General features: G+C 44.6%; 4 protein-coding genes and 2 pseudogenes across 5 annotated transcripts; 5 read left to right on the top strand and 1 right to left on the bottom strand.

Moving 5' to 3' along the window:
- Positions 1–2,521: 2,521 nt before the first annotated feature.
- Tex28 (testis expressed 28) lies at positions 2,522–24,939 on the top strand. Its single transcript, XM_004672102.2, has 4 exons — positions 2,522–2,533; positions 4,543–5,252; positions 23,902–24,037; positions 24,595–24,939. Exons 1-4 carry the CDS (start codon positions 2,522–2,524, stop codon positions 24,937–24,939), a joined length of 1,203 nt encoding a protein of 400 aa, XP_004672159.2.
- A 464-nt stretch (positions 24,940–25,403) lies between these two features.
- LOC101613224 (medium-wave-sensitive opsin 1) lies at positions 25,404–44,037 on the bottom strand. The gene is made up of 6 exons (XM_004672101.3): positions 43,926–44,037; positions 34,724–35,020; positions 31,479–31,647; positions 29,714–29,879; positions 28,421–28,660; positions 25,404–25,514 (listed from the first exon to the last, which is right to left on the bottom strand). Exons 1-6 carry the CDS (start codon positions 44,035–44,037, stop codon positions 25,404–25,406), a joined length of 1,095 nt encoding a protein of 364 aa, XP_004672158.1.
- Positions 44,038–63,233: 19,196 nt separating this feature from the next.
- LOC101600804 lies at positions 63,234–63,709 on the top strand (annotated as a pseudogene).
- Positions 63,710–117,089: 53,380 nt separating this feature from the next.
- Mecp2 (methyl-CpG binding protein 2) lies at positions 117,090–224,745 on the top strand. The gene is made up of 3 exons (XM_004672098.3): positions 117,090–117,196; positions 213,608–213,958; positions 214,929–224,745. The coding sequence occupies exons 1-3, from the start codon at positions 117,135–117,137 to the stop codon at positions 216,010–216,012; spliced, it is 1,497 nt and encodes a 498-aa protein (XP_004672155.1). The 5' UTR covers positions 117,090–117,134; the 3' UTR covers positions 216,013–224,745.
- On the top strand, positions 135,262–135,393 carry LOC123456764 (annotated as a pseudogene).
- Positions 224,746–227,199: 2,454 nt separating the features above from the next.
- On the top strand, positions 227,200–239,998 carry Irak1 (interleukin 1 receptor associated kinase 1). 2 transcript variants are annotated; one of them, XM_004672095.2, is made up of 14 exons: positions 227,200–227,335; positions 227,412–227,579; positions 227,717–227,848; positions 227,952–228,055; positions 228,266–228,454; positions 228,700–228,764; positions 228,985–229,099; positions 232,791–232,909; positions 233,101–233,308; positions 233,648–233,713; positions 236,795–237,031; positions 237,436–237,826; positions 238,230–238,379; positions 238,886–239,998. In XM_004672095.2, exons 1-14 carry the CDS (start codon positions 227,200–227,202, stop codon positions 238,945–238,947), a joined length of 2,142 nt encoding a protein of 713 aa, XP_004672152.2. In that variant the 3' UTR covers positions 238,948–239,998. The 2 variants fall into 2 exon arrangements, with proteins under 2 accessions (XP_004672152.2, XP_044996765.1); XM_045140830.1 differs by lacking the exon at positions 228,266–228,454.
- The last annotated feature ends 19,344 nt before the right edge of the window (positions 239,999–259,342 follow it).

Here is a 259,342-nt window from a genome sequence, read left to right as displayed (position 1 = left end):
CACCCCGCCAAACTGGCCACTTTACCTAGTCATGTGTTCAAAGGTGTTTATCAGTAGTTTCATTCCCACTAGATCCCATGGAGCCTTGTGACTTCCTCTCCAGATCTGCTGTCCAATCATAAGCTTGGGTTATTCTCTGTCTCTCCACCCCACCTCCAGTGGTTTACTAGATCCTTTCTTCACCTCCCTGGTAGTATCATCAAAAATTCCAAAGAAAGGATGTAGAAGAGGTAAACTATTTGAAGTTTTTTTTTGTTTTTTTTTTTGACGTAGAGTCTCACTCTAGTCCAGGCTGACCTGGATTCACTATGTACTCTCAGGGTGGCCTCGAACTCATAGTGATCCTCCTACCTCTCTGTCTCCTGAGTGCTGGGATTAAAGGAGTACAACACCACACCGGCCTTAATTGAGTTAGTTTTCATTTTATCTTTTAGTTTGAGTTATTGTTCTTCTGAAATGTCCTTAGTGGAAATTCAGTTGAGATTGGGCATGTAGTTCAGTGGTACAGTGTGTGAAGCCCTGGGTTCAGTCTATAGCATGGGGAAAGAATGGAGGGGGAGGCAAAGAGGACAAGGGAAGAGAAGGTGAACACGAAGGGAGGCAAATGGGATGGGAAGGGAAAAAGGAAAGGAAGGAAAGGGAAAATGGTAAGGAAAGGAAAAAAAGGAAGGGTCCTAAACTCATAGTTGACGATGATTTCATGTAGAATTTTAGTTTGGTCAGGCACAGAAAGTCAAACACCATATGTTCTCTCTCATATGTAGTTCCTAGCTACAAATGTTTAGATTTGCATGTAAGTTGGATCAAAAAAGTCAGTAGTAGTTGGGGCTAGAGGGATGGCTTAGTGGTTAAGGCACTTGCCTGCAAAGCCAAAGGACCCAGGTTAAATTTCCCAGGACCCACATAGGCCAGAGGCACAAGCTGGTACATGCATCTGGAGTTCATTTGCAGTGGCTGAAGGACCTGGCATGCCCATTCTCTCTCTCTGTCTTAAATAAATAAAATTTTTTAAAAAGGTCAGTAGTAGAGGACAGGAAGCTAGAAAGGGGCTATGAGGGAGGGAGGAGAGGGGAGGACTTAAGAGGAGTATATTGTATGTATGTGAGTAGAGAAACAAATTACTGGGGGTGGAATGCCCTAAGTGGGGTCAGGGGAAGGGGTTGAATAAAGGTAGAGTAGGAGGAGAGTTAATCAAAATTTAAGATGTTATGAATAAGCCATAGAAAATCTGCTTCTTTGGAAAATGGCGCACCCAGAAGTCATAGATTGTTACTAGAAATTGTTCAGTGCCAGGGTTGTGATACCTTCCAGTGATTTGTTGGCCAGAGAGGCCCCTGATGCCTCCAGAACATTACAGGCCATTTCCAATGCTCTTTGTTGCCCATCAGAACTAGATGATAAAACACTGTTGCTGAAGACTCCACGTGCCTGGGCTGCAGGTCACTGAGAAGTTAAGCTAGAGCTGAGCTAGAAACCTTCTCCCTGTTGAGTAGCCGTCAGAAAGCTGGAAAGAGCTGTGCTGCATGCAGCAATTTTGGAGAGAGAAGTCACCAATGGTGTTAACCAGTAGAGGACCCTGAAAGTCTTACAACTGGCCAGCCAGGTCAAATGTGCCAACTGGTGCAATAGCTGTTTTGGGGTCACCAACCACTCTGTCATTGAACTAGAGGACCACTCCACAGGAGGGAATACATGCCTGGTACTGAAAACCTAGTTAAAAACCCAGGGCATGGGAGGTCATGAGCCCTAGGGAAGTGATGCCTGTGGTTGTCTGGCTAAATGCATATATTATGCCCACCAAACTGCCCTGCCAGCACTTTTTAAAATGTTTATACTCATATATGAATGTTACTTTCGGCTAAAGAAGCTTCTCTTTTCAGATGTTGGTGACCACCAGGGTGACTCAAAAGTCACCATAGTGCTGAGAAGAAGTGAGACAGAGGAGTGTTCAACGTCTCTATCACACTCTTCAAGGCTCAGGGTCCATTGTGGAAGAGGTGGCAGAAAGAATGTAAGACCTAAATAAAGGGTAGAACTGCTTACAATGCAATCTTCCAGACACAAATGGCCTTGATATTCATGACCTCACAGTGCCTGACACTATCTACACAAGACCTTCATAGTAGGTGGAAAATATCATGATATCAAAAAAAGTGTGACTAATTGGAAAGGGGTGGGGATTTGATGGAAGGTGGATTTGAGAGAGAGAGAGAGAGAATGGGAGTGGAGGGAGGACATTATTATGGTTTATTCTTTATACTTATGGAAGCTGTCAATAAAAAGTTTAAAAAGAATTCTAGGTTGGAAATAATTTCTCTTTCAAGCTTTAAAGGCATTACTTCATTGCCTTTTAGTTCCTCATGCAGTCACTGAAACATTTGAAGACATTCTGACATTCTTTGAACATGACTTAATCTTTTTTGTTTCCCATAGTTTTTCTCATGGCATATTGAAGATATTATTCACCTGTATTCTGGATTTCACTGATGCTGTTTGAAAGTTAGCTTGAAAACTAAGAGTCATGGTTTTAAAGGTAATAAGTTTAATTTTCTGCTTTTAATATCTTGTGTCTAGGTAGGGACTTGGTTCTGTTTTTTTCTGCTTAGAATTTATTGGCTTCTTTAATTTATGAATTTCATTAATTATGGAAAGTTCTTAGGAGGAGTATCTCTTCAAATATTCTATCTTCTCACTCTGGCATGGTGATGAGATTTTTTTTAGACCTCCTCATACTATCTTTTTGGTTTCTACTTTTCAAAGTTTGTAATTTTTATATTTCTTTGCTGGATTCTGGATTTTTTTTTCAAGGTAGAGTCTCCCTTTAGCCCAGGCTAACCTGGAATTCATTATGTAATCTCAGGGTGGCCTCGAACTCACGGCAATCCTCTTACCTCTGCCTCCCGAGTGCTGGGGTTAGAGGAGTGCACCACCACACCCGGCCCTGGATACTTTTTTAGATTTTATTTTTATTTATTTATTAGAGACAGAGAGAGGGGAGAGAGAGAGAAGGGGAACACCAGGACCTCTAGCCACTGCAAATGAACTCCAGATGCATGTGCCACCATGTGCATCTTGCTTACGTGGGGCCTGGAGAATAGCACCTGGGTCCTTAGGCTTTGAAGGCAAGCACCTTGACTGCTAAGCCATCTCTCCAGCCCTCTGGAGACTTTTTTAAAATCTCTGTTGTACTATTTATCAATACTTTCTTTAGTCATAGAAAATCTACTACTAGTGCCATCTGTTGAAAAATTTAAAGCTTTTTAAAATAAAAAAATCTGGTATATGTACATAAAGGTGCAGAAAACATAAGCATATATTTAATAAGCAATGATAAGGGCCTGGAGAGAAGGCTTAGTGATTAAAGTCTTTGCTTCACAAGTATGAAGACATGAGTTTGTATAGTCAGGACCCACGTAAAATGCCGGGAATGGTGGCATGTGCCTGTAATCCCAGCACTGGGGAAGCAGAGACAGGGAATCTCTGGGGCTCACTGACTAACTAGAGTAGCTTAAGCCATAAACTCTGGGTCCTGCAAAAGATTTTCTCTCAAAGAAAAATGTGGAGAGCAGTTGAAGTCACTGGACATTGACCTCTGAACTCTGCATACATGTTCACCCATACACATATAAGCATGAAAACACATAATACCCACTCATAAAAAGAAATAAAGTAATCATACACTTTACTAATCAGGCCAAGCTCCCCAGCATCTACCTCCCTCACAATCATAATCTTCTTTTCCCACCCTTTGGGGAACCCCTATCTGACACTTACGCTACTCACATCTATGCTTTGAGTTTATGATTTTGTTATCTATGCAGACGTCCCTGTACAATATTACTTAGTTTTGCTTGTTGTTAAAATGTCATGCTTAACCAGATATTGTATGAAACATAACCAGATACTGTATGAATTTTTCTGAGGGATTATTCTGTACACCCATATGCTGGTGAGATTCATTCATGTTTCTCAAGGGTGTAGTTAGTTTCTTGGCTATATAGTAGTTTATTGCCCCTATGTATAACTTCCTGCCTATCTGGTCTCATTTGGTGCTCAGAAACTAATGTGCTGAGTGAATGAGTGTATGCATGAATAAGCTTGTTGGATAGAACTCTTTCTGCCTACTATCTTCCTGGGAGGAGCAGTGACAAGCCATATATGTTCATGGGAATAAGTTGATTCATACTTTATAAGAACAGTCCTTTATAAGTGAGAGCCACTACTGGTAATTCTTGGAAGAGAAAAATAGGAAGAAAGGGCCAAGGCCAGGTAGAGCAGATGTAGAGGGAGATTCTGCCCACTTGAGAGTTGTAGTGAGGTACAAATTAGGAGCTGGGTGCTGAAAAGGAGGGGGTTAGGGCCTAGAGGATGAATTCTTCCTCCCTAGTCTGTGTTGGGCCCATGTTGAATGCACAAACCTTGCACACATCAGAATCCATGCACACATGTAAGTATTTTTATTAAGTGAATCCATATGTGTGCAAATCTACTATTTCCAGCTCATAGAGCACCCATTGTATGATTTCGTGTTTCTTGACTCAGGTGGGACACAGCGAGAGCTCAAGTGCAACCCTTTCTTCCAACGTGCCTTCCTGCAAGTCCCTGTCCTCCTGTCACGCTAGCTTCTCTGATGGGGAGCTTGCCCAGAACGTTCGGGAAGGTGTCACGCATCGCATGCTCTACCTCTCAGAGCAGCTTAGAGTGGAGAAGGCCAGACGAGATGAGAACACCATGAGCTACCTCAAGCTGGTCTCCAGAGCTGACCAGCAGCAGGCCCCGCACATCCGGAAGGCTTTTGAGAAGGTGAACCAGCGCACCTCTGCCACCATTGCGCAGATCGAACGAAAGCTGTACCGGTGTCACCGGCAGCTAAAGTCGCTGGAGATGGACTGCAGCCCCACGTGCTCAGTGCTAGAAGTGGACAAAAGCCTGGACAGCTGTGGGCAGCCTCATGTGAGGGCCTCATATTCCGAGTCTCCCAAGCCAAGAGGGAAAGATGGCCCATCCGGCGTGCCTGCTGTTGCTAGGTCCCCCACTCTGGAGAGTCATTTGTCAGGCTCACAGCAGGGGATAATCTCCGAGTCAAAGCACGTGGCCCAGCAAAGAAAGCTGCTGTTGAAGACGGCGAAGGAAGAGCTGGCAGAAGTCAAGGAGGTACACGCTGGCCTTCAAAGATCCCATCAGAGCTTCAAGGAGAGGTACCTCGCAGACCTACAGGGGGTACTTGAGGCCCTGTGTGAGAAGAAATGCAGGTGAGGCTAGCCACTTCTCATGTCTTGGCCATGGGAACCACACGCACTTGAGGGACAACCCAGGACACAACTGTGGGAGGAGAAGGAGCCAGGGACGCAGGCTGAGAGAGTCAGAGTGGGCAGGTGGGAAGAATAGGTCTCTTGGTGCCTGTTCTCTGCACTGAGATGGGTGTGTCCGAAACGCCCAGCACCACTGAGTTGCCTGTGACAGGAGTTTTTGCCTCTGGAGAACAAGCATTGCAGTGCATTTCATTATAGAAGAACCAGACTCCTTTCGGCTCCCCATAGAATCCATAAGTAGAACATAGTGGTCCTTAATCCTACCCATTAAGAGCTTTCCTCTAGGAAGGACCGTATCTTTCCTAAACTTTCCTAATTACTTGTGTTAATTGTGAGAAATATCTTCTTGGTGACAGTACATGGATTGTCTGTCTGCCAGCTCATCAGAATTGGCCTTCTAAGCTTAGTACTGTAGGCACTGAAAAATTTTTTGTTGTTGTTGTTTTTTTTTAAATTTTTATTAGCATTTTCCACGATTGAAAATTTGAATGGCAATAGTTTATTATCTGTCTTCTATGATCGGTAATAAAAGTGTTACTCAGCTAGATTTTAAGCAATAAATAAAATAGTCTCTCTCTTTCCCTCTCTTTCTTTGGTTTTTCAAGGTAGGGTTTTACTCTAGTCCAGATTGACCTGGAATTCACTATGTAGTCTCAGGTTGGCCTTGACCTTATTATGACAATCCTCCTACCTTGGCCTCCTGAGTACTGGGATTAAAAGCATGCACCACCATGCCCTTCTCCCTCCCGCCCGCCCTCCCTCCCTCCCTCCCTCCCTCCCTCCCTCCCTCTCTCTCTCTCTCTCTCTCTCTCTCTCTCTCTCGGCTTTCCAAGGTAGAGTCTTGCTCTAGCTCAGACTGACCTGGAATTCACCATGTAGTCTCAGGCTGGCCTTGAACTCATAGCTATTCTCCTACCTCTGCCTCCTGAGTGCTGGAATTAGAGGTGTGTCACCATGCGTGACTTTTCTCTCTTTTTAATTTTTTTTGAAATTTTTGCTTATTTATTTGAGAGAGAGACAGACAGACAGACACACAGAGAAAATGGGCATGACAGGGCTTCCAGCCACTGAAAACAAACTCTAGAGACATGTGCCACCCCGTGCATTTGGCTTATGTGGATCCTGGGGAATGAACGTGGGTCCTTTGGCTTTGCAGGCAAGCACCTTAACCACTAAGCCATCTCTCCAGCCCTTTTCTCTTTTTTTTTTTTGAGGCATGGTCTCACTCTAGCTCAGGCTAAACTGGAACTTTAGTCCAGGCTGTCCTTGAACCCACAGTTCTCCTACCTCAGTCTCTCAAGAGCTAGGAATATAGGTATGAACCAACATACCTGACTTAAAATAGCATTTGTTTTTTGTTTGTTTTTTTTTCAAGGTAGGGTCTCACTCTAGCCCAGGCTGACCTGGAATTCACTATATACTCTCAGGGTGGTCTCGAACTCATGGCAATCCTACTTTTGCCTCCGAGTGCTGGGGTTAAAGGCATGCGCCACCACGCCCAGCTTAAAATAGTCTTTCTTAAAATCCAGAGCTTCCCGCTAGTCGTCCATCATGTTCTGGCTACATGACTGGCCGGACTCTCATAGTCCTCTCTCTGCCTCTCCTCTTGTTTCATCAGTAGCTCAAAGACAGGATTGACTCACTATCTTTTAAAATTCTGCCACACTTTTTTCAGGTAACCATTATAGATGAACAACCTAGGGTCCTACTGAAGTTTCCAGAATCTCATATACCTCAATACTCAGGCTGTTGAGTTATTCGCTGTATTTTGAAAGTCTTGATGCAATAAAGTGACGTACTTTTCTCTGACTTCGGCAACTCAGACTTAGTCACAAGTTGTGGTTCAATTCTGAATTTTGACACTAGAGTAGTGACAGATATTTCTGCACAGATAATTTTTAAATGTTCTTAACCCTTTGAAAAACATTTCTAGGGATGGAGAGATTGCTCAGTGGTTAAGGTGTTTACCTACAAAGCCTAACAACCAGGGTTGAATCCCCCAGTACCCACATAAAGCCAGATGCACAAAGTGGCACCTGCATCTGGAGTTCGTTTGCAGAAGCTAGACACCCTGGTGTACCCATCCTCCCTCCCCCCTCTCTCTTTCCCTCTCTCTCTGAAAATAAATTCAAATATTAAAAAAGAAAAATATTTCCAAAATTCCACTTAGTGTTAGCTCAGCAGTTACTTTGTGTTGAAAATGAAAGAACTCTAACTTCTAAAAGTGTCTCACTTCATTGAGTCTGCCAAGAAGAGGGGGGTTTACTATTTATCTAATAAAAATTATACAGCCATTTTTAACAAACAGCAACCACTACAAATGCAAAAATGACTTCATAAAAATTCATTAAATATTGACAATGCTAAAGTTTTGTTTATTTTTTAACTTTTATCGACAACCTCCATTGACCTGTACAATGTACCTTGATCATATTACCTTCCTTTGTCCTACCTCCTCTATTCCCCTTACCCAATCCCCCCCTTTTTTAAAAGGCAGAGTCGCATTCTTGTCTAGGCTGACTTGGAACTCACTCTGTAGTCCCAGGCTGGTCTCAAACTTTTACCTCCGCCTCCCAAGTGTGGAATTAAATGCATGTGCCACCAGGCCTTGGCTCTGAACCCCTTCTTCTTTCCAACTAGTGCCACTTCTGTTTTGATGTCATCATTTTTCGTCCTCATATTATGCAGGCATTGTGTTGGTAGTGTCAGCCACAGTGAGATCATGAATGCAACAGCCGGCTTTGTGTTTGGAAGACAGTTCCAAAGCATTCCTCCCCTTTCTTTGGCTCTTGCATTCTGTTTATTTACTTTCTTTATTTATGTGTGTGCATATATATGTGGGGGGAGGCATGGCAGGACCTCTTGCTGCTGCAAACACCAGGCATTTGCACTACTTTTTGCATCTGGCTTATGTGAGTGAACTACTGAGCTACCTTTCCAGGCTCTGGCTCTCTCACATTTTTTTCCACAGTGATCCCGGAGCCTTTCAGGGTATGACAGAGATGTCTCACTTAGTGCTGAACACACCACTGTCATTTCTTAGCACTATGGTAACTTTTGAGTCTTCCTGGTGGTCACTGCCATCTGAAAAGAGAAGCTTCTCTAGCCAACAGTGAGCATAGCATTAATAAATGGGCAGAAACATAAATATTTAGAGGGCAGTTTGGTGACCATACTATATCCATTTAGCCAAACACAATAGTAGCTTCCCTGTTAGGGTTATAACCTCTCCAGACATAGGCTTTTGACACGATTTTTAGTAGGAGGCATACATTCCATCTCCCATGGAGGGAGCCTCAAATCCAATCAGAGAGCAGTTGGTTTCCTCCATGACAGACATGCCACCTTTGCACCAGTTGGCACATTTGGCCTGGTTGGCCAGCTATGTAGTTTGTAGGGTCCACTGCTGGTTAAAACCACTGATAACTTTTTTCCCCCAGCAGACTCTTTCTAGCATTATGACAACTAGTCAACAGCTCCAGCTTGATTTCTTAGTGTCCAGCTGCCCAAGCACGTATAGTCTTCAGCAATAGGGTCCTACCATCTACTTTGGCTGGGCAACCAAGAGACTTGACAATAGTCTGTATTGTTTTTCAGGCATCAGGGTCTCCATGACCAACAACTCACTGGAATGTTTAATAATTAAGACAACTGACCAAGTAACTAAGATATGAAGGCGCCAAGTCTGAGATCCTGGACAATGGGGGAAATCCCTTTATTAAATAACTATACATGATGCAATAACAATACACACTCTGGGGCTGGAGGGATGGCTTAGATGTTAAGGCATTTGCCTGCAAAGCCAAAGGACCCAGGTTCTATTCCCCAGGACTCACATTAGCCAGATGCACAAGGGGGTGCATGTGTCTGGAGTTTGTTTGCAGTGGCTGGAGGCTCTGGCATGCCCATTTTCTCTCTCTCTCTCTCCCTCTTTCTCTGTCAAATAAATAAATAATAAAATAATAAAAATGATAAAAGATTCTGTAAAAAAATACACACTCTATTTAACCTGTTTACATAGCTATTGGTTGTGGACACCACTCAGTTTCCTTCTGATAATCAGTGAGACTACCCATGTCGTCAGTTCTCCCAGTGCTCTGGTCGGAAATGGCCTGGCATTTGTCTTGCATCTGCTGCAAGAGTGTCTCCACCTCCAAGGCCATGTTCTACATAGTCTTAGGTCTGTCTTGGTCTTCTCTCTGGTTGTCAGCTTGGTAGTGATGTTATGGACCATCACTTCCACTTTGGGTCATTCCATTCATTTTTGCTGTGGTTGGCTTTGGTTATCTGGGGTCTTTTGTGCTTGCATATGAATTTTTAAGATATTTTTTCTCTATCCCTGTAAAGAATTTCATTGGGAGCCGGGCATGGTGTTGCATGCCTTTAGTCTAGCACTCGAGAGGCAGAGGTAGGAGGAGTGCCACGAGTTCAAGGCCACCCTGAGACTACATAGTAAATTCCAAGTCAGCCTGAGCTGGAGCGAGAACTACCTTGAAAAACAAAAAAAAAAATTTTTTTTCATTGGAATTTAATTTTGATGGGTGATTGCATTGAATCTATGCACACATTGCTTTTAGTGATACAGCCATTTTCACAATATTCTTCCAATATGTGAGCATGGGCAGTCTGTCCACCTTCTGGCATCTGCTTTAGTTTTTTCTTCAGTATTTTAAAGTTTTTATTGTAAAAGTCTTTACTTCCTTAGTTAGGTTCATTCCAAAACTATTTAAAAATACTTTATTTGAGTGTGATTGTGTGTGTGTGTTTGTGAGAGAGAGAGTATGTGAGTATGGATATACCAGGGCCTCTTGCTGCTGTAGACACACTCCAGACACATGCACCACTTTGCACATCTGGCTTTATGTGGGTACTTGGGAATTTGACCTGGGCCAGCAGGCTTTGCAAGCAAACACCTTTAACCACTGAGTCATCTCCCCAACCCCATTCAAAGTTTTTTTTTTTTTTGGTTTGTTTGTTTTTATGGCTTTTCGAGGTAGGGTCTCACTTTACCGCAGGCTGACTTGGAATTCACTATGCAGTCTCAGGGTGACCTCAAACTCATGGTGATCCTCCTACCTCTGCCTCCCGAGTGCTGGGATTAAAGGTATGTGCCACCACGTCTGGCCCAAAGTATTTTTTGACTCATGGTTTTGGGGTTTTCTTTCCAGGTGGGGCCTCACTTAAGCCCAGGCTAACCTGGAACTCATTCTGTAGCCCTAGGTTGGCCTAGAACTAAGCAACCCTCCTGCTTCTGCCTCCTGAGTGCTGGGATTTAAAGTTGTGTGCTGCCATATTTAGCTCGAAGTATTTTTTTTTTTTGAAGCAATTGTGAATTGAATTATTTTCCTGGTTTCTTTCCCAGCATCCTTCTTATGGTTTCTAGGAAGATTACTGACTTTGTATGTTATTTTCATATTTTGCCACTTTGCTAAAATTGTTTATCAGATATAAGATATAAGAGTTTTCGGGTGAAGTCTTTAGAGTCTCTAATATAGAATATCATCTGCCAATAAGGATACTTTGAGAAGCACAGATTTCTTTTGGAAGTCATTTAAGTTTTTAAAAAATATTTGAGAGAAGGGGAGAGAGACAGGGAGGGGGATGGGTACACTAAGGCCTCCTGCCACTGTAGAAGAGCCCCATATGCATGCCACTGTGGGCATCTGGCTTTTTGTTGGTACTAGAGAATCTAACCCAGGCCATCAGGGTTTGCAGGCAAGTGCCTTTAGCCCATACCTGTATTTCAATTGAAGAGTTAAAACCGGGCTGGAGAAATGGCTCAGCAGTTAAGCGCTTGCCTGTGAAGCCTAAGGACCCTGGTTCGAGGCTCAATTCCCCAGGACCCACGTAAGCCAGATGCACAAGGGGGCGCACAAGTCTGGAATTCGTTCACAGTGGCTGGAGGCCCTGATGCATCCATTCTCTCCTCTCTCTATCTGCTTCTTTCTCTCTGTATCTGTCACTCTCAAATAAATAAATAAAAATAAACAAAACATTTAAAAAATTTTCCATTTAGGATGATGACAGTGTTAACTTCCTGAGGAAGCTAGGTGTAGTGGTGCATGCCTTTAGTCCCAGCACTGGAGAGGCTGAGGTAGGAGGATCACTGAAAATTTGAAGTCAGCCTGGGCTAGCATGAGACTTTGCCTCAACAACATACAAAAAAAAAAAAAAACCTAAAAAGCCAGGCATGCTGGCACACACTTTTAATCTCAGCACTCAAGAGGCAGAGGTAGATGGATAGCCATGAGTTCGAGGCCACCCTGAGTGAATTACAGGTCAGCCTGGGCTATAGCGAGACCCTACCTTGAAAAACCAAAAAAAAAAACAAAAAAAAAACAAAAAACTTTTCTTGGGGAGACATGAGCAAGCACCCATTCACTTTGTATAAGGTACTGAAGACAGATCAAAGAAAATTTCTACCCAGGCCCAGCTTGGTGGACCAATGAGTTTAACTGGGGTTACTTACAGGAATGTGGGTTAGGAATTATGTACAGGATCATGGGAAAGTTAGGAGCAGCCACAAATGTTTGTATGCCCATGAGGGCAACTAATAGAAGCACTGAGGAGAGTATTCCATCCCAGCAACTGTTAACTGCTTACGTATCCTCAGGGATGGGAAGGGCCTCATGTTCCACATTGTACAGCCTTCTACAGGGCCTCACGTGCTGCCTCGGGCACCTGGTGAGCCCTTCTCGCTCCCACAAGGGAATGTTAGGCTCAGTCTTGCGCAATCACAGCTGCTCCCATTTCATGACAGCAACAGCTGCATTGTGCCCAGAGGACAGATTTCTACAACATATGGAGAAGTATTTACTCATTCTTACAAATCTTGTTGGTTTCCGGGTTAGTTCGAATACTGATGATTCATTTCACTCTGCCTTATTCATCTTAGGTATTTGCCAGACCTGTTTCATTCTTCTCTACTTCTCATCTTTCATTGATTCCTCTCATGAAATTAATTCTTTGCTGACCTCTTGTGTTTGTGACTATCTTTCTTCCTTTGTCTGTAGGATTCCTTTAAGTATCTTTTACATTGCTGGCTTAGTGACCACGAATTGCTTTAGTTATACTTATCGTGAAAGCTCTTTATTCCTCTGTCAGTTTTAAAAGATAACTTTGCTGGATCAAGTAATCTTGGTTGGAAGTGACTTTCTCGCAGGGCTTGACATATATCATTCTACGTTTTCTTGGCTTTGAGGGTTCTGCTAAGAGGTCTGATGTTATTCTGGTGACTTTGCCTTTATAAGTGAACTAAGATCGCTTGTTTGTAGCTTTTAATATCATTTCTTTGTTCTATAGTTTTAGCATTTCAACTTTAATATGACATGCAATAATTCTTTCCTGATGCTGTCTATTTGAAGTTCTAAATGCCTCCTATACTTGGATATCTATATCCTTTTCCACATTTGGAAATTTTTGTACTATAGTTTATTGAATAGGTTTTTGTGCCTTCAGTTTGTATCTCAGTTTCTTCTTTTTATAAAAAAAATATTTATGAGAGAGAGAAAGAGACTGTGGATGCACCAGGGCCTCCTGTCACTGCAAATGAACTCCAGATACATGCACCATTTTGCGCATCTGGCTTAACATGGGTATTAGGGAATCAAACCTGGGCCAACTAAGGCCAGCAGGCTTTGCAAACAAGAGCTTCTAACCGCTGAGAAATCTCCCCAGCCCTGTGGTCGTCTTTTTTCTTGTTTAAGTATTTTTTTTAATTTTTATTTATTTATTTATTTGAGAGAGACAGACACAGAGAGAAAGACAGATAGAGGGAGAGAGAGAGAATGGGCGCGCCAGGGCTTCCAGCCTCTGCAAACGAACTCCAGACGCGTGCGCCCCCTTGTGCATCTGGCTAAAGTGGGACCTGGAGAACCAAGCCTCGAACCAGGGTCCTTAGGCTTCACAGGCAAGCGCTTAACCGCTAAGCCATCTCTCCAGCCCTTGTTTAAGTATTTTAATTATTTATTTGCAAGGAGAGAGAGAGAATGAGCATGCCAGGACCTGTTGCCACTGCAGACAAACTCCAGAAGCATGTACCATTTTGTGAATCTGGCTTTGCACGGGTACTGGGGAATTGAACCCAGGCTGTCAGGATTTGCAAGCAAGCACTTTAACCATTGGGCAAGCTTTCCAGCCCTTCTCTTCTTTTTCTAAGGCAGGGTCTCACTCTAACATGGAACTCAAGACAATAATCCTCATGCTTCAGCTTTCTATTGGGATTATTGAGTATTGGGATTGAAAGTGTGAGCCAGCACACCTGGCTTAATTTTTAATATTTTGAACCAAACAGGGTCTCATGTAGCCCATGCTGGCCTTGAACTCACTATGTAGCTCCAGCCACAATCAGAGGTTAGACATATATATATGCATATGTATATATATGTATGTATATATATGTGTGTATATATATATATATATATATATATATATATATATATATATATATATATATATATATATATTTATATATTTGACCCTCTGTTTCTGTGGGTTTCACAGTTTCCAATTCAGCTACCCACAAATGGAAAATCAAGCTGGGCATGGTGGCCCATACCTGTATTCTTGCACTTGGGAGGTGGCAGCAAGAGAATCATTGGCTACCAACTTAGTCTACACTGGCACAAACAAGAAAAGGCTGGAGAGATGGGTCAGTGACTGAAATCATGTGATTTTTAAAATATTTTATTTTTATTTATTTATTTGAGAGAGAAAGAAGCAGAGAGAGAATGGATATGTCAAGGTCCCTAGCATCTGGCTTTATGTGTGTACTGGGGAATCAAATGTGGGTCCTTTGGCTTTGTGGGCAAGCACCTTAACCACTAAGTTATCTCTCCAGCTTGGCACTTGGTTTTACTTGCAAAGCCTATTGGCCTGGGTTTGAGTTCCCAGTTCCTATGCAAAGCCAGTTACACAAAATAGCACATCCGTCTGGAATTGGTTTGCAGTGATGAGGCCCTGGTGCACCCATATTCCTTCTGTCCCCTATGGTCATTTAAAAAATATTTTTTTAGGCCTGGAGAGATGGCTTAGTGGTTAAATCGCTTGCCTGCGAAGCCTAAGAACTCATATTCAAATCTCCAGGTCTCACATAAGCGAGACACAGTGATGCAAGCATGCAGTGTCACACATGTGCACAAGGGGTCACACACTTCTGGAGTTCATTTGCAGTGGCTGGAGGCCCTGGTGCACCCATTCTCCCTCTCTCTCTCTCTGTCTCTCTCTCTCTCTCTCAAATAAAGAAATAAATAAATGTCTTTTAAAAATTTTTTGTTTATTTATTTATTTATATGAGAGAGATCAAGAGTGAAAGAGGCAGAGAGAGAGAGAGAAAGAGAGAGAATGGGTGCGCCAGGGCTTCCAGCCACTGCAGACGAACTCCAGATGCATGTGCCTCCTTGTGCATCTGGCTAACGTGGGTCCTGGGGAATTGAGCCTCGAACTGGGGTCCTTAGGCTTCACAGGCAAGCGCTTAACCACTATGCCATCTCTCCAGCCCTACTTGATTTTTTTGAGACCGAGAGAGAGAGAGAGATGGGAGAGAGACAGAGAAGGTGTGCATATGGGTGGGAAAGACAGGTACCTATGACCTGTGGGAGAAGCAGAAAGATCAAGGGAATATATGCACCTGTGGTGGAGGGTGCGGTCAGAAGAACAGAAAAGAGAGAGAGAGGCTTTTATACCCCTTGGAGCATGGGTGCTGGTGGAGGTGAACTGACCAGTGGGAGGGAAATGAGAGAAGTGCCAGGTCAAGGGCAGTTGTCAGTGGTAGGGCTGTATTCACTTTGGAAGCTTCCCTTCTTTATATACCAAGAGCCACTTCTGGCTGTACTTTGTGGTCTGTAGGCCAAGCAGGTCCCCACTGCCTTCAGAAGCCCCTCAGTTTGTAGAACCAGGAGTGGCAAACGCGCACGCTGAGAAATGTCCCCTGAAGTATGAACGGGAAGGTAGATCTGTGCCATGCCCCTCACAACCCAGGGCCCCTGCCACCTCCACTTCTGTGTCCAGGAACAGCCTCCCTCTCTGCGTGACTGCTCTCCCGGCGGTCTGCTAGCAGACACAGTGGCAAGGTGTCCTCAAGCTCCCTGAATTCTAATTGTTCTTTGTTTTCAGGTTCCCAGAATAGCTAAGTCTCAAACAATAGCCCCATTCTCATGATGGCACCTGGCTCTCACACTCCAGGATACAAAGAATGACAAAATGAATCTCTTCCCCAACGCTGGCCTGTCATGCAGGAAGAGTGGCTGTCACACAAACACCTCCCACTGGATTTAAGGCTGATTAGAACGGAGTCCTTGTCCGTGGCAATGACTGCCTCTGTGTTTTCGCCAGGGTCTGTCTTACCTATATCTGGGGGTGGCTCCAGCTCCCCTCGTCTGCTCCCTGGGAAGCTAGGGCCAGAGCTTCAGGCTGTTTCGTTCCTCCCTCTGCATAGCCTTTCTGTTTTTTTGTGTGTTTTTTTTTCCTGTTTCTACAGCTGTCCTCTCTGGAAACCTCATCCTCTTTCTCTCTTCACAATAAATTCTGTCCTTTGTTACCCTCACTCTTCTCATTCATAGAACACAGAGGAAGCTTATAAATTGCCATCTCACACCATTTATTTATTATTTATTTGGCAGAGAGAAAGAGAGAGAGAGAGGGAGAGAAGAGACAATGGGCATGCCAGGGCTCCAGCTACTGCAAACAAACGCCAGATGCACAATTCCAGATGCATGCGCCCCCTTGTGCATCTGGCTTACGTGGGTCCTGGAGAATCGAGCCTTGAACTGGGGTCCTTAGGCTTCTCAGGCAAGCACTTAACCACTAAGCCAGCACTCCAGTCCTCATCTGATTTTCATAATATAAGATCATATACCCGGTCGCTTACCTTATTGCCTCATACATGCCATACATTCTGTTGTTTTGTTTTGTGTTTTGAGATGGGGTCTCAAGTGGCTCAGGCTGGCCTCAGAGTTGCTGTGTAGTTGAGACTCGCCTTGAGCTTATCTTTCTGCCTCAAGTGCTGGGACTACAGGCATGTACCATCACATCCAGCGCACATTCTATTTTATTCCTAAAGGATAATTTTGTGGGGCATAAGAGTCGAAGTTAACATTTATTTATTTGAAAAATACATTTTGAAAACAACCTATTCTGACTTCCACTGAGCAAAAAAAGACAGAAACAGAATGGGCGCACTAAAGTCTCTTGAACTTCACACGCATGCGCAACTCTGTGCATCTGGCTTTATGTGGCTACTGGGGCATTGAACCCAGGCTCGCGGGCTCTGCCCTTGACCTCTGAGCCATCTCCCTAGCTCATCTTTTGTTTGTGGGGAAGGGGGTGAGATAAAGTCTCACTGTAGCCCAGGATGACCTGGCACTCATTCTGTAGCTCAGGCTGGTCTTGACCTCATGGCAGTCCTCCTGCCTCAGCCTCCCAAGTGCTGAGATTATAGATGTGAGCCACCACACCTGATTTAAAACTTTATCCTCCATTGAAATGACCTCAGAACCTCTGGACCACTTTCTTCAAACATATCCAGTTTTTCTTGGCCTTTTATTTTTCTCTCAACTGCTGTGTTCTTTACTTTCAGTCTCTCTGACTTCTGGGGAAAGTAAGGGCCAATGACCCTCGCCAACGTCTCCTCAGACAATTTTTTTTTCACCTTGGGTTACAATAGCAGTTCTGTTTTCAAAGCCTGTCAATCTCCTTGAGGCTTTATTTGTTTATTTTTTAAATATATTTTATTTATTTATTTGAGAGAGAGAGAGAGAATAGGCATGCCAGGGCCTCTAGCCACTGCAAACAAACTCCAGACACATGTGCCCCCTGGTGCATCTGGCTTACATGGGACCAGGACAATTGAGCCGGGGTCCTTTGGCTTTGCAGGCAAATGCCTTAACCACTAAGCCATCTCTCCAGCCTTTTACTGTTTATTTTTCTCCACTTTCTAGTGTCTTCTGCAATTTCTCGCTTGAGTGTTTTAAAGTTCTCATTGTAGAGATTCTTTACTTCCTTGGTTAGGTTTATTCCAAGGTACTTTATTTTTTTGATGCAATTGTGAATGGGAGTGATTCTCTGATTTCATCCTCTGTGTGTTTGTTGTTAGCATATATGAAGGCTACTGATTTCTGTGTGTTTATTTTGTATCCTGCTACATTGCTGTAGGTTTTGATCAGGTCTAACAGTTTGCTAGTAGAGTCTTTAGGGTCCTTTATGTATAGAATCATGTCATCTGCAAATAATGATAACTTGATCTCTTCCTTTCCAATTTGTATCCCTTTTATGTGTGTCTCTTGCCTTATTGCTATGGCTAAGACTTCCAAAAATATATTAAATAAAAGTGGGGACAGTGGACACCCTTGTCTTGTTCCTGATTTTAGTGGGAAAGCTTCCAGTTTTTCCCCATTTAGTAATATGTTGGCTGTAGGCTTGTCATAAATAGCCTTTATTATATTGAGACATGTTCCTTCTATTCCCAGTCTCTGTAGCACTTTTACCATGAAGGGATGTTGGATTTTGTCAAATGCTTTCTCTGCGTCCAGTGAGATGATCATGTGATTTTTGTTATTGTTTATTTTTGACACAAGTCACCACTATGTACTTCAGGCTGACTTCAAGCTTGCCATCTTGCCTCAGCTTCCCGCAATCAGAGGGTGTGATAGCACATTCGTTTTGGAGGGGACTTTAAGCATCCAATCTTTCATGTGGCTGCCATCACACATGTTTCATTGAATTCTCCCTTTCATTAAATTAACATGGTACCCTACCCAGACACACATCTGAGGAGTTGATTCCACCTACTGTTCTGACTCTGGTCACCACTGTATCCTCAGCCTGCAGCCTCTGGCCTCGCCTCTGCTTACCCTCTACACTCATTTGTCTTAAGCTCCTGAATGGTGACCTTGAATTCAGTGCTCTATATTTTTATACCCTTTGCAAATACTTCGTAACCTGGCCTCCCAGGTGAGCCCGTTATTATGGGAATATTCCTGTCTTTCTTGGCTTTCCCCCTACTCCCTGAGCTTCACTGCATACCTTTGCTCAGCGTGACATGTTGAATACCATGCCTGTGCTCCTTTATGTAGATCTACATCTCAGACTTCAGCTCCAAGTTGAAGGCCATTGAGTTCTAGTTCATATGCCAAGGGCAAGTTCTCTGAAACAATTGACTGTACCTTTAAAAGAAACGATTCTTATTTGAGAGGGTGGGGATTTTGTTTTGTTTTGTGATGCTAGAGATTGAATCCAAGGCCTTGTGCCCACCAGCCAAATGCTCTACCACTGAGTTATGTCTCCAGCCCTTTATTTGCTTTAAAAAATGAGACTGGAAGGCTGGGTATGGTAGCACACGCCTTTAATCCCAGCACTTGGGAGGCTGAGGTATGATGATCACCATGAGTTTGAGGCCACCCTGAGAATACAGAGTGAGTTCCAGGTCAGCCTGGATAGAGCAAGACTTTACCTTGAAACAAAAATGAGACAGAGGCTGGAGAGATGGCTTAGCGGTTAAGGCGCTTGCCTGAGAAGCCAAAGGACCTAGGTTTGATTCCCCAGGACCCACGTAAGCCAGATGCACAAGGGGGCGCACGCGTCTGGAGTTCGTTTGCAGAGGGTGGAGGCCCTGGCGTGCCCATTCTTTCTGTGTCTGTCTCTCTCCTCTCTACCTCTCTCTCGCTGCTTGCAAATAAATAAATAAAATAAATATTTTAAAAAAGAGAGAGGATCTTGCTCAGTGCCCAGGCTTATCTTGAACTGGCTGTGTAGCTGTAACTCAAGCAGACCTCCAAGTTTATCCCTCTGCTTCAGCAAACCAAGCAGCAGGGATTCCAGGCCTGCACCACCAGATCTGCTTCCGCGGGTCCTGGGGAATCAAAGCTGGGCTCTTTGGCAAGTGCCTTAACCACTAAGCCATCTCTCCAGCCCTGAGTTTACATTTTGATAGTAGGACATGGACATGGTGGACCAAAGAAGACAGTGTGCTTCTAGCAGAGGGGAAGGAAGTTGGGGGCATAGAGTACAGACTTAGTATCTGTCTGTCTGTCTATCATCTATCTATCTATTTATTTATCTATTTTGGTTTTTCGAGGTAGGGTCTCACTCTAGCTCAGGCTGACCTGGAATTCACTATGTAGTCTCAGAGCGCCCTTGAATTCACAGTGATCCTCCTACGTCTGCCTCCCAAGTGCTGGGATTAAGGGCATGCACCACCACACCTGATATACATATGTATGTATGTATGTGTGTGTGTATATATATATATGTATGTATGTATGTATATGTATATATGCATATATACATATATATGTATATATATGTACTTAACAGAGACAGAGAGAGAGAGGGAGAGAGAGAAAGAGGCAGATAGAGAGAATGGGCACATCAGGGCCTCTAGCCACTGAAAACAAACTCCAGACACATGTGCCACTCTGTGCATCTGGCTTTATGTGGTTACTGGGGAATTGAACCAGGGTCCTTAAACTTTTCAGGCAAGTGCCTTAACCACTGAGCAATCTCTCCAGCCCTGCATGTAAATTTTTTAGAGAGAATGAAAGTGCATGTGCGCATGCATGAAAGAGAGAGAGAGAGAGAATTGGTGTGCTAGGGCCTCATCCACTGAAATCGAACGCCAGACACTTGCTCCACCTAGTGTGTCCCAAGTGCATGTGCAACCTTGTGCTTGCAACACCTTTGTGCATCTGGCTTATGTGGGATCTGGAGATAGATCAGACATGGGTCCTTATGCTTCATAGGCAAGTGCCTTAACCGCTAAGCCATCTCTCCAGCCCTAAATATTTTTTACATATGGTATAGTCCCCTCACTCCCAGTCCCCATTCCCCTAAGGTTCCTCCTCAGTATGGTCCTTTAGTGTTCACTGTGGGGTAATTAGGGCCTCTATTAGTTTCTGGTGGAAGGGCTGTGCCTCAGAATATTTCTACCCATCCTGTGGCTCTTACAATCTTCCTGCCCTCTTCCACAAGAATCCCTGAGCCTTAGGTATGGCAGCAGATTGCTTGTGGTGTTGAGTTTACTGTAGCCTCTGTATTTTTGTCACTGTGTGTTTCAAGTCATCTCCGTGTTTGTTGCTATTTCCTGGGAGGTGATTGTCAGGCTAGCATTGGGAGCAGTACTCATGTTGCTGCTTCTCCTGGCCCCCAGTAAGTGTGGTAGAGGTGGCATATCTCATGGTGAGAAGTTGGCTATCTTTTCTTGTTCTATGGGTGGATCTTGGGTCTCCCCAGTATTCTCTGCCATCTGTAAAATAAAACAGATTCTCTGAACGGGTGAGAACAGTTTTGATTAAGGGGAGGTATGCATACAGCTTTTAAAAAAAGATTTATTTATTTATTAGAGACAGAGAGGGGGAAAGAGACAGAGAGAGAGAGAGAGAGAGAGAGAGAATGGGCATACCAGGGCCTCCGGCCACTGCAAATGAACTCCAGACACATGCACCATTGTGCATCTGGCTTATGTGGGACCTGGAGAATTAAACCTGGGTCCTTAGGCTTCACAGGCATGTACCTTAACTGCTAAGCCATCTCTCTAGCCCCTGCATATAGTTTTGAGAGATTGGGTTTGTTTTTTTTTTTTTTTTTTGAGGTAGGGTCTTGCTCTCCAGCCCATGCTGACCTGGAATTCACTGTATAGTCTCAGACTGGCCTCAAACTCACAACAATCCACCTACCTCTGCCTCCTGAGTGCTGGAATTAAAGGTATGTACTACCACGCCTAGCTTGAGAGACATTTTGATGAGGATACCACTCAGTTTGTCTAGAAAAAAAATGGGGGCTTCTCTCTGGGGCCTGTGAGTTTCCTACCTTTGGGTGATGGCTTGGGTCCCAGCACCAGTTATGAGCTCTCTCTCCCCCTAAGCGGACTTCATGTCCAATTGGAAGGCAGTTGGTTACTCACAAAGGCTGTGTGCCACTATTGCACAAGTGTGTACCTCTTGCCCATCTGGTGGGTTGTGTAGCTTGCAGGGTCTCCTGCTTACTGAGAGAATATCTTTATGAAATATTATAACATCTTATTCAAGAATTTGTTCATGGGCTGGGGAGATTACTCAATGGCTAAAGGAATTTGCTTGCAAAGCTTACTGGCCCAGGTTCAATTCCCGAGCATCCATGTAAAGCCAGATGTGCCATGTGGCATATGCATCTGGAGTTTGTTTGCAGTGGAAAGAGGCCCTGGCATGCCCATACTCTTTCAAATAAATAAATAAATAAAAGTTTAAAAAGAATTTATTCATATATGTTGATAAATATATTCAAGTAGAATCTATTCATCAACTTCATATTCATATATAGATGTTGAGCATAGTTAATGTCTTTTTTTTATTTTCAAGGTAGGGTCACACTCTAGTTCAGGCTGACCTGGAATTCGCTACGTAGTCTCAGGGTGGCCTTGAACTCAACGTGATCCTCCTACCTCTGCCTCCCAAGTGCTGGGATTAAAGGCATGCACCACCACACCCAGCCCCATAGTTAATGTCTTGAATGTTCCTATTGTCACTTGTATTTTTTTTTATTTTTTAAGTCCCTTTCTTTTTTTTAAATCTTTTTTTAAATTTTTATTAGCATTTTCCATGATTATAAAAAAATTCCATGTTAATTCCCTCCCTTCCCCCCCTTTCCGTTTTTTTTTTTTTTTTTTTTGAGGCAGAGCCTTTTGCTATATACCCTAGATTAGACTTGAACTCACAGTCCTTCTGCCTCAATCCCCCTAGTGGCTCCTCTCTGGAAGCCTCTGTCCTATGGCTTGCCCTTCATGGCCTATAGATGAGGAACTTAAAAAAAAGTCATTTAAAGCCCATGGAAAATATAGAAAATAACAATCAACAGCCTTTCACATCTTCACATTTATCACACATTTGTTTCAAATCTTTAATATAAAAACTTTAAAAGACTCAGTTGGATGGGCGGGGGCAGCTCAGCAGTAAAGGGCTTGAGGAGCAGGTATAAGGCCCCGAGTTCCATCTTCAGCAGAGGTAGAGGGGGATTGGTTGAGATTTAGCCACAGCCCCCCTGAAAACTCTTGTACCACAATTTCCTTCCACTGGCCTCACTGCCCTCATCTGAATGCTTCTGTTTTCCATGCATTCTTTCATTCTTTTCTTATGCTTATGTTTATATACAGAATATGTAGTATTATTTTGCATGATAATTTTCATGTCTTAAACTGTACCATTTAAACTATATATTTTTAAATATTTTTGTTCATTTTTATTTATTTGAGAGCAACAGACAGAGAGAGAAAGAGGCAGGTAGAGAGAGAGAGAGAGAATGGGCGCGCCAGGGCTTCCAGCCACTGCAAACCAACTCCAGACGCATGCGCCCCCTTGTGCATCCTGCTAACGTGGGTCCTGGGGAACCAAGCCTTGAACCGGGGTCCTTAGTGGTTTTCATTAACCTTACTGAGTTGTGCAACCACTAACACAAACTAATGTTGCTTGGTTTAAATAACAGCTTTATTGAGATAATTAACAACCCTATAATAATTTTACTCATTTAAAGTATACAGTTCAGCCGGGCCTGGTAGCACATTCCTGTAATCCCAACATTTAGGGGGCCAAGACAGGAGTGTTGTAGATTCAAGGCCAACCTGAGCAACAGGACAGGGTGAGAGCCTGCCTCCCCCAAAAAAGAGTATAATTTTTAGTGAGTTTTAGTATTTTCAGAGTCAAACTATCACTACCATACTAGTATGTAATCACACATTTTTATCAGCCGTGGGGGGGGAGCCCTTACCAGTAGTCAGTTCTGTCCCCTCATTCCCAGCCCCTGGCACTCACTCTTCTGTCTGTGTGTTTATGGACATGCTTGTGAGTATAATTGTACCCAGGGTATTCTTTTGTGACTGCTCAAACCCTATAATCAAATGGCTCTATGACATAGCTACTGCACATCACTACTCCTGAGATCTTTGTGGATTCAATAGTATATACATAGTTTAGATTTTCATCTCCACACCTTCTGGTCTATGGCATTTAAAGAATATTTATTTATTTATTTATTTATTTATCTGACAGAGAAATAGAGAGAGAATGGGTGCACCAGGGCTTCCAGCCACTGCAAACGAACTCCAGACACATGCGTCCCCTTGTGAATCTGGCTAACGTGGGTCCTGGGGAATTGAACTTGGGTCCTTTGGCTTTGCAGGCAAGCGCCTTAACCGCTAAGCCACCCCTAAGGCCAAAACATTTAACAGACTTTTTTTTTTTTTTTGGTTTGTTTCTTTTCAAGGTAGGGTCTCATTCTGGCCCAGGCTGACCCGGAATTTACTATGTAGTCTCAGGGTGGCCTCAAAGTCACGGCCATCCTCCTACCTCTGCCTCTTGAGTGCTGGGATTAAAGGCGTGTGCCATCATGGCTGGTTTCTATGGCATTTTTTGGTAAACTGCTACTAAAGAGTTAAGATCCATCAGTGTGAATGTAACTGATGTGTGTTTAGAGTCACCCAATTAGAACTAGAGGAGGAAAACATCTTTGACTGAAGCCTAGGGGATAATGGGGAGGGGCATATGTCAAATCTACCTGCAGGGCACTTGCTGCCAGCATGAGCTGTGAGGTACTGGAGGTTAGTGTTATTTTCTTTCTTGCTCCCAAGACAATCATTGATGGCAGAACAGGTGAACAACCACCTGCAGAGACATCTGGATGAAATTTGCCACCTCAAACAGCACCTGGCCTGCACTGAAGAGAAAATGGCTTATTTGTCCTATGAAAGAGCCAAGGAAGTATGGGTGAGGACCTCGGGAGAAAGGGCCAATGAGAAGGATGTAGGGATGACCTGTTTGGATATTCCAAAACCAAGTAAAGAGCCAGACCTTCTGGCTGGGCCCCTTGAAGGTGCAGTGGAGACCTGTACCCTTTGCTTTAGAGCCAGCAGTGTCCCCCTTCCATGTCTGTATCCAACTCTATCCAACTTCAGGACAGTTGCTGGACCAGAGCCCAGAGCCTGTGGTCCACGGATTGGGGTGGGTCTAATGAGCCCAGGGATGCTGAGGGTGCTTGTGTCGCCAGTGCAGGGAAAGGCTGCCCTTCACTCCCATGTACTCCTATACACGGCTAACTCTGTCCCATTTAGGGCTTCAGTCTCAGGAGGCGGAGGACAGGGGCCTCTGACCAAATCAGCCCAGCCTTCCACAGCAGCTGTCTGTTTCTGCTGTGCAGGTAGTGAAAGGTCACCGTGTCTCTTAACAAATTCAGTGCAACAATCCTTGTTGTGTATCCCCTAGCCTGAGAAGCTCCATTAAATAACCACGGTTCTGGTCTGACTTCTGGTGTTTGTTGCCTGCAGGAAACCATGGAGACTTTCAAGAGCAGAATATCCAAGCTAGAAACACTTCAGCAAGCCACTCAGGTGGAGATGGTGGCCCACCTCAGAAGGTGTCCCCAGAACTTTTTGTTCAAATTCATAAGCCTGCTCCTTACACTGGCCACCATCCTCTTAGTCTTGGTCTCCACCATGTGCTCCTTCCCCTTGCCCCTGGTCAACTCGCGTTTGCGCATTTGCACCGCACTCATGCTGATTGGCCTCGGGGCCACGGTCTGGCAAAAGCGGCATACCACCCCCATCGTGGACTGGCAGGCCTGGGTCCCGTTAAGGTGGAGACCGGCCTCTAAGCCTCCATCAGATGGCTAATAAGGTGTGAAAGTGCCACCCACCTAAGTCTGTTAGTTCCGAAAGTGCCACCCACCTAAGTCTGTTAGTTCCCTTCCTCCTTGCAGATGTTGAGGGCATACAATGAGCCCTCCTCAGAGGGCGGCTTCATAGCTTTACTTTCTGATTTTGTACCTACCACCACAGTGAGGTCCATGCTGATGCCCACCTGGTACTTCTTCTATTTTTGCCATGTTACCTGTAAACATAGGACCTGGGAAAGATTAAAGTCCATAATGTGCTGGTCTTCTCTTTATTTCCTTTGTACTCTCTTGAGACTTGGTGGTTTAACATTCAACAGCTCGGGTGACCCACAACTGTAATAACAGCCTCTGGGGTTTTGTTGGTTTGGACAAGGGAAATTCTGTTTATTTCACAAGGGTGGAGAAGAAGGGAAGGAAAAAGTGACCACAGCCTCCGTGGGTGGGACCCGTTGGAGGCAGACTTCATGCAGGTGACACTGAAGAGACAGATGAAGCTTCTGTTCTGGAGGTGCTGGAAAGTTCAGAGCCATCATCAACTTTCTTCCCCAAAAGCTGTAAGATACAGTTTCGAAACTGCAAAGACAAAAAGTGTTAGTCAGCAAAGCAGGAAGGGTGAGGGCGCTGTGGTGAAAGGAAAGCCTGGCCATTCATTAGGTGTCACTTTGTTCATAACACTCACTCTTCTCCCATTCAGAATGCTATCAGTGGACTGTGGAGATGCTCAACTCATTGTGTGCACATGTGAATGGGGGATTTGAATTATCTGACCTATTAGTTGACACTGACGGTAGTTGATTTCTGCCCTTCTCCCCAAATTCTTACTACTGGAACCTTTGGGAAATAGGTCTTTGTTCATGTCACTAACATATATGGCATTATGAAGTCATACTGGATTAGGATGGGACCTAATCGAATGAGTGGTGTTCTTGTGAGAAGAGGAACATTTTGGTACTAGTACCCGTATACACAGGGAAAAGGCCGTGGAAGCAAGAATTGGAGCATCACCTCACATCTTGGAGTCAGAGGACACTGGAAGCCAAAGAAGAGGCACACGATGGATTCTCCTTCAGCACCTGCAGAAGGAAGCAACCCTGCCCACACCTGGGCAGACTTCTAGTCTCCAGAACTGTGAGAAACTCAATTCTTTTTTTTTTTTTCTCCGAGGTAGGGTCTCACTCTAGCTCAGGCTGACCTGGAATTCACTACGCAGACTCATGGTGGCCTTGAACTCACAGTGATCCTCCTACCTCTGCCTCCCGAGAGCTGAGATTAAAGGCATGCGCCACCACGCCTGGGTAGACTGGCCTTTTTGTTTATTTTTATTTATTTGAGAGCGGCAGACAGAGAAAGAGGCAGAGAGAGAGAGAGAGAGAATGGGCACACCAGGGCCTCTAGCCACTGCAAATGAACTCCAGATGTGTGCACCACCTTGTGCATCTGGCTTATGTAGGTCCTGGGGAATCAAGCCTCAAACCAGGGTCCTTAGGCTTCACAGGCAAGCACTTAACCGCTAAGCCATCTCTCAAGCCCTAGACTGGCTTATTTTAATGAGAGAGAGAGAGAGAGAATTGGCATGCCAGGACCTCCAGCCACTGTAATTGAACTCTAGACACGTATGCCACCTTGTGAGCATGTTCAGCCTTGCACGTGCATCACCTTGTGCATCTGGTTTAAGTGGGATCTGGGGAGTCGAACTTGGGTCTTTGGGCTTCAAAGGCAAGCTCCTTAACTGCTGAGCCATTTCTACACCCCAAAACTCAATTCTTGTATGTATGTTGGGGGTGGGGGTACTCGGGAGTGTGCATGCTCTGCAAGCACTCTACCACTGAGATACAAGCACAACTCTCAGTTCCTGTTGATTTTAAGTTACCAAGTCTGTGTGATTTGTTCTGGCAGCCCCAGGATACTTAGATAGCATCAATGATGATATTATCTGAGGGCCCCAATCATTTTGTGTCCTGTCTTCAAAATATCTGGCAAAAGGCTCAGAAGCATTTCAGTGAATAGAAACACAATTACCATCTTGTTTCTTTCTAGTCAGCAATCTGGGGGTGGAGTAATGTCTAAGTCAACAACAGTCTACTCAAGAAAGTCTTCTGGGGGTTTAAGAGATGACTTAATGGTTAAGGCACTAGACTGCAAAGCCAACAGACCCAGGTTCAATCCCCCCAGGACCCATGTAAAGCCAGTTGCATAAAGTGGCACATGCATCTAGAGTTCATTTGCAGTGGCAGGAGGCCCTGATTCACCCATTCCCTCTCTATCTGCCTCCCCCCTCTCTCAAATAAATAAATAAAATATGAAAAAGTTTGGATGTGCCTGGGAAACAACATAAGAGGTTGTTCTCTGGCCTCCATATGCATGTACTCCTGCACACAGTGACCAGAAGGGATGACTGCTTAATGAGTGATACTGATCTCCAAAAGTTAGAGGTTCGATAGAAAAATGAAAATTAAGAGTAGAGTTGAGGGCTGTATGTGGCTCAATAGACAAAAAACTTGATTCACAAGCATTAAGGACTTGAGTTTAGGTCCTCAGAACCCACACAAAGACAGACGAAGGAGTGCACGTCTATTTTCCCAGCACTCTTAACAAGATGGGAAGCAGAGACAGGAGAATCTACAGAAATTTGCAGAGAAGCAAGTATGGTACACAGCGGTGAACAAGAGATTTTTGCCTCGAACAAGGTGGAAGACACGGATCAACACCTGAAGTTGTCCTCTGACCACCACACATGTGTGTTATAGCACATGCATGCTGTTGCTCACAAGCATACACACACCAATTAAAAAGAACAGTCTGAAGCCTGGCGTGGTACTGCACACCTTTAATCCAGCACTCAGAGGCAATGGTAGGTGTGTCTCCATGAGTTCGAGGCCACCTGAGACTACATAGTGAATTCCAGGAGAGCCTGAGTTAGAGTGAAACCCTATCTCGAAAAACCAAAAAAAAAAAAAAAAAGAGTCTGAGCTGGGTGTGGTGGTGCACGTCTTTAATCCCAGCACTTGGGAGGCAGAGGTAGGAGGATTGCCGTGAGTTCGAGGCCACCCTGAGACTACATAGTGAATTCCAGGTCAGCCTGGGCTAGAGCGTGCCCCTATCTCCAAAAAGAAAAAAAAAAAAAAAAAGACGACGATGGTTCTGTAACAGCTGTGGTCAATGTGATGTGATCACTGAAGGCTAGCGTGTCCAGGGAAGCTCAGGAGCTTCATGACCATAGTGGTGGAGCTGTCAGAGGGGGAAAGCTAACAGCGCACACACCCCTTGGGAAGGACCTCCCTTGGGTAGAGGAGGGGCATTCCAGAGCTAACGGCCAGTTGGAGGTCTGCCGAGGGCTGGGTCCTGTGTTTTCCTAGAGGGACATTATCCGCCTCCCCCGTCCCCTGCCAGATGTCCCTCATTGGTGACGTGAGTCCAGGTGAGAACCATCCTGGAGTTCTGCTGGATTTCCAGCTTGATATGTCTGTGCTGTGGCTTACCTGCCGGTTCATAAAGACGTAGATGATCGGGTTGTAGATGGTGGCACTTTTGGCAAAGTAGGACGGCAGGGCAGCCACCAGAGGGTGGAAGGCATAGCCGGGGTGAGCGGTGGCAAAGCATGCAAAGAAGGCGTAAGGCCCCCAACAAAGGCAGTACGCCAGAACCATCACAGCCACCATGCGCGTCACTTCCTTCTCGGCCTTCTGGGTGGACTCAGATTCTTTCTGCTGCTTTGCCACCTGGAGGAGAAAAGGACGGAGTGGGTGAGTCACCCAGGGCTCTGGATCTGCCAGGGCTCTGTTATTGTTCGGGGGTGTGTGATGGTTTGATTCAGGTGTTCCCCATAAACTCAGGTGTTCTGAATGCCAGGTTCCCAGCTGATGGAGATTTGGGAATTAAAGCCTCCTGGAGGGAGTGTATTGTTGGGGGCAGGCTTATGGGTGTTATAGCCAGTGTCCCCTTGCCACTGTTTGGCACACTCTTTTGTTCCTATTGTCTACCTTATGTTGGCCAGGGGGTGATGTCCACCCGCTGATCATGCCATCATTTTCCCCTGCCATCGTGGAGCCTCCCCTCACGCCTGTAAGCCAAATAAACCCTTTCCCCCTCCCCCGAAAAGCTGGTTGGGTGATTTCCACCAGCAATGAGAACCTGACTGCAACAGGGGGCAGCAAGAGAAGAGTGGCCTAGGGAGTCTGGGGAGTAGGAGATTATCCACCCACTACCCCAACCCTGCTCCCATCCCTGAATCACACCATGACCTGCTTTTGGGGAGCCAGTGTGTCCTTGAGGCTGGCCTTGGGGGGATTCTTAAAGACCTTGAGGTAAGAAGTAGCTGGGCCAGCCAAGAACAACCCTCAAGGCCAGGTCTTTGAGACCTTTGCCTTTAGCCTTACAGGAGCTTGGGAAAGAAGAGTAAGGAGGCTGACTTTTAGCCTCCATCTTATTCCCATCACAGCATCTCCGCCTGGGCTCAGGTTTGAGCATGGAAACCTAAACAGAGTACCTGAGACCTGCCCTGGGTCAGAAAGGGGAGCTAGAGCTGAGCCTGCAAGAACGCAAGTGTGTGTTCCCTCCAAAGACCTGTCTGCTTCACACCACTGGGCCTTAGGATTTTCTTCTAAGGGTAGGGTCTGTTTTTATGTGGATTTAAAAAAAAAACGAGTTTAGCCGATTCAGTGAACTTGTTTGGGAGTACGGCGGCATGGAGGTGGGAGTTTACGAAGTGCTTCTCTGTCCCTGTCTAGACGCACTGCTAGCCTGGGATGGGGGCAGGAGGGTGAGAGGCTCACAGCTCGGATGGCCAGCCACACTTGAAGGTAGCAGAGCATGATGATGCTGAGTGGAATGATGCAGCAGGTGACCATGAGGACCATCATATAGGACTGGACTCCAGGGTAGGAGGTACCGCTGAACACGTCGGGGCCACACGATGTCTTCAAGCCATAAGGCCAGTACCTAAAGAGAACGGGCAGCAGCCTGTCGTGACACATCCCCAATTTGGGCCAGAGGCTTTCTAAATTAAGATGAAATTAAACAATTAGACGAGAAAACAAGTCAGTGGGGTTTCAGCCATTTACAATGGTGTGCCAGCACCTCCTCTACTTCCAGAACATTTCCATCACCTTAAAAGAAAACTTGGGTAGGATTTTAGTAAGTCCTTATCCATTTACAAGTCACATGACCCTCTTCTTCATTGCAGTAAAATAGGCATAACATAAAAGTTTACCATTATATATGATGGAGAATGGAGTTTCAAAGGGGAAAGTAGGGGGAGGAAGGGCATTACCATGGGATATTGTTTACAATCATGGACGTTGTCAATAAAAATAATAATAAATTTAAAAAAGAAGGCTCAGGAAATGGCTTAGTGGTTAAGGCATTTGCCTGCAAAGCCTAAGGACTCCAGTTCAATTCCCCAGGACCCACATAAGCCAGATGTACAAGATGGTACATGCACCTGGAGTTCATATGCAGTGGCTGGAGGCCCTGGTGCACCCATTCTCTCTCTCTCTCTCTCTCTCTCTCTCTCTCTCTCTCTCTCTCTCCCCCCCTCCCCTTTTCCCCCCTCTCAAATAAGTAAATAAATAAATTTAAAAAGAAAAGAAAAAAAAGTTTGCCATTATGACGTTTAGCACTTTCCCACTGCCTGCTTCCCGAATATTTAAATCACTCCACCATGGCCTTTTTTCTCATAGGGAAAGCGAGGATTCCTCTGACTCTGACACCTATGAATACTTGATTCTCATGTCTTTTTGAAGCCATCTTTAGCCATAGCTGTGATAAAGGGAAGCGCTTGCTGGCAGCCATGAGGATGAAATGAGATAATCCATTCAGTCTGCACCAGGGCCAGCACTGGGCTATGCTCAACTTCGGGCATATAGGGAACGGGGGTGGGGGGAGGGAAGAGGAAGACGAGCTTTCACAAGGCTCAATTTCTCAATTTCCCAGAATGACTGAAGCTTCCCGAAGAAAGAGCATTTTGTGTTCAAACTCCACTATAACTTATTCTTGAGATTATCATATAAGACACTGAAATCTGTTGTGTCCTGTCCCTGCCTATCAAATATGTGAGCCATTTACTCATAAACTTGAGTCTTTCCCCCAAAGAATTGGCCTAGCCATGATACAGATGACCTCGATGACCAGGTGTACCTACCCACATCCCCAGAAACCTCTGGAGATGGTAGGGTAGAATCACAAGATAGGGTAGAATCACAAGAGAAAGGCCTGGCATAGAGCTGGCAAAAGAGCTTAGGAACCCAAATGTGCCTTGTATTCACTTACACCTGAACCTGTAGCCTGCTCACCTCAGGTTTTCTGAGTGCTTCTGTGAGTTGCTTGTGCTCAGAAGCAGCATTTCCAGAGACTGAGGAGCTGCAGGGACCCTTTCAAGCACCCATATTTATGGTGCACTTGAGTCTGGGAAAGTCTCCATCCCAGTGCCGTTTTAAGGAGCCTCACGGGCCCAGAGACAAGATGTGATTTGCCCCAAGGCCACAAAATCTAGCCTGCCTTCTTGGAGGAACTGCTTTGCTAGCACCCTCACATCTTTACCTGCTCCAACCAAAGATAGGTGGGGCTGTCCACACCGCGGCCCAAATCCAGGAGAAGGCGATGCCTGCGATGGCCAGCTTAGCATCAAATCTCATATTGCCAAAGGGCTTGCAAACCACCAGCCACCTCTCCCAGGAAATGATTGCCAGGGACCAGAGGCCTGTGATCCCTGTAGGGAAAAGAGAGAGAGGAGGGCTTCAAGCTGAAGCAAAGGAGAAACTCCCTCCAATATCACCACTTCCTCATACTAAGATTTCAGGATGAAGTTTTCCTCTAAGGGGCTGGGCGTGGCACAGCAGGTAAAGTGCTTCCAGTGCAAATATGAAGGCTTAGTGTGGATCCCTAGAGCTCACATTAAAATGCCAGACTTTGGACTGGAGAGATGGCTTAGCGGTAAAGGCATTTGCCTGCAAAGCCAAAGGACCTCGGTTTGATTCCCTAGGACCCATGTAAGCCAGATGCACAAGGTGGCACGTGCATCTAGAGTTCATGTGCAGTGGCTGGGGGCCCTGGCACACCCATTCTTATTCTGTGTGTGTGTCTGCCTGCCTCTCTCAAATAAATAGATGAAAACTAAATAAAATATTAAAAATATTTTTTTAAAATGCCAGACTTGGTGCCACAGTTGCCTATAATACCAGCACTTGAATCCATGAGCTCTAGGTTCAACAAATCAATAAGTTGGAGAGCAATGAAATAAGACATCCAATGTTACCCTCTGACTACACACGCACACATGCATGCATGCACCTATACGCATACACCATCCACACATATACACGTGTCAAAAGAAAGTTTTTCCTCCCACAGGCACGCCAAATTCTCCAAAACGTGTTTTGTTTCCAGCTCTGGAGTGCTGTCAGCTTTGGAGTGAGAGCAGGGTTGTTGTTTTCCAGTCCATTTCTCTGACATGCGCATCTCACTTTCCTTCTGCTGCTGCTTTGTTTGTTTATTCGGTTGTTTTCTTTTTTTCAAGGTAAGGTCTCGCTCTAGCCCAGGCTGACCTGGAATTCACTCTGGAGTCTCTGAAGATTCTTGAGTCTCTGCTCCTCTGTGGGACTGGGGTGACAGGCACACATAGCCATGCCCAGCTGTTTTACAAGGGATCTGGAGATTTGAATTGGGGCAGTCTCCAGCCCCCTCGGGCCCTTAGGCATGCACAGGAAGTAGACTTAACTACTGAGTCATCTCTCCAGCCCAGATCTTGTGTGTGTGTGTGTGTGTGTGTGTGTGTGTGTGTGTGTGTGTGTGTGTGTTTTATATATATATTTTAGTGCAGGACTGGAGAGATGGCTTAGCGGTTAAGCACTTGCCTATGAAAACTAAGGACCCCAGTTCGAGGCTCAGTTCTCCAGGACCCATGTTAGCCAGATGCACAAGGGGGCACACGCATCTGGATTTCGTTTGCAGAGGCTGGAGGCCCTGGCATGCCCATTCTCTCTCTGCCTCTTCGCCTCTGTCAAATAAATAAATAAAAGTAAACAAAAAATATTTTAATGCAGACCAATGTGGCTAATGCTTTTAGTGCATAGTTTACATAGTAATATTTTAATAAAAGACTATGTCACTAAAAGGTTTAAAACTGTGATTATTGTTTTTCAATATAATTGCTGCCTTGGTAATCCTATGGATCCCATCCTTTTATAATACATTCCAGAAGGCAAAGGGCATCCATGACACTAAAGCCATTTTGGCTGCTATCTAAGCAACCCAAATAATGCTGTGAAAAGGGGCAAGGATGAGCAGGAAAATCTGGCAGAAGCAGAGCCAGACATGAAGACGATGCTTGAGAAGGGCCATGTAACTGCTGAGGTACACGTGTGCCACTGAGAGCACCTGGGATTTGGGAAACCGACTTTCTCTGCTGGATCTTCCCCATTCACTCCACTTCAATACTTCTGATTTGCTTTGTTTTGTTTGTGGAGACAGGGTCTCATGTAACCCAGGCTGCCTTCAAGCCCATTATGTATCTGAAGATGACCTTGAACTTCTAATCCTCCTGCCTCCACCTCCTGAGGGCTGGGATGACAGATGTACACCATCACACCCAATGTGTGAGCTGCTGGGAATCAAACCCAGACCTCTTTTTGGTTTTTCGAGGTAGGGTTTCACTTTAGCCCAGGCTGACCTGGAATTCACTCTGCAGCCTCAGGGTGGCCTCGAACTCTTGGTGATCCTCCTACCTCTGCCTCCCGAGTGCTGGGATTAAAGGCGTGCACCACCACATCCAGCTTCAAACCCAGACCTTTATACATGCTAGGAAATCAGCCTGCCAACTGAGCCACAGCCCTGGCCCCTGTATGTTTAGGATGTTGCCTCGTACCTCCTCTGGTCTGAGCCTCATCTGCCCAATGAGAGAAGGAGGAAAGAATGATGAGCCAAGAGCAAGAGTAGCTTCTGCTGGATGTTTGCCAGATGCCCAGCTAGCCAGGTGCAATTGCAACAAGGCCTCCTGCTGGGCCTCCTGTCTCTAGGCTCCTCTTTTCAAAGTCCCTACTTCTAAGCATAGCATTCAAACCCTCCCAGTCCTGGGTCTTCCCACCTCCTATCTGCTCAGCAGAACCACATTGCTCTCCAGTACTCTGCCTCCAAGACTGGCAACTTCTCCGGGCCTCCCCTTCCACCTTCTCCAAGAGGACCCATAGGGACACTGTGTTCTCATTATGTGGCTACGGGGCCTTTGCTAGCAGTCTCAAACTCTGGAACTTCTCAGCTACTCTATTGCCCTAAGTATTAGTGGTGGAAGTGAAAAAAGGAATCTACGATCCACTCTCAATATCTTGAAAGCTCTAATGGAAACTGTTCCCCTGGGAACAGCTCATCTAGAGCTGTTAACCATCAAGTGATCATTTCTGGCCTGATACACAAGATGACAGTGCATGTATCCCTGACTTGGGTATGAATTCTGTCCAGGGTGCCCAGAGCCATCTGCCTTCCCCCATGCTCTGGAATCACCTGGCTTAAGATCTGCCTCTTCCTGTGTGAGCCTCATAGTTAAACTGGCTGTCTCCAAGCAAAGCCTGGCTCAAGGAAGGACTCAGGGTATGTCAGACGTAAGCGAACTGTGTTTAAAGTGGATGCACACATGGAACCGTTCGAATCCTGCCCTCCTACACCTGTTGTGAGTTTAGTCTAGCTTTTCCAGAGGATGTCTCTCCACACAGGCATCTCACACCTGCACATGCAGGTGCGCCTCAGAGTGCCTTGTGGCTTACATGCACCCCGCTGGGTCTCCTACAGCTTACCACACAGGGAGACCGTGAAGCCTTCCACAACACACAGGGGGTGACCCAGCACAAAGTAGCCATAGATCTGGTTCACAACACTGATAGTGCTGGCAATGATGGTCTCCGCTAGGTCAGCAACTGCCAAGTTCACCAGGATCCAGTTCAGAGGATGGCGCAGCTTCTTGAACCTCATGGTAGCTGCCAGCACAAGCCCGTTAGTGAAGACAGATGCAATAACCACGATAATCATCCAGGTGCTGGTGAGATGGTAGACCCATCTAGGAGCGATGTGGTAATTGGGGCCTTCGAAGGGTCCTGGAGGCAAGAAGTACAGAGCGGAGTGAGAGAAGCTAGCTGTGACAGCACCCTGATCCCACTTGCCTCTGCTCTTTGGTAGTCTCTCTTATGAGAACATTATAATGAGCCCTAATCCAATAGGACTAGTGTCCTTATAAAAAGCAGATATTTGGGTGCTGGAGAGATGGCTTAGTGGTTAAGCGCTTGCCTGTGAAGCCTAAGGACCCTGGTTCAAGGCTCAATTCCCCAGGACCCACATAAGGCAGATGCACAAGGGGACGCACGCTTCTGGAGTTCATTTGCAGTGGCTGGAGGCCCTGACGCTCCCATTTTCTCTCTCTCTCTCTCTCTCTCTCTCTCTCTCTCTCTCTCTCTCTCTCTCTGTCATTCTCAAATAAATAAAAATAAAATATGTTTTTAAAACGGGGATATTTGCACACACCTATGGAAAGCCATAGGAAGATGATGGCAGACATTGAAGTGACATTCCCACAAGGCAGATGATCAGCAACTGCCAGTATCTAAGGGAGAGACATAGAAGGAATTCCCTTTCAGGCTTTCAGTTGGACTGCACCCTGCTGACACCTTACCAGAGTCCTGGACTCCAGAACTGTGAGGTAACACAGATCTATTGTTTATACCACTCTGCTGGTGGTACTTTGTTAGGGTGTCCTTAGCAAACATCCAGAATAAAAAGGAGCAACTTATCTTCATTATAATATACAGGCTCTGTAGTTTTTTATTTGGAAGAGTCATTTTTGGCAGACTACTTGGATTACTAACCCCAGCCTCTGCTGCCATATAGTAAGACCTCATGGCACCCAGAAAAGCACACATAGAGACCCTCTGTACTTACAAGGGTTCTTTAGCTGTGAATTAAAAAATCCCAACCCAAAGTAGTTCAAGAAAAGCAGAGCTATGGCTAGGAGAAACAGATAACTCTCACCCGCAGCATAGCTGGACCCCATGACCCTTCGGCCTCACTCTGTGGTTGGGGCCTGTTTGTCCTGAACACACGAAAGCTCTCACAGCATTCCCAGGAACCATCAGTATGAGTAGTGGGACATACCATGGACAACTTAAGACCTGTGTGGCCTCAGTTTATTACAGAAGGGAGCAGAGTGGAGTAGGGGCTGTGGCTAGACCTGAGAACACAGAACCCTCAAATTGCCAATGGAGGGGTCAGGAGCCTCTGCCACCACAGCAGGTGTCCCAGCATGTCCTTCTCCTCCTGAAAGCACTAGAAATGATTTCACCAAGAAATAAGAAAGAGAAGGGTATCAACAGTCATCTACCGGGCAGAGTGATAGGAAGTCATACAGGAAGGTGTCAATTGGGTGGGGTGGGATGGGGCAGGGAAGCTGGACCTTTTCAAGCAAGCAAGCATGTTTAACAGCTGAGCCATCTTTCCAGCCTGGTCCTTGGGCTCCAAATTTTCCTTCAGAACCTTATAACCAGTGTGTTGTATAATTAGAAAAGAAAATGTACATATGTAGGCATGTATGTATTTTGAATTCATGGCTATATAGCCCTGGCTGGCCTGGAACTCTCTATGTAGACCAGGTTGGCCTGAAACTTGCAGTGATCTTCCTGCGTCCACCACCCAAGTGATAGAATCATAGGCATACATCATCATGCCAAACTTCAACACTCAACCCTTTTTTTGTTTGAGAGAGAGAGAGAATGGGTACACCAGGGCCTTCAGCTGCTGTGAACAACTCCAGGTGCATATGCCCCCTTGTGCCTATGTGCGACATTGCATTCTTGTGTCACTGTGCTGCATCTGGCTTACGTGGAACCTGGAAATTTGAACATGAGTTCTTAAGCTTCACAGCACCTTAACCGCTAAGCCAGCTCCCCAGCCCTTTTTTTTTTTTTTCTTAAAACACTTTTTTTGTGGGAATTTTTTTTTGGAGGTAGGGTCTCACTCTGGCTCAGGCTGACCTGAAATTCACTGTGTAGGCTCAGGGTGGCCTCAAACTCACAGCAATCCTCCTACGTCTGCCTCCTGAGTGCTGTGTTAAAGGCTTGCACCACCATGTCTGGCTCAAGATTTTTTTTTTTTTTTTTTTTGGTTTTTCAAGGTAGGGTTTCACTCTAGCCCAGGCTGACCTGGAATTACTAAATAGTCTCAGAGTGGCCTCAAACTCACAGGGATCCTCCTACCTCTGCCTCCCGAATTCTGGGATTAAAAGTGTGCACCACCATGCCCAGCCAACACATTTTTTAAAGGAAAGATTTGTTTAGACTCATGATTTCACAGTGTTTCAGTCTATTATGGCAGAGTTCATGGCAATGAGTATGCGGCACAGGCTTCTCACATCATAGCAGATCAGGAAGCAGAGAATGGTAGGAACCAGGAGCTGGACTATATAACCTTCAAAAGTTGGCTCCCAGTGACCTACTTCCACATTCAGTGGCAGTCTCAAAACTGTTGAAAAATCCAAAGTCCAGTATCTTCTGAGACTCAGAGCAAACATTTTGACTCTGAGTTTCCTCTGATCTCCCAACCAACAGACCAATTTGACAGAGGAATTGAGATTCTTCTGCCAACACACCACATATGCCAACACATCAATATGATACAAGAATTTTGGGATGTCCCTGGATTCTTGTCTTATGAATTCAAAGAATTGACATCCACAGACCAGAGGATAAAGTTTACAGGTTTTATTAGATCATATCTATAATCTTAAGAGAAGGAAGAATGACAGAGCTTATGCCCAAGAGGCATGAGTGAGATCCCCAGAAATGAGGAAGCCCAGAACTTAAGAGGAGAAAGGAATACACAGCTGTTGCCCAAGAAGGCAAGAGGGGGCCTGAGAAGCCTAAAATTTAAGAAAAGGAAAGAGGAAACAGTGCAGAGAGTTCCTGCCCTTGAGAAGGCAGGAGTGGGTAGGCGTCCCAAACTTTAAGTTTTAAATTTAGGGCTGGAGAGATGGCTCAACAGTTAAGGCACTTGTCTACCAAAGCCTAAGGACCTGAGTTCAATTCCCCAGTGCCCATGTAAAAGCCAGATTCAAAGATGATGCATCTGCAGTTTGTTTGCAGTGGTTGGAGGCCCTGATGTGCGCATTTTCTCTCTCTCTTTCTCCCTCTCTCAACTAAATAAATCAAATATTTTTTTAAATTTAAATTTAAAAAGCAATCCTTCATTTGTGGATATGGTAGCTCAGCACTGCAATCCCAGAACTAGGAAGCTGGTTAAGGTGCTTGCCAACAAAACCAAAAGACTCAAGTTCAATTCCCCAGTACCAACGTAAGCTAGCTGCACAAGGTGATGCATGTGTCTGGAATTCGTTTGCAGTGGATGGAGGCTCTGATGCTCCCATTCTCTCTCTCTCTCTCTTTCTCTATTTCTCCCAAATAAATAAATAAAAATAAAATATAAAAAGAAGGAAGAGGAGGAGAAGCAATCTGTGATTATCAAAGCCCAAACCAAATGGACCTAATACACATCCAATCAGTAGATAATATCACAGACAATTCTTTTTACATTCACTCCCCATTACCTCCCCTTGTCCCCCTCCCATTCCTGCTATAGACTATTCTGAGGGACTGAAAATACACGGGCAACTATACAACCTTGTGGCATACATCCCAAAAACTGTACAAATGTTAGTTTTTGGTTATGGTTTTTTGGGGAAGGGGTATATGTGCATGTAGTATGTACACATGTGTGTTCAGATGCATGTGCCCCGCGCACACACATGGGGAGGCCATAGGCAGACATCAAGTGTCCTCTATCACTCTTCTGCCTTATTTCCTTGAAATAGGGTTTCTCTGCAACTGGAGCTTCCTGTTTTTCAGTTAGGCTAGTTGACCAGGGAACCCCAGTAACCCCCCCTAGTCTTTTGCCCCTCATTTAGTGTTGGGGTTATGAACATGTGCAGCTGAGTCATCTCCCCTCCCCTGTTTTTGAGACAAGTCTTAATTAGCTCAGGCTGGCTTGACCTCAAACTCACTGCATAGCTGAGGATGAGCTTGTATGCTTGAATTCCTGATCCTCCCACCTCTACTTTGCAAGTGCTGGGATTATAGAAGTGTGCCACCATAAATCCTGTTATTGATGGTACTGTCTGGATTGCTATTCTGATAAAGCAAATGAGTAATTGCACAATATTTAGTAACTAATTCCTGGAGAACAGAATTCTGTTGTTTTTATTTATTTTTTTTGTTGTTCTTGTTTTTTTTGGTTTTTCAAGGTAGGGTCTTACTCTACCTCAGGCTGACCTGGAATTCACTCTGTAGTCTCAGGGTGGCCTCGAACTCTTGGTGATTCTCCTACCTCTGCCTCCTGAGTGCTGGGATTAAAAGTGTACACCACCATGCCCAGCTCAGAATTCTGTTTTTTTATTACTTTTTGTTTATTTTTATTTATTTATTTGAGAGTGACAGAGAAAGAAGCAGATATAGAAAGAATGGGCATGCCATGGCCTCCAGCCACTGCAAACGAACTCCAGACGCATGTGCCCCCTTGAGCATCTGGCCAACGTGGGTCCTGGGGAATCGAGCCTTGAACCAGGGTCCTTAGGCTTCACAGGCAAGCGCTTAACCACTAAGCCATCTCTCCAGCCCTCGGAATTCTGTTTTTAATTATTAAATTATTATATTTATTGAAGGAAGTACAGAGCCAAGGAAGGACACCCACGTGCCTAGAGTGCCCATGTGGAGGGCCTGGAAAAAAAACTGCAGAAAGAAAAGAGAGAAAAGAAAATTCAAGGAGCTCCTGCCATGTGAGGAGCTGGAGGGGATAAAGCACCCATGTGGAGAGTAAGGGCTAGGGGCCCTCCAGCCAGAGAGAACAGAATTCTTAATGGTAGAGAAAGGAGACACAAATGTAAAATCTATGGCCTTCCCTGGTGAGTTAAATCATTTGGAAAATGGAGAAATAAAAGGAAATAATCTAGTATATATCCTGCTTCTCATATGTGCTGTGCCCCTGGGGAGTCCAGTGGTAGAAATGGGGACATAGTTCTCTTTGTCCAGCCCAGGAATGAAGTCGGGGGAAGCAGTCCGCATGTCATTACTGCTTAAAGGGCCTGAACATTGCATTTCAGCAACTTTCAATGGTCGCATGACAGAGCTGGCCTCCTAATAAAGCTGTCTTGCCAAGACACAACACACCGGCCAAACTGGTCATGTCACTGAGGGAAACCTAAATAAACTAGCTTTCCTTGCTCTGAGTTGACTTAACGATTGCTATTTCCAGAGGACATGTCTGGACAAGACACTATTCATTTCCCTCCAGCTTTGATGCAAAGAACACATCTGAGGTCTGTGTTATGATAACATTTGTCTAGACTTCTTTTTAGGGATTTGAATGCCACTTTGACTGAAAACACTGACTCTTCACTTGGGGCTGCGGGTGTCAAAAAGGGTGACTGGGATGGGATAAGAAGACTGGGCATGTCTGTCGTCTTCTTTGCTGCCTTAACCTTTCAGTCAGATTCTACTCATTGAGACATGGGCGCCTTGTGGGTTACTGAGAAGAAAACTAAAATACGTGGTTAATGTGGGCTAGGCTTGCCCAGTCTCTTCTCCTCCCTCTGGGCTTCAATACCTACCAGCCATTATGCTGGGATTAAAGGTATGCACCACCACCACACCTGGTGGAAAACATGTATTTTTATTTGTTTATTTTTTGGAGGGGTGGGAGAGGGTTTCACTGTAGCTCAGGCTGACCTGGAATTCACTATGTAGTATCAGGGTGGCCTTGAACTCACGGTGATCCTCGACCTCTGCCTCCCCAGTGCTGGGATTAAAGACATGCGCTACCACGCCCGGTTTGAAAAACATCTTTTGAGACCATGGCCGGTGGAAAATTCCCAGACTTCAGCCTACTCCAGCAGATCCATGAAAGCTCATCTCTGTCCAGAAGGCAGCCTGGCCTCTCCCGCAGTGGTGAATCCCTACTGCTCCAGCTGAAACCGGGCAGCTTGGGCTGATGCTCCAGTAAAGCCGAGCAGGGATGAGCCTGCCCTTGGCCTTGATCTCCTTTCTATAATTTCTGCCAAAACAAAAGACTGTTCTGGTAACAGTCAGACCTTCAGATGAGCTACTGATCTACAAGAAAGTGTTAATAAATAAGGTCGGAGGAGCAAATTAAACCACACTGTGGGCATCAGTAAGGGCTGAACTGAGGGAAGGTCCAGAGATAAAGGGTTCTTTTCTTTTCTTTTTTTGGTTTTTCAAGGTAGGGTTTCACTCTAGCTCAGGCTGACCTGGAATTCACTATCTCAGGGTGGCCTCGAACTCACAGCGATCATCCTACCTCTGCCTCCCGAGTGCTGGGATTAAAGGCATGTGCCACCATACCTGGTAAAGGTTATTTTCTTTAAAAAAGGCAAGGTGGGTTGGAGATGGCTTGGCCATTAAAGCACTGTCTCCAAATCCTAAAGACCCAGGTTTGACTCCTCAGAACCCACGTAAGCCAGATGCACATGGTAGTGTATGTGTCTGGAGTTTGTTTGCAGTGGCTGGAGGCCCTGGCACACCCATTTTTTCTCTCTCTCTCACTCTCTAATAAATAAAAATAAAAAATGCAAGGCAATGGAAAGGAGAATCCTGCCAATTCATGGAAAATGTAAAAATAAAGCATTTGGGCTGGGGACATAGCTAAGTGGCAGAAGGTCCTGGGCTTTGTAAATGTGTACAACTTATATAACCCTTGATTCAAGCCAACTTTAAAATGTTTTTTTTTTAATTTTTTATTTATTTATTTGGGAGCGACAGACACAGAGAGAAAGACAGGTAGAGGGAGAGAGAGAGAATGGGCGCGCCAGGGCTTCCAGCCTCTGCAAATGAACTCCAGACGCGTGCGCCCCCTTGTGCATCTGGCTAACGTGGGACCTGGGGAACCGAGCCTCGAACCGGGGTCCTTAGGCTTCACAGGCAAGTGCTTAACCGCTAAGCCATCTCTCCAGCCCGATTCAAGCCAACTTTAAAAAAAAAGTATGACATTTTTTTCTAGGTATAGTGGTTGCATACTTGTAATCCCAGCACTGCATGCTGAGACAAGGGATCATAAATTCAAGGCCAGCCTAGGCTACAAAGTTTCAGGGTAGCCTTGCAAGCATAAGGAGGCTCCTCCTACCTCTGCCTCCCAAGTGCTGGGTTTAAAGGTGTGCGCCACCACGCCTGGCTAAAAACAGTATATTTTTAACATTGCCTAAAATGTTGGATGATATTCAAGTAAGATGTTAAACTTCTAGGTGTCGGGTTGGCATTATGGTTCTGTTCAGAACAGTTCTTTTCTCTTAGGTGTGTTCAACCTGTGGCCCATGGGTCATGTGCATCCTGAGATAGCTATAGCTATGAACTCACCTCAACACATTTGTAGATGACAACATCATGTCACAATGTTGGACACTCCTGTCTTGGAGGTATATACTGAAGACATCCAAAAGAAACAATGCGATATCTTGGATTTGCATGTAAGAATCAGGAAGAGATAGTGAAAGGGTCACAGATGAGATAAATCGTAGCCCAACCTGGCATGGTGGCGCACGCCTTTAATTCCAGCACTCAGGAGGCAGAGGTGGGAGAATTGCCCCAAGTTCGAGGCCAGCCTGAGACTCCAGAGTGAACTCCAGGTCAGCCTGGGCTAGAGCTACCTTGAAAAACAAGCAAACCAAAACATAGCCTGGGGAAGCTCAGTGCTAAGAGCCTGAGTTCATGGTACTCTTCCTTCTACTTTGGAAAATGCTTGAAGCTTTCACAAAGCAAGACCTGTGAGCCTGATCCCTGGGGCCTGCAGGAGGAACAACGCAGTAGTGGCATGCAGGAAATTCTGGAGCACAGCCATGTGCAGCTGAGCATGGAGGAGCCTAGCCATCAGATCTTGGTCCTGTCCATTCCATAGCAGGACATTGCCAACGCAGAGCACTGGGAAGGTTTCAGGGGGAGACCTTGGGCTGAGGGTCCAGGCCCAAGAGGGTGGTGCTAGTGCCCTCAGTTGTTTGAAGAGCAAAGCTCAGGCTGGAATGATGACTTTTCAGCCTGATCTATGCCTGTTGAAGACAAAAGCTGCCCTAGGCACCAATCAACTGTCCTGCCCAGGAGTGAGCAGCCAAAGGCCTCATGCTCTGGACATGGGGTGGGACAAGAGCCATTACTCTGGGGTTTTTGTCGTTGTTGTTGTTTATTTATTTTTATTTATTTATTTGAGAGTGACAGACAGACAGTGACAGACAGGGCCTCCAGCCACTGCAAATGAACTCCAGATGCGTGCACCCCCTTGTGCATCTGGCTAACGTGGGTCCTGGGAATCGGGCTCGAACCGGGGTCCTTAGGCTTCACAGACAAGCGCTTAACCGCTAAGCCCTGGTTTTTTGTTTGTTTGTTTGTTTTTGTTTTTTTGAGGTAGGGTTTTGCGTTAGTCCAGGCTGACCTGGAATTCACTATGTAGTCTCAGGGTGGCCTTGAACTCATGGCGATCCTCCTACCTCTGCCTCCTGAGTGCTGGGATTAAAGGTGTATGCCACCATGCCAGGTTTCCTTTAGTCTGTTTTAACCTTGTCTCTGGACCTCCACTGTTTCCCCCATTTCTCCTGGGGCCAGGCAGCTTCACTTGCCTTCAAGCCTTCACACCTCCCATGATGGGCCTGTATTCTGCTCTAGGCCACCACTTCGGCCTCCCTGTAGCTTCAGGATGTACAAAGAGAGACCTGGCTCCTTTTCTATGGAGGAAGACCTTTTGAACCCTTTCAAGGATGCAGATTCCTATAGGCTTAAGGAAGCCTATATAGTTTGACAATGTGCTTCCCATAGTACAATGCCATTGTTGCCCATTTATGGTATCAAAGCTAAGGAATATGGTAACATGGGTAGAAGAGAGACTCCCTGTAGAGGGGGTGGCTGGTGACCTCCAACATAGGTACCCTGGCCTGCTGACCCAGCTTCCTTGGCGCCTCTCACTCACCTCTGGTGCTGTTGCTGTTGGTATAGGTGAAGATGCTTGCCTGGGTGCTGTCCTCATAGCCGTCCTGTGTCTGCCCACTTGTGAGTCTTTGGGGATCCCACCGCAGGGCCATGGCTGTGGGAAGCCCTGTTCCTGGAACCCACTAGCCTTGGCCCCTGCCTGGGGGCCACTGTGCTTTATAACAGCCTGCTAGATCAGCGCAGGCCTCCTCACCTTAAAAGCTCCCCATCTTCACCATCTGATCTCTTAATTGGGCCCAGGACTTAGACCTCCCCCTCCTACCCTCACTTCTCTCCTAAGGCCAAGCCACAAGGGTGGCTCAGAGCCATGTGTTGGGAATGAAACTACTCCGACTTCCCCCACCCCGGGGGCTGGTAGAGGAGCTCAGGGGAGCCACTCTGACCCTTGTTCATGATTACGTGGCTTCCATTCCCTGCTACTGTTTTAGGCCAGGCAGACCCAAGAGTGGGGCTTACAGATTGGGGTGTGGGCAGAAAAGCAGCCCAAAGCCCTAGACTCTCTCATTCACCCTTCTGCAGTCCTGGGAGCCCTTTAGGGGCTGAGGTCTGGCACTGGGATACCTTATAGGACGGTGTGTCAGTGGGCCCAGTGAGGACTGTGTGAGCCAATGGGCACTGCTCCCCTGGGTGGGGGCAGAACAGTGTCACTGTGTGTCCTTGTTTTCAGCTTCTGCAATTTCTTTCCTTTCTTCCCTAGGAGCCACAGTTCTTTTAGTCACTAGGGCTCCATGCAGGCAAGCCCAGAAGCCTGGCACAGCACCTGAAGTCATTCACGGGATGTTTCCATCCTGCCTGTGCAAATTCACAACCTTTGCTTTGGCTGTTCATGACCACTGCCTCCTTCTTGATGTTTTGAACAGGCCACCTCACTATCCCTTTTTTCCCACAACAGTGCGACTGCTGATGGCTCCACACTTGGCACAGGCACCAATCACCTGTACATTGTCGATTCCAAAGCCTTACCTTGGTTTCCAAGGACCCCCGCTCTCTTTTCATGGCCCTCCTAGAGAGCACATCCTCTCTGACGGCTTCTGCCAGTTCCTCTCCATTCAGTCCAGAAATGCAGCTGCCATCGGGTACCTCATTGGGGTTGGTATCTTAAGCTCAGTAAAGTCACATGGGCTGGTGGCTTTCATGTCACCATTGTCAGTGCCATGATTCTTCAGGGCTCCTGGCTCATGCTTAACAAGCCTCCTCTCTGGACCCTCTGCTTGGGTGCCCATCACAGCAATGGCTCCTGGAATCAACTGACAAACCCTATGTGCCAGTTGCTGGTCCACGGATCTGTGTAGAAGAGTCCTGACTACAGTCTTGCCAAGGCCCATCAGCAGCCTGGAAAGCAGATGTCTAACACAAAGCCTTGTACACAAGTGTCTCTGGTAGCCCTCTCTACATGACGCCAATCGATAGAAATGACCTGAAAGTCACCAACAGATGAATGAATAAACAAATTGTGATCGATCCATGCTAAGCAACATAATTCAGTCACAGCAAAGAATGGAATATTTAAAAAATATTTTATTTTTATTTATTTATTTATTTGAGAGAGGGAAGAAGCAGAGAGAGAGAGAGAGAGAGAGAATGAGAGAGAGAATGGGCGCACCAGGGCTTCCAGCCACTGCAAATGAACTCCAGATGCATGGCCACCTTGTGCATCTGGCTTATGAGGGTCCTGGGGAATCAAACTGAGGTCCTTTGGGTTTGCAGGCAAGCGCCTTAACCACTAAGCCATCTCTCCAACCCATCTGTTGTTGTTGTTTTTTATTGTTGTTGTTTGTTTGTGCCTGCTACAAAGTGAAGGAATCTTGGAATACTACCAAATGAAAAAAAAATCCAGACACAAAATGCTACATAGTGTATGATTCTATTACATGAAATATTCAGAACAGGCAAATCCATTGAGGCAGAAAGCATGTTAGTTATTACCAAAATGTGGGGGGAGGTGGGGAGTGATTCTTTTTTTTTTCCCCCATGTAGGGTCTTGCTCTAACCCAGGCTGACCTGGAATTCACTCAGTAGTCTCAGGGTGGCCTCAAACTCATGGTGATCCTCCTACCTCTGCCTCCCAAGTACTGGGATTAAAGGCGTGTGCACCACCACGCCCGGCTTATGGATACAGCGAATACTTTGTAGGAGATGCATGCATTCTTGAGCTAGACCGTAATGTGTAAAACACTTTGGCAGCTCCTGAAAATTTTTACATTTGGAAGTACCATGTGACCCAAAGGACTTGCAAGTAAACTCTCAAAAAGAAACGTGTCCAGTCATGTTCATGGTAGCATTAGCCACTACAGCAAAGAGGTGGTTGCCAAGAGTGCATCAACAGACAACTGAATAAACAAAGCCTGGCACATCCATCCACACAGAGGAGCATTACTCAGCTGGAGAAATGGAAGGAAATTCGGACATATGCGATAGCATGAAGGACTCACTCTTGAAGATGTGATGCTCAGTGAAATGATCTTGGCACTTCAAGAAGGCAAATACCCCACTCCTAGGAGGTCTCTAGAGTAGTCAAATTCATAGCAAGTAGGATGGTGATTGGCAGGGGCTCTGAGTGGGGCACTTGGGCATTAGTGTTTAATGGACACAGGCTTTCAGATGTGCAGGATGAACAAGCTCTTGAAATGAATGGTGGTGACAATCACAACAGCAAAACAGGGACTTACATCACTGGACTATACATTTGAAAATGGTTAAGATCCTAGGTTTAGTTTTATGTATTTTATCACAATGATAGCAGGTATCAAGGGTGAAGGGACAAGTGGCTCCTTATACTGTAGCTGTAATGACAAAGTCCTGGGTCTGCTGGATGGAGTTGTAAGCCAAACTCCAAGTAATCTTTGTCTCAGGGAGTCACTGAGGAGCAAAGGTAATGGCAGGGGCACTTGGAGAATAGGCTGGATGCTAAGTGTCTCGTTCTTCTGTCATCAAATAAGTGCTCTTTTTTAGGACTCTAATAGGTCCCCCTGCAAGTTGACCTCCTGGACACCTCTGGCCTCATAGCCCTACTCTGCAAGCTCCTCTCTTGACTGTACCAGGCAACTGCGACTGTCCTAAGGTTTCATAGCATCAGTGGATCTTCTTGTGGGACCACTCCGATTGACTTTCTACTCTGTCTATGAGCATCTGGGGCCACCATGTTGAGAAGCCCTTCGAGAAGAGAGAGTGCTGTGACTTGGGGAGAGGAGTTGTGTATCTGAAAGGGTGCCTCCAGCTTTGCTTGAGCTCTGAAGATGGCCTTCTGCTTACCCTGTCTGTCTGCCCTTGCCCAATATTATGCTAATGACTGACCTCAGTGCAGTGCCACCCAAGACCATGGGGAAGGAGGACGGAGGAGGCGGGGAGGGGGAGGGGGCAAGGGAATGAGTTCTGGGCCTTCCTGTACCTGCACAGCAGGGTGCTAATTGATGATTAGGGCTAACGGAAGATCAAGTCCCCAATTAGCCTAAAGCTGATTACTGCCCTAGAAAGCCCCCCAGACACCTGTGAGGGCGCGTGAGCTCCCTGGTTCTTCTAGTGAAAGCTCTCTGGGAGTCATAGGCTCCTGCAAAAGGGTACATGAGAGGGGAGGAGCACTGGAAAGGGAGATGAGGAGCAAGGGCGGGATGACAATGGAGTTGGAGAGAAACAAGGGCAATGGTGAGGAAAGAGAAAGACCTTACTGGTCAGTGCTCCCTGCCCTGCTCCATCCCAGGATCGCCTTCCACCCTTGCTGCCAGCTGGTGCCCTGACCAGCCTGGAAGATTAGATGTCACACTTGTCTCTAATCTGACTACTCAGTGACTCCACGAAGGAGAGCTTATTAAGGGTACTGGGGACTGCCTGTCACCTTCATTCAGCTCTCAGCTCTGTCCAGCAGATCAGGGACTTTGTCATTAGCAGCCGCTAGCTGATTTAGCAAGAGGATGAGGAACCACATAGCCATTTGCCTTTGGCAGTTTTTAACTTGTAATAAAATATACATAACATGGAATCTGTCATCTTCACCACTTTAAAGTATACAGTTTGGAACATTTAATAGAACGGTAATACGCGAATTGCAACACTTTTGTTTTCTGGAGATCTTGCCAGTTTGGGGTTGTTTGGTTGGTTTTTCTTTGTCTCAATAAAAGTGCCTTTTATTATTGGCCGCAAAAAAAAAAAAAGTATACAGTTTGGTTCAGCACACTCGGAACTCCACCCATACAATGAGATTTTATCATGCAAAAGTAAAAGCAAGCGCCTATTAAGCACTAACTCCCTGTTCTCACTCCCCCTGGCATCCTTACCTCTACTTCTTTACAGAAGGCAGCAAAAACCAAGGACAACCAAAATCTATCAGCGAGACAAGAAAACAGCAATCACACTGAGGAGGGTTCTCTGTGGAATGGTGGCAGGGAGGAGGGAAATGACAGCACCAACATATAATGTGTCCATACACAGTTTCTACTTAACTAAAAAAAAACTAGGGCTGGAGAGATGGCTTAGCGATTAGGGCACTTGCCTGCAAAGCCAAAGGACCCAGGTTCTATTCCCAAGTACCCATGTAAAGCCAGATGCACAAGGTGCTGCATCCAACTGCAGTTCTTTTGTAGTGGCTGGAGGCCCTGGCGTGCCCATTCTGTCCTCTGCCTGCCTCTTTCTCTCAAATAAATAAATAAACAAATGTTTTGCCAGGCGTGGTGGCGCATGCCTTTAATCCCAGCACTCGGGAGGCAGAGGTAGGAGGATCACCATGAGTTCAAGGCCACCCTGAGACTACAGAGTTAATTCCAGGTCAGCCTGGACCAGAGTGAGACCCTACCTCGAAAAACCAAAAAAAAAAAAAAAAAAAAAAAAAAAACCTGTAAGCTGTAAATAACCCCCTTTCTTCCATTAAAAAAAAAAAAAGTGCCTGTGGTGCACGCCTCTAATCCCAGCACTTTGGGAAGCATAGGTAGGAGGATCGCCATGAGTTCAAGGCCAGCCTGACACTACATAGTGAATTCCAGGTCAGCCTGAGCTAGAGTGAGACCCTCCCTTGAAAAACCAGAAACAATAAAAGAAAGTGCCTGGGGAGTGGCTAGGGAGATGGCCTAGTGGGTAAAATGCTTGCCACACAAACATGAGGCCCTGAGTGTGCATTCCCGGTCTGAGGAGGATACCCAGCAGCAACCTCTGGCCTCCACACACCCACTTGTGTACCAGCCCCTCTGCACACACACCTGTGCACCCACACACATACAAACATGCACACTATGTATACAGGGCAAAAGAAGTGCCTGGCCTCTTTCACTGAGCACCATAACTGCAAGGAGTATCCGTTGCCTTTGACTTTGTATTTGGAATAACTTTTCATCCACTTTGTACACCTGGCTTTACATGGGTACTAGGGAATTGAACCCAGAGCAGCAGGCTTTGGAAAGCAAGTGCCTTTAACCATTGAGCCATCTCCCCAGCCTGGAATAGCTTCTTATCATCGAATCTTAATTTCTATGGTTAAGTATGACTATGTTTCTGTTTGGTTTCTGTCTTCCCAATCTGGTTTGAAAGGTCTTTATACCCTCAGTTCACCAGACATCTGTAAACATGCAGCATACATCAAAAGGGACGATCCAGGTGTGGTGGCACATACTTGTAATCCCAGCTCTAGGGAAGTAGAGGCAGGAGGATTAGTAATGTAAGGTCACCTCAGCTACTTAGTGGGTTTGAAAAAAAAGGGCAAGAGTTGGACCACCTCATCACTGCCATAAGTGTTGCACTATGTCCGACAGATGTTGCTCACCTCAGATCCTGACAACAGCTGGATTTGGGAGGGGTAGAGTTGCTTAGTTGTTGTTATTGTTGTTGTTTTGTTTTGCCATACTGGCAGTGAAACCCACATCCTTGAACATGACAAGCAAGTGTTCTACCACGGAACCATATCCTCAGACCAAGAACTGGATTGTGTTCACGTCTCCAGTGGGCAGGTTCTCCAAACCTGCCGGCGCGCCCTCCTTGGTATGGTCCAATGTTGCACAGCACTGTCCTCTGAGCCTTTGTCATCTTCATCAGGGCAGTCGTGACTAAGAACAAGATTGGGGACAGGAAGAATCTTTGACCTTCGCTTGAGACACCAGCTACTCACTCCTGAACCTCCCTGCTGGGTCTGTGAAATTCTGCTGTAATTGTCCATGATCTTGTGCACTTGGGAGGTGCTCAGCCGAGTGTGTGTGTGGAAAGTGAGCTGAAGAGGGGACTCCATCTATGCAGCTATGGGGAGTTGCCATCTATGCCAGCATGAGACCTTCCAATGATGTAGCTACCTTGGGATCCCCCCTACATCTGTAAATATGCCCCATCCACACTCAGTTGGACTCTGATGGAATTGTTACTTTGGTCTGTCAGTGGTTCCCTGTCTTTGAAGAGTAGTTGTTTGCTTGTAACTCCTCAGGAAAAGTTCATGCAATGTACAGTGTTCTTGCTTGGACCCACAGTTTCACCCTGTCAGCTACAGACCCCCCTCCCCCAAGGTCTGGTTTTCTGGCTGCCGCCACATCTACACTTGAAGAAAGTGGTCACTAATTTGAGAGTGTCATGTCCACGTCAGGACGGTAGGGATAATAACATGTGCTACAATAAGACTTGAATGAGTCCACCCTTTTGTATAGAAGAACAAGTCACTCAGTAGCTTCTTACCTGTTTGCGGCACTGCTCTGGGCCCACAGATACACTGGAGAAGGGCACAAGTTGGAGGTCCCCACAGTCTGCAGCCCCAGCTTCTGCTCTAGTGGGAGAGGCACACAAACATCACGAGTGTGAGCCAAGTGATGACAAGGAGGATGGAGAACAGGGCGAGGTGGAAGGAGGTCGGGCGCCATGGTGGGCAGGAATGGATTCCCCCAAACCAAAACCCACAAGCCTGGGCAGCTCAGAGAAGTCAAGGCCATAAGCAGTGCATGTTTAGCTAATGTAGGGAGGGTGTAAATATCAGGATTCCAGGCCAAAAAAAGCAGTGTGGGACCAAGAAAGGACTGGGGTTTCAGATCTGTTATTTATAATATTATTAAATTCTGTTCCAGGAAAATGTGTTTGGCCCTTGAGCTTTGCTTTTTTGTTTTGATTTGACTTTATTTTTTTTAATTTTTTGTTTATTTTAATTTATTTATTTGAGAGTGACAGACAGAGAGAGAAAGATGCAGATATATATAGAGAGAATGGGCTAAGCCAGCTCTCCAGCCCTGATTTTACTTTACGGGACAGTGTTTCATGTAGCCCAGACTGGCCTTGAATTTGCTATGTACTCAAGGACGACACTGAACCCCTCATCTTTCCTGCCCAGTCTTCGGTGTGCTGGGGTGACAGCTATGTGCCACCATAGTCAGCAATGTGTGTTTGGCTTTCTTCATTTCTTCTAGTTTTTTTGATTTTGTTTTTGGGATTTTTTGTTGTTGTTATTCTTTTTTTTTTTTTTTTTTTTGAGTCAAGATCACTCTATGTAGCCTAGGCTGGCCTGGAACTCACTATGAAGCCAAGCTAGCCTCAAACTGATGACAATCCTCCTCCCTTAGTCCATAGACATGAGCCACCACACTCAGCTTGTTTGTTTTAGGGGGAATTTTTTTTTTTTTGAGTAGGGTCTCACTCTGGCCCAGGCTGACCTGGAATACACTGTGTAGTTTCAAGGTGGCCTAGAACTTACGGTGATCTGCTTACCGCTGTCTCCTGAATGATGGAATTAAAAGCATGTGCCACCATACCCAACCATCTTTTTGTTTCTTTTTGGTTTTCAGTTTTTCGAGATAGGATCTGGCTCTAATCCAGGCTGACCCAGAGTTTACTATGTAGTCTCAGGGCAGCCTCAAACACACAGTGATCCTCCTACCTCTGCCTCCTGAGTGCTGGGATTAAAGGTGTGCCCCACCATACCCAGCTAGTTTGTTTTTGAGACTGGATCTTGCTAGGTAACCCAGGATAGCCTCAGAATCTCCATCCTCCTACCTCTGCCACCTGAGTACCTGAGTGCTGGAATTACGGGTATAAACACCCATGCTTGGGTTCTTATCTTTTCAACTGACATCTTTGAAACAGGATCTTGTTATGTTGTCCAAGTTGTCCTCAAACCAGCCTTCTGTGTTAGCCTTCCAAATAGCTGTGACTACACACACATGACACCAAATCCAGCTTTTAAATATTTTCCTTTTTTTTTTTTACTTGAAAAAAGTGTTATGAGCTGGGCGTGGTGGCACACACCTTTAATCCCAGCACTCAGGAGGCAGAAGTAAAAGAGTCTCTGTGAGTTCAAGGCCACTCCGACAGTACATAGTGAATTCCAGGTCAGCCTCGGCTAGAACAAGAATCTACCTTGAAAAACCAGAAGCAGAGTTATATTCTAAATCTGGTCCATATTTTATTTTGGGGGCAAAGTTGACCTGGAACTTGCTAGGTAGCTGAGGCTGACCTTGAATTTCTGATCCCCCTGCCTCTGCCTCTTGAGTGCTGGGATTCCAGGCATGTGCCACAATGCCAGCTTTACATGGTGCTGGGGATTTGAACCTAGAGCTGTGTACAGGCTACCCAAGCAAGTGTTGTGCGGCTGTCTCCACAGGGTTGTGCATAACTATCACCATCTTGAATCAAGATAGCTGTGAATGACCAGAAGACGACCCTCACAAAATCTGGCCCATTAACATTCCCTCACTGAGTGGGGACTCAAAGAGCTCACAGGGACTCAGAAATTGTCCCCAGATCCTCACAAGGCTCCCCCCTCCACGAGGCAGGATAGGAAGAGGGGACTCCTAAGCGGTATGGTCTTTTGAGTCATCAATGCCGCGTGTGACTCTTCGGCTGCGCCACAGCTGCCTGGGGGATTTGGGGGTGGCGTAGCTGCTTTTGAGTCACTCATCGGTTCACCAAGCTAGACTTGAATGGAGACCTTTCTTTGGTGTGTCAGTGTCCCTCTATCTAAGGTGAATAGCAATTTCTTCACACCTCCCCAGGAAAAGTCACACAAAAGGTAGACTTGCTGTTGCTGTGACAAAGGCAGAGCTTACAAGGTGGAAGAGTCATTTGGCTCACAGTTTCAAGGGTTTCAGCCCCTGACTGGCTCCATTGCCTGTAGGCCTGGGGCAAGCCAGAAACATCGTGGAGGCAGGAGCTGTGGTGTCAGCGACATCTCATGGATGACAAGAGACAGACAAGAGGGGCCAGGGATGAAGTACCCTTTGGAGGCACATCCACAGCAATTCAACCGCCTCCAGCCAGGTCCCACCTCCTGTCACTACCCAATAATGCCATCAAATTATGACCCCATCAACAGGTTGTGCCCTTGAAGAAGTCAGAGCCCTCAGGATCCTATTGCCCCTCAGTGAGTGAGTCCACCAGCTAGGGAACACACCTCCAACACACAAGCCTTTGGGGCTTCACATGTGAACCATAAGAAGGAGGGGAGTGTGGGGGTCTGTGACAGTGATATTAATGCTTGCCACATGCAGCTGTCCTCTGCTCTCCACTGGATGAATATAAAATCAAAAATATGAAGCTGGGTGTGGTGGCGCATGCCTTTAATCCCAGCACTCGGGAGGCAGAGGTAGGAGGGATCACCATGAGTTTGAGGCCACCCTGAGACTGCAAGTGAATTCCAGGTCAGCCTGGACCAAAGTGAGACCCTACCTCGAAAACAACAACAACAACAAATATATATATATATATGGTTCATATATATTATATATGTTATATAATATATATATGAACTATGTTTCTGTCAAACTCCGAAGAGGCCCACCCCACACTATTTGCCTGTGAGCTTGAAGCTGGGTCAGACCGGGTCAGTCACTTCTTGTTACCTGCCTGGGGCTTGCTGGCCCCTTGGCCTGATAGTGTCAGGTGGGCTCAGCTGGGAGTAGGTGGATTCTTCCTGCGTTTAGAGATTTTGCATCTTGGTGTGTGCTGCCCTCCCAGATCTAGCTGTTACCGGCTTCCCTTTAACACACACTTTCAAATTTGGCTCTTCTTGTAGGACAGAGAAAAGAAGAAACCAGCATCACTTCAGTGCAAGAGGGAGGAGAGATGTAATAAATTGTGATGGTTGGAAATTTCAGGATGAGCTCTCTTTTGTGTGTGTGTGGGGGGGGGGTGGTATGCTCATGTATGTACAGGCACACATGGTGGCCAGAGAAGAAGCTTAGGTGTCCTTGTTCCATTGTTAACCTGCCTACTTCCTTGAGTGGAAACCTTTCTCCGAACATAGAGCATCGGTTTTCACATGCCCCAGCAATCCTGTGGCCTCTACACCCCACAAGATTGGGATTACAAACATGTGTGGCTATGACCAGCTCTTTTTTTTTCTTAATTTGTATTTATTTGAGAGAGAGAGAGAGAATGGGCATGCCAGGGCCTCCCTCCACTGCAAACTAACTCCAGACGCATGCGCTCCCTTGTGCATCTGGCTAACTTGGGTCCTGGGGAATCGGACCTGAGTCCTTTGGCTTTGCAGGCAAATGCCTTAACTGCTAAGCCATCCCTCCAGCCCCCCTGACCAGCTCTTTATAGGGTCTTGGGTGGTGCATGTGTCTGGGGATTGCTTGCAGTGGCTGGTGGCTCTGTTGCTCCCATTTTCTCTCTATCTGCCTTTCTCTCTCACACACACATAAATAGAAAGAAAAAAAGAAGATAGAGAGAGACGGGAGGGAGGGACGAAGAGAGAGAGAAAGAAAGAGAGAGAGAAAGGAAGGAAGGAAGAGAAAGAAAGAATTTATGGCAGGAATGGGTTCAGACACACCCGGTCCATGATCACTCGGGACATTGAAATGCATTGCTGATGCCCTGCTGCTGCCGAGGCCTTTTGCTTTATGGGGGCTTTGTCCCCTTTGCATAGATGAAGCGCTTTCACTTTTGTTTGCTTTTGTTTTTACTGTTGTTGAATGACTGGGCTCCTAACTGCCCGCCCTTAGCTCAGGCGCCCTCGGGGAACGGGAAGAGATGAGCAGCTTCCTTGGCTCTTGGGTGCCCTCTCGTGGCGCTGCCCGCCGCTCGCTTGCAAGCCCCTGGGCGCGGCTGCCCCAGGCCACTTTCGCTTTAGGCACCTGTGTTCTCCCCGCCTCAGCAAGGGCCCTGGCGGCTCTGGACCGGCTGTCATCTGTCCGCGCGACTGAATCCTGGTTGGTACGTCTTGGGGACAACTGGGACCTCGCTGCCTTGCCACACCCAGGTTTCCTGTTCCCCCTCCCCCTTATCTGGGGTTGTTGGTTCTTGGAAGCTGTAGATTGGGGTACACAACGAGAAAAGAATCGTTTGTGCTTGTGGATTTTATGCTTTGGAGAGAATTAGGAACATTCAAGTTAGGGTTGCATTCCCACTCTTGCCTGAACCCAGGGATCTCAATCTCATTACCATTTTTTAAATTAAAAAAAAAAAAACAAGCTGGTGTAGTGGTTTGTGCACATAACCCCAGCAATTTAGAAGGCTCGGGCAGGAGGATTGCCAAGAGGCCAATCTGGGCTACAAGGTTAGACCCTGTTTCAAGGTAACAACAAAATTATCATTTAACCATTTTCATATGTACAATTCAGTGATGATACAGTACATTCACATTATCTTCATCATGGGGTTTTAATTTTATTTAATTCTTTTGTGGATGTTTCTGCCTTCCCCAGTGCTGGATTATAGGCATGTGTGGCCACACCAATTTATTTATTTATTTAAGAGCATGAGAAAGGGAAAGAGGCAGACACACACAGAGGGAGAGAGAGAGAGAATGGGTGTGCCAGGGCCTCCAGCCACTGCAAACGAGCTCCAGACGCATGCGCCATCTTGTGCATCTGGTTTACATGGGTCCTGGGGAATTGAACTGAGATCCTTTGGCTTTGCAGGCAAACGGCTTAACCGCTAAGCCATCTCTCCAGCCCCACACCAGTTTCTTACGCAGGTGCTGGGGATCAAACTCAGATCTTCTTACATACTGAGCCATCTCTCCAGACTCTTAATTATTTTTTTTCAGTGTCTTGCTATGTTGCCCAGGCTCACATCTTGAGCCCTGGGATTTAGTGATCCTCCTGCCTCAGCCATTGGAGTAACTGGGATTACAAATATATACCACCACATCAGCCTCATCATTTTTGTATTAAGTTTATTAATTCATGCCAGGTGCTCATGCCTTTAATGCTAGCTTTCAGGAGGCAGAGGTAGAAGGACGGCCATGAGTTCAAGGCCAGCCTGAGACTGCATAGTGAATTCCAGGTCAGCCTGGACTAGAGCAAGACCTTATCTCAAAAAAAAAAAAAAAAAAAAAAAGGCAGGTGTGGTGGCACACGCCTTTAATTCCAGCTCTCAGGAGGCAGAGGTAGGAGAATCACTGTAAGTTCAAGGCCAGTCTGAGATGTCATAGTAAATTCCAGGTCATCCTGGGGTAGAGCGATACCCTACCTCAAAAAAAAAAAAAAAAAGAAAGAAAGAAAGAAAAGGGCGGGGAAAGGTTATTAATTCAGGGCTAGAGAGATGGTTCAGTGGTTGAAAGTGCTTGCTTGCAAAGCCTGCCCATCGGTTCCCCAGTATGCACATGGAGCCCGACATATGGAGTGACACATGAGTCTGGAATTTATAGTGACAAGAGGCCCTGATGTGCCCATACTCTCTCTTTTTTATCTTCCTTCCTTTCCTCTCTCTCAGATAAACAAAAGTATTTTTGTTTTTGTTTTTTGAGGTAGAGTCTCACTCTAACCCAGACTGACCTGGAATTCACTATGTAGTCTGAGGGTGGCCTCGAACTCACGGCAATCCTCCTACCTCTGCCTCCCAAGTGCTGGAATTAAAGGTGTGAACCACCACACCTAGCTAACAAAAATACTTTAAAATATTTTATTTATTTATTTGAGAGAGAGCGAGGCAGACATAGAAATAAAATGGGCACATCAGGGCCTCTAGCCACTGCAAACTAACCCCAGACACATGTGCCACCTTATGTATCTGGCTTACATGGGTACTGAAGAATCGAAACTGGATCCTTAGGCATTGCAGGCAAGCACCTTAACTGCTGAGACATCTCTCCAGCCCCCAAATATATATTTTTTAAATATAGCAGTCATGTGCCATACGATGCTGTTTTTTTTTAATTTTTAAATATATTTTATTTATTTATTTGAGAGAGAAAGAGGGGGACAGAGAGAGAGAGAGAATGGGCACGCCAGGGCCTCTTGCCACTGCAAATGAACTCCAGATGCATGTGCCCTTTTGTGCATCTGGCTTACATGGGTCCTGGAGAAACAAACCTGTATCCTTTGGCTTTTCAGGCAAACGCCTTAACCACTAAACCATCTCTCTAGCCCCAAAATATTTTTTAAACTTTTTTTGTTCATTTTTTATTTATTTGAGAATGACAGACACAGAGAGAAAGGCAGAGAGAAAGAGGGAGAGAAATTGGGCATGCCAGGGCCTCCAGCCACTGAAAACTCCAGATGTGTACGCCCTGGGGAATCAAGCCTTGAACCGGGGTCCTTAGGCTTCACAGGCAGGCGCTTAACAGCTAAGCCATTTCTCCAGCCCCCAATATATATATATATATATATATATATATATATATATATATATATATATATATATATATATATATATATATATATATTTTTTTTTTTTTTTTTTTTTTTAAATTTTCGTTTTTGAAGGTAGGGTCTCACTCTGGCTCAGGCTGACCTGGAATTCACTATGTAGTCTCAGGGTGGCCTCAAACTCTCGGCAATCCTCTTACCTCAGCCTCCTGAGTACTGGGATTAAAGGCATGAGCCACCACGGCTGGCTCCAAAATATTTTTAAATAAAAATATTATTAATTTTATTTGTGGGATTCTTAAATTAAAATTTTATTCACAAACCTTGGAAAGTGTTCAAAACCTTAATTGATACTATATATTCAATTAAAATTACCTAAAAATATTATAGATACAATATGGTATTCCTTTTAATTGGGACAATTAGGGGAGAAATTTCTAATAGAAACCCAAAGAACATTCCTTTAAGCAGTAGCTATTTCTTGTAGTGCAGGGACCAATATGTGCTTTTGTTGTGTATTCTCTTGCCTGTTCTGTATATTTACTTATCTTTTCTCCTGTGTATTCATTTTATCTGTGTAACTTTTTATATGCAGTGCAATAAAAGATATATTTGCTTCCGTTTTTCTAGAAATATTTCTCCTACTTGTGGTTCAGAGAGACAGGGCAGAGAGCTTATCTTCAGTAGACCCACAGCAGCCTGGTAAGTCTAAAGTCGCCTTGTGAAGGCCAGCCTTCAGCCCGTTTCCTCGAAGTCAGTCCTTGTGCTGTGATGCTGGCTATCCTGAATCTGGTCGTTTGAGTTTTAACTTGGCAAGTCATGTTTGTGGTGAGGTTATATACTTATTCATTTCTTTTTGGTACTGGGAGTGAAACCCAGGGCCTCATGCATGCTAGGAAAGCATTCTACCTGTGATTTATATCCGAAGCCCCGTAATGACTAATTTGACGTATAATTTATACTTTGGGAACAAGAAAATCAGCTAGGATTAACTGATGGATCCTTACCATTTTCTTTCTTTCCTTTTTTCCTCTGGCCAAACAGGATCTTATTGTGTAGCGTCAAGCTCATACTATAACCCAGACTGGCCCTGAACTCTCAATCCTCCTGTCTCAGCCTTCCCCAAATACTGGGAGTACCAGGCATGCGCCAGCACCCTGGATAGATTTATGCAAGTAGCCACTTTTTTCTGAAACCAAACAGCCCCTGGGAAGGAGTAGAGCACATCTTTGGACCACAATGCAGACTTCACATGCAATTCTAGTGCAGGGGCTGGAGAGATGACTTAGTGGTTAAGGCGCTTGCCTGTGAAGCCAAAGCACTTCAGTTTGATTCCCTAGGACCCATATAAGCCAAATGCACAAGGTGGCACATGCATCTGGAGTTTGTTTGCAGTGGCTGGAGGCCCTGGTGCATCCATTCCCTCTTTCTCTCTGTCTGCCTCTTTCTCGCTCTCAAATAAATAAAAACATTAAAAAAAAAAAAAGAAATTCTACTTCAGCTTAGCTAGAAATACATTTTATAGTTTAAATAAATAAAGTCAAGATTAATACAGTCATAACGCAAAATCTTCTAGCAAAAGACAATTGTAGATTGTGAATGTAGCTCAATGGTAGACCACTTATTTAGCATGTGTGAGGCCCCAGGATCCATCTACAGCATTAAAAAAAAAAAACTTGTGACTTTCTGAAGCTCATTTATCTGAATAGCAACCTACAGTTATTGTCTCCAGACTTTAGCTTTTTAAAAAGAGAACGAGGGCTGCAGAGATGGCTTAGCGGTTAAGCGCTTGCCTGTGAAGCCTAAGGACCCCGGTTCGAGGCTCGGTTCCCCAGGTCCCACGTTAGCCAGATACACAAGGGGGCGCACGCGTCTGGAGTTCGTTTGCAGAGGCTGGAAGCCCTGGCGCGCCCATTCTCTCCTTGCCTCTATCTGTCTTTCTCTCTGTGTCTGTCGCTCTCAAATAAATAAATTAATTAATTTTAAAAAAAAAGAGAGCGAGAGGGAGAGGGAGGCACAGTGCATATGTGGAGGTCAGACAACCTCAGGAGCTGTCTGTTCCACCTTGTTTGAGACAGGATCATTCATTGTTCTCTTCGGTGTATGCCAGGCTGGTTGGCCTATGAGCTTCCTGGAGATTCTCTGGTCTCTCTCTCCCATCTCCCTTAGGGGCACTCTGTGATTACAGACACGGGCTACTGCACCTGGCTTTTGTGTGGGTGCTGGATATTTGAAGTTCAGTTCTCATGCTTACACAGCAAGTACTTTATCCACTTAGCCATCCCCTTGGGCCTACATCTTTTTAAAAGACCTGCTCACTGCCCCAAATTGGGTTTCCTTATGACATGGTCATATTGTATATCATGTACTTTGATCAGATTCACTCCCTATTCTCCTCTCTTGTCCCCCAAAGCAGTCCTCTGTCCTCTTCTGAAATAGTCCCCTGTCTATTTTCCATTAACTAAGTCTCTCTTATTTCACTTAACGTGATGATCTCCAGTTTCATGCAAATTTATACAAATAACATAATGTCATTCTTTCATGGCTAAATAAAACTCTAAATAAAACCTAAGACATTTTTCTCTTTCTTTGTTTTTTTTTTGTTTTTTTTTTTTTTTTGAGGTAGGGTCTCACTCTAGCCCAGGCTAACCTGGAATTCACTATGTAGTCTCAGGGTAGCCTCGAACTCACTGCCATCTTCCTACCTCTGCCTTCCAAGTGCTGGGATTAAAAGTGTGCACCACCATGCACGGTTATAAGACATTTTCTTTATCCATTCATCTGTTAATGGATACCTAAGATGATTCCATAATTCTCTCTCTCTCTCTTTATTTATTTGCAAGCAGAGAGAGATAGAGAGAAGAGAGAGGGGGAAGAAAGAATGGGCTCACCAGGGCCTCCAGCCACATGTGTCACTGAGCATCTGGCTTAACGTGGGTCCTGGGGAATTAAACCTGGGTCCTAAGGCTTTGCACACAAGCACCTTAACCTCTTAGCCATACATACAAACAAACACAGTTGTATTAAGTCAATTTGTAATGTTTCTGTATAATAGAGGCCTGAACACACAGAACAACTTTAATCAATTTATTTTCATTTTGCTCACCCTACTAAGAACTCACAGCCTCCCAATCCTGTCAGGAGACCCTACCTCAAAAAAAAAAAATTCTTCCCAAATCATGGCACGTTGTATGTATGTATGGAGGTTGTCAGTAAATTAAATAAATAAATAAAATGCATCCCAAGAAGTTTTGCAAATATGAAAACATCTTATAGTCTTTACTGAAGTGAAGTTCGTATACCATAAAGTTCACCATGCTAAAGCGTACGATGCTGTGGCATTTGATGCACTGTGTTACAATGCTATGAAACCCTCAAAAGAATCTACTTCCAAACAGAAGCCATATCACCATTACGCAGCTTCTCTCCGCTCCCTAATCTTCCAGTATCTATGAATTCATCCTTCCTGCATCGTTCATAATAAAAGGAATTATACATTATTCACTTCTGTGTCTGCTTTCTTTCACTTACAGCATAATGTTTTTTTTTTAATTTTTATTAGCATTTTCCATGATTATAAAAAAATCCCATGGTAATTCCCTCCCTACCCCCACACTTTCCCTTTTGAAATTCCATTCTCCATCATATTACCTCCCCATCACAATCATTGTACTTACATATATACAATATCAACCTGTTAAGTACCCTCCTCCCTTCCTTTCTCTTCCCTTTATGTCTCCTTTTTAACTTATTGACAGCATAATGTTTTGAGATTTATCTGAATCCTAGCATGTTTCAGGACTTATTCCTTTTGACCAAAATATATATAGGCTGGGCATGGTGGCACACGCCTTTAACCCCAGCACTTGGGAGCCTGAGGTAGGAGGATCACTGCAAGTTCGAGTCCAGCCTGAGACTACCTGCTGAATTCCAGGTCAACATGGGCTAGAGTGAGACCCTACTTTAAAAAGCCTACATACACACACACACACACACACACACACTAAGGGCATTTACAGAAACACGCAGGTAGCTTTCATGATCATCCTGAGACATTTTGCTAATTGTTCGCATGTACTGAAGCAAATCAGTGTTCCCCAGCCATCTGCCATATGAAGACCTTCATCAGCATTGTTATTCATTGTGGCATGGATTTTGGAGAAGTCCACTATCAAAAAGGATTGCGAAAGGACACTGGCCGGGTACTTAAGATAAGATCATAGGTGCCAGGTGCTCCAGAACAAGAAATGCCCCTGGGCTTTGGCAGTGTAACGGTCATGATATTTTATAATAACCCACAGGAGGAAGTACCATGATCACCGCAGCAATGTTAGCTCCTTCACACAATGAAGCCCTTTGCTTTTGTTTGCTTTGATGCCTGGTGTCTTATAATTGGCCAGAGTTGTGAAGTAACCAAGCCCAGAAGGTGCAGAAAAGCATTTTTAGGGGCTGGTGAGATGGCTCAGAGGGTACAGAGTGCTTGCTGCACAGGCGTGAGGACCCGAGTTTTGACCCCAAACATCCATGTAAAAAGCTGGGCTTGGGGGCTGGAGGGATGGCTTAGCAGTTAAGGCGTTTGCCTGCAAAGCCAAAGGACCCAGATTTGATTACCCAGGATCCACGTTAGCCAGATGCACAAGGGGACACACGCGTCTGGAGTTCATTTGCAGTGTCTGGAGACCTTGGCGCACCCATTCTCTCCCTCTCTCTCTCTCTCTCTCTCTCTCTCTCTCTCTCTCTCTCTGTCTCTCTCTCTCTCTCTCTCTCAAATAAATAAATAAAAATAAAATATGTTTTTCAAAGCTGGGCATGCATTGTGGAAATCAGTGTGGAGGTTCCTAAAACAGCTAGAGATTGATCTACCATATGACCCAGCTATAGCACTCCTAGGCATATATCCGAAGGACTCATCTCATTTCCTTAGAAGTACGTGCTCAACCATGTTTATTGCTGCTCAATTTATAATAGCTAGGAAATGGAACCAGCCTAGATGTCCCTCAACTGATGAGTGGATAATGAAGATGTGGCACATTTATACAATGAAGTTCTACTCAGCGGTAAAGAAAAATGAAGTTACAAAATTTGCAGAAAAATGGATGGATCTGGAAAGGATTATACTAAGTGAGGTAACCCAGGCCCAGAAAGCCAAGCGCCACATGTTCTCTCTCATATGTGGATCCTAAGTACAGATGACTGGGCTTCTGCGTGAGAAGGAAAATACTTAGTAGCAGAGGCCAGTAAGTTAAAAAGGAGACATAAAGGGAAGAGAAAGGAAGGGAGGAGGGTACTTAATAGGTTGGTATTGTATATATGTAAGTACAATGATTGTGATGGGGAGGTAATATGATGCAGAATGGAATGTCAAAGGGGAAAGTGTGTGGGGGGGAGGGAATTACCATGGGATTTTTTTTATAATCATGGAAAATGTTAATAAAAATTAAATTAAAATAAAACCTGGGCATGGGCACACCTGTAATCCCAGCACTAAGGGGCATGGAGACAGGAGTGTCCTGGAGGCTGGCTGCTCAGCCAGTCTGTCAGAACAAATGGCTCAAGCTCCAGGGTTGTCTCAAGGAAATAAGGAGTAAAACCCTCAAGTCCTCTTCCTGCTTCCACACACCCATACTTCACACACACACACACGCACACACACACACACACACACACACACACACAGAGTATTTCTCCTGACAGGATTGGGAGACTGTGAGTTCCTAGTAGGGTGAGAAAAAAAAAAAATCTTGGGCGGCTTCAGCTTCGGGTGCCCTGGTCCCGGAGTAGAATTTGGAGGTGTCCAAAGCCGCATAATGTCAATAGTTCGCTCATCCGTCCATGTCAAATGGATTGTGGGGACAGCAATGCAGAAAATGGCTAAAGTGAGAGTGACCAGGCTTGTTCTGGATCCCTACTTATTAAAGTATTTTAATAAGCGAAAAGCATACTTTGCTCGCGATGCCCTTCAGCAGGGCACTGTTGGGGACATTGTGCTCCTCAAACTTTGCCCTTCACACGAACAAAGCATGTGAAGCATGAATTGGCGGAGATCATTTTCAAAGTTGGCAGAGTCATAGATCCAGTGACAGTAAAACCCTGTGCAGGAACTGCCTACCTGAAGAGTCCACTCAGTTCGGAACCTACTAATGTAACCAAAAGTTTGGAAGACCGAATGTCACTTCAATGCAGTGAAGCATCTAGAAGCCAAAGGGAAAGACTCATGTGTTTGCTTTATAACTCATTACAGACTGTCAGTTTCTCTTGGGGGACTTACAAAAGCAAGAAGTGAAGGAGGTAAAAGGGTTGTAATTTTCTATGAGGTTTATGGTCATGTGTCAGTTTCTTTGCAGTGAATATACTTTCAGATTAAAAAAAAATCTCTGGCTCTGAGTAGAATACCTGGTATTGAAAATAAATTGGTTAAAATTATTCTGTGTGCTCAGGCCTCTATTATACAGAAACCTTACAAACATTACAAACTGACTTAATACAACTGTGTTTGTTTGTATGTATGACTCTAGACACATATATAGTCATAGCGAAACCTGTTCAGATGGTACTAAGAATGTATAAGTGAAAAGTAACTGGAGGTTAAGATGTAGTTCATTTGGTAGAATATTTGCCTAGCATGCACAAAGCTCTGGCTTTGATCCCCAGCACCACATAAGCCCAGTGTGGTGGTGTTTAGCTGCAATCCCAGCAGTGAGGAGATGGAGAGAGGTAGGAGGGTTCACAGTCAAAGGTACCCTCTGCTACATAGCTAGTCTGAGGCCAGCACAGGCTCCATGAGACCCTGTCTCAACAGCAAAGTTAAACATGTACTTATGCATTGTCTAAGAATTTCTTATTTAGTTATTTGACAGAGAAAAAGGGAGAGAGAGAGAGAGAGAGAGAGAATGGGCACGTCAGGGCCTCTATCCACTACAAACGAACTCCAGATGCATGCGCCATCTTGTGCATTTGGCTTATGTGGGTCCTGGGGAATTGAACTGAAGTCCTTTGGCTTCACAGGCAAGTGCCTTAACTGCTAAGCCATCTCTCTAGCCCCATCTAAATATTTTTATTTATTTAATTGCAAGGGAAGAGAGAGAAAACAGGGACACCAGGGCCAGGGCCTCTTGCCACTGCACAAGAAAAAAGAAAAGAAAAAGTCCATGGGCTGGAGAGATGGCTTAGTGGTTAAGCACTTGCCTGTGAAGCCTAAGAACCCCGATTTGAGGCTCAACCCCCCAGGACCCACATTAGCCAGATGCACAAGGAGGCACATGCATCTGGAGTTTGTTTGCAGTGGCTGGAAGCCCTGGCGTACCCATTCTCACTCTTTCTTTCCCTCTTTCTCTCTCTGTCTGTGGTTCTCAAATAAATAAAGAAAAATTAAAAAAAGAAAAACTCCAGACAGATACACCACTTTGTGCATCTGACTTTACATGGGCTCTAGGGAGTTGAACTTAGGCCATCAGGCTTTGCAAGCATGTGCCTCTAACTGCTGAGCCATCTCTCCAGCCCAGAAGTCCCATTGTATAAACTTGATGTAAGAATATAATTATGACATCTCAAATCTCATGAAAAACAAAATGTATTGTTTGCATCATATTTCATACTGTGATAAAATTGTAGCGAAAACATTGACTCATCTTTAAGTCAAAATTACCAATTTCTTTTTCTTTTCTTACTGATTTTTAGTTACTGGGGATTGGATTGAAGCTAGGGCCTCATGTATGCAAGGCAAACACTCTGCCACTGAACTAAAAAGTGGGATTACTGGCATGTGCCACCATATCAGAGCCAAGATTTTTTTTTTTTTTTGTGATATAATCTACATTCAGATCTTTTTTATTTATTTTTTAAACAGATTTTATTCTTTTTTTTAAATTTTTTATTTATTTATTTGAGAGTGACAGACACAGAGAGAAAGACAGATAGAGGGAGAGAGAGAATGGGTGCGCCAGGGCTTCCAGCCTCTGCAAACGAACTCCAGATGCTTGCGCCCCCTTGTGCATCTGGCTAACGTGGGACCTGGGGAACCGAGCCTCGAACCGGGGTCCTTAGGCTTCACAGGCAAGCGCTTAACTGCTAAGCCATCTCTCCAGCCCAGATTTTATTCTTTTATTACCTCTTCCCTGTCTCCCTTTCCCTGGGGCCCTCCTCAGTGGGGTTATGGGATTCACTGTGGGGTCATGAAGGCCTCAGTCAGAGCCAGTGGAAGAGTGGTGGGCATCTGTCTCAGAATATCCCTACCTACTGCGTGGTTCTTGCAATCTTTCCACCCCCTCTTCTGCAATATTCCCTGCCCCATGACAGGCCTGTGGGCAGTCTGATTTAGTATTGAGTTCTTTGTAGCCTCTGGATTTCTGCTTTGATAGGTTGTGTGATCACTGTGTCTGCCACTATCACCCTGAAGCTGGTTGTCAGTTTAGCAGTAAGAGCAGTGTCCATGGCTATGCTTCCACTGCAAATTCTCCTGGGCCCTGGCAGATGTGAAAGAGATGATGGTTCTCATGGTGGGCAATTATCTTATCAATGTATCTTGACTCTCCTTCAGTTTCTCTGCCCTCTATAAAATAAAGCAGATTCTCCAACCAAGAGTGAGAGCAGCTTGGATTGAAGGGGTGTGCAGTTATTTGAGAGATTTTTGGTGTGCAAGCCTACTCTTCTCCAGAGAGTAGTGGGCGCTTCTCTCTGAAGTATGAGTGTTCTGACTGTGGCAATCTGACTTGGTTTCCAGTACCAGGTATGAGTTGTCTCCCAGTGAGCGGGTCTCATGCCCAATCAAAGAACAATTGGTTACCTCCAGAGGCTGTGTGCCACTATTGCACAAGTGTGTACTTCTTGTCCAGCTGGTTGATGTTGTAATTTGCAGGGTCCCCTGCTTATTCATACTGTTGGTGACTGTTTTCTTCCAGCAACTCCCATAGTGCTTATGGGGGCTAGCCAGGAGGGAGCTAGTTTCCCTTTCAGTTCCAGCATGGTATTCTGATGTCCTGTGACCACAGACTGTGGTGTCTTCAGCAATCGGGTCTTACCTTTTAGCTCTGGCAGGTAATCGAGTGTTTTGGCTGTGGCCTGCATTGTTTTGGGGACCTCATGAGTGTCCTTGGACAATGGCTCACTGTAGGGGGGTAACCCAGTTCTGGACCTGGGAATTACCAGCCAGAGTCCACGGTTTTAAAAAGGTTAAGCTTTCTCCACCTTCTGTCTGGATTTCCTCCCCTTCCCCATTTATTGGTGGCTATATCTTGTAGAATGCTAGTCAGAATTAGAATTTCTATGGGACTGATTCATGTTGTCTTCACTTTTGTGTAAATCCCTTCCCACTCTCCCTACCCTCTATCCCTCCAAGGGTCCCCCACCCCCAATATTCTGCCCTTCCCTAACTTGTCAGGTAGCTCCTCTTCTCCTCTCTTCCTAGTTCTTCTCTCTACTGGTCTCATTCTAGTTTTCTCCCCATGTTTCTGGTGCTGACTACCCTTTGCATTCATCTCTCATTGATCCCAGTTAGGAACTACAGATGAGAGAGTACATGTAGGGCCGAGATTAATTAATTAATTTGAGAATGAGCAAGCAAGAGAGAGAGAGACAGACAGAGAGAGAGAGAGAGAGAGAGAATGGACACATCAGGGCCTCTATCTACTGCAGACAAACTCCACACACATGTGCCACCTTGTACATCTGGCTTACATGGGTACTGGAGAAGTGAACCTGGGTCCTTTGGCTTTTCAGGCAAGCACCTTAACCATTAAACAATCTCTCCAGCCCCAGGGCCAAGTTTTATGATCACTAAAAAATTTAAAGTTCTAGGCTAGAGAGATGGCTCAGCAGTTAAAACATTTACTTGCAAAGCCTGATGGCCTGGGTTTGATTCCCCGGTACCCACATAAAGCTAGATGCACAAAATGACACATGCATCTGAATTCCTTTGAAGTAGCAGGAGGCCCTGGTGCACTCATTCTCACCCCCCTTGCCTTGCAAATAAATAAGAATACAAATAAATTATAAGTTCTATCATTCAGAAATAAATACAATGACTAAAGCTATTTGCAACTCAAAGCCACCCAGTTCCCAGTGGAATTCCAAGACTGGTGGGAACTTGTGGAATCTCCCCATCTGTCCATTCCCACTATTGGCTCAGTGGGCTTGGAATGTGTGGGTTGTGCTTAAAGGCCAGGGGATTTCCTTCTTGTTTCCCAGTTCTCATCAGCATAGTACGCCACTTCCCCATTTGTCTGTGTTGTTAAAGCCCTTTGAATACTGGTGAGATGGTTTAACGGAATAAACATTCCTGAAGCTTCTTCCTACTTGTCCACAGTTGGCCCAATAGCTGTATGTTTCTTTGTTTCTCGTTCAGTGCCTTAGCAACCAGGACAATACAGCAATGGGAAAAAAATCCAGTTTTTCTATTTCTTACAAAAAGGGTGTATATCATAAATAGGACTACTATTGAGACATTTACTAATAGTGTAGTTGGACTTTGAATTCTAGGCTAGTGTGGAACTCACTATGTAGCTCAAGTTGGCTTCAAGTTCATGGAATTCCTTCTATGTCAGCTTACTGAGTGTTGGGATTTCTGGTGTGAGCTACCACACTGGGTTTGTAGTTTTTATATATTTTATGTTTTATTTATTTGAGAGAGGGAAAGAAGGAGAGGAGAGAATGGGTACGCCAGCGCTTCCAGCCACTGCAAACAAACTCCATATGCATGTGCCACCTTGTGCATCTGGCTTATTTTGGTACTGGGGACTCGAACTGAGGTCCTTTGGCTTTGCAAGCAAGCACCTTAACCTCTAAGCCATCTCTTCAGCCCCTATAGTTGTTTTTTAAAAAAATATTTTTATGAAAAAAAATTGTCTTTATTTACAAGCAGGGAGAGACAGAGAGAGAGAGAGAGAGAGAGAGAAGGGCATGGCAGGACCTCCAGCCACTGCAAACAAACTCCTGATGCATGCACCACTTTGTACATCTGGCTTTACATGGGTACTTGAGATTAGAACTCTGGGCCAGCAGGCTTTGCAAGCAAGTGCCTTTAACCTCTGAACCATCTCTCCAGCCCCTGTAGTTGGTTTTATATAGTTGTTAATAAATATTTTAATTTTACTTATCAGAGTGTCATAACCAAGCAAACTATAATTTGAATGCTTTTGTCTTTGGAGCATTTGGAAGTTACTTTTGTGCACAACCAAAACCCAAAAAATGATTTGTCTTCAAAAAAAAATTAACGTCTTTAACTTGTTTAAAAATATTGGCTATTGGGCTGGAGAGATGGCTTAGCGGTTAAGCGCTTGCCTGTGAAGCCTAAGGATCCCCGTTCAAGGCTTGATTCCCCAGGACCCACGTTAGCCAGATGCACAAGGGGGCGCAAGCGTCTGGAGTTCGTTTGCAGTGGCTGGAGGCCCTGGCACATCCATTCTCTCTCTTCTCTCCCTATCTGCCTCTTTCTCTCTCTGTCACTATCAAATAAATAAAAATAAACAAAAAAATTAAAAAAAAATATTGGCTATTGTGGGGCTTGGTGGGCGGGTTCAGCCTTCCTGGTCTTCCGGCGGCGGCGGGCAGCTTAGCTTTTCCGAGTTGGTCTGCTGTCTTCCAGGCTCGGCGGGGCACTCGGCATGGCCCATGGAAATCAATGCGTGCTTGCCAGCCAGAAGAATATGAATAAAAACACAAGCAACATGAAATTAGCAAGTGAAAAAGAAAAGAGGATAGTTTGACTACCTCTCAGAGAAAGCAGAGGGACTCTTGAGCTCATGCCGCAAAAGGCAGCCAATGAGAGAGAAGTCTCTGCAGACGGGGAAAAAAATGATGAGGGACTCTTCAGAAAACCTGGGTGCTATTACCAATGGGATGCATCGTAAATTCTAAGATCAGAAAAAAATATTTAAGTAAACTGCCATTTAAGCAGGGAAATTCCAAGCCGGGTGTGGTGGCACAGACCTTTAATCCCAGCATTAGGGAGGCAGAGGTGAGAAGATCATTCTAAGTTCAAAGCCACCCAGAGATCACATAGTGAATTCCTGGTTAGCCTGAACTAGAGCGAGTCCCTACCTCAAAAAACAATAAAATAAAATAAATAAATAAAAAGGAAAAGGGAAATTTCAGAATGTATGGGAGCCAAAGTTTATCTCCCCCCCGCTTTAGGAAAAAGAATACAAAATTAGTTGCAAACTTGTATGTCTTCTTATAAAGAGAAAAACAAATCACATTGTAAATGTTAGAAACCTGACAAATATCTCAAAAATAACAAAAAAGCCAGCAAGATTCTATCATCAGTACTTTTTGTTGTTGTTTTTTGAGGTAGGGTCTCACTCTAGCCCTGGCCCATAAAGTGAAATTAATAGCCCGTAGCATGACATTAATCTAGAAAATCAAATGAAGGTGGAAGAGGAAAAGTTTTTGTTTTTTTTTTTTTTTGAGGTAGGGACTCACTCTAGTCCAGGCTGACCTGGAATTCACTATGTAGTCTCAGGTGGCCTCGAACTCATGGAGATCCTCCTACCTCTGCCTCCCGAGTGCTGGGATTAAAGGCGTGCGCCACCATGGCAGGCTTGTTATTGTATTTTGTACTTGGCCTACCTGTATTATCTTTTTAAATCTATACATTCGCTGCATACTGTTTGATCACATCTGCCTATAACAATGATTTTGTAGCACACTTTTCTCTGGAGGAATGGAAAGGCAAGGCAGTCTATTTTCAGCACTGGTTGACATTTTTATTGTTGGTGGTTTAGCACAGTGTCCAGTGTCCTGGGTCTTATCAGGAAAACTGCCTCATGCACTTCCTCTTGTTCACCCAGAGCTCTCCGCCCCAGGGCCAGCTCTTTGGGTGTGGCCTTCAGTCACCCAGGGCTCAATCTGCCAGTGTCTCTCTGGGGACCTGGGGGCTAGTTATCGTGGCAGCAGCCAAGCAGCTGTGGCCAGACCCTTAACTGTCACCAGTTCCCCCCATCCTACGGCATCCAAATAACCTTGAAGCCTGTTGCAGTCACCTCTGCCCAACACCGCCAACCAGGCAGGCAGTGGTACAGCTTCTCACACAAGCACTGGCCCCAAAGGTCAAGTAGAAGTCAGCCTCTTTGATTAGGTCCCCCGTCCCCGACAGCTGCTAGCTCCCCGGACAGGCAGTAAGGCCTTGGCTGAGGAACCTGCCTGGTTTTCCCATCCAGAACCGGGGAGTTTCTTTTCCAGGGCTAATACTTTTATAGTGGTAAAGGTTTGAACTGACATTTTTAAATGTTTTCCTCCAGGAGGAATCGATCAGCATAAATCAACCAATCTGCATAAATGTTCTGTCAACTCTGAGAGCTTCAGTATCCTCACTGGTTCATTTCCTGCAGAAGTGGGCAAAAGTATCTTGTCAGGGAATCTCCTGCCCTTTAATATTGTTAGAGGCACATGACATGCGTGCAGAGAGGAAAAAGCCTCCTGCTCAGAAGAAGCAGTTTGCCAAACAACACAGCTGCTGGATGCCACCCATGAGGCTTCCCTAAGACACAAGTCTTTCCCCCTTGACTGTGTCAAGAAGGCACTGGCTTTGTAATCTTGAGGATCTGCGTTCAATCCGCAGAACCCATGTAAAAATGTCACTTGTGGTGGCACATTTGTAATCTCAGTGCTGGGAGGTGGAGACAGGAGGAGCCAGCCAGTCTGGCCTAATTGGTAGGCTGTAGGCCAATGACAGAACCTGTCTCAAAAAAGAGGTGGACAGACCAGGTGTGGTGGCGCACGCCTTTAATCCCAGCACTTGGGAGGCAGAGGTAGGAGGATTGCTGTGAGTTCAAGGCCACCCTGAGACTCCATAGTGAATTCCAGATCAGCCTGGGCTAGAGTGAGACCCTACCTCGAAATCCACCCCCCCAAAAAAGAGGGGGACAATGTTATCGAGGATGACACCCGAGGTTGCCCTAAGGCTTGCTTACACACACACACACACACACACACACACACACACACACACACACACACTGTGTCCATATCAAATGGGGTCTTCAATGACTCTCCCTTGGGCGCAGAGCTGACCAACTCAGAAGCCCTGAGTGTGGAGTGACAGATGTGCCCCAGTGTGTGCAACACTGCCTCGTTCTGGCCCCCACAGCTTCTCTTGTTATCTTACAGCCATCTTCCCATTTGTGTCCTTTCCTAGGGCTCCTGGGCTCTTAGAGGAAGCAAGAAAAAGCAGTCATGTGGCTAAACTAGCAGGAAGGACCCTGAAAGCTCATGTCCTTTGCATGGATATGGACTCAGACCTCACAGCCATGCTCCACATGTAGTAGGTCCCCATTTTCCCCAGTGGCCACACTCTTCCCCCAGCAGTGGTTTTCATGAGATAGCTCGCCTGCAGCCCTGGTCCATTCCTTCAGCTTTAGGCTCCTTACTTTGAAAAACAAGAAAAATTAACCAAAACAGTACAGAGGACCAGAAAGTTACATTGCAATGGGGCTCTAGGGGTTCAGGAAAGTCCTTGGACCCCAAATCCTTGATTCATATCTATTTGCTAATTTTATTTTATTTTATTTTATTTTATTTTATTTATAAGAGGGGGAGAGAGAGAGAGAGAATGGGTGCACCAGGGCCTCTAGCCACTGCAAACAAACTCCAGACGCTGTGTATCTGGCTTATGTGGGACCTGGAGAATTGAACCTGGGTCCTTAGGCTTTGCAGGCATGTGCCTTAACCACTAAGCCATCTTGTCACCCCTCATGTCTACTTTTAATCAAAGAATTAAATAAAATTAGTCTGAGAATGGCTGGAGAGATGGCTTAGTGGGTAAGCACTTGCCTGTGAAGCCTAAGGACCCCGGTTCGAGTCTCGATTCCCCAGGACCCTCACAAGCGTCTGGAGTTCATTTGCAATGGCTCAGGCCCTGGTGTGCCCATTCTCTGTCTGTCTTTATCTGCCTCTTTCTCTCTCTGTCTGTCGCTCTCAAATAAATAAATAAATAAAAATAAAAACCAAAAATAACATTTAAAAAAATTAGTCTGAGAAGGATGATTATTATTATATTTATGGAGGGAAGTACAGAACCAAGGGAAGACACCCATGTGGCTTGACAGCACACGTGGAGGGCCTGGGCAAACCGTGGAGAGAAAAGAAAGTTCAAAGAGTTCCTGCCATGTGGGGAGTTGGAGGGGGCAAAGAGCCTATGTGGAGAATAAGGGCAAGGGGGGGGGCTCTCCTCTTGGCTCAGCACAACTGGACTGAACCGAGAGGAGGAGCTGACCAGCAGCTGGAAGTTCAGAAGAGGCCAGGCGGCCCAGAGAGCATGCCCTGCCCTCGCACACATATTTAGAATGGTATATGGTGGGCCCTACCTTCCGGCTCAGGTGAGCCAGAGAGACAGCTGGTTGGTTAGGGCTGTCTCAGGAAGAGGCTAGCAATGACACCAAGTTCTGGGGGCTGAAGTTGACCAACCACCCACAATGGTTAAATTCTAGGAAAGACCTCCCTCCCAGGAGAGGATCAGGTTGTTTGTGGAGAAACAGGTCTAGGTACAAGATCAGAATCCAGATTAGCCTTTGATCTGTAGAAAGTGCAGTCTGCAAGGATACTTTCAGGGGCCCAGTCATCCTAACTGCCTAAAAGAGCTACCTGACTCCCTTTCAAAATGACCATCTGATTCAAACAGAAACTAGCTCAATGGCTGAGACCAACGTTCAACTCCTTCCCAATCTCCCTGGGTGACCCCTCCTGGTCAGCAAAAGCCTTTCAGGGAAGGAGAGTGGGAGACTTGACCTTCATTGTGCCCTACAGGGATGTCGCAGGCCAGGGATCTGCTCGGATGGAAGTTACCTGAAGCCCGTGGTCTTGGGGAGAACCTGTAACCTGTGGAAGCTGCAGTCAGCTGAGCATGCTTGCAGGTGCATCAAGGGAGGCAGCTGGCTGGTGGAAGGTTCTTTCCCCAGGTTCAGAGAAAAGGGGGCATGTAAATGGTTATTTTAATGGGCACAACATGCCACATGCCCTTGGGCTAAAATTCTGCTGGTCAGCTAGGTGCAGAAGTGGGCACCTGTAATCCCAGCTGCTCAGGTTATGAGGCAAGTGATTACTTGAGCACAGGAATTCAAGACCAACCTGGGTAGCATACAAAAGACCCTAACTTGAAACAAGAAAAAATCTACTATATATTTATGAGTTGTGTGGGGTGAATCTGGATCATTTTCACCCACATACAAGAACAGTAGATATGGAAATATTCCCTCCCTCCCTCCCTTCCTTCCTTCTTCTGTCTCTCTTTCTCTTTTGTATTTTCAGTTTTATGAGGCAGTGCTTCGCTCTAGCCCAGGCTGACCTGCAATGCACTACATTGTCTCAGACTGGCCTTAAACTCACATATGTGCCACCACACCCAGCAGGGAAAGAGAAAGAATGGGTGTGCCAGGGCCTCTAGCCACTTCCTATGAGCTCGATGCATGTGCAACTTTGTGCTTTATGTGGGTACTGGGGAATCAAACTCAGGTCATTAGGCTTTACAGGCAATCACCTTAACTGCTGAGCCATCTCTCCAGCCCTCTTTATTAAAAAAAAAATACTTTAGGGCTGGAGAGATGACTTAGTGGTTAAGCACTTGCCTATGAAGCCTAAGAACCCCAGTTCAAGGTTCGATTCCCCAGGACCCACATAAGCCAGATGAACAAGGTGGTGCATGCATCTGGAGCTCATTTTCAGTGGCTAGAGGCCCTGCCATACCCATTTTCTATCTATCTGCCTCTCTCTCTCTCTCTTGTTCTCAAATAAATAAATAAATGGAAAAATATTATTTTTACACCATGAGATATATTTTATAATCATGGAAAATGTTAATAAAAATTAAAAAATAAAAATAAATAAAATAAAATAAAAATAAAAAAGTAAATAAATAAAAACACACACTTGGAATCCAAAAGGAAAAAAAAAAAGCCTTGGGCATGTGTATATGTAAGTCCTTTGATTAATGCTATTATTTGTCTTCTTTTTTTTAACATTTTAACACTTTATTTATTTATTTGAGACAATGAGCGAAAAAGAGGCAAAGAGAGAGAAAGGGGGGTGGGTGTACCAGGACCACCAGCTACTCCAAATAAACTCCAGGCACATGCACCCTCTTGTGCATCTGGCTTATCTGGGTCCTGGGAAATCAAACTGAGGTCCTTTGGCTTTACAGGCAATCACATTAACTGCTAAGCCATCACTCCAGCCCCTTATTTGTCTTCTTTAGAATACTTTCTTTTGACAGATAGAGGCAAAGACTGGGAGACCCAAGACTTATCAAAATAAAAAAGTAGAGAACTCACTGGTTGAGTGATCTGGATCACGCCTTCCAGAGTTCAGGGACACTCAGACACATGGCCTAAAGAGTGCTGTCCTTACTAAACTATTCTATAAAACAAACGTAGTGGCAACGTGACACACTAAGATTTTGGGGGGCTGTATGCCACTTTTGTGATAAAATTGACAGTTACATAGAAATAAAGAAAATACGACTAAGCATAATAAGTCAAAAAGAAAAATACTGTATGCAAACTATCAAATATCTTGCTGAATAACATTGTTGATGGTACTATATGTACTGTATCTAATTCTTTTTCTGAACTATAGTTTACTCATTTAACAAACTGTTTTTCTTTTTAAAATAGCAAGTAGAGATTCACTGTTACCTGTTCTTCCTTGTCCATTTCATAGAAATCACATATGCCCTAGTGTGAGTTTCTATAAAGCTCCTTCATTGAGGTGCTAGTGCTCATTGTCTATGAAAATAAAAATGATGTCCAACCAACAAAAAAAATAAAATAAAAATAAAAAAATATTATTTTAAAAAGGAGTTTAAAATAGTTTATTATTTATTTGCAAACAAAGAGAGAGAGTGTGAGTATAAGCATGCCAGGGCCTCCAGCCACTGCAAACAAACTCCAGGCACATGTGCCACCTTGTGCATCTGGCTTACATAGGTACTGGGAATCAAACCTGGATCCTTAGGCTTCAAAGGCATGCAACTTTAACCTCAGTACTTGGGAGGTAGAGGATTTCTGTGAGTTTGCAGCCAGCCTGGTACTACAGAATGAGTTCCAGGTCATCCTGGGCTAGAGTGAGACCCTACTTTGAAACAAAACAAAACACCTTAATGATTCTAAAATTGCTATGGAAATGCATAGCCGACAAAATGGTAGATAATGAATAAGGGGAGCATGTATGCCAGACATGGAGCTGTGTTTAAATAGTGTGATTTGGGAACAAGGATAGACAGACCAGAACAAAAGCATTTAAGAACTCAGAAATATCCCATGCTATGGGGACACTGATACATGACAGAGATAAAGAGGTGACACTTCACGCAGTGAGGAAGAGATGAACCCTTTTTCCCAAATTGAGAACTTTAATATATGAACATATTACAAATTGATATTCTCATCAGATTATACTCTTATGACCTCTCTCCCCTGCCCACATTCTAGAGGGCCTTCCTCAGTGGAGTTATCAATAATCACTGTGGGGTCATGAATGCACCAGTCAGTTTCTGTAGGGGGACAGTACCTCAGGACACTCCTTTTCACCCTGTGGCTCTTACATTCTTTTCCTCGGCTCTTTCACCATGTTCTTTGAGCCTTGAGGTATGTGTTATAAGTCTCCTTTAGTGCTGAGCTCTCAGCAGCCTCTGATTTTATGCTTTGATGAGTTTTGAGTCTCCTCAGTGTCTGCCGCCATCTCCCTAGAAAAGGTTGTCAGGCTAGCAGTGAGAGCATCACTCATATTTAATCTGCCACTTCCTCTGTAATGTTTCCTGGACCCTGGCAAATATGACAGAGATGATTTGTCTTGTGCTAGGTATCTTAACCATCTTCCCTTGCCTTTCTGATGGGTCTTGAGTCTCCCTAGTATTTGATGCCATCTATAAGAAGCAGATTCTCTAGCCAAGAGTGAGCAAAGGGGATAAAGACATTTAGAAGAATTTTTTTGTTTCTTTGTTTTTGAGGTAAGGTCTCACTCTAGCCCAGGCTGACCTGGAATTCACCATGTAGTCTTGGGCTGGCCTCAAACTCACAGTCATCCTCCTACCTCTGCCTCCTGAGTGCTGGGATTAAAGGTGTGCACCACCACACCTGACTCATAGAAGACTTTTTGACAGGCATAACATCTCCTTTTAGTCAGTGGAAGCTTCCCTATAGGGTTTATGACCTTCCAAGCCAGGATTCTGACATGGTTCTCAGTATCAGGCATGTATTTCCTCCCACTTAGCAGGCTTCATATCCAATCAGAGAGCAGTTGATTAACCTCAAGGATAAACCTTTTAGTAAGTTGAGCCAGGAAAGCTACATTCATATGTAGATAAAAATGAAATTTCTTTAACGAGAGGAACTATACATCTACCTCACACTACATGCAAAAAGTCAGGTTCACAGGTTAGAAACCTAAGTATGAAGGGTAAGGCTATAAGTGATTTACAAAAGTGTAAGAATATTTCCATTACTAGGAGTAAGTGGTTATGTGGGTGCTTGCTTTGGAATTGTTCTGTAACATGTTCCAGTCTCTAAGCAACTCCAGATCTGCTTTCTGTCACTAGAGAGTCATTGGCATTTTCTAGATTTCCACATAAGCAGAATCATACCGTAGACACTCCTTGACTGCCTGATCTCCTTCACCCAGCACAATTATTTTTGAGATCAGGCTGTTGCGTGTGTTAATAACACTTTCCTGTTTTTAATATCTATTTATTATATTCAAGGAGGGGGGAGGAAGAGGTAGACAAAGAGAATGGGTGTACCAGGGCCTCCAGCCACCACACACAAGGCACGATTACAAGACACACAAGGTGGTGCAAATGTCTGGAGTTTGATTGCAGTAGCTGGAGGCCCTAGCACACCAATTCTCTCATACACGCACACACACACACACACACACACACACACACACACACATACACACACGCCCATGCACACATGTGTGCTCTCTTTCATTAAAAAAAAAGAAATAAATATAGCAGTTCATTAATTTATTTTTTGGTTTTATGAGGTGAGGCCTCACTCTAGCCCAGGCCGGCCTGGAATTCACTATGTAGTCTCAAGCTGGCCTTGAACTCAGTGATCCTCCTACATCTGCCTCCCAGGGCTGAGATTAAAGGCGTATGCCACCATGCCTGGCTCAGTTCATTCATTTTCACTGAATCTGAAAGTTTGCTTAATCTTTAGACCCTGCTGTGAAATTACATCCTTTGTGCAACGGACCCTATAAATAGCCATTATAAAACCACCTAAGTGGAACTCTCAAGACATGTCTTGGAGATGCATAAAGTCCTTTCCTAAGTGTCTCTCTCCCCCAGACATCTGCACTTTAATATGAAGCACATGCTATCCCTTACGTCTGCTTGATACATTTGCTAGCCTTGCTTCACTCTGGTCCTCCTGAGAGTCTTTACTGCTGCGTAGTCAAGGATCTTTCACCTGAGTGGAGGTCCCTACGAGTTCCAAACGTCTCAGTCGGCTGGGGGCTGTGCTGGACCGTGTCTCCCGGCTGCCTAGCAGCATTCCTTTGCATGGATGAACTTTGTTGACTTCCCATAGGAAGGACACTGGAGTTGTTTCACTTGGAGTTACCAGGGACTTAAATACACAGAGAGGTCACTTCCAGGCAGACATGGCTGACTACGTATCACATGTGGTCCTACGCCCCAGAAAAGCTAGGGCAAAACAAGCTTGAAGAGCGGAAAAAAGTCATAAATCTATGTGATGGGGAGGGCAGGGATGAGACAACAGCAACACTGTTCTGGGAGTTGGGAAAACAGCACTCCCAAAGTCAGATGGCAAGCTGGTAGAGAGAATGCCAAAAACCCAGGAAGTGGGGCTAGGGCAGAGGGTGGCTAATCGCTCCTAGAGTGTCAGGTGCTGGGGTAGCCTGCCCTCCTAGCCACACTGCCAGTCCTGTATCCTCTGAAACCCTCTATCCCAGGCAAGCCTGCTTGCCTCTGTACTTCACCCACTCTAACAAAAACATGGAGCTTTACTCTCCAGAGAAGGCAAAGCGAGGCACCAGTGGGCTGGGCCTCAGGTCCAATTGACCAGAGTGATATTGTCCCTGCACCAGGGCAATGCTGGGAACATACGCAGCCTGCCTGTGTAGGACAGGATGCGTACTCTGTTCGGGATCCCAGAGGCTAACAATGTAAAGACTCTTTGAGTTTCCAGAAGCCAGGTGTGGTGGCTCACGCCTGAAACTCAAACACATAGAGGCTGAGGCAGGAAGATTGCTGAAAGTTCCAGGCCAGTCTGTGTCACACAGCAAGACCCTAATTCAAAAAAAAAAAAAAAATCCAGGCATGGGCATGATGATGCCCACCTTTAATCCCAGCACTCAGAAGCAGAGGTAGGAAGACCACTATGAGACTGAGGCCAGCCTGGGACTATATAGTGAATTTGAATTCCAAGTCAGAATGGGCTAAAGCGAGGCCTTATCTGAAAATACCAATAAAATAAAATAAAATAAAATAAAATAAAATAAAATAAAATAAAATAAAATAAAATAAAATAAAATAAAATAAAATAAAATAAAATAAAATAAAATAAAAATTCTGGGGCCAGATGTGGTAGTACACAACTGTAATCCCAGCACTTGGAAGGTAGAGGCAGGGGATCGGGAGTTGAAAACCAGCCTGAGCTAACTGAGATTGATATAAAGATTTTTTTAATCAAAAGAAGAGAAGGGGAAAAAAAAGAAAAAAAAAGAGAGAGAAAGACAGAAAGAAAGGTGGGAGGGAGGAAGAAAGGAAGGCATTTTCCAGAGAGCTCATTATCAAGAGTTAGCAGTCAGAATGGCTATGGAATATTTATAAATAAACGTGTCAGCTGTGGCCATAAGAGAATACAAAATACCGGGCATGGTGGCACACACCTTTAGTCCCAGCACTCGGGAGGCAGAGGTAGGAGGATCGCTGTGAGTTCAAGGCCACCCTGAGACTACAGAGTGAATTCAAGGTCAGCCTGAGCTAAAGCGAGACCCTACCTCAAAAAATCAAAAAAAAAAAAAATGAGAGAGAGAGAGAGAATACAAAGTTCATTGCTATGTGGGACAGCAGCAAAGTGGTCCTGCCTTTGCTGGGGTTTCTGGAATAGGCAGTCAGGTCAGGCAGAGGACTTGGTTTGCAGCCCAAAAAGTTTCAGGAAGCTTAGGGCACTTGGTCTTGGCATGGTTAAGGCAGAGGGGTTATAGCCTCCTGAGGAGTACGGGTGTGAGAGAGATGAGCTAGACCTTGGGCTATTTGTTTGCATATCAAAGGCCTGCTCAGTGATCCCTAACTATGTTGGAGGAAAAGCATTTCAAACCTAGGACTCTCGGTAGCTAAGTTATTAATGCCATCACAAGGCAGAATAGAAAAATTATCAGATATGCCAGTTTTCAAATTTACCCTCCCCACACACATTCTGTTTCTAGGAGAATTGCTGGAGAATATAGCTTAGCAAACTCAAGGAAGACATGGGGCAGTGGGGGTCCAAGATCCAACAGAAGTCAGAGGTTTAGGAGACCCCAGCAAGGAGGATTTGCCTTAACGACAGGTTCCAGGTTTGAGGACACCCAGTCTGAATCAGAAGTGTGATGCAAGATACAGACACATGTAATTCCTGCTCCCCATCCCATTCCTATAATTGACTGAGGACCCCTGATTTCAGGAGAACTGTCAGGGAAGCTGAGGGCAGCCTAAAACCTTCTCAGTTTCCTTCTCCTGGGACCCTAGACCCCAGAGTCGTGGGGCTGCCCCTTCCTAGTCCACTGTGGGCTTACTGCCCTGTTCTTCATGGATCATGCTATTAGTGTCTTACCGAAAGAAAGAACTTACCAAAACCGATGTCACCTAGGGTTTTGTGTCTTACATTTAGGCTTATGCTTCATTTGACTTAATGCTTGTTAAAGGGTGTGAGATGTGTGCCACAGTATGCCTAAGTGGCTGTGACAAAAAGCCTTACTGGCTAATTTACAAGCAGTAGAAGTGAACTGTTTATTGTTCTGGAGGCTGGCAATCCCAAGTTTATAATGCCAACAGATCTGGTGTCTACTGACAGCCTGTTCCACTATGGCCTCCTCTAGAGGCCTCATAGAGTGGGAAGGGCAGAAGAACAAGGTAGCTCTCTGGAGTCTTTTATTTTGGGCTTTTTACAGGTTTTGTTTTGTTTTGTTGGTGGAGGAGGTGCTAGGGAAGGAACCCAGATCCTGGAGCATGCTAAGTATACCTTCCAACACTGACACTACCCTCTGTACTGGAGCCTTTTTTTAAAAGATTTATTTTTATTTATTTATTTATTAGAGACAAAGTGAGGAAGGGAGAGTGAGTGGGTGAGAATGGGCGTGCTAGGGCCTCTAGCCACTGCAAATGAACTCCAGACGTATGTGCCACCATGTGCATCTGGATTAACGTGGGACCTGGAGAATCGAACCTGGGTCTTTAGGCTTCGCAAGCATGTGCCTTAACCACTAAGTCATCTCTCCAGACCTGGAGCCCTTTTTATAAGTACACTAGGAGCCCTTATTGCATTTAGGTCTCCAAGAGGCCCTATCTCCTATTACATTCACCTTGGTAGTTAGGTTTCGTGTGTGTGTGTGTGTACTGTGGATTGGTATGTTATATGTTTGCACGTGAAAGTGCAGGCACATATGTGCTACGCTGTGCGTGTAGAGGTTAAAGAACACTTCAGTGTCAGTCCTTACCTCCCACCTTTTTTTGAGGCAAGGTCTCTCTTTCTTCACCACTTTAAACACTGAACCCATTGCCTCAGGTTAGTAGTTAGGTTTCAACATAGGAAATTTGGAGTGAAACATTCATTAAAACTACAGCAACATAAAATTATACATATTAATGGATAACATAATGTTTTACAACATTTATACATTGTATAATGTTTAAATCATGTTAAACACATCTACTTAAACATTTATCATTTCTAGATGGGCGTGGTGGCGCAAGCCTTTAATCCCAGCACTCAGGAGGCAGAGGTAGGAGGATCGCTTTGAGTTTGAGGCCACCCTGAGACTACATAGTGAATTCCAGGTCAGCCTGAGCTACAGTGAGACCCTACCTCAAAAAACATACATATAATTTCTTTATATGAATATATTCCAAATCCTTTCTTCTAGCTTTTTGCAATGCACAGCCCATAATTGTTAATGATTGTAGAGAAACCCTGTCGTGCACACCAGCACTTCTTGCTCACATTCTAACTTGAACTTAGTGCCCATTGATCGACTTCTCTCATCTCTCTGTTCTTCCTGCTCTCTGAAGACTCTGGTAACCATCATGCTACTCTCAACCTCTGTGAGACTGACTTTTTTTTAACATTCTACTGATGAAAGACCTTGTGCGGTTATTGTCTTTCTGAGCCTGGCTTATTTCACTTAACACAGTGATCTCAAGCTCCATCCATGTTGTTCCCTGTGTGTGTGTGTGTGTGTGTGTGTGTGTGAAAAACATCCCACTGCATCCCATAAATATATACATTAATATCCTCATCACCTATGAGATAAGCCTTCCCTTTCACCTTGTCTGTACTTGAGACATTTCCACTGCTCAACAATCTAGACTTGGAGACCATCATTTTGAGCAAACTAACCTTTCTTTACTTGAATGAAAAGTTGCTCAGCTCATAAAGATGCATTATACTTTATGGTTAAATGAACCCTTCCTTGACAAAATTGAATTTGCGTATACTGTGTGTGTGTATGCATGTGTTTGCACGTGTGTGTATGCATGTGTTTGCACGTGTGTGTATAGGCCAGAGGATAACCTTGAGTGCTTTTCCTCGGTAATGCTATCCACCTTTTTTCTTGGGGGGGGGGGGAGTAGAGTATTGTGGTCCTCCAGTCTCCAACCCTTCAGGACTATAGTTACATAGGTGCTGGGAAATCGAACTCGGGCAGTCTCAGGCACTGTCAAGCCCTCAGTCTTGTATAGCAAAAGCAATCTTAAGTACTGAGCCAGCCATCCAGCTCTGCTATCCACCTTTATGGAGATGGCATTTCTCAGTGATCTGGAGTTCACCTATTAGGCTAGACTGGCTGACCAGTGAGATCTAGGGACTTGCCGTCTCTGCCTCCCCAACACTTGAATTATGAGTCCATCATCACACCTAGCCTTGAAAAAACAATGGGCACTGGGGATCAAACTCGGGTCCTCATAATTTCAAGGTAAACATTTTATGGACTGAATTTTCTTTTAAAATATTACTTATTTATTTATTTTTAGCTTTTAAAAAGTATTTTATTTTTATTTATTTACTTGATAAAATTGATAGAGAAGGAGAGGAAGAGAGGGGGAGAGAGAGAGAGAAAGTATGGGCATGTCAGGGCCTCCAGCTGCTGCAAATGAACTCCAGATGCATGCACTACCTTGTGCATCTGGCTTACGTGGGTCCTGGGGAATTAAACCTGGGTCCTTTGGCTTTTTAGGCAAGTGCCTTAACCACGAAGCCATCCCTCCAGTCCTGTTTTAACTGTTGAGCCATCTCTCCAGCTCCCAAAATTATACTTAAAAAAAAGCTTTTGACAACTTCTATTAATATAGACAATATACCAAGATCATAATTCCCTCCCATCACTCCCCTTTTCCCCCTCCCATCCCCCCTCCACTAAATCACTTCTTTCCAACTAGTCTCTCTCCTATTTTGATGTCATTCTTTTTTCCTCCTATTATGCAGGCGTGGTACAGGTAGTGTCAGCCACTGTGAGTTCATGAATATCAAGGCCACTTTCTGTTTGGAAGACAGCATTGTAAACAGTGTAACAGTGAGGTTTTTTTTTTTTTTTTTTCCAGGTAGGGTCTCACTCTAGCCCAGGCTGGCCTGGAACTCACTATGTAGTCTCAGGCTGACCTCGGACTCATGGAGATCCTCCTACCTCTGCCTCCAAAATGCTAAGATTAAAGGTACGCACCACTGTACCTGGCCCACTTTGATGAGTTTTGAGATACTCCAGTGGTCACCATCATCTGAAAAGAGAAGCTTCTCTAACCAAAAGCTAGAGTTAGAATTAATACATGGGCATAAACATAAGTGTTTAGATGGCAGTTTGATGAGCATAATGCATTCATTTAGTCAGACAATAGTATTAGTTCCCTGCCTCCCACCCAGGATTTATGACCTCCCCAGACATAGGCTTTTGACTACGTTTTCAGTACCAGGCATGAATTCCCTCCAGTGGAGTGGGCCTCAAATCCAATCAGAGAGCAGTTGGTTTCCTCTATAACAGACTGTCAGCTGCCATTGCATCAGTTGGTACATTTGGCCTGGCTGGCCAGCTATAGAGCTTGATACACTGCTGGTTAATACCATAAATGACCTTTCTTCTCCCAAAGGCCGTGTGCTTTATCCTGACAGCTAGTTAATAGAGAGAAGGCTTCCAGCTCAGCTCCAGCTTGATTTTTTTAAATATTTTATTTATTTATTTAAGAGATGAGAGAGAGATAGAGAAGCAGATAGAAAGAGTGGGAACACAGGGGCCTCTAGCCATTACAAACACACTCCAGACCCATGTGCCACCTTGTGCATCTGGCTTTATATGGATACCGAGGAATGGGACATGGGTTCTTAGGTTTTGCTGGCAAGAACCTTAATTACTAAGCTGTATCTCCAGCCCTCCAGCTTGATTTCTCAGTGCCCTGCAACCCTAGCATATGGGGTCTTTAGCAATAGGGTCATACCATTTAGTTTTGGTGGGCAACCAAAAGCCTTGGCAATAGCCTGTAATGTTTAGGTGGCATCATAAGCCTCCCTGGCCAACAACTTGCTGGAAGGTATCCCACCCAAGCACTGAAATTTTTCTAATAACAATCTATGGTTTCTGGGTACAACATTATCCACTTCCATGGGATACTTCTGCTTAAACTGTTGTTTGTTTTTTCGAGGTAGGGTCTCACTCTAGCTCAGGCTGACCTGGAATTCACTATGTAGTCTCAGGGTGGCCTTGAACTCATGGTGATCCTCCTTCCTCAGCCTCCTGAGTGCTGGGATTAAAGGTGTGTATCACCACACCCCGCTTTTAAACTGTTTTTTAATAAAAAAAATTATTTTATTTATTTGTGAGAGGGAGGGAGGAATAGAAAGAGGCAGATAGAGAGAGAATGGACATGCTATGGCCTCTAGCCACTGCAAAAGAACTACAGATGCATGTGCCACCTTGTGCATCTGGCTTATGTGGGTACTGGGGAATCGAACCTGGGTCCTTAAGATTAGCAGGCAAGCACCTTAAAACTGCCAAGCCATCTCTCCAGGCCCAAACTCTCTCTTTTTTAGCACACATATTATTAGCTAGGAAAGAAGTAGGTTTCCATATGGCTTATTCATAACAGCTTAAATTTTGACCCTCCTCCCACCTCTTCCTCTCTTCTACCCCTCCTCTGATCCCACTCAGGCCATTCGACCCCTGGTATTCTGCCCCTCTACTTACATATCTACTATGCCCTTCCCTTAAGCCCTCCATCTCCTCCCTCCCTCATGAGCCCTTTCTATCTTTCTGGCCTCTACTGTTGACTTTTACTTGAGCTCACATACAAATCTAAACATTCATAGCTAGGATCTACATATGAGAAAGAACATGCCATGTTTGGCTTTCTGGGCCTGGGCTACTTCATTAGTATAATCTTTTCCATACATTTCCCTGAAATTTTTATAATTTTGTTTTTCTTTATAGCTAATAAAACTCCATTGTGTAAATATGCCACATCTTCATTATCCATTTATCACCTGAATGGAATCTAGGCTGGTTCCATTTCTTAGATATTGTGGATAGAGCAGCAATAAACATGGGTGAGCAATTATCTCTATAGTAATGAACAGAGCCCTTAGGGTATATGCCAAGGAGTGGTACATTGGGCCTAGCTGGCCAGCTATAGAGCTGGAGCATATACTAAGTCTATTTTAGCTGTCTCAGAAATTTCCACACCAATTTTCACATTGGCTGCATCAGTTTACATTCCCACCAACAAAGGAGAAGGGTTTCACATCCTTGTCAGCATTTACTGTCATTAGATTTCAGGATGATAGCTATTCTGACAGGAGTGAGATTGAATCTCAAAGTAGTTTTACTTTGTATTTTCCTGATGGCTAAGGAGGTAGATAGATGTTTATTAGCCATCTGTATTTCTTCTTTTGAGAACTCTCTATTCAGTTCTATAGCCCATTTTGTTTTTATTTTTCAAAAAATATATATAGGTAGGATATGGTCTCACTCTAGCCCAAGATGACCTGGAACACACTCTGTAGTCCCAGGCTGGCCTGCAATTCATAGTGATCTTCCTACCTCTGCCTCCTGAGGGCTGGGATTAAAGGCATGCACCATCACACCTGGTTTATAGCCCATTTTTTAAATTGGGTTGTTTGAATTATTATTATTAAGTTTTCTGAGTCCTGGATATTAATCCTCTATCATGTGTGTAGCTGACAACGATTTTGTCCCATTCCTTTTGCTGCCTCTTTGCTTCATTCACAGTGTCCTTTGCTATACAAAAGCTTTTTAATTAATTAATTAATTTATTTATTTATTAATTTATTTATTTGAGAGTGACAGACACAGAAAGACAGACAGAGGGAGAGAGAGAGAATGGGCGCGCCAGGGCTTCCAGCCTCTGCAAGCGAACTCCAGACGCGTGCGCCCCCTTGTGCATCTGGCTAACGTGGGACCTGGGGAACCGAGCCTCGAACCGGGGTCCTTAGGCTTCACAGGCAAGCGCTTAACCGCTAAGCCATCTCTCCAGCCCTGCAAAAGCTTTTTAATTTCATGAGGCCCCAATGGTTGATCAGTGTCTTTCTCCCTGAGCAACTGGGGTTCTATTCAGAAAGTTACTGCATTTGCTTATATGTTGAGGTATCTGCCTACCTGTTCCTCTATCCATTTCAGAGTTTCAGGTCTGATGTTAAGGTCTTTGATCCATTTGGACTGAATTCTTATACATGGAGAGAGAGAAGGATTTATTTTCATCCTTCTACATATAGATATCCAGTTTTCCCAGCACCATTTGTTAAAGAGGCTATCTTTTCTCAAGTGATTATTTTTGGCATTTTGTCAAAACTCAGATGGCTTAACTGCCTCTGTTTACAGGCAGTTCATCTATTCTGTCCCATTGATCTTTGTGTCTCTTTTTGTGCCAGTAACATGCTGTTTTTGTTACTGTGGCTCTATAATACAGCATAAAATCAGCCATATTTTGTAGCTCAGAATTACTTTGGCTATTTGAGGATATTTTGTGTTTTTAAAAGAGTTTTAGGATTTTTTTTCTATTTCAGTGAAGAATGCCATTGGAATTTTGATGGGAATTGCATTAAATGTGTAGCTTGCTTTTGTAAGATTGCCATTTTCACAATAATGATTCTTCCAATCCATGAACATGGGATGTCTTTATATTTCCTAGTGTCTTCTGCAATTTCTCTCTTGTGTGTTTTAAAGTTTTCATTATAGAGATTCTTCACTTCCCTGGTTAAGTTTATTCCAAGGAGCTTTATTATTTTTTTTTGAGACAAATATGGATGAAAGTGGTTCCTTAATTTCATCCTCAGCATGTTTGTTATTGGTTTTTAGGAAGGCTACTGATTTCTGCATATTAATTTTGTATCCTGCTACTTTGCTGAAAGCATTTATCAGCTATAACAGTTTTCTGGTAGTCTTTAGGGTCCCTTATGTATGGAATCATATAATCTGCAAATAATGATAATTTGACATTTTTCTTTCTTATTTACTTATTTGTTAATTTTTGCTACAGCCCAGGCTGACCTGGAATTCACTATGTAGTCTCAGGCTGGCCTCAAATTCTTAGAGACCTCCTCCTCTGCCTCCCAAGTGCTGGGATTTAAGGCATGTGCTACCACACCTGGCCTCTTTCTTATTTAAAAAAAAAAAAAAAGCATTTTTATGGGCTGGAGAGATGGCTTGCCTGCAAAACCAAAGGACACAGGTCCAATTCCCCAGGACCCACATAAGCCAGATTTACAAGGTGGTACATGCATCTGGAGTTCCTTAGCAGTGGCTGGAGGACCTGGTATGCCCATTCTCTCATTTTCTATCTGCCTCTCTCTTTCTCTTGCTCTCTCTCTAATAAATTTTATTTTTTTAATTTATTTGCAAGCAGAGGAAGGGGGAAATGGGCACACCAAGGCCTCTTTCTACTGCCAATGAGCTCCAGATGCATGTGCCACTTTGTGCATCTGGTTTTGTATGGAAACTGGGGATTTGAAGTCGGGCTGTTAGGCCTTCCAAGCAAGCACCATCTCTCAAGCCCTCCTTTCTTATTTGTATCCCTTTTATTTGTATCCCTTGTCTTATTGCTGTAGTTAAGATTTCCAATACTACATTAAATAAAAGTGGGTATTCGATTCCCCAGAACCCATGTAAGCCAGATGTACATGGCGCATGCATCTGGATTTCCTTTGCAGGGCTAGAGACCCTGGCATACCCCTTCTCTCTCATTCACTCTGTCTTTTCTCTCTCTCTCTCAAATAAATTAAATCAAATATTTTTTAAAGTGGCTATGGTAGTTTGAATGGATGTACCCCAATAGATTCAGGAGTTTTATTTAAACTTGTAACTTGGTGTCACTGTGGGTGGATCCTAGGTCCAGCCCCAAGGTGTGTTTGGGGCAGATCTGGAATTCCCAGCTAAAGAAATGCAGAGCGCTTGAGCTCCGCCTGGGGTTCCTGGAGTGTGCTTGCTCATGGTGCCTGTGCTGGTTGCTTTTCTCTCCGTGTGTGGACCTGTGAAAGGGGGGCAACTTTGGCCATTAGGGTACCTCCCCTGCATCTGTAAACTTCAATAAACTCCCTTCCTCCTATAAACTGTGCTTGGTTTGGGAGTTCATCCCAGCAACGTGATGCTGACTGTGACAATGGGAAAAGTGGACATCCTTGTCTTGTTCCTAATTTTAGTGGAAATGTTTTGAGTTTTTTTCCCGGTTTAGTACAATATTAGCTATAGGTTTGTCATAAATACTCTTTATTATGTTGAGATATGTTTCTTCTATTCCCACCTTCTTCAGATTTTTTTTTTTTTTTTTTTTTTTGGTTTTTCGAGGTAGGGTCTCACTCTAGCCCAGGCTGACCTGGAATTCACTATGTAGTCTCAAGGTGGCCTTGAACTCACAGTGGTCCTCCTACCTCTGCCTCCCTAGTGCTTGGATTAAAGGCATGTGCCACCACGCCTGGCTCTTCTTCAGGATTTTTATCATGAAGTGATGTTGGATTTTTTTCAAATGCCTTTTCCAAATCTATTGAGATGATTATATGATTTTTGTCCTTCAGTCCACAAAATTATACCTTTAAGAGCAAGATATGCTAGCACATGCCTGTAATCCCAGTACTCAGGAGATAGAGGCAGAAGGAATTCAAGGCCTATCTTGGACTACATGATAGGACCTAGCCTCAAAAAAGTTATACTTTTGCCGGGTCTGATGGTGCATGTCTTTAATCCCAGCACATGGGAAGCAGAGGTAGGAGGATAGCTGAGTTTGAGGCCAGCCTTGGGCTACATAGTGAGCTCCAGGTCAGCCTGGATTAGAATGAAACCCTGCCTTGAAAAGAACAAAAAAGTTATATTTTTGATATAATATTCTTTGAAGTTGCCTTTGTCGGATACTAATATTGCTTTTCCCTTAATTTATATGTGTTCACCCAGACCAAAAGCAGCTACTGAGAACAGGCAGGTCAAATAGAGGGCCTGGGAGATGGCTTAGCCATTAAAGGTGCTTGCTTGCAAAGCCTGAAGTTCTGAATTCAAAAAACTTCAAAAAGTGGCACAAACGTTTGGAGTTTACTTGTAGTGGCAAGAGGTTCTGGCATGCACACACCCTCATCTCTCTCTCTCAAATAAACAAAAAAATTAAAAATAAGAATTCAGGGCTGAAGAAATGGTTTGGTAGTTAAGGTGCTTGCCTGAAAAGCCAAAGGACCCAGGTTTGATTCCCCAGGACCCATGTAAGCCAGATGCACAAGATGGCGCATACATCTAGAGTTCATTTGTAGGGCTGAAGGCCCTGGTGTGCCTATTCTCCCACCCCCACCCCCGCCACCAAGTAAATAAAATAAATTAAAAATAAATAAATAAAAATAAGAATTCAGGTCTGGAAGGATTGCTTAGTGGTTAAGGTGCTTGCCTGCTAAGCCGAAGGAGCCAGGCTTAATTCCCCAGGACCCATGTAAAACATATGCATAAGGTGCACATGCACCTGGAGTTCATTTGCAGGGGCTAGAGGCCCTGGTACACCATCATCTATCTCTCTCTATCTGCCTCTTTCTCTCTCTCTCTCAAATAAATAAATAAAAATAAAAATAAAAATGTAAGAATCCAGATAAAGATGGGCATCATGGCACAGCCTTTGATCCCAGCACTGGGGCAGCAGAGAGAGAAGGATCACTGTGAGTTTGAGGCCAGCCTGGGCTAGAGTGAGACCCTGCCTTGAAAAAAAGAAAAAAAGAAAAAAAGAAAAGAAAAAGAAAAAGGAATTCAGATAATTCAATTAACTGGATCTAAGGGATGGATCAGCTAAGCCATTCCTCAGAATGGTGGTAGGCCTAAGGTATGTCTTTGGGAACTGGATTATATGCAATCATTTCTTTCAGAAATAAGTGATTATCTGAGAGGAACTATTTTAGAACCTATGTCAAACAACCTACGACAAAATGTTTGATGGCAAAGCCTAGCAAACCCAGACACATGGTGTAGCAGCAGTCAGAAGAATGAACATGGAAAACTGAGAGAAAGCCAAGCATCTGAGAAGCTGCTCTTCCAAAATGGAACATAAAACTCAGAAACTGTTAAGATCTAAGTGTCCATTACATTAAAACAATAAAATCAAGCTAGGTGTGGTGGTGCACGCCTTTAATCCCAGCACTGAGATAGGAGGATTGCTGTGAGTTCAAGGCCACATAGTGAATGCCAGGTCAGCCTGAGCTAGAGTGAGACCCTGCCTCGGAAAACCAAAATAAAATAAAATCATTTCAAGAAGTCTAATCTTATCAAGAGGGATGGCTTAGTGTTCAGTCAAGTAATAAAGGTTTTAATTATTATTCAAAAGCATAAATAAAACCACTAGCATTGGGAGACGTGTGGCTCAGTGTTAATGTGCATGCTTAGCAAATTGCAAGGCCCTGATTTCAATTCTCAGCCCCAAACAAGGAGAAAAAAAACCACTAAAACCCAGACTTGGTGGGCCAGGCCTGTAATCACAGCTACTGTAAAGGCTAAGGCAGGAAGACTGTTAAGGACAGCCTAAGAACTTAGTGAGAGTCAGTTTCAAAATTAAAAAAAAAGACAAGGTTGTTCTATAAACCTGATTAAAAGCTGTGGGTGGAGAGGGCGTGGAAAGGAACCTACTGCTGTTATTTTCCTAAATGGATGCATTGTGCCCATTAAACCACCTTCGAAATTTTATGCTTATGCTCATAGATTAGTGCTGCTCTCAGCCTTGGTCAGAGAAGCTTCTTTTAGCAGTGGGGTATGGTTAATACAGAGACATATAACTGATTAAAAAAAAAAAACAAAAACAAAAACAAGCTGGGCGTGGTGGCACATGCCTTTAATCCCAGCACTCAGGAGGCAGAGGTAGGAGGATCACCATGAGTTCGAGGCCACCCTGAGACTCCATAGTGAATTATAGGTGAGACTCTACCTCGAAAAACCAAAAAAAAAAAAAAACAAAACAACAAAAAACAGAATAGGGGGCTGGAGGGATTGCTTAGTGGTTAAGGCACTTGCCTGAAAAGCCAAAGGGTCCAGGTTTGATTCCCCAGGACCCATGTAAAGCCAGACACACAAGGGGGCGCATGCATCTGGAGTTCGTTTGCAGTGGCTGGAGGCCTTGGCATGCTCGCTCACTCTCTCTTCTCTCCCTCCAAATAAATGGAAAAAAAAATCAGAATAGGGCTACAGAGATTGCTAAGTGGGTTAAGGCTCTTGCCTACAAAGCCTAACGACCCAGCTTCGTTCCCTAGAACCCACGTAAAGCCAGAATTCATTTGCACCAGCTAGAGGCTGTGGTATAACCCTTCTCTCTCTCTTTCTCTCTCTCCTTGCAAATAAATAATCTCTCTCTCTTTGCAAATAAATAAATAAAATTTAAAGTGACATCAAACAAGAAGGGGAACTAGTTGGAAGAAGGGTTTTCTGGAATGAGAGGGAGACAAGAGAATGTAATGGGGTGAATGTGATCAAAATATATTACATATATGTGTGTGAAATTATCAAAAATCATATCCTTGAATCATAACTCACCAAATTAGAATCAAAGAGTAAAATGAAGATGGAAAATCAAAAAGAAAAAGAAGAAATGTGTTAGTACTATAGCTCAGTGGTAGAGCACTTTCTTAGCATGTACAAGATTTTGGGTTAGGTCCTCCAACATTCCTTTCACTTTGTTTCACATGAAAAGAAAAGCCAAACCTAGATTGAAAAGAGAAGTGACTACTAGAGAGACAGGAAGTAGAGAGAATCATAATCCATCATGACAACTAGAAACCTCCTTGGGAACCAGGAGGGCCCAATAGGAAACCCTGAATTCTGCCTGATGAATTGCTGAGTGATATGGGGATATCTCAAACAGATGTAGCCAGGTGGAGGGGCACACACCTTTAATCCCAGCACTCAGGAGACAGAGGTAGGAGAATCACTGTGAGTTCGAGGCCACCCTGAGAATACATAGTGAATTCCAGGTCAGCCTGAGCTACAGTGAGACCCTACCTTGAAAAAAAAAAAAACTGTTGTAGACAAGTTTAAACTCTAGATGTGGCCAATCATGCAGCATTCCCTTGCTTTTGTGAGTTTTACCTGCATACACTAAACTAGATTCTCTCATTAAATATCAGAAAAAATTATATTCTTCTTCTGGCAAAAGGGACCCATTTTGAAACAATCACATTCAACAGTACAAACAGGAAAAGGGTGAAGTATTAAAGTGTTGAGAGGAAAATACCTCGAATTCTTTATTTATTTATTATTTATTTATTATTTATTACAAAAAGTATCCTTCAAGAATAAAGAAGAGGGCTGGAGAGACAGCTTAGGGGTTAAGGCACTTGCCTACAGAGAGAAAGGACCCAGGTATGATTCTCCAGGACCCATGTAAGCCAGATGCATAAGATGACCCATGTGTCTGGAGTTCGTTTGCAGCTGCTGAAGGCCCTGGCATGCTCATTCTCTCTCTTTTTACCTGCCTCTCTCTCTCTCTCAAATAAATAAAATTTTAAAAGATAAAAAAGAAAAATAGTGCGGGTGTGGTGGTGCACGTCTTTAATCTCATCATTCCGGAGGCAGAGGTAGGAGGATTGCTGTGAGTTCAAGTTCACCCTGAGACTACCTGGTAAATTCCAGGTTAGCCTGGGCTAGAGTGAGACCCAACCTTGAAAAACAAAAATAAATAAATAAATAGCTGGACATAGTGGCACATGCTTGTAATCCTAGTTAAGAGGGGGTTGAGGTAGGAGGATTATAAATTCAAGGCTAGTCTTGGCTTTGTAGTGAGCTCTAGGCCAGACATTTTCTAAAAAACAAGTATTGGGGGAATTTGTTGCCAGTAGATCTGCCTTGCAAGAAATCTTACAAGTTTTTTTAAAGAGAAGGAAAATGGCCAGGTGTGGTAGTGCATGCCTTTAATCCCAGCATTCAGGAGGCAGAGGTAGGAGGATCTCCATGAGTTCAAGGCCACCCTGAGACTACCTAATGAATTTCAGGTCAGCCTGAACTAGAGTGAGAACCTATCTTGAAAACAAAACAAAAACAAACAAAAAAAGAGAAGGGAAATGGTATAGGTCAGAAGCTCAATCTACATAAAGCAAGGAATAACATTGAGGAGAGACTGACTATTAAAAGATTTATTTGGGGGGGCCGGAAAGATGGCTCCATGCATAAAGCACCGACCTCTCAATCCTGAGCAAAATTCAATCCCCAGGCCCCAAGTGGAAAAGCTGGAAGCTGTGGCTGGTTTCTGTAATCCCAGCACACTGACTGCAAGATGGGAGGCAGACACAAACGAATGTGCCAGAAGCTCAAAGAGAGCACAGCAGAGAACAACAGCAGAGAAAGATCCAGAAGGAGAAACCGTGCCTCAAGTGAAGTAGAAAGGTGAGGACTGGCCCAAAAGTTGTCCTCTGACCTTTGATCACACCTCCATGGCATGCACACAACTACACCCATACACATACACATGTGTATGCATATACAAAAATATTTGTTTTATTTTTTAAAATATATTTTATTTATTTATTTGAGAGAGAGAAAGAGAATGAGCATGCCAGGGCCTCCAGCCACTACAAACAACCTCCAGATGCATGTTCCCCCTTGTGCATCTGGCTTGTGTGTGTCCTGGAGAGTTGAACCGGGATCCTTTGGCTTTGCATGCAAACTCTTTAATCACTAAGCCATCTCTCCAGCCCCCCAAATATTTTCAAAATACCTTTATTTGGGGCTGGAGAGATGGTTCAGCAGTTAAGATGCTTGCTTGCAAAGCCACTGGCCGAGCTCAATTCCCTAGAACCTACAAAAAGCCAGATGTACAAAGTGGTGCATGCATCTGGAGTTCATTTGCAGTGGTTAGAGGTCTGGGCATGCCAATTCTTTCTCTAGCCAGATTTAGTGGTGCACACTTCAATCCCAGCACTTAGGAGCAGAAGTAGGAGGACTGCTGTGACTTCCAAGCCACCCTGAAACTACATTGTGGATTCCAGGTCAGTATGGGCTAGATAGAGAGAACCTATCTCAAAAAAAAAATGTTAGAGAGAGATATAGGGTGAGAGAGGGAAGGGAGAGAGGCATTATGGGTACACCATGGCCTTTTGCCACTCCAAGCAAGCCCCGAATGCATGTGCCACTCTGTGCATCCGGCTTTACGTGGAGGGAATTCATGCCTGATGTTGAAAACCTCGTCAAAAGCCTATGGCTGGGAAGGCCACAACCCTAGGGGATGAAGGTACTTCTGTTGTTTGGCTACATGGATGTATTATTCCTACCAAATTGCCCACTAAATCCTTCTATTTATTCATTCATGCTCTTTTCACTTTTTGCTAGAAAAATCAGTCTTTTCATATGGCAGTGACTGCTGGGGATACTTAAAACCCATTAGTGGAATGGGGGTGTGGAGGAGGGAAATGGGACCAACACATGCTTTGTCCATACAGCAAAGTTTCTAATTAATTAAAAAAAAAACTCAAGGGCTGGAGAGATGGCTTAGCGGTTAAGGCACTTGCCTGCAAAGCCAAAGGACCCAGGTTCGATTCCCCAGGACCCATGTAAGCCAGGTGCAAAAGGTGGTGCATGCATCTGGAGTTCATTTGCAGTGGCTGGAAGCCCTAGGGTGCCCATTTGCTTGCTCTCTCTCTTTCTCTCACTCTTCCTCTTTCCCTCTCTCAAATAAATCAATAAATAATTTTAAAAAATCAAAGTGCTGAGAAGTGACAGTTGAGTGTTCAGCACTTAATGAAATATCTATGTCACACACTCCATGGCTTAGGGACCATATATAGCAAAAGAGATGATGGAAAGAATGTAAGAGCCAAAGGATGGGAAGTAATGCTTTGGAATCCCATCTCCTACATACAAGTAGCCATATGCATGACCTCACAGTGTCTGTCATTCTCTGAACAAGACCTGCATGATACTTGGCCCACCAACAAGTTCTTATGGATGATGGAGGAGATGAAAACCACATCAACATAGAAGAGGAAATAGAGCGGGGGAAAAAGTGAAGGTTCAGTGGAGAGGGGAGGAAAAAGGAGGGTGGTGGCAGGGAATTATGTAAATTGCTAAGTAAAGTTTCAATTTTATTTAATTAAAAAAAATTATTGTGATGAGGAGGTAATATGATCGAGAATGGAATTTCAAAGGGGAAAGTGCGGGGGGGGGGGGAATTACCATGGGATATTTTTTTATAATCATGGAAAATGCTAATAAAAATTTTAAAAAATTAAAAATCCAGTCAGAGAGCAGTTGTTTCCCCCCTAACAGATATGTCATCATTGCATCAGTTGGCACATTTTACTTGGCTGGCCAGCCGTAAAAGCATTCATGGTCTACTGCTTGTTAAGACCATTGATGACTTTTGTCCCACACAGGTTGCCTAGCACTTTGCAGCACTGTGACAGCTAGTCAGCAGGGAAGAGGTTCCATCTTAGCTCCAGCTTCATTTCTCAGTGACCTGAAGCCAACGAATGTGGTGTCTTCAGCAACAGGGCCTTACCATCTAGCTCTGGTGGGGAACCCAGAGCCTTGGTTATTAAGCTATATTGTTTGTGGGCATAAGAGCCTTCCCGACTAACAACGCCCTAGGAAGTATATCCCACCCTGATTGTAGTTTGTGCTCATTCATTCATTCATCCCCCTGCCCTGCAGCCATGCCTGTCACCTTAGTCCCCTCTTGCTGGTCCCTTTCTTATCCCCAAATAGACTTCTTTCTGCTTTCATGTTACATGTGTTTGTGTGTGTGTGTGTGTGTGTGTGTGTTGTGTTTTTTTCAAGGTATATGTAGTCTCAGTGTGACATGGAACTCACAGGGATCCTCCTACCTCTACCTCCTGAGTGCTAGGATTAAAGGCATGCATCACCATGTCTGACTTTTTTTGTTTGTTTTGAGGCAGAGTCTCACTAGCCCAGGCTGACCTGGAATTCACTCTGTAGCCCTAGGCTGGCCTCAAACTCATGGTAATCCTCTAACTTCTGTCTTCCTAGTGCTGGGATTAAAGGCATGAACCAACATGTATTCTATTGTCCCCTTTAAGATCTCTTTCTTCCCCTCTCGTGGTCACCTTTCTAATTTCATCATACACATACACACACACACACACACACACACACACACACACACACACACACAAATGTGGGATGAGCACATAAGAAAAAAACATGTGGTATTTGTCTTTCTGAGTCTGTTGCAAAAGGTGGTGGCTTATTTCACTTAACATAATGATCTCCAGTTCCCTCCATTTTCCTTCAAGTATAATTTCTATTTTTCTTTAAAACTAAATAACACTCTATGGTCTAGATGCACCACATTTTCTTTATCTATTTATCTACTGATGACAGGCATCTAAACTGGTTCTGTTTCCTGGCCATTGTGAATAAAGCAGCAATGAACATGGATGTTCAATTATATCTATAGTCACATGCAGAGTCCTTAGAGCATATGTCCAAGAGCGGCATAGCTGGGTCGTTTAACAGTTCGTTTCATTTTGTTTTGAGATAGGGTCTCCAGCCCAGTCTGATCTTGAATTCACCCTGTAGCCCAAGGCTGGCCTCAAACTCAAGATGATCCTCCTACCTTAACTTCCTGAGCACAGAGATTAAAGGTGTGTGCCACCATGTCCAGCCTCTTTTAAAATTTTATAAAAATATGTTTATTTATTTATGGAGAGAGGGAGAGGGAAAGAGCAAGTACCTCTTGCCACTGCAAACAAACTCCAGGCACTTTGTGCATCTGGCTTTATGTGGGTACTGGGCAAGCAGGTTTTGCAAGGAAGCACTGAACCATCACCCAGCCCTCATTTAATGGTTCCATTTTCAGCCTTTTGAGGAACCTCCATACTGATTTCCATAGTGGCTATACTAGTTTACATTTCTACCAGCAGGGACTAAAGGTTCCTCTTTCCCCACATGCTCGCCAGCATTTGTTGTCACTTGGTTTCTCTTTTTACTTTATTTTACTTTTATTTATTTGATAGAGAAAGAGGGAGAGAGAGAGAATGGGTTTGCCAGGCTTCCAGCCACTGCAAACAAACTCCAGACGCATGTGCCCCCTTGTGCATCTGGCTAATGTGGGTCCTGGGGAATCGAACCTGGGTCCTTTGGCTTTGCAGGCAAGCACCTTAACTGCCAAGCCATCCCCCCAGCCCTCAATTGTTTTCTTGGAGTGTAATGGAACCTCAAAGCAATTCTAACTAGCTTGTCCCTGATGGTTAAGGATGCACAGCACATTTTTAGATGTTTATTAGCCCTGTGCATCCACTCTTTTTAGAATGGTATCCTCAGTTCATTTGCCTTAATTGATTGGGTGACTGTTTTGGTGTTTAACTTTTTGCAGGTTTTAAAAATATTTATTTATTTATTTATTTATGAGAGAGAGAGAGAGAGAGAAACAGAAAGAGAGAGAGACAGAGAGAGAACAACTTCAGGACCTCTGCCATTGCAAACAAACTCCAGATGCATGGACCACTTTATGCATTTGGCTTTATGTGCTTACTGGGAATTGAACCCAGGCTATTAGGCTTTGCAAGCAAGTGCCTTTATCCACTGAGCCATGTCTCCAGCCCATTTTTTTTTGCAGTTTTAAAAATATATTCTAGGTCTGGAGAGATGGCTTAGTACTTAAGGTGCTCACCTGCAAAGCCTAAGGACCCAGGTTCGATTCCCCAACACCCATGTAAGCCAGATGCACAAGGTGGTGTATGTATCTGGAGTTCATTTTCAGTGGCTAAAGGCCCTGGCACACCCTTCCTCTCTGACTGTCTGCCTCTTTCTCTCTCTCTATCTGCCTCTTTTTCTTTCTCTTTCTCTCAAATAAATAAATTAAATATTTCAAAATATGTACTAGATATTATCCTCCTGTTTGAGAGCATTTGATTAAAATTATTTTCCATTCTGTAGGCTGCCTCTTCACTCCATACCAATTCATTTTCAAGTGCTGAAACAGACTCACATAACTTAGACAAATTCTACTTAGTTATAATGTGTAATTATTTTTATAGATTATTAGATTGGACTTGCATTTTTAAAATATTTTATTTTCACTTATTTACTTAACAGAGAAAGAAGGTGAGAGAGAGAGAGAATGGGCACTCCAGGGCCTCTAGCCACTGCAAACAAACTCCAGATGCATGCACCCCCTTGTGCATCTGGCTAATGTGGGTCCTGAGGAATCGAACCTGGGTCCTTTGGCTTTGCAGGCAAATGCCTTAACTACTAAGCCATCCCTCAAGCCTACTGAGATATCTTCCTAGACCCTTTGGTTTTAGATTACTTTTTTGGTTGCAGTCTTTACTAAATGCTTATTGTGTTCTTTTTATTTATTTATTTGTTTATTTATTTATTTATTTGTTTATTTATTTATGAGAAAGAGAGAAAGAGGCAGGTAGAGAAAGAGAGAATGGGCACAGCAGGGCCTCCAGCCACTGCAAACAAACTCCAGATGCATGTGCCACTCTGTGAATCTGGCTTTACATGGGTATTGGGGAATTGAACCTGGGAAGTCAGGTTTTGCAAGCAAGCACCTTTAACTGCTGATCCATCTTTCTAGCCCTTTTTTGGGGAGCATTTTTTCAAGGTAGGATCTTTCTCTGGCGCAGGCTGACCTGGGATTCACTATGTAGTCTCATGGTGGCCTTGAACTCACAGTGATCTTCCTACCTCTGCCTCCTGAGTGCTGGGATTAAAGGTGTGCGCCACCATGCCCAGCTCAACTCTGTTTTTAAAATAATTTTTATTGGGAACTTTAATATATGACCATACTGTAAATTGGTTGCATTCCCATCTTTAAGGCAACGCTGGCCTGATAGAATGAGTTAGAGGTGTCCTTTCAGTTTCTATCTTCTGAAAGAAAGCATAGAGAATTGGTATATTGATATATTTTCTTTCTTAAATGTTAGGTAGAATTCACCAATGAACCCATCTGTGCTGAGTTCTTCCCATTTTAGAAAGTTATTAATTACTGGTTCATTTTTTTAAATAGATATAATTACTGGTTCATTTTTTAAAATAGGTCATTCAGATTCTGGTATGAGTTTTGGCAGATTGTACCTTTTTTGTTGCTGTTGTTTGAGATAGGGGCTCACTCTAGGCCAGGGTGACCTGCAATTCACAATGTAATCTCAGTGTGGCCTTGAACTCATGTTCAACTCTGCCTCCCAAGTGCTGGGATTAAATACGTGCATCACCATACCTGGCCTCAGATTGTACCTTTTTTTTTTTAAATAATTTTATTTATTTATTTATTTGAGAGCGACAGACACAGAGAGAAAGACAGATAGAGGGAGAGAGAGAGAATGGGCGCGCCAGGGCTTCCAGCCTCTGCAAACGAACTCCAGACGTGTGCACCCCCTTGTGCATCTGGCTAACGTGGGACCTGGGGAACCGAGCCTTGAACCGGGGTCCTTAGGCTTCACAGGCAAGCACTTAACCACTAAGCCATCTCTCCAGCCCTCAGATTGTACCTTTTAAGGAACTGGTCCATTTTATGTAGATTATCAAGCTTGTGAGCATATATGTCGATTCTCATGCTATTCCTTTATTATTATTTTTGTTTGTTTGTTTTTGAGGTAGGGTCTCGCTCTGGCCCAGGCTGACCTGGAATTCCTTTATTATTTTTAAAAATATTTTATTTATTTATTTGAGAAAGAGGAAAGGGAATGGGTGCACCAGGGTATCTAGCCACTGCAAATGAACTCCAGATGCATGTGCCACCTTGTGCATCTGGCTTTACATGGGTACTAGGAAACTGAACATGGGACATTAGGCTTTGCAGGCAAATGCCTTAACTACTAAGTCATCTCTCCAGCCCCCTATTTTTCCTTTTCATTCCAAAAAATATTTATTTATTTATTTATGTGTGTGAGAAAGAAAGAGGAGGGGAGAGAGAGAGAGAGAGAGAGGGAGAGAATGGGTGTGCCAGGGCCTCTAGCCACTGCAAACAAACTCCAGACGCAAGTGCCACCATGTGCATCTGGCTTATGTAGGTTCTGGGGAATTGAACCTGGTTCTTAGGCTTCATAGGCAAGTGCCTTTACTGCTAAGCCATCTCTCCAGGCCTATTTTTTTTTCTTTTTATATTGAGGTACTCTTGTTAAGTTTGCCATGAACTTACTCTGTAGTACAAGCAAGCCTTGAACTGGCAATCCTTCTTCCTTAGCCTCTTGAATAGCTGAGATTACAAGCAGCTACACCAGGCCCAGATTTTTCCCACTGATTTTTTAATTTGTTATTTCATTGCTTTCTGCCATAATTTTTGTTATTTCTTTTCATGTGGTTGCTTTTGACTTAATTTCCTCTTCTTTTTCCAGTTTCCTAAGGTGAAAGCTTAGATTATCAATTGTGGCTGTGTCTTCTTTCCATATTGAAATCTCCCCATTAAGTATTTTTCACTTTCACAAAGTTTAAGTTGTATTTTCATTAGTTCAAAATCTTTTGTACATTCTCTTGAGATTTTGTTTCTGTGACATATGTGCTATTCACAAGCATGTGGGTTCATCTTAATGTATTTAGGTAGTTTTTTGTTTTGTTTTGTTTGTTTTTCCAATGGTAAGGTCTCACTCTAGCCCAGGCTGACTTGGAATTCACTATGTAGTCTCAGGCTGGCTTTGAACTCACAGTGATCCTCCTACCTCTGCCTCCCAAGTGCTGGAATTAAAGGCGTGCGCCACCACACCCAACTCTCAGTTATCTTTCTATTAGTGGTCTTTAGTTTAATTTCATTGTGGTCTAAGTGAAGATATCATATTAATCTATTCTTTTAAACTTATTAAAGTATTAATTTGTTTAAATTTGTTAAAGCATAAAATTAGTTAAGATATGCATGTTTTGGGCCCAAATATTATCTATCTTGGCAAGTGTTCCATGAGAGAGTTAGAAGAATGCATTTTCCTGCTGTTTGATGCAGTTGCCTCTATGCCAGTTCTATCCAGTTGGCTGGGGTTAAACCATGTCCTTTCTCACTTTCTTTCTATGGAATGTGTGTATTCTGATTGAGAAATGCTGAAATTTCTAAATATGATAATGGACACATCTTTCTCCTTGTAGTTTTATTTATTTACTTTTGGTTTTCCGAGGTAGGGTCTCACTCTAGCTCAGGATGACCTGCAATTCACTATGTAGTCTCAGGGTGACCTCAAACTCACGATGATCCTCTTACCTCTGCCTCCTGAGTGCTGGGATTAAAGGCGTGCGCCACCACACCCGGCTTTCCTTGTAGTTCTATCAGTCTTTGCTTTATATATTCTGATGCACTGTTGTTAGGTGCTTATGAAATTAGTTGGCCTCTCATCATTATGTAATATCCCTCTTTATCCACAGTAACTTTATTTTGAAGTCTCCTCAGTTTAAAATAAGTATAGCTACTGTGGTTTTCTTTTTATTAGTGTTAGCACAGAATATATGTTCACTTCCATTCATGTACTGTTTTTGTTTCTGATCCTGGGGGATCATTAACCAAGGACCTGAAGAGTTCTCTACCCCTAAGCTTTACCCAGCCCAGCCCTCATCTATTTCCTTTTACCCGTGTGTGTGTGTGTGTGTGTGTGTGTGTGTGTGTGTGTGTGTGTGTGTGTTTGTGTGTGTGTCTGCCTGTCTTTCTGTCTGTCAGAATCTGGATGCTTTTGTGACACTTTTTGTGTCTAGCTTTACATGGGTGCTGGGGAATTGAACCCATGCCAGTGCCTTTAACTGCTGAGCCATCTCCATAGCCCTCATCTATTAACTTTTTTTGTATTTTATTTACTTATTTATTTATTTGAGAGAGACAGAGAAACACACACACACACACACACACACACACACACACAGAGAGAGAGAGAGAGAGAGAGAAAATGGGTATACCAGAGTCTCCAATCACTGCAAATGAACTCCAGACACATGTGCCACCTTGTGCATCTGGCTTAGGTGGGACCTGGGGAATCAAACCTGAGTCTTTTGGCTTTGCAGGCAAATGCCTTAATCATTAAGCACTCTCTTCAGCCCTCATCTATTTACTTTTAGTGTGTCTTTTTATTTTATGTGGAGTTTTTGTAGATAGCATATATTTGGGTCATGATTTTGATGCACTCTGGCAATCTGTCTTTTAATTTGTACATTTTGTATATCTATATTTACTATCAATGTTTAAAGTGGTTGTTATAGTTGGATTAATAGCTATCATATTTGGTAAATCATATGGAAACCTACTTTTTTGGACAATGAAACACCCAGAAGCCATAGATTATTAGTAGAAAATTTTCCGTACCAGGGATGGGATACCTTCCAGTGAGTTCTTGGCCAGGGAGGCTCCTGATGCCCCCCAAGCATTACAGGGCATTGCTGAGGCCCTTGGTTTCCCACCAGTAATAGATGGTAAGACCCTATTGCTGAAGACTCCACATACTTTGGCTGCAAGGCCACTGAGAAATCCTGCTGGAACTAAGCTAATAACCTCCTCCATGTAGACCAGCTGACAGAAAGCTGGAAGAAGCCATTCTGCATGCAGTTCAATGGGAGAGAGAGAAATCACCAGTGAAGATACTCATCAGTGGACACTGCAAGCCTTATATTTGGCCAGCCAGGCCAAATGAGCCAACGGGTGCAATAGTGGCACGTCTGTCATGGTGGAAACCAACTGCCCTCTAATTGGACTGGAGGCCTGCTCCATGGGAGAGAATACATCCCTGATACTGAAAACCTAAAATGGGAGTAGTCATGAGCCCTAGGGGTGTAACGTCTGCTGCTGTCTGGCTAAATGTATATACTATGCTCACCAAACTTCCCAGTAAGTACTTCTCTTAATGTTCATACCCATATATTAATGCTACTCTCACTTTTGGTAGAGAATCTTCTCTTTTCAGATGGCAGTGACCTTGGGATGACTCAGAAGGCATCATGGTGCTGGGAAGAAGTGACAGGAGTGCTCAGTACTGAAATATCTCTATCACACCTTCCGAGGCTCAGGGTCCATTGCAGAAGAGGTGGTGGAAAGAATGTAAGAGCCAAAGTAAGGGTAGGACTCCTTACAACGTGCCTCTCCAGACACAAAATGGCCTGGATATCCATGACCTCACAGTGCCTGAGACTACCTGCACAAGACCATCATAGGAGGAAGAAAAGATCATGACATCAAAATAAAAGAGACTGAAAGGAGGAGGGAATATGATGGAGAGTGAAGTTTCAAAGGGGAAAGTGTGGGGGGGAGGGAGGACATTACCATGGGATATTGTTTACAATCATGGAAATTGTTAATAAAAAAATAATAATAAAAAGAACACCAGGGTGGCAGGACTTAATGATGCAGGCAGCCTGGCCTCCTAAGTCACCAGGTTAAAAAAAAAAATATATATATATATATATATCATATTTGGGACTGGTTTCATTTTTGCTCATCTTTTATCTTTTTTTATTCTTCCCTTTGTGGTTTTTAAAAATATTTTATTTACTAATGAGCAGAGAGAATATGAAAGAAGAGAGGAGAGAGACAAAGGGAGGGAGATAGAAAATGGGTATACTGGGCTGGAGGGATTGTTTAGTGGTTAAAGCATTTACCTACAAAGCCAAAGGACCCAGGTTCAATTGCCCAGGACCCATGTTAGCAAGATGCACAAGGGGGCACACGTGTCTGGAGTTCGTTTGCAGTGGCTGGAGGCCCTGGCATGCCCATTCTCTCTGTCTGTCTGTCTGTCTGTCTGTCTCTCTCTCCCTCTTTCTCTGTCAAATAAATAAATAAATAAAAATAAAAATATTAATTAAAAAGAAAATGAGTATACTATGACATCTTGCTGCTGCAAACAATTTCCAGATTCCTGTGTCTGTGCTATTTTGTGCATCTGGCATTACATGGGTATTGGAGAATTGAACCCAGGCCTGCAGGGTTTGTAAGCAAGTGCCTTTTACCACTGAGCCATCTCCCCAGTTCCCTTTGTGGTTTTAGTGAAGCATTTTTATGATCCCATTTGTCTCCTGCCTTAGCATATTGGTTATGCCTGTTTTGTTTTATTTTGTTTTGTTTTGTTTTGTTTTGTTTTGTTTTGTTTTGTTTTGTTTTGAGGTAGAGCCTCACTCTGGCCCAGGCTGACCTGGAATTCACTCTGTAGTCTAAGGGTGGCCTCAAACTCTTGGCGATCCCAGGTTGGCCTCCAACTCCCTAAATAGCCTAAAATGACCATAAACTCCTGATTACCCTATCTCCACCTCCCAAGTGCTGGTATTACAGATGTGCAAAACACATCTGGCTACTTACAATTTTTTAAATTATATTTGTCATTGCACCAGGGCTCCTTGCCACTGCAAACTACAGAAGCATGTGCCATTATGTGAATCTAGCTTTACATGGGTATTGGAGAATTGGTTCCGGGCCATCAGTCTTTGTAAGCAAGTACCTTTAAACACTGAGCAATCTCTCCAGCCTAAAATTCTTTTTTTTTTCTTTCTTTTTATTTTATTTATTTTTTATTTTTTTTATTTTTAAATTTTGTTATTTATTTGAGAGTGACAGACACAGAGAGAAAGACAGATAGAGGGAGAGAGAGAGAATGGGCGTGCCAGGGCTTCCAGCCTCTGCAAACGAACTCCAGACGCGTGCACCCCCTTGTGCATCTGGCTAACGTAGGACCTGGGGAACTGAGCCTCGAACCGGTGTCCTTAGGCTTCACAGGCAAGCGCTTAACCGCTAAGCCATCTCTCCAGCCCTATTTTTTTTTTTTTTGAAGTAGGATTTCACTCTAGTCCAGGCTGACCTGGAATTCAGTATGTAGTCTCAGGGTGGCCTTGAACTCACAGCAGTTCATCTACCTCCGCCTCCCGTGTGCTGGACCTAAAGGCATATGCCACCACACCTGGCTCTATAATTCTTTTTTAAATTAGCATTTGTCCTGTAGTTTGTAATATGCATATTTAATCAATACAAGCCCACTTTCTTTTGGTTTTGTTTTGTTTTGTTTTGTTTTGTTTTGTTGAGGTAGGATCTCACTCTAGCCCAGGCTAGACCTAGAACTCACTCTGTAGTCTCAGGGTGACCTGGAAATCATGGTGATCTTCCTACCTCTGCCAACTGAGTGCTGGGGTTAAAGGCGTGCGCCACCATACCTGGCTCTCACTTTCAAATACTACCATACTACTTCATAGGTAGTGTGAGTAACTTATAACAAATAATTATAATTGCTTCCTCTTATCCCTTATATCATTGCTATCATTCATTTTACTTAGAATCAAGCCTATATGAAATATGGGCCTCATGCATCCCAGGCAAGCACAGTTCCAACTGAGTGAGTTACATCCTCAGCCCCAAATAAAGTCATAAAAAAATCTTTCACTCGCGGGGGAGTCAGGCAGAGCCCTTTGGCAAACTGGCCAGCCAATCTAGCCTCCTTGGCAAGTTCCAGGCCAATGAGAAAACTGGTCTCAAAGAAGGTGGGTAGCACCTGAGGAATGACACAAGAAGTTGTTCTCTAGCTTCCACACTCAAATGCACCACGTACCTCTCCACCCTGCACACACTCATGTGCATGCGGACACACATAAATACACCCCTCAACTCTTCCTTCTCTGGCAGGGCAGCCTAACTGATAAATAGCTACTTCAAGCCCACACTACAGAACATTTCCTGCTTAGCATCATGGCAGAAGGGAGTCACGGAAGAACCAACGAGCAATATTAAGTCAAAACACTCAAGATGTTTCAAAAATAGAAAAGAGGGCTGGAGAGATGGCTTAGCGGTTAAGGCAGTTGTCTGCAAAGCCAAAGGATCCCAGTTCAATTCTCCAGAACCCACATAAGCCAGATGTTCAAGAGGGCACATGTATAGGAGTTCATTTACAGTGGCTGAAGGCCCTGGCATGCCCATTCTGTCTCTCTCTCTCTCTCTCTCTCTCTTCCTCTCTCTTTCTCTCTCTGCCTCTTTTTTCTGTATCAAATAAATAAAATATATTAAAAAAACAAAAAGTAGAAAAGAAATAATATAGAACACATTCTAGAATAGAAATTTAATGGCAAAAGAGATCAACCTTCAGGATTTTAACTCCCTTTTGAAAACTTCAGTTTGAGAAAATTAAAGAAAAAGTTGCAAAATATGTACAACAATGAGAGCAGAGGAAGTCTCAAGTCAATGCAGAACAGAGAAATGAAACAATACCAGAACTGACTGCTCAGGCACTCGGAACAGGACAGAGAGATAAACAGTAGTCCACCTAAGCAAGGGAAGACAATAAGAGAACAAAACTGCAAACCCAAACTGGGAAATGACAGAGAACGATGAAGCCTCTAATCTTACAAGGTCCCATAAAGATACTTTCGGTGGCTAACTGAGCTATGGCCACCATGAGACGACTCCTTTAGGCTTAATTAACTCTCCCCGGGAGGAGCAAATGGCATCACCTCCTCCCAAGCGCCTGCTTGACTTGACTGCACTTGTCATTGGCCAGAACTAGGCCATAGACCACATCAAGATTTCTCTGACTCTCACAGGGAAATATGTGGGTGCTGGAGTTGAACCAGGCTTGCCAACAAGGCAGAAGGAGGATGTACAACTGCCACTGTGTCCAGCTCCCTTTGAATATTGATGTCTTGTTTCATTACTGTCTTTCATGGCATGTTGAGACTTCTAGTTACAGTGAAGTTTCGGTGTTATTGAGTCTTGGCTGATCTCTCTCTTTCTCCCCCCCACCCTTTGTGTGTGTGTGTTGATAAACTTTAGAATTACACTGTCAAGTTCCACCACACTCAGGTAGGGGGAAATGGGCATCTTTTACTGAGGCCCTTTAAACTCAAACATACTTTTGTTCGATTGTCTCCCATGCTTCCACCTCTCCTTTAGTGATGATCTTTGTATCTTTATGAAATAATAACCCGGACAAAGTGAAATTAAAGTGTACCTGGTACAAAATGGTCAAAGATAACATCACTATGGAAAGTTAGAGGTATGAGACGCTAAATTGTACTACTAAATGTCACAAGAACTGAAGATAACAGCAGAAAGCTGGGTGTGATGTCTGATACATATAAGTACAGCACTCAAGAGGTTGAGACAGGAGGATTGCTGTGAGTTTGAGGTCAGCCTGGGCTACAGAATGAGACTTTGTTCTAAAAACTAAAAAAGAAGAGGAGGAGGGAAGCTAGGATTATATTTCATTCTGTGTAGGCTAATATGATGATTCCTGAGCTGTTTGAAAGGAGAACTTTGCTATGACCAAGATACGGTGTAATCTCTTTTCTTAAATCCGATCAGCTGGAGAAACTATGATGAATTTTACTGCGCTTCTGATTTGGAACATAATAACTTTTTGTAGTTCTTTCCCCTTGGTTTTTCTAATAGCTTTCCCTTATTTTTCTGGTACAATTTATTATCAGCAAACCCAATTTCTTCAAACTCCCAGTCACACAATCTAACATGTTGCATTCACAAACACACATTTGTTTTGCTTTTAATTCTTGGACTCCTTTCCCTCAGAGCCTGACATTCTCTTCTTCCAACAGGGGCCAATCACCAGCCAGGCCTTCTGCCCAGTTGGCGTCCTTGGCATTTCCTGTCACTCCTTTCCTGGCTCAGATCCACTGCCTTGTGGATCCCACTGCTTCCTTCTTAGCTTACACCTTTGTTTTGCTTTAGCACATCCTCAAGTACCTCTGAAAAATATGTTTAAGAGATGAATTTTCTTAGTTCTTTAATGTCAAAAACTTTATTCTATTGGCTAGTAGAAGACTCTATACTGAAATCCATTTTTTCTTAGAATTTTGAAAGCTTTACCCTATTATCTTTACTTCTTTTTTGAGGTTGGGTTTTACTATAGCCCGGGCTGACCTAGAATTCACTATGTAGTCTCAGGGTGGCCTCAAACTCATGGTGATCCTCCTACCTCTGCTTCCCGTGTGCTCGGATTAAAGGAATGCGCCACCACGCCCGGCTATTTACATAACATTCTTATAGCTACAATAATATTCTTCGCTATAAATACAATATTTTGTCTTAGTTCCATAAATATACTAATCAAATGTATTTGTTTTTTCATATATGCACTGCACTATTTGTGATTTTAAGGTTTTTTAGATTTTTAGTTTTTTTAAGAGTTATTTCATTTATTTATTTATTAGAGACAGAGAGAGAGGGAGAGTAAGAGAGTGAGAATGGGTGCACCAGGGCCTCTAGCCACTGCAAACGAACACCAGATGCATGCGCCACCTTGTGCATCTGCCTTATGTGGGAACTGGAGAATAGAACCTGGGTCCTTTGGCTTTTCAGGCAAGCATCTTAACTATTAAGCCATCTCTCCAGTCCTTTTAGTGTGTTTTGGGGGAGCGGGGATTGAGGTAGGCTCTCACTGTAGCCCAGGCTGATGTGAAACTCACTCTGTAGTCCCAGGCTGGCCTTGAACTCACAAAGATCCTCCTACTTCTGCCTCCTAAGTGATTGGATTAAAGGGGTGCACCACCACACCCAGCTTATTTTTTAGTGTTTTGAGACTAAAAGGAAAGAAATGGGAGGGGGAAAGGGAGGAAATGGCTCAGCAAGTAATAGACAAGAGAGTCCCTGAAGCTCACTGGCCAGCCAGTGCCAAAAATGGCAGCTCTGGGCTGAGTGAGAAGCTTCGTCTCAAGGATGCTTCAGTGAGAGCCTCTGTTTTTTTAAAACATTTATTTGTTTATTTATTTATGAGAGAGAGAGAGGCAGATAGACAGAGAGAGAGAAAGAGAGAGAGAGAGAGAACAGGCGTGCCAGTGCCTCCAGCCACAGCAAACAAACTCCAGACGCATGTGCCACCTTGTGCATCTGGCTAACGTGGGTCCTGGGGAATCAAATCAAGGTCCTTTAGCTTTACAGGCAAATGCCTTAATACTAAGCCATCTCTCCATCCTGAGAGATTCTATTTCAAGCAAACAAGAGGAAGAGACACTTGATCTTCTCCTCTGACCTCCACATACGTGTGCATGGGGCTCTCAGATCTGCACGCACACGTGCATACACTATACACACACAGCACACTGCACATACTGCACACACTCAAAAAGTTCAAGTGGAAAATGTATTCTAGTTTTGTGTTATTTTTTCTTATCCTTTTTTTCCTAGTTTCAAATTTTTACTACATATATATGTAGTAAAATATATATATAATTTTTTGCCAGAGACAGTAATCTATATGATTTCTACATTTTGGAAAGTACTGAGGTTCGTTTTACTTTTTTTTTGGGGGGGGGGCAGGATCTCACATAGACCAGCTACTCATGCATTAGATTTCCTTTCCCACCCCTAAAAAAAATTTCAGGGGCTGAAGATGTGGCTCAATTGGTAGGGTGTTTGCCTAGCATAAGCACACCCTGGGTTCAATCCCCAGCAACACACAAAACCACATACCTATAATCCCAGCATTTGGGAGTTGGAGGTAAGAAAATCAGGAGTTCAAGGTCATCTTCCACTACATAGTGAGTTTTGAGGTCAACTTGGGCTTTATCAGTTTGGGTTTGCTCTTTTTATGTTTTAGATTTCTTTTTATTTTATTTTTTAATATTTTGTTATTTATTTATTTATTACAGAAAGAGAGAGAAAATGGGTGCACCAGGGCCTCTAGCCACTGCAAACAAACTCCAGATGTGTGCACCATCATGTGCATCTGGCTTATGTGGGACCTGGAGAATCGAACCTGGATCCTTAGGCTTCTCAGGCAAGTGCCTTAACTGCTAAGTCATCCCTTCAGCCCTCTTTTATTTTATTTTATTTATTTATTTGAGAGTGACAGACAGAGAAAGAAGTGAGAGAGAATGGGCACACTGGGGCCTCCAGCCACTGCAAACAAACTCCAGATGCGTGCATCACCTTGTGCATCACCTTGTGCATCTGGCTTACGTGTGTACTGGGAAATAGAGCCTTGAACCAGGGTCCTTAGGCTTCACAGGCAAGCGCTTAACCGCTAAGCCATCCCTCCAGTCCCGGGTTTGCTCTTCTAAACAGGTTTGCTTCTCATCACTTCATGGGCCTTTTATACAAATGGAGTGGATGTCTGTGCTTTATCTTCCACATAGATAAAAATTCTTCTGGTTGTTGGTGCTTTGCTAATTACTACACATACTGTATTTTCCATTGGTTTTATCCCCCTTCTTTTAAGTTTTTATTTATTTGCATGTGTAGAGGGGTACCAGGGCTTATTAACACTGCAAACAAGCACCAAACACTTGCACCACTTTTTGTGTCTGGTTTACTTGGATGACTTGGGAAATTAATCCTGGCCAGCAGACTTTGCAGCAAATGCCTTTAACCACTGATCCATCTTCCTAGCCCTTAACTTTCCCATGTAAAAAAAAAAAAATTATTTTTTTGTTTGCAAGCAGAGAGAGGGGGATGAAGAATGGGCATACCAGAGCCTCCAGCTGCTGCAAATGAACTTCAGATGCATGTGCCACCTTGTTCATCTGGCTTTATGTGGGTACTGGGGAATCAAACCTGGATCATTAGGCTTGTAGAAAAGCACCTTAACTGCTGAGACATTTCTCCAGCATTCCCCCTCCCCATTTTTTAAAGTAGGGTCTCACTCTATCTAGCCCAGACTGGCCTTAAACTCATGGCAACCCTCCTATCTCAACCTCCTAAGTGCTGGGACTAAAGGTATGTATAACCACTCCCAGCTTCATTTAATTCTACTAGGGAAAACCTTTGATTATTATGTATTTTAGTATTTCTGTTAGTGATAATCATGCAGTTGCATCTTTTGAGTCTTTTGTATTCAATCTAAGGAATTTAAGAGAATCCTTTTCAATGTTTTTCAAAAAATTCTTGGCTTCTTATCTTTATTACTCTTCCCATTCCAGAATTAACTTGTTACAGTTCATAGAAACTCTTGGATTTTGACCAGGGCCAACAATTTCTAGATTAATTTATGAAACATTGACATTTTTATTATATTCATTCTTCTGTTCCAGGGCTATGGTAGTCTCCCTTTGTTTCAGGACTTTTTATATATCGCAGTAAAGTTTTATATAGGTTTTGACATTTCTTATTAAATTTATTCCAAGATTTAAAAAATCTGTTTTCTCATTTTGTAGCTAGACTAATTTAAATATTTTTCCCTCCTTCCATTTTGCAGCATTTTATTGCTGGTTGGGTTTATATGCCTTCATCCTAACACCAAATATAAGATTTTTGTTGTTGTTGTTCTTTCGAGGTAGGGTCTCACTCTAGCTCAGGCTGTCCTTGAATTCACTTTGCATTCTCAGGGTGGCCTCGAACTCATGGTCATCCTCCTACCTCTGCCTCCTGAGTGCTGGGATTAAAGGAATGCGCCACCACACCTGGCCAAATATAAGGTTAATGTAAGCTTTCTTTTCAGGGAAAGGCCAATGATGAGTTGAGAATAGAGGATATGTATGTTTTATGTTACATGAATGCTATTTCATCATATATCTTGCTCTGCTTCTTCCTTTGTTTTCACTTAGCACCATTAAATATTATGCTTACTCTAATACCTTTCATCAGATTTGGGCAGTTCTAGTCATTCTCTATGTTGTTTTTAATAACTTTTTAATTATTTGATGGGTTCAAGGAGAGGGAGAATGAGCATATCAGGGCTTTTAGCCACTGTAAATGAACTCCAGACACATGTGCCACCTTGTGCATCTGGCTTACTTGGTTCCTGGGGGATGGAACCTGGGTCCTTTGGCTTTGCAGGCAATGCCTTAACTGCTAAGCCATCTCTCTAGCCCTCTATGTTGTTTTTAAAGTCATAAGTAGAACTTGTACTTATTTTATTTATTTATTTGAGAGAGAGAGAGAGAGAGAGAGAGAGAGAGAGAGAGAGAGAGGCAGATATAGAGAATGGTTGCACCAGAACCCCTAGCCACTGCAAATGAACTCCAGTTGCATGCACCACTTTGTGCATCTGGCTTACGTAGGTACTGAGGAGTCAACCCTGGGTCCTTAGGCTCCACAGGCAATGTCTTAACCACTAAGCCATCTCTCCAGACAAAAGTTGAATTTTATCAAATTCTTTCTCATGATTTGTTCTTAAATTTGTGGTTGATTTTCCAATTTTAAACAATCCTTGTATTTTTAGGATAAACTCAACCTGGCTGTGATACATAATTGTATACTGCTGGATTCCATTCATTTGCCTGGAATTTTCACATTTGTTTCCATACAATGGGTCATATATTCCTCAGATCATTATAATAGTTGCATTATTCTAATTAAATACATGTGGATTAAGCAGCAGTGGACCTTGCAAGCTATACAACTGGCCAAACAGACAAGTTGTGTCCACTGGTGAAATAGTGGAATGTCTTTTATGGTGGTAAACAACTGCTCTCTGATTGGACATGAAGCCTTCTCCAAAGGAAGGAATTTATACTTGGTACTGAAAACCTAGTCAAAAGCCTGTGGCTGGCCGGGTGTGGTGGTGCATGTCTTTAATCTCAACACTCGGGAGGCAGAGCTAGGATGATCACCATGAGTTCTAGGCCACCATGAGACTACATAGTGAATTCCATGTCAGCCTGGGCTAGAGTGAGACCCTACCTTGAAAAACACAACAAAACAAAAAGCATGTGGCTGAGATGGTCATAGGTTGTGTGTGGGGGAAGCTATTTTTGTTGTTAGGCTAAGTAGATATGTTGTAACCATCAAATTTTCCTGTAACTATTTATGCTCATGCCCATAGATTTCCATTCTAATATCACTTTTGGTTCAAGAAGCTTCTTTTTTCAGATGGCGATGACTACTGGGAAGACCCAAAACTTATTAAAATGCTGAGAAGTGATAGCTGAGTGCTCAGCACTAATAAGACATCTCTATCACACCCTCCAAGGTTCGGGAAACTGCAGACGTGGCAGAAAGAATGAAAGAACCAAAGGATGGGGAGGACTGCTTTGGAATGCTGTCTTCTGGACATGAGGCGGCCATTGCATTTAGGACCTCACAGCAGCTGTTGTTACCTGCACAATCTGCACAACATTGGACCCATCAGCATGTCATCATGGATGATGGCTCCAGAGGGCCCAAAATGGCATTAACATAGAAGAGGGAGCAATTGGAGAGAAGAAGGGGTGCACTGGGAGAGGAGCGGGGACAAAAGAAAATAATGGAAGGGATTATGATCAATGTACATGTATGAAAATTGTCAATAAATTGAAAAAAATATGGAGAAATTCCTTCTTTTCTGTGTATCATTGGATCTGCCTAATCATTAGATATTTTACAAAATTCATCTGGTAAGGGTTCCTGGGCCTCGTTTTGGTGTGTGAGGGTAATTTTTTAAACAAAAATTCTTTTTTCTTTTTTTTTTTTTTTTTTTTGAGGCAAGCCCAACAGACTGGTCTTTTTTTTAATGTGAGAGAGAGAGTGAGAGAGAATTGGTGCTACAGGGCCTCCAGACACTGTAACCAAATCCCAGACCTGTGCACCACTCTGTGTGCATGTGTGACTTTGCGCACTTGCGTCACCTTGTGCGTCTGGCTTATGTGGGACCTGGAGAGTCCAACATGGCATCTTAGGCTTCGCAGGCAAGTGTCTTAACTGTTAAGCCATCTTTCTAGCCCTAAACAAAATTTCTTTGAGTTTATTGAGGGGGGTTCTATCCATGATTTCTGTTTCTTTCTCTTTTTATTTTAATTTCTTTATTTGTGTTGTGCGAGGGGCACTAGGGCCTTCTGCTATCGCAAATGAATGCCAGATGGTTGCACCACTTTTCACTTTTTCTGTCCAACTTACATGGGTGGTCTGGGAATTGAACCCAGTCTAGCAGGCTTTGCAAGCAAGCACCTTTAACCACTGAGTCATTTTCCTAGGTCCCGGCTTTTCTGTTTCTAGAGTCAGCATTGGTAAGCTGGGCTTTTCTAGAATTTTACTCTTTTTGGGGTGTATACAGTATTGTAGTGTGTGCAAATGGTGTATACAAATGTGTGCACTTAACGTCCTTGAGACAAGGTCACTCATTGGGCCTGTAGCCTGTGCTGTTTGTCTATTAGTCTAGCTAAGCAGGCAGGCATCCTTCTGTCTCCCCCTCCTCAGTACTCGGGTTACAGGCATGCATGACCATGCTTGGCTTTTTACGTAGGTGCTGGGGTCCTCAAACTTGTAAAGCAAATGTTCTTACATGTTTACCTAGTGAGCCATCTCCCCACCTGGCTTTTAGTCATTTTATGTTTTCAAATTTACTCACATGCAGTTGCTCATAAAGTCCTTTTTTTTAAAAGCTCTGCCATTTTGTGCTTAACCATCTTTTTACTTTCAATTTGCCTTTTTCTTTTCCTTTTATTTTTATTTTTTATTTTTGAGAGAGAGAGAATGGGCATGCCAGGGCTTTTCAGCCACTGTGAACAAACTCCAGACGCATGTGCTGCCTTGTGTGCATGTGTGACATTGCATGCTTTACATCTGGCTATACGTGGGTCCTGAAGATTTGAACAAGCATTCTTAGGCTTTGCAGGCAAGCACCTTAACCACTAAGCCATCTCTCCAGCCCAATTTGCCTTTTTTCTCTTTATCTTATTAGAGTTGGATTTTTCAGTTTTTCAAAGAACTAGTTTTTGCTATTCTAGTTCGTTCATTTCTGCTTGTTTTATTTTTTCTATACTCTCCAGGTTTATTCTGCTGTTCCTTTTGCAACTGCTTGTGGTAAAGCTCTAGACTCTAGCTTCACACTTGCCACCACTTGCTCAACAGCTCCTCTTACACACTATTAGAGCTGCACCACAAGGGTAATACAGCCAAAGGGGACTTCTTGATGTGTATCTCTGAAAAGTTTTCCATTCACTCAGGTGAACCTGCCCAAAACTTGACTCTCGTCTTTCCTTTGAACTACCTCTTCTTGTTGAGCCAGCCCTCCAATCCTTTCTTTTCATTTTTAAATTTTTTTTTTGCTTGCAAGTGTGTGTATGTGAAAGAGAGAGAGAGAGAAAGACAGAGAGAGGGAAAGAGAGAGAGAAGCACATGTCAGAGTCTCGCAGCTGCAAATGAATGTGAGTGTCTGGAGAATTGGACCCTGGGTCAGCAGGTTTTTCAAGCAAGTATCTTTAACCAGGAAGCCATCTCTCCCACACCTCAAATTTGAAAATATATTTTTTAAAAAAATTATTTATTTATTAGCAAGCAGAGAGAGAGAGAGAGAGAGAGAGAGGAGAAACAGACAGAGAGAGAATGGGCACACCAGGGCTTTTAGCCACTGCAAACAAACTCCAGATGCATGTGCCCCTCGTGCATCTGGCTTATGTGGGTCCTGGATAATCAAACCTGGGTCCTTTGGTTTTGCAGGCAAATGCCTTAACCACTAAGCCATCTCTCCAGCCCTGAAAATATATCTTGACGATCACACTTTTCTCTGCTACCACCCTAGTTAAAGCTATCATCTCTCATCTCAACTGTCGCCAGGGTCTCTGGACTGGTTTCTTTCCCTAGTGTCCACCATAGACAGTTCTCCACTCTCTACTTACAACATGTCAGCTTCTGACTCAAAATCCTTCCAGGGCTTCTCATCTCAGAATAGTCTCCCAGTTCTCCTGGTGGCATCTTTAAGTCTCAAGAGGTCCCTCCTCAGAGTCTTTGAACTTTCCCAGGGTGTTTTTCCACAGTTAGTCATATGGGGAATGATATGAGAACAAAAACCAGTTGATAAGTAAACAGCATTCCTTTTAGCCTTTCTTTATCTCTCTCCCTCTTTTATGGAACGCGCAGGGGACATGCTAATCTCTGAATTGTTCCGATTTTAGTATACGTGTACACTTTATCTATCTCAAAGCCCTTATCTCTATGTAAAATTATAAGTTGTACTTATTTGTCTGTTTAAACTTTTTTTGAGAGAAAGAGAGGGAGAGAGAAAAGGAGAAAGAGAAAGAATGGGCACGCCAGGTCCTCCAGCCACTGCAAATAAACTCCAGACGCGGGTGCCACCTTGTGCATCTGACTTACATGGGTCCTGGGGCATCGAACCTGGATCCTTTGGCTTCACAGGCAAATGCCTTAACCACTAAGACATCTCTCCAGCCCTTATTTGTATGTTTAGTTTGATTTTTTTCCTGAAAAACTGCTAGTTCACATTCTTGTTCAGTACTTTGCACTCAGAGCCTGGAACAATGCCTGGTACACAGCAGGTATTTAATAAATGGACGGGGATGGAGTTAAATCTCATCTGAAAGTCTCTTGTTAAGCATCAGACAAGCACAATGACCATTGGATGGATTACATGATGACTGTATCTGAGTAAGGTTTCCTTAACAAATGCTCCTGTCCTGAACACTCCACTGCCTAAGCCTTTCCCTATGCAGAATGGCTGGATCTCAGCTCCCAAATTTTATCCTCTAACTAAACACTGCTAAGTGTTGCTTCTGAGGTCCCACTGCCCTTTATGCATACTTCCACCAAACCATGAGACCCAACATTGACAGGTGGCACGTGGTCTTGGTACGCACCATCTTTCCACCCTAGAATTTTGCGAAGACTGTGATGTTTGTCAGTTTATTCCCTGCCCCTAAGAGAGTGTGGCACCTGGCCGATTCAAGTGGAATAATGCAATGGATAGGCCTCTTAAGTCTCTTGACTTGGAACAACGTCAGTTTCCAGGGCAAGCAACTTCGCTGTTTTTACTGAAAGTAATGATACTAAGAAAATGCTGGTCCCGTGAAAAGCTTATTGCAGCGTACTCGGTGCGTTTGTGAACAGTGGGTCGATTGCTCGGCAGGACATCGCTAAAGGGCTTTCAGAGCCTAGGCCTTCGCTGGCCCCAGCATCCATAAGGGTCTATTAATCCTTAGTATTCAAATTCCGCCCACTAAACCAGCCCCTCTAGGCTCAAGCCGCCTCTCCTCTTCAAATGACAGCAGAAGGCAACCAATCCTCAGTTGGATGGGGGTCCGCCCCCTTTTCCCTGGCCGAAACAGACAGAAACTCCTGCCAATTGGGGGCGTTCCCGCTAAGTCTCCACCCCAAACTGGGCGCCGCAACCAATGGGAGTCAGGCTCTCCGAGGCACCGGAGGCGGGGCGCGGGCGCGCAGGTGCAGCAGCGCGCTGGTCGGCCGGGAGGGCGGGGCGCGACGTCGGCCGTGCGGGGTCCCGGCGTCGGCGGCGCGCGCGCTCCCTCCTCTCGGAGAGAGGGCTGTGGTAAAAGCCGTCCGGAAAATGGCCGCCACCGCCGCCGCCGCGCCGAGCGGAGGAGGAGGAGGAGGCGAGGAGGAGAGACTGTGAGTGGGACCGTCGAGGCCGCGGGCGGGGACCCTTGCCGGGGGGGCGGGGGTAGGGGCGGGACGTGGCGCGGGAGGGGCCCGCGGGGTCGGGCGACACGGCTGGCGGATGGCGTCCCTCCTCTCTACCCTCCCCCTCCCTCGGCCGCCGGTGGCGGTTCTCCCCTCAGCCTGTCACGCGCAGTCGCGGGTGACCGTCCTCGGCTCGATCTCCCCGAAGCCACCTTCGAATGGCGCTCCCCGCCCGCCCGTCTCATCTGCGTGCATCCTGGGCCCCTGCTCCGCGGGCGCCCTTGTTGCCCGGGCTTCGTCTGTCGGGGCTGCGCGCGCTCCTGCCCTTCTTGGGGCTTCGGGCCGTCGCGCGCCCGCGGCCCCGGCCCTCCCTGGATCGCGCTCTCCCTTCTCCCTCCCTCGCGCGCCCCCTCTCCCGTTACTCGGGGCCCCCCTCCGGCGCGCGTGCGCAGTCCACCTCCCGTCGGGAGAGTGCGCCACAAGGGCTCCTGCGCGCTTTCCCCCATCTCCAGGTTTTGCCTCCCCCTCTTCCTCGCCCATTCCGTGACTTTTTGCCCCCACTGCGAGCGAGTCGGTCCATCAGCTCCTTTCTCCGTCTAGCAGGAACAAGTAGGTGGGGATTATTGTCCTCCCACAAAAAGGACTAGACATTGTGTTCCTGGGTCCCACAACTCATCATAAAAGAGGTGGTTATAGCTCTCATCATGAACCGTGGGCAGGGGACTGTGCGTTCTCAGCACCTAAGGCTCTTCCGTGAGAGCATGCCCGTAGGGTGCTCGGGTTCTTTGAGGAGGTGCTGTGGCTTCGGAATATGAGCGCCTTCCCATTCCCCCCCCCCCCCGCTTCGCCGGCGATCTTCCAGTTACATAAGTGGAGTGGGACATTGTATGTAACGGGTTCTCATCGCCCTGGAGCACTCGGGATCACCAGCACCAGTTGGGGCAAGTTCGTCGCATCGCTGTGACTCTGAAGACAATCTCTGAAAGTTTTATTTTCTTTTTAGCTTGGCTATGACTGAATCACACAAACTGAAATTCAGGTGACTTTTATGTGTCAGTGACAGTGTTTCTGAGATTTTGCACTGAAGAAGACCTAAAGTCATTATGTACTCTGAAAAGATTCCTCCTACAGGGTAGACTTTTGCATTACTAAGTATGGACCCCCAGGGTCAAAGCTTGCTAGGAATTCTTGCGGATTGCCTCTGTTGTGTGTTTGGGTGTGGATTGGTCACAGCAGAAACGGGCTCCTCCACAAAATTGATATTCCTGACTCATGGTCAGGCAGATGTGTGCTTCTGGTTATTTTTCCAGGAACACAAATGGGCTCTGCTGAGCCATTTGCACGTTGTCTCCAGTGTTTGGCATCATAACCCCAAACAGTGGCATGATAGGATCAAATTTGGGGTGGGGGTGATCATGAAACCAAACTCACTGATGTGTAGTGCTAAGTGACTTGAATGTAGGTCTCTCACAAATTCCGAGTATTTTGTTATATCATATAAATAAAGCATTTGGGGCCTCAGTAAAATTGCACTAATTGGAAATTATTGCTTTAAAGGAGAACCTTGGGTCTGTGGTTGAAATTGTCATCTGAATCTCAGCAGTTTCAGTTAGTAACAAGATGAAGCTGACCTCTTGGGCCTTTTGAAATACTGTTTTTTGTTTTTTAAGACCAGATCTAGATGTTCTTTAGGTCTGTTGGGAATTTCCACCAGGAAATTAGAATAATACGCTTATTTATGGAGTCGCTACTTAAACCAATCAGCCTTAGGAATACTTGCTTTTATTTTCTTACCTGACTGTGTCAGAAACTTAAAGAGTTCAATCAATCTAGTATTAGTACAGTTGATTAAAATGAGTTCCTTTGGTTGTGGCAGGTCAGCCAAGTAGCTGATCACTGAAGTTCATTCACTTGTTTGACAAGAATTCCAAGGTTCTTACATTTGAGCACGAGACATGACAAGTTGGAGTCTCTACTTTGTTTTATTTGGCAATGTGTTTCCCTCCTCGGGTGCCTCTCCAGTTAGCTGTTTGTTGTGCCCTTATGGCTTTAAACAGTGCAGGCATCTTTGAGAAGAGTGTTTTTTTTTTTTTTTTTTGCAAAGTGCCTGGTGACATCTGAAGTCAGTGTGTGTCCTAACAGCTTAAAGAAACTATATGGCTTTCTTGCTAGTACTGACCTACATCTATCATACACTCCTATTTTATATCCTCAAGAATGAGCCTTGAGCTTACTTAGCATGTATGAGGACAATTAAAAAAGATGAAAATTAAAAAAAAAGAATTTTCCATTAATGTTTTAAAGCTGCAGTACCAGGTCTTTGTTTTCCCTAGTAGAAAATGTATGCAGTCAGCCTTACCCCCAGGGGTTGGTTGGTTGGTTCTGTCTGTTTTTCTTTTCTTTACTTTTCTTTCTTTTTTCTTTTTTTGTACTGGGAATGAAAGCCACAATCTTGTGCATGCTAGGCAGTTGCTCCCACACTGAGCTGCATCCCTAGTCCTTCACTACGACTTTCGACTTTTGTACTTACTGAATTTTGAGGTATGTCTGGGGCAGGACTTGGATCACAGTATTTGGAGGGTTATGATACAATTTTGCATTTTGTGGGTGGTTATAATTTCTAGCCAGGTTTGTTTCCTCTGCTTGCTCAGCCTCAGTGAGAACTAATCTAAGGAGGCAAGGTATGGAATTTGAAAGAAAAACTGGCTAGAGTCCAGTCTGTCTGCCCACCTGAACATTCCTTCCCCCATGTGGAGATGGAGTGAGAAATGTGTGACTTTACCCTAGAATAAAGCATAGCAGAGGTAAAATTGTTAGTTTCTTTCTCAAGCGCTAACGTGCCTGCCTCGGACTATGCCTCGGACTATTTGCATGATAAATGATGTGCCCTGCAACCCCTAATCTCTTCTAAAGGTGACTGTCAGTGGCAGTCTTTTAATTGGTTAAGAGCAGTTTGTCACCAGGCTGCCTGAGGTATTTCTGGGAAGAAGAGAATCACAGGAAATGTTTGACATTTGTAGTAGCCAGTGTTTTGGGCACACAGGGTTACACACAGTCCTAGACTGGAGAGTTCCGGGGATTGTGGCTGGATACCTCCTTGTTTTCATTGCCTTCTGCTCTGGTGACATGCTTGCATACTGGTTCTTGTGACTGGCAGACACAATCTTTTTGTTGGATAGGGAGCATTGTTGCCCTTCCCAGGGAAGGGCCTTGTCTTCGGTGCTCTTTCGAGACCTTCCTAGTCACTTTGCTGTTCAAAGCGCTGTACCTTCCCCATCATTTCTGGTAGAGACCAGGTAACTGGCGCCTTCCTCCTGCGGCTTGTTTTCTGCTTTCTTGGGTTCTCTTCTGCCTTTCTCTTTCTGTTGGAAAGTTTGATTTGGGTGCCATGGCTTAAATACTTGATTCCACCTCTTGATGGTATAGATACAGTGTGTGGGGTCACTGAGCCAGCTCAAGAATTTTGGAGCAGACAGGCACGCCCACTTCTATGCGTGTGGGGGGAGCAGAAGAAATAAAACCTCACTTTAGCTTCTTTCTGGCACACTTTTCTGGGTTTTTCTGGCGTATGGATGTGTGTCCACCATAGTGCAGCTGTTTGCAGCTATTGCAGACGTTCTGGACTCGTTACTGGCTGAGCTGTAGTGAGTGGGCTTTCCTGCCTGTGATGGGGGGGGGAATTAAAGTATGGAGCTGTTTCTTCCGGCTTTCACCTAAATATGCTCTTTTATGTTTTACTTTTGTTCCCCATGAAACACTGAGTTTAAAAGACCTCAAACTTTCAGAGCCCCTCAGTTTATAAGTGAGACAAGAGGCTAAAGATGTAGCTTAGTGGTAGAACACTTCCCTGGCATATATGCAAAGTCTTTCAATCCCAGCGCCACAAAAAAAAAAAAAAAAAACACCTAATAAAGTTGCATGTAAGTAAAACAACTTGTAGCTTTGAGAAATGGTGACTTTTCAGGGCTTCCTAAACAAGATACTGATTTGACTTTTATTATCCAGGTAACCAAGAAATATTAACTTACGGGGTTTCAAAGCATTCTGTGACTTAGCTCTGTGTAAGGAAGTTATGGAAAGTAGGAGGTTTCACTGAGCCACAAAAGCTAACTGCAGGCACCTCTTAGGAAGCTGGCAAGCAGCTGCAGAAGATGTGGTTGCTGTTACCTTCCTCTGGATTTGATCCCATGAGTAACTGTGACTAACAGCAGGTGTAGACTCTTAAGTTTCGCTTTTCTTCTTAAAGGTAAAAGTGCTATTGTTGGGCCAGTCAGGTATCAGAAATCAGCTAATACGGGGCAGTTCAAAAGCAAGAGAGGCTGAGGCAGGAGAATCATGAATTTGAGGCCAGCTTTAAACATAGCTCCTGTATCAAAAAAAAAAAAAAAAAAGTTAACAGCCACAAAGGAAAGTACTATGAAATTAATAACTCCATTTGTTGGACATGAGATTTACTGATCTGAGAGACTTAAAAACAATTGTTGGGAAATAAGCTTGTATGTTTTAGACGATAGCTTTGGATCTCCTGGAGCACTTCATTTCCCATCTCCAGATTAAAGCCCCTTTTGTGTGATGTTATAGCAGCTCCTTGCGACTTCAACTGCTTGGAAAAGAAGGAAGACTGCTTCTGGATTTTCTGTATCTTTTGAGATGAAGTTTTGATGTTGCATGTCCTCTTGAATGTATATTCCATCCTTGATTTTTTTTTTTCTGTATGGTGTGGTGGAAGAAATAGGTGCCAGAAATCACCATTCATGGTGTGCTTTGTAGTGTCAAAGTGTCCTTCAGAGGTGACAAGACTTCTGATAGTGTCTAACAAGTATAACTCTTTATATTAGTATTGTGCATTATGTGTCAGTAATTTGAAGTTTATTCTTTGCTTCTAACTAGGTGAACCAGGAAGTAATACAGTACTTTGTTTATGTGTTTATCTTCAAAATGTCCCAAGTAGCCCTGGGAAAAAGGTCGTGCAGCTCAATGGGGACTTTCAACTTACGATTTTCTTTGTTTTAGGCTCCATAAAAATACAGACTCACCAGTTCCTGCTTTGATGTGACATGTGACTCCCCAGAATACACCTTGCTTCTGTAGACAGCTCCAACAGGATTCCATGGTAGCTGGGATGTTAGGGCTCAGGTAAGTAACCTTCCTTTTTTTTTTTTTAGTATATGTCCTGGTTTGGCCATCTGTTTTTAAAGAAAAAAAAAGGAAAAACATTATACTACTCTTGGACAGTATAAAAGTACCCCAAAGACTAAAGACATAACTGTGCCAAACTGTGCCATATAATAAAAAAAAGTCACTTCCCTGAGCCCTGAAAGGTCAGTTTGGGTAGAGTTACTTGGTAGCCACGTGATCTGGGGGCGGGCGTCAGATTAGAGCTGGAACTGGTGATCTGCAACTTCAGTTCACCTGGAGGCAGGAGTGCCTGACCCGAGCTCCTCACCTGTGCTGCTGCTGTCACCCAGCGGTCTTCAGCATGATGCTTGCTTTGCTTTGCTTTGGGCAAAATGACATACTGGTTAGTGTTAGTAAACAGTGGTAATGTGCTTTCAGATGTGGTGGTGACCGTGTGGTCCCTGAGTAGGGCACCCTTCCTAAAGTGTCACAGAACAGTGGAGCCCCATGGCTAGTGGTGTGTGCTTGGCTGTACTCCTCTGATAGAAATGGAAGGAAAGAAAGCCCCCAGATGTGTCTGGCTCTTGGGATTGTAGACCAGAGTGAGCAGCTTTTGAAAAGCTGGAGGCCCAGGTAGTTGTAGGCCTTGGCTTTAGGTGTCATGTCTACTGCACTTTGGAGTACTGTGCGACCATTGTGTGAACTGGAGTTTTGTAAAAGTGAATTGTTCCTTCATTTCTTTATACCCTTTATCAGCTGTAACCTCTCAAGCCTTTTTTTTTTTAATCATGGTCACTTCACATTTGATTTTTTTGACACCTAGATTTCAAAAGTTCTGTGTGGTTAAAGCAGAATGTTCGAATTGAATTTTCTCATTTCTTCTCCTATAAAAAAAGTGAGTTTTCACATATACTGATGGCATTGTGAGTCCATCTAAGACTCCCAAGTAGCATTTGCTTGTATGTCTATTAAGTGCCACCTCATAAAGCTATTGTAGGTATATGTAACAAACAGCCCTGTTTAGGATTATCTTAAGGAGCACCTTTGGGTAAAGAATAGGTGTGAAAGGAAGTAAAGTGCCTTCAAGTCCCAAATTGGGTTTTACTCCTGGTCCTGTAACTTCAGTAGTCCTCCTCCACTGCCGCAGGGTCTGCTCCAGGCCTGGCTAACTAGCTGTTCTGTGTGCTCCACATAGTTATGCTGGTGGAAGTTGTATGGCTAGTGCTTTGTGTGGTGTCTCAGAAGTTGTGTGGACCAAATGTAATACAGGCAGTGAACGGGTTTCTTCTGGAAGATTTTAGACATGGGGTGGTTTGTGTTTTTATTAGTCTTTTTCTCAGTTTACAAATGGTTTTATAAAGCAGACAGTGGTGACTATAGTAGTTTCTCAGAAAGATGTAGAAAGGAATAATTTCTTTTGTCTTAATAAAGTTACACTTATGAATGAGAACAGCATAGTCATTTGAACTCACAGAATAGAACTTATCTTTAGTAGATGAATTTGTGGTCTCTTTTCTTCTTTTAAAAACAGATATAAAACTAATGATAGGAATGGTGGTACACAGTGTAATCCCAGCTCTCTGAAGACTGAGGCAGGAGTTAGAGACCAGCCTAGGAAACATACTGAGACTCTTGTCTCAAAACATTTACAAAAACCATACATTCACTTATAGAAAAATTAAACCACCTAATTAATATCAAATAAAAAAATGAAAGCTATCCTTTTCTCTCTGCACCCCCTGCCCAAAGTAAGAATGTTTAATAGCTTACTATACATCCCTCTGAATCTAAAACTACACAAATAAGTGCTGAGTTTTTTGGGGGGGGTTAGGGAGATGGAGGCAGGGTCTTGCTGTAGCCCAAGCTGAGATGGAATTCACCCTGGAGTCTCGGGCTGACCTGGAACTCAGGCGATCCTCCTACCTCTGCCTCCCAAGTGCTGGGATTAAAGGCGTGTGCGCAGCACTGGTGTTTTTTGTTTTTTTTTTTTTTTCCCACTGGTGTGTTTTTAACAAGCAGGATGGTATTACATATAACTTGTATATGTGGATACCTTCTACATTTGTCTATATTTTCTTGTTTTAATTTTGTATATGCATATATGATGTGTGTATGGGCATGTGCCTTGCTACAGCGCTCACATGGAAGTCAAAGGACAGTCTTAGGGTGTTGGCCTTCTTCTTCCACCTTGTTTAAGACAATCTCTCTTGTTTTGCTGCTATGAGCACCTGACTGGCTGGTCCATGAGCTTTGGGATTCTCCTGACTCCGTCTCCTATTGCCGTAGGCAGGTTGGGATTGTACATGAACACCTTTGCATCAGGATTTACTTGGGTGCTGGGGATCTGAGCTCCTGTCAGAAGGCTTGTAGAACAAACACTTTTAACCACTGTGCCATTTCCCCAACCCCTTGCTTCATTTTTTCCCCAATAACAGTGTAGTCTGGTGCTGACGTAACCATTATCCATTTCATCACCCCCTATTACTTTTCCCAGCTGTTTACTAGTAAAAAATTAAATGGACCTGGGTTCTGTTCCCTAGTGCCCACATAAAAGCCAGATGCATAAAGTGGCGCATGCTCCTGGAATTCATTTGCTGTGGTTAAAGGTCCTAGTATGCCCATACTTGCTCACTCGCTCGCACTTTCTCTCTCTCTCTCTTTCTCCCCTCCCCCTTGCAAATAAATAAATAAAACTATTAAAAATACAATGAGGTTGAACTTCTTCATGACCCCATCATTGTGAAGACTGGCCTCCTAGCCTTGGAGTTGCTGTATAAGCACCTTCCAGATGGCTATCCCAGCTCCTGCCAGAGTCCGAGAAAATGTCATTGCCATTTTCTCGTTCTCTGTCAGAATTAGATACCCATCTTTTAAATTAGTGTTCCTTTGATTATAACCTCTGTAATCATTGGCCATTTGTAGATTTTTTTTTTTTGAATTACCTGTTCATATTCTGCATTCAAGCATCCTGCCATTGAGTTAAATCTACAACCCTTGTAAGAACTCTTAACATATTGAGGATGTTAACCTTTTGTCATCATGCATGTATTTTTCCTACTTTGTCATATGGGCTTTTTTTTTTGTTTAAAGGCAGCGTCTCACTCTAGTCCTGGCTGACCTGGAACTCATTCTTTGGCCATGCTGGCCTCAAATTTACAGTGATCTTCCTATATTGGCTTCCCAAATGCTGGGATTAAAGGCATATTCCACTGTGTCCAGCTAATGGCGTTTTTTTTTTTCCCCCCGAGGTAGAGTTTCACTCTGGCCCAGGCTAACCTGGAATTAACTATGTAGTCTCAGGGTGGCCTTGAATTCATGGTGATCCTCCTACCTCTGCCTCCCGAGTGCTGGGATTAAAGGCGTGCACCACCACGCCCAGCTTAATGGCATCTTTTTATGTTAAAGCAATACTATATTCGGTTAGCTTAGTTGTGAATGGAATAAAGTTGTGTACTGGTAAAAAAAAAAAAAGGCAATCTTCTGTGATAATTTTGAAGCTTTTCAGTAATAGTTAATAAAAATAAAGGTAAGGGGCTAAAGAGATAGCTGATGAAAATAAAGTTAGGGGGCTAGAGAGATGGTTCAGCAGTTAAGATGCTTGCTACAAAGCATAATGACCTGGGTTTGAGTCCCCACTCTCCATGTAAAACCAGATGCACAAAGTGGAGCCTGTGTCTGGTGCTAGTTTGTAGTGGCTAGGGGCTCTGGTGCGCCCATTCTCTCTCTATCTGCCTTTCTCTTACTTTCTCAAATATATGAAATTATTTATTTATTTATTTATTTGAGAGAGAGATAGAGAGAGGGAAAAAGAGAAAGAGGAGCACACCAGGGCTTCTAGCCACTGCAAACAAACTCCAGCCTCATGTGCCACCTTGTGCATCTGGCCTACATGGGTACTAGGGAAATGAACCCGTGTCCTTGGGCTTTGCAGGTAAGCATCTTAACTGCTAAGCCATCTCTCCTGCCCTAAAATGCTTTTTATTTCATTTTTTATTTGTAAGCAGAGACAGAAAGAAAAGAGACAGGCAGAGAGAATGAAAATTGGCACGCCAGTGCCTCCAGCCACTGCAAACGAACTCCAGGTGCATGCACCACTTGTGCATCTGGCTTACGTGGGTACTGGGGAATTGAACCTGGGTCCTTAGGCTTTGCAGGCAAGTCCCTTAACTACTAGGCCACCTCTCCAGCCCCTAAAATATTTAAAAAATGAAGGTGAACATATTTTTAGGGTAGGAAGTATAATGCTTGGAACTTGCATCATTTAAATCTAATAATTACCATCAAAACTGAGATGGAGGGTTGGAGAGATGGCTTAGCAGTTAAGGTGCTTGCCAACAAAGCCAAAGGACCAGGTTCTATACCCCAGTATCCACATAAAGCCTGATGTACAAGGTGCATGTGTCTGGAGTTCATTTGCAGTGGCTAGAGGCCCTGGAGTGCCCATTCATATTCTCTGTCTGTCTGTCTGTCTGTCTCTTTCTCTCTCTCTCTCTCTCTCTCTCTACCATTTCAGCCCCCTCTCAAATAAAAAAAATAAAAAGGGAAAAAAACTGAGATGAAATTCTGATTTGCACTAAAAGTATTTTCTACTTAATGGAAAAAGGGCCTGGATATGGTGATCCATACCTCTAATCCCAGCACTTTGAGAGGCTTAGGGATACTAGCTGAGATGCTATATAGTGAGTTCCAAGTTATTCTGGACTATATAACAAGAGCTTGTCTCAAAAAGAAGGGACTGGAACTGGAAATGAAGCTCAGTGGTAGAGTGCTTGCTTAGCATGTACACAGCTCTGGGTTCATTCACCAGTACCATCACAGTAGGGGAGGAGGGCTGGAGAGATGGTTTTGCAGTTTAGGCGCTTACTTGAAAAGCTTAAAGGCCTAAGTTCACTTCCCCAGTACCTACATAAAGCCAGAAGAGTAGTGCATGCATCTGGAGTTTGTTTGCAATTGCAGGAAGCCCTGGTGTACCCCATCTGTTTATCTCTTATCACATACACACATAAACAAACACATTTTCTCCCTTCCTCCCTCCCTCCCTCCCTCACTTGCAAATAAATAAATAAATTTTTTTTTTAAGCCAGGTGTGGTGGCCCATTACTTTAATCTCAGCACTTGAGAGGGAGAAGAAGAGGTAGGAAGATCACTGTGAGTTTCAGGCCATCCTGAGACTACAGAGTAAATTCCAGGTCAGCCTGGGCTACAGCGAGACCCAACCTCAAAAAACATTATATATATATTTGAAAAACTTTCGAGAGAGAAGCTGAAGGAGTAAGAGATATAGAATGAATAATTTAGGATTAAGAAAAAACCTTGTATAATGCTGTTTTTTTCTCTTTTTTAGCGTTTTACTGACAGCCTCTATTCATATACACAATGTACCTTGATCATAATTCCCTCCCATCACCCTTCTTTATCCTCGTCCACTGAATCTACTCCTTTCCAACTAGTTCCTCTTCTATTTTGATAACATCATTTGTTTTTGCTCTCATATTATTCAGGTATTGAGTAGGTAGTGACAGCCACTTTGTATCTGGAAGACTGCATTGTAAGCAGTCCTACCCTTCCTTTGGCTCTTACATTCTTTCCACCACCTTTTCATTGGAGGTGTATGATAGAGATGTCCCACTTAATGCTGAACCACTGTCACTTCTTCTTAACACTTTGATGAGTTTTGGGTTTTCCTAGTAGTTACCACCACCTGAAAAGACAAGCTTCTCTAACCAAAAGTGAGAATAGCATAAATACAAGGACATAAATAAAAATATTTAAAGGGCAATTTTGTCGGCATAATATATCCATTTTGCCAAACAACAGTAGTAGCATCCCTCTAGGGCTTATGGCCCATAGGCTTTTGACTAGGTTTTGTACCAGGCAGGAATTCCCTCCCATGGAGTAGGCTTCAAATCCAATCAGAGCGCTTGGTTTCTCCCATAACAGACATAAGGCTGGTTTTTCTTTAATTTTTTAAAGGTGTGTGCTCAGTTATTTTTTTCTTTTCTATTAGAGAGAATGAGTGTGCCAGGGCCTCTTGCCACTTCAAACGCCAGACATTTGTGCCACTTTGTTCTGACTTTATGTGGGTACTGTATAATTGAACTTGGGCCAGCCAGCTTTTTTTTTTTTTTAACATTTTTTAAAAATTTATTTATTTATTTATTTGAGAGCGACAGACACAGAGAGAAAGACAGAGGGAGAGAGAGAGAATGGGTGCGCCAGGGCTTCCAGCCTCTGCAAACAAACTCCAGACGCGTGCGCCCCCTTGTGCATCTGGCTAACGTGGCACCTGGGGAACTGAGCCTCGAACCGGGGTCCTTAGGCTTCACAGGCAAGCGCTTAACCGCTAAGCCATCTCTCCAGCCCCCAGCCAGCTTTGTAAGCAAGTACCTGAAACCACTGCACCATCTCCCCAGCCCCTAAAATTCTTACAGCATAATATATATAAGTGTCTTCACGTTGTTATATAACTGTTACTATTATCCATGTCCAGAGCTCTTACTTTGTAAAACTACAAATCCATATGCAATGAACACTAACTCCCACTTTCTTCATCCCCATCCGCTGGCAACGATTATCCTACTTTGTCAGTTAGACTACTCTAGGTGTCTTATTATAAATGTTTCTACATGTGTAGTTATATATATTTTGTGTCTGTGTGTGTGTTGTATAATACACACACACACACATAAGGGTGTGTGGGAGTACATGTTTTTATATACCCTTTTAAATTACAGATACATACCTTGTATAAAATTGGTATTTATCTGCAAAGTTTACCCTTTAATGTATCATGGAGATTGTTTGGAATCAGTTCATAAAGAACCATATCATTTTTATTAACAGTTGGGATTAAATCATCTGTTATATGGGATGTATTATAATTTATTTAACCAGTTTTCTGTTGATGGGTATTTGTGTTTGCAGTTCTCAAAAGTTTATTGGCACTAGCCAGGCATGGTGGCATGTGCCTGTAACCCCAGCACTCAGGAGGCAGAGGCAGAGGCAATAAGACCACCACATGTTCAAGGCCGGCCTGGTCTATGTAGTGAGTTCCCGGCCAACCGGAGCTGAATCGTGAAAACCTGTCCCAAAAAAATCATTCTCTGTAGTCTTTTATGTATATATTATTAAGTGCAGGGACAAGTTTATCTTTAGGAGAAATTCCTAGAAGTGGAACTTGCTAGGCCAAAGAGTATGGTGCATTTTAAACTTTGGTAGTTATTGCTAAATGAAGGATGTGCTTTTAATTATAGACTTTAAGGGAATAAAGCTACTTGTGTGTAGATAATCACAAATTTATGACTGTGGTACTATTTTTTCAATTTTTTACATATTTATTAGAGACAGAGAGAGGGAGAGAGAGAATGGGTGCTCCAGGGCCTCCAGCCAGTGCAAACAAACTCCAGATGATGCGCCCCCTTGTGCATCTGACTTACATGGGACCTGGAGAATTGAAGCAGGGTCCTTAGACTTCTCAGGCAAATGTTTTAAATGCTAAGCTATCTCTCCAGCCCTGTAGTACTCTTTTTGGAGATTGGAACACTGTTCATTAGGCAAGGAGGAAGTGGTTTATAACAGTACTAGAACACAAAACTCTGGAAGCTTCCATTTCATAAAATGTGACCTCACATGAGCAGGGCATTTGGCCTTTTACTTTAGGAGGGGAATTCTAGCCAGTTCTTAGATGTATGCCCCCTGTGCACATGTGTGTGGAGGCCAGTGAACAACATTGCATGTCTTCCTCTATCACTTTTCTGCTTTATTTTCTTAAGATAACAGTTCTCAGAGAACCTACAACTACCATTTCTTGGTTAGCCTGGCTGACCAGAGAGCCCCAGCGATCCTCCTGTTTCTACCCCCACACCCAGCTTTTTTTTTTTTTTTTTAACTTGGGTGTTGAGGATTGAACTTGGGTCCTCTTGCACTTACCTGCTAAGCCATCTTCCCAGTCTCTTAAAATCTTGAAGAAAAATGTAGTATTTTTATTTGGAAGACATTTGATAAGTTGTGGTAGTTCATTGGGACTTCAGACTGGAGAGTCTCCGTCAGCTGCTGGACCTTCTGCCCCCTTCCTGTTGTAATGTTTATAAAGAGTATCATGTAAGCGGGGCATGGTGGCGCATGCCTTTAATCCCAGCACTCGGGAGGCAGAGGTAGGGAGGATCACCGAGAGTTCGAGGCCACCCTGAGAATGCAGAGTGAATTCCAGGTCGGCCTGAGCTAGAGTGAGACCCTACCTCGAAAAACCAAACCAAACAAACAAACAAAAAAAGAGTATTGTGTAAGTACTCAGGACCAAGTTGTTGTTGTTTCATTTCTCTATAAATTCTTAGCCGGACATGGTGGCACATGCCTTTAATCCCAGCACTCAGGAGGCAGAGGTAGGAGGATGGCCATGAGTTTGAGGCCACCCTGAGACTACAGAGTGAATTCCAGGTCAGCCTGGGCTAGAGACCTAACTTCGAAAAACCAAAAAAAAAAAAAAAAAAAATAGCGTATTCTTTACAGAGCAGTACTTTCTTTATTCATATAGCCTGTACTAAGTGAGCATCTGTTGCAGTGTCAATTACTGTGCTAGCTGCTGGGGAATGTCCTTATCCCAGCATCCTGGCCTAATTGGAGGTACAGACAGGCAAATGGGCTGTGGCTTTCCAAAGGATTGGTATCTGTGATGGAGAGAAATGTTGACATTGGAAGGGCTCCTACACCCTGTACTTAGAGAATAGAAGCAAGAAAGAGACTTTGAAAAAATGACAGCCAAGACCTGAACAGTAAGGAAACTTGATGAGTTTTGTGGGTAGACCAGCATGTATGGAGTTGCTAAGATAAGAGAGATGGGCTTGGGTCAGATTGGCTCAGTATGTAGAGATGATGCAGGAACAAACAGCAAGATAGACCATGGGGAGAGTAGCTCTTTTCAGAGCGTGTAGTCCACAGGTGTTCAGGCAGCTACACACATGCAGATATGCCAAGTAAGCTCAGTTTTCTGTACAAGCTACATCATGTGTAAGAAGTCGCCTTGCTCCAGAAGTCAGTGAGCTGTGTTCTGTCCATCCACCCTATCCTGTTTCCACGCTAAACTGTTCTGGAGGACATCTGCTCTAAGCCAGCTTGCTGCCACCATCCTACTTTACCTTAGAGTCTCACTTTGGCCCCAGAGCACCCATGGATGTTAACAACATTGTTCATTCTGTAATGCTCATAATGCTGGCCTGTGAGGAGGTCAGGAGCCTCCATGGAAGAGAAGTTCTCTGTATACCAAATGTACAGCTTTGTTCTGAAGTTTTTGGTTAGTACTGGAAATAGAAGCCAGAGCTTTGCCCATTCTTGGCATACTCTCCCACTACTAACCTACACCCTGTTATTATTTTATGATTATTTTTTATTTTGTGTGTGTGTGTGTGTGTGTGTGTGCGCGCGCTTGCGCTTAAGACTGGGTCTTACTGTAAAGGCCTAGAACTCTGTTTTTGCCTCCTGGTAGCTGAGATAACTGGTGGGAGCCATCACACTCAGCTATTTTTATTTATTTTGATTAAAAAAATTCTATCTGGGCGTGGTGGCATGCATACCCTTAATCCCAGCACTTGGGAGGCAGAGGTAGGAGGATCACCATGAGTTTGAGGCCACTCTGAGAATACATAGTGAATTCCAGGTCAGCCTGGGCTAGAGTGAGAGACCCTACTTTGACAAAACATTATTTATTTATTAAAGAAAGAGAAAGAGGGCTGGAGAGATGGCTTAGTGGTTAAGGTGTTTGCCTGCAAAGCCAAAGGACCTCAGTTCAATTCCCCAGGACACATGTAAGCCAGATGCACAAGGGGGAGCATGTGTCTGGAGTTCTTTCGCAGTGGCTGATGGCCCTGGAGCACACATTCTCTCTCTCTCTCTCTCTCTCTGCCGCCCCCCCCCTCAAATAAATAAATATAAATAAAGTAAAAAAAATAGAGAAAGACAGACAGAGAATGGGTACACCAGGGCCTCCAGCCACTGCAAAAGAACTCCAGACGCATGTGCCACATTGTGCATCTGGCTCACGTGGATATTAGGGAATTGAACCAAGGTCCTTAGGCTTCACAGGCAAGTGCCTTAACCACTAAGCAATTTCTCCAACCCCTATTTTGATATTTTAAAAAGTATTTATTTAAAGAGCTGGGTGTGGGCTAGAGAGAGGGCTTAGCGGTTAAGATGCATGCCTGCAAAGCCTAAGGGCCCTGGCTTGATTGTCCAGGTCCTACATAAGCCAGATGCACATGGTGGCACATGCGTCTGGAGTTTGTTTGCAGTGGTTAGAAGCCCTGGTGTGCCAAATTCTCTCTCTCTCTCTCCCTCCCCCTCTCCCTCTCTCTCTATCTCTTAATAAATAAATTAATTAAATAAAATAAACATATTATAGAGCCGGCCGTAGTGGTGCATGCCTTTAATCCCAGCACTCAGGAGACAGAGGTAGGAGGATCGCTGTTTGAGGCCACCCTGAGACTCCATAGTGAATTGCAGGTGAGCCTGGACTAGAGTGAGCCCTACCTCGAAAAAATCAAAAAAGTATATATATTTATTTAGCTGGGTGTGGTGGTGCATGTCTTTAATCCCAGCACTGGGGAGGCAGAGGTAGGAGGATTGCCATGAGTTCAAGGCTACCCTGAGACTACATAGTGAATTCCAGATCAGCCTGAGCTAGAGTAAGACCCTACCTCGAAAAACGTATATATATATATATGTATATTTGAGAGAGAGAAAGAGGCAGAAAGAGAATGAGCACGTTAATGCCTCTAGTCACTGCAAACAAACTCCAGACACATGTGCCACCGGCTTACGTGGGACCTGGGGAATTGAACCTGGGTCCTTTGGCGGCAAGCACCTTAACTGCTAAGCCATCTCTCCAGCCCCTTATTTTGATTTTTTTTTTCTTTTTTGGTTTTTGAGGTAGGGTCTCACTCTAGCCCAGGCTGACCTGGCATTCACTATGTAGTCTCAGGCTGGCCTTGAACTCATGGTGATCTACCACACCTGGCTCTATTTTGATTTTTTTGAGGAAGATCATGTACATGATCTGGCCTTGAGCTCTTGCTCCATCTACCTCTATCCCAAGTGCTGGGATTATATCACCATGCTTCGCCTTAATTTTTATTATTATTTAATATTTATTATTATTGTTTAGGGGTGGGTTTTTTAGTGTGTGGTGTATGTACTTGTATGCAAATGCCCATGTCTTATATGCTTGTGTGCAGAGGCCAGAGGAGGATGTTGCATGTCCGCCTGTATTGCTCTTTCGCTCTACTTCCTTGAGATAGAACCACTCACTGAATCAAAAGCTCCCTATTTTTCTATTCCACTGGCTGACCAGAGGCCATGCCCTGATATTTACATGGGTGCTAGGGAATCAAACTCCAGTCCATGCTTACACAACAAGTGTTCTTCCTGCTAAGCCATCTCCTCAGCCCTATTTACTTTTTTTTTAAATTTCTTTTTCAGGTAGGGTCTTACTCTTTCTAGCCCAGGCTGACCTGGAACTCACTCGTAGTCCCAGGCTGGCCTCAAACTCACAGTGATCCTTCTACCTCTGCCTCCTGAGGACTGGGGTTAAAGGATTCAAACATTAAAAATACATTAGTATTCCTTATGTCTATTTATCTAATCAGTAAAGCCATTCACCTATGTTCAACACTCTCTTTTTTTATTACGGACATATTTAGTATGGATACATCATGTGTTGGTACCATCCTTTCCCTCATCCCTGCCCTCATTCCGTCGGGGCCTCTCCTCAGTGAAGTTGCTTGTATTTCCCATGGGGGTTGTGGGTTATGCGTTGTGGGAACAAGAGTCGGTTATTGGGGGGAGGCAATGCCTCTGGGCATGATGTCCCAACCTATAGCTCTTTCAGTCTTTCCTCCCAATTCCCTGCACCATGGTAGGTGTTTTTTAAGTCTACTTCAGTGATGAGCTCTTAGGAGCCTCTGGATCTCTGCTTTGATATGTGTTGAGTATCCTCAGGGTCTCCTTCACCCTGGTGCTGCTGGTCAGGCTGTCCATGGAAGCAGCACTCTAGCTCGTCTCCCCACCTCCTCTGTGGTTTCAACTGGGCCTTGGCTGAAGTACAAGGGGTAGTTTATTTCCTTGGGTCTCCCTACCTTCTGGAAAAGAAAAACAGATTCTCCAGCGGAGAGTGAAGTCAGCATAGGTTAAATGGGATAAGTGTTATTTTTAATTTAGGGAGAATTTGATGGATGTAGCCCCTCTTTCAGCCAAAGACTAGTGGGAGCTTGTCATTTGAGAGCATAATCTTTGTCTCCATAGGATTCTGACCTCGTTCCCAGCTCCAGATATGGGTTCCTTTCCACTGAGTGGATCTCTTTGCCAAGCTGAAAGTTATTGTTCCCCATCAAGGCTGTGTGCCACTATGCACTGGCATGTACATCCTGTCAGAGTGGTTGCTTCTGAGTAGTTTAGACCCCTGCTTGCTCACACCCTTGTTGGCCACTTTACCTCAGTAGCTTATGTAGTGCTTTCCAGAACTGGACAGGCTGTCTAGGGACTGGCTGTCTTCTGGAATCCAGCTGGGTCTCTGTTCTGTGTCAGCAGCATATGGTGTCTTCAGTAATGGGGTCTTACCTTTTACCGCAGGCAGCTATTCAGTGCTTTCACAGGAGCCTTTCTTGTTTTGGGGACCTCATAGGTCTCGCCAATCAACAGCTCAGTGAGGGCAGCAACCAATTTCTGGTACTGAGAATTACACGCCAGGGCCAAAAACTTTTTTGAGGTTAGACTTCATCCCACCCTCTCCAGGGCCCTTCTTTTCAGGTGGCCACTCCCCTACTCTTGTTGAGGGTTAAATCTTTTAGTCTATCTTCAAGGATAGAGGTTTCTATGGTACAAGTTCATTTTGGGTTTAGCTTTGTGTTTGTTTTCTTCCACTCCCCCCTTCCCCTCTCTCAAAAACTATCACTTCTTGGCCTTTTGGCTAATATCAAGTGTAGTTTCTGTTCTTACCAGTTTAATATGGTCAACTCTTGATTATCCTGTTCTCTTTAGTGTCTACTAATGAAAGAGATGTCCTTTATAAGTGAACAAATTTAGTATATCAAACAGCTAAGGGAAAAATATGTTGTTTAAGGTTTGTTAAGTATTGACATTAATTTAATATGCTTGTATTTTCTGTACCTGCTTAGTAGTTTTTTTTTTTAATTATCTATTTGCATCAAGCATGGTGGCACACATCTTTAATCCCAGCTCACTGGAGGCTGAGGTAGGAGGATTGCTGAGAGTTCAAGGCCAGCCTTAGTCTAATTCCAGGTCATCGTGGGCTAGAGTGAGACCCTACCTCGAAAAAAATTTTATGGATTTTTATGGGTGTGGGTGTGTCACAGCCTCTTGTCACTGCAATGGAATGCCAGATGGACATGACACTTTTTTTTTTTTTTTTGGTTTTTCGAGGTAGGGTCTCACTCTGGCCCAGGCTGACCTGGAATTCACTATATAGTCTCAGGATGGTCTCGAACTCACGATGATCCTATTACCTCTGCCTCCTGAGTGCTGGGATTAAAGGCATGTGCCACCACTCCTGGCACCACTTTTTGTTTTTAGCTTTACGTGGATACTGGGAAATTGAACCTCAGACTAGCAAGTTTTGCAAGCAAATACCTTTAACCACTGAGCCATCTCCCAAGCCCTGTAGCTTATTTTTAAAATCAAATTTCCATGTGTTTCTGGCTTTATGTTTTTGTAAACAGCAGAAGGTATTAGTCCATATTAAGTACTAATTTGCTCTAATATTTTTAGCTGTTTTTGGAATTATACTTGGCAAAAAAATAGACAAACATCTGCAGTTATGACAGTTTGTCTTTTTGTTCTTTTAAATTCTAGGATAAACAACTCTACTGAATTTTTTTTCTAGGATTATAAAACCATGGGAATGAATAAAGTTATCATAACACCTGAATAGTTAGGGACAGTTGAAAGTGTGATCTTTATAGTGGTACCACCCTATTCAAGAGTTTAATGCAAGCCGGGCATGGTGGTACACACCTTTAATGCCAGCACTTGGGAGGCGGAGGTAGGAGGATCTCTGTGAGTTCGAGGCTACCCTGGGGATATAGTGAATTCCAGGTCAGCCTGGGCTAGAGCAAGACCCTACCTCAAAAAATAAAAAAATAATAATAATAAAAGCAGACTTTAATCCCAGCACTCGGGAGGCAAAGGTAGGAGGATCACTGTGAGTTCGAGGCTACCCTGAGGATAGAGTGAATTCCAGGTCAGCCTGGGCTAGAGTGAGACCCTACCTTGAAAAACCAAAAAAAAAAAAAGGTTAGTATAGAGGCTGGGGAGAGATAGCTCAGTGGGTAAAGCACTTGCCTGCAAGCTTGACAACCCGAATTCAGAACCTCAGCACCCACATAAAATGCCAGGCATAGTGAACATGCTTGTAATGCCGGTGCTGGGGAAGTAAGGACATGAGGATTCCCAGGGCTTATAGGCTACCTAGTCTAGCCAAGTTGGTGTGCTCTGGGCTTATTGAGAGATACTGTCTCAAAGAATAAGATTTAGGGGCTGGAGAGATGGCTTAGCAGTTAAGGTACTTGCCAGTGAAGCCTAAGGACCCAGGCTTCATTCCCCAGGACCCGTGTAAGCCAGATGCACAAGGTAGCATGTGTGTCTGGAGTTTGTTTGCAGTGGCTAGAGGCACTGTTGTGCCCATTCTCTCCCTCCCCCTCCCTCCCTCTCTCTCTCTCTCTCTCTCTCATAAATAAATAAGTAAATAAATATTTTTTTAAAAAGAACAAGATGGAGAGCAACTAAGAAAGATACCCAGTATTATCCTGTGCCGTCTGAATGCACATGCACATGCGTACATATAAGCATGCATACAATACACACACTGCACATGGAAAAAATATAAATACAGTCTATAAGCTTCCTTAGACATTGTTCTGGATTAAAACAAGTAGAAGTGTAGTATTCAGCTTTTTAAATTAATTAATTAATTATTGGTCTTTCGAAGTAGGGTTTCATTCTAGCCCAGGCTTACCTGGAATTCACTATGTAATCTCAGGCTGGCCTTGAACTCATGGTGATCCTGTCTCTGCCACCCGAGTGCTGGGATTAAAGTCAGCTTTTTTTTTTTTTTTCCTGAGACAGGGTCTCATGTAGTTCAGACTGTTCTCAAACTCACTATGTGCCTAAGGATGACCTTGAACTCCTGATCTTCCTGTTTCCACTTCCCAAGTGCTGGGATTACAGACAGGCATGTATCACCAAACACAACTGAGCTCTTTATTTATTTAATTTATTTTATTTGTTTTTTCTTGAGGTAGGGTCTCACTGTAGCCCAGGCTGACCTAGTATTCACTTTGTAGTCTCAGGGTGGCCTGGAATTCACAGTGATCCTCCCTAGTGCTAAGATTAAAGGCGAGCACCGCTACACCCAGATTGAGCTCTTTATTTATTTTATTTTTGGTTTTTCAAGGTAGGGTCTCACGGTAGCCCAGGCTGACCTGGAATTCACTATGTGGCCTCAGGGTGGCTTCAGACTCTAGGCGATCCTCCTACCTCTGTCTCCCAAGTGCTGGGATTAAAGATGTGCACCACTGTGCCTGGCTTGAGCTCTTTATTTTTTAATTACACGAATGAAATATTATGGTAGAAAACATAAAAATGCATATAGATACAAAGGTAAAAAATTGAAATTGGCCAGGCATGGTGGCACATGCTTTTAATCCCAGCACTCAGAAGGCTAAGGTAGGAGGATTGCTGTGAGTTCAAGGCCTGTGAGTTCAAGGCCAGCCTGAGACCAATTCCAGGTTAGTCTGTGCTACAGCAAGAGCCTATATTGACAAACAAACAAAAAAAAAATTATGGGCTGGAGAGATAACTTAGTGGTTAAGGAGCTTGCCTGAGAAGCCCGAGAGAACCCAGGTTCAATTCACCAGTACCCATGAAAGCCAGATGCACATGATGGCACATGCGTCTGGAGTTTGTTTGCAGTGGCTAAAGACCCTGACGTGCCCCATCCTCTTTCTCTTAATGTGCCACTTACTCTCTCTCTCACAAATAAATAAATAAAATATTTTTTAAAAATCGAAATTGGCCTGGCATGGTGGTGCACACCTTTAATCCCAGCACTCAGGGGGCCGAAGTAGGATGGCTGTGAGTTTGGGGCCAGCATGAGTCTACATAGTGAATTCCAGATCAGCCTGGGCTAGAGTAAAACCCTACCTTGGAAAGCCAAATAAATTAAATTACTCTTATGATTCTATCATGTAAAAAACAAAAACCTGCTATTAATATTCATGTGTTTCAAGGCTAGGGTGCCCTCACTCCAGAGCTTACTAGCTTAGCTTGCCAGTGGGCCCTGGGGATCCTGTCTCCACTTTTCTAGCACTGGCATTACAGGAACATGCTACTCTGCTTGACTTTTTCAAAAGATATTTTTATTTATTTATTTATTTGCAAGCAGATAGAGAAAGTGACAGAGATAAAGAGGGTGGTGGGAAATGGGTACACCAGGACCTCTAACCACTGCAACAAAATCCAGATGCATTGGCTGGCCACATTGTGCATCTGTCTTTATGTAGGTACTGGGGAATCACACCCAGGTCATTACGCTTTGCAGGCAGGCACCTTAATCACTGAACCATCTCTCTAGCTCCCTGCTTTACTATTTTTTTTTTTGAGATAGGGTCTCACTCTAGTCCAGGCTGACCTGGAATTCGCTGTATAGTCTCAGGGTGGCCTCGAACTCTTGGCTATCCTCCTACCTCTGCCTTCCAAGTGCTGGGATTAAAGGCGTGTGCCACCATGCCCGGCTCCTGCTTGACTTTTTACATGAGTGCTGCGGATCCATACTCAGTTGTCATGCTTGCTCATTACCCACTGAGTCATATTTATTTACCTGTTTATTTAAAGGTGTCACTATGCAGCCTGGGCCTGCCAGTCTTGAACTCATTTTTTCCCCTTCTGTTTGCAAGGCAGGGTCTTACTTTGTAGCCCCAGTTTGTGGCTCACAGCAGTCTTCCTACCTCTACTACCTGCGTGCCAGGGTTAAAGGTGTGTATCACTATGCCTGGCTTTAAAATTTTTTTTAATTTTATTTTGTTTGCAAGGCAAGGAGAAAGATAATGAGAATGTGTCAGGGCCTCTTGCCATTGCAAATGAACTCCAGATACATGTGCCGCTTTGTGCATTTGGCTTTGTGTGAGTACTGGGAAACTGAACCTGGGTCCTTAGGTTTTGCAGGCAAGTGCCTTAACTGTTAAGCCGTCTACCCAACCATTTAATATTTAGTTATTTATTATTTGGAAGCAGGAAGAGATAGAAGAGAGACCAGAGATAATGGGCACACCAGGGCTTTCCAGCCTGCTACAAATAAACTCCAAATCCATTTGCTACTTTGTGCAACAGGCTTTACGTGGGTACTATGGAATTGAACCCAGGTCATTAGGCTTTGCAGGCAAGTGCCTTAACCACTGAGTGATCTTTTTTTTTTTTTTTTTTGAGGTAGGGTTTTTGCTTTAGCAGTCCAGGCTGACCTGCAATTCACTTTGTAGTCCTAGCCAGGCATCAGACTCATAGCAATCCTCCCTCTGCCTTCCGAGTGCTGGGATTAAAGGTATGCACCACTATGCCCAGTCCCCATCAGTTAATTAAAAAAACATATTTATTGTTTATTCACTTAGAGTGTGTGTGTGTGTGTGTGTGTGTGTGTGTGTGTGTGTGTGCCAGATATATAGAGAGAATGAGCATGCCAGGGCCTCCAGCCACTGCAGACAAACTCCAGACGCATGTGCCACCATTTGCATCAGGCTTACATGGGTACTGGGGAATCGAACCTGGTTCCTTAGGCATCATAGGCAAGCGCCTTAACTGCTAAGCCATTTCTCCAACCCCCAGTCAGTTGATTTTTAATGTGGAAAAAATAGTCATCACACACAGAAGCAAGTGCCTTTAACCACTGAGCCATTTCCCAAGTCCACTTTTTTTGTTTAATTTTTTTGAGGCAGGATCTCATTCTGTTGCCTAGGCTTACCTCAAATTTGCAGTCCTTTTTGCTTCAGCTTCCTGAGTACTGGCATCACAGATGCTGTTGTCATGTTAAATTGTCTAGTCTTCCTTATCTTCCTGCATATATGTGTATGTAATGTTTTAGGTTAATTAGATCATTTAGTATGAACTGTTGTAACTTGCCTCCTTTTCTCAAGTATCTTTAGATGCAGCTGCATGGGAGCTAGAGCTCTAGCTTACTGGGTAGCATGCTTATCTGGTATATACAAAGTTCTGGGTCTGTTCCCTAGCATTGCATAAACCATGGACAGAGGCACATGCCTGTGATCCCAGCACTAAGGAGGTAGAGGCAAGAGGATTAGAATTTCAAGGCCCTCTTCAGCTGCACAGCAAGTTTCAGACCAATCTGGACTATGTGAGACCCTGTTTCAAAAGAGACAGAGAAAGAAGAAAGGGTGAGAGGGAGGAGAAGAAGGGAAGGACAACAAATATGAATGTGAATGAAAGGATGAGAAGGAATTAAAAAAAAAAAAAAAAAACCTAGGCTTGGGATATAGCTCAGTAGTCCAGTATTTGCCTGGCATGTGTAAGATCCTGAGTTTGAATTCCTTAAATCAGTAAATAATAAATAGATGATTTATTTAAAAGGTATCTTGAAGGGTATGGTGGTGCACTCCTTTAGAGATAGGAGTTCAAGGCCAGCCTGGAACTAGAGTGAATTCCAAGTCAGCCTGAGCCAGAGAGAGTCCCTACCTCAAAAAAGTCTACACCCCCCAAAAAGTTATCACTACATTTCAGCAAAAATAGGTTGACTCGAGTACTTTCCCCTAAAATGAAGATAATTGCATTTGCATATCCTAATGTATATTTCATAGAATAAAGTTTTTCATCAAATACCGGAAGAAGAAGAAAAGCAGAATTTATCCATAAATATTCCATGTACTGGTAGATAACATCAAGATAAGGGTTTTCAAAAAATTATTTGAGAGTAAGGAAAGAGGCTGGGAAGGTGGTTGGGCATACCAGGGCCTCTACCACTGCAAACAAATTCCAGATACATACACTATGTTGTGCATCTGGCCTTACATGGGTACTGAGAAATGAAAGCTGGGCCAGAAGGCTTTTCTGACAGTCTGTGCCTTTAACCACTGAGCCATCTCCTCAGCCCTGGATAAGATTTTTTTTTTATTTTTTAGAGAAAGAGAATTGGCACACTAGGGCCTCAGCCGCTGAAATTGAATGACAGACACTTGCACCACCTAGTGGGCATGTGCGACCTTGTCTTGCCTCACCTTTGTGCTTACATCTGGAGAGTTGAACATGGGTCCTTAGGCTTCACAAGCAAGCGCCTTAACCACTAAGGCATCTATACAGCCCAAGATTTTTAAATTTTATATGTATAATATATATTACATTGCATATAATATGTTATATATATTATATATAATTTTTTATTTGACATAGAAAGAGGGGGAGAGAAAGATTTTTTTTCATTTTTTTTTAAAATTTATTTATTTGAGAGCAACAGACACAGAGAGAAAGACAGATAGAGGGAGAGAGAGAGAATGGGCACGCCAGGGCCTCCAGCCTCTGCAAACGAACTCCAGACGCGTGCACCCCCTTGTGCATCTGGCTAATGTGGGACCTGGGGAACCAAGCCTTAAACCGGGGACCTTAGGCTTCACAGGCAAGCGCTTAACCACTAGGCCATCTCTCCAGCCCGAGAAAGATTTTTAAATTTTATATATATAATATGTATTATATATAATATATATATTATATATAATTTTTTTTATTTGACATAGAAAGAGGGGGAGAGAAAGAGAGAATGGGCACACCAGGGCCTCCAGCCACTGAAAATGAACTCCAGACATGTGTGCCCCCTTATGCATCTGGCTAACATGGGTCCTGGGGAATTGAACCTGGGTCCTTTGGCATTTGCAGGTAAATGCCTTAACCTCTAAGCCATCCCTCCAGCCCCTAAAAATATTTTTACTTATTTATTTATTTATGTATTTGAGTGAGAGACAGAAAGAGACAGATGGGGGAAGGGAGAGAATGGATGTACCAGGGCCTCCTACCACTGCAAATGAACTCTAGATGCATGTGCTACTTTGTATATCTGGCTTTATGTGAACACTGGGGAATTGAACCCAGGCCATTAGGCTTTCCCCAAGTCAACAGACTTTGCAAGCAAACATGTTTAACCACTGAACCTTCTCCTCTGCCCCCAAACATAATTTTTTTTTTGAGGTAAGATCTCTGTGTAGCCCAGGCTGACCTGAAATTCACTATGTAGTCTCAGGCTAGCCTCAGACTCAGTGATTCTCCTATCTCAGCCCCCAGGTGCTGGGATTAAAGGTGTGAGCCACCATGCCCAGCAGAAAGAGAGTGGAAATTCCAGGGCCTCCAGTCACTGCACACAAATTCCAGACACATGCACCATTTTGTGCATGTGGCTTTATGTGGGTACTGGAGAAGCAAACTCAGGTCATTAGGCTTTGCAGACAAGCACCTTAACTGCTGAGCCATCTCTCCAACCTCAAACATAATTATTTTTTGAAATATTTATTTATTTCAGAGAGAGAAAGAAGCAGGTAGAGAGAGAGAATGGGTATGCCAGGACCTCTAACCACTGCAAACAAACTCCAGACACATGTGCTACCTTGTGCATCTGGCTTATGTGGGAATTAAACCTGGGTCCTTAGGCTTCACAGGCAAGTGCCTTAACCACTAAGCGATGTCTCCAGCCCTGAATTTTTTATATAGCAGAGACAGACTTTTTAAATTATTACACATTTTTTGTATTTTATTTTTACTTATTTTGAGAGAAGAGAGGCAGAGAAGAGAATGAGAATGAATGAAAGAATGAATGAATATGGGTGTGCCAGAACCTCCAGCAGCTGCAAATGAACTCCAGACATGTGCTCCCCCTTGTGCATCTGGCTTACATGGGTCCTGGGGAATTGAGCCTGCATCCTTTGGCTTTGTAGGCAAAAGCCTTAACCACTAAGCCATCTCTCCAGCCCTATTACACAATTTTTAAGGGCTTGGAAGAACAGTATGGTGTCATAACTCATTCTATCCTACATGCTAGAGGAGCTGCTCAACCTTTAATGGGTTAAGGTAGCTTTTGCTAAGCCGAGAGTGCCAAAGTGGGAATTGAGGGTTGAATAGAACTGGGCAAGAGCAAAACAGAGGATGGCTTTCTAGATGGAAAAGAGCATGAATGAAAGTTGTGCATCTGGCAGGAGGAACTTAACCTGTCTGAGGGTCTTAACCTGGGGCTTAAGCTGTTTGACTGGAGCAGAGGGAGGTGTGGGGAATGGTGGAGGGGTGGCCAGAGAAGTTGACATTAGTTGGAATATGCACATTTGAGATGCTAACATCAGCACAGTTGGAAACTTGAAGGGTAGGGCTATTTGAGTTTTGAATTTAATTTATGAAACAGGGTTTGTGACATTTTTATATGTGTAATAGGTACTTTAATCATATTTAACTGTACTGTTAGCCACATTTATCCTCTTCCTGCTGGTCCCCATATTATTCCCTAGCAGTCCCCTTTCTATTTCCATGTCTTTTTTAAGATGCCACATGAGAGAAAACATGTTACTGATCTTTCTGAGTCTGATTTATTTCATTTAACTGGTGATCTCCAGTTCCAATAGCCTAGGTTTTAAGTATTAATGAAAATATTACAACCCATTAGTAACAGATTAGATAGAACGAAAGAATTTATGGTAAAAAGAACACTACATTTCTTCCTGGTCCCTGACCCAGCAGTGGCATCTTCGTTCGTTCGTGTGTGTTTGTGTGTGTGTGTGTGTGTGTGTGTGTAGGCCAAAGTGTTTTCCTGGAAATGTCATCTACCTCTCCCTGGCCTGGAGGTCATCAGTTAGGCTAGACTGGCTGTTAGTAAACTCAAGGGAACCACTTGTCTCCCTCTCCCCAGTGCTAGGGTTGTGTGTCACCACATGTGGCATTTATGTAGGTACTGGGGATGGAACTCAGGTCCTCATGCTTGTGAGGCAAGCACTTTGCTGATTGAGCTATCTTCCCCAGCCCTTAGAGATGTCTTTTTTGTACTTCATTTATTTGCAAGCAGAGAGAGAGAGCGCACGAGAGAGTGAGAACAAGCAAGAGTGAGCACTCTAATGGGCTCTCCATTACCTCCAGCCACTGCAAACAAACTCTAGATGCATGGGCCACTTTGTACGTCTGGCTTTACATTGGTACTGAGTAATCAAACTCGGGTCATTAGGGGGTCGTTAGTACTTACAGGCAAGTACCTTAACCGCTTTCTGGGCTACCTGTAGCCCTAAACAGTTTTTCTTTTTTTTTGTTTTTGAAGCAGTTTCACTCTAGCCCAGGCTAACCTAGAACTTGCAGAGATCTTACCACAACCTCCCAAGTCCTAAGTTTAAAGGCATGTGCCACCACACCTGGCTCTTTTTTTTTTTTTTTTTTTTGGCTTTTAGAGATAGGGTCTCACTCTAGCTCAGGAAGATCTGGAATTCCCTATGTAGCCTTGAACTCGTGATGATCCCCCTACCTCTACCTACCAAGTACTGGGATTAAAGGCGTGTGCCACCATGCCCAGCTCACACCTGGCTCTTTAAAAATATTATTTATTTATTCATTAGTGAGCAGAGAGAAAGTGAATAAGCCAATATGGGTGAGCCAGGAATAGTTGCTGCTGCAAACAAACACCAGATACATGTGCCACTTGTGCATGTAGCTTTACATTGGTACTGGAGTATTGTACCCAGGCCAGCAGGCTTTACAAACAAGCAAGTGCCTTTAGCCACTGAGCTATCTCCCCAGCCATAAACAGTGTTTCTTGTTCTATCAACTTTAGTCCATAGGACAGTACTTCTCTGTAAGGTTAGGATGTTAACATTCTTTCCTCAACTTCTTTCTCCCAGAAGCTATGTGTGACCATATCCATTCTTTTTTCTAACATTTATTGTTTGGCCTCCAATCACAGCCAAATTACAGGATTGTTCTAAAATTGAAATTATTAGAGCTATGTGAATATTGTTCACGATGAGATTAAGTAGTGCATACTAGAAAGCATTACCTCCATTTCTGTGTTTCCCTCCCTCCCTCCCCCCCCTCCCTCCCCCCCCCCTGCCTCTGTCTCCATCTAAGGGTCTCATTTATCCCAGGTTGGCCTCAGTCTTGCTATGTAGCCAAGGATGACCTTAGACTTATAACCATCCTGCTTCCACTCTGAGTGCTGGGATGTCAGGACACCTGCACCACAACACCTGGTTTATGTAATTCTGGGGATTGAACCGAAATCTTCATGCGTGCTAGGCAAGCATTCTACAAGCTGAGCTACATCCCTTGTCCCCTTTTTGTTTGCTTGAGATGGCCTTACTTTTTAGCTCAGGCTAGCATGGACCTCATTATATAGACCAGACTGCATTCAGATTTACAGCAATCCTCCTGCCTCTGTCTCCCAAGTCCTGGGATTTTAGACATGTACCACCATGTATTTTCTCTTTATAGGTCTTCACTGCTCAGAGAATGGCCAGTCAAGGTCAAATAAATTCTCTTTTCTTGGACTCTCATCACTTGCTGAAAATCCTCTCCAGGATTTAATCTGCTTCATATTTGGATTTTGACTTTCTTTTATACTTCTTTGTTTTTCCTACTATATTGATTGCTTTTCTCCTTCCTTTAGCTCTCCTTGATCTTGTAAAATCTTCCTAGTTGTGTTGTTTATTTTCTGCGATTTTACACCTCCCCTCTAAAGGCTTTTCTCACAGAGCGCTCTATTCTGCTCCAGTCTGGACAGTTCTTGCTCCTTACCGTTGCCGGCAGCTGCCAGCTTGATCTTCTCTTCATGGAGCTCTCATGATAGAGCCTCTATCCCAGAATCCCTATCTTTTTTGCTTCATTTACCCTCTTTTTTTCTGGAATACAGCTTTAAGTAACCTACTGAAATAGATTTAATGGGTGTAAACTGTGGCAGAGTATTGCTGCATATCCCTTACCTACCTCTTTTTTCCTATGTCTAATGAAACTCTGGTATTATTCCCTTTCTACCTTATCCCCAACTCAAGAAATTACCCCTGAATTCTTCAACACATTGTATTTCCTTGGCTGGACATATAATCCACTCAGACTAAAGGGAAAAGCTTGGATGACATGTTTAGGAAGTACTTCTCTCTCTTTCATTGGAGTAAATAAAGAAGGTGCCTCTGGCAGCTTTTATAATTTCATGCTAAGAGAAGAAACCTCTTCTCTTCACCAAGGATGATAGAACAGAGTGATACTGGGAAGAGCCTGGGTATTAATGTCTGTCACTTAGGTACTGTGGCTAGCGCCTACTGTTTTTGTTTTGTTTTGTTTTCCGAGGTAGGGTTTCACTCTAGCCCAGGCTGACCTGGAATTCACTATGTAGTCTCAGGGTGGCCTTGAACTCACAGCGATACTCCTACCTCTGCCTCCCGAGGGCTGGGATTAAAGTCATGCATGCTCCACCATTCCTCGCTGGGCTACCATTTTTTGTGACAGAATAAATGTTCTTACTATATAAGCCAGCTTGAGTTATGTTTTCTCTATTACTTAAAGCTTAAAAGCATCATAGTAGGGATTCTGAGTCATTAGCATGTCTGTAATGCCTTTTCTCCTTTATACTTTATTGGGTGAGTATAGGATTCCAAGTTGAAAGTCATTTTCCCTTGTAACTTTGGAGGCATTTTCCCATTGTTGTCTAGCATGCAGAAAGTCTAAAAGAAACATGCTGATGTCAATCTGATTATGGTTCTCTTGCAAATGGCTGCCTTTTGTCTTTCCTTCTATAGATTTGTAGGATTTTTTTCTTTTGTGCCATGAAACTTCATGAGGCTGTATGTCAAATTATCTTTTTTCATTGATCTAGAGGTCATTCAATAAGAACACTTTTGGGCTGGAGAGATGGCTTAGCAATTAAGGTGCTTACCTACAAAGCCAAAGGACCCTGGTTTGATTCCCCAGGACCCATGTAAGCCAGATGGACAAGGTGGTGCATGTATCTGGAGCTCATTTGCAGTGGCTGGAAGCCCTGGCATTTTCTTTCTCTCTATCTGCTTCTTCCCCCCTCCAAAGTAAATGAACAAATAAATTAAAATATATTTAAAAATTAGAACAGTTTTGTCTATTTTCAGTTGAACTTTATTAACAACTTCCATAATTACAGACAATAAACCATGGTAATTCCCTCCCCCACTTTCTCCTTCACAGATTCACTCTCCATTATATTCCCACCCTGCTCAATAGGTTGTTCTTTTTTTTTTTTTTTGATGTCAGCATCTTTTTCTCCTATTATGACGGTGCTGTGTAAGTAATACGAGGCATTGTGAGGTCATGGATATCCAGGCCATTTTGTATCTGGAGGAATGCATTGTAAGCAGTCCTACCCTGCGTTTAGCTCTTAAATTCTTTCTTTTTCTTTTTTTTTTTTTTTTTTTTTTTGGTTTTGTGAGGTAGGGTCTCACTCTGGTCCAGGCTGACCTGGAATTAACTCTGTAGTCTCAGGGTGGCCTTGAACTCATGGCGATCCTCCTACCTCTGCCTCCCGAGTGCTGGGATTAAAGGCGTGCGCCACCACGCCCGGCTAGCTCTTAAATTCTTTTTCCGCCACCTCTTCCATAGTGGACCCTGAGCATTGGAGGGTGTGATAGAGATGTTTCAATGCTTCTCAGCACTATGGTACCTTTTGAGTCATCCCAGAGGGCACTGCCTTATTTTATTAATTTATTTTTATTGTTTGGTTTTTCGAGGTAGGGTTTCACTCTAGCTCAGGCTGACCTGGAACTCACTATGTAGTCTCAGGGTGGCCTCTATCTAACTCACCGTGATCCTCCTACCTCTGTCTTCCAAGTGCTGGGATTAAAGGCGTGCACCACCTCGCCTGGCTGATTTTTTAATTTTAGTCCATTCATTGCATTGGTCTTCTGCCATATGTTTCTCTTATTTTCCATTTACTGGGGTTTTCCTCCTGATATTTGGACATCATCTTATTTTCTTTGCCCTATTAAACTTTTTAAAACATTTATTTATTTGAGAGAGAGAATGGGTGCACCAGGGCCTCTAGCCTCTGCAAACTCTGGATACATGTGCCACCTTGTGCATCTGGCGTTATGTGGGTATTGGGGACTCAAAACCAGGTCCTTCAGAGAAGTGCTCGGCACTGAGACATCTCTGTCACATCCTCCAAGGCTCAGGGTCCAGGGTGAAAGAGGTGGTGGAAAGAATGTAAGAGCCAAAGGAAGGGTAAGACTCCTTATAATGCAGTCTTCAAAATGGCCTGGATATCCATGACCTCGCAATGCCTGGTACTACCTACACAAGACCGTCATAATAAGGAGGAAAAGATGATTGACATCAAAATAAAAGAGAGACTACTTGAGAAGGGGAGGGGATATGATGTAGAGTGGATTTGTGAAGGGGAAAGTGGGAGAAAGGAGGGAATTATCATGTCTTATTGTCTATAATTAAGGAAGTTGTCAATAAAAAAGTTTTATAAATTTTTTTTATTAAAAAAACAGGCCCTTAGGCTTTGCAGGCAAGTGCCTTAACCACTGAGCCATCTCTTAGCCCCTTATTCTTTATTTTTTTCTTACTCTGTAGCCTGTATGCCCACTGCCTGGACTTGACAGTTGTTTCCATTTTGGCATATTTACCTGGTGTAAATAAATAGATATATTTTTATACCTTTTTGTTGGCCATTTGAAAGAAATTCACAAACATGATATTTTACCCCTAATATCCTCTTAAAAATAATCATATTTTCCAATATAAGCTCAATGCACTGGGTCACATCTGGATAACTTAATAATCTTAGTATTTTTAGGCATCTACTCTAAATTCAGAAATACCCAAATGACTCTTATATTGTTGAAGAGCTTAAAAAACAATTAAAATTTATATAATACATTTCAATATTCCTCCTTTGTTTTAGCAGGAATAGCCTTCTCATATCCACATTACCTGTAACATTGACTTTAAAAAAATTGTTTGGAGGCTGGTGAAATGGCTTAGCAGTTAAGGCATTTGCCTGCAAAGCCTAAGGACCCCAGTTCAATTTCCCAGGACCCACATAAGCCAGATGCACAAGGGGGTTTATGCATCTGTAGTTCATTTGCAGTGGCTAAAGGCGCTAGCACACCCATTCTCTCTTTCTGCCTGCCTCTCTCTCTCTCAAATAAATAAATAATAAATAAAATATTTTAAAAATTGTTTGGGCTGGGTAAAAGATTGCTTAGTGGTTAAGGCACTTGCCTGGGAGGCCTAAGGACCCAGGTTCGATTCCCCAGGACCCACGAAAGCCAGATGCACAAGGGAGCACATACATCTGGAGTTCGTTTGCATTGGCTGGAGGCCCTGGTGTGCCCATTCTCATTCTCTGTGTGTCTCTTCTCTCCTCTTCTCTTCTCTTCTTTCTATCTCTCTCTGCTTATAAATAAATAAGCATATATCTACACACACATTTGTGTACATACACACACACACACACACACACACACACACAACACACACACACACATCTTGTTTGCAAGGAGAGAGAATGGGCATGCCAGGACCTCTTGCCTCATAAAATGAACTCCAGATGCACATACCACTTTGTGCATCTGGCATTACATTGCTTCTAGGGAATCCAACTTGGGTCATCAGGCTTTGCAAGCAAGTACTTTTAACCACTGAGCCATCTCCTCAGTCCAACACTGATTTTTTTGAAGCTATCATCCCATTTGTCTTATAGAAACACCTGCATTTCAGATGTCTCCCTTATGATGTAATTTAATTTGCTTATCCCTTATATTGTAAATGAGAAATTAGTTCTTCAGACTTGTCTAGATTAAAATTTTGATCAAGAGTACCTCATAGGCAGTGTTCAAAACTTCATCTCACATCTGATCTGGAAGCACATACTGGTGTGTTGTCTGTGGTTTATGATGCTGCATTTTACCAAGGGGTTACAGGAGGTGACTAGTAAGGATTGTAATCTTAGCACTCAAGAGACTGAAGCAAAAGGGCTCATGAGTTAAAGGCTAGCTTGGGCTACATACTGAGACCTTGTCTCAAAAAAACAAATACACACAAAGAAGAAGATAGGTGTTGGCTCACTGTAATGGGATGTGGTACTTATAAAACAAGATGCAGGTACTAGAAGTGTTTATTCTTACTAGACTGACATCACCAGTAGGTGAGCAGAACTGGAAAATATCTTGAGTAATATCTTCAAATACAGGGTTCTTTTTTGGCTGCGCATTTAATTTCTTTGATATCAGGTATGGTGGTGCATGCTGCCTTTAATACCAGCATTTGGGAGGCAGAGGTAAGAGGATGGCCCTGAGTTCAAGGCCACCCTAAGACTACATAGTGAATTCCAAGTCAGCCTAGGCTAGAGTGAAACCCTACCTTGAAACAAATAAAATAAAAGCTTTGTGTTAATTTCTTTGATACTTTCGTACTTGTATACAATGCATTTTGATCCTAATTACCCTCTCTCCTCTTCGTCTTCCCCCACTAAAATCCTTCTTAGATAGATCCCTGCCCTGCTTGCCTGCATTTTTGTGGGTTTTTTTAACTTACTGTGGTAAATTAACATAAAAAGGGGTGGGAAGGCATTTACTGGAGAGTGGGCAACCCACCAATGGCTATACTACTAAAAGACATGACTCCCCCCTCTCCCAGAAGTTATCAGTTGGCACTATTTATTCTGGGAGGTGTGAGGTCTCATGAACTCCTCCCTTATCTATGATGAACTGTTGATAGGCTCAGTCTTGTACGTATAAGCACATCTGTTGTGAGTTCATGAGTGTACCAAGTTTGTTGTGTACAGACAACAGCATTCAGAAGCCCCACTTTGCACCTTCCTACTTTTTTTTTTAAGTTTTAAATTTTTATTAACATTTTCCATGATTATAAAAAAATATCCCATGGTAATTCCCTTCCTCCCCCCTGACACTTTCCCCTTTGAAATTCCATTCTCCATCATATTACCTCCCCATCTCAATCTTTGTACTTACATATATACAATATCAACCTATTATGTACTCTCCTCCCTTCCTTTCTCTTCCTACTCTTAACATTCTTTCCACCTTGTCTTCCACGAGGTTCCTTAAACTTTGGAGTGTGTGGTTTAGATGTCATGTTTAGGGCTGAGCACATACTAATCACTTATTTTTTATGGCGGGGAGAGAGCACGAGAGAGAATTGACGTGCCAGGGTCTCCAGGTGCATGCACCGCCTTGTGTGTCTGGCTTACGTGGTACCTGGAGAGTCGAATATGGGTCCTTAGGCTTTGCAGGCAAGTGCCTTAACTGCTAAGCCACCTCTCTAGCCTGTAGTTACTTATTCTTGTATAACCTCTGCCCTATGCATAAAGCAATTTCTGTGTTAAAGGCTGTGAGCAGTCCATGGAAACAAACATATATATTTAGAAGGCATGCTGTCTGATTAGCATAATCACAGTATTGCATGCTGCAGGCCCCCCTCCATGCCTAAGTTCCTATTTACATACTTTTGGCCAGATTTACAGTACTAAACATGATTTCTTTCCTGTGGAGTGGGCCTCAAATCCAGCTGGTGAGCAGCATTTGGTTACTCCCATAACTTTCATGCCACTATTACACTTGTGGACACATCTTGTTTTGTAGGATGGTTGTGGAGTACACAGGGTCCATAGCTGATTATAATTGTTAATGACTTTTCTTCCCCAGCAGTTTTCATAGCACCTTCTGGCTTGAAGAAAGTTAGCTGACAGAGAAGAAGCTTCCAGCTCAGTTCCTATTTTGATTTCTTTATATCTTGCAGCCAAAGCATGTTTTTCAACAGTAGGGGCTTACTATCTAGTTTTGGTGACCCTGCTTCAAAAAAATATATATACTTTTTAAGCTGAATTGCCAAGTGGTAGGTTTCCATATGGCTTATTCACATGTCCTTAGTTTTGATTCCTCCTCCCACCACTACCATCCATCCCTAATTCTTTCTTCCTCTTTCCCTGCTTAAATCTTTCCCTCCCACTATAACCAGTCTACTTTTGTTTTCCATGTGTACTGCTATCTCCCTCTCTCCCTCCCTCCAAGTCCCGTTATAGCTTCCTGGCCTCAACAGACACTTATTCTGATTTTTACCCACTGATTTAGAAATTTGAAGTTTATCTGCATATGAGAGAAAATACACAGCATTTGTCTTTCTGAGTCTGGGTTACTTCACTCAGTATGATCTTTTCTCTTTCCACCCAGTTTCCTGCAAATTACGCAATTTCATTTTTTCTTTACAGCTGAAAAAATCTCCATTCTGCATATGTAGCACATCTTCATAATCCATCCATCAGTTGATGGGCATCTAGGCTGATTCCATTTCATAGCTATTGTGAATAGAGCAGAAATAAACATGAGTAACCAATTATCTCTGAAGTAAAGTTTGGAGTTATTAGGGCATATGCCCAGGAGTACTATAGCAGGTCATATGGTAAATGTGTTTTTAGCTTATTTAAAAACATCCATACAGATTCCCATAATTGTTACACCAACTTGCATTCCCACCAACAGTGTGTAAGGGTCCCTTTTTCCCCACATTCTCATCATCATTCGTTGTCTTACTTTGTTTGGTTTTTTGGTTTGTTTGTTTGTTTTTGAGGTAGGGGCTCACTCTAGCCCAAGCCAACCTGGAATTTACTGTGTAGTCTCAGGGTAGCCTTGAACTCACAGTAAACCTCCTATCTGCCTCCAGAATGCTGGATTAAAGCTGTGTGCCACCATGCCCAGCTGTTGTCACTTTTTTTAAATTAATTAATTAATTTATTTATTTGAGAGTGACAGACACAGAGAGAAAGACAGATAGAGGGAGAGAGAGAGAATGGGCGCGCCAGGGCTTCCAGCCTCTGCAAACGAACTCCAGACGCATGCGCCCCCTTGTGCATCTGGCTAACGTGGGACCTGGGGAACCGAGCCTCGAACCCTTAGGCTTCACAGGCAAGCGCTTAACCGCTAAGCCATCTCTCCAGCCCTCACTTTTTTTTTAATCCTAGCCATTCCCACCTGAGTGAGTTTGAATGTCAGGATAGTTTTATTTGCATTTCCCTAATGGCTAAGGATGATACGTATTTCTCTTTTAGATATTAGCCATTTGTATTTTTTCTTTTCTAAAAAATATTTTATTTATTTATTTGAGTGTATAAGGTATGTGTGTGTATGGATGCACCAGGACTTCTTGATGTTGCAAGTTAATGTCAGACAATGTATACCTGGCAAAAATTTTCTCCCATTTTGTAGGCTATCTCTTCACTCAGTTGACCATTTTTGTGCTGTGCAAAAGCTTTTTAATTTTTTGTGGTCCCACTGGTTAATTGTGACGTTATTTCCTGAGAGTCTGGAGTTCTATTCAGAAAATCTCTACTACCAGACTCAGTAGCACACCTGTAGTCTCGGGTACTTGGGAGGCTAAGACAGGGGGATTGCTCGAGTCCAGGAGTTCTGGGCTGTAGTGCACTGTGCTGATCAAGTGTTTGCACTGAATCATCAACATGGTGACCTCCTGGAAACAGGGGACCACCAGGTTGCCTAAGGAGGGATGAACTGGCCCAGTTTGGAAATGGAGCAGGTCAGAAAGTCCCTACCTACACCTATATCTTGTAGTGTACCCTCTAATTTTTGTGGTAGCAATTTCATAGTTTCAGGTCTTACATGAAGGTCTTTAATCCATTTGGAGTTGATTTTTTGCAGGGTGAGAGATAAAGTCTAATTTCCTTCTTCTACATGTGGATATCCACTTTCTTTACTTAGCACCATTTATTCAAGATGCTGTCTTTCTTCAATGTGTATTTTTGGTATCTTTGCTAAAAAACCAGGTGGCTTAAATTCCATAGACTGATGTCTGGGTCCTTTATTCCATTGATCTGCATGTCTGTTTTTGTTCCAGTATGATGCTGGTTTTATTGGTATAATTCTGTAGTTCAACTTATCTTTTTTTTTTTTTTTTTTGTTTTTCGAGGAAGGGTCTCACTCTAGCCCAGGCTGACCTGGAATTCACTATGGAGTCTCAGGGTGGTCTCGAACTCACAGCGATCCTCCTACCTCTGCCTCTCGAGTGCTGGGATTAAAGGCGTGCGCCACCACACCCGGCTCCAACTTATCATTTATGGTGAGGCCTCCAGCAGTATTCTTTTTGCTCAAGATTGCTTTGGCTATCCAGGGTCTTTTGTGCTTCCATATGAACTTTAGTTTTGTTTTTTAATATTTCTGTGAAGAATGGTGCTGAGATTGCATTGGACTTGTAGATTGCTTTTGGTAGGAAGGCCATTTTTACAATATTAATTCTTCAGTCTATGACCATGGGAGGTCTTTCCATCTTCCAGTATCTTCAATTTCTTTAGTGTTTTGAAGTTTTCATTGTAGAGTCTTACTTCCTTGGTTAGATTTATTCAAGGATTTTGTTTTGGTTTGGTTTGGTTTTTTTCATTTGTTTTATTAGATATGGACATATTTAGTATGTAAACAACATGTTGGTACCATCCTTTCCCTCCTTCCTGCCCTTTTTCTGAAGAGGCCTTCCTCGTTGGGGATGCAGGTCAACCCAGTGGGGATTGTGGGTCATGCATTATTGGGGAGGGGGATTGTCTCTGTGAAAACTGTCCCAACTTGTGGCTCTAACAATCTTGCCCCCTCGTCTGCAAAATTCCCTGAGCCAAGCTGGGAGCATTTTAAGTCTACTTCAGTGATGGGCTCTTAGGAGCCTCCGGATCTCTAGTTTGGTAGGTGTTGAGTGGTCCTCAGTGTCTATCTCACCCTTGTGCTGATACAGATTCATTGAGAAAGCAGCTCTCTACTTCATTTCCCCAATTCCTCTGTGGTTTCAGCTGGGGCTGGGGTGGAGTGCACTGGGTCTTTATCTACTCAGGTCAAGCTCCCGGTCTGAAAAAGAGAAGCAGATTTCCAGACACTGCCCCTTGTTTTTTTTTTGTTTTTTTTTTTTTTTTTTAATTTGAGAGTGACAGACACAGAGAGAAAGACAGATAGAGGGAGAGAGAGAATGGGCACGCCAGGGCTTCCAGCCTCTGCAAACGAACTCCAGACGCGTGCGCCCCCTTGTGCATCTGGCTAACGTGGGACCTGGGGAACCGAGCCTCGAACCAGGGTCCTTAGGCTTCACAGGCAAGCACTTAACTGCTGAGCCATCTCTCCAGCCCCCTTTGTTTGTTTTTGAGGCTATTGTAAATGGGATATTTTCCCTGATTTCTTTCCCCATATATTTGCCATTGATATATAGGAAAGCTACTGATTTGTAAATGTAAATATTGTATCATGCCACTTTGCTGAAAGTGTTTATCGGCTTTAGTTTTCTGGTGGAGTCTTTAGGGTCCTTTATGTATAGAATCATATCATCTGCAAATGAGGATACTTTTAACTTCATCCTATTCTATTTGTATCCCTTTTTAAAAAAATTATTTATTTGCAGGCTGGAAAAATGGCTTAGTGGTTAAGGTGTTTGCTTATGAGACCTAAAGACCTAGGTTTGATTCCCCAGAACCCACATAACTCCAGACACATGGTTAAGCATGTGTCTGGAGTTTGTTTGAAGTGGTTAGAGGCCCTGGGGCACCCATTCTGCCCCCCCCACACACACCCTGTCTCATAAATAAAATTTTTTGAAAAGAAAAAATACATATTTGCAAGCACAGAGAGAGGGGGAAAGAATGAAAATGGGCACTCCAGGGCCTCTAGCTACTGCAAATAAACTACAGATTAATGTGCTACTTTGTATAACTGGCTTTATGTGGATACTGAAGAATTGAATCTAGGTCATCAGGCTTTGCAAGCAAGTGCCTTTAACCATTGAGCCATCTCTCCAGCCCTGTATCCCTTATATTTCCTTCTTTTATTGCTCTAGCTAACACTTAAAGGACTAATTTGAATAGGAATGGAGAGAGTGGACACTTGTTTTGTTCCTGGTCTTAGTGAGAATATTTCAAGTTTTTCTCCATTAGCATAATGTTGGCTATAAGTTTGTCATATATAGCCTTCATTAAGCTGAGGTATGCTCCTTCTCTCCCTAGCTTCTATAGACCATTTTTTTTAAAATTTTATTTGAGAGAGAGTGAGAGTGGGGGGGGGCAGGTGGAGAATAGAGAGAGAATGGACACACCAAGGCCTCCAGCCACTGAAATAAACTCCAAATACATGGGCCACCTGGTGCATCTGGCTTGCATGGGTCTTGGGGAATTGAACCCAGGTCCTTTTGCTTTGCAGGTAAGCTCCTTAACCACTATATCATCTCTCCAGCCCATTCTCCAGAACTTTTATGAAAGGATGTTGCATTCTGCCAAAGGCCTTTCCTACATCAACTGATCATATGACTTCTGTCTTTCAGTTTGTTTATGTGATGTATTACCATTTATTGATTTATGTATGTTGACCTATGCCTGCATCTATGGGATGAAGCCTACTTCATTGTGGGTATGATCTTCATGTATTCTTGAATTTGGTTTACAAATATTTTATTGTGAATTTTTGCATCTGTGTTTCTCATCAGGGAGTTTGGTATATAATTTTCTTCTCTTTTGGGCAGGCAGAGTCTCATTCTAACCTCAGGTGGCCTCAGACTCACTGTGATCCTCCTACCTCAACCTCCTGAATGCTTGGATTAAAGGTGTGTGCCACATTTCCTGGCTAAGACTGGTGTATAATTTTATTTTTTGGTTATGTCTTTATCTGATTTTGGTATCAAAGTAATACTGGCTCATAGAAAGAGTTTGGAAGTATTTCTGTCCTTTCTATTTTATGGTTTACATTCTTCTTTAAAGATCTGGTAAATTTCTGCTATGAATCTATGTGGACCTGGGCTTTTTTAAGGTGGAAAAAATTTTTATTGCTGCTTCAATCTTGGTATACTATAGTTCAGTTTAAATTATTGATCTGATCTGGATTTAATTTTGGTAGGTCTTCTGTCTCTAGAAATTTATCCTTTATTTTAGATTATCCATTTAATAGAGTATAGCTTTTTAAAGTATGCCCTTAGGATTGTTTGAATTTTGTGGATATCTGTTGTAATGTTACCTTTTTCATCTCTATTTTTATTCACTTGGATCTTTCTTTCTTTTGATTAGTTTGGCTAAATTGGTCAACCTTGTTTAAAATCTTTTCTTTTTTAATTTTATTTTTTAATTTCAGAGAGAGATAGGGAAGGAGGGAGAGAGAGAGTTGGCACACCAGGGCCTCAGCCACTGCAATTGAACTCCAGACACTTGCACCACCTAGTGGGCATGTGCAACCTTGCGCTTGCCTCACCTTTGTGTGTCTAGTTTATGTAGGATCTGGAGAGTTGAACATAGGTCCTTAAGTTTTACAGGTAAGCACCTTAACCACTAAGCCATCTCCAGCCCTTGTTTATCTTTTCACAGAACCAGTTCCTCATTTCATTTTTTCTTTTTATTATTATTTTTATTTCAATTTCATTAATTTCTGCCTTGATCTTAATTATTTCTTTTATCCTTTGCTATTGGGATTGGTTCGTTCTTGTTTTTCTGAGGCCATCAGGTGCATCATTAAGTTATTTATTTGGTGTCTCTATGGATCTCTGATTTTTAATTAAGCACTAATAGCCATAAATCCCTCTCAGGACATCTTTCATTTTGTGTCATAGAGTTCTCATTTTCATTCAAGCCTATGATTTTTTTTTAATTTCTTCAGTGACCTACTAATTATTCAGTAGTATATTATTTAATCTCCAGGAGTTTGTGTGTTTTCTGTAGCCTCTGTTTTTAATTTTTAGATTTATTGCATTATGTTAAGGTAAAATACAAGGAGCTGTTTCAATTTCCAAAATTTGTTGAAACTTACTTTGTGTCACTATATATAACGATGTTAGGGTTAATCTCAGACTTCATGTCTAGTAGTAGCATTTGTTTTATGAAGTTGGGCACCTCTGTGTTCAGTGCACATATGTTTAAAATTGTATTGTCCTCTTTGGATTGTCCCCTTGATCAATATGGAGTGTTCTTTATCTTTTCTGACTGGCCTTGGTTTGAAATTTATTTTGTCAGATGTGAGAATAACAGCACCTTTTTTTTTCTTCTTTCTTAGTTTCATTTACTTGGAATACGTTTTTCCCATCCTTTTACTCTAAAGTCTGTCTTTGAGGGTGACATGAGTTTCTTGAAGACAGCAAAAAAAGGTCTGTTTCTGATCCAATTGGTGAGTCTGTGCCTTTTGTTATTGTTGTTGTTTTTGAGGTAGGATCTCACTCTAGCTCAGGCTAATCTGGCACTCACTTTGTAGTCCCAGGCTGGCTTGAACTCATGGCAATCCTCCTACCTCTACTTCCCGAGTGCTGGCTAGTGTGTGCCTTTTGATTGGAGCATTAAGACCATTAATATTCAGAGTTAATTGAAAGGTGTGAATTAAATCCTGTTATGTTAGGGAATTTTTGTTGTTTAGTGTTTCTCTGTTTGCTTGGTAACTGATTTAGCATTGATTTTTATTTTTTTCTTTAATCTCTTTAATGTGCTTATCTTTCTTGTCAGTCTGAAGTATTCCTTCCAGCATCCTCTGTAAAGCTGGCTTAGTAGGTCATAAGTCCCTTTAGCCTGCTTTTATCATATAAAATGTTTCTTTTTCTGTTATGAGAGATGATTTTGCTGCATATGGTAGTTTGGATTTGTAGTTTATGGGTTTTTTATTTATTTTTAAGAAAGAGGGAGGGAGGGGGAAGAAGAGAGAGAAAATGTGAGTGGTCATGCCAGAGCCTCTAGCCACTGCAAACAAACTCCAGATGCATGAACCGCCATGTGTATCTGGCTTACATGGGTACTGGGGAATCTAACCTAGATCCTTAGGCTTCGTCGGTAAGCACCTTAATCACTAAGCCATCCCTCCAGCCCAGTTTATGGGTTTTTTTGGTGGATATTTCGAGGTAGAGTCTCACTCTGTCTAGCCCAAGCTGACTGGAACTCGTACTCTGTAGTCTCAGGCTAGCCTCAAGTTCACAGTAGTTCTCCTACCCTTGCCTCCCAAGTGTTGGGATTAAAGGTATGTGCTACCATGCCTGACAGCTGTGGGTTTTTTCTTAGTACTTAGAATACCTCATGCCATGTTCTTTGGGCTTTTAGCGTTTCTATTGAGAAATTGGATGTTTGTTTGTTTGTTTTTCTGTTGGGCCTGCCTTTGTAAGTGACTTGTTTCTCTCTTGTGACTTTCAGTATCATTTATTTGTTCTATGCATTTTTTTTTTTTTTTGGTTTTTCGAGGTAGGGTATCACTCTGGTCCAGGCTGACCTGAAATTAACTATGTAGTCTCAGGGTGGCCTCGAACTCATGGTGATCCTCCTACCTTTGCCTCCCTAGTGCTGGGATTAAAGGCGTGTGCCACCACGCCCAGCTGTTCTATGCATTTAATGTTTTCATTGACTGTAATATGATGTGGGAGTTTCTTTTTTTGTTCTACTTGATGTTCTGTATGCCTCTTATACCTGGATTGACACCTTTTTGCCTAGGTTTGAGAAGTTTTCTTGTATATATTTATTTTTCAGTTTTATGAGATAAGATTTCACTCTAGCCCAGGCTGACCTGAGATTCATTATGTAGTTTCAGGGTGGTCTCGAACCCTTGGTAATCCTTCAACCTCTGCCACCCGAATGCTAGGATTAAAGATGTATGCCACTGTGCCTGGCTGTCTTCTGTGATTTTGTTAAAAATATTTCATATTCCTTTGGTTTCATCTTCTATATCCAATATTCATAGATATGGTCTTTTCATAGTAGCCCATACATTTTTCAAACTTGTCATTGGTTTTGGCTACCTGGTCTATTTCCTCTACCCTATCTTTGAGCTCTGTTACTCTGTCCTCCACAACGTCGGTTACATTGATAAAACTTTTCTATTCAGGTTGGTTTTTCTTTGGCATTTTTATCTTTTTAGAATTTTTATTTATTTGGGGGGGGCAAGAGAAAATGGGCACATTAGGGCCTCCAGCCACTGCAAATGAATTCCAAACACATGCACCACCTTGTGCATCTGGCAGGTGGGTACTGGGGAATAGAACCTTATGCTTTGCAGGCAAGCACCTTAACCACTAACCCATCTCTCCTGCCCAGCATTTTTACCTCTTTACTGAATTCCATTTTCATATCCTGATGTGACTTCCTCATTTCAGTTGGCTATTTGTGTTCTCATAGAGTGCATTCAGATGTCCATTCATGTCCTCTTTTAATTAATTCAGGTATCTGTTGCATTCTTTCAGTTGTTTTTTGCATATTTTATTGCATGTTTTATTCATATTCTCTTTAAGTTTATGGTACATATTTATTACAATTATGCTTTTGAATTTGTCTGTAATTTCCTTGAAATAGCTCTTGTGGTAAGCGTCTTGCTATGGAAGAAGGCGTCCTTGGCAGGTATTTATTGTCTTGGTTTTTTAATTTTGGAGAGAGAGATGGAGAGAGGAGAGATAGAGAATTGTCATAGGATCTTAGCCACTGCAATCGAACTCCATACGCTTGTACCACCACTAGGTGGTGTGTGCGATCTTGCACTTGCCTCACTTTTCTGCATCTGGCTAACGTGGATTCTGGAGAGTAGAACATGGGTTCTTAGGCTTCACAGGCAAGTGCCTTAACCACTAAGCCATCTCTCTAGCCCTGGTGTTTTAAATGTTACTTGTTTTTGTATTGCTGAGATTTGCCCATTTGGAGATATTCCATTAGTAGAGAATGCTAAGATGCACACAAAAGTAACATCAAGGTCAGAGCAGGGTACATAGTGCAAGGGGTGAAAGGGCATAGTAGACTCACATATGGATTAGGCACTTAAGCAGTGGTGGAGGGGCACACATGGGGAGAGAAGGGGTCACACAAAGCACTGCAGCTGGGTAGGTGGGGTGTGTGGAATGGAATGATGTAGTTTTACTTGCAGTATGTGTGGAAGGGGCATGGTGAACAGAAGAGTGTCTATACCTGTGGGCATAGTGGGGATGGATGCCAGGCAAGCATACTTACCTGCAGTGGCAGTGGCAGTGTACACCTGGGCCAGTGGAGGTTGATCACTGGCAGTAGCATACAACTGGGCTGGCACAACAGACTCATGGGAATGGGCACTATGGAGGGTAAAGTACTCACTTACAATGGCATGGTATGACTGGGCAAGTGGAAAGACTCTCAGTGAGTGCTGGGGGCCAGTGGACTCACCTGCAGTGCTGTGGTACTATGGAGCCAGCAGGAAAGTGGATGCTGGAGTGGGTAGGGGTGAGGGGAGGTGGTGACCAGGGTTCTTTTTATTTTTTTTCTACAATCCCTTGCCTGTCAAGAGGTTTTTGTATATACCTATATAATGCATTATTTAATTTGGGTTAATCCTCCCCTTCTCTCTTTGCCCTCCCCTACCCTGCTTTTACCATCTCAGCCCCCATTACCCCTTTGACTTTTGAGGTGATTTGAATGTAGAATGTACCCCGTAGACTATGTGTTTGAAGACTTAATCCCCGGTTGGTGGCACTCTTCAGGAAAGTTGTGAAACTTTGTGTGTGTGTGTGTGTGTGTGTGTGTGTGTGTGTGTGTGTGTGTGTGGTTTTTTGAGGTAGGGTCTCACTCTAGCCCAGGCTGACCTGGAGTTCACTATGTAGTCTCAGGGTGGCCTCAAACTCACGGTGATCCCACCATCATGCCTGGCTTAGTTGTGAAACTTTTACAAGCTAGAGTTTTACTCGAGGAAGTGTATTACTGAGGGTGAGGCTTGAGATTGTTATTATAACCCAACCCTACTTTCTGTTCTCTTTCTTCTAATACTACCTCTCTGCTGATTTGAAGATGTGACACAGGCTCCATGCTCAGGCCTGCCATGCATTCCCCACAGTGATGAAGTTTCCCCATGAAGCTGTAAGCCAGAATAAACCCTTTCCTTCCATAAGCTACTTCTAGTTGGGTATTTTGTCCCAGCAATGAGAAGGTAACTGTTAAAACTTTCACATTACTTTTCCTGCCCTTCTGTATTGACGCCTCTTTTTTTGTCATCTCAAATGTCCCTTTCTGGTTTCCTAACATCTACACATTCTCATTCCCAATTATACACATAATATTAAAAAATTAGTAGCTAGGGACTGGAGAGATGGCTTAGCAGTTAAGCACTTGCCTGTGAAGCCTAAGGACCCCGGTTCGAGGCTTGATTCCCCAGGACCCATGTTAGCCAGATGCACAAGGGGGTGCTCACATCTGGAGTTCCCTTTGCAGTGGCTGGAGGCCCTAGTGTGCCCATTCTCTCCCCCCTCACTTTCTTTCTCTGTCTGTTGCTTTCAAATAAGTAAAAATAAACAAAAATAAATTAGAAGCTAGGATTCTGATATACAAGAGAACATGATGTGTTTGTCTTTTTGTAACTGGATTACTTCATTAAATGTATTTTCCAGAAAATTCCATAACCTCATTTTTCTTTGTGGCTGGATAGGATTAGCACACTATGTTCACTATCCATTACTCTGTTGACAGACATCTAGTTGATTCTGTTTATGTGCTACTGTGAAGAGTATGGCAATAAACCCAGATGAACACGTGTCCCAGTAATAGGGTGTAGTGTCCTTTGGGTATATGCCCAGGAGTGTTACATCTGGGTCATATGGTAGACCTATTTTTAGGTTTTTGAGATACCTCCACATTGATCCGTAGAAGTTGCACCAGTTTATATTCCCACCAACAATGTATAAGAGTTCCTCTTTCCCTAAACTCTCAACAGCATTGGTTGTTGCTTCTTTTTTTTTTTTTTTTTTTTTGGTATTTTTATTTATTTGAGAGTGACAGAGAGAGAGAGAGAGAATGGGTGCACCAGGGCCTCCAGCTACTGCAAACGAACTCCAGACACTTGCACCCCCTTGAGCATCTGGCCAACGTGGGTCCTGGGGAATCGAGCCTCAAACCGGGGTCCTTAGGCTTCGCAGGCAAACGCTTAACCTCTAAGCCATCTCTCCAGTCCTGTTGTTGCTTCTTTTTTCTTTGTTTGTTGTTTTTTGTTATTGTTGTTGGTTTTTTATTTTTTATTTTTTCGAGGTAGGGTTTCCTCTAGCTTAGGCTGACCTGGAATTTGCTATGTAGTCTCAGGGTAGCCTTGAACTCAAAGTGATCCTCCTACTTCTGCCTCCCAAGTGCTGGAATTAAAGGCGTGCACCACCACACCTGTTGTTTTCTTTTTTTGATGTAAAGTCTTGCTCTTTAGTCCAGGCTGATTTGGAATTCACTTTGTGTCTCAGGCTAGCCTTGAATTTACAGCAATTCTCCTGCCTGTACCTCCCAAGTGCTGGGATTAGAAGCATGCACCAGGCAGAGAGAGAATGGGTGTGTCCAGCGCCTCTACCTGCTGCAAACGAATTCTAGATGCATGCACCACTTTGTGCATCTGGCTTTATGTGGGTATTGGAAAATCGGGTTTGAGTCATTAGGCTTTGCAGGCATCTCTCCAGCCCTTACTTGTTTTTATTTTGTTGTGTCGTCGTTTTGGTTTTTCCAGGTAGGGTCCCACACTATCTCAGGCCAACCTGGAATTCATTATGCAGTCTCAGGGTGGCCTTGAACTCATGGTGATCCTCCTACCTCTGCCTCCTGGAGTGCTGGGACTAAAGGACACTATGCCCCAGCTCTTTTTGTTGTTGTTGTTTTATTTTTATTTTTTGAGGTAGTGGCTCATTCAATTCGCCCTGTAGTCTTAGGCTGGCCTCAAATTCATGATGATCCTCTTACCTCAGCCTCCCAAGTGCTGGGATTAAAGGCATGTGCCACAGTGCCCAGCTTTTTCCTGATGACAGTCATTCTAACAGCTGAAGTGGAATCTTGGAATGGTTTTAATTTACATTTCCCTGATGGTTCTTCCTTAACTTTTATTATTGTTTATAATTTTCCTACATGAAAATGTTGATTCCAGCCAGGTGTAGTGGCATACTTTTTTAATCCCAATACTCAGGAGGCTGAGATAGGAGGATCACTGTTAGTTTGAGGCTAGACTGAGACTACATAGTGACTTCCAGGCCAGCCTGGGCTGGAGCAAGAGCTTATCCTGAAAAACAATTAATTTCCAATAATGTTAATGTAGTTACTTTTTTGATTTATCTTGGAATAATTATAAAATAAGTACAAAACCATAACAGTGCTATTAACAAGAAAAGTACTGAGTGTAACTTAAGATTTTTTTTTTCTGTTATAGATGTAAAGCCAGGATTACCATGTTTAAAAGTCACCTTGAGCTGGGCATGGTGGTGATCCCAGCACTTGGGAGGCAAAGGTGGCAGGATTGCTGTGAGTTCAAGGCCACCCTGAGACTACATAGTGAATTCCAGGTCAGCCTGAGCTAGAGCAAAGACTCTACCTTGGAAAACCAAAAAGAAAAAAATGTCACCTTGAGCTGGGCATGGTGGTGCACGCCTTTAATCCCAGCACTTGGGAGGCAGAGGTAGGAGGATTGCTGTGAGTTCGAGGCCGCCCTGAGACTCCACAGTGAATTCCAAGTCAGCCTGAGCTAAAGCGAGACCCTATCTCAGAAAACCAAAGAAAAAAGAAAAAGGTCACCTTGAAGTCAGGCATGGTGGCATGCACCTTTAGTCCAAGCACTAGGGAGGCAGAGATAGGAGTAGGAGGATCACTGTGAGTTCAAGGCCAGCCTGGGGAACAACAGAGTAAGTTCCAGATCAGCATGGGCTAGAGTGAGACCCTACCTCAGAAAACCAAAAAAAAAAAAAATTTTTTTTTAAGAAGCTGGGCATGGTGGAGCACGCCTTTAATCCCAATACTGGGGAGGCAGAGGTGGGAGGAATGCCATGAGTTTGAGGCTACCCTGAGTCTACGTAGTGAATTCCAGGTCAGCCTGGAATAGAGTGAGACTCTACCTTGTGGGGAAAAAAAAAAAGAAAAAGAAAGATTGAGAGTTTGTTTTTGGTGGTGGTCGTGTAGCTCACAGACTATCCTGATCAGTGCTGCTGCAAGCAAGCTAAAATTTGCATAGAATTTGTAATCTCAAATCAAGAAGTCAAAGATTAGTTCAGACTAACCATAGCAACTAGAATCTGAGGTAGTAGGGAAGCCTATAAGTCAAGTAGCTACAGGCAAGGCCCCCAAATTCTTTTTTAAAATATTTTATTTATTTATGAGAGAGACAGTGAGAGTGGGTACACTAAGGCCTCTAGCCACTGCAAATGAACTCCAGACACACATGCCACCTTGTACATCTGGCTTACGAGAAGCCAAACCTAGGTCCTTAGGCTTTGCAGGCATGCACCTTTACCACTAAGCCATCTCTGCAGCCCTACCAAATCCTTTATAATGAAGAATTGAGGAGATTTCAGCTTTGGCCTATAATAGGAAGACAGTTTAGAGTTTGAGTTCAACCATATTAACTACTAAAATAAAAAATTGGGCTGGAGAGATGGCTTAGCACTTGCCTGCAAAACCAAAGGACCCAGATTTAATTCCCCAGGATCTATGTAAGCTATATGTGCAAGGTGGTACATGTGTCTGGAGTTTGTTTGAAGTGGCCAGAGGCTCTGGTGTGCACGCACATTCTCTCTCTCTCTCATAAAGAAATAAAAATGAAAAGTAAAAAAGAACTTTAAAAAGCCAGGGCTGCAACCTTGAGATTTGCGTACACAGGTAAAACTTAAGGAACAGAATATTCTACATGTTATCATGAGTGTACCATTGCTTTTAATACCTGTTGCATAAAGATAGGGACACTTCCAGCCAGCAGACATGTTGTTTTAGTTTGGTTTTTCGAGGTAGGGTCTCACTCTAACCCAGGCTGACCTGGAATCCACTCTGTATTCTCAGGGTGGCTTTAGACTCACGTCGATCCTCCTACCTCTGCCTCCCGAGACTGTACCTCAAAATAAAAAGAAATAGATAATCTGAGGCTGAGTAGCTGATACTTGCTTGCAAAGCCTGCTAGCACAAACTGGCGTTTGTGTCTGGGATTCCATTCTTCAAGGGTTAATGTTATCGTCCAACATTGTATCCTTTGCTAGATCATAAAACAAGTCTCATTAAAATTCTCAAGTTGGAAATCATATAGGTTAATAGTTTCTGATCAGTATGAAATTTAAATTAGGAATCAACAATAAAGTATAGAAAAGGCCCAAAATTTGAAATTAGTAGCTCTCTAGCTTACCTATGAATCAAAGAAGCAATTACAAAAATTAATAAGGGGGGGGCTGGAGAGAAGGCTCAGCTGTTAAGGCGCTGGCCTGCAAAGCCTAACAACCTGGATTCAATTGCCCAGTACCCACAAAAAGCCAGATGTACAAAAGAGGTGCATGCATCTGGAGTTCATTCACAGAGACTGAAGGCCATGGCACACCCATTCTCTCTCCTCTCTTTTTCTCAAAATAAAGACACATAAACTACTAATATCCAACATAAAAGATTATTAAAGATCTTTCAAGGGCTGGAGGGATGGCTTAGCGATTAACCCACTTTCCTGCAAAGCCAAAGGTCCCAGGTTTGATTCCCCAGGACCCACATTAGCCAGATGCACTAAGGGTGCATGGGTCTGGAGTTTGTTTGCAGTGGCTGGAGGCCCTGGTGTGCCCATTCTTTCTCTCTGTCAAATAAATAAAAATAAAATATTTTTTAAAAAAAGATCTTTCAAAAAAAAAAGATCTTTCAGGCATTGAAGGGTTTACAACAGATTGTTAGGAACAACTGAAGTTGACAAGTTAAATAAAATAGACAAATTTATTAGAAAATAGGACTTAATGAAATTTATCCAAATTAACCTAATATAAATAGAATAGTGTTCATTCATTTAATAGAGATGAAATTAATTCATTATCACAAAATATTATCCAGCCAGGCATGGTGGCACATGACTTTAATCTCAGCACTTGGGAGGCAGGTGGGAGGATTTCTATGAGTTCAAGATCACCCTAAGACTACATAATGAATTCCAGGTCAGCCTGGGTTCAAGCAAGACCTTATCTCAAAAAAAAACAAAAAAAAAAAATGTTATCCAGAAGCCAGACATGGTGGCACATGCTTGTAATCCTCACACTTGAGAGGTAGAAGCAGGAAAATCTTGTTTTAGGGAGTCATAAGCTCCACCCCCTTAGGGTCTGTTAGCAGATCCTGGTTGCTATTGGAGGGAAGAGAGATTTTATACAATGAGTGTTATAGCCACTAGTAAATTCCCCATGCTCCTGTAAGCAACCCTCATTAAATTCATTGTGTTATATATACAAAAGAATACGTGAGGCCTGCATAGATAGCTAGCTCAGCAGTTAAGGCACTTGCCTGCAAAGCCTAATGATCCCAGTTTGATTCCCCATCACTCACCTTAAGCCAAAGTGGCATATGCATCTGGAGTTCATTTGCAATGGCTAGAGGCCCTGGCATGCCCATTCTTTCCTTCCATACGTCTATCACTCCCTCTCTCTCACTCAAATAAATAAATGCACTTTTTAAAAAATTATTTGTTTATTTATTTGAGAGCGACAGACACAGAGAGAAAGACAGATAGAGGGAGAGAGAGAGAATGGGCACGCCAGGGCCTCCAGCCTCTGCAAACGAACTCCAGACGCGTGCGCCCCCTTGTGCATCTGGCTAACGTGGGACCTGGGGAACTGAGCCTTGAACCGGGGTCCTTAGGCTTCACAGGCAAGCACTTAGCCACTAAGCCATCTCTCCAGCCCAAATACACTTTTTTTAAGACATGAAAATACAAGGGAGACTTTTGGAAGAAGAAGGGAATTAATGGGAGTAATTGGGGTAAATTTGATTAAAACACATTACATACATGTATTAAAATGCCATAACAACCCATTTTATAGAATTAACATATGTTCATAAAAACTCATATTCTTTCTGTCACTTCCTCTGCAGTATTCCCTGAGCCTTGGGCTTTCCCTTCTTGTCATTTTGATGAGTCTTGGGTCTCCCTGGTATTTGCCACTATCTGTATAAAGAAGGTTCTCTTAGGCCAGGTGTGGTGGTGCACGCCTTTAATCCCAGCACTCAGGAGACAGAGGTAGGAGGATCACTGTGAGTTCGAGGCCACCCACCCTGAGACTGCATAGTGAATTCCAGGTCAGCCTGGGCTAGAGTGAGACCCTACCTCAAAAAAGCAAAAAAAAAAAAAGAAGGTTCTCTAACCAAAAGTGAGTTGGTCCTCCTTTCTTATGACTACACAGAGTTCTACCTTCCTCGTTCTTTTTCTTCCCATTTCCAACTCTTCTGTAGAGTGAGCAATGCTTTTCTGATTTGTCAGGTTCCTGTGGATGGACATTTGAGTCCTTTTCAGATTTTTCTTATACAGGACTATGCCAAACTGAAAGCATTGTACATGTGTTGTTTTATGTTTGTAGCTAACCCATTTTTTTGAGGCAAGCCCAACAGACTGGCCTTTTTATGCAAGAGTGAGAGAGGAAAGAAAGACAACATTGGCACACTAGGGGTTCCAGCTAGTGCAGTCGAACTCGAGATGTGTGCGCCCTCTTGTGCACATGTGCAACATTGTGTTCTTGTGTCACTGTTACGTGGGACCTGGAGAGTCAAACGTGAGTCCTTAGGCTTCACAGGCAAGCACCTTAACCACTAATCCATCTCTCCAGCCCACTAACTCATTTCTAATCTGCAAACTCTTCTCTTTTTTGTTTTTCTTTTGTGTTCTCCCCCACCCCCCGCCCGCCCAAGTTAGGATTTCATTCTAGCCCAGGCTGACTTGGAACTCACTCTGTAGCGCCAGGCTGGCCTTAAACTCACAATGATCTTCCTACCTCTGCTTCCTAAGTGCTGAGATTAAAGTCATGTGCCACCATGCCTAGCCCATACTTTTTTTTTTTAAAGTCTATGGCATGAGTGCTTGTTTCTTTTTTTATTCTCCAATTTTTTTTTTATTAACAACTTCCATGATTTTAAAAAATATCCCATGTTAATACCCTCCCTTTCCCCACTTCCCCCCTTTGAAACTCCATTCTCCATCATATCCCCTCCCCCTCTCAATCAGTCTCTTATTTTGATGTCATGATCTTTTCCTTCTATTATGGTGGTCTTGTGTACATGGTGTCAGGCACTGTGAGGTCATGGATATCTAGGGCATTTTCTGTCTGGAGGAGCACGTTGTAAGGACTCCTACCCTTCCTTTGGCTCTTACATTCTTTCTGCCACCTCTTCTGCATTAGACCCTGAGCCTTGGAAGGTGTGATCGAGATATTGCAGTGCTAAGCACTCCTATCACTTCTTTCCAGCACCATGATGCCTTCTGAGTCATCCCCAAAGTCACTGCCATCTGAAAAGAGAATATTCTCTACCAAAAAGTGAGAGTAGCATTAATATATGGGTATGACCATTTAAGAGAAGTGCTTACTGGGCAGTTTGATAAGCACAGTATATACATTTAGCCAGGCAGCAGCAGACATTACACCCCTAGGGTTCATGACTACCCCTGTTGTAGGTTTTCAGTATCAAGGTTGGATTCCCTCCCAATAGAGCGGGCCTCCAGTCCAGTTAGAGAGCAGTTTGTTTCCACCATGACAGATGTGCCACTATTGCACCCATTGACTCATTTGTCCTGACTGGCCAAATATAAGGCTTGCAGTGTCCACTGTTGAGTATCTTCACCGTTGTTTTCTCTTTCTCCCATTGAACTTCATGCAGAATGGCTTCTTCCAGCTTTCTGTCAGCTGGTCTACATGGAGGAAGTTATCAGCTCAGTTCCAGCAGGATTTCTCAGTGGCCTTGCAGCCAAAGTATGTGGAGTCTTCAGCAATAGGGTCTTACCATCTATTCCTGGTGGGAAACCAAGGGCCTCGGCAGTGGCCTATAATGTTTTGGGGGCATCAGGGACCCTCCCTGGCCAGCAACTCACTGGAAGGTATCCCATCCTTGGCACTGAAAATTTTCTAGCAACAATCTACGGCTGCTGAGTGCTCCATTGTCCAAAAAAGTAGGTTTCCATATGATTTATTTGTATCCTCTTAGAATTTGATTAGCCCTCCCTCCACCTTTCCTTTAATCGATCTCTTCCCCTGGCCTCACTTTGGCCTTTTCACCTTCATTAATCTATTTTTCTAATTATATATTTACAATACCATCCTATTAAGTGCCCCCCTCCCTTCCTTTCTCTTCCCTTTATATTTCTTTTCTAGCTTACTGGTCTTTGCTACTGAGTTTTCTTCTACTCACACAGAAGTCCAATCATCTGTAACTAGGATCCACATATGAGAGAGAACATGCAACATTTGGCTTTCTGGGCCTGGTTTACCTCACTTAGTATAATCCTTTCCAGATCCATCCATTTTCCTGCAAATTTCATAACTTCATTCCCAAACTTTTTAAAAAAGTATTTATTGTGATTTTATTTTACTTATTTATTTATTTTGGCTTCTCAAGGTAGGGTCTCTCTGTAGCCCAGGCTGGCCTGGAATTCACTATGTATTCTTAGGTTGACCTCAAACTCATGATGATCCTCCTACCTCTGCCTCCCGAGTGCTGGGATTAAAGGTGTGTGCCACCATGCATGGCAAAATATTTGCTTTTTGAGAGAGAGAAGAGTATGGGTACTCCAGGGCCTCCTGACAATGCCAACATGAATTCTAGATACATGTGCCACTTGGTGCATCTGGCTTTATGTGGGTACTGCAGAATCAAATCTAAGCCAACAGGACCTGGCAGTTAACAGATCTGCCCTATTCCTATGAGCCTCAGAGAGTTTGAGGAATACTGCTTCCCATGTCTCCTTTGCTCTGTTCTTACCTCATCTGAGAACCTCTGGGGTTCTGGCCATTCCATGGGCACCATCTTCTTGATACGTTCCTGTAGTACACTTTACTTTGTTATCATGAGTAGTTTGGCTTGCTTACTTATAGCTTCTACAAATTTGTTAAACAAATCTTATCTGATATTTCATAGGTCTCCCCCCCCCCATTATCTGTTGGAGGTTTCTTCCTTTTCATGTACCTGTACTTATACTTAGAGTTTTGAAGTAACAAATAGCAAATGCACTTACACAATTGGCCATCTTCTAGTGAAAGATTTTAAGTCAGGAATAATACACAATCTATTTATACATTAAAAACTAGCAAAGCCAGATGTGGTGGTGCACACCTTTAATCCCAGCACTTGAGAGGCAGAGGTAAAGAGGATCACTGTGAGTTTCAGGCCACCCTGAGACTACATAGTGAATTGCAGGTCAGCCTGTGCTAAAGTGAGGCCCTATCTTGAAAAGTCACAAAAAAAAAAAAAAAGTAAACCTAGCAAGAACCCTACCAGTAGTATGGTTTAGTTGGAGGTAATGGAGTCAGAAGAATGGGTGGGTGAGTAGGGAATTGCAGAACAGGCCTGATTTATAAATAAATTTTAAAAAGTTATGGTTTGAAAAACCAAAAAAGGAAGAAGTTATGGTTCACCACACATGGTAGCATACGTCTTTAATTTGAGAGACTGAGGTAGGAAAATTATCATGAATTTCAGACCAACCTGGGTTACATCATGAGTACCAGGTCAACCTGGATTTATAGATTAAACTGTCTTTTAAAAAAAAGTATTAGTAGTAGAAGTTATTGTTTTGGTTTGACCTCCAATAACACAAAGAGACAAAAGAGGAAAAGGGAGAGGAAGTAGCAGTAGTAGTTTGTGATCTCAAGACTCAGGAGGCTGAGGTAAGGGCATTACAAGTTCAAGGCTGTCTTGAAATATTTTCTGTTGTTTTTGAGGATCTAAGAACCAGAGACGGGGGTTGAGGGAGATGAGTAGATATGGAGGCATACTTACATCCCTCTGGGCATGGCCCACTAGAAGGCAGTGTGAGGAGAAAGAAACTGGGATCTGGAGGAGCAGAGAGAGGCCTTACATGAGAGGGGAGATGGCCTACAAATCAGCTTTATGAAGAGGGACTTGGGGCAGATGCTCTTTTGTTGCTAAAGACAGGTCCCAGGCATCTTAGTAAGAATTAGAAACTCAAATAGAAGCTGTTGAGTTTGTGTGACAGTTGGAGAAAAGCACTGGAAACTGGGTAACCTGGGCCAGCAGCAGTATATTCTCAAATAATCTGGGTGCCAGTTCTCAAAACAGGATGTGCCTGGGCCCATTCCCTCTTGCAGGGCATCCTTCTGAGCTGCTTCTGGTGGCTGTCAGGCAGTCCTAGACTTTCCTTATTTGTGGTCACATCTGCTGTGGCAGATGACCTCATTGGCATCTGTGTCTCCTTTTGTTGGATACCTGTCATTGGATTAGGGTTCACCCTAAATCCAGGATGCTGCCATCTTGACATCTTTCACTTAATTACACAAAGACCCTTCTTCCTAGTAAGGTTTTACTCACCTGTCCAGGGCTTAAAATATGAACATACCTTTTGGGGACCACTACTGAAGCTCTTGTAGAAGCATGTCCATATCCAAGATAGAATGACCCAGAGTAAGGTCTAATAGGTGCCCTCTCCAGAACATTTATTTCACTGAAATCCTAAGTTATAATCAGTTAGCCAGTGGCAGTTAGCCTGATTCCATATGGCAAAGCCACTGTAGTTTTAAAAAATTCATGGTCAAGCTAGGCATGGTGGCACACACCTTTAATCCCAGCACTCGGGAGGCAGAGGTAGGAGGATCGCTGTGAGTTCGAGGCCACCCTGAGACTACATAGTGAATTCCAGGTCAGCCTGGACTAGAGTGAGACCCTACCTTGAAAAACCAAAAAAAAAAAAAAAAAAAAAGTTCCTGGTCATTTGGTCCATTCTCTCCCTCCCTCCCTCCCTCCCTCCCTCCCTCCCTCCCTCCCTCCCTCTCCCTCTCCCCCTCCCCCCCCCCTTCAAATAAAGAAAGAAAGAAAAAAATTACAAACAAGGGCTAGAGAGATGACTTAGCACTTAAGGCATTTGCCTGTAAAGCCAAAGGACCCAGGTTCAATTCCCCAAGACCCACGTAAGCCAGAGGCACAAAAGGGCACGAGCATCTGGAGTTCATTTACAGCAGCTGGAGGCCCTGGCATGCCCATTCTCAACCCCCTCTCTATCTCTCCTCTCTTTACCTGCCTATCCCCCCCCCCAAATAAATAAAGAAAAAGAAAAAAAACAACTAAAAAAAAGAAGTTCATGGTGGACTTATTGAGATAGAGGTTTTAATTTTTTTTTTTTTGAGAGAAAGAGAAAGGATAGAGAATTGGCCAGGGCCTGGGCACTAAAGTTGAACTCCAGAGGCTTGTGCCATCTAGTGGGCATGTGCAACCTTGCACTTGCCTTATCTTTGTGTGACTGGTTTACATGGGATCTGGAGAGCCAAACATGGGTCCTTAGACTTTGCAGGCAAGCACCTTAATCACTAAGCCATCTCTCCAGCCTGGGTTAGATTTTTATCATAGTAATACCCATATAACTCCTGGCTTGAGGTGATACTGCTAGAATCTCATCTTGTTGCCAGAGTTCAAAAGCAGTGGTTCCTTTGAGTGTACTTACACATCTCTGTGCCATGTTCTATGGCTGTACATGGACACAACATTAACAAAACGAAAGCAGCACTGGAGAGATGGCTTATTGGTTAAAGGCATTTGCTTGCAAAGCCTGACAGCCTGAGTTTGATTCCACAGTACCCATGTAAATCCAGATGCTCAAAGTGGTGTATGCTTACTTACAGTGGCAGGAGGCACTGGCACACCCATTCATATTCTCTCTCATAAATAAATAATTTTTTAAAGTAAAAGTACTTACAGGCAAACTCTCAAAGACAAGTTTCTAAAGATGTAACTATATGAGCTGATGGTTAGTCACATCTTTTTATTCTTTCTCACGGTCAGACATTCACAGCGGCTAGTACTAATGCCAGAAAATTTAGCCCAGATCCTGTAGTCTTTCTTTTCCTTTTTTTCAAGTTAGGGTGTCACTCTAGCCCAGGCTTACCTGGAACTGAAACTGGTCTCAAATACACAGTTATCTCCTGTCTCAACCTCCCAAGTATTGGGGTTCTGGGGTTGGAGGTGTGCACCACCATACCTGGTTAGATCATGTTGTCTTTGTCATCTGCAAAAACAGAGATACTCCTGTGTTTCCAGCTCACTACCTATAGTACCCAACTCCAAAACTCTTTATTTCCTTCAGGGAATTAAAATCCATACTTATTTCCATCTTTTCTCTAGCCTTGCCTTCCAAATATCTTCACTCATCTCCTTCCCACTCTCAGTTTTTACTCAGTCAGTGAAGCCTGGTCTCTGTTGAAGTTCAGTCATCTGCCTACCTCTGGCCTGCTCCACACAAGCTGAATGTGGCCTTTTTTTATGCACTCCAGGTAAACCTCATTTGCTTGGCCAGAATATTGGAGTTTCCCACTTTCTTTGCCCATCCCATTCCTTTTGACTGTATGTTAATTTTATGCCACTGTGACAAATACTCAAAAAGGAACTTGAAGGGAGGAAAGATGTATTTCAGTGCACAGTTTCAGAGGTCTCAGTCCATAGTGAGCCTTGGGTTCTTGTTCCTGTTCAGAGATATCTCAGAGCTCTCTGGTATCGGAGCTTCTCCCATTTCCCTAGATTGTTCCAACTTCACCAATCTCATCAGAACTGCTACCAGCTGTGGCTGCTAAAGCTTTGCTTTTACCACCAAGACTCCTCCCTCCCTATGCCCTCTCTCTCTCCATACTCATTTGAACTTTATGCTACTCAGCCAGGCTGATTAGTAAGGTCTCCAGCAATGACTTCTCTGTTGTTAAATCCAGAGCCAGTTGTTGCTTTTTCTGTTACTGGACATTGTAGCAACATGTGATGCCAGTATTATACCAGTCACTCCTTTATTCCCTTGAGCATCTGAACTGATATCTACCTTCTCAGTTAGGCCTATACTGGCTGCAGTATTGCTTACTTTTTTCACCTCAATTCACAGCGTTTGTCCCTTTTTGACTATATATGACTGATTGCTTATCTGTAGTGTCACCTCAGTGTTGCATAAGCTCTACAAGACAGTGTTGCCCACTTGCTTCATGATGTAGCCCAAGAACCTAGAACAGAGCCCGATGTCCTTGGCTCCTGGGAAAGCCCTGAAGGCTGTGTGAATGAAGACCCCTTCATCTTTCTCTGCTCCCTTATTCTGTGCAGGAGGGCCTTAGAGCCAGACTTGTCTTCAGCCTCACTTCCAAAGTAAGTTTGTCCAGACTCATGGCTCTCCACCTGTTTGTAAGCCATTGGCTTCCAAATTTGTGCCTTCCAGTTGACCAAGTCGTAGAACTAACCAACCCTCCATGACTTCTCTTTTCCTGGTCTCCCCCTTTGCAGTGAATGGTGACTATCCTCCTTAGAGGTGCTGGTTATCAATATTCTGTCCACAAACCCTGCTCATTCTATCTGTAACATGCATGCAGAGTCTTGACAAGTTTGCCCCACTTCCACTGTCTACTTCCTCGTCCAAGCATCCTGTTGTCTGTCTTGGCACATGACTCTGTGTGTCTCTGCTTAGTCCTGCAACATGTGGGTCAGGCTAGGATGCTCTTCTGTTTCAAATCTTCCTGTTACCCCTCTCACTCAGTCACAGCCCAAGTCCTTACAGTGGTCTCATTGCCTGATGTGATGGGCCTCTTCACTCCTCCCTGGCCCATTCCTATCTCAGCTCCTTGATCTCTGCCCTGACTCCTGTCTCAGGTTGTTGCATGGTTCCCTGTCTGTTCGTTCAAGGGTCACTTCCCCACTGAGAATGGCCATGATCACAGCTCTGTAAATCAAAGCCCACTTCCACCACTTCACTGCCTAGCCTCATGCTTGTCACTATACTGTCAGAAGCTGTTTCACTAGATTTCTTTTTATTTTTTTCACTGGATATTTTTGTTTGTGCTCTGCTGCCTGCACTATAGCCTGAGCCTCATGGGGGCAGAGACTTTTTTTTTTTTAACTCTTCACAGGTATTTCCCCAATGCCTAGATCAGGCATAACTATTAAATGGATAAATGAATATATTCTTGAGTGGGACCTTGCCCTAAGAATTATGTCTTAACATAAGCAGAGCAAAGTGTGGCCTGCACTACTGTTGGCTACTGTTGCAGTCAGGTTCACATTGCTGACAGAAAACAACCAAGAGCAGCTTGTGAGAAAAAAAAAGTTTATTTTTTGCTTACAGGCTCAAAGGGGAGCTCCACAATGGCAGGGAAAACAATGGCATGAGCAGAAGGTAGGCATCACCCCCTGGCCAACATCAGGTGGACAGCCGCAACAGGAGAGTGTGCCAAACACTGGCAAGAGGAAGCTGCCTATAACACCCATAGGCCTGCCCCCCAAAATACACTCCCTCTAAAAGGCATTAATTCCTAAATTGCCATCAGTTGGGGATCTAACGTTCAGAACACCTAAGTTTATAAGAGACACCTGAATCAAACCACTATTGCTACCTGACAGAAAACAATACTGTTTGTGAGTTAATCAAACCTGTAGTTGGGGGTCAAAAAGTATACATACATACAGGGCAGATATAATTCAGTTATTTGGGGGAAATTGCAGTTACCCAAAACACAGAACAAATCAGTGAAAGTAAATAGTGCCCACACATTTGTGTCTCTTTAAGCATACCTTTATCATAAATGTGTGATTTAACAGCACATGTTTCGATGTAGCTTTGTAAGACAAGAGAAATAAATTTGAAAGACCTTTGCAATCTGTAACTTCATATTTGCGTAACATTTTTGTTTTGCCAACAGGTGCATTACTTAAAAATACCCATGAGAATGGCCTCTGTGGTTTTTCATTTCACTGGAAGGAACCTTAGGAACTGATTAGGGAGCAGAGGCTGACATAACTACTCCCCCTAGCTTTGGCCCCAGGGAGTTGGTCACTACACTCTGGGCCCTGCCCATCCCTGCAGACACCTATCACTGCCCCTTACTGGCACATGGTTCTTTCCTTATTATTAGTGAGCTTCTTGAGCATGGATGAGTCTCCTTGACCTTTCCTGTGTAGGAGGGCACCTGACATTAAGGCACCCAATAACTGGTGAATGAGGAGAGTGTTCAGTATAGCCGATCTTGGAGGAAATGAAATAGTCCTAGCAACCTGGCCATTGAGTCTAAGAATGTGTGTCATCTATGTCCGGTATGCAGGCCCACTCACTAGGCTTCAGCTGCTTCCTTCACTGCTGAGTAGCTTTGTTTGGGAGATGTTTTCTATGCTCTGAAAAATGGAATTTTCATCTGGGCGTGGTGGCGTACACCTTTAATCCCAGCACTTGGGAGACAGAGGTAGGAGGATCACAGTGAGTTGGAGGCCACCCTGAGAATACAGAGTGAATTCCAGGTCAGCCTGGGCTAGAATGAGACCCTACCTCGAAACACCAAAAGGAAAAAAAATGGAATTTTCAAGTCTTGGAAGTTAACACAATGTTTAGTTTTTTTGTACTGGTGAACTTGAAAAGGAAAAGGAATCTGGTGATGTATAATTACTTATCTTTAAGCTTTTTATATTTCTACAATGAGACAAGTTTTCTTTGAATAAATAATGCTGGGAGCCTACTGCTTGAGACACATATGTTTTTTCATGCTCAGTCCATTCTAAATGATCTAGTTTTTGTTTCTATTCATTTATTTATTTTTATTGACAACTTCCATAATTGTAGACAATATCCCATGGTCATTCCCTCCGATTCCCCACTTTCTCCTTTGAAACTCCATTTTCCATCATATCCCTCCCCCTCGCAATCAGTCTCTCTTTTATTTTGATGTCATGATTTTTTTCTCCTATGATGATGGTCTTGTGTAGGTAGTGTCAGGCACTGTGAGGTCATGGATATCCAGGACGTTTTGTGTCTGGAGAAGCATGTTGTAAGGACTACTACCCTTCCTTTGGCTCTTACATTCTTTCTGCCACCTCTTCCACAATGGACCCTGAGCCTTGGAAGGTGTGATAGAGATACTCCAGTGCTGAGCACTCCTGTCACTTCTTCTCAGCACCATAGTGCCTTCTAAGTCATCCCAAGGTCACTGCCATCTGAAAAGAGAAGCTTCTCTACCAAAAGTGAGAGTAGCATTTATATATGGGTATGAACATTAAGAGAAGTGCTTACTGGGCAGTTTGGTGAGCATAGTATATACATTTAGCCAGACAGCAGCAGACATTATACTCCTAGGGCTCATGACTACCCCTGTTGTAGGTTTTCAGTACCAGGGATGTATTCCCTCCCCTGGTGTGGGCCTCCAGTCTAATTAGAGGGTGGTTGGTTTCCCCCATAACAGATGTGCCACTATTGCACCCGTTGGCTACTTTGGTCTGGCTGGCCAAATACAAGGCTTGCAGTGTTCACTGCTGAGTATCTCCACTGGTTATTTCTCTCTCTCCCATTGAACTGCATGCAGCATGGCTTTTTCCAGCTTTCTGTCAGCTGGTCTACATGGAGGAGGTTTTCAGCTCAGCTCCAGCAGGATTTCTCAGTGACCTTGCAGCCCAAGTATGTGGAGTCTTCAGCAGTAGGGTCTTACCATCTATTCCTAGTGGGAAACCAAGAGCCTTGGCAATGGCCTGTAATGTTTTGGGGGGCATCAGGGACCTGGGCCATCAACTCACTGGAAGGTATCCCATCTCTGGTACTGAAAATTTTCTAGTAACTTCTGAGTGTTCCGTTGTCCAAAAAAGTAGGTTTCCATATGATTTATTTATATCCTCTTAGACTTAGTTTTTGTTTCTTGAATAGAAAGGCTAATTTTTAGCTAATAGGAAGGGCCTCAACTTATTTGTCATTTTTCTCCAATGGGTTGATTTGTAGTGGTTGGTGATACCTTCATGAAAAAGCAGTAGAGTAAATCTCACATATGGTATATATCATGCACATTTTTTGAACTTTTTATTTATTTCTTTATTTATTTATTTTGAGGTAAGGTCTCACTCTAGCTCAGGCTGACCTGGAATTCACTGTAATATCAAGGTGGCCTTGAACTCATGGCAATCCTCCTACCTCTGCCTCCCAAGTGCTGGGATTAAAGGCGTGCGCCACCATGCCTGCCTGGCTTGATACCTGTTCTTTTTTGTGTTAGAATAATCCCTGCCCCATCACTTCTCAGCTTTTTTTGGGTAAGGTTAAGTATGAATAATCCCCCATTGTCAATTGAGTAGGAGATAAATGGACCTTAGCTTCGATTTAGCCTAAAGAATTAACGGAGGCTGGAGAGATTGCTCAATGGTTAAAGATGATTACTGGCAAAGCCTGATAGCCTGGGTTCAATTCCCCATACCCACATAAAGCTGGATGCACAAAGTGGCACATGCATTTGGAGTTGTTTGCTGTGACAGGAGGCCTTGGCCTGCCTATTATTTGTCTCTTTCTCTAAAAAAAATGTGTATATGTGTATGTATGTGTGTATATATTAAAAAAAAATGGGCTGGAGAGATGGCGTAGCGGTTAAGCGCTTGCCTGTGAAGCCTAAGGACCCCGGTTCGAGGCTCGGTTCCCCAGGTCCCACGTTAGCCAGATGCACAAGGGGGCGCACGCGTCTGGAGTTCGTTTGCAGAGGCTGGAAGCCCTGGCGCACCCATTCTCTCTCTCTCCCTCTATCTGTCTTTCTCTCTGTGTCTGTCGCTGTCAAATAAATAAATAAAATTAAAAAATATATATTAAAAAAAAAAAAGGTGTGGTGGTGCACGCCTTTAATCCCAGCACTTGGGGAGGTAGAGGTAGGAGGATCACTGTGAGTTCAAGGTCACCCTGAGACTACATAGTGAGTTTCAGGTCAGCCTGGACTAGAGTGAGACCCTACCTTGAAATACCAAAAAATAAAAAATAAAAGGATTAGGGGCCCATGTTGTACTTTTCTCTCGTGTAGTACCATGAAGTGTGAAGGGAGGTTTCCATAACCACTATGGGGGCTCATTAAGTATATATGATGTAGGACCTTCAGTGAGCAAATTCCATCCATAGGGCTGACTTGTTGTAAGTTAGCAGTTGCAACTCTAGCAGTTGCATGTACATTTCTAGGCAGGAAGAAGTACACCTTAATGGAGGGGTGAAAATGAATCAGCACCCATCACCTTTTGCTAGGGAATGAGTCCCAGTAGCTCAGTGGTTCCAACAGCAACCATTTATTTGTTACCCACATCAAGAATCCCAGCAGTTGGAAAGCTGAGTGGTAGGAGGATTGCCATGAGTTCAAGGCCAGCTTGGGCTGTAGGATAAGACCTTGTCGCCAAAAAAAAAAATATATATATATATACATATATATATATATATCTTCTCAAGCTTGTCATTTCCAGCATCCAGGAAAGAGAAGCAGCTGCCAGGACAGTGTTTTAATAGACTGAGGTCTGGTCTTTGTCTCCTGCCTCCTCCTCCTCCCTGAAGTTACAAATGTATACCACCATGCCTGCTTGGGACTCTGACTCTTGAGGGACATTGAAGTGTTAGTCAAAGTAATGGCACCTGAGTCAGGAAGCCAGCAGTAGTGGCTAACGATGATATGGCAACAGCACCCTAGGGCGGGGTATCCCAAGTAAATGTTCACTTTAACATTTGCAGTGTTTTTAGTTGTGCTGCAGCTGTTTCCTCCCTCCTTTCCCTCCCCCCTTTTTTTTGAGACGTAGTGCAGGCTGGCCTCGAACTAGCAATAATCCTGCTATCCCAGCCTCCCAAGTGTTAGAGTTACAAGTTGAATCTCTTGCCACTTTTCCAACCTAGATTGTCCAGTTTATTTTCATCTCCAGATCTGCTTTGCACATTTCCACGCCGAATACCTCTATTGTGGATCTTGTTAGGCAGAATTGGTTCTGTCACTTGCAACCCAAGACCGTGGTGCATCCTGCAAGGTCTGGGCAGATTTCAAACTCACTTTCGTGACTTCATGGATATAGTAAACAAACTGAGGCTTTTTGAACTTTGTAGCCTTAGATTAAATATCACCTCTGTCACCTAGCTGGTGACAAATCATATTTGCTCTCCACCTTCAATGCTGCCTTCAGTTAAGCACTTTTTTTTTGTTTATTGCTCAGCCTTTCATGAGATTATATGTGAAGTGATGATTGTGAAAGTATTAGGAAAGAACAGGTAAGATTTTATTGGTTCTTTGTCATTTGGATAATGAGATAGTAATTTAGGAACACTGATGGGAGCTCAAAGGGCCATTCTGGAAAGAGGGTGAAGAAAGGAAGGGACCAGTTGGAAAAGCTTAGATTAGGAAGAACAGTTTGGCTGCAGGTGGCCATTCAGTGAGTCATCCTAGAGTTGATGCCTCTCACTGGGCAGTGAACACAAGTTATATTAGGCTGTTCAGTAGTCATCTATTGTGAACATGTGTGGGCAGATTTAGTTTTTTGCAGTGGTATCTCTGTGTAGCCCACACTGGCCCCCAAGTCATGATCATCCTGCCTCAGCCTTCCTAGTGCTTCTGGAATTGTGAGTAGATTTTTAAAAATTTCTTCCTCATCTAGACTTGATACAACAGTTTATTACTAACTTACCACTAGTTGTCATTACTACATAAGGAATATAAGCAGGAAATTCATAAAAGAATAGATACAGGTGGCCAATGAAGATAGGAAAAGTTCTGCCTCTATGGCAGAGACATGCCAGTGAACACAAAAATAGATGATTTTTTTCACCCACCAGATTTGAAAAGACTAAAAAGAAAGACCCAGTCAGGAAGTGTTTAGATCTGTTCCTGCTCCATGACTCATTGGTGTTCTGCCAGGCTGCATCAGACTAGCTCTAAGGTGCAGCCAGGCAAGGCCTTTCCCTGAGTAGGATCGCTTTTGGATTTCTCTATTAAATTGGCAACACTTGTACATGGCTCACAGTTCAAGAAGTGCAAACTCAGGCATGGTGCTTGTTCTGAATGTCCCTGCTACCATCAAGCCTACCAAGCCTCTTTGTAGGAAACAACTGACTCCAGGGTCATAGATGTGTTCTTTGTGGTGGTCCATGAATGTACAGATACATCTAAACCCATTTTTGTCTTCCCTGTACCTGCTTAGGTCAGTGGAGGGGGGATTATATTTTCCCTAGGAATTGGTCCATTTTTATTTGTACCTTTCCCCGTTTTTCCTTATCTTTGTAGACTTTTGATGGTTTCACTATAGAAAGCGTAAACTTACAGATAGGTATTTTTTTTTCTGTATTACTGTATAATAATACCAACATAAACATGGGTGTGCAGGTATCTCTTATTTTATTCATTTTGCAAGCAGAGAAAGAGAGAAGAGAGACAAACAGAGAATGGGCACACCTGAGCCTCCAGCCCCTGCAAATGAACTCCAGATGCATGTGCCACATTGTGCATATGGCTTTACATGAGTACTAGGGAGTTGAACCCTGTTGTTAGGCTTTGTAGGCAAGATCCTTAACCATTGAGCCATCTCTCCAGCCCATGTAGTATCTCTTGTATGCTGACTTTGATTCTTTGGGGTGTGTGCCTAAGAGTGGTGCAGCTGGATCATATAGCACTGCTATTTTTAGTTTTTGAGGACATTTCATACTGATTTCCATAGTGGCTTACTAAGTTACATTTCCACTAATGGTGTATAAGGGTTCCTTTCTCCCCACATCCTTGCCAGCATTTAGTGCCTCAGTAACACCGTGATCAGAGAATTGGTGTTGGGGATACCAGTCCTTAAAGTTGGTTGAGAAATGATTTCTGACCTCACATAAAAGGGATGGGTGGGCAAGATGTACCACCAACAGATAGAATGTAGTAGGTCCTGTATGTGTTCGTTAACTCAGTGTTGTATATTATAACTAGAAGTACTTCCTGTCACTTTATCTGCTTGACTTACCAGCTGCTAAATAATGAGTGTTCAGATCTACTGTGGTGAGCGAGCACATCAGTTTCTCATGGGGCTTTGTTAGTTTTGGTTTTGTTTGTTGTATTTGTGTGTGCATGTGTAGGAGTCTACCAGAGCCTCTTGCTGCTGCCAACGAACACCAGATGCTGCTCCACTTTTTGTGTCTGGCTTATGTGGGTGATTTGGGAGTTGAACCCAAGTCATCAGGCTTCACAAGCCAAGCACCATTAGCAGCTGTGCCATCTTTCTCATCTTTGATCTTTGTCAAATTTTGAGGCAACTTTTACAATTTTAGGAACAGGTATTTTTCAATGTTTTTTTTTTTATTTTTATGAGAGAGAGAGAATTGGCACGCCAGGGCCTCCAGCCATTGCAGTCAAACTCCAGATACTATCACCATCTTCTGCACATGTGCAACCTTATGGGCTTGCATCACCTTGTGCATCTGACTTATGTGGGATCTGCAGAGTTGAACATGGGTCCTTAGGCTTTGCAGGCAAGCACCTTAACCACTAAGGCATCTCGCCAGCTCTTAGAAATAGTTTTATTTCCCTGGTAAATTGAGGCCTTTGGTATTAAAGTGATTATCTTGTTGTTTGGTTTTTTTGGTGCTTTTTTGTGAGGGTTGGGGGGGGTTCGAGGTAGAGTCTCACTCTAGCCCTGGAAGACCTGGAACTCACTCTGTGGTTCCAGGCTGGCCTCAAACTCACAGTGATCCACCTACCTTTGCCTCCTGAGTGCTGGGATTAAAGGAAGATGCCACTACACCCATCTTGGTTGGTTGGGATTTTTTGGGGGCGGGGGGGTTTGAAATAGGCTCTCACTCTAGCCCAGGCTGACCTGGAATTCACTCTATTCTCAGGATGGCCTCAAACTCAAGGCAATCCTCCTACCTCTCTCTGCCTCTCGAGTGCTGTGATTAAATGTGTGTGTCACCATGCCCAGCCAGTCTCTCTTTTATTTTAATGTCATGATCTTTCCCTCCTATTGTGATGGCCTTGTAGGTAAGTATTGTCAGGCACTGTGAGGTCATGGATATCCAGGCCATTTTGTGTCTGGAGGACATCATAAGGAGTCCTACCCTTCCTTTGGCTCTTACATTCTTTCCATCACCTCTTCCGCATTACACCCTGAGCCTTGGAAGGTGTGAGAGAGATATTTCAGTGCTGAGCACTCCTGTCATGTCTTTCCAGCACCATGGTGCCTTCTGAGTCATCCATCCCAAAGTCACTGCCATCTGAAAAGAGAAGCTTCTCTAACCAAAAGTGAGAGTAGCATTAATATATGGGTATGAACATTAAAAGAAGTGCTTACTGTGCAGTTTGGTGAGCATAGTATATACATTTAGCCAGACATCAGCAGACGTTACACCCCAAGGGCTCATGACTACCCTGTTGTAGGTTTTCAGTATCAGGGATGTATTCTCTCCTATGGAGCGGGATTTATTTTTAAATTTTTGTTTATTTGAGAGTGACAGAAAAAGAGGCAAAGAGAGAGAGAGAGAAAGAGAGAATGGGCACACTAGGGCCTTCAGCCACTGCAGATGAACTTCAGGTGCATGTGCCACCTGTCTTACGTGGGTCCTGGGTAATCGAGCCATGAACCAAGGTCATCTCTCCAGCCTTTTTTTTTTTTAGGGGAGCCCAACGGACTGGGCTTTCTTATGTGTGCGTGAGAGAGAGAGAATTAGCAGAACACCAGGGTCTCCAGCCACTGCAGTCAAACTCCAAATGTGTGCACCACCTTGTGTGCATGTGTGACCTTGCATGCTTGCATTACTTTGTGAGTCTGGCTTACGTGGGACCTGGAGAGTTGAACATGGGTCCTTAGGCTTTGCAGGCAAGTGCCTTAACCACTAAGCAATCTATCCAACCCAGGGATTTCTTTTTTAGGCAAAGTCTCCTCTAGTCCAGGCTGCCCTCAAACTCATGTTGATCCTCCTATCTCAGCCTTCCAAGTGCTAGGATTAAAGGCCTGAGCCACCATACACAGTTTCTCTTTATATAAGTAATAATAATTTTGACTTAAATTTTATTTTTTTTTAATATTTTTTGTTCATTTGTTATTTATTTATTTGAGAGTGACAGACAGACAGAAAGACAGATAGAGGGAGAGAGACAGAATGGGCAAGCCAGGGCTTCCAGCCACTGCAAACGAACTCCAGACACGTGCGCCCTCTCGTGCATCTGGCTAACGTGGGACCTGGGGAACCGAGCCTCGAACCGGGGTCCTTAGGCTTCACAGGCAAGCGCTTAACCGCTAAGCCATCTCTCCAGCCCAAATTTTATTTTTATAGAAAAGGCATTATATCACTTGCATAGCATAGTTGGGTTTTTAAATATTTATTTATTTGCACATGTATGTATGTATGGGTGTACTGGGATCTCTTTCAACCCCAAATGAACACTAGATGCTTGCACCAGTTTTTGCATTGGCCTTGATATCGGTGCTACGGAATTAAACCTGGGCCTGCAGGCTTTACAAGCAAGTGCCTTTTTAAAAATATGATATTTTTATTTATTTATTTGAGAGAGAGAGAAAAATGTACAGAGAGAGAGGAGAATATGAATGGGTGGGTGTGCCCGGGCCTCCAGCCACTACAAACGAACTCCAGATGTGTGTGCCTCCTTGTACATATGGCTTACATGGGTCTTGGGAATTGAACCTAGGTCCTTTGGATTTGCAGGCAAGTTCCTTAACTGCTAAGCCATCTCCCCAGGCCCTAGACCTTTTTTTTTTTTAATTTTTTATTTATTTATTTGAGAGCGACAGACACAGAAAGACAGATAGAGGGAGAGAGAGAGAGAGAATGGGCGCGCCAGGGCTTCCAGCCACTGCAAATGAACACCAGACGCGTGCGCCCCCTTGTGTATCTGGCTAACGTGGGACCTGGGGAACCGAGCCTCGAACCGGGGTCCTTAGGCTTCACAGGCAAGCGCTTAACCACTAAGCCATCTCTCCAGCCCCCTAGACCTTTTTAAAATCCATTCTGGATCTTTAAATTTTTTTTAATTTACTTGCAAGCAAATGGGAGGGGGGATGAGAATGGGCATGCCAGGGCATCTAGCCACTGCAAACAAACTCCAGATGCATATGCCACTTTGTGCATCTGGCTTTATGTGGGTACTGGAGAATCAAACCCAAGTCATTAGTCTTTGCAGTCAAGTGCCTTAACTGCTGAACCATCTCTCCAGCCCCTATTCTGGTTTTTGTTGTTGTTAAAATGTATTTTATTTATTTGAGAGAGAAACTGAGACATAAAGAGAATGGGCACACCCAGGCCTCTATCCACGGCAAAGAAGCTTCAGGTGCATGTGCCACATTGTGCATCTGGCTTTACTTGGGTCCTGGCGAATTGAACCTGGCCCATCAGGCTTTGCAAGCAAGCACCTTTAGCCACTGAACCATCTTCCAAGCCCCTTAAAAATCTATTCTAGTGGGCATGGTGGCACATACATGTAATCCTAATTTGAATAGAGTCTCAGCAAAAAAATTGCAAGTTTGAGGTCAACCTGGGCAACTTACCAATACTCTCCAAATAAAATTTAGAAGGGGCTGGAGGTATGCCTCAGTGGTAGAGTACTTGCTAGCACATTTCAGGCCTTGGGTTCAAACCCAAAAAAATCTATTGTGTCTGCTTTGGCCTTTAATATCTTATTTGATTACAGGTACACTTAGATTAGTTATTCCCTTTTTATTTTGTACATTTTCTGGATTTTTGGTTTTCTTTATAACATCTTCCCTGTTTCTCCCTCCCTTCATCCACTCTCCCCCCTTCCCCCTTTCTGCTTTTTTTATGCGGCTAGATCACTTCAGACCAGGCTGACCTGGAACTGTATGGCTTCAGGCTGTCCTCCAACTCATGAAGATCCTCCTATCTCAGTCTCCCAAGTGTTGGGATTAAAGGTGTGCGCCACCATGCCTGGCTGTTTTTTGTTTATTTTTCTTTCTTGCCTCCTTTGAATTTTAAAAATTATGAACTGGGCATGTTGGCTCATGCCTTTATCCCAGCACTTTAGCAGCTGGGATAGGAGGATTGCAGTGAATTCAAGGCCAGTGTATTGCAGAATGAGTTCTAGGCTGGCCTGGGTTAGAGTGAGACCCTGATTCAAAAACAATTAAGGAGCAGGGCACGGTAGCCATACCTTTAATCCAAGCACTTGGGAGGCAGAGGTAACAGGATCACTGTGAGTTCAAGGCTAGTCTGGAATTAACAGAGTGAGTTCCAGGTCAGCCTGGGCTACAGCGAGACCCTGCCGCAAAAAAAAAAAAAAAAAGAAAAGGAAAGAAAAGAAAAGAAAAGAAAAGAAAGAAACAAAATTAGGGAAAAATGCGCCTCACCTGAAAATTACCTTCTAAATCATTTTTAAACCTAAAAATTGTATTGAATACATTCAAATTATGCTTTCATCACTAAGGTTTTTGGCGGGGTTGATTTTGGTTATTTTTCTTGTAGCCCTGGAGAATAGAACCTGGGGCTTTATGCATGCTAGGCAAATACTCTACTAATAAAGTATATATTCTCAATTGCTGTGAGTTCAAGGCCAGCCTGAGACTACATACCTGGGCTAGAGTGAGACCCTACATCAAAATTTTTTTTTAAAAAAAAAGGAAAAGAATTGAGATAAGCTGTAGTATTTTTTTTAAAAAAAAAGCTGGAGAGATTGCCTAGTGGTTAAGACACTTGCCTGCCTGCGAAGCCTAAGGACTTATGTTTGACTCTCCAAGTCCCATGTAAGCTGCAGTGACACAAGCGTGCAAGGAGACACATGCACACAAGGGGTCGCACGGGTCTGGAGGCTGTGGTGTGTGCCTGTGCCAATTCTCTTGCACATTAAAAAAAAAAGAAAAAGGCCAGTCTGTTGAGCTTGCCTCAAGGAAGGAAGGAAGGAAGGAAGGGGGAAAAGGAAAAGGAAAAGAAAGAGAAAGAAAATCTTCCAGGCTGGAGAGATGGTTTAGCAGTTAAGGCACTTGCCTGAGAAGCCTAAGACCCAGATTTGATCCCCCAGTACCCACATAAACCAGTTGCTCAAGATGGTGCATGCATCTGGAGTTCATTTGCAGTGGCTAGAGGCTCTGGTGTACCTGTTTCCCCTCTCTCTCTCAAATAAAAAAAAATTAATTTCCAAGATAGTCTCGCTGGGCATGGCTTTATGTGGACACTGGGGAATTGAACCTAGGCCATCAGGCTTTGCAAGCAAATGCCTTTAACCACTGATTCATCTCTTCAGACCTAAACTAGTTTTAACTAGAATGTCTTTCATTAAATTATCACTGTTAACAGTGTTGTATCTTTAAGAAGCATGAACATTATTAGCAGTTAGAAAGTGCATGTTTCTTGGTGCTGGAAAGAAGTGACTAAAGTACCAAGTAACATCTCAATCACAGCTTCTAAGGCTCAGGGTTGAAAGCGGAAGAGGTGGCGGAAAGAATGTAAGAGCCAAAGGAAGCGTAGGACTCCTTACAATGTGCTCCCTCCAGACACAAAATGGCCTTGATGTCCATGACCTCATAGTGCCTGACACTACCTACACAAGACCATCATCATAGGAGGGAAAGATCATGACATCAAAATAAAAGAGAGACTTATTGAGATGGGGAGGGGATATGATGGAGAATGGAATTTCAAAGGGGAAAAGGGGGGAGGGAGGACATTACCATGGGATATTTTTTATAATCATGGAAAATGTTTAAAAAATTGAGAAAAAATAAAATTAAAACAAAAGTATACATCCTCAGTCCCTTGACCAAGTTTTAATTGGTGAATACCATGTATTCCCTGCTTTATTCGAAATTCTTTCAACATTTTATTTTTTTTAACTTATTTTAAAGAGGAGAGAGTATGGGCGCACTAGGGCTTCTTGCCACTGCTAATGAATTCCAGATACATGTGCAACTTTTTTTTTTTTTTTTTGTCTTTTGAGGTAGGGTCTCTCTCTGGCCCAAGCTGGCCTGGAATTAACTTTGTGGTTTCAGGGTGGCCTCGAACTCACAGCAGTCTTCCTACTTCTTCCCAAATGCTGGGATTAGAGGCCTGCGCCACCACGCCAGGCTCAACATGTGCAACTTTTTTTTTTTCCAAGGTAGGGTCTCACTCTAGTCCAAGATCACCTGGAATTTACTGTGGAGTCACAGGGTGGCCTCAAACTCACGGTGATCCTCTTACCTCTGCCTCCCGAGTGCTGGGATTAAAGGCATGCGTCACCACGCCTGGCTCAACATCTGCAACTTTTTGTATCTGGCTTTATGTGGGTACTGGGGAGTTGAACCTGAGCCAACATATTTTGCAGGCATGCACCTTTAACCACTGAGCCATACTCCCAGCCCATTTTTATTTTGTTTTCAAGGTAAGGTCTCACTCTAGCCCAGGATGACCTGGAACTCACTCTAGTTCCAGGCTGGCCTCAAACTCATAGTGATCCTCCCACCTCTGCCTCTTGAGTGCTAGGATTACAGGCATGCGCCACCACACCTGACTCTTTTAACTTTTTTTTTTTTTTTTTTTTTTTGAGGTTGGGTCTTGCTGTAGGCCAGACTGACCTGGAATTCACTATGTAGTCTCAGGGTAGCATTGAACTCACAGCAATCCTCCTACCTCTGCCTCCTGATTCCTGGGATTAAAGATGTGTGCCACCTTGCCTAGCACCTAACATTTTTAAAACATAAATCTTGCCACCATTATGGAGTGAGTGTTTCCATATGCTGAAGCCCTAACCTCCAAGGTGGTGTACTTGGAGAGTAGAGCATTTGGTATAGGGTTAGAATTAGTTGAGGTTATAAAGCTAGGGCCTTCATAGTGATGATTAGTGTCTTTATAAGAAGAAGCCAGGCAGAGGTAGGAGGGTCGCCATGAGTTCAAGTCCACCCTGAGGCTACATAGTGAATTCCAGGTCAGCCTAGGCTAGAGTGAGACCCCCCACCACCACCAAAAAGAAGAAGAAGAAGAAGAAACAAGGGACTGGAGAGATGGTTCAGTGATTAAAGTCACTTGCTTGCAAAAGGCTGTTGGCCTGAGTTCACTTCCCCAGTACTCACATAAGCCAGACTCCAGAATGGCACGTGCATCTAGAATTTGTTTGCAATGGCAAGAAGCCCTGACACCCATCCCTCTCCCCCTTGTAAATAAGTAAATGCAATTTAAAAAACAAGAAGCTTTCGTGTACATTCCCTTGCTCTGCCTGCCCCCATGAAGATGTAGCCTCAGAAGGTAGTCAGTCTGCCAGTCAGAAGAACCCTCACCAGAATCTGCTAGCACCCTCCAGAACTATAAGGAAATCAGTTTCTGTTGATGAAGCCACCCAAATGTATGCTACTTTTGCCTGAGCATACTCCCTTCTTATGAAATGCTGGAAGCCAGCCGTGGTGGCACACGCCTTTAATCCCAGCACTCAGGAGGCAGAGGTAGGAGGATCACCATGAGTTCAAGGCCACCCTGAGAGTACATAGTGAATTTCAGGTCAGCCTGGGCTTGAGTGAGACCCTACCTCAAAAAAACAAACCAAAAAAAATTACATGTAAATAAGTCACTCCCCTCCCCCCCAAAAAAAAATCTGCCTAATATCCTCTAGTGTGTCTTCTGTCATGATCTTTTGGGTCATGATCTGTTGCCTCCCCATCCCTTGCCTCCAAACAGCTATATCATCTTTGTGCTGAGCAGTCCAAAAACAGTGGCTCAAATTCCTATCTCCAGTGCTTTGTTGATCTGTTGTTAGTCCACTTCCCGTTCTTGTACTAGTCTCACAAGTAATAGTTCTTAAGGAGTTGCAACCTGCCTGCCTGATCACAAGACCAGCAACATTGAAGGGCTCACCATTCTGATGTCACCCTGTAAGGCAGACTCATCTCTCTTCGAATTCACTGGCCAAGCATGGCTGTACATATGCCTACAATCCCAGCATTTGGGAGGTGGATTCAGGAGACTCAGCCAGTTTGAAGCCTGCCTGGGATGCATGAGACCTTGTCACAAAGCAAGCAAAAGAAGCGGAGGAAGAGGAGGGAGGACTTGTTATCAAACTCACACATTTATCTTAGTGACCCCTTCTGGCATAAATACTCCTTTCTTCCTTGTAGCTCTTCATCAGAAAACACTTCAGTGGGGCGTGGTGGTGCACACCTTTAATCCCAGCACTCGGGAGGCAGAGGTGTAGGAGGATCGCCGTGAGTTCCAGGCCAACCTGAGACTACATAGTGAATGCCAGGTCAGCCTAGGCTAGAGCAAGACCCTACCTCAAAAAAAAAAAAAAATAAGCAGGGAGTAGTGGCGCATGCCTTTAATCCCAGCATTTGGGAGGCAGAGGTAGGAGGATCTGAGAGTTCGAGGTCACCCTGAGACTACATAGTTAATTCCTGGTCTGCCTGAGCTAGAGTAAGACCCTACCTCAAAAAATAAAAACAACAACAACAAAAAAATACAAAACCACTCTTCACTGGCAGAGTTGTCCTTGTCCTTTTTGTCCCCTGCTCTTGACATTGGGCTTCATGTTTACTCCAAGCAGTCCCAGGAGACAGTTTTGCTCCCTGTTGGAACTTAATTCTTCTCTCCTTGTCACCTATGCTTTGTCAGTTGGCACTTTACCTGTTGGGTGAGTGAGGTTATAAGCTTGATCTGTAGGAGGAAAGTTAAACAGCAAGAGTATGAAAACTTTTTCACTAGAACAAATTTCTTTTGTATTTCCAAATGTCAAAAAAAAAAAAAATACACCTGCCGAGTGTGGTGCCGAATGCCTTTAATCCCAGCACTTGGGAGGCAGAGGTAGGTGGATCGTCGTGAGTTCGAGGCCACCCTGACACTACATAGTGAATTTCAGGTCAGCCTGAGCTACAGTGAGATGCTACCTCAAAAGAAAAAAAAAAAAACCCACCTAAACTTAGAGGTGGTACCTTGAAACACTAGAACCTATACAACTAAGTTCAGCTAAATTTATGGATGTCTATAGCATATCCCTCAGTATGCCTCAGGTGTAGCTCTGATCCTGGAGGGGAAAACAAGTCAATGTCCCTAGGTATCTACTGCAAATGATCTTAAATTATGATGGATAGTATTAAGGAATGATTAGGAATCTTTGGTCTTCCAGAAAAGATGGTCCTAATGAACTTCCAGGCATCTGTGGGCAGATCCATTCAGCCCTGCTTTGGAAGCATTTGGTTCTGTGGCCAGACTTGGGCCTGGCTACTTTCCCCAGCCTCTTGCCAGTCTGTCACTGGGTGAGGCTTTGGGTTTCCGCTGACATCCCATTAGGGGGTAATGAGAGCACTGAAAGGAAGTACAAAGAAAGTAAAACTTGTTTTGCTTCATGGTAGAAAAGCTTTACACCAGATTGGCTCATCTGTCAAATTTTACTGTTAAAGGCATTTGAAAAGCTTTTTGTACTTAAATATTTATCAATATATAATAATTCCATGAAATAATGGGTTTTCATTGCGACATTTTCATATATCTATTGTACTTCCTTCTTACCTCCCAGTTCCCTAATTTGTCCTTCCTCTTTATGCAAATAGTCCTCTTCTTCCTAGTCTTTTCAACGCACTACCTGCCCTAACACCTCCATGCCTCATCCAAAACAAGTTGGGTGGATCAGAAGACCACCCAATCAGATGTCATGTGTTTTGACCCAAGAGTCCTCTGCTCTTCCTTGCACTGCCCATACCCAGGGAGCTGCCAGTCTGTGCCACTGTCTTGGATCAAAGCCTCATCTCTCACTAGGATTTGTACAGTACTCAAGCTTTCCTCTACATTTTTGTCTTCCACACAAACCCGAGTCAAATCTCATTCTCCTGCTTGAAACTCAAGCAGTCCTCCCACCTTTGAATGAAATCAAGTCCCCTAATGTGACCCTACTTCTCTAAGCCTCTTCCCCACTCCCTATCCATGTTAGGTCCCCATCCTTCGGTACCCACATCTCATACTATACTTCTGTAGCTCTTCAGAAATAGCTCATTGGTTGTTTCACATTTTGTGAACCTTAGATACAAGGAGGATCTGTAACCCTCAGCTGTCCAAGCCTACAACTGCCTGTTCTGGCCTTACACTGTCCCACACAGCCCTCTTCAGTTGTGGATTTCATGCCAGACCCACAGCTCTTCTGTCTGTCCCATGCCCTCTCATCATGCAGCTGTACATCCTACATTGTTCATTCAAGTGACATTCCTAGTGTCTGACTCTCCTTCTCCTTGAGCATTCCACTCCAGTGATCTTAGTCACCCGCTCCCATAGTCATAGCCTGGACTTTGTCATCACTAAAAACTGCTCCACCCACAGAGCCTAGCTCAGACCCCTTTATGACAGAGATTTCCTGTCTGCCTAGTTTGTGCCGTCTACTACTGTTCCATGTTCCCTGGGACTTGATCATTCTTCCTTCCGCTCATGAATCATGCTCATCACCATATGAATGTGTTTTAGAATTTCCTGTCTTGAGTTGAGCACTCCCTTCAGCTCATACCCTCTTCAACTTCTGCCCAGTTCCTGCTTCCCCTTCTAGCCAAACTTCCAGAATTCTCTGCACTCACAGACCCCTGCCCTTCACATTGCCCATTCTGACAGAGGCTTCCCTGGGTTCCATGAAATGGTCTTCCAGTCTCCAGTCTAGCTCCACATTGTTAGTGATGTGTCCTCTTCTTTCTTGGTGTGAGGAACACTCCTTTGCAAGCCATTTTCTTATTTCTGTCTCTTCTGGGACCCCACACTGGCCAATTCACCTCATACTAGGGGTTCTCTTCTGTGGTTGGGGGATTTCTCATCCTATCTTGAGTTTGGTGGAAAGCCAAGTGACCTCCACAGTTGCTGAAAGTGCCAGCTGCTTGTTTGCCTGGCTTTCTTTCAGTTAGAGTAGCAACTGATGAAGTGCATCCCAAAGGTCAGCTCCAGCCCATTGCATATTTTGGGGTGTGTAGTGGCATACTTATTTGTGACAGAGTATTGCTGTCTAGCCCATGCTGACCTCAAACTTCTGATTCTGCTGCCTTGGCCCCCTGGCTGTTGGGATTATATAGAAATGTGTTACCACACCTGGCTCTCATCATTTGTTTTGGCAAATAAGATTTTGAAACCCAGCCCCATCCATTCCTTCAGTCATTGTCTGTGGCTGTTGTCTTGCCACAACTCCAACTTGAGCAGTTGTGACAGAGACCATGTGGCCATCAAAGTGGAAAATGCTAGCTAAAAATATTTACTGTCTGGCCCTTTATAGAAAAAAAATCACCTGAGCCCTGCAAAGTGATATGAATATATGCCCTGGCCCCAGGCTCTGCTAGTAACCCTCACCTGCTAAGAGGGACAGACCGGCAGGGCTTCAGGAAAGATGAGCTTCAGGGTCACAGTGGCCATAGTGCTAGCCAGTGCTCCCCCAAGCATACTGGCAGGGGCAGAACTGGCTACTCCAGGCCAGTTTGGCAGCAGCCTTTGGAATTTTATTGGACAACTAGACCATAAACCTGTTCTTCTAACCCTCTAGGAATTTTCTGACTACTCATTACTCCAGTTTTGAACCCCAAGTTATTTTTAGGTTTTTGGAGGAGTTCCGAGGGGGTAGTGGTGGTTTTATTTATTTTTTGTATGTGTATGTGTGTGTGGTGTGCATGTGTATGTGTGTATGAGTGCAGGTGTGTGTGTTTGCCTGTGTGTATGGGGAAGCCAGAAGTTGGTGTCAGTTGTCTTCCTCAGTTGCTACTGTCTGTTGCCATACCACCCTGAACGCACCCGTCTCATCTGATTTCAGAAGCTAAGCATGACCAGTCCTAGTTAGTACTTGGATGAGAGTCCACCTTATTGAGACAGAGCCTCACTCTGTAGCCCAAGCTGGCCTCAGACTTGTAGTCCTCCTGCTTCAGTCTCCTGAGTGCTAGATTACAGGTCTACGCCACTATGCCTGACTTGGGAGTTTTTGTTTGTATATGGTATAAAATGTACGTAATGTTGGTGTGTCTCTATTATCCTAGCACTTGAGAGACAAAGCAGAAGGATCATAAAGTTCAAGGCTCGCTTGGACTATTAGTCATACCCTGCCTCAAGAAATGTGGGCTGGAGAGATGGATCATCAGTTAAAGGTACTTACTTGCAAAGCCTGATAGCCTGGGTTCAATTCCCCAGTACCTACATAAAGCCAGATGCACAAAGTGATGGATGCATCTGCAGTTCTTTTGCAGTATCAGGAGTCCCTGGTGCACCCATACTCAGACTCTTTTCTGTATGCCTCCTTTTCTCTGTCTGTCCCTCAAATAAATAAAAATATTTTTTTAATGCATGTAGCTGGGTGTGGTGGCACATACCTTTAATCCCAGAACTCGGGAGGCAGAGGTAGAAGGATTGTTGTGAGTTCAAGGATACCCTGAGACTACATAGTGAATGCCAGGTCAGCCTGGGCTAGAGCAAGACCCTACCTCAAAAAAAAAAAATGTGCATTTAAATAAGCTGGGCGTGGTAGCAGCTGCCTTTAATCCCAGCATTTGGGAGGCCTAGGTAGGAGGATCGCTGTGAATTTGGTCAGTGAGAGTACCTCAAAAAAAAGAAAAACACATGTAAGATAAAATTTACTATTGTAACCACTTTTAAGTATGTAATTCCATGGGATGAAGCACTGTTGCACAGCCATTGCTTTTAATAAGTCATGTAAATCAGCTGGAGTTGGGGTCTGGTGCTTGCAACCAATACCCTTGACCTGTATGTCTTGTCTTCTTTCTGCCAAAGGATTCCTGTCTGCTTTGCTAATCCTTCTCCTCGACACAATTCCAAGTGGTAGAAGCAACATTGTTAGCACACACGTGTTTGTTTGCTTGTTTGTTTTCGAGATAGGGCTCACTGTAGTCCAGGCTGACCTGGAGCTCACTCTGTATCTCAGGGTGGCCTCAAACTCATGGCAATCCTCCTACCTCTGACTCCCGAGTGCTGGGATTAGAGGAGTATACCACCATGCCCAGCTAACACACACTTTTTAAAATATTTTATTTATTTATTAGAAAGAGGCAGATAAGGAGAGAGAATGAGCCACTGCAAACAAACTCCAGATGCATGTGCCACCTTGTGCATCTGGCTTACATGGATATTGAGGAATTGAACTTGGGTCTATAGACTTTGTAGGCAAGTGCCATAACCATCAAGCATCTCTCTACCCCAACACTCGCTTTTGACCTGGCTCTTCAGATCTCTCATGAACTATACACTCATACCTGGTTTCCCCTTTCACCTCTAGAAGGTTCAACGCCTCAATATTAAAGAAAAAAAAAAAAACATAGCTGGGCATGGTAGCACACACCTTTAATCCCAGCACTCGGGAGGCAGAGGTAGGAGGATCACCATGAGTTCAAGGCCACCCTGAGACTACATAGTGAATTCCAGGTCAGCCTGAGCTAGAGTGAGACCTACCTCAAAAAACAGCAACAACAACAAAAACATGAACTGTGAAAGTCAAAGAATAGATCTCCTGTTCACTCCGTCCTTTACTGATGGCACCTAGACCAGCCACCGTCATCTGTCACTACCAAGATCCCCAGTGGGGACAGGATTAGCAGGCAGCCTGTTTCTTAGGGTTGTCCTCAGCTGCAAGAGTCTCCTCACCTAAGCCATGCTATTTCCAAGGCCATGTCCAGAAACTAGCATAAAGCTCCTGTAGAGTCATCTCACACTTGGATTTCTTACCTTGAACCCTTTTTGAGTTAGTGACCCCAATAAACTGACCCGGTATTAGCTTCTGCAGAGCCTCCCTCGTGACAGACATCTTGCATTCTCCTACCCGCTGCCATCTTCCCATAGATAGAATGGGCTTTTGGCAATTTTTGGTCTGATCATGTCACTGGCCTGAGCAAAAGGCTTTCAGAATAAAACGTAAAGTCCTTTACTTGAGAACAGGGATGGCCTCATGGGTGTATGACCTGTATACTTACTAAGGGCTCGGTTTAATGCTCCACTGCCAGATTCTCAAAATTCTTAAGAAAGAGGCCCTGAATTTTCATTTTACATAAGGATCCCCAATGATATGCCTCGGACTGCCTCACTCAGCTAGGAATAATCTGGTTATGCCTGCATTTGTGAGTTCTGACCTGTTGCTCTTTGTTCCCCTGAAACTACTGCATTGACCCCAGAATTTGGGACCTTGGCTCTTGCTGCTTTTTCTGTCCAAGCCTCCCTTTATATGGCCTGCTTCCTCAGCCTGTACTTCCTTCAGATCTGTGTTCAGATTTCATCTCAGAGAGATGCTAGCCCCTCCTTATCTCTGATCTTACCTCTGACCTCTGTTTCCCCTCCACCTCTGCACTGAGCTGGCTTGGAACTTTTACACCTAATGCTTGGGCTTCTGATAGTCCCCCTTGAAATTTACCTCTCCTCTTCCCATCTTTATTTTTCTCATTTTCCCTAGGGATTTAGAGACCATAACTGTGTGAGGAACTTTGAATCCACCTCTGAGCTGTATGAAATTTCTTCTGTTGTGTCTGTGATGTATAGGAGAGGTTCTATGGAGTTGTGTTGTGCAGAAGCAAGTCACAGCCTGCCTACTTTCCCTAACCTGGCCAGCCTGCCGTTGGCCTTTCTGTTTATGGCACTGGTAGGTTTCCAGGCTCTTCCATTTCCCAGCAACAAACTGCACTTTAGCTAATCTGGCTCATAGGTCCAGTCTTTTGGACCTTGACGATTTTCTCGCACTCTTGGGGAACCCTAGCCATGTACATTCAGTAGACCCCTGCTTTGCTTGTGGTGCTTACTAATTTGGTAGGTACCTCTTTCCCAGTGCTCCCAGCTGTACCACCTAGTGGCAATCCTGGTACTCCAGCGGCTGAAACAGGAGAATTGCAAGTTCAAGGCCTGCCCCTTCAAGGTCAGTCTGAGCAATTTCATGAGAGCTTGTCTCAAAGTGCAAAGTAGAGAGAGAGCTGAAGATATCTATAGCTCAGTAGAAGAGCATTTGCCTAGTATGTGCAAAACCCTGGGTTCAGTCACCACTATTGCAACAAATGAATAAGGTGTATGGGTCAGTGGCCTTTAGTACAGTCATAGTGTTGTGAAACCATCATGCCATGTAATTCCCAAACATTTTTGTCACCCCCCCAAGAAACTTCATCATCTCTTATTACCTATAGCCCTAACAATGGCTAATCTTTCTATCTGTATGTACTTATCTATGCAGACATTTCATATGAATAGAGTCACACTGGCTTCTTTCATAGAACATGTTCTTAAGGCTCATCTATGTTATATATGGGTCAGAATTCCCTTCCTTTTTAAGGTTGAATACTATTCCATTGTATTGACTGGTTGTTATCCAGTCATCCATCAGTGACACTTGGATGGCTTTCACCTTGTGGTTTTTGAGAATTGGGCTGCTGCCAACACTGGCATAGAAGTATCTGTTTGTGGGCCTGGTTTCGGTTCTTTGGTTCTGAGCCTCAAAATGCAATTGCTAGGTCATATGGAAAGCCCATGTTTAGCATTTTGAGGCAGTGACAAGACTTTCTCAGTGCAGGAATGGTGTTTGGGTTGGGTTAGGTTGATTATTTTTGAAACAGGCTCTCATTCTAGCCCATGTTGATCTGGAACTCACTCTGTAGCCCAGGCTTGCCTCAAGCTCACAGCGATAGTTCTACATAAGCCTCTTGAGTGCTGGGATTAAAGGTGTATGTCATCACACCCAGCTCTTGTTTTGTTTTTTTATTTGTGTATGTGTAGCATATATGTGGTATACACGTGTGCAGATTCATCTTTGCATGTGTAGGCCAGAGGAGAAATTCTGTTGCTTATCCACATTCTTGGAGGTCTCTCTCTTTAACCAGTAGCTGCTGTTTCCAGTCAGCAAGCCCCAGGGCCCCAGCAATTCTGCAGTGTTCTACCTGTCCCAATTCCACCCCACCACCACCACCACCACACACGCACTTTATAGATGCACAAGGCATATCCAGTCTTTTACTCAGGCAATCTTAGGCCCTAATGCTTAAGTTGCAAGTGCTGTTAACCAGTGATCTACTTCCCCAGCTCTTTGTTTTGTTTGTTTTTGAAATAAGGTCTCAGGTAGCCCAGGCTGTCTCAGACTCACTATGTAGTCCAGGATGACCCTGAACTGCTAATCAGCCTGCCTCCATTTCCAGTGTCCTCCCACAGGCATGTGCCACTAGGCCCAGATAAGAATGGGTCTTTTTTCAAAGAACTTGTGTGGTGGATGTGTTAACGTTTTCATTTTATACATCTCTGAAGATAAGATGTACTATATCACATTGATTGCCTTTCTTTAGGGAGGGCCCTACTTTTGTTTCACAAGAAGTTTTTCTAAACATTTTTAATGAATTTTTTTAAATTATTTTTTGAGAGAGAAAGAGGCAGAGAGAGAGAGAGACAGAATGGGTGTGCCAGGGCCTCCAGCCACTGCAGTTGAACCCCAGATGCATGTGCCATCCTGTGTATCTAGCGTACATGTGGCCTGGGGAGTTGAACCTGGATCCTTTGGCTTTGCAGGCAAGTGCCTTAACAGCTAAGCCATCTCTCCAGCCCCACAAGAACAGTTTTATTTAGCTTTTAAAAATATAGGTGCTGTCTTACATCTTCTCAATAACAGGGATTTTAAAATGCACCATGAATTTCAAGCAGGACAGCTGAAATCCAGGCTCTACCATTGTGGCATTTAAGCGAAAACCCTTCCATTTTTTTCTCCCCAGAGACCACTGAGACACAACTCTTGTGCCAGTTTGATCTCACAAATGTGTGGGGTTGAAGCTGGTCTGTCAAGTTGTTGCGTTTGTGATACTCACTCATGCAGAGAAGAGAAGTCTCCCTGATGTGAAGATTCTGCAGCACATACTGGAAGTAGAAAGGACTGAGTGCAGCGATTAAATCTCACTATAGGGTGGAAGCAGATGGGGCAAAGAAACAAGTTCTTTATTCTGGCCCCAGACTGTTCTTTGGGAAAGTAGCCTCGACTCTGCCCTAAGTCTGGTCCTGTGTGGAATTTTGACTCTTTCTGCCACTCCATGACACAATCAGGAATGCTCTCTCCTGAAACTGGCCTGGCGGACACATGAGTGAAATTAGGGAAAGCCAGGATGTTGCTGAGGCTTTTGGAGTTTTCCTAGAGTTCATGCAGGACAGGGCAGAGTGCTGAATTCCAGTTCAAGTAAAAATCTTTCTGCTTCTGCATTCTCCTGGCTTTTTAGAATGCCTCCTTTTTTTTTTTCTTTGATGCTAAGTTTGTCTCTGTGTAGTCCAGGATGGCCTCAGCCTACCAACTGAGATAATAGACATGTACCCCACCCAGCTCCCTTTTTTTTAACCACTGGGGATGGAATTCATCATCACACCAATGTTAAGCAAGCACTGTACTACTGAGCTTGGAAGTGTCACACTTACATAGACACTTTTTTTTTTTTTTTTTTTTGGTTTTTGATTTTTAGGTTTTTCAAGGTAGGGTCTCACTCTGGTCCAGGCTGACCTGGAATTAACTATGTAGTCTCAGGGTGGCCTTGAACTCTTGGTGATCCTCCTACCTCTGCCTCCCGAGTGCTGGGATTAAAGGTATGCACTACCACGCCTGGCGCTAGACACCATTTTTTAAAATCTGAAAGTAGGCCTTGAACTACAGTTGACTGGTTGGCTTAACCTGCCTTGTTGACTTGTCCTAGGTGAAATGAGTATATAATACAGTCTCCTGGTATTGCCCTCAAGGCCCCTCTGGGCAGGATTGCTGTAGAAAACTTTCATTATAAAATGCAGTGGGCTAGAGAGATAGCTTAGTGGTTAAGGCATTTGCCTGCAAAGCCAAAGGACCAAGGCTCAATTCCCCAGTTACCCACATAAAGCCAGATGCACAAGATGGCACATGCATCTGGAGTTTGCAGTGGCTGAAGGCCCTAGAGTGCCCATTATCTATCAATCAATCAATTGATCATCTACTCTAGCCCAGGTTGACCTGGAACTAATTCTTGTAGCCTCAGGATGGCCTCTTGGTGTTCCTCCTACCTTAGCCTCCAAAGTGCTGTGATTAAAGGTGTGTACCACCAAGCCTGGCCCTTGTTTTGTTTTGTTTTGTTTCCATGTTTGGTTGAGATGTATATCACATGTAGCTCTGGGTGGCTTGGAACTCCTATGAGCAAGTTAGCCCTAAAACTTGTAGCAACCCTCGTGCCTCTCCTTTGCACATCTAATTGCTTCTCTTTTATTTTATTTTATGGTCTTTCAAGGTAGGGTCTTGCTCTAGCCCAGGCTGACCTGGAATTCACTCTGTAGTTCCAGGCTGGCCCCCAAAATCACAGTGATCAGCCGGGCGTGGTGGTGCACGCCTTTAATCACTCAGGAGGCAAAGGTAGGAGGATCACCATGAGTTTGAGGCCGCCCTGAGACTACATAGTGAATTCCAGGTCAGCCTGAGCTAGAATGAGACCCTACCTTGAAACCCCCCCCCAAAAAAAAATCAGTGATCCTCCTACCTCTGCCTCCCAAGTGCTGGGATTAAAGGCATGCCCAGCTTTTTATTTTTTTCACATATATGTGTGTAAGAGAGAGGGTTGTGCACTGTGTGTGTGTAGTGCATGTGTGAAGGGAGGTATAGTTCTCAAGAATGTGCCATCTACCTCCTTAGAGACAGGATATCTCATGGGCCTAGAGTTCTCCATTTATTTGACTGGCTGGTCAGAACCCCAGGGATCTGTCTCTACTTTCCCAGCCCTGGTGATACAGGATTTGGGAGTTTGGGAGGGGTCCCAAAGTTTGGATTCTGTCCTACCTTTAGCAAAGAATTGATAAAGACAGACTCAAGAAGGATATCTTGTGAGTTAAATTCATTTAGAGAGAAACCACAATTGTAGGGTTTATTAAGGGAGATTGGGATGTAGGAAAACTAGAGCAGAGTCATGAACGTGTGGGAAGAAGGAAACAGGCTCTCATGTGGAAACACTGCATAGTTTATAAGGTTCATTTATGAGAAATTAAGGGGTTTGGGGGGGGACAGAATACAGCCTGCAAGCAAATGAAGGGGAGTTAAAATGAGGCTTTCAAGGAAAGACTGAGGTAGAGCCGCAAACACATGAAAGATAGAACTTAGGTGTCTATGTAGAGAACCTTAGAAGAAACACACATGCCATGTGCCTTCCCATGGAGGGAAGTTAAGAGGGCAAGTATCAAAGCAGAGGGCAAGAAATTCAGAGGCGAAAAGAATAATGAAGAGAGTTATACTTATGGTTACCTTGAGTTAGAGCACCCACGTGATAGATTCAGAGCCCAGAGGAAAATCATGCATGTAATCAAAGTGAGAAGATACCCCAAACTATAAAGCAGGTACGATTTCCCTATATACCTATGTAAGCCAGATGCACAAAGTGGCACATGCATCTAGAGTTTATTTGCAGTGGCTAGAAGCCCTGTGTGCCCCATTCTCTCTCTCAAAATATGTAAATATTTTTTTTAAATATTAAAGATATATCTTTAAAAAGAAGAAACTAGGGACTGGAGAGATGGCTTAGTGGTTGGGGTGCTTGCCTGTGAAGCCCAAGGACCCAGGCTTGACTCCCCAGAACCCATGTAAGCCAGATGCACATGGTGGTACATTTCATCTTGAGTTCATTTTCAGTGGCTAGAGACCTTAGCAGTCCTATACTCTCCCTCCCTCCCTCCCTCTCTCTCTCTCTCTCTCTCTCTCTCTCTCTCTCTCTCTCTCTCTCTCTTTCACATTAATAAATAAACTTTAGGGCTGGAGAGATGGCTTAGCGGTTAAGCACTTGCCTGTGAAGCCTAAGTACCCCGGTTCAAGGCTCGGTTCCCCAGGTCCCACGTTAGCCAGATGCACAAGGGGACGCACGCGTCTGGAGTTCGTTTGCAGTGGCTAGAAGCCCTGGCGCGCCCATTCTATCTCTCTCCCTCTATCTATCTTTCTCCCTGTGTCTGTCGCTCTCAAAGAAATAAATAAATAAATAATGAACAAAAAATAAACTTTAAAAATGTTGGGGGGGTTGTTTGTTTGTTTTGGTTTTTCAAGGTAGGTCTCACTTTAGCCCAGGCTGACCTGGAATTCACTCTGTATTCTTGGGGTAGACTCAAACTCACGGTGGTCCTCCTACCTCTGCCTCCCGAGGGCTGGGATTAAAGGCATGACCCATCATGCCCAGCTTTAAAAAACAAGTTTTTTTTTTGTTGTTGTTGTACAAAGCCATTCTCTGTTAGAAAGCCTGCTTGTGGAGGCTGGAGAGATGGCTTAGCGGTTAAAGCATTTGCCTGCAAAGTCAAAGAATCTCAGTTCAATTCCCCAGGACCCACATAAGCCAGATACACAAGGGGGCACATGTGTCTAGAGTTTGTTTGCAGTGGCTGGAGGCTCTGGCATGCCCATTCTCTCCCTCCCTCCCTTCCCCCCCCTTTCTCTCTCTCTCAAATAAATAAATAAAGTTTAAAAAAAAATTTTTTCAAAAAAAAGCTTGCTTGTGGGGCCAGGCATGATGATGCATGCCTTTAATCCAAGCCCTCAGGAGGCAGGGGTAGGAAGATTGCCATGAGTTCAAGACCACCTTGAGACTACAGAGTGAATTCCAGGTCAGCCTGTGCTAGAGCAAGACCCTACCTCAAAAAACCACAATATATATATATATATATATATATATATATATATATATATATATATATATATATATATATATATATATATATATATATATATATTTATGAGGTTGGAGGATTGCTGTGAGTTTGAGTACAGCCTGAGACTTACTAAGTGAATTCCAAATCAGCCTGGGCTAAACCCTACCCCACAAAAAAAAAAAGAAAAAAGCCTGGGCTGGAGGGATGGTTTAGTGGTTAAGGTGTTTGCCTGCAAGGCCAAAGGACACAGGTTTGATTGCCCAGGACCCAGTAAGCCAGATGCACAAGGGGGTGCACATGTCTGGAGTTCGTTTGCAGTGGCTGGAGGCCCTGGCACATCCATTCTCTCTCTCTCTCCCTCTTTCTCTGTCAAATAAATAAATAAATATTTTTTTAAAAAAAAAGCTTGCCTGTGGGCTAATGAAATGGCACAGTGGTTAAGGCACTTGCCTGCAAAGCCTAAGGACTCAAGTTTGATTCCCCAGGATCCATGTAATGCCAGATGTTCAAGAAAGCTCATGTGTCTGGAGTTTATTTTTCAGTAGTTAGAGTCCTTGGCATGCCCATTCTCTATCTGCCTCTATCTCTCACAAATAAATAAATAAATAATTTCCTACTTTAACAAAAAAGCTTGCTGGGCTGGTGAAATGGTTTAGTGGTTAAGCGCTTGCCTGTGAAGCCTAAGGACCCTGGTTCGAGGCTCGATTCCCTAGGACCCATGTTAGCCAGATGCACAAGGGGGCGCACATACATCTAGAGTTCGTTTGCAGTGGCTGGAGGTCCTGGCGCGCCCATTCTCTCTCTCTTTCTATCCGCCTCTTTCTCTCTCTGTCTTTCGCTCTCAAATAAATAAAATTTTTTTAAAAAAGCTTGCTTGTCTGTTACTGCTTCAAAATATTACTAGTAGGGGAAGAGTTATAGTTCAACAGCAGAGTGTTTGCTTAGAGTGACCATGAAAACAAATTGTCTGCTGAGCATGGTGGTGCACACCTTTAATCCCAGCACTTGGGAGGCTGAGGTAAGAGGATCACTGTGAGTTGGAAGCCAGCTTGAGAGTACATAGTGAATTCCAGGTCAGCCTGGGCTAGAGTGAGACCCTGCCTCAAAAAAAGAAAGAAAGGAAGAAAGAAGGGAGGGAGAAAGAAAGAAGGAAAGAAAGCCAGCCACCCTTCAGTGCAGGTTCTAATTAAATTGTTGTAATTTCTTCCTTTTTTAAATAGTTTATTTATGTATGTATTTATTTATTTATTTATTTATTTATTTATTTATTTGCAAGCAGAGAGAGAGATAGATAGACAAGGAGAATGGGCACCCCAAGGTCTCCAACCAGTGCAAACAGACTCCAGATGCATGTACCACTTTGTGCATCTGGCTTTACATGTGTACTGGGAAATTGAACCTGGGTCATTAGGCTTTGTAGGCAAGAGCCTTCATCACTGAGCCATCTCTCCAGCCCCCTCATTTCCTCCCTTTAAAACATGTTGTGATATTGGCACTTAGGCATATTCCCTATATCCCTGAATTGCTTATCTCTTCAGAGTTAGTAGCAGTCGTCATGACACTTCACTTGTAACTAAATTCTTATACCTGGCTTTCTTTTTAATTTTATTTATTTATTTGAGAGTGACAGAGAAAGAGAGAGAGATTGAGAATGGGTGTGCCAGGGCTTCCAGCCACTGCAAATGAATTCCAGATGCGTGCACCCCCTTGTGCATCTGGCTAATGTGGGTCCTGGGGAACCGAGCCTCAAACCGGGGTCCTTAGGCTTCACAGGCAAGTGCTTAACCGCTAAGCCATCTCTCCAGCCCACACCCGGCTTTCTTAAGAGCAGACAGCAACAGAATTATAACACTCCAAAAGTTTAGTAGTGAGCTAACATAGAGCCTTATTCATATTTCCCTGTATGCTCCATTAATGTCTTTTTTAGTGCCTTTGAACTTAGAATCCAGTCCAAGATCTTGTGTTGCATTCAGTTATTCCATCTCCACAATCTCCTGACCATAGCCTTTGTACTCCTTACTTTCCTGAAGGTGTATTTAAGACATTCTTAGAACATCTTCTCTAGTGTTTTCTCTAAGATGTTTGCTTCAGCATTGTTAAGTGTTTCAGAAGGAGGACTGTGTGCTACATTGCTGGAAGCTAATCAGTCCTCCTGGTATAACCATCCTCCATACTGTAGCCCTTGTGAAACCAAGGCCCTCAGTGACCACCCTAGCTTTATCTCCTGCCATCTCCAAGCCACTAATGTCCCACAGAACTATTGTCATTTGTTCACTTATACAAATTCTCCCTGCTTTCAACACTAACTTAATCTCTGAGATAGAGCCTCAAAACTTCCAGTCAAAGCAGTACAGAGATCAAGAGCAGATCTTGCACATTGCCTGAGTCATGATTATTTGTTCATATGGCATATAGTTATTAAGTGTTGCTCTTTTGCCAGGCCCTAGACACTAAGCAGGGAGATGAAGGTTGACTTGCGCAGCAGCATATTTTAAGCACACTGGAGCTGGGAGGTGTGTTCTGGCTCACTAAGCGCAGTGGACGAGACAGAAGTGGCAAGGCCCTTCAGAAGTGCCATCTTGCCTGCAGGAGGAAAGATCTGCAAAGGGAGAAGCGAGAGCGAGCGGGCCCAGAGCTGATGGTGTCTGTTTTCCCTCTAGAGAAGGGCAACACAGTGGTACTAGAATAGACATAATAGCAGAGGCACTTGATGAACACACATTCGTAATGACAGTAAAGTCATGCATTGTGAGGCCTCTTCCTTGGCCATAGACTTGACAGTGACCTCAGACAAGTTCCTTTGTGTGGTTGAGCGTCCTTTTACTCCATCTGTAAACATTCAAGAGTTGAATGGAGCTGGGCGTGGTGGCACATGCCTTTAATCCCAGCACTCGGGAGGCAGAGGTAGGAGGATCTCCATGAGTTCAAGGCCACCCTGAGACTACATAGTTAATTCCAGATTATCTTGGACTAGAGTGAAACCCTACCTCAAAATAACAAAAACAAAAAAAAAGTGGAATAGTTGAACGGATGGTTTTTCTGAGGACACTTCCAACTGAACTAAATGAACATGTGGGCTAGGCACTTCGTTCTCCTGGTAGTTAGGTTGAGAGAGAACTAGAGATCAAAAGAAATACATTGACTGCCTGATTAGAGGGAGGATGAAGCAAGGTGATTAGGTTTCTTTCGGAAAGTGTTGCACTAAACCTCATAGACCCTCTGGAGGGCAGCCTTGGGAAGTCTCCTGGCATCCCTGCCTAGCCCCTCTCCTTTGGATCCTGCTGGGTGGCCAGTGGGAGTTACAAGTGCCTCTCTCACCTGGTGCAGTAGACCCCAGAGCAAGAATCAGTCCATTTGGATTACCTGTTTTGTATCATTTTTACCTTCATTTTATACCCAGAATATTAAGATTCCTTGTGGACTCTTGTTATTTGTTTTCAGATCTAGAATTAGCATGGTGGAATATGCTTGTAACCCTAGCAGTCGAGGCTGAGGCAGGAGGGTTGTGAGAGTTTGAGGTTGGCCTTGGCTAAAGTAAGACTTTTTTTGTTTGCTTGTTTTTCAAGGTAGGGTCTCACTCTAGTCCAGGCTTACCTGGAATTCACTATGTAGTCTCAGGATGGCCTCGAACTCACTTTGATCCTCCTACCTCTGCCTGCCGTATGCTGGGATTAAAGGCATGTGCTACCACCACACCTGGCTAATGTAAGACGCTTATCTCTCTCAAAAAAATGTGCATGCATGCATGTGTGTGTAATTAGCAGTGAGAAAACATACCAAACAACTATGCCTTTCAAGGCACAGAATTACAAATCACTGTGATTATTTACTTCAGATAATTTTAATTTGAAATTACTAGAAGACTGGGGTTGTAGCTCAGTTGGTAGAGTACTTAACTAGCATGCATGAAACCCTGGTTTCCATCCCCAACACCACATAAGCCTGATGTGGTGGTGCACTCAGTCCTAGCACTTTTGAGGTGGATGGAGAGGAATCAGAAGTTGAAGGCTTAGCCAAGCATGGTGGTGCACATCTTTAATCCCAGCACTCAGGAGACAAAGGTAGAAGGATGGTCTTGAGTTCAAGGCCACCCTGAGACTACATAGTGAAATTCAAGTCAGCCTGGACTAGAGCAAGACCCTACCTCAAAAACCACTAAAAAAAAGAAGTTAGAGACTAGCCTTAGATACATGAGACCCTGTTAAAGAAAGATTAAGGAGGGAAGAAAAGAAGGGAGGGACGGTCAGAGAAGGGAAAAGGAGGGAGGAAGTAAATGAACAAACGAATGAATTAGAATATTACAGATGGAGTTAAAAACCTTTAGTTCTCATCCTCAGTCTGAGTAAAGTTCATTTATTGAGCACTAAAAAATAGTTAAAAAATAAGTTTTGTTAGATTTTGGCCAGGCATGTTGGCACATGCCTTTAATCCCAGCACTTGGGAGGCACAGGTAGGAGGATTGCTATGAGTTCAAGGCCAGTCTGAGACTACATAGTGAATTCAAGGTCAGCCTGGGCTAAAGAAAGACCCTAACTCAAAATATGTGTGTGTATGTGTGTGTGTACACACATACACACACATATATGTATACTTACATACACACATACACTGGAGAAATGGCTTAGCAGTTAAGGCACTTGCCTGCAAAGCCTAAGGACCCAGGTTCGATTACCCAGTACCCACATAAAGCCAGATGCACTAGATGGTGCATGCATCTGGAATTCATATGCAGTGATGGGAAGCCCTGGAGCACCCATTCTTTCTGTCTCTTATCTGCCACCTCTGCCTCTGCCTTCTCCTCCTCCTTCTCTCTCTGTCTCTTTCTCTTTCTCAAGTAAATAAATTTTGGAGCCAGGCAAGGTGGCACATGCCTTTAATCACAGCACTTGGGAGGCAGAGGTAGAAGGATCACTGTGAGTTTGAGGCCACTCTGAGACTATTTAGTAATTCCAGGTCAGCCTGGGCTAGAGTGAAACCCTACCTCCAAAAAAACAAGAGGGGGGGGGGGAGAGGGAAAGAGGGAGGGAGGAAAGGAGAATGGGAAAGGGAAAGGAAAGGAAAGGAGAAAAACATTGTTATATTTTTTACCATAATTTTGTGAATATATATGTGTCTGTGTGTGCAGGTGCACATGTTCATGTGGAGGCCAGAGGAGAACCTCACATGTCATTCCTGAAGTGCCGTCAACCTTCCTTTTGAGACGAAGTCTATCACTGGCCTGTAATTTGCCACGTAGGCTAGACTGGCTATCCAGCAAGCTGTGGGGATCCTCCTATTTCTGCCTCCCCCGCACTGGGATTATAAGCATATACCCAGCATTTTTATGTGGGTACTGGGAATTGAACTCAGGTCCACATTCTTGCAAGACAAGCTTTTTTTTTTTTTTTTTTTGGTTTTCTGAGGTAGGGTCTCACTGTAGCCCAGGCTGACCTGGAATTCACTATGGAGTCTCAGGGTGGCCTCGAACTCATGGCAATCCTCCTACCTCTGCCTCCCGAGTGCTGGGATTAAAGGTGTGTGCCACCACCCCCGGCTTAAGACAAGCATTTTAACAAACTGAGCTGGCATCCCAGCCCCTGCCATTACTTTTAATTGTGAGTATATGGGGCAGAGGTTCAAGGAAAGGTCTCACTCTATCCCAGACAGACCTGGAACTCACTCTGTAGCCCTGGGCTGGCCTCAAACTCACAGTGGCAATTCTCCTACTTCAACCGCGAGAGCACTAAAACTAAAAGCATCAGCCACCAAGCCCTGTGCTATCGTTACTCTTTAAAAACCCACTAACAAGGGCTGGAGAGATGCTTAGCAGTTAAGGTGTTTGCCTGCAAAGCCAAAGGACCTTGGTTTGATTCCCCAGGACCCACATAAGCCAGATGCACAAGGTGGCACACGCATCTGGAGTTCCTTTGCAGTGGCTGGATGCCATGTTGTGCCCATTCTCTCTTTCTCTCTCCCCCCCCCCCGCCTCTCTCTCTCTCTCTCTCTCTCTCTCTCCCCCTTCCTCCCTCTCAAGTAAATAAATAAAAATATTTTTATATTTTATGGTGGTGCACGCCTTTAATCCCAGCACTCAGGAGGCAGAGGTAGGAGGATTGCCATGAGTTCAAGGCCACCCTGTGATTACATAGTTAATTCCAGGCCAGCCTGGACCAGAGTGAGACCCTGCCTTGGGAGAAAAAAAAAAAACACTGAAAAGTATTTATTATTTTAGACCTATGCTAAAGTATAACTACACTGGGGCTCACCCAGATTGTCCTCTCTCAGTCATCTCACCATCTGCCTTGACTTTGACATAGTCCAAAACTCAGCCCTGCCCCCTAATCCACCAATGAGCCTTGTCGATCCACCCCTATATAGCTACCAAATCCTTTGCTGCCTTGTTCCTTGGGCCGTGCTTAGGCCATTGCTAAAGGCTCTCATAGCTCCTCCCTACTCTGCTTTTGTACATGCACACCTACCTGCCGGCTTTACTGGTACCACAAGGTGGCCCAGAACCACCTTTTTATTTTATTTTTTTTCCCTAGGAGCTACCCCTGGGGTATCATTGTTCATCTTGGAATGTATCCCACTGTGGGTATCCAGTGCACAGTGGTCAGAAGTTATTTAAAATAATGATGTGATGATATAGTTAAGCTCATTTGTTTCTGTTTGCAGTCACTATAATATCATGGGATTTTATTACTTTTGTGTTATTTCTGGTTGTGTTAACTTTTATATGATTCATTACTCAAAATTATACTCCAGTAAGTGTTCAGCAAATGTTTTTACTTTGATCCCATCTACCCCAGACTAAATTAGTTTCTGTTCTGACTTTCTTTATTTCCAGTTTATTTCTGCACAACAGACAGCATGTGATAAAAACACTTCTGCATTTTTCCACTTTAAAAGAGATCCTAGAACTCACTGCAGCAATTTGTCCTTCTGTATGTTCATAGTTCTTCAGCATGTACTCATACCATAGTTTACGCACTAAGTCCTTTGGTGATAAGGACCTGAGGGGTCTACAGACTTTAGATAATAAAAACCATGCTTTAGTGAGATCATCATGCATGTAGTGTATCTTCTTGGGGTACATTTCTAGAAGGCATTCCTATGGTCATGTGGCTTGTACTTGACCTTATTGTGGTCAAGATATTTGAGAATTCCAGAATAGTCAGCCTTTCCCATAAGTCCAGTGGTTCTCTCATATTTCAGGACTGTCCAGAATCCAGGGAGCAACCCTGGTATTAGTAAGGGCCCCTGGGAATTACATGGAAGTGATGAGTCCCTGCTGTTTGCTACTTTGGCCTTTCTCTTGCCAGCTTTGCTAGTGAGCACCCCTTCTTTCCTCCTTCAGAGCATACTACAGGACTCCTAGGGGGTCTTCCTCATTTTCCACTAAGAACCCTAGTGTTTGGAGACTTGAAAAGTGAGCTCTGGTCTAGAGAGATGGCTCAGCAGTTAAGGCACTTGCCTGCAAAGCCTAACAGCCTCACTTTGATTCACCAGTACCCACATAATAAAGCCAGATGCACAAAATGGTGCATGCATCTGGAGTTTACTTGCAGGGGCTAGAGGCCCTAACATGCCCATTCTCATTTCCATTCTCATCCTCATCATCTCACTCTCCCTGTCCCTCTCCCAGGTATTAATCCCAGCATTCAGAAGGCAGAGGTAGGAAGATCACTGTGAGTTCGAGGCCAGACTGAAACTACGTAGCAAATTCCATGTCACCTTAGGCTAGAGTGAGACCCTACTTCAAAAGATCAAGAAAGAAAGAGAGAAGGAAGAAAGGAAGCTGGAGAGATGGCTTAGTGGTTAAGGCGTTTGCCTGTAAAGCCAAAGGATCCCAGGTTCTATTCCCTAGGATCCACGTAAGCCAGATGCAAAGGGGGCACATGTGTTGAGTTCATTTGCAGTGGCTAGAGGCCCTGGTGCACCCATTCTCTCTCTATCTCTGTCTCTTCTATCTCTCCACCTCTCTCTGCTTGAAAATAAATAAATTTTGAAAAGAGAGAGGAGAAAGAAAGGAAGGAAAGAAGAAAGGAAGAAAGAAAGATAGATGAGCCCTATGCTGATAAGTTGGAGGCAACCATTTTACAGCAAAGAAAGATATGCATGGACAATGAGATGCATCCATATAGAAAGGTTCTAGGTGACCCCTGCAGTCCCATCCAGGTCCTAAACTGCTAGAGAAAGAGAAGGCTAAGGAACAATTCTGGGACAAGCCAGGGTGAGGCTGTAGTAACTCTTGATAGCACCTTGTCACGTGATAGGGTCACTGCTACCTCCCCACACTTGACTATTCTGGAAAGATTTGTCTGCATAGCTTCTGAACCCAGAGCTAACCAGCCTTCAGTGGTTTAACCATATGATTTGAGATCTAGTTTCCCAATAGTGTGCACTAGTGTACATCATGGTGCCTTCACTGCAGTCTCAGCCAGTAGACCAGCCATGGGCCAGTGTGACTGGCACTGAACTGAGCCATGTGAGACAGGGAACTTTTGAACTAAAAACACAGAGAACAGGAGTGGTCATGCTCTTTTCCAGAACTTATTGCAAACTAAGAGACTACCAGTAGGCAGAAGCTGCTTTCTTCCAAGCCTCTCTTAGCCTGGCCTGTAGATCAGTGGTTCAAGCAGTGCAGTGCGGCCAGGTTCTGCAATTCTAGGGGTCTGGCTGTGTCTCCCTCAAACAGTCACTAGAGCATCACAGCCCACCTTCGACCCTGAAGTACATGAGGAGAGCCTGCCAGACCACACCAATTACCTATGGGAGGAGCTGCTTTTTCTACAAGAAAGAATATGCGGATGCCCTGAGCCGGAATAGGCAGTTATTCTTGGGGGCTCTTCTGCACCAGCACGCAGGGGGCATCCTGCTCTATCCCCACTTTCTCCTTGCCCTTCCCTCCATGGCTGTTGAGGCCAAGGCTGCTTTGTCTGGAGGAGTGACTAGTGCGAAAGTTCACATGGCCCAGCACCCTCTCTTCTGTTGGAACCGTGGGCAGTGGCTGCTGGTTGCCTGAGGTAGCCAGTACTTATTTATGCAGTGCTATGGGACTGTTTGCCAGAAATCTTACGGAAGGAAGAACAAGGTTAGCCACTGTTGAGATGAGGAAACTGAGGCTGAAATCACTTGCTGGGGTCCATGCTTTAAAAATGACAGTCTCAAAAAATAAAATAAATAAAATAAAAATGACAGTCTCATGCCAGGCATGGTGGTACACACCTTGAATCCCAGCACTTAGGAGGCAGAGGTAGGAGCATTTCCGTGAGTCCAAGGCTACCCCAAGATTACATAGTAAATGCCAGGTCAGCCTGAGCTAGCATGAAACTTTTCCTCAAAAAAAACAAACAAACAAAAATGGTAGTCTCCCCCCGCACCCCCCTTCGCAATAAATAAAAATTTAAGAATGGGCTGGAGAGGTGGCTTACCAGTTAAGGTGACTTGCCAGCAAAGCCAAAGGACCAAGTTCAGTTCCCCAGTACCCATGTAAAGCCAGAATACAAGGTCACACATGTGTCTGAAGTTTGTTTACAGTGGCTAGAGGCCCTGGTGTGCCCATTCTCTCTCTCCCCCTCTCTTACTCTCTAATAAATAAATTAAAATTAAAAAATGCAAAATGGCAGAATCAACAGTTAGAGCTCATGTTAGCTGACTCCACTTCTGTGCATTCTTTTCATGACTGTGTTGTGTCCCACCCCCCACAGGAGTTGAACTCTGCCAGGTTCTATCAGTAAGTTGTGCTATGCCTCACAGGCTGGTTTGTATTGAGCACAAATTGATAGGTGTGTTAACAGATTTCAGAAAACCAAAAAGCCACCCAAATCTGGCCCTTCCTGAAGAGCATTTTGGGTAGGCAGCTCCTTTTCCAACATTGGAGAGCCTCTTTTCATCTGGTAAGCCTAGGGAGTTCTCAGGTGACAACTTATAAACTGGCCTCTCCAAATAATGTGTTGAGAAGCCAGTTCCAGAGTACTTTGATTGCCAGTGATGTGGCCAGATGCATTTGAACCTATACCATGCCACCCCAAGTCCTAGTTCTAGACTGCAAACCTGATACAGGTGTTCTCTGTAATACTCACATGCTTGTTTAACACCTCAGGGAGGAAAAGTCAGAAGACCAGGATCTCCAGGGCCTCAGAGACAAGCCCCTGAAGTTTAAGAAGGTGAAGAAAGATAAAAAAGAAGACAAAGAGGGCAAGCATGAACCTCTGCAGCCTTCAGCCCACCATTCTGCAGAGCCAGCAGAGGCAGGCAAAGCAGAGACATCAGAAGGTTCGGGCTCTGCTCCAGCTGTTCCAGAAGCTTCTGCTTCCCCCAAACAGCGGCGTTCCATCATCCGTGACAGGGGACCCATGTATGATGACCCCACCCTGCCTGAAGGTTGGACACGAAAGCTTAAGCAAAGAAAGTCTGGCCGCTCTGCTGGGAAGTACGATGTGTATTTGATCAAGTAAGTAAGAGTAAAGTCCTACGTCTACAGGGCGGGGAGGGCTCAGGTGGGTGAGGAGTCTAGACTGGAGACCATTGAAATGACAACTCTCTGAGAACATGCGTGTGCAATCTGGGGCCACTTAAATAATGAATGCCAGCACCAGACATGCTCTGCCTGCTTCACAGAGGCCCCGCCCTACCGCCCCATTTCAGAATAGCAGGCCCTTTACCTTCACCGCACTTCAAGTCCCTTGTTTTCTTCTGCAAGTCAGTATTAGGAAAGGTGTCTCTTCTAACAGGACTCTGGGAAGGGACACAGTCTTTCCAACTGCTTCTTTTGCATTTGACCAGCTTTGTTGAACTGACCTCTTGAGTGTTTTCTCTTGAGGCAGAGTAACTTCCAGAGTCAGAGGTTTTAGAGAAGCAGTACATCTTATTTCTGCCCCTAAATAATTCCAGAAAAACTAGCAGTTATCACAGTATTTCTGAGTAGCCTCATTTGATTCCACAATTCTAAGAAGAGAGAACAAAGTGTTAATCAGATTCCCAAGAGGCTGAGCACCATGTCTGAGTTCAGATGCAGGAATGTTTGGATGGTCGATCAAGCCTGGGCACCAGCCAGCAGAATGGACCCTCACCTGATTCTCCCCCAGTACGAGGCCTTACCCCATTTGGGTGCTAGATTATGGAGAGACCCAGAGAGTCCAGAAGAGTGGACTTGGTGGCAAGCAGGTCCTCAGGGGCTTCCATGAAACCGTTAGTGAGCAACCAGTTCTGAGCTGCCCACTGCCCCTGGCTACCTGATTTCCTCCTGTTGCCCTCTGATCTGGTTTTGACCCTCCAAAAAGTTCATCATGGATTTTCTTCATCGTGACTCTTGTTCACTTGTATCATCTGTCAGCAAGCTCATTAGCACCAACCTCTCTACTTCAGTCTCTCCATTGCTATAGACAGCTGATTATTCTTTGTGTCTCTCTTTGTCCCTGCAGTCCCCAGGGAAAAGCCTTTCGCTCTAAAGTGGAATTGATTGCATACTTCGAAAAGGTAGGCGACACCTCCTTGGACCCTAATGATTTTGACTTCACGGTGACTGGGAGAGGGAGCCCCTCCCGGCGAGAGCAGAGACCAGCTAAGAAGCCCAAATCTCCCAAAGCTCCAGGAACTGGCAGAGGTCGGGGGCGCCCCAAAGGGAGCGGCACTGGGAGAGCCAAGGCGGCGGCCCCAGAAGGTGTTCAGGTGAAGAGGGTCCTGGAGAAAAGCCCTGGAAAGCTCCTCGTCAAGATGCCTTTCCAAGCGTCGCCTGGGGGCAAGGGCGAGGGGGGTGGGGCTACCACTTCGGCCCAGGTCATGGTGATCAAACGCCCTGGCAGAAAGCGAAAAGCTGAGGCTGACCCCCAGGCCATTCCCAAGAAACGGGGCAGAAAGCCAGGAAGTGTGGCAGCAGCTGCTGCCGCTGAGGCCAAAAAGAAAGCCGTGAAGGAGTCTTCCATCCGGTCTGTTCAGGAGACCGTGCTCCCCATCAAGAAGCGCAAGACCCGGGAGACGGTCAGCATTGAGGTCAAGGAGGTGGTGAAGCCCCTGCTGGTGTCCACCCTCGGCGAGAAGAGCGGGAAGGGACTGAAGACCTGCAAGAGCCCCGGGCGGAAAAGCAAGGAGAGCAGCCCTAAGGGGCGGAGCAGCAGCGCCTCCTCGCCCCCCAAGAAGGAGCACCACCACCACCACCACCACTCAGAGTCCCCAAGGGCCCCCATGCCACTGCTCCCGCCACCGCCTCTGCCCCTGCCTGAGCCTGAGAGCTCCGAGGACCCCACCAGCCCCCCTGAGCCCCAGGACTTGAGCAGCAGCGTCTGCAAGGAGGAGAAGATGCCCCGAGGAGGCTCACTGGAGAGCGATGGCTGCCCCAAGGAGCCAGCTAAGACTCAGCCCGCAGTCGCTACTGCCGCCACAGCTGCAGAAAAGTACAAACACCGAGGGGAGGGAGAGCGCAAAGACATTGTTTCATCCTCCATGCCAAGGCCAAACAGAGAGGAGCCTGTGGACAGCCGGACGCCCGTGACCGAGAGAGTTAGCTGACTTTACACAGAGCGGATTGCAAAGCAAACCAACAAGAATAAAGGCAGCTGTTGTCTCTTCTCCTTATGGGTAGGGCTCTGACAAAGCTTCCCGATTAACTGAAATAAAAAATATTTTTTTTTCTTTCAGTAAACTTAGAGTTTCGTGGCTTCAGGGTGGGAGTAGTTGGAGCATTGGGGATGTTTTTCTTACCGACAAGCACAGTCAGGTTGAAGACCTAACCAGGGCCAGAAGTAGCTTTGCACTTTTCTAAACTAGGCTCCTTCAACAAGGCTTGCTGCAGATACTACTGACCAGACAAGCTGTTGACCAGGCACCCCCTCCCACCCGAACCTTTTCCCCATGTGCTCATTAGAGACAGAGAGCAGTTGAGAGGACACTCCTATTTTTGGTGCCATTGGTGCCCCATCCACAGCTCCACTGGCTCCCCTACCGCCCCCACTCCCAACCTCAGTGGGATAGAGAGGTGTGAGGTAGGAGCAACCGTTGGATTCTTTAGGAAAACGACGGTGATGACCAGTGACTGTGGCCCACATGATTCCATCCATGGTGGCACAAGTCTGACCACACACCAACCCCAATCCAAAACTGACAAGGACATTTTGCAGGACAGGAAAGTGATACCTGTCTGTTCCGGCTCTGGCGTGCCTAAGAAAGAGTCCTGAACTGCTGGCTATAGACTGCCCTGAACCACAGGAGAGGGTAGCCCAGGATAAGGTGACATCACCTGTCCTCAAGGCATGTTCCTCCAGTGGATGGCGCTACAGGGGCCATGGAGGCAGCAGGACAAGGCACAGGCAGGCTGCTCAGCAGTCAAGCTAAGCCTAGTGCCACAGAGCAAGAGATTCCTAGTCACTTACAACAGTCTGTGACTAGTAGTTAAGGACTTAGTGGACAGTAACAGGGCAGGGGGAGAGAGGAAAATGTTCTTCCAGTTACTTTCCAGTTTTCCTTTAGGGACAGCTGAGAATTATTTGCACTATTGAGTCTTCATATTCCCACTTCAAAACAAACAGATGCTCTGGAAAGCAAACTGGCTAAAAATGGTGACATTTGTCCCTCAGGCCACCAGGCGTGATGGTGTTCAGAACTACCTGGATCTGTATATACCTGCGCTTGTTTTAAAGTGGGCTCAGCACATAGGGTTCCCACGAAGCTCCGAAACTCTAAGTGTTTGCTGCAATTTTATAAGGACTTCCTGATTGGTTTCTCTTACGTCCTTCCATTTCTGCCTTCCTTCCATTTCGTGCTCCTTTCCCCTAACTCCCAGTTCATCCCTTCCGTTCCAGGAGCTGCAGTGCCCAACCCCACGCCCGGCTGGCACTAGTCAGCTGCAGCTGTAGCTCTCTCTGCTCTTTGCCTTTCCATTGCTAGCACCAGCCATCACGCCAGCCCCGAGCAAGCTCTGAGCTCTGCTGAGTCCACCCTGGCCTCTGGGAAGAACAAGAAGGCAGCAAGCTTTTGCTCTCTTAGGTAGTCATGTCACCTTTTTCCTGCTAAGAAAAAGCAAAAGGCTTTTCAGACCCTGAACCATAAGCCTCTCCACCTTGTGCTCTAGAAAAGCTGGGCCACATTCGGTGGCTGAAGAAGACACGGGGGCCCTCTGGGGCCTGTCAGAGTCACTGAATGGGGCTCTCAACAGGGCCTCCCTGCCCTCTGCCCTTAGCCCCACTCCGAAGTCTAGTGTCAAGCATAGTGTGGCAGGGTACTGCGCGGGGCAGATGCAGACTAGAATGACACCTAGCCCCTCTTCTGCCACCCTTTCCCCACCAAGTCCTTGTCTAGCAGAACTCTGGCTCTTGCCCACTGGAGTCTGGGCAGATCCAGCGACCACACATTTCAGTCTCTGGTGAGTGTGGTTGGGGAGCTTGGGCTTGCTGTGGGGTTTTAATGATCAGTTTTCATTTGGGATCCCAAAGTTTTTAACCTGTTCAGGAAGTCCTTATCTAGCTGCATATCTTCATCATATTGGTATATCCTTTTCTGTGTTTACAGAGATGTCTCATATCTAAATCTGTCCAACTGAGAAGTACTTTATCAAAGTAGCAAATGAGACAGCAGTCTTATGCTTCCAGAAACACCCACAGGCACGTCCCATGTGAGCTGCTGCCATGAACTGTCAAGTGTGTGTTGTCTTGTGTACTTTCGTTACTGTCCCCCAGCTTCCTTACCGCGGTGTAATCATGGAGGAGTGAAACAACATAGAAATCGTCTAGCACTTCCTTGCCAGTCTTTAGTCAGGAACTATAGTTGACAGTTCCAATCGATAGCTTAAGAAAAAACCATGTTTGTCTCTTCTGGAATGGTTAGAACTAAGTGAGGGATTTTGCCCTTTCTGTTTGCAGTCACAGTTGGACTTTTCTAGCTGATTTGTATCCGTTTGCTTACGCTGTAAGAGCAAACCTTGCAACCAGATTCTTGTCAACCAGTCCTGATCCCTTCTGCTTGCTCTGGTGTGATCCTCAGCCTTGCTTATGACTCCTCCCCAGGAAGGGAGGAGGGGTCAGAGGAGGGACTCCAGGGGTCCAGGATGTGTCCAGAACCCCTCTTCCTCCAAGGACAAAAGGCCCCTGCCCCTGCAGTGGCCTCGCATTCCCAGCGCCCTTCAAGGACACCTGTCCGAGCAAGCATAGCACCTGGGTCAGGTCATCATCAAGATGTTTATTGTGGTCAGCTGGGTTTTTGCGTGTCGTACTTAGTCCAATGAAATATGGCTCCTAGGCTTTGTGCTGCCTGGGCTGGTTAGACATTCATGGTTTGGGAACATCGGGTGCCATGTTATTTCATTTGGGCCCCACATTCGGCTCCTTCTCTCCCAGCTTCTTTCCCTTAGAGCTGGTTCCAAAACTGCAGATAGTGCCTGCAGCTCCTTGGGATTTTCTCTACTTCCCACCTTCTTCCCCATTCTCTCCTTCCTAAATAAAGGCATCATGAGTCAGTCACCTTTTAAGCAGGCAGCTTTGGAGGGGTTGTACTCTGGCAGCCAGGGGCCCTGTAGATCTCAGGCCACTGCTGCCTTGTAGTCAGGTTGACAAGAGTTTAGAGGGAAAAGCCTTAAGCCACGGGATTGCCACCAGCTGTGTCTAGCTCAGATGTGGAGTGTGACCTTGATCTTGTTGGCACTTGAACACTGTGAGGATTGGGGGGCATCTTTTAATGAATTCGTGAAGAGTGGAGGAACTGACCAACAGCTCTCGGATACCTGGAGCTAGGTCACTGAGGTCACATCCAGTCTCCTCCACCCTGTTCTAGTTGTTAGTTACTACCTCTCCCAATAGAATGCTGTCTGTTCTCCAGCTACAATCAGCTTGGCTTGGCCTGGCCTGACCTTGACCATTGGTGGGCCTGTCATAACCAGTGGTATTGCTGAACTTGACAGTGCAGTGAGCTGAGGCTAGGTCCACAGCCAGGCTCTCCTACAGCTCCCGTCTGCTGGTGCTGTAGTTCTGTGTTGAAAGGCGCAGGGGACACTTAGAAATGCCATATCTCCCAGTCCATCAGTGCCAAACTAGCCAGTGGCCCCAGCCTCTCATCTCCAAGGATGTGAAAGCTGTAGCCCCATCGTGGGTGCAGACAAGTCTGTTCCATGCTGTCCCAAGAGGCTAGTGGCCACAAACATTGGAGGTGGAAACTGGAGCAGTCCCCAAGTTGCTGCTTCTCTGCTCGGCTTGTTGCTATGAACAGTGATCTTGGAAAAGGGTACTAATACCCAGAAAGAGACTGCCAAGTTTGGTGGGGACAGAACCTCTGGATAAGTTACAGGTGGTTCAAGCCCAGGAAAGAGCAAAAGGGTCAGAACTAAGTCCACCAGATGGAACCAATCAGATTTCACATAGCCCAAGTGGAGTGTCTGAGCTCTGTATCCCATCCCTCCAACTGTAGTATCCTTCCAGAGCATTCCACCCAGGCTGTCTGGGCAGAGAGAGGGGAGGTCACAGGTGCCAGTTCTGCATGAAAACCTTTGTGTATTAGTTGGTAACCTATATAACTTGCCCCAGATTGTTTCCTGATTCGGGTTCATACCTACAGATCCTAGGACCGAGACTTCAGGAAATGAGTTTCTAGAGCCCTGTGGACTTTGACAGCAGAACTCCACGTTGGAGGGCTGGGGCAGATGGAGCACTGTCCCATGCCTGAGTCAAACCCTCTGCTTCACCCATCTCCTCTTCGGGCTCTTCCTCCCTGCTCTCTGCTGTAGTGAACCAGCCCCACTCTGAAGGCATTTGTTGATTCTCTCCATTTTGATGTCTTTCTTTTTTAGGTACTATATCAATCTTTAGAAAAGGCTTAGTCTAATTGTTATAAATCGCTAGGATACTGCCTCCCCCAGGGTCTAAAATTACATGCTAAAGGGGGAAATTGAACACTGAAATGAGTTCTCAACAATTTAGAGGGAGAACCTTGAAAACATTTGGCAGAAAATTACATTTTGATGTTTCTGAATAAGAGCAGGCTTTTACAAAAATGCTGATCTAAAATACTTAGTGCTTGGCCTGCGATATCTGGTGAGTGATCTGGGCAAAAGGAACTCCAGCCTGAAGCCTCCTGCATCTGAAGAGGTGGAACCTGGAGCCTCTTGAGATTCTGGCCATTTGATCATTGGAAAGCCAGTCACTCCTTGAGTAGGTAGCTGTCCCCAGAACACAGCTTCTGACCTTGCCCTTTGGTGGTGACTTCCCTTGATATGGGAAGCAAACTATTCACCAGTGACCCAGGGTCAGTACAAACGACCCACTGTACTCATCTTGACTGAACCTGCCTCAGCACTACGGAGGGAACTAGGAAGGGTCTGTGGCCATGGTGTGTATCCAGCCCTGGGGCCTCCCATCCACCCCCCCCCCACCCCCGAAGGGTCTTAGTTATAGATGGAATGGCTGTGTGGCAAGTGCCCTGGCATGCCCTTCTGAACCCACACCTCTCCCCAGAGTTTCTCACTGTCTCCTCAAGCCACCCACTTGTCCTCCAGGTGACATGGGAGCCCCTAGGGGATAGGAGGGAGGGAGGGCAGTGTAACCGCTCCCAAGGAAGATGGTCCTCTCCTCCCCTGCATTGGAGGGGGCTTTATTCAAGCAGAGCCCCAGGCCCTCATGGAAAGAAGTGTCGCCTTTGAGTTAAAGAACATCCTGGCAATTCTCAAATGGCCTTTGCTCCTTGCTTCCCCTCTCTCTTACATCTTAAAAGGTCCTGCTTAGCAGTGAGAGCAAATGCGGTGTAAAGATGAAGATCTTTGTTTAGTTCCTGCCCACTGATAGTCCTTCTCCCCGCAGTGTTTGTGTGTCAAGTGGCAAAGCTGTTCTTCCTGGTGAGCCTGACACTATCCAGTAACTTAGAGACTACATGCATAGGCCTGCCTCGTCTCCTCTCTTCTGGACTTCTGCTTAGCTTTTCAGTTTGGCTTTTAGTTGAACCTATCCTTTTTATTTTATGCACCAACTAGACACACAGAGCAGTTGAATTTTATATATATATACATATATATATATCTGTATATTTCACAATTATAAACTCATTTTGCTTGTGGCTCCACACAAAAAAAGACCTGTTAAAATTATACCTGTTGCTTAATTACAATATTTCTGATAACCATAGCGTAGGACAAGGGAAAATAAAAAAAAAAAAAGAAAAAAAAGACATCTGTCTGCTGGTCACTTCTTCAGTCCAAGCAGATTCGTGATCTTTCCTCGCTTCTTTCAAGGGCTTCCTTGTGCCAAGTGAAGGAGGCCCCAGGTAGCACCCAGGTTTTGTTTCTCCTCTGCTTGTGAATGGGGTCCCAGGATTCTGGGCGCAAGACAGTTCACCTCAGCAAGGGGTCCAGGAGCACTCCCTTGACCTGCTGAAGTCCAGAATTTAGTCATTACAGCCTGATCTCCTCCATCTCTGGGGGTGGGGAGTTGGCACGCTTGGGAGGTGGCTCAGCTCCCTCCACCCCTCCATAGCCAGGGAAAGCCCATGTGCAGGCAGTCTGGTAGGCTTCCCCATTGGCAGGGTTCGAAACATTTTAAAACCCACTCCACCTCACTGACTCCAGGGGCTAGAGGGGAGAGGCCTGGCCTGTCTCTGAACCCATGAACTGCACCAGGTAGAATGCCAGAGACCCCAGAACCACAGCCAACAGTCCAGTGAGTCTCCTACAAAGAGTAGTGAAGACTCCAGAAACATCCTTCTTTTTTCCCCCTCCCATGAGTAATTGCATTTGCTTTTGTAATTCTAAATGAGCAATATCTGCTAGAAAGTTTAGCTGTAACAGTTCTTTTTGATCAATTTTAAGTAAAAATCACCAAATAATAAAATCCAGAAACTTGTTCTTCCAAAGCAGAGAGCATTATAATCACCAGGGCCAAAATCTATCCCCTACCCCCATTCCCCATCCTGCATCATTGCTTCTTCTGAGGCCAGAATTCAAGAGACATTTGTAGGCCCTTTGGGTGGCCGGGACACCCTCAGGCCTCTTGGAAGATGGGCTGGGGCAGCCTCTGGGTCCCTATCCCAGGACCTGCTCCAGCAGGCGATCAGTATTAGCCGAGGGTTGCGACGATCTTTCCCAGTCAGCTGGGATTGGGGCAGAGAAGGCAAGAGGCTGTTGCCGTTGAAGTTCAGCCACTGACAGGTGGGTGACCACACGTGTCCACTTGTGTGCTTGCTGGCTGATGTGAAATCGGCATCCAAGTTAGCCTCACCTGGTGACCTCTAGCCCTGCCCGGATGGAGTGGGCCACCTGGTTCCATGTTTCTGGAGAGCTGGACGGTGAAGTGCAAAAGGCTTGCAGAACTTGAAGCCTGCTCCTTCCCTTGTCACCACGGCCTCCTTTTCCATTTGATTTGTCACTGCTTCAATCAATAACAGCCGCTCCAGAGTCAGTAGTTGATGAATATATGACCAAATAGCACCAGGACTGTTACTCAATGTGTGCCGAGCCCTTTCCTTGTGCTGGGCTCCCCGTGTACCTGGACACTGTAACGTGTGCTGTGTTTGCTCTCCTTCCCTCCTTCCTCACCCTTTCCTTGTCTTTCTGGGGTTTTTCTGTTTGGGTTTGGTTTGGTTTTTAGTTTTCCTTTTGTGTTCCAAACATGAGGTTCTCTCTACTGGTCCTCTTAACTGTGGTGTTGAGGCTTATATTTGTGTAATTTTTGGTGGGTGAAAGGAACTTTGCTAAGTAAATCTCTTCTGTGTTTGAACTGAAGTCTGTATTGTAACCATGTTTAAAGTAATTGTTCCAGAGACAAATGCTTCTAGACACCTTTTCTTTACAAAGAAGAGGAGGGAAGGGCATGGTGACTAAGGCAAGAGGGGCGATCTGAAGAGATGACCCCTGCCCGACCCCTGCAGAAGCCACTCTTAAGAGGTCAAGCCCAGGAGTCCCATTCTCAAAGTCAGACCAAAACCAGCTTTTGTTCCACCTAGTGGAATCTTTTGTGCTCCCCTCTTCCCCTCCCCAGGTTATTACCACCATTGTTTTTAAGGGAAAACAAGGTCAGTGTTCCTTCAGAGAGAGCCAGAAAGGGATGTGGGGGCAGAGCTCAACTCGCTGGGGGGAGGGTGCTGAGCTTGAAGTCAGGGCACCACTGGTGGGCACGGGTCAGGTGGGTTGGCAGGTGGATTGGCCACTCCCTGACTTAACACATCTCTTCCTGGACAAGGCCAGGCAGAATAAACATTGTCTCCAAGGCATGCCCCAGAGCATTACCAGTCAGGACACTTCTGTCACACTCCCATTCTATCCCCAAGTGCAAAGTACTAATGGGGTATCTATTCCTCGCTGCCCCAGGGGAATGAAATGATGGCAGAGGGGACTTGCTCCCTTTCTTTGCTATCATCTGATTCCCAGCAAAATTTGAATGTGAGACATACCCTTCCCTTTCCATGGCCACCACCCTTTGAGGTAAACATGTTACAGATCATTTTGGGCTCACTGAACAGGGGCAGATCTGTGCCCCTTAGTGCCGCAGGTGGGGACAGTGTTCCTGTAGTGACCATGTACCCATGGAAGAACCAGGCAGGGTGTATGCCCCCTTCCAAATCCAAGTCATGCTGCCGTCTGCCAGTCTGAGAACCAGTCTGTGGGACAGTACTGCCAGTGACAGGCCACCCTGTGCTGAAGGGAGCTGGCTACAGCTCACAAGCCCACCTGAGGGTTGGGAGTGGACATACAGGGCACGGGGAGAGACCCGGGACAGACTCAGCTGGAGGGGTATTGAAAAAGCCCTCTGTCGCCTTCACCTTCAGTTTTTGTGTTTTGGGACAATTACTTTAGAAAATAAGTAGGTCGTTTTAAAAACAAAAATATTGATTGCTTTTTTGTAGTGTTCAAAAAAGGTTCTTTGTGTATAGCCAAATGACTGAAAGCACTGATATATTTAAAAACAAAAGGCAATTTATTAAGGAAATTTGTACCATTTCAGTAAACCTGTCTGAATGTACCTGTATACGTTTCAAAAACACCCCCCACTGAATCCCTGTAACCTATTTATTATATAAAGAGTTTGCCTTATAAATTTACATAAAAATGTCCGTTTGTGTCTTTTGTTGTAAAATCAAGTGGTTTTTCATAAGGTTCTTTTACTATTTGAAAAGATGGGCAGCACGCAGTTTTATTTTATTTTTGTACGATTTTTAATACATGTGAAAGCAAAGAATACTCAGCATGCCTTTCTAAGTGACGCGTTTGCACCTTTTGTTGGGAAGTACTGTATCCTGTGCTGTTAGCATTCTCGATAAATCTCTCTGTGAAAGTGACTCAAGGTCTGGGCTTTCATTATAAGTCAGCAGTCCCTTCCAGCTCACGTGACAGCATGGTGGTGCGTTTGCTCATTTGATCCAGCTGTCCCTGAACAACAATAGCTACTCTTAGGACTGTTGTGGGAGGAAAGGGAAGCCCGCTTCATATACTGACATCTTCTTTGGCTTGCTCCCAGTCAGCACTTTCTAGGCACTCTGCACTGCACGTGATGAGAAGGGCCTGACAGGAATCCACCTGGAGCCCAACTTCCTTCTTCCTAACCAGAATGGTAGGGGCTCCTCTTAGGTCCTGATGTGCCATGCAGTGTGTTTCAACACCTACACACCCAGCTTTGAGTCCTGTGGCCTAAAGGCCTTTCACATGGTCTTTGGCTAACCTGGCTTCCTGACCAGGCAGGGGCATACTGAGGAACTGCCCCCAAAAGGTACCCATTCCTAACACATCTGTCCTCAGTAGACTAATGATAGCTGGAGGAGAGGATAGTGGCACATTACATATAGATGTGGGCATACCCTCTAGAAGGTCTTGAAGTCCTGGCCTTAAATATTAAATGAAAGAGCTAAAAAAAAAAAATCCAACCTGTAGACAGAGTATCTCTTGCCTCAGCCTCCCAGGTGCTGGGAGTGCAGGTGTCAGCCATCATGCCAGATTTTTATGCTTTTTTGATGGTTTGGTTTTTTTTGAGAGAGACAGCATCTCACTATGTAGTCATAGCTGGCCTGGAACTCACTCTATAGAACTGGTTGGCCTTGGACTTGAAGCAGTCCTCCTGCCTCCCAAATGCTGGGTTTACAGGTGTGACCCTTCATGCCCAACTTGGCTTTACCTTGAGAGTAGCCACAATGGTTGTACCTAGGGAAGAGTTCACAGTGGGAGCTTGTGATGGATCTTGGGTGGGCCTTCTTTCTGGAAATAGTCCCTGAGAGGACACACTGGTGAGTGGGAACGACAGGGCAAGAGGGGCTTAGGAGACATGTGGCCTTAAAAGCATGCATGTGGTTGAAGAAACAAAACAAAAAAAAAAAGACCCTACTGCTACCTGTGGGTCTTCTCATGCAGTGGGGAGTCAAGCAAGTACGGGGGCACCAAACCCCAGCAAGCCCAGGTGTGCATGAGATGACAAGTACAGTGGGGCTCAAAATTTTTGCCACAGTGGTTTGAGCTGCTGTGGTGTGTGCAAAGTCACAGCTTCAGGAGACAGCGTGAGGAATGCATTTGAGTACGCCTGAGAAATTCTAAGTAGCTTAAAGCTGCTGATGTATACAGAGGGTTAGGTCATCTTCGGAACAGCCCTAAAGAGCTGGGACTCTCAGACACCACCGTGGGAACCTTGGGAAGGTCTTTTGCAGGACAGTGCTTGATGGCTTGTACCAAAAAGAGACCATGCGAGTGCTAAGCCCCTTCAGAGCCAGTATGTTCATACAGGTAAGGGCTAAGGGTTGATGACAAGAAGAGACGGCTCATGGAGAGGATGGTGACTACAGAGATTAAGTGAGGTCGGTAAAAGTGACAGTGCCGAGTGTCCAGATGGGAGTGGTCAGAGCAATGTGTGGGTGGGGAACACTGGGGGAGTGGGCAAGAAACCCCTGTGCGGCTACAAAGTCAAGTGGTAATACTGACAACTGCTTCAGAAAAGAGGGCAGAAGTTGCTGGACTCTGGTGTTCTCACAACGGGGAGTGAAAACTGAGGTAATGGGAGAAGGACAGTAGGAACTGAAAGTCATGCATCAGGAGATGGAGGAAAGCCCTCCTGAGACATATCTGTGTACTAGTGAGGAGCCTGCAAGGATGGAAAAATGGGAGATACTGTGACGGTCTGCTGGAGGAGTTCCTGAAGGAGCAGAAAAGATGGGATGCTGGGCCCAGGAGGCAGCCTGGAGCACAAGCTTCCAGGCCGTTCTCTGGGCATTCGGCCTCACCACCAGCTGACCAGAGTCAGCCTTTTTGTGACACACATTTGACCCTGTCCTGCCTAGAATTCTGCCAACTCCCCACTGCCCCCAAATAAAGACAAAACTGGGCCTCTCATCGGGTTTGGCATAAGCTGCCAATTGGAACATCCTGTGCCTTTCCCATGCCCTTTGTTTCAAGAACTGGGAGGCTTTCTTAATCCTCTACAGCCCATTCAGACCCTTCTCCCGCCTGGAATCCCACCCTGCTGTGGAGGGCCGCAGCCCGACCGGGCCCTCCAGTCCTTGGGGGCCGCCCTTCTGCCGCGCTGGGTCCTTCACCCTGGCCGACGACAGAGCGGGACGCCCCCGTGTGGCCAAGGCCCGTGGTGCCGACGGCCTGCAAGATGGCGGCGGGCCCGAGCGCCGCCTCTTCCGCCTTGCCGGGCGTCGCACGAGGCCGGCTCGAAGGGGAAGTGAGTCAGTGTCCGTGGACCCGGCCGGCCTAGGCCCGCGCCCGCCGAGGCCCTGAAAGGCCCCGGGCCGGCGGCGGCGGTGGCCATGGCCGGGGGGCCGGGCCCGGGGGAGCCCGCGGTTCCCGGCGCCCAGCACTTTCTGTACGAAGTACCGTCCTGGGTCATGTGCCGCTTCTACAAAGTGATGGACGCCCTGGAGCCCGCCGACTGGTGCCAGTTTGGTGGGTGGCGGCGGGCCGGCGGGGGGCGGGGGGCCTGGGTTCCTGACGCCAGGGCCTGACGACCCCCGCCCCGCAGCGGCCCTGATCGTGCGCGACCAGACCGAGCTGCGGCTGCACGAGCGCTCGAGCCAGCGCACGGCCAGCGTCCTGTGGCCCTGGATCAACCGCAACGCGCGCGTGGCCGACCTCGTTCACATCCTCACGCACCTGCAGCTGCTGCGCGCGCGGGACATCATCACGGCCTGTGAGCGCGCGCGGGCCAGGAACCCTAATGGATGGGGGGCCCTTGGGAGGTGACAGGCTGGCACAGCGGGGTCGTACTCCTACACGCGCGCACACGCACCTGACCCTCAACCCAGCTTTCCTTCCTTGGCGTCCCAGGGCACCCTTCCACCCCGCTTCTGCCCCCAAGCACCACTACTCCGAAGCCCAGCAGACTCTCTGTCCCCTCCGAGGCAGAGGAATGGAGCCCCGGGAAACTGCAGCCCTCCGCTGCCACCCTCCTATCACCAGGTAAGAGGGCCTGGGTGTTAGGCCTGGTGGATCTGCCGAAAAGGCCCCCGTGACAGACCCCGCTGCTGGTCTTTGCCTGCCTCTCACGGGCATCTTTATGAAGCTTTTCCAGGCTCCCAGGCCCATTTGGGACCTGAACTCTGCCGGGTCCCAAGATCTGCTTCCCCTGGGCCACCTCTGCCAACTCCAGCCCCTTCCTCTACCAAGGTAAGTGTCCCTGTGACCCCCTCCTCCCAATGGGGGGGCGTGCCAGACGAGTGGGAAGGTACTCAGACTTTGGTGCCCCACAGAGCGATCTCCTGCCCCTGTCAGTCCACATGGGTCATGTAAGAGACAGCCAGGGCTGGGAGCGCTTGGCAGCCCCGGATGGAGGGGAAGAGACAGGAACCTCACCTGATCCAGGGTCTTTTCCAACAGCCTAGTCCAGAGAGCCCAGTGTCCCACCTGCAGAGGGCCCACCCCTCCCCATTTTGCTGGCCCTTCACTGAGATTTCCCAGGGCACCTGCAACTTCTCTGAGGAGCTCAGGATCGGGGAGGGCGGCTTTGGGTGTGTGTACCGGGCCGTGATGAGGAATACCATGTACGCAGTGAAGAGGCTAAAGGAGGTAGGTGTGCCAGCCAAGTAAAGGCCTGCAAGGCCATACGTCCTTGCTTCTCTAGTCCCTCTCCTCCATCAGCCCTCACTTCTTCAGTCCCCCACCTCTGGCTTCCCCAAGCAATTCCTTCAGTCCTCCGATTCTGGATTGCCTGTCAGGGCCTGGAACAGACAGCCAGCCTTGGAAGTAGCTGGTGAGCATGGCTCATGCTGCCTGATTCCCTACCTCTTTCCCCACCATGTTTTTGGCTATAGGATGCTGACCTAGAGTGGACTGTGGTGAAGCAGAGCTTCCTAACAGAGGTGGAGCAGCTGTCGAGGTGAGCCTCGGGGTTCCCTCCTGGCTGGGGGCACAAGGAGAGCCACCCGAGGGACTCATTAGTCTCTAGGACTGCATACCACAGGACCTGGTTCCTTTGGGCCCCCAAGGCCTGCCAGGCCCAGGTGAGGGAACAGCAAGGGCTGCCTGCCCAATCTGGCTACATGGAAGGTGGTGGAACCCAGAGAACCAGAGAGCCCAGACTTCACTCTTTCAAACAGGTTTCGTCACCCAAACATTGTGGACTTTGCTGGCTACTGTGCTGAGAGTGGCCTCTACTGCCTTGTCTATGGCTTTCTGCCCAATGGCTCCCTGGAAGACCATCTCCACCCTCAGGTATGTCACTTGGCCTGGGCCCTTTCCTGGTACCTGCAGCACTCTTGGCACCTGGGCAGAGCTGGGCACAGGCCTGCCTCTCAGCCCTTGCCAGACAGGACTAAGCTGCAGCTCCTTCACAGCACTTAGTTCAAAGTCTAGCCCAAAATAAGTTGGTTGGAGGGGCTGGAGAGATGGGTCAGCGGTTAAACGCGCTTGCAGAGTGTGGCGGCCCAGGTTCTGTTCCCCAGTACCCACTTAAAGCCAGATACACAAAGTGGTATATGCATCTGGAGTTCATTTGCAGTGGCCAGAGGCCTTTGGCCACACCTATTCGTATTCTCTCTCTCTCTCTCTCTTTTTCTGTTTCGCTCACTGCTTGCAAATAAACACAAAAAAGAAGGAAGGGCCGGGTGTGTGGTGGCACACGCCTTTAATCGCAGCACTCCAGAGGCAGAGGTAGGAGGATCACCGTGAGTTCGAGGCCACCCTGAGACTACATAGTGAATTCCAGGTCAGCCTGAACTAGAGTGAGACCCTATCTTGGAAAACTAAAAAAAGAAAAAAAGAAAAAGAAAGAAAGAAAGAAAGAAAGAAAGAAAGAAAGAAAGAAAGAGAGAGAGAGAGAAAGGGGAAGGTTTTGAAAGGGACTGGAGAGATGGCTCAGCAGTTAAAACACTTGCTTGCAAAGCCTGATGGCCAGGGTTTGATTCTTTGATTCCCCAGTTCCCATGTAAAGGTAGGTGCATAAAGTGGCACATGCATCAGACATACCAGTTTCCTCTGCCCTTCTCTTTCTCTCTGCTTACAAATAAATACATAAAACCATTTTAAAGGGGGTGCTGAGAGATGGCTTAGCAGTTAAAGGTGCTTCCTTGTAAAGCCTTACAGCCCTGGTTCAGTTTCCCAGTGCCCACATAAAGCCAAATGCACAAAATGGTACATGCAGCTGGAGTTCGTTTTTAGTGGCAAGAGACCGTGGCATACCCATACTCTCTGTCTGCCTCTTCCTCCCTCCCTCCCTCCCTCCCCCCTGCACAAAAAAAGGCCCCCGTCAAATAAATCAATAAATTTTTTTGTTTATTTTTATTTATTTATTTATTTGAGAGCAACAGACAGAGAGAGAAAGAGGCAGAGAGAGAGAGAGAGAGAGAGAGAGAGAGAGATTGGGCGTGCCAGGGCCTCCAGCCACTGCAAACGAATTCCAGATGCGTGCACCCCCTTGTGCATCTGGCTAACGTGGGTCCTGGGGAATCGAGCCTTGAACCGGGGCTTCACAGGCAAGCGCTTAACCGCTAAGCCATCTCTCCAGCCCAATAAAATTTTTTTAATTGTTTTTTTGTTTTTTATTTTTTGTTTTGTTGTTTTTTTGGGTTTTTTTTTTTTTTTGGTTTTTGGAGGTAGGGTTTCAGTCTAGCCCAGGCTGACCTGGAATTCACTATGGAGTCTCCGGGTGGCCTCGAACTCATGGCAATTCTCCTACCTCTGCCTCCCTAGTGCTAGGATTAAAGGTGTGCACCACCACGCCCGGCTGTTACTTATGTTTATTGACAAGTTCCATGATTGTAAACAATATTCCATGGTAATTCCCTCCCCTCTGCCCCTTTCTCCTTTGAAACTCCGCTCTCCATCATCGTATCCCCTCCCCCTGTCAGTCTCTCTTTTACAAAAATATTTTTAAAGGATTTTTTAATTTTTTTGTCTATTTTTATTTATGTATTTGAGAGCAACAGACAGAGAAAGAAGCAGATAGAGAGAATGGGCACACCAGGGCCTCTGGCCACTGTAAACAAACTCCAGATGCATGTGCCATCCTGTGCATCTGGCTTATGTGGGTCCTGGGGAATAGAGCCTCGAACTTGGGTCCTTAGGCTTCACAGGCAAGCGCTTAACTGCAAAGCCATCTCTCCAGCCCAATAAAAAAAAAAATTTAAGGAAATGTAGGTGGCACTCGCCTCTAATCCCAGCACGTGAGAGGCAGAGGTAGGGGGATCACCATGAGTTCGAGGCCACCCTGAGACTACATAGTGAATTCCAGGTTAGCCTGGGCTAGCGTGAGATCCTACCTGGGGAAAAAAAATAGGTTGAGCATGGCGTGGCTGTGCAGGCCTTTAATCCCAGCACTTGGGAGGCAGAGGTAGGAGGATCGCTGTGAGTTCGAGGCCACCCTGAGACTCCACAGTGAATTCCAGGTCACCCTGGGCTAGAGTGAATCCCTACCTCCAAAAACCAAACATAAAAACAAAACAATGATTGAGATGGGGAAGTAATATGATGGAGAATGGAATTTCAAAGGGGAAAGGGGGGGGGATTTCCATGGGATATTTTTTTTTATAATCATGGAAAATGCTAATAAAAATTTAAAAAAAATAAAAAGAAGGTAGGTAGGTTGGTTTCTTTCTTTGCTTGCTTGCTTGCTTGTTTGAGGCAAAGTCTTGCTGTGGAGCCCAGGCTGACCTCAACGTGGCAATTCTCTTGCCTCACCCTCCCCAGTGCTAGAGTGGCATACGTGTACTAACACTATACCCAGCTTGGCTTGAGCTCTTCCATAGAACTTCTTCCTGTGGCCTCTCCCTGGCTACTCCTCTAAAAAGGGGGGGGGGGTTCTTGGGGCTGTAGGGGTAGCTCAGGCAGTCAAGTGCTTCCCTTCCAAGCATGAGAACAGGGCTATTCTGTCCCCAGTACCCACACAAAATGCCAGATGTGGGATCTGTGCCTGTAATCCCAACACTGGGGAGGTGGAGACAGGAGGATGCCAGTCTAGCCTAATTGGTAGGCTGCAGGCCAATGAGAGACCTTTTCTCCAAGGAGGTGTATAGTGCTCCTGGCAATACTCAAGGCTGTCCTCTGACCGCCACATGCATCTCAAACACACGCGTGGGCACAGACACACAAATACGCATGCACACCAACATGCACACACTGACAAGAGTTTCTTGGCTCTGTACAAACAAGAGTAGACCAAGGGTTTGTTTAGTCTGCAGAGCTTTTGAGGAACGAGGATTGGGGGCGGGGGAGCAGTGGGAACCGGCTAGGCCCTGTCTGAGTGACACACCCACAGACCACCATGTAGACCAGGCAAGAGTTTCCTTGCCTTCTTACTCACAGTGTATTGGGGAAGGTAGAGGGAATGTCCTCAACGCCTTCCTAACCACCCAGGGACACAGAATGATCTCCTGGAACCCAAGCGCAGCACACTGTCATGAATCGTGAGACACCATTCCCAGCTACTTGCTCAGCTTTGTGGTGCTTCCCAAGGCCTTGGAATAACTTTAGTCTCCACCTGCTCATGAACTAGGTAGAGGACATGGCTCCTTGTTCTCCAGAAGGGGAAACTGAGGCTCACAGAATGAAATGGCTGGCTTGTTCTAGGCCACAGAGTGACATACTAAGAGAAAGAGTGATCAAAAAGCAGTTGTCGGGCTGGAGAGATGGCTTAGCGGTTAAGCGCTTGCCTGTGAAGTCTAAGGACCCTGGTTCGAGGCTCGGTTCCCCAGGACCCACGTTAGCCAGATGCACAAGGGGGCGCACGCGTCTGGAGTTCATTTGCAGAGGCTGGAAGCCCTGGTGCACCCATTCCCTCTCTCTCTCTCTCTCTGTCTTTCTCTCTGTGTCTGTCACTCTCAAATAAATAAATAATGAACAAAAAATATTTTTTTAAAAAAAGCAGTTGTCTCCAGCCATCCTTGTGCCCTCTTCTTTGCCACCCCAGACCCAGACCTGCCCCCCTCTCTCCTGGCCTCAGCGACTGGATATCCTTCTTGGCACAGCCCGGGCTATTCAGTTTTTACATCAGGACAACCCCAGCCTCATCCATGGAGACATCAAGAGGTGAGGAAGGCCTTGGGAGATCTGTAGGCAGAGCCCCTGCTCATTAAGGAACGCTACTCTCAGTTGAGAGTCACCTACTCAGTCCTGTTGATACAGGAATGGACACAGCCTGGTTTTATCAGGGCCCCCCCAGGTGTGGGGAACTGCAGACTAGGGCCAGGCCTGAACTGAAGCCATTCTTCCTCCCCAAGTTCCAACGTGCTTCTGGATGAGAGAATGATGCCCAAGCTGGGAGATTTTGGCCTGGCTCGTTTCAGCCGTTTTGCAGGCGCCAGCCCAGGCCAGAGCAGTGCCGTGGCTCGGACTCGAACAGTGCGTGGCACCCTTGCCTACCTGCCTGAGGAGTACATTAAAACAGGCCGGCTGGCCGTGGACACCGATACCTTCAGCTTTGGGGTGGTGAGCCGCTAGCCTATTTGTTGGCTTGGGAAGGGAAAACCACCAGTACGCAAAGGCAGGAGGGTCTGGAGAATTGTGGGTAAAGGCCAGAAGTCAACCTGGTGAGAAGCTAGCAGAGTTCCCTTGCACTGTCTCCTTCCTTCCCCTGTGCTGATTTTGTGTTGGTAGTTTTGTGTTCCTTGGCTTCAAATGGGCCCTCCAAAATGCTTAACCTTCAGTTCCATCACTGGCTCTGACCTTGCTGAAAGATAGTCCTCACTTGCCTGGGGCCAAACTCCTTTCTGCATACAATGCCTCCTGCCAAGGCCCAGGTAACATTCTCCATTCCATCCCCTCTAGGTAGTGCTGGAGACCCTGGCTGGTCAGAGAGCTGTGAGAACACATGGTGCCAAGACCAAGTATCTGGTGAGCCCCTGAAGTCTGAGCAAGGGAGGGAAGGGCTGGTGGGACGGCTCAGTGGGTAAAGGCTCTTGCTTACAAAGCCTTCTGGCCTGGGTTTGATTCCCCAGTATCCACATAAAGCTAGATGCACAAAGTGGCACATGTGTATGGAATTCATTTGCAGTAGTGATAAGAGGTCCTGGCTCGCCCATTCATTTGCATATTCTCTCCTCCCCCACTCCCACAAATAAGTAAAACTATGTGTGTGTGTGTATTTATATATTTGGTTTTTTGAGGTAGGGTCTCACTCTAGCCTAGGCAGACCTGGAATTCACTATGGAGTCTCAGGGTGGCCTCGAACTCACAGCGATCCTCCTACCTCTGTCTCCTGAGTGCTAGGATTCAAGGCATGTGCCACGACGCCCGGCAAAACTATATATATTTTTATATGGGTTTTTTTTTTTTTGTTTGCTTGCTTGCTTTTTAGAGGTAGGGTCTTGCTCTAGCCGAGGCCGACCTGCAATTCACTATGTAGTCTGTAGTCTCAGGGTGGCCTCGAACTCTCGGTGATCCTCCTACCTCTGCCTTCCGAGTGCTGGGATTAAAAACATGGTGGCACACGCCTTTAATCCAAGCACTTGGGAAGCAGAGGTAGGAGGATTGCTGTGGGTCTGAGGCCAGCCTGGAACTACAGAGTGAGTATCAGGTCAGCCTGGACTAGAGTGAGACCCTACCTCAAAAAAAAAAAAAAAATCTAAAAAGGGCTGGAGAGATGGCTTAGCAGTTAAAGCTATTACCTGTGAAGCCTAAGGACCCAAGTTCAATTCCCCAGGACCCATGTAAGCCAGATGCACAAGGTAGCGCATGTGTCTGAAGATTATTTGCAATGGCTGAAAGCCCTGGCATGTCCATTCTCTATCTCTATCTGTCTCTTTCTCTCTGTCTCTCAATAAATAATTTATTATATGTATATATTATATATAATATATATACAATATATTATATATAATTATATATTATATATATATTAATATACAGTATTGTATATATAGATATATACATATATATTATATATATATTGGTTTTTCAAGGTAGGGTTTCGCTCTAGCCCAAACTGACCTGGAATTCACTATGTAGTCTCAGGGTGGCCTCGAACTCATGGCAATCCTCCTACCTCTACCTCCCGAGTGTTGAGATTAAAGGTGTGCACCACCACACCTAGCTAATTTTTTTTAAATAAAGGAAGAAAGACAGGGAGAGAGGGAGGCACTGTTCCTTGGCCACTAACTGGTGAAATGATATAAAACAACATAGCACCCCAAGGAAGCCTGTTACTACTACTGCTGCTGCTAACTCATCTCCCCCTTCAAGCTCATCTTTGAAAGTGGGCAGGGCCCCAAACAGTTTGCTTTACCTTGCAAGGAAAAAGCTGTCTTTCTTCTGTACATGGCCTTGGAGCTCAGTAGTACAGCACTTGCCTAGTGTACAAAAAGCCTTGGGTTTCATTGCTAGCCAAAGATAAAAAAGAAGAGAGAAGGAAGGAAGGGAGAGAGGGAAAGGAGGGAGGAAAGAAAGAAAACTATGGCTTTAGCAGGCATGGTGGCACACACCTTTAATCCCAGCACTTGGGAGGCAGAGGTAGGAAGATTGCCGTGAATTCAAGGCCACCCTGAGACTACACAGTGAATTCCAGATCAGCCTGAGCTAGAATGAAACCCTACCTCGGAAAGAAAGAAAGAAAGAGAGAGAGAGAGAGAGAGAGAGAGAAAGGAAGGAAGGAAGCAAGCAAGCCATGGCTTTGACAGACCCTTCCCTGGGCTGGGAACAGGGAGAGGGCCACTTACTCGTGACACCCTGGGACCGGAGCTGCAGTGGGGCTCAAAGAAGGCAAGGCTCCAGGAAAGGCAGTGCTAGAGAACCGGGCAGGCTGAGAACCCTTCTCCAGGCCCTACCAAGTGAGGAAGAGGTGAACACACCATGCTGTTCCCACTCATACGTCTTCATTCCCACCTGCCTTGCCATGTACTGATGTGGGGCTAAGGAAATGGAGTCCTAACGCCCAGCATGGTGGTGCACACCTGTACTCCCAGCACTCCGGAGGCTGAGGGGCAGGAGGATGACTGAAAGTTTAATTAAGACCAGCTTGGGCTACACAGCAAGCTCATGTCTCAAAAAAAAAAAATGGGGGGGGGTGGAGAGGTGGCTAAGCAGTTAGGGTGCTTGGCCATAAAGCCTAATGACCCAAGTTCAGTTTCCTAGTAGCCACATAGAGCCAGATATACAACAGTGGCACATGTGTCTGGAGCAGCAGCTAGAGGCCCTGATGTTCCCATTATTTCTCCCCCCCCCCTCTCTCTCTCTCTCTTCCAGGCATGGTGGCACATGCCTTTAATCCCAGCACTTTGCAAGCTGAGGTAGGAAAAATACTGTGAGTTTGAGGCCAGCCTGAGACTAATTCCAGGTCAGCCTGGGCTAGAGCATGACCATACCTCAAAAAATAATAATAATAAATCACAAAACAATGATGGGTATGGTGCATGCCAGTATGTAATCCCAGCCTTGGGATGTGAGTAGGAAGATTAAGACTTCAAGATCATCCTCAGCCACATACTGAGTTTGAGGCCAGTCTGGGCTACATATGATAGACTGAACACGTAGGCAATGCTGGAACAATTCCTGAGCCCAGAACATACTTGGCCCACATTTGCCCCTCACCTTTGCCAACTGCACACCTCCCATTGCTTCTGGGTGAGGGCTGTGCCTGCCCACTGTTGGTCTTGCTCAGTGCAGCCCACAAGCCAGGAACCAGACTTGATCCCTGCCTTCCTCACCTTCTGCATCCTTCAGTGTTTCCCAGCTCAAGTGCCACTTGCTCAGGTCCCATGGGCCTTACTAATAAGCTAAGACCCCACCGCCACCATACCAGGAAGTCAGCTCTGGAAAGCAAGGCCCAGAGTGTTCAGTTTGTTGCTTTATCCCCAGAGCCCAGAGCATCAGTGGGCACATGGTGGGTGTTTAGTAAACCAGTAAGAGAAGACCACAAGACTGAGTGGCGGTGGTGTGGAGGGTTGGGCAGAGGCCATGCTCACAGTGTCTGTCCCACAGAAAGACCTGGTTAAAGATGAAGCTGAGGAGGCTGGGGTGACCCTGAAAAGCACCCAGACCACTCTACAGGCAAATACGACCACAGACGCTTGGGCTGTTCCCATCGCTGCCCAGATCTACAAGAAACACCTGGACCCCAGGCCCGGGCCCTGCCCACCCCAGCTGGGCCTGGTCCTAGGACAGCTAGCTTGCTGCTGCCTACACCGCCGGGCCAAGAAGAGGCCCCCCATGACCCAGGTAGTCCTGGAAAAACTACCTGTCACAGGGTCGGGGTGGCCAGCAAGAAACCCCACATTCTGGCCTCGATAGCAAGCCTAGAACTTGCCTGGGCTCTTTATGGAGACAAATCTCCCACCATTCCTTGCTTGCCCCTTGGTTAGGCTCCGGGTGGCACCATATGTAACTGCTCCCAGGGCACGGGTAGAAAGAAAGAGCTTGTACCGTGTCCCTATGCTTTCCCAGCTGCAGGATGTGCTGGTTTGGTGGTTTCTGTAGTCAGTTCCTGCAGCTGTCTGGGGCCTGTGGCAACAACTTGAACCCAGGCCAGTCAAGGCCAGCCTGGAGTAGCGCTGTGGTCTGACCACAGGGTGTCAGGCCAGGATCTGCAGCTTTGCCCACACAGAGCCTCTCTCCCCACACAGGTCTACACGAGGCTGGAGCAGCTACAGGCAGCAGTGCCAGGGCCTCCTTGGGAGCCACAGGCCGCCGGCCCCAACCCTCCTTCCCCACAGGAGAACTCCTACATGTCTACCACTGGCAGTGCCCAAAGTGGGGGTGCCCCCTGGCAGCCTCTGGCAGTGCCCTCAGAAGCCCCGGCCCAGGCTGCCGAGCAGCTCCCGAAGAGTCCCAACCAGCCCGTGGAGAGTGACGAAAGTGTGTCCAGCCTCTCGGCCGCTCTGCACTCCTGGCACTTAACTCCCAGCTGCTCCCCAGGCCCAGCATGCCTCGGAGAGGTTGGCTGTGCCCAGGAGGGCACCTCCAGAGAAACAAGCTGGGGGTGTGGCCCAGGCTTCCAGCCCACAGCTGTGGAAGGTAACTTGGGGGACAGGTGTCCAGAGGGGGAAGCAGGGGCCTCCTTTGTCAGTAGCCCTCAGATTCCCCACTGAGGCCTTCCGAGAGGAGGGAACTGGGCCAATTGTTTAGCTCACTATGTCCTGCGGGCTCAGGGCCACAGAGAATGTGTTGGTACTATCTTATGTCTCCTCCCAGGGTCATGCCCCCCAGGTAGATGAGGAGAGGCAGAAGCTCCCTTCTTAGCCCTTCTCCCTGCCACATGCTTGAAAGCCAACGATTACGAAGGCTTTGTACAGGTTGTTGGCCTGGCCTGGGAGCAACTCACTGAGGAATTCTACCCCGAGTCCAGTACTGCAGGGTATTCATGTTGGGGCCACTAAGAGTTGCCAGAGACAGCTAAGAGGGTACTGTCTCTGCCCAGGCTCTTCCGTGGGCAGCTGTGCATCATTGTCATCGGAGCCACCACAGATCATCATCAATCCCGCCCGGCAGAAGATGGTACAGAAGCTGGCCCTGTATGAGGAGGGCATCTTGGACAGCTTGCAGCTGCTGTCGTCAGGCTCCCTCCCAGGTACCTGGGGACACCTCCAACTGAGCATTCTAGAGAGTGGGCCCCAGATGATCCCCCTCCCCAACACACACGCTCAGGCTGCAGCCCAATGGTCCATCTCCAGGCCACATTCCTCATGCCACCCTTAAACAGCAACGTGCTTGTTCTGACTACACAGTGGAGATCCCCACTCAGCAAGGACGTGGGACAGCCAGGCAGGCCACCCCCTACAATAATGGCTGGCAGCCCAGCCTGCCCTCAACACCTGGGAGGAGACCCTGACCCAATTTCCTCACCACCTGACAGCAGCTCCTGCCCTTCACCCGAGAGTGCCAGTCCACCATGCTCCCAGAAAATGTGAAACCCCAGCAGGAATTTTCCATTTCAGGTCCTACTTAGAACTAGAGAGCCTGGGTGGTTCCAGAGAGCACCCTAAGGAGTTGAGACATGACCCAGGCCCCAGGCCAGGGCTTTTGGCAGACAAGGAATCCTCCCCTGATTGCTAAGTGGTATTTCCTTTTCCGCAGGCCTGGCCCTGGAACCCCAAAACAGACAGGGGCCTGAAGAGAGTGATGAATTTCAGAGCTGATTAGTTCATCCAGCAAACCCCTCAGACTCAAGTCACAGTTCTTATGGTTGGAAGTTCTCATGCCATGCAACCTCCTCAGCAGCCCAGAAGCAGCAAGGGTGGGGCCCATCCCCAAAGTGGGGCAGAGGGTGGTGGGCCCTGCTGCTCTCAGTATGTGGGTGCAGCCAGCGGCGGCCAGCGAGGCTGCTAGAAGCTGATAGGGCAAGGCAGCTCAGAGGCCTGCCTTTGCGTCGGTGTCTAGGAGTGAGGTAAGCAGATGACTCCGAAGCGGTGGGGTGGTACGAGGCAGAAGGCTGCTAAGTGCACAGACCTAGGGCAGGTGGGTGGGGCTGTTGGGATGGTGGGAGCTGGCTCCCAGAAAGCTAGGCAGGGCATCTGCAGCCCAGTCCTACAGAAACCATTAGCCCCCTCCCTCTAGACCTTCCTAGAGCCGAGAGAAGGAGCCCTTCCTTCCTGCGCCACAAGCAGGTGTGGCCTGGGGCCCTCCCAGCCTCTTGCAGACATGAAGTATGACTGTCCTGGGGCGCCACCAGCAGGAAGTGAGAGTTCTGAGACTCCCCCCGAGCGCAGCAGTGCCCCTGCCACGCACTGACGTGGACAGGCCTCACACATGCCTGTGAGCTAGCCTAATGTGACTGCCTGCTAGGTAGGCCACCCTTAGACACCACAGCTGTGTCCTCAGTCACGAGTCACACTACATGCCCCTGTGAAGTCCAAGGTGTCCTGACTCATAAAAACTTACATTTCACTATCTGGCTAGACTTGTGGAGTTTGTTGCACTTAAAGCCTTGATCTTTGCCCAGGGTTCTTGAGTGACAAGCCAAAACTCCAAACCCCACCATCTGGTTCCCACTCTGCTGTGCCTAGACTGGGGACAGATCGACTGGCCATTAAGTTTTCCTTTCATATCTCATGGGTTTTGATGCTATTGTAAGTGGGAACTTCACTTCATGTCATTTCCGAATTCTCCATTGATGTTGTATGGAAATATAATTAAGTTTGCCTGTGGCCTTTATTTGGTGACCTTAATTAAATACACTTATTAATTCTACTCGTTTGGGGTGAATACTTTGGAATAGTCTCTGTACTCGATCATCTCATGTGTAAACAAGGCAATTTTGCTTTATCCTTGCCAACCTATATGCCTGTTTGTTCTATTTTTTGATTATTGCACTGGTTAAAGTGATGAGGAGCCAGGCGTGGTGGCGCACACCTTCAGTCCCAGCACTGGGGAGGCAGAGGTAGGAGGATCATCCCTAGTTCAAGGCCACCCTGAGACTACATAGTAAATTCCAGGTTAGCATGGGCTAGAGAGAGACCCTACCTCAAAAAACCTACATTAAGTAAAGTGATGAGGAATTGAGGCAGGCTCTCACTCTAGCCCAGGTTGACCCAGAACTCTCTCTGTAGCCCCATCTGGCCTCAAATTCATGGTGATCCTCCTGCCTCAGCCTCCTGAGTGGTGAGATTTTAGATGTGAGCAACAGTACCTCCTTAAGTTTTGTTTTGTTTGGAGTCAGGGGCTCACTCTTGTCCAGTCTGACCTGAAACTCACTCTAATCCAGGCTTGCCTTGAACTCATAGTGATACTCTTACCCCAGCCTCCTGAGTGCTGGGATTAAAGGTATGCACCACCACACAAGGCCTTCCTCTATACTTTTTGTTTGTTTTTTTGAGGTAGGGTTTCACGGCAGCTCAAGCTGACCTGGAATTCACTGTGTAGTCTCAGGGTGGCCTTGAACTCATGGCGATCCTCCTGCCTCTGCCTCCCGAGTGCTAGGATTAAAGGCGTGTGCCACCATGCCTGGCTCCCTCTACATTAAAAAGTATATATATATTTCCAGGCTTTAAAGATTAGGATTCTAGCCAGGTGTGGTTCAAGGCCAGCCTGAGACTACATAGTGAATTTCAGGTCAGCCTGGGCTAGAGCAAGACCCTACCTCATTTAAAAAAAAAAAAAGATTAGGCCTCATTTTTTTTAATTTATTTGCATGTCTCTGGTCTCTGTGTGTGTGTGTGTGTGTGTGTGTGTGTGTGTACATGCCAGGGTCTCTTACCTCTGCAAATGAAGTCCAGGTGTGTGTGCCACTTTATGTCTGGCTTTCTTGGGTGCTGTGGAATATACTCTGGGCTTTTCAAGCAAGTGCCTTTAACTGTTGAGCCATCTCCCCATCTCATGTACAATTTTTTTGTTGTTGTTTGGGGGTTTTTTTTGTTTTGGATTTTGGATTTGCCTCCAGAGCGCTGGGATTAAAGGCATGCATGCTTGTTTTGTTTTTGTTTTGTTGTTGTTGTTTTTTAGGTAGGGTGTCACTGTAGCCCAGGCTGACCAGGATCTTACTTTGTAGCTCCAAGTTGGCCTTAAACACACAGTAGTCCTCCTACCTCTATTTTGAATACAAATGGTGGTGAAAGTGGACATTGTTCTGTTTTCCGTTGTAGAAAGTGTGGTCTCCCCTCTAAGTATGCCATATGCTGTAGGAATGTCACAGATGTATTTCATCAGCTTATCCTAGCTCTCCAAACTTGTGTTTTTCATGGCTCTTGAATTGGAAGAGGCATTTTAGGATGTTTCAGTGACGTTTCTGCATCCATTGAGAGGAATGTGATTTTCTTCTCTGTTCCGTTGATGTGATAATCATGTTGATTTTGAAATGCTACACTAGACTTGCATTCCTTAGTTAAACCAATACTGCACTTAGGCATGTGTTTTCCTTTTATATATTGCTGAATTCCATTTGTTAATCTTCAGAATTCTTATACCTATATTCATGGAGGACATTGTTCTACAGTTTTCTAGTAGTATCTTTTTTCTAGTTTTGGTTAGTTTTAGTTAGAGGAAGCCAAGTGTGGTGGTGCACACCTTTAATCCCAGCACTTGGGAGGCAGAGGTAGGAGGACCACCATGAGTTTGAGGCCATCCTGAGAATACATAGTGAATTTCAGATCAGCCCGCATTAGAGTGAGACTCTACCTCAAAAAATTAAAAAAAAAAAGTTAGAGGAGGGCTGGAGAGATGGTTCAGCAGTTAAGGCACTTAACTTGCAAAGTCTAAGGACCCAGGTTCAATTCCCCAGTAACCACATAAAGCCAGATGCACAAAGTGGAACATACATCTGGTTAGAGGCCCTGGTGTGCCCATATTCTGTGTGTGTGTGTGTGTCTGTCTGTCTCTCTCTCTCTCTCTCTCTCTCTCTCTGCTTGCAAATGAATAAATAAAGTGTGTGTTTGGTTACTTTTTCTTTCTTTCTTTCTTTTTTTTCTGAGGCAACGGTCTCACTCTAGCCCAGGCTGACTTCGAACTCAGTGATCCTTCTACCTCAGCCTTAGAGTGCTGGGATAAAGACATGCACTCCACGCCCTGCTTAAGTCTTTTATTCCTCTGTGAAGCGCTGGACCTGATATGCGCTTTTGTTTTGGTTCAGGTTGGGTTTTTGTTTTGTTTTGTTTTGTTTTTTTTTATTTATTTGAGAGCGAAAGGCATAGAGAGAAAGAAGCAGATAGAGAGAAAATGGGCACGCCAGGGCTTCCAGCCACTGCAAAATGAACTCCAGACACGTGCGCCTCCTTGTGCATCTGGCTAACGTGGGTCCTGGGGAATTGAGCCTCGAACCAGGGTCCTTAGGCTTCACAGGCAAGCGCTTAACCGCTAAGCCATCTCTCCAGCCCTTGTTTGTTTGTTTTTTGAGGTTATGATTGTGTTTCTTTGCAGGGCTGGTGAAATCCTAGGGATCTGCCACCCAACTACACCTCCTGCCTACTCAGAAAACCTTAATTACAAATTCAGGTTCTTTAATTAGTTTTTGTCTTTGTTTTTTTCAATGAAGGGTCTTACTCTAGCCCAGGCTGACCTGGAACCCACTCTGTAGTCCCAGGCTGGCCTCAAACTCACAGCCTCCCGAGCACTGGGATTAAAAGCATGAATCACCATAACTGCTTTTAATTGGATATTTGACTATTCACATTTTCTATTTCTTGAGTCAATTTGGATAATTTCTGTGCTAGTGTTTTTAAAGGAATTTACCCATTTCATTTAAGCTAGCATATCCCCTTATTGAGCAAAAATACTACCCTCCTATCCCTTTTTGAAAAAAAATTTTTAAATTTTATTTATTTATTTATTTATTTGAGAGCGGCAGACACAGAGAGAAAGACAGATAGAGGGAGAGAGAGAATGGGCGCGCCAGGGCTTCCAGCCTCTGCAAACGAACTCCAGACGCATGCGCCCCCTTGTGCATCTGGCTAACGTGGGTACTGGGGAATCGAGCCTCGAACTGGGGTCCTTAGGCTTCACAGGCAAGCGCTTAACTGCTAAACCATCTCTTCAGCCTGCCCCTCCTATCCTTTTAATATCTGTAGGATCTGTTGTGATATCTTTTTAATTCCAAATATAAGTAATATGTGTCTTTGCTTTTTTTCTGGGCTCAAGCAATCCTCCTTTCCCAATCTCCCCAATAGCTAGGACTACAGATACAGACCAATCTACCATCTTTTTATTCTCTACCCTCTGCAAGCAAACAAACTCCAGATGCATGCACCACTTTGTGCAACTAGCTTTACGTGGGTACTGGGGAATCAAACCCAGGTCATTAGGCTTTGCAGACAAGTGCCTTAACTGCTGAGCCATTTCTGTAGCCCATAAAAAAGTTTTAAAGTCAGTGAGTTGGAAAAAGATGATCAAATTATACACTAAAAATAAGCAAAATCAAGGAAATGTTCAGGAGTAGAAAAATGTTAATGAAATCTCCCAAATGAATTATTTTAAATTATTAGTAAAATTAATAAGTCTTAGTTGGGTGTGGTAGTGCACGCCTTTAATCCCAGCACTTGGGAGGCAGAGGTAGAAGGATTATAGTGAGTTCAAGACCACCCTGAGACTACATAGTGAATTCCAAGTCAGCCTGGACTAGAGTGAGATCCTACCTCAAGAAACCAAAAAATTAATAAATAAATAAAAATAAGCCTTTATTCTAGATTGGGAAATTGAACCTGGGACATCAGGCTTTGCAAGCAAGTGCCTTTAACTGCTGAACCATCTTTCTAGACCTATAATTTTTGAAAACTTTTCTTTACATTTTTTTTTTTTCTGTTGAGGCTGTTCTCACCCTAACCCATGCTGACCTGGAATTCTAACCCATGCTGACCTGGAATTCACTATGTAGTCTCAGGCTGGCCTCAAACTCACAGTGATCCTCTTACCTCAGCCTCCCAAGTGCTCTCTAATTGAGCACATACATACTTAGGATTGTTAAAATTTCCCTTTTTATTATTATGACCACCCCTCTATCTGTGGTGATATCCCATCTGAAGCTTGTTTTGTCTGGTATGACTATAGCTGCTGTAACTTTCTTGAGCTTAGTTTTTTTTTTTTCATGGTATAACTTTTCTACTCTCCCACCACACTTTTTTTTCTTTTTTGGACAGGGATTGAGTCTGTCTCCTTCTAGCCCAAGCTAACCTGGAACTCAATCCAGGCTGGCCTCAAACTCACAGCAGTCTTCCTACCTCAACCTTCCCAATGCTGGAATTGAGGATGTGTGCCACCATGCTTGGCCCATTAATTTTTTATTTATTTTGGAGGGGAGCTCCCCTTCTTTACTATATTTATATTTGTATGTTTATAACCAGGTATGGTGCTTCATGCCTATATTTCCAACACTCAGGAGCACTTGTGAGGGCAAAGTAGGACAATCACTGTGAGTTCGAGGCCAGCCTGTGATTATATAGTGAATTACAGATCAGCCTGAGCTAGAGCAAGACCCTACCTCAAAAGACCAAAAGAAAGAAAGAGATAGAGGAGGAGGAGGATCTTTGTGATTTCAAGGCCAGCCTAGGACTACAGAGTGAGTTCCATATCAGCCTGGGCTAGAGTGGGACCCTACCTTGAAAAAAAGCAAAACCAAAAAAAAAAAAAAAAAAACCTTTAAATTGGGGCTGGGTGCTGGAGAGATGACTTAGCAGTTAAGGCACTTGCCTACAAAGCCAAAGGACCCCAGTTCATTTTCCCAGGACCCACATAAGCCAGATGCATAAGGTGGTGCATGGATCTGGAGTTCGTTTGCTATGGCTAGAGGCCCTGGCACACCCATTCTCTCTCTCTCTCTCTCCCTCTTTCCCTCTCTCAAATAAATAAGTAAAAGCCAGGCATAGTGGCACATGCCTTTAATCCCAGCACTAGGGAGACAGAGGTAGGTGGGTTGCTGTGAGTTTGAGGCCACCCTGAGACTACATAGTGAATTCCAGGTCAGCCTGGACTAGAGCAAAACCCTACCTCAAAAAACCGTTAATTGATTAATTAATTAAAATGATATGTTTAAATTGGGGCTGGGATGATAACTCACTGGTTAAAGGCTTACAAAGCTCGTGTTACAGCCAGCTAGCTGCCCCTTGCCAGAGCCCACTCACTCTCCTGCTGCTGTCTTCCACCTGCTGGGGCAGAGGAGATGCCCAGCCTCTGCTCATGCCATGCTTTCCCCTGCCACCATGAAGCTTCCCCTCAAAATAAACACCTGCTTCCCATCAGCTGCTTTTGGTCGGATGCTTTATCCCAGCAATGCAAAGGCAGCTATGACAACAGGGGCGTGCGCCCTGACAGTCAAGTCCACGGGGCACGGCACGGACGCATGCACACCCTCCCACACACGCACAGATCTCTGGCAGGAAAATTGTTGGCCATGAGGGTGGAACGGCCATAGATTCTGCCAGAGACATTCCAAGCAGCTGTACGAAGTTGCAGTCTCCGGAAGCATGAAAGTTCCAACATGCTTTCATTCACGTTGTACCAGGGATGATGGCGAGTGGAGTTTCAAAGGGGAAAGCTGGGGGAGGGAGGGAGGGCATGACCATGGGATATTGTTTACAACCATGGAAGTTGTCAATTAAAAAATAGTATCTCATTGAGGTTTTATTATTACTACTACTGTAACTTGAAGTATGGTCTCCCTATGTATTCCAGGCTGGCCTTGAACTCCTCCTGCCTCAGCTTCCCCAGCTCTGGCATGCTCATACTTTCTCTCACTGTTTCTCCTTCGCTCTCTCCCTCTCTCTCTCTCTCTCAGAAATAACTAAATGGATGTTTGTTTGTTTGTTTGTTTGTTTAGAGGTAGGGTCTTGCTCTAGCCCAGGCTGACCTGGAATTCGCTATGTAGTCTCAGGGTGTCCTCGAACTCAAGGCGATCCTCCCACCTCTGCCTCCCGAGTGCTGAATTCTAGGTGTGTGTTGCCTCATCTGGTTCTCATTGTGGCTTGGCTTTGCATATTTGCAGTGACTAATGACATTGGCCATCAGTTCACTTCCTTGTTGGCTTTCCTTGAAAGGTATATTCCAGTCCTCATGACAGTGTCCTTTCCTGCAGGGTCAGGGTGGTGCACATCGCACACTGGCTAGTATGGTGGCTGGTGCCTGTAATGCCTGCACATGGGAAGCTCAGGCAGCAGAATTGCCATGAGTTCCAAGTCAGCCTGGGCTACAGAGTGAGACTCTGCCTCAAAAAAAAAAAAATTGGGCTGGAGAGATGGCTTAGTGGTTAAGCGCTTGCCTGTGAAGCCTAAGGACCCCGGTTCGAGGCTCGGTTCCCCAGGTCCCACGTTAGCCAGATGCACAAGGGGGCGCACACATCTGGAATTCATCTGCAGTGGCTGGAAGCCCTGGTGTGCCCATTCTCTTTCTCTCTTTCTCTCTCTACCTCTTTCTCTGTCTGTCGCTTTCAAATAAATAAATAAAAATAAACCAAAAAAATTTTTAAAAAAATAGGGGGACTGGAGAGATGGCACAATGGTTAAGGTGCTTGCCTGCAAAGCCAAATGGCCCAGTGTGGTGGTTTGATTCAGGTGTCCCCCATAAACTTAGGTGTTCTGAATGCTAGGTCCCCCACTGATGGAGATTTGGGAATTAATGCCTCCCGGAGGCAGGGTATTGTTGGGGGCGGGCTTATGGGTGTTATAGCCTGTTTTCCCAAGCCAGTGTTTGGCACACTCTCCTGTTGTTATTGTCCACCTGATGTTGGCCAGGGGGTGATGTGCACCCTCTGCTCATGCCATTGCTTTCCCCTGCCATCGTGGAGTTTCCTCTTCGAGCCTGTAAGCCAAAATAAACCTCTTTCTTCCACAAGCTGCTCTTAGTTGGGTAATTGCTACCAGCAATGCAGACCTGACTACAACACCCAGATTTGATTCCCCAGTACCCACATTAAGCCAGATGCACTAAGTGGTACATGCATCTGGAGTTCGTTTGCGGCAGCTGGAGGCCCTGGCACATCCATTCTGCCTCTTCTCTCTATCTCTCTCTGCTTGCAAACAAATAAATAAAAATATTTAATAATAATAATAATAATAATAATAATGAGCCAGGCTTGGTGGCACACACCTTTAATCCCAGCACTTGGGAGGCAGAGGTAGGAGGATTGCCGTGAGTTCAAGGCCACCCTAAGACTACATAGTGAATTCCAGGTCAGCCTGAGCCAGAGTGAGACCCTACCTCGAAAGACTAAAAAATAAATTAATTAATAATAATAATAATAATAGATGTCTGGGAAGATGGTTCTGCAGTTAAAGATGCTTGTAAGACCCAGGTTTGATTCCTTAGTACCCATAAAAAGCCAGATGTAGGGCTGGAGAGATGGCTTAGCGGTTAAGCGCTCGCCTGTGAAGCCTGAGGACCCCGGTTCGAGGCTCGGTTCCCCAGGTCCCACGTTAGCCAGATGCACAAGGGGCGCACGCGTCTGGAGTTCGTTTGCAGAGGCTGGAAGCCCTGGCGCGCCCATTCTCTCTCTCTCCCTCTATCTGTCTTTCTCTCTGTCTCTGTCACTCTCAAATAAATAAATAAAATATTTAAAAAAAGCCAGATGTACAGTGGTGCATGGCTCTGGAATGCCCATACTTTCTCTCACTGCTTCTCCTTATCATTCTCTCTCTCTTTCTTAAAAATAACTAAATGAATGTTTGGGTTTTTTTTTTTTTTCGAGGTAGGGTCTCGCTCTGGCTCAGGCTGACCTGGAATTTACTATGTAGTCTCAGGCTGGCCTTGAACTCACGGCAATCCTCTTACCTCTGCCTCCCAAGGGCTGGGATTAAAGGCATGTGTCACCATGCCCAGCTCATGAAAATATTTTTTATTTTTATTTTTTCTCAATTTTTATTAACATTTTCCATGATTATAAAAAATATCCCATGGTAATACCCTCCCTCCCCCCACTTTCCCCTTTGAAATTCCATTCTCCAACATATCCCCTCCCCATGATTTTTTTTTTTTTAAGTAAGAAAGGCAGAGGTAGGAGAATCACTGTGAGTTCAAGGCAAGCCTGGGCTGAAGAATGAGTTCCAGGTCAGCCTGGACTAGAGTGAGACACTCTCAAAAAAAATCCAAAGCAACAAATAAATAAAATGAGACCTAGAATTAGCTGTAGTTGTAGATAAGATACAGTGTCTTTTATTAAATTGTACTTTGCAGGCTTGAAAAATGACTTAACAGTTAGGGCACTTGCCTGTGAAGCCTAAGGACCGGGTTTGACTCTCCAGATCCCATGTAAGCTAGATACACAAAGGTGAGGCAAGTGCAAGGTTGCACATGCCCACTAGGTGGCGCAAGCATCTGGAGTTCAACTGCAGTGATTGAAGCCCTCATACACCAATTCTAATTCTCTCTCTCTAAAAATAAAAATTTTTTAAATGTACTTCATTCATATATATATTGCTTTTTTCAGGTAGGGTCTCACTCAAGCCCAGGCTGACCTGAAGTTCACTATGTAATCTCAGGATGGACTCAAACTCACAGCCATCCTCCTACCTCTGCCCCCAAGTGCTGGGATTAAAAGGATGCATCACCAGGCTGGAGAGATGGCTTAGCGGTTAAGCACTTGCCTATGAAGCCTAAGGATCCCGGTTCGAGGCTTGATTCCCCAGGACCCACGTTAGCCAGATGCACAAGGGGGCACATGCGTTTGGAGTTCATTTGCAGTGGCTAGAGGCCCTGGTTTGCCCATTCTCTCTCCTTGCCTCTTTCTCTCTTTCTCTTTCTGTCACTCTCAAATAAATTAATTTAAAAACCTTAAAAAAAAAAGGGGGGGGGATGCATCACCATGCCTAGCTTATTGTTTTCTTTTGTTTTAGTTTTAGTTTTTTTGATTTTTTAAAATTTTTATTGTTTTGGGTTTTCAAGGTAGGGTCCCACTATACTTCAGGCTGACCTGGAATTCACTATGTAGTCTTAGGCTGGCTTTGAACTCACAGCAATCCTCTTATGTCTGCCTCCCAAGTGCTGGGATTAAAGACGTGTACCACCATATCCAGCCCTGGCTGATTTTTTTAAATTTTTTTTATTAACAACTTCCATGATTGTAAATAAAATCTATGGTAATGCCCTCCCTCCCCCACTTTCCCCTTTGAAACTCCATTCTCCATCATATCCCCTCCCCATCTCAATCAGTCTCTCTTTTAGTTTGATGTCGTGATCTTTTCCTCCTCTTATGATGGTCTTGTGTAGGTAGTGTCAGGCACTGTGAGGTCATGGATATCCAGGCCATTTTGTGTATGGAGGAGCACGTTGTAAGGAGTCCTACCCTTCCTTTGGCTCTTACATTCTTTCCACCACCTCTTCCACAATAGACCCTGAGCCTTGGAAGGTGTGATAGAGATATTCTAGCTTATTGTTTTGTTTTGTTTTTCTTTTTTTTAGAGAGAGACAAAGAGAACTGGCATGCCAGGGCCTCAGCCACTGAAATCAAACTCCAGACACTTGTGCTACCTAGTGAGCTTGTGCACTTGTCTCACCTTTGTGTGTCTGGTTTACATGGAATCTGGAGAGTCAAACATGGGTTCTTAGGCTTAGCAGGCAAACACTTTAACCGCTAAGCAATCTCTCCAGCCCTGTTTGTTTTTGTTTTTTGAGGTAGGGCCTTACTCTAACCCAGGCTGACATGGAACTCACTCTGTAGTCCCAGGCTGGCCTTGAACTCACAGCAGTCTTTCAAGACCTTTGCCTCCTCAGTGCTGGAATTAAAGGCATGTGCCACCATGCCTGGAAACTTTGCATGTTTTTGGTAACTCTTAAGAACAAACTCCATTTTTTTTTTTTGAGGCAGGCCCAACAGACTGGCCTTTTTATTGAGAGAGAGAGAATTGTCAAGCCAGAGCCTCCAGCCACTGCAATAGAACTCCAGATGTATGCACCACCTTGTGCGCATGTGTGACATTGCATACTTGCATCACTGTGCATCTGGCTTATGTGGGATCTGAAGAGTTGAACATGAGTCCTTAGGCTTCACAGGCAAGTGCCATCTCCCCAGCCCCAAACTCCATAGTTTTAAAAACTATTTTATTTATTTATTTGCAAGCTTAGAGAGAGTGAATGGGTGGTATGCCAGGGCCTGTAGCCACTGCCAGTGAACTCCAGATGCATGCACCACTTTGTGCATCTGGCTTTACATGGGTATTGGGGAATCAAACCCTGATCATTAGGCATTGCAGGCAAGCACCTTAACTGCTGAGCCATCTCTCCAGCCATATATATTTTTTCATATTTTTTATTTATTTGCATGCATATAGAAGAGAAACAGAGACATGGAGAGGATGGGCATGCCAGGGCCTCTAGCCAGTACAAACATACACTCCAGATGCATGTGCCACTTTGTGCATCTGGCTTTATGTGAGTACTGGGGGATAGAACTTGAGTCATTAGGTTTGACAGCAAGTGCCTTAACCACCGAGCCATCTCTCAAGCCCCTACTTTGAATATTTTGGACACTGTGTACATCATAAACATATTCTGCTACTCTGTCTTTTCATTCTTGCAGTGTAACTTTTTTGAGACAGCATTTCATGTAGCTTAGGCTGGCCTTAAATTCACTATGTAACTGAGGATGGCCTTGAACTTCTAATCCTCCTGCCTAATGAGTGTTCCTGCCTCAGCCTCTGAGTGTTTGAATCACAGGCATAAAGCCACCAGACCCAGCTCACTCCTAGGTATTTAACCAGGAGAGATGAATTGCTGGGTGTAGTGTGCACAACAGTAATCCTAGCGCTTAGGAGGAAGGGCAGGAAAACCAGTAGTTCAAAGTAATCCTGGCTACATAGTGAGTCTGAGGCCAGCCTGGGCTATGTGAGACCCTGTCTTAAAAGAGAGAGAGAGAGAAATGAACCCATACATCCACACACAGATTTGTTCATAATAACTTTATTCCCAATAGCCAGGCAGTGGAAACAGCTGTTATGACTATCAGGTGAATAGATAAATTGAATATTCCTACAGTGAAATTGTACTTAGCAGGACTGGAGAGATGGCTTAGCGGTTAAGCGCTTGCCTGTGAAGCCTAAGGACCCTGGTTCGAGGCTCGATTCCCCAGGACCCACGTAAGCCAGATGCACAAGGTGGTGCATGCATCTGGAGTTCGTTTGCAGTGGCTGGAGGCCCTGGTGCGCCCAATCTCTCTCCCTCTCCCTCTCTCTCTCTCTCTCTCTCTCTCTCTCTCTCTCTCTCTCTCTCCCTCTTTCTCTCTGTGTCTGTCACTTTCAAATAAATAAATTAAAATGGACAAAAAAATTGAAAAAAAAAAAAAAAGAAATTGTACTTAGCAACAAAAAGGAATGAACCATTGAACTCAGGGTAACTGCATCATGAAAGGAGCCAGGCCAGCTCATCCTGTGTCATTCTATATCTGCAAACTCTAGGGAGTGCCACCTTATCTCTGGTGACAGAAAGCTGATCATTGCGTGCCTGGGGGTGGGTGAGGAGAGATGGGCAGGAGGGGGTGGCCTGAGGAAACTGTGGGAAATAGGAATGTTTTTCTCTTGATTGTGGTGGTGGTTTGTTAGATAAAACTTTCAAACTGGGCACTTACACTGCTACAGGTTATGACATTTGTGCTTCAGAAAAGCTGTTGGTAAAAAAGAAAGGAAGAAAGAAAGATGGTAGTCAGGCGTGGTGGTGCATGCCTTTAATCCCAGCACTCAGGGCCATCCTATGTACTACATAGTGAATTCCAGCAGGGGTTAAAGGTGCTTGCTTGTAAAGCCTTCCAACCCAGGTTCAGTTCCCAGTACCCATGTAAAGCCAGATGCACAAAGTGATAGTACATGCATCTGGAGCTCATAGCAGCAGCAAGAGGCTCTGGCCCCTCTTCTCTCCCTCTCTCTCTCCCTCTCTCTCTCTCTCTTTCTCTCTCGCAAATAAATAAAATAAAATATAAAAATAGGCCGGGCGTGGTTGCGCATGCCTTTAATCCCAGCACTCAGGAGGCAGAGGTAAGAGAATTGCCATGAGTTCAAGGCCACCCTGAGACTCCATAGTGAATTCCAGGTCAGCCTGGGCTAGAGTGAGACTCTACCTACAGAGAGATGGCTTAACAGTTAAGGTGCTTGCCTGCAAAGCCTAACGACCCAGAGTTGATTCCCCAGGACCCATGTAAGCCAGATCCACATGGAGTATGCGTCTGGAGTTTGTTTGCAGTGGCTAGAGGCCCTGGCACACCCATTCTCTCTGTCTCTCTCACTCTCTAATAAATAAAATATTTTTTAAAAATAGGGATAGAGGGCTGGAGAGATGGCTTAGCGGTTAAGCGCTTGCCTGTGAAGCCTAAGGACCCTGGTTCAAGGCTCGGTTCCCCAGGTCCCACGTTAGCCAGATGCACAAGGGGGCGCACGCGTCTGGAGTTCGTTTGCAGAGGCTGGAAGCCCTGGCGCGCCCATTCTCTCTCTCTCCCTCTATCTGTCTTTCTCTCTGTGTCTGTCGCTCTCAAATAAATAAATTTTAAAAAAATTAAAAAAAAATAGGGATAGAGCCAGACATGGTGGCACTACGCCTTTAATCCCAGCACTTGGGAGGCAGAGGTAGGAGGATGGCCATGAGTTCAAGGCCACTCTGAGACTACACAGTGAATTCCAGGTCAGCCTGAGGAAGAGGGAGACTCTACCTCAAAAAATCAAAAAAAAGGGGGGGGGGACTGGAGAGATGGCTTAGTGGTTAAAGTGCTTGCTTGCAAAGCCAAAGGACCAAGGTTTAATTCCCCAGGACCCATGTAAGCCAAATGCACAAGGTAGTGCATGCATCTGGAGTTCGTTTGCAGTAGCTGGAGGCTCTGGCATGCCCATTCTCTATCTCTCTCTCATTCTATCTTCCTCTTTCTCTCCCCCTCTATTAGATGAATAAATAAATAAAATATTCAAGAATATTGATCCAGGTGTGGTGGGAGCACTTGGGAGGCAGAAGTAGGATTGCTGTGATTTCAAGGCCACCCTGAGATTACTTAGTAAATTCCAGGTCATCTTGAGCTAGAGTGAAACCCTACCTCAAAAAAAGGGGGGGGGCTGGAGAGATGGCTTAGCAATTAAGCGCTTGCCTATGAAGCCTAAGGACCCTGGTTCGAGGTTCAATTCCCCAGTACCCACATAAGCCAGATGCACAAGGTGGCACATGTGTCTGGAATTCATTTGCAGTGGCTGGAGGCCCTGATGCGTCCTTCTCTCTCTCTCTCCCTCCCTCTTTTTGTCTCTGTCTGTCACTCTCAAATAAATAAAAAGAATAATGAAACATAGACTAGAGAGATGGCTGAACAGTTAAATGCACTTGTTTGCAGACCCTGACAGCCTGGGTTCAATTTCCCAGTACCCATGTAAAATCAGATGCACAAGATGGTACATTCATCTGGAGTCTGTTTGTGGTGGCTAGAGACCATCTTTTCAGCCCCAAGCACATTTTTTAGTTTTTGTTTTTCAAGGTGGATCTCACTCTAGCCCAGGCTGACCTGGAATTCACTATGTAGTCTCAGGTTGGCCTCAAACTCACAGGGATACTCCTACCTCTGCCTCCCGAGTGCTGGGATTAAAAGTATGAGCCACCACACCCAGCTCATTTTTTAAAAGTATTTTATTTATGGGCTGGAGAGATGGCTTAGCAGTTAAGCGCTTGCCTGTGAAGCCTAGGACCCCAGTTCGAGGCTTGATTCCCCAGGACCCACGTTAGCCAGATGCACAAGGGGCCACATGCATCTGGATTTCGATTGCAGTGGCTGGAGGCCCTGGCGTGCCCATTCTCTCTCTCTTATCTGCCTCTTTCTCTGTCGCTCTCAAATAAATAAATGAGTAAATAGAATTATTTATTAAATTATTTATTTATTTATGAGAGGGAGAGAGCGAACACTAGAGATGCAGACATAGGAGGATTGTTGTGAGTTCAAGACCACCCTGAGACTACATAGTGAATTCCAGGTCAGCCTGAGCTAGAATGAAACCTTACCTCAAAAAAATGAAAAAAAAAAAAAGAGTATTTTTAAAAAAATAAATAAACACATAATAAAGTATGTAATTCTGTGTGTGTGTGTGTGTGTGTGTGTGTGTGTGTGTGTGTGTGTGTGTTAGCAGAGGTGGTTTTTTTCAAGGCAGAGTCTCACTCTAGCCTAGGCTGACTTGAAACTCAGGCAATCCTCCTACCTCAGCCTCCTGAGTGGCATTACAGATGCAAGCTACTATGCCTCGTTCCCAGCCCGCTGCTTAACGTTTTATATTGAGACAGGATCTCAGTAAGTTGCCTATGCTATACTTGAACTTTCTCTCTAGTCCAGGCTGGTCTTTAATTCACCATGTTCCTGCCTCGGCTTCTGGAACGGCTGGAATTACAGGCCTGCTCCACTAGGCCTGGCTTTACTGGGGTAATTCTTCCTCTTTCCCTAGGTCATCACTAATCTTCCTGTCCGTGTGGATTTATTCTGGGTGCTTCAGATAAATGGGGTCATACAAGTGGGACTCACTGTGTTCGACATCCTTCACGTGGGACAGTGATGTCAAGATCTGTGCATATCTGGGTCAGTGTGTCTTCTTGCCTCTTTCTGGCTACAGTCTTCCTTCTGTTGTGTATATGAATAGATCACACATAGTTTGTCCACTCATCCCTTGATGGACATTAATGTTGGTTTTATTTGGAGAATACCAGGAATGCTGCTAGAAACATTAGTGTTTAAGTCTTTGAGTGGATATGGTTTTTTTAAATATATTTCATTTATGTATTTATTTGAGAGAGAGAGAAAGAGGCAGAGAGAGTGAGAGAGAAAGAGGCAGAGAGAGTAAGAGAGAAAGAGGCAGAGATAGTGAGAGAGAGAGAGAGAGAGAGAGAGAGAATGGGTATGCCAGGGCCTCCAACCAGTGCAAACAAACTCCAGACATGTGTGCCCCTTTGTGCATCTGTCTTAGTGGGTCCTGGAGAGTTGAACCAGGATCCTTTGGCTTTGCAGACAGACGCCTTAACCACTAACCCATCTCGCTAGCCCTGATGTGTTTTCTCTAGGAGCAGAATTGCTGGTATGGTAAATTGCATGTAACCTTTTTTTTTTGTTTGTTTGTTTTGTTTTTATTTATTTATTTGAAAGAGAGAAAATTGGGCACACCAGGGCCTCCTGCCACTGCAAACAAACTCCAGATGCATGTGCTACTCCGAATCTGACTTTAAGTGGGTATTGGGGAATTGAACCTGGACCTTCGGCTTTGCAAACAAATGTCTGTGACCACTGAGCTAACTCTCCAAACAAGTAACATTTTGAGGATCTTTCAAACTATCTCCAAAGTAGCTGTACCACTTTACATTCCCACTGGCAGTGTATGTGAATTTCAGTTTGTCCATGTTCATAGCAACACTTAGTACATATTGGTCCTTTTATTTGTTTGGATTTATTTTTAATGTTGTTTGTTTGTTTGTTTGTTGGAGGTAGGGTCTCACTCTAGCTCAGACTGACCTGGAATTCACTCTGTAGTCTCAGGGTGGCCTCGTATTCACTGTGCCTCCTGAATTAAAGGCATGTGCCACCATGCCCGGTAAACAATTTCAATTGACAATTTTCATACATGTGTGTAATGTATTTTGAATATTTTTATTTATTCGTGTATTTATTTATGTATGTATTTATTTGAGAGAGAGAAAAAGAGGTAGAAAGTAAGAGAGACAGAATAGGCATGCCAGGGCCTCCAGCCACTGCAAATGAACTCCAGATGCATGTGCCATGTGCATCTGGCTTACATGGGTCCTAGGAAATTGAACTTGGGTCCTTTGGCTTTGAAGACAAGTGCCTTAACTGCTAAGCCATCTCTCCAGCCCTGTGTATTTTGATCTTTTCCCCTTACTTTCTCCTGTCCCCTCTCTCCCATGATTTTTGCTTATTTTTTTTAATATTTTATTTTTACTTATTTGACAGAGAAACAGGGAGAGAGAGAGAATGGTTGCGCCAGGGCTTCCAGCCACTGCAAATGAACTCCAGACACATGTGCCCCCTTGTGCATCTGGCTTATGTGGGTTCTGGGGAATCGAACCAGGGTCCTTTGGTTTTGCAGGCAAATGCCTTAACTGCTAAGCCATCCCTCCAGCCCTTGTTTTTTTGGGGGGGTGGTGGTTTTGTTTTGTTTGAGACAAGATCTCTTGTAGCTGAGGCTGGCCTTAAAGTTTTGATCTTCCTGGCATCTACCTACCAAGTACCGTTTCATTTTTTTGCCACACTTGGGGATCTATAGAACCCCAGTTGCTGTAGCACTATTGAGCAAGCTCTAGTGAAAGGAAGCTTGTTTTCCATTGTCGGCAGGAGGCTCTAGAAGGAAGCAGAAGGCCGCCTGGCAGAGGAAGCCGCTGTGATCTCCTCGCTGAGGGACAAGAGCGGAAGGCCACTATACACAGTGAGAAACTGGAAAACAAGGCTCACTTCCTCCTGCCACCTTCATTTCTTTCTTATCATTGCGTCAAGACTGCTTGTGTCTCCTTGGAAATATGCATTCGCTGTTGTTTTTCTGGGTGAGATCGAAAGTCAGCAGGCTAAACCAGTGACTGGAGGCCTCCCTCTTGGGTTGGGTTTTCTGCTGAGTCATTGCCTTAATGGCCGAGAGAGATAACTAATTCCCCCTCTCCCGGCCTGTTTCTAAGGCAACCATTGAACGAGCCCGTCAGCGAGCCAGCAGCGAAGGCAGCTTGGGGTCAGAGGCGTCTTCCACGCCACCACCACGTTTCCTTCTTTCTTTCTCTGTAAAGAGCAATGTGTCTTTAGATGACTTCCTGGGGCGGGGCCTGTCAGGACATTTTGACAGAGGGAGCAATAGTGACCTCCAAAACATTGGGCATTGGCAAAAGTTTCACCTTTACAGATCTAGTAAGTTAAAAATACAGATCTTGTTTTGAACATTTTTTTTAATGTAGCCGGGTGTGGTGGTGCACGCCTTTAATCCCAGCACTCAAGAGGCAGACATAGGAGGATCGCCGTGAGTTCGAGGCCACCCTGAGACTACATAGTGAATTCCAGGTCAGCCTGAGCTAGAGTGAGACCCTACTTCGAAAAAAAAGGGGGTGCTGTAGAGATGGCTTAGCAATTCAGGCATTTTCCTGCAAAGCCAAAGGACCCCGGTTCAATTCCCCAGGACCCATGTTAGCCAGATGCACAAGGGTGCGCATATATCTGGAGTTCATTTGCAGTGGCCAGAGGCCCTGACATGCCCATTTTCTCTCTCTTTCTCAAATAAATAATTAGTGCTGGAGAGATGGCTTGGTGGTTAAGTGCTTGCCTGTGACGCCTAAGGACCCTGGTTCGAGGCTCAATTCCCCAGGACCCACGTTAGCCAGATGCACAAGGGGGCGCATGCGTCTCGATTTCATTTGCAGTGGCTGGAGGCCCTGCCACACCCGTTCTCTCTCTGTCTCTCTCTGTCCCTCTCTCTGTCCGTCGCTTTCAAATAAATAAAAATTTAAAATATATATATATTTTTTAAAAAGCATATGCCACCATGCTCAGCTCCCTTTTGCTTTTTTTATATATTTTTTAAATATTTGTATTTATTTATTTGCAATCAGAGAGAGAGAATGGGTGCACTGGGGCCTCTAGCCTCTACAAAGGAGCTCTAAAGACATGTGCCGCTGTGCATCTGGCTTTCCATGGGTACTACAGAATCAAACCTGGGCTGTCAGGCTTAACAAACAAGTGTCTTTAACCACTGACCAAACTCCCCAGCCCCTATTTTTTTATTATTATTATTTGCATCTTGTTCATTATAATTGAGAAGGGCATCCTTCCTCTCTCTCTTTCTCTCTCTCTTTTGAGACAGGTTCTCTAGCATCTCAGGCTGTTGTCAAATTTCCTTTGTAGCCTAGGATGACCTTGAACTTCTGCTCCTCCTGCCTCCACCTCCCCAGTGATGCTGGATTGGAGTTCTGGGAGGGATTAAAAGATACAGAGGACTGAAGAGATAGTTTAACAGTTAAGGCACTGGCCTGCGAAGCCTAAGGACTCATGCTCAACTCTCCAGATCCCACATAAGCCAGATACACAAAGTGATGCAAATGCACAAAGGTCGCACATGCACACAAAGGGCGTCTGGAATTCGATTGCAGTGGCTGGAGGCCCTGATGTGCCAATTCCTGCTTTCTCTCTCTCTCGCTCTCTCTCCCTCACATAAAAAAATGCCAGTTTGTTGGGCTTGCCTCAAAAAAAAAAAAAAAGGGATACAGGAGACCCACAGGCTCATGAATCCAAGTTTGGGGTCCTTGTCCAGTTATCAAACAATTTTAAAATGCAAACACAGCCGGGCATGGTGGCACACACTTTTAATCCCAGCATTTAGGAGGCAAAGGTAGGAGGATCTCCTTGAGTTCGAGGCCACCCTGACACTACATAGTTCCAGGTCAGCATGGGCTAGAGTGAGACCCTACCTCGAAAAGCCAAAAAAATAAATAAATAAATAAATAAAGGCCAGGCGTGGTGGTGGTGCATGCATTTAATCCCAGCACTCAGGAGGCAGAGGTAGGAGGATGGCCATCAGTTTGAGGCCACTCTGAGACTACAAAGTGAATTCCAAGTCAGCCTGAGCTAGAGTGAGACCCTACCTCGAAAAACCACAAAAAAAAAAAAAATGCAGACACAGAAGGGGAAATCATGAGATTTATTTTGAGGACATTTATGCTAAGAGGGAAAGCAAAGCAGAAAGGAAGCCTCTGGAAAAGGGGAAGGGAGGGGAGGAACGCAGTTGAGAAAGGGTAAAAAAAAAAAGGACGGGGCGGAGAAGGGGATTACATTTTATGAATCAGACATCTAATTATGGTTTTTTAAGTTTTATTTATTTGAGAGAGAGACAGAGAGAATGGGCACGCCAGAGCCTCCAGCCACTGCAAACAAACTCCGCCCCCTTGTGCATCTGGCTTACGTGGATCCTGGGGAATCGAATCAGGGCTCTTTGGCAGGCAAACACCTTAACCGCTAAGCCATCCCTCCAGCCCCAGACATCCAATTCGAATGAGCCTCATCACCAGGCTCGGGTGCATAGGGCAGGACCTAACTGGCTGGTGGGCCCCAGAGGAACACTGACTTAGAAAGGGTCCACCTATGGAGGCCTGCGAAAGTGGGGAAGAAACAGGAAGTGTGTCTGATGTGTTGTTACCTTCAGCCAG

Source organism: Jaculus jaculus, chromosome X, assembly GCF_020740685.1.
Source record: "Jaculus jaculus isolate mJacJac1 chromosome X, mJacJac1.mat.Y.cur, whole genome shotgun sequence".
Classification (NCBI taxonomy): domain Eukaryota; kingdom Metazoa; phylum Chordata; class Mammalia; order Rodentia; family Dipodidae; genus Jaculus; species Jaculus jaculus.
The sequence above is the reverse complement of the archived record's forward strand: the minus strand, read 5'-3'. Positions and strand labels throughout refer to the sequence as shown.

Excerpts from the sequence above, each read along its gene's own strand:
- LOC101613224 (XM_004672101.3), bottom strand. The coding sequence starts at position 44,037 with ATGGCCCTGCGGTGGGATCCCCAAAGACTCACAAGTGGGCAGACACAG. Across the intron at positions 31,648-34,723 it reads CTTCACGGTCTCCCTGTGTG|GGATCACAGGCCTCTGGTCC; the intron begins GTAAGCTGTAGG and ends TTTTCCCTACAG. Across the intron at positions 25,515-28,420 it reads ACGTCTTTATGAACCGGCAG|TTTCGAAACTGTATCTTACA; the intron begins GTAAGCCACAGC and ends TTGTCTTTGCAG.
- Mecp2 (XM_004672098.3), top strand. The coding sequence starts at position 117,135 with ATGGCCGCCACCGCCGCCGCCGCGCCGAGCGGAGGAGGAGGAGGAGGC. Across the intron at positions 117,197-213,607 it reads GGAGGCGAGGAGGAGAGACT|GGAGGAAAAGTCAGAAGACC; the intron begins GTGAGTGGGACC and ends TTAACACCTCAG. Across the intron at positions 213,959-214,928 it reads TACGATGTGTATTTGATCAA|TCCCCAGGGAAAAGCCTTTC; the intron begins GTAAGTAAGAGT and ends TTGTCCCTGCAG.
- Irak1 (XM_004672095.2), top strand. The coding sequence starts at position 227,200 with ATGGCCGGGGGGCCGGGCCCGGGGGAGCCCGCGGTTCCCGGCGCCCAG. Across the intron at positions 233,309-233,647 it reads ATACCTTCAGCTTTGGGGTG|GTAGTGCTGGAGACCCTGGC; the intron begins GTGAGCCGCTAG and ends CATCCCCTCTAG. Across the intron at positions 237,827-238,229 it reads CCAGCCCACAGCTGTGGAAG|GCTCTTCCGTGGGCAGCTGT; the intron begins GTAACTTGGGGG and ends GTCTCTGCCCAG.
- Tex28 (XM_004672102.2), top strand. Across the intron at positions 5,253-23,901 it reads CTGTGTGAGAAGAAATGCAG|ACAATCATTGATGGCAGAAC; the intron begins GTGAGGCTAGCC and ends CTTGCTCCCAAG. Across the intron at positions 24,038-24,594 it reads AAAGAGCCAAGGAAGTATGG|GAAACCATGGAGACTTTCAA; the intron begins GTGAGGACCTCG and ends TGTTGCCTGCAG.